General features: G+C 38.7%; 2 protein-coding genes and 1 non-coding gene across 7 annotated transcripts; all 3 read right to left on the bottom strand.

Moving 5' to 3' along the window:
• Window positions 1-50,017: 50,017 nt before the first annotated feature.
• PRMT3 (protein arginine methyltransferase 3) lies at window positions 50,018-193,757 on the bottom strand. Its single transcript, XM_030331855.1, is given in 17 exon segments — window positions 50,018-53,520; window positions 67,077-67,164; window positions 67,360-67,410; window positions 100,729-100,815; window positions 102,791-102,978; window positions 116,775-116,853; window positions 143,585-143,610; window positions 143,613-143,683; window positions 164,149-164,270; window positions 175,408-175,473; window positions 179,358-179,502; window positions 181,264-181,423; window positions 188,978-189,080; window positions 189,729-189,778; window positions 191,472-191,554; window positions 193,162-193,320; window positions 193,568-193,757. Coding segments are annotated over 16 exon segments (1,551 nt in total). The 5' UTR covers window positions 193,284-193,320; window positions 193,568-193,757; the 3' UTR covers window positions 50,018-53,410.
• A 2,706-nt stretch (window positions 193,758-196,463) lies between these two features.
• HTATIP2 (HIV-1 Tat interactive protein 2) lies at window positions 196,464-226,081 on the bottom strand. 5 transcript variants are annotated; one of them, XM_030332246.1, is made up of 7 exons: window positions 226,077-226,081; window positions 214,456-214,461; window positions 210,743-210,938; window positions 208,311-208,418; window positions 200,241-200,378; window positions 198,139-198,200; window positions 196,464-197,195 (listed from the first exon to the last, which is right to left on the bottom strand). In XM_030332246.1, the coding sequence occupies exons 3-7, from the start codon at window positions 210,935-210,937 to the stop codon at window positions 196,970-196,972; spliced, it is 729 nt and encodes a 242-aa protein (XP_030188106.1). In that variant the 5' UTR covers window position 210,938; window positions 214,456-214,461; window positions 226,077-226,081; the 3' UTR covers window positions 196,464-196,969. The 5 variants fall into 5 exon arrangements, with proteins under 5 accessions (XP_030188106.1, XP_030188105.1, XP_030188107.1 ...); XM_030332245.1 differs by lacking the exon at window positions 214,456-214,461 and adding an exon at window positions 211,476-211,485; XM_030332247.1 differs by lacking the exon at window positions 214,456-214,461.
• Window positions 226,082-264,450: 38,369 nt separating this feature from the next.
• LOC115526566 lies at window positions 264,451-264,557 on the bottom strand. The gene has a single exon (XR_003972630.1). It is a non-coding gene; the product is annotated as a U6 spliceosomal RNA (small nuclear RNA).
• Between the last annotated feature and the right edge of the window lie 23,801 nt (window positions 264,558-288,358).

The raw sequence follows: 288,358 nt of genomic DNA, 5'->3' as shown, positions 1-288,358 counted from the left end.
CAACTACCTCTAGACCCACAAGTAAAAGCTACATATTAAGAATGGCCAGGCAGCCTACCATCTCTTAGCTAGGACACGAAAGACAAATAAATGTATCTAGTTAAACGGGTGTCCTTTCAGGTTTCTTTGTTATAGCAACTTACACTTGACCCTAACTAACACGCTGCATGTTCCATACAATGTGAAACTGAGCTTGCCCTAGGTGGGAGCTTGAGTCTTCTGTCAAGTTGAGGCAGTGTCCATGCAACCCCGACTACAGGATTACCTGCCATTCTGGTTGATTGGAAGACCAATGGGCCATTTTTCTTAAAAGCCATTTTCTGTCAGCCTGCCCTGCCAAGGTCACCTACAAGAGGCAAGCAGTGTCTGTATCAGATTAAGGGCAGAGCATGTGTCAAAGAATACCCCGTCATTCTGTGTGCTGTTGAGCTGGCTCCCATTAGTTAGCTATACCCCACTCATGAGAATAGGTATTTGTGTGCCTGCTAGGATCCAGACACTGAGTTTGGTACTTCATATCATAGCCTTAAGGCAGGTGGTATTTTTCAGACCAAGAAACAGTCTCAGAGGTTGAGTGATGCAATACAGAGCCTAGGTGTCAAGGTGGATTGGTTCAGTCTACAGCCTGTGCTTCTTCTACTACATGAACTGCCTTCAAATAAAACGCCTACTTCCAAGTATGGTTTGAGGTTGCTTAAGTAAAGCTGGCACCTACCTATTGAGATGAGAATCCTAGGGCTTGGAAGTCCTTCCCCCAAACCATTCACTAGTCCCTCCCCAAAACCATTCTAGGCTTTTATACTGTGAGAGGATTTTTAATGTCTGTGAGCAAGTGTGACTATGCACCTATGAGCATGTGTACTGGGTACTTTTGAGATCTGATGAAAGCTATGGAAACATTCACACCATTATGGGTTGAATTGTGTCCTTCCCCCAAAATATTTTGCAGTCCAAAGTCACAGTAACTCAGAATGTGGCCTTGTTGGGAGGAAAGTCTTTACAGAGGTAATCAAGTGAAAATGAAGTCATCAGGGTAGGTCCTAATCCAATAAGACCAGTATCCTTATGGAAAGAGAAAATTTGGACATGGAAACAGACAAACATAGAAGATCTTGTGAAGGGACATAGAGAAGATGGCCATCAAAGGAGGCTTAGAATAGATTTCTCCCTCACGGCCCTCAAAGAAATCAACCCTACTGATTGATACCTTGATCTCAAGTTTTTAGCCTCCAGAGCTGGAGACCACGAATTTCTGTTGTTTAAGCCACCCAATCTGTGGTCCCGGCAAAATGATATAAAACTACACATATGCACATACACCATGAGTTTTGCACACAAATTCTGGGGATTCATCCATGGACCCCTGTTGAAGGACCACTGCAAAGTTCCGTTTCCTGAAAACATTCCAACGTCCATAATAATGACAATCCTAACAACAAAGAACTGTTTTAAAACACTGTTCTAAGGGCTTTACGTGTATGTAATCATTTAATGTTTCCAGTAACAGCAGCAGCCACAAGAAGCTAATACAGATTTTGGTACTTGGAAATGGGATGCTTCTCTAATAAATATTCAATAAACTTGGTGGTTTAAAACCAGATATTTATCTTCTCAAAGTTCTGTATGCCAGAAGTCTGCAATCAATATCCCTGGGCTAGAGCAAAGGTGTTCGTAGGGCTGTGCTCCCTCCACATGCTCTGGGGAGAATCTATTCCTGCCTCTTCCAGCTTCTAGAGACTGCTAGCATTCTTTAGCTTGGGGCCACATCTCTCCAATCTCTGTGTCTGTCTCCACATCACCTTCTCTTTGTGTGAAAATTGTCACCCTTTTATAAGGATACGTGTGATTGCATTTTGGACCCCTCTGGATAACCCAGGATAATCTTAACATCTCAAAGTTCTTAACCTCATCACATCTGCAAAGAGGTTTTTTGTTTTGGGGGGATTTTTTTTTGCCATAGATGGCATGCACAATAAAGTCACCCCCCCCAACATTCCCCAAAATTTCAACCCATTAAGGCATCAGCTCAAACCCAAAATCTCATCTAAATATCAAGTCAGAAGTCCCAAATCTCATCATTGATAAATCATCTCCATGAAACTGTATGATCCATCCTAGGACAAACATCCTTTCCATCCTGGAACCAATAAAATTAGAAAACAAGTTATCTACTTCCAAAATACAACAGTGGGGCAGGCGGTTATAGACATTACCATTCCAAAAGGGAGAGATGGAAAGAAGAAAGAGGTCAACCTTTCAAAATTTCTAAACCCATCAGTGAAAATTCCATCAGGTGTCAAGGCCTGGGAACAATCCTCTATGGCTGGAGGCTCTGCATCTGGGCCCATGACTTGAGGCACATGCTATTGATATGTTCACTTTACAGATAAGAAAAAGGCACTAAGTGGTAAAAACCTGCACAAGATCATATAGCCAGTGAGAGGCTGATGAGGGTGATGTTCCCCCAGGCTGACTGCAGGGACTCCCTCCACAGATGTTCTCTGGGTTTATGGAGGGTCCCAGAAAGGTATGGAGACTGTTGCTGCAAATGAAAAATACCTTCCTAATAATATTGTCTTTAAAAATACTTCTAGAGCAAAAAAGCACACATGCCAGCTGTACTTCGCACCTCCTGTCTCCACTCTTTGTGGTTACCTCTTTGATGAAAACCAGGCTTCTCAAAGCATGAACACTCAGAAGGAAGAAGCCCTGGGAAAACTGGATGCAGTTTTACAACGGGTTCAGATGACTGTCCTATACAGGTCATGCATGTTATAGAAGTTCCTATATTGGTTGAGAGTGTGGGCTTTCGAGTCAGACCTAGTTTGGGGTCTTAGCTCCTCTACTACTAGCTATGACTTCAGGCAAGTAATTTTTAACTTCTCTATGCTCTAGTTCCCTTTTTGGGAAATGAGATAACAATAGGACCTATGCCATGTATTTGTTGGGAATGAATGAAGTCATATATAAAAACTGCTTAGCATAGTCCTTGATATATATGAGCTGTTGCTAATATTATTATTTTTGTTATTTCTCTTTGTTATGGAGTGATCTCTAGAGCTGATACCGTCTGGTGATGGTGGTTTAAAATCTGATCAATTCAGAGACTACCAAACTTTTAAAAATATTTTTAAAAGGGGATGCCTGGCTGCCTCAGTTAGTAAAGCATGCAACTCTTGATCTCGGGGTCATGAGTTCAAGCCCCAGATTGGACCTAGAGCTTACTTAAAAAACAAAAAGTATACATATCTTTTTAATTTTTTTAAGTTTATTTATTTATTTTGATGGGGTGGGGGGAGAGATTAGGGGAGGGGCAGAGAGAGAGAGAGAGAGAGAGAGAGAATCCCAAGCAGGCTCCACGCTGTCAGCACAGAGCCTGATGCAGGGCTCAGATTCATGAACCGTGAGATCATGACCTGAGCCGAAAACAAGAGTTGGATGCTTAACAAACTGAGCCATGCAGGCAGCCCAAAAGTATACATGTTTTTCAGAAGAAAATGTCTCATGTAGCTTCAGCCCTTTTATGACCCAAACAAATTCTTGTGCCCCTTTCCAAGTTCTTCCTAAAAAGCAACAAGTGGGATTATTAAATAAATTCAATTTTCATCCTTCTAGATCTCACAAAATACATACACCTCCCTTTCTTTTCTCTTTCCTGTAGCTCTCTGTGTGATGGGGGTGGGGGATAACCTTTAGGGAAGAAAGGGTTACCAGATTCATAAACCAGTTTTCCAATTACTGAGCTTTTGAAAAGAAAGATGCCATAATTGCTCAAGGTGAAGGGAAAAGAAAGAAGTAAGAAAGTAAATTATCATGAGGATAGACGGTACAAGCTTTCTGAAGGCCCAGGAAGTATTTTCCCCTGTCTTGCCTGTCAAGAGACATGAGGGAATAAAACTGCATACTAATGGGGTGCCTGGGTGGCTCAGTCAGTTAAGGGTCCAATTTTGGCTCAGGTCATGATCTCATGGTTCACATGTTTCAAGCCCCACATCAGGCTCTGTGCTGACAGCTCAGAGCCTGGAGCCTGTTTCAGATTCTGTGTCTTCCTCACTCTCTGCCCCTCCCCTGCTCATACTCTGTCTCTCTCTCAAAAATAAATAAAATATTAAAAAATTTTAAGAAAAATTGCATACTAGCCAGAAAATACTTGTATTGCAACCATTCCTGTGCTAGATCTTTCTCCTCTATTTACACACACACACACACACACACACACACACACACACACATTGTAAAGGATAACTTTGTCAGGACAATCCAACTAAAGTGGGGGATAAGGATGAGTTGAAAGCCCAGACAGTGGGTGTTCCTCTGCTACTGGTGTGAGTGGCAAGGAAAAGCAGGATAAAACAAAAGAAATCAAGAAAGATACTGGAGGAACAGTTATCTGGAGTTGATGTCCTTTAAACTACTGTTAGTTCCTACATCCTGTCTTTGATTACAGCCCCCATCTTTAGAAAGCCAAATGTGGACAATGTCAACGCAATTGCTTACGGACACTTGGCCCAACACGGGCTGTTGAATATCTTTTGGCTGATCTTGTGGTTTTTCTTAATGGAATCATGTTTGTTCATTGGGGGTCTTATAAGCACATGGGTGTATTGTCTTTTGAAGCAACGATGGGAATTTTTCCCGCAGTAGCCCTCTAGAACTCACAAAGCTGCCAATTTATAACTCCTTTCACTGACTTCATGTGAAAAAGACTTCCCAATTGGGTTGATGTTTGACTTGGTTTACTTTCTGTACACTGTTCACACTGTATGAACTAAGTTTATTTATTCAGTAAATAATTATTGGGCAGTTTCTCTAGGCAAAGTATCCCTGAGAATATAATAAACTAGACAGATGTACCCCTGACTTCATTAACTTTACAACCTATCAGGGAAGAGGATTATAAGGCTATTGTGATGGAGTATGATGAAGCTTGTGTTAAAAACAGCAAACATTAATGGAATGATTATCGGGAGCGAACTACAAAGGGCATTAATATACATTAACTAATTTACCCCCTATGAACATTGGATAAAGTTAATAATTTCTTACCCCCATTTAATAGACAGAGAGGATAAATAACTTGTCTAAGGTTACCAACTAGTAGGCAGTCGAGTTGGGTGATGGACCTGGGCAGTCTGGCCTCAGAGCTGGTGCTTTTAGCCATTATGCTATAATTAAAGAAGCTCTAGGTACACAAGGTCAGCAGACAGAGCTCTTTAATGAACAGGATTTAGTCAGGTAACTGTAAGTATATCCAACATAAACACTTTTAGCTTCAAGTAATGCTCAGCCAACAGTGGCATAAACAAGGAGGGAGTTATTTTTCTATAGTAAAACGTCTGGGGGTGTTTCTAGCATTGGTGCAGAGGGTGTAGGAAGTCTGGGTTCCAGGAGGGGCCTCCCACTGCTCTACCACACGTCCATGTCCTTAGCCGATCTCTGGAAAAGAAAGCTAGGGGGACAAGAGGCTGAGAGTTTTTGCTTGCATACCTTTCTCTTATCAAGAAGGGAAAATCTTTCCAGATGTCCTATACCAACTTCCTCTTACAAATCATTAGCCAGAACTGGGTTATATGCCCACCTCTGGACTAGGACAAGGGCCCACCTTCCCTGAGACCAACAAATTTCTAGGATTCTGTTAGGTAAAAAGAAAAGGAAGGGTGAATTTTGAGTTGGTAACAAATAGGGTCTGCCAAAGGGAATCCCAAGTGCAAAAACTAAGCAGAAAACCAGAACATGACAAAAACAAGGGGTGGGAAGAAGTTTGGTGTGGCTGGAGACAAGCTTAACAGGTGGCAAGAGGTGAGGCTGGGAAGGTGAGAGCCCAAACCATGAAGGACCATGCATGACATCTTAGTGAGTATACACTTTGTCCTGTAGACTGAGGAAAATCAATAAAGAATTGTAGACAGGGCATGGCCTGAGATGACTTATTTGTCATTTTTTTGCAGCTTAGTTAAGAATATTTGAAGGGAACAAGAAAGACAAGAGGCAGGGAAACTAGTTGGGAAGATGTCCTGAGCTCTTGCACATACATGGTGGTGGAGAGAGGTAGGCAGCCATATTTGGGAGGGAGAGCTAAAGATGGTGATTGGATTTGGGAGCAAGGGCCCAGGGGCACAAGAGAACTGTGAGGGATATTATCTGTATTTCTGTTAGTAAAAACACTTTCATGAAAAGACAGAACTGCTGAAACCTTAGGATTCAAGTTCACAATAGTGAGTTGGCAATTACTACAGACAGAAATCCACAAAGGTATTTCAGTTTTGTAAATTTGAAATTTATTTTACACACACACACACACACACACACACACACACTCATATTAAATAGTTCCTCAAGGCTTACAATAAGAATCCCAACTCACCCCATTAACATTGTTACTCCATGGAGGCACGTACTTAATTTAGTTGTCTCTTCTGAAATCTATCTCTATGATTTCAACATAATCATACTATTTCTTGACTTCCAATTATTGAAGACAGGACTTAGATTTCTCCCTGTTTTACCTCCCCATCTTCCGTCACACACGTGCACAAGTCACATCCAGCCCCCAAGCTTCACAATGATATCCCAATATCACTGTATCATAATTTGGGGTTAAAACAATATTCAGCATTTATTATGGTTGTGTGAATATTATTCATAGGGGAGACATGTTGAACATTATGATGCATTTTCTTTCCTTTACAACTTTTTTATTATAAATTGCCTAGCTTTCTATGATCTAAAAGTAAATCATTATATAACTCTCCCCTAGAAATGTAAATATTGTTTTAATATATTCAAACACATTAGCTTATCTAATGCTATCATTTTGTTTCTTGAATACATCCATTGGTGAGCCTTCAGTCCTCCTATTCCAATGTGGACTGGCTGCTCTCTAACTAAGCCTGTGCACCAATTAGCTATTTCTGCACCACAAATTGCTTTAAAATGTGGTGGTTAAAGACAACAATTATTCAGCTCAATTCTGCAGGTTGGTGAATTGGGCTGAGCTCTGCACACTGGTCCTCCTAGGCTCAGCTGGACTTCCTTAGGCATCTGCAGTTAACTGCAACCCTGCTTATGGGGCTAGGGGTGGAGTAGCTGGCTATAGGATGGCATGCTCCATGATCTCTTATCCTCCAGTGGGTTAGCCCAGATTGCATGGTGGAGACAAGGGCTGCATAGACAGAGGAAGTAATTAACCAAGACCTCTTGAGACTAGGATTAGAACTGGTTTGGTATGACTTCCATCACATTTTACTGGCCAAACAAGTCACAATGGCAGTCTATAATCAAGGGATAGAACAGATTCCAAGTTTCAGTGAAAGATTCTGAAAGTCAGTCTGCAAAGAGCACAGATATGGGAAGGTCACAAACTGGGGCGATCAATTGAAACAACTCAGCAGTCTGATGCATAGCCATTGTGCTGGGGTCTCCTCTCACTACCATCAGGTTTCTGAAACCATAGCAGTGATTTTAACTGCATACGCAGGAAGACGGGGTTGAGGGGGTGAAGGTCGTGGCTCAGCTGGTGCTGGTATCTCTGAGGGCACTGTAGATTCTACAAGTGTTGGGAAGACTGGATTTAGCTGTTGTTCAAGAAAAAGGTTCTTCTGCCAGGGTGAAGAAGTGGCCAGTGTGATCCTCTCAGGAACTGCAAGGAGACAGGAAGCAAACAGGAAGAAGCAAGTCCATTCTTCCTTCTCCAGCCCTCCAGTTTCCTTCTAGCAAGCCCCTTCCTCATTAGCACAACTTAACAGGGAGCCAGCTGGCCAAGGCAGAAGGGGAGAGGCAGAGTCTGGACCTCAGCATCACGTAGCAGAGTATTGGAAATATGAGTTTGCAGTTGTGAGACAATATGCTAATAATGGGCAGGTCCTGTTTTCTGTTTTTCATGTCTTCCTTATTGCAACTTACTAAAAAAGATGTGTGTAAGATAATTTTCTTTAGGTCTTTAATGTCTAAAATATCATCAACCTACCATCACAATTACAGTTTGAGTATATCCTTACAGTATTTTGAAAGCATCTCTCCATTATCTTCTAGCATCTACTGTGGCCACTAAGTCTGATGCCATGTGTATTTCACTACTATGTTTTCACTGTTGATTGTTTGTTAGGATTTTCTCTATTCCCAGTATCCTGAACTTTCATAGTGATTTGCCTTAGTTCTATTTTTTTTCCCTTTAAATTTCATCTTGCAAAGTGCTTAGTGGGCCTTTTCAATTTAGAAACTCAGTTCCTTAAGTTCTGAGAAACTTTATGGAAATTTATTGAAGTCTTTGATAACTACTTCATTTATTTTTCATCTATGGTATTTCTATTAATCACTTGTGGCATCATTTAATTTTCTTAATATTGTTATTTTACTGTCAACTGAGTAATCCTCCTGTAGTTTAATAAGGTGCCCCTACCTTCAGCAGTGCCTCGTATTCCAAGATATGAATCCTTCTGGTTTCACCTCTCCCAGGGTACATCTTAACTCTGGGATATGGACAGGTATCCACTTGATTGTGTGGGGCAGGGCCAAAGACACAGAGAGTCACAATAGTTCCTCTTACACAGACTTTCAGCCCGTTCTTCTGTTGGTAGCCCCACCTGAGCTCTGAATTCCAGATGTACTTGGTGCCTTCAATTTCTGAATCTCTGGGAATCTATAGCAGGAACTAGTTACCTTCTTGGTGTCCCCCATGTTAGGCTTTGCTTACCATTTTCTCTGGTCTGCTAAGTCGGTCTCATTTGCCCACCTGCTTTTATCTCTTTCAATATACCTTTGACTCTGTCAGTACCACTGGAGAGTATCTCTATCGAGAGGCAACAAAGACATGATCGTCTTAACTGAGAAAGATGGGGGATATGCTTCAGAGGTTGTGCAATAATGTCCCCCAATGAATCAAGGTATCTGTGACTTTTTGTAGCCCCCTCCCACACTGAATCTGTGATTTGCCAATGAGATATTAGCAAATATGAGTCAAGCAGAAGCTTGAGAACTGGGTATTATTCTCTGCTAGGAACCCCGAGACCACAGGGTGAAGAAGCAAAAGCCAGCCTCCTGCAAAGTGAAAGACAATAGGGAGGGAGAAGTTAACCATCCCAGCAGATCCCAGCCCTCAGTCACACCAGCTACCAGCTGACTGCAAAAAAGTGAAATCAGTTCATATCAGCAGAAGCGCCACCCACCTCAGCCCAGCCCAAACCACAGACTTACACACTTGTGAACAAATAAAAAGATTTTTGTACTAAGCCATTAGTTTTGTTGTGGTTTGTTATGCAAGTACTAACTGATACACAGGTGTCACGTTGAAATTTCCTGTGTATTTAGGGATCACAAGTCAAGGCTAAGCTGTTTTTGTTCTATGTGTTCCTGTAAGGCTACACTTCTCTCCATTTATCTCCCTTTATCTCCATTTATCTCCCATTTATCTCCCTTTATCTCCATTTTATTATGGTTTTGGAAAGAAATAAAAGTAGACATTCAAGTCAATTCCATCACATTCAACTGCAAGTCTCCATTCACTTCTTCATCTGTCCAAGAGATATATACTGAGACCTACTGGATATTAGCACTTGTGATGCAGCTCTCATTTAATCTGTACAATAACACACTGCATTAGGCATTGGTTTCCCCTTTAACAGATGAGACCACCAAGACTCAGTGAGGTGAAGGGACTTGCTGGAGGTCACACAATTAATAAGGAGCATTGCTAACATTTGTTCTCTCAGCTTAGTATTAACAAAGCCCCTGGTAGTTCCAATAGGCTTTGTTGAATGAGAAAATAGATGGCAGAGCTGCAAAAGCTAGGGATGGATGTAAGACGCATCATTGAGTAGACTCGGCCAGCTGGCTGACTGGGTATGAGAGGTGAAAAAGAAACAATGACTGTGAATCCCACGACCATGGGATAGCACCACAGACAAAAGGGGACAACAGAGGCATGGACATCTTAATTGGGGAAGGTGAAAAATGTGCTTCTGAGGGGTTATCCCGGATCCTTCTTGTTCTCCCCTGCATCAAGGTTCTGCTGAGCATGGTTGTCAGCACTGTTTGTGGTCTGCTTGTATTGGGGAAGATTGGTTGGTGCCACTTACAGGACGTTTTCTCAGGGTAAATGGTAGTTTCTGATCATGCTCCTCAGTGGCGGGTAGGGAGCTAAGCCCTGTGAGGTTCAATATAGTTAACGGCTGTCAAATGGTTAAAACTCCAGGCATTGCTTGGGAAGTAGTCCCAAAAGGCCGCCAAATGATTCTTGTGCTCCGTGTAAGGGAAATTAAGTGCCGAGAACAGTGTGTTCAATTTAGATCCATCTGGTCTGTTGCTTCTCCCCTTTCTTTTTCTCCAGGAAAGAACTATTCAAAGATACCTTGTGATTGCTTTAACCTGCTAGGAAGCCAGGGTGTTTCCTGCCCAGCATGTTGAAGAGCAGAGAGAAAAACTGTTCTAATTCTAATCGGTAGTAAGCTCGGCTCAGAGCAGAGCTCGCCATCCAGGGTGCTGGCTACCCAGGACACAGACCTTGGGAGGGTCTGTGGGTGGTTCGAGAACATGTGGGTGTGTGGTTCGAGAACATGTCTAGAAGAAAGCAGAAGTGACCTTTGCTAAATATGGTCTCTTACCATACCTTCTAGCCAGGATGTGAACACTTGGAAGCTTGGATGAACAATGTCACTGGGTTCCAAACAAGAAAACCAAAACCATATATTCTGGGTTTTCCAAGCATGCCCAACTCCAAATACACATTCTCAGCATTGGAGCACGAGTCTGGAGTAACTGGTCAGTGACTCTATAAACTGCATGGGCTTATAATAAAAGACATTCAACTATGGAACCCTACATGGCTGTTACTAAAAATGAGGTAGATAATAACTTACATTTATGAAGCATTTAACCATATGTCAATCACTATTCTATGTGTTTTACTGCTTTTTTTATTTTCAGTTCCCCCACCCTCACCCTGGGTAACCTCAAGAGGAGGTCCTGTTATTATCCTAGTTTTACACGTAAGTATACCCAGGCTCAAGGAAGTAAGCTAGATGGTTCAACATCTATAGTTAATAAGTGGTAGAGCTGGGATCTGAATCCAGGTGACCTGCCTCTAGAGCCCACGACTACCTTGGGTCAGAGCTACACACCCAAATGGTAGCACGGCTGCCTCTGGGGAGAGGGACTGAGGGAAAGCAGATGGAAGGCTTTCACTTTTTACTTTGTCAAATGCTATCATGTGAGTTTTCCCCCTTAAACATGTGCTACTTGTTTGTTTTAAGTGTATATAACAAAAGAAAAAGCAAGGCTGGGGGAAATGGGACAGCATGGTAGCATTTTTTTTTTCTTTTCCGCAATGTAGTTTTTGAGTCAGGACAAGGCACTGTCCCCATTATGTTAAAGGCAGGAATTTATTTAGGTACCAGGCAAGTCTAGGCTGGTGGCCAGGAGCTACAATAGAAGTTAGCAATCTAGGCACCATGGAATTATCTTCAGAACCCCTAGAAGCCACCAGTGGGCAAGTGGGAATCTGGGCAGGTTAAAAGTGAGCCCTTGGGGCAGAGCAGTGGGCTGGAAATCACAGGTTAAGTATAAACTAAAAGAGGCCAGAGCCTGGAGGGCAGGGCAAGGTGACAGCTGGAAGAATGGGCAGCTGGAAGCCAGGAGACCCAGGGTGACTAAGGGCTCAGAGAAGTGTGAGATGCAAAGGAAACAGATGTGAGGTTCCAAGAGGAGAACAGTGAGCCGCTTCAGCCAGGGAGCCTCTTCTAGAGTTTCTGTTGAAGTCTTGAAGGCAGATGAAGGTGAAGAGGGAGAGGAAGGGGAGGAGGGTATACCTGGCTGAATTGCAGTATGTGGGGGCAGGAAGAACTAAGAGTGGGGGCGCCTGGGTGGCTCAGTCGGTTAAGCATCTGATTCTTGATTTGAGCTCAGGTCATGATCTCACAGTTTGTGAGACCGAGCCTCAGACTGGTCTCTGCACTGACAGCATGGAGCCTGCTTGGGATTCTCTTTCTCTCTCTCTCTCTCAAAATAAATAAATAAGCATTGAAACAAAATTAAAAATAAAGAAGAGTGAATCCTGCCTTCCCCACACTAAAAACCATTTGAATTTCACACAGAGATTCCACATGTATAATCACTTTCCAAGGTTTTCCTTTCAAGTATGCACACTTTTGTGAGTGTTCAGGTCACCCTTTCAGCTCAGCAAGGAGACCTCTCCGAGGGGTGGCGACGGGGTGGGGCTTCCCAGGCCAATGGGGCTGTGCGTTTGGCAGCACCAAGTGTGTCTGGCTCACCACCGTAACTGCATCTAGCACGAGGCTCGTCACACAGTAGGAACTGGATCATCGTTTGTTGATGAATTTGTTTGATAAGTTTGTGGCATAAATGAATACCATTGGGAACTTGTGCTGTATCTTGGGATGAAACTGTCAAGCCCTGTTGGGGGCTTTAATTGGTAATTATTTTGATCAAAATACAAATAGTTTTGGTTACTAGCATTTATTGAGCACTTAAGTGTGCTAACCCTTTACATTTTAAGTAACAGGAAGCCCAATCCATATTTTGCTTTAAAAGTCCAGGGACAATTCAGATTGAGTCAGGTGAGGTTTAATCAGGGGTCTGGCTCGGTTTCTCTGTGGTTTAGCTCTGCCCTATTCCATATGTTGACTTTCCACAGGCCAGATTTTATTCACGGATGCAAAATAGCTTCTGGCAGAAACTGAGGCCACATAATGCCTCATTCATATCCAGGAGGAGAAAAGAAAGAAAAAGAGTGACAGAGAAACAGAGAGACAAAGAGAAAGAGACAGAGTCAGCCCTTTTCCTACTACCACACACCATTTCTAAACTTTATTCCAACAAAACCAGACTGAACTAACTAGGAGAAAACCACATGTTGATTGGCATAGCCTAAGTAACTCATCCCTGAACCATCAGTGGAGCAACAGGGCTGGGATGGTCCTGTGTGATTAGATCAGTCATGGCCTATCCCTGAAGCTTAGGATGCAGGCCATCCTTACTAAATGGCAATGGCTACTTTCAAATGGGCATAGAGATAAATGTAAGAGCAAGATGAATGTCCATTCATTTGATCCTCGCAGTACTCTGTGAATTAGATCCCATGGAGAGATGAGAAAAATGACTTCTGAGAAGTTAAGCAACTTGCTCAAGATCACAAAGCTAGTAACTGGCAGCTCTGGAATCTAAACCCATGTCTATCTGACTCCAAAGCTCAGGTACTTGGCCACTAGACTCTATTCCCCAAATCTTAGACACTGCATGGGTCTCTGGTTCCCTCTAAGAGAAACATGTCCCTGTGATCACATCTCTCTGTGCTGGAGAACTCCTTGGGTCGAGGATGAATCTCCTCGAATATAAAACAAGGACTCTCCAGGGAGGCTAGGCTATGAGCTCAGCTTCAGAGACCTTTGGATTTCAGCCTCACTTTGGGGAGCAGCGCACGCCTACCTACTTGGGCTCTGACCAAGAGATTACTCTACAACCAGAACAGACAGTTCCTATTCTCTCAGTGGTCATTCATCACACAGTTACTGAGCATCTGCTCTCTGAGGACTCTGTCTGAACCAAAGCCTGAAATGTTGTTTCCAGTGTCCTTGTCTAGTCTTTCATTTTGGTCTGTTCCTTTCTTTACTACACCCAGAAGCCTTCTCCTCCTCCCGGAGTATAGAGTGGCTCTTTGTCTCATACCTGCATCCAGCCCATTTCCTTTCTTTGGGCCCAGCACTTCTAGGACAATAACTATTTGCCTCTTCTGAAAATTTCAGTTAATTAACAATGGCTGCCTTGAGAAAGAGGCAGAGTCCGTATCCAGCCTCAGAAGGCAGGCGTGCCATAATCAATTAGGCATGTTTGCCATAGGAGGAAAGGTTGGAACTGCAGCCTGTATGGTGGATATTTGACATTCCTGGGCTCATAAACTGGCTGAAGCTTCACATTTGAGACTCACAGAACCAGCTGCCCCCATTACAGCTCCCTGAAGGTGAATTTCCTGTGCTAGTATAATACTGACAATCTCTGGACCCCTACCTGCCTCTTCCATAACTCTGAATGAGGCTGAGCTTTTTACACGCTAGGTACCAAAGGATGGAGCAGTCTGGAGGGAAAGAAAAACAAGGGTGATCCGATATAGGCCAGAGAGCTCTGAAGTGTGGTTTAGAATGTCTGGGTCGAATGCCACTAAGCACTAACTCATTCTATGACCCTGGGCAAGTCTTCGCCCCTCACTCGGCTTTAGTTTCCCCATGTGATGATGGGCTACATCAGGAATCGTTGGTGGGGATGAAACCACTTCCTAGGGGGTGATTTGTATTTCTATAGGGACATTTTCAGTGTCACTGTGATTAGAGGCTGTTTCTGGAATTCAGTGGGCAGGAGACAGGAATGGTAGATAATCTATTACATGTAGGACAGTCCCTCACAGTGAACTGTCCCTCACATCTGTCCCATGTCCTACTGGACACTCATGTGCAGGAAAAATTTGCTCATAATTACCTGATGCTGAAATCTAGCTCTGCTTTAAATATGAACACAATTCATTTTTGGCACAACTGGTATACATCAAGTTTTTGAAAAATGGAATTATCATATAAATCAAGGGTAGAGTACATCTTAAAATTGTTGTATTGAGTTGTGATTTACATACTATAAAATTCACTCATTTTTAAAGCATTATCAGTTAAGTGTTTAATCAGTTCAGTGGTGCTGGTAAGCTTGGTAAGTCGTGCAACCATCACCATGACGCAGACTCAGAACATTTCCATCCCTTGCACCTGTTTGCAGTCAATTCCCACTCCCACCCCAAACCTAGGCAACCACTGATCTGCTTACTGTCTCAATCGAGTTGTTTTTCCTAGAAATTTTACATAAGTAGAACCATACAATATGTAGTCTTTTGTATTTCTCTTTTTTAACTTAGCATAATGTTTTTAGAAGTTCATGTGTATTGTGCCATGGATCATTAGTTTGCTGCTTGTTATTGCTGAATAGTATTCCACTGAAATGTACTACACATTTCTTTTCAGTCCATCACCAACTGATGGACATTTGGACTGTTCCCCTGTTCTGTTTTGTGACTAATGCTGCTGTGAACATTCCTGTACAAGTCTTTGCATGGACATGTGTTTCTATTTCTCTTGAACATGTACTTAGGGTAGGATTTGTTGGGTTACTTTATTATCATTACTATTACTTTAATCAAGAGTTGTTTAAACTCTTTTGGAACTCATTCTGGAAAACTGACACTACTAATGGTGCCCGCATCACCAATACAACATGTACAGCTTACACAGGCATATACACTGAATCATATATATGATTGCATGCCTGGTATAGGCTCTGACTTCTTCCTGATGTCTCTAGTTGGATTGTACCCAAACATGCTTATATTAAAGTATGTATTATTTCTAATAAATTACTTTCTTTTAATTGCTCCTATATAATAAGGGTATGAGGGTGATTTTTAAAAATCATGTATATGGATTGCTCATATTATTTATGAGTTTCAGGACAGTAAAGAGGGTGTATAAAATATTTTTTAGAGAAAGGGGGTCTTGAGACAGATGGGGAAGGACTAATGACTGTCAGGGTGCTGATACCTGGGAGTTTTTAAATCCTGTGCTCACAGTGGCTTCATTAGAAAGGCTGGTAATCCGGATTTTGAAGCAAACAGCAAATCAAAGCAATCGTCTTACACCGGGGGCTTTGACCATCTGATTATGGCCTAGCTCTTTCAGGCCAAAATCGGAGACAGAGGAGCAAACCAACCCAAGAAAACATCTTGAAAATGTACAGGAAGGGGGCGCCTGGGTGGCTCAGTCGGTTAGGCGGCCCACTTCGGTTCAGGTCATGATCTCACAGTCCGTGAGTTCGAGCCCCACGTCGGGCTCTGTGCTGACAGCTCGGAGCCTGGAGCCTGCTTCGGATTCTGTGTCTTCCTCTCTCTCTGACCCCCCCTTGTTCATGCTCTGTCTCTCTCTGTCTCAAAAATAAATAAACATTAAAAACAAACAAACAAAAAAAGACTTTAAAAAAAAATAAAAGAAAATGTACAGGAAGAGAGGTGACTGGGTGGCTCAGTCGGTTAAGCATCTGACTTCGGCTCAGGTCATGATCTCACTATTCCTGAGTTTGAGCCCCGTGTGACGTCCTGTGCTGACAGCTCAGAACCTGGAGCCTGCGTTGGATTCTGTGTCTCCCTCTACCTCTGCCCCTCCCCTGCTCTCACTCTGTCTCTCAAAAATAAATAAACATTCACCAAGAACCATAAAATACCTAGGAATAAACCTAATCAATGATGTAAAAGATCAGTATGCTGAAAACTATAGAAAGCTTATGAAGGAAATTGTAGAAGGCATAAAGAAATGGAAAAACATTCCATGCTCATGGATTGGAAGAATAAATATTGTCAAAATGTCAATACTACCCAAAGAAATCCACACATTCAATGCAATCCCAATCAAAATTGCACTAGCATTCTTCTCAAAGCTAGAACAAACAATCCTAAAATTTGTATGGAACCACAAAAGACCCCCGATAGCCAAGATAGCCAAAATAACGTTGAAAAACAAAACCAAAGCAGGAGGTATCACAATCCCAGACTTCAGCCTCTACTACGAAGTTGTAATCATCAAGACAGTAAGGTATTGGCACAAAAACAGACACATAGACCAATGGAATAGAGACTCCAGAACTGGACCCACAAAAGTATGGCCAACTAATCTTTGACAAAGCAGGAAAGAGTATCCATTGGGAAAAAGACAGTCTCTTTAACAAATCGTGCTGGGAGAGCTGGACAGCAACATGCAGAAGAATGAAACTAGACCTCTTGCTTACACCATTCACAAAAATAAACTCAAAATGGAAAAGGACCTGAATGTGAGACAGGAAACCATCAAAACCCTAGAGGAGAAAGCAGGAAAAAAACTCTCTGACCTCAGCCACAGCAATTTCTTACTTGACACATCCTCAAAGGCAAGGGAATTAAAAGCAAAAATGAACTATTGGGACCTCATCAAGATAAAAAGTTTCTGCACTAAAAAAGGAAATAATCAACAAAATAAAAGGCAACCGACGGAATGGGAAAAGATATTTGCAAATGACATATCGGATAAAGGGCTAGTATCCAAAATCTATAAAGAACTCACCAAACTCCACACCCAAAAAATAAATAATCCAGTGAAGAAATGGGCAGAAGACATGAATAAACACTTTTCCAAAGACGACATCCAGATGGCCAACACACACATGAAATGATACCCAATGTCACTCCTTATCAGGGAAATACAAATCAAAGCCACACTGAGATACCACCTCACGCCAGTCAGAGTGGCTAAAATGAACAAATCAGGAGACTATAGATGCTGGAGAGGATGTGGAGAAATGGGAACACTCTTGCACTGTTGGTGGGAATGCAAACTGGTGCAGCCGCTCTGGAAAACAGTGTGGAGGTTCCTCAAAAAATTAAAAATAGATCTACCCTATGACCCAGCAATAGCACTGCTAGGAATTTACCCAAGGGATACAGGAGTGCTGATGCACAGGGGCACATGTACCCCAATGTTTATAGCAGCACTTTCAACAATAGCCAAATTATGGAAAGAGGCTTAATGTCCATCAACTGATGAATGGATAAAGAAGATGTGGTTTATATACACAATGGAATACTACTTGACAATGAGAAAGAATGAACATGGATGGAACTGGAAGGTATTATGCTAAGTGAAATAGGTCACTTAGAGAAAGACAGATACCATATGTTTTTACTCATAGGTGCATCTTGAGAAACTTAACAGAAGACCATGGGGGAGGGGAAGGGGAAAAAAAAAGTTATAGAGAGGGAGGGAGGCAAACCATAAGAGACTCTTGGATACGGAGAACAAACTGAAGGTTGATGGGGAGTAGGGAAGAGGGGAAAGTGGGTGCTGGGCATCGAGGAGGGCACCTGTTGGGATGAGCACTGGGTGTTGTATGGAAACCAATTTGTCAATAAATTATATTTTAAAAAAAACCCCAAAAAACAAAAACAAGTAAACATTAAAAAAATTTTTTTAAATGTACAGGAAGAGCTTCAGACTCTATTACTCTGGGTTTCACTGAGAGGCACACACATGCTCACGGGCTGACCCTGCAACTCCAGCCCCACATTGTACAAATGCAGAAAGCGCTGTTTGCACACAGGTGGGGGGAGGGGAAGACTGACAGGCCACAAAAGCTAACCAGGTCTGGCGGATCCTGGAAGCCTCATAACTAGATGCGTCTTCCATCGGACCTTCTTTAATCTTTTAGAGAAGAGACTGAGCCTGGGAAGGGAGAGGCCGAAATGAACACAGAGACCAGGCCTCAGGCTCCATCCTCCTTGTTCAAGAAGATCTGGCCGAGACTTGCCTCCTCTCCAATTAACCTGACAGACCTTCCCAGGGAAGAAGGCAGCACTTACCTGGTGCGACTCAGGCAAGGGAGTTTGGGAGGTTTCAGCACCTGCACCCACTTCAAGCGGTTTATCAAAGTATGTGCCTGTGTTACCTTACCTCTCTGAAGTCCCGGAAAATTAAATGCTCTCCAGAGCATTCCCTTCCTCAGGGCTTTCTTGCTTCTCCACGCAGGGACTGGACACAGTTGATTGGCAACTTGATCTCGCTCTGCATCCTGTCGGGCTCTTCCCACTCTCTGGGCTGCCTCAGCAATTAAAGAAGAGAGGAACATCTATCAGAGCAGTCCATCTGACCCTGGGAGATCAGGCCATGCCGGGAGGGGGCCCTCTCTAGCCCCTCCTGTAAATCGGTTGTAGACAGGGAATGCAGAGGCTGGACTCAGCACCCCCAGGGAGCCCTCCTTGGAAGTGAGGGTAGGAAGGAGGTGGGGATCTAGTGTTCTGGGGCTGTTTTGTCACTCCAGGTGAGGCCATCATACACCTCTGGATTTTAGGGTTTGGGTGGGTTTTTCTTGTTTTTAAAACACAGACCTTGGGGTGCCTGGGTGGCTCAGTCAGTTAAGCATCCGACTTCCACTCAGGTCATGATCTCCCAGTTCTTTAGTTGAAGCCCCGCACGGGGCTCTGTGCTGACAGCTCAGAGCCTGGAGCCTGCTTTGGATTCTGTGTCTCCCTATCTCTCTGCTCCTCCCCTGCTAACACTGTCCCTCTTTCTATCAAAAATAAATAAACATGGGGCGCCTGGGTGGCGCAGTCGGTTAAGCGTCCGACTTCAGCCAGGTCACGATCTCGCGGTCCGGGAGTTCGAGCCCCGCGTCGGGCTCTGGGCTGATGGCTCAGAGCCTGGAGCCTGTTTCCGATTCTGTGTCTCCCTCGTTCATGCTCTGTCTCTCTCTGTCTTAAAAATAAATAAACGTTGGGAAAAAAAAAATTAAAAAAAAAATAAATAAACATGAAAAAAATTTAAAAAAAAATAAAAACTCTTAAACACACACACACACACACACACACACACACCTTGTAACTTCTTACAAGCGCTGGTTATCTGCTAAGGAAGTGTCATTCCAATGGAGCCTCTGGCGCCCACAGCAGCCCACTGGGCCTTGGCGACTGGGGAGCCCACCCAGGACACCGTTGCGTGACCTCCTTCGGCCGCAGGCCACGTGCACCAGGCAAGGGCCCTGGCAGGGACTCGGGCTGGACGGCAGCCTCGCCTTGCCTCGCAGGGTCACGCACATGGTGGAGGCCCAGGTGCGCATGTGGGGCCTGGCGGCTCTCGCCCACGGAGGGCTCCAACCTTCCGTTTATCTATGGTAAGCTCCAGAGCTCAACTGAGCTTTCTCAGTTATAGGCACGCAGTAAGCCGACAGTCGGGCTCTCTGGACAGCCTCCGCTGCCCTTAGACCCGGGTCTGGGCCTGGGCCTGAGCTACAAGAGGCTGCAGCAGCGCGAGGCCCACCCTCCAGTGCGCGCAGGAAGAGGAGGTCCGAGAGGGGCAAGAGCCCAGGCGGCATCCGCCCCGACGGGCCCAGCCGGACAGCCTGCGGTGAAGGCGGGGCTTCAGAATTTGCCGCCTCCTTCAGATCGCTAAGTTCCAGGAGTCCTTATCCTGTGTTTATGATGGAGGAATCAAGGACTGTGGGACAGGCACTTTGAAATCTGGCTTCTTTAGGGCCCCTGTAGCTTCTACTTCCCAGCTGTAGAGTAATCCGGAGCTCCGGGAGCCCTCTGGGAAGCCGCTCCATTACAGACATTTACAAAGGAAAAATTAAAAAGAACAGTCAGCCTGGTTTAGATAAGATTAGGCGCGTATCTAGCCCAGGGAAGCCGGAAGTGTGTGCCTTGCAAGCAAATCACAGCTGAGCCTGCCTGAGCATCCGGGAAAGCTGACTTCACGGTTTTAAAATACGAAATGATCATACCACCCGCGTTTAAGAACTAGCGCAAGAGATGATAAGGTTATTTTTAACGTAGTTATTTGCTCACTGCTGATTAAGCACACAGTTTCCTTGTACCCAGGTAGATGGATGGAGAAAGCTAGGCAGGGTAGAAAGGAGTGTGGCCACAGGCCTTAGAGTCCAGCTGTTTGCATTTGCACATAACCCCTCAACTTCTTATCTTTGCAGCCCTCCGAGCCTCAGTATCTTGGAACCCTCACAGGGCTGCTGTGATTAAATGAGATACATGGAAAGTGCTTAGAACAGGACCAGGCATATGATGAGTATCCCATCAAACATAAGTGGCGAGTAAGCGCTTGACCACTGGTTTGCATAAGCAGCAGCTAACCTGTGAATTAGCAAATTTTTGTAGTAGGGTGGTGGGATTTGTCACTGTGCACGGGCTAAGTTCACTCCTCAGCCTTCATTGTGCCCAAACATAAAGCGGTTCATTCTTTTCCTGTAGCACCCAGCGCCATTTCAAGATCTGCTTCTCTTCTATAAAATTTTAAATTGGGCAAGATCCAAATAACTCATCTTGTCCAGACCATTTAATTTTTTAAATGTAAATTCAATGCTTTTTGAATTGCAGAGTTGACCAACAATCACCGTAATCGAATTTTAAATCATTTTCATCAGCCCCCTAAATAGAAACTGTACCCACCAGCAATCATTTCCTATTTTCCCCCATCCCTCTCCCTCCCAGCCTTGGGGAGGCTGTCTACACCCATCTGCCTATGCTGAACATTTTATAAAGATGGAATCATATAATAGATGGTCTTTTGTGACTGACTTCGTTCACTTACCTTAACGATTTCAAGGTTCATCATCAGTCAGTAGACCTGTGGGTTGTTTCCACTTTGGGGCTATTATGAATAATGTTGCTGTGAACATTCTGCACGAGTTTTCATGTGGACATACGGTTTCGTCTCTCTTGGCTACCAGGAATGAAGCTCCCAGGTGACTAAGTAACTCTGTGTTTATCCTTTGAGGCACTGTCAGACTGTTTTCCAAAAGCGGCTGCACCTTTTCACTTTTATACTGGCAATGTATGAGGGTTCTGATTTCTCCACGTCTTTACCAATGCTTGTTATTGTCTGTCCTTGTTATAGTCATTCTCATAGGTGCAGAGTACTATCTCATATGGTTTTCATTTGTATTTCTCTGCTGGCCAATGGTGTTGATCGAGCATCTCTTCGTGTGTTTATTGGCCATTTGCATGTCTTCTATGGAGAAACATCTATTCAAAATTTGGCCCATTCTAAAATTGTTTTGTTTGCCTTTTTATTGTTGGGCTGTAAGTGTTCTTTATTCTGGATACAAGTTTTATCTAATATGTATGACTTGCAAATATTTTCTACCATCCTGTGGGTTGCCCTTCCACTTTCTTGTCTTGATGGTGTCCTTTGTTTTTTTTTTCAATATATGAAATTTATTGTCAAATTGGTTTCCATTGATGGTGTCCTTTGAAGCACAGAACTTTTCAATTCTGATATAGTCCAACTTGTAAATCTTCTCTTTTATCGCTTGTACACTTTTTGTCACATCTAAGAGATCGTTGCCTAATCCAAAGTCATAAAGTTTACTCCTATGTTTTCTTCTGAGAGTCTTATAACTTCATTTCTCTTATAATTTTATCTTCTAAGAGTCTTATAAGTTTATCTATTGTTGTTCAATTTCACTTGAGCAAAAAAGGAAACTGAGACCCCATGAAGGTAGGATTTGCTCCAAATTGCATTGCTAATAAGTGTCAGGTAAGTAATTAAAAAATTTTTTTTAATCTTTTTATTTATTTTTGAGACAGAGAGAGAGAGACAGAGCATGAGCAGGGGAGGGGCAGAGAGAGAGGGAGACACAGAATCCGAAGCAGGCTCCAGGCTCTGAGCTGTCAGCACAGAGCCTGGCATGGGGCTTGAACCCATAAACCATGAGATCATGACCTGAGCCAAAGTCAGAGACTTGACTGACTGAGCCACCCAGGCGCCCCATGTCAGGTAAGTAATTTTTTAAAAAACAGTTTAATTTTATACAACCTGATATCAATGTAACTTCAAGACCTAAGAGGGTCTCAAGTCGTGTTAAAAATCAGAGTCTAAAACCAAATTTATGCTCATCCTGAAATGGAATCACCCTTTAATTGAAGGCTAATAGTAATAAGAACAGACCTCATTTCTTGAGCAATTAGTCTCAGTCAGGCACTGCAACATGTATTCTCTTTCTACTTCTCAAAGCCACATGGTAAATAGCTACTATTATTATCCTTATTTTAAAGATGAGGAAATAGTTCTCAAAAAGCTTTTTAAGTAACATTTCTGAAATCACACAGTTAATAAGAGGCAGGGCTAGATTTTAAACCCAGGGCTCTCATTCTTCTTGTAGGGTGAACTATTAAAAAAACTAATGACTATAGCTGAAACCCTAATAAAAGGGCTTCTGACAAGATAGGAACCTGCTGATGACATGAACTGGACCCCAAGTGATATGCCCATTTCTTGTCACATCTGTTGGTAATTTCTCTTGGTGGGGTTGTGTTGATTTGTGGTGGTGAGAACCCAGATACCACAAAGCATCTGGGTTGCAATGGAAGTCCTGATTCATTTTCTTTAAATCCAATTTTCCACTTGGTTTGGCTGGGGCACGAGGATGTCAAATTCTGTGACAGAGGTCAGTCCTATAAGGTGTTTGTCTCTATTTACATAATTCATTGGAACATTCTGGGGGGAGGGGGAATCCATCTTCACTGACATTAGCCTCAGGAACTGTCCCTGGGATGAGAAAGAAGCAATCCCAGGGATAGATTTCAGTGTTATCCCCGTACAGAGGTCTAAGTTTTCAGTTTCAACCAGGCATATTTATTTACATGTGGAAATTCCCAGTGGGAAGCTGAAGAACACAACTTAGGAGTGGTCCCCAAGTGGGAAATTGAATAGTACACTGAGCTCCTTTTATTTGCATTTAATTTACCGTCAGTATCATTACCATTATTTTGTTAATCATTTCACTAGCAATGATGTAACTTGGGACCAACCGAGGTAATTGCGGCCAAATGGGGAAGATGCTTATCTGCAGTATTTAGTTAGCAGAAGCTTTCATTCACCTTTTTAGGGAGGGTATTCGTTCTTTCCTTTATCCATGGAGCATAGAGCTGCCTTGAAATGCTGAAGATATTAAGAGCTCCCTGCAGCTTAATGAACTCTACACTTGGTTGAAAAGAGGTTTCTATAATTTTCAGCTTGCTGCTGCCTGAAACCGTATCACACTGCACAGTGGAGTGGTTTCCTGGCATTCTAACACGCCCACGTGAAACACCATCCCTGCCCTATGGTCTGACTTTGGTCAGACTTTGCCCTCAGAGACCTGACTCTACTGTCTGGTAGGCTGTATGACTTTGGGCAAGTTACTTATGCTCTCGGCGCCCTCAGAGACCTGACTCTACTGTCTGGTAGGCTGTATGACTTTGGGCAAGTTACTTATGCTCTCAGAATCTCTATTTTCTTATTTATCAAGAGAAGGTAATACCACTTATTGCATGGATTGTCAGGCAGTAAATGAGCTAAGATGGGTTAGGAGCTAAGAGCATTCCTTGGTCCAAGCATTCCTTGCACTTCTCTGCTGGGCTTCAGTATTATTTGGGAGGCAAGTACAAGGAAAGTTTTGAGAAACTGTTGGCTGGAAGGAGGGTACCTTTCGGTTGGTAAAAATGAAGACCTTGGAGAGGCTACCCAGGTGTTTATGTTAGGACTCAGTTGGCCTGCTCACCCCGAGACTACAAGGATTGTCTTTGTTTGGGGGCTGGAGACCTCCCGTGATCCAGCCCCTGCCTCCCACTGCACTTCCCTCTGTGCCTCTGCCCTCTCTAGCTTCTCCTATTATCTCACTGCCATCTTTCAGTTCTTCCGATGGGCTAGACATACCCTCCTCTGGGTCCTTCCATTGGCTGCTCCCTCTGAGGGTCTACTGGGTCTCCTAACCCCCTAATCCTCTGGATCCTGCCTTTCACAGTTCACCCTGTGCTTCTCTGCACAACACAGTTTGGTTCCTAGGTAACTGGGCTTCTACTTGTGTAAGATTTTTTATTACTGATATCTCTCACCACCAGACGGTTGTTTCTTGAGGCCTGGGTCTGGGACTATTTTGCTTACACTCTAGGAGGTGTTCAGTAATACATGTTGAAAGAGTGAAAAGAGGAAACCCTTGGGGAAAATGAATAAGTGGCTTTAATACTGACGAACTCTCAGTTTTGAGCTGACTTTTATACAGAGGTGGGAAGCTGAAAGCATTAATACTAGCTGACACAGGGGCTCCTGGGTGGTGGAGTCGGTTAAGCGTCTGACTCTTGATTTTGGCTCAGGTCATGATCTCAGGTTCCTGACTTGGAGCCCAGCATCAGGCTCCGTGCTGCTTAGGATTCTCTGTCTCCCTTTTTCAGCCCCTCCCCCACTCATGCTCTTGCTTTCTCTCAAAAGTAAATAAACTTAAAAAATTTTGAAAAATACTAGCTGGTACAGTGTGCTTTCTAGCTGCCAGGAGCTCTTCTAAATACTTCCGTGCATTAACTTATTCAATCTTTATAATAGCCCTACTGTTACTACCACCCCCATTGTAAAGATGAGAAAACTGAGGCATAAAGAGGTCATTCTCAGGTAACAAGTGGCAGAGCCATGACTTGGACCCAGACACTCTGGCTCCAGAGTGTATGCTCTTAACCATTATCTTATCCTTTTCAACACACATTCTTTCCCCACCTTGGAATATGCTTTTCTGCTCTAATCCTCCCATTCCTCACACCCACACATGTTTTGGGAATCAGGTCCCAGATGAAATAGCATTTCATCACAGAGACCCTCTCAGACTCCCACCCTCGCTCGAGCCCCAGGTCAACTCACAGCATCCGAATTTTGTATTCACAAATCCTGATTGGTTATTTCCTCCTGGATTTCAGGGTATGGTGTATTTATCTCTGGACCCTCTGTAGCAACTAGTACAAGGTTCAGCATATAGTAGGTGCTCAAAACTTGGTTATAATGGAACGCTCCCATGTCCTCAGATGCTAGCTGTTAATAATACTCACATCTGGTGATATGTCATTACTTGTAAAAATTGCTTGCATGAACTTGATCCAGCTGTCCCACGTATAGAAATTTACCCTAAGAAGATAATCATGCAAGTACAAAATAATGTTGATGCAAGTATTGTTGATAATGGCAAAAATTAGGAACATGGTGATCAAGGGAGGACTAGCTAAATAAATTATGTTCTCTCCACATAATGGAATCCTAGGCAGCCATTAAAAGGATAAGATAAGCAAAGCTATATTGGTAAGTGTTAAAAAAAAAAAAAGCAGATTAACAGGCCACTTTACTGAGAGCTTATTGTCAGGCAACATGCTAAGCCCTTTTACATACATTAGCTCATTCAGTCATCACAACAGTCCTATGAAATAGGTTTGTTCCATTATAATCCCCGAGTTTATAGACAAGCAAACCAGAGCAAGTGGCTAAGCCAGATGTCAGCCCATGGCTATCTCCAGAGCTTGTAATCTGTATTACACTGTCTCTTTGATCCTGTTACGTAATACTGCATGAACCCTACGACAGAGACTGCCGGATACCTTTGGATATTCATTTCTCCTTTCTTTCATGGTAATAGGATTTTTAGCTGGGCATATGGCTGCCAAAAACAAGGACTACATTTCCCAATGCCCTTTGCAGCTATGTAACTTAGTTTGGGCCAATGGGATATAAGCAGAAATATTTGTATTCCTTTGGCCTCTCTCACAACCTCTCTTTTTTTGTTCCTTCCTCTGTTTTCTAGAATGCAGATGCTGTCCTCGGGACCATGAGGTGGAAGCCACATACAATACACCAACAAGACGGGATGAGCCGGGGTGACTGATAGCTGGGGAGAACCGTGCCAGTCCTGAACCACCTACGCAGACTTCCATGTGAGAGAGGAATGAGCTGGTCATGTTTGCATCACCATTATTTTGGTCGTCTGTCATTTGTAGGTGAATGTAACCTAACACATGCAAACATGTGGGTGTGCACACGCATACAGAAATTCCTTCAAGGATATTCATCATGTTAACAGTGTTTCCCTCAGGATTGCAGGATTTGTACTGATTTTTACGTTATCTTCATAACTCTCTGGGTACATGAGCCACTTCTTACAAAAGCAATAAATCAAAAGAAAAATATACCACAAAACCCACTACCTTCTGCCCTACAGTTTCAGTTCATTGGCCAGATTCTCACCTGCCCTCCCTCAGCCCATCTATAGCACTGTGTTTCTGGATGACTGCTCACCCTGGCTCTCTGGGGTGCACTTCTGGCTTGCCTGACATTAAGGTTCAAGCTTACATCTGCAAAAATGTATCTGCAGTACACCGTTGTGTTGGGAGGGGGAAGATTAGCTCCATGCTCTCTTCCTCCCGGGGAGGGGGGGAGGGAGGAAAACCAGAAAATCAAGACCATTAGTGCATCCAGAGAGAAAACAGATGGAAATATATCTATAGTTCATTCATTTATTCAATAAATATTGATGGGAAGCATATATGTTCCCAGCTCTTCTAGATATGAGGATACAGCAGTAAATGTGAACTCTTTGTTTTCAGGAAGCATACAGCCTAGAGGAAGGGACAATCAACAAGCAAGCATTTAGATGCCTCTGTGCTACCCTGCCTTGTTGCCTTGTTGAGCTGGTCTGTATCTGAACCCAGCTGTTAGTGATAGTTCCACTCCCCAGAAGATCTCAATGTATTATTGCCTTATTCATTCACTTGAAAGACATTTTCTGAGTGCCTAGAAGTGCCAGTCTGTAAACTGGTAACTTAAAGGCAAGCAAGACCATCTGTTTTCAAGATTTGGCCAATGTGGTAGGAGTGAAAGCACTATAAATGATTGCAACATAGTCAGACAGGAGTCAGATCCCATATAGGGTTCTGTCTGATATCAAAAGGAACTCTAAACCTTGCCTAGAGGAGGGGTACAAGGGCCATAACAGCTGAACCAAGTCCCAGTGAATGAAAATTACCAGGTATGTCTCAGGCCCAGTGAAATGATTCTCTCTGAAATGCAGACATCAGCACCAATAAAATGCTTGCAGCCCTTCATCTTTCAAGTATACCAGAGGTCTTGGCTATAGTCTGAAATGGGGTTCAGACATCTGTGAGATAAACAGATGAGTTGGGGTTCCTAATCCCGAAAAGTGGTTGGAGTTTAGGGGAAAAGTCAGGGTTGGGGAGGGGAGTAGGGTATCTTCCAGGCTCTTGGTCCCCAGCCTGGTCCCAAAGACTTGTGTCTGAGCCGTACAGAGGACAGATGGAGGCTGGAGGAGCCATTTTCATGAGGGACTGTGTGAGACCTGGGGACCTTAGCGGCCTGCTGAAGTCATCTCGACAGGTGACGAGAGTGTCAGAGGGCATGTCCTTCTTCCCATATGTTCTTGTGGTTCCACTGAGGGAGCATTCCAGGAACAAAATGGTGCCTTCATTCTTTCGGGCTGAGGTCTGGGAACACCAGAACACAGTGCTTTAAGGAGGAATGCATCCTCACCAGGCACAGGCAGGACCGGAAGGGACAATATAGTACCTTAAGTGGCTTCTCAGGCAGTGACCATCAGTGAGGGTCCTGGGGCAAAGAATACATGAGGGAGACTCATGCATGGAAACAAGTGAGCTGACCTTGAGGATTCCCAGAAATATTGCAGGACGAGGAAGGTGCTGGATTAGGGGCTGAGCCTGAGGTCCTGCGCTGGAGACTGATATGTGACAGATACCTCTATCCCATTACGTCTTAGCCTGGGCTTCCTGAAGGTAGAGCCTGAGATAAAGGTCTACATGGAATTAGTTTATTTGGGAATGTGATCCCGAGAAGCAGGAGGGAGAGACAAGTGAAACATAGAAGGATCACTATAGAAGGATGTATTGTTGGGTCAGCCACCCCATGATGCATGGGAGCTTCTGTGAGTCCAGTGGCATCATCTCAGGACTGTCTGCCCAGGGAAGAAAGGGGCAAGCTTCAGTCACCCATTGGTCACAGTGACCCATGGGTTTTAATTGCCTAGCAGTTCCAGCAACTTCTCAGGAGTCCCACCCAGGGAGTCATAGAAGGCCTGGGGCAAGAGAGGTGGCCCAAGGGGAGGTACTGACAGATGCACCTGCTCAAAGCAGGCCAAAATCTATGTTCAACTGGTCACCACACAGTGGCTGGAGTCCAAAGTGGGCTGGCGGGATCTGGAAGAGTAGAAAAGAGGTGCCCAAAACAGACACCCATGAGCCGGTGAGGCCTCTCTCTGATTTAGAGAAATTTCTAGAAACAAGCAAGAATAATGATACACTGTCATTGCTATTAATAAATAATAGCTAGTATTTACTGGACATGAATTACATGCTAAATCCTTATGGATAAATCATTTCACTTAACCTCACAATACCCTTTTGCCATATGTGTTATTATTGGTCTCTACCATGCAGACAAGGAAATTGAGGCAGCATGTCACCTCTTCAAGGTCATGCAGCTTGTAGGTAGTGGAGACATGCTGAATCCCCATAACAGAGTGGATAGGCAGCCTGGCTCTGGGGAGGGTCTTATGTTTCCCCCAGGCCCTTTGACCATCTGGTGCCTGGTGCCAATTGTAGTGGACTGCTCTCTGTCAGAGGCCTCTCTGTGTGAGCTTGTTCAAAGTCATGGTGGATGCATCAAGGACAGATTTAGAGTCACCTTCCTTGGTGGCCCCACCTGGGCTGGGGCCTGGCTCCGTCACTCAGCTACAGGGTGGCGGCACGGTGTTGGCATTACACACCCCATCCCCTGCTCATGCCTCATTTCCTCAGCTTTAGACTGCCACATTTGTAAGACCACTTTTGGCTCTACAACTCACTGACATGAAAGGTAATTCACTTAGGTGGGTCCAAGATAGTTGCAGATGGAAATAAAAATCTCTTAATCAAGATGCAGTAAGCAAAGCCCTTAAAAGGAAAAGGATGATGAATTTGACTACTTCCAATTTAAAACTTCTCCATCCTAGAAGAGATATCCATAAACAAAAAGTTAAAATGAAAACATGTGGGCAGAAGTATTTGCAAAACACACAGAGACAAAAGATTCATGTTTATATAAGGAATGCGTCCAATCAATAAGAAAAAGTTAACCCAAAAGAAAGATGAGCAGATCATGACTAGGTGATTCATAGCTAAGATAATCAAGTGGACAGCTGGAATATGAAAATATGCTCAAATTTACTACCAATGAAGGGAATGAAGATTAAAACACAAATGGAATACTGTTTTCTTGCCCACCAGGATGGTGTCCCGAAAGACATTTGGGATTACCAATTATTGGCATATGTATAAGGAAGCCAGTGACCCCTGTGGGTGCGATTAGGGACCCGATCTGGCAATTATCTGTTAAAACGTAAAACAAATACTGGGCCTCAGTGGTTCTCCTTCCCGATACGTGCCTTCAAGAAGCACCCACACCTGCCTATGGGGAGGCACATGCAAGAATGTTCACTCCAGCATTGCTTGTAGGTACTAAAAACCAGAACAAAATAGCAACAAAATTGGCAGAAGAGGAAGCAGCTTAAATGTCTGCCTATAAATGAACTTCATTAGTTCTGTATTCTGCAGAAATATGTAAAAGAGCATGGTGGAGTTATGTACAGACATGAAAGAATCCATAGGACATACAAATGAGTGGGAAAAAAACAGTAAGTTGTGGAACAATGCAGAGTATGATACCTTCACAGGAAACCACAATCAATTGTTCCCATAGAAACTGCATACAAGAGGGTCTGAAAACATAAACGCTAATTGACAACATAAATTAGTTCTGGAGAAAGGAAGAGAAGAATGAGCACTGAGGAGGCGTTATCTCCACCGCTTTAGTTTGTTTAGAATGGCAATATATTCACGTATTTCTTGTATGATGATGTTGTATTAAAATATATCAGTGGTTGATGGTTGACAGTTTTTCCTTTCCCCAGCCTCCAAGGAACAGAATTCCTTTGCCATGAATGATAGGATCATCCCAAACCAACCCACTCCCCAGCCAGCACGCCCCTCATCTGGGTCTGCGCCCACTGCCGTGTTGGAGGTCAGGCACTCATCTTCCCCTTCAAAGGTTCCATTAGCGTTGTTTACAGGGCTTTGACATTTGTTCACCCAGACGTAACTGTGGGGCGAGGCTACAATTACAGTCGTGTTTTTTGTTTTTTTCATTTTTCAATAAAGAGAAAGGTTGAACACGTAATGTTAACATTCAACCTGGTGTAAAAACACTTCAACCAAAAGACTTTGGAAATTGATTTTTGCGGTAAGCAACCTGGAAAACATTTGTTAGAAGTTGCTCGTGTTTAGTTCTGTTAGTTGGCAAGAGGTAGTATGGGTGTTAATTTACAGTAGTGCTTCTCAAAATGTGGCCCCAGATCAGCAGCATCAACATTACCTCTTAGGCCCCAGCCCAGACCCTCTTAATCAGAGGCTTTGTGGGCAAGGTGCAGCAGGGGGTGTATCAGCATGCCCTCCACGTGACTCAGGTGCACACTCAAGTTTAAGAACCTTTGATTTACATGACTAAATATAAACTGCCTCTCATGGGGCGCCTGGGTGGCTCAGTTGATCATCTGACTCTTGATTTTTTTCTCAAAATCTCATGGTTCATGGGTTCAAGCGCCATGTCGGGCTCTACACTGACAGTGCAAAGTCTGGTTGGGATTCTCTCTCTCTCCCTCTCTCTGCCCCTCCCCACCCAACTAAATAAACTTTAACAAAATTTAAAAAAGTAAACTGCCTCTCAGAAAACTGGTCACACATCTGCAAAATAACAACCTGAACTAAATTGTTTAAATTTCTTTTCATCCCCAGATCTCATCTGAATCATCACTTTCTCTGGAAACATTTTCCAATTCTTTGTTTTCATAACCCCATGTCCCTCTTCACTCCACATTGATCACAGGTGCATTTTGCATTTATTTGTGTGATCTTTGTTCCTCACCGCTGCCTCACACCATAATGTGATTGAGTATACTACAGTGCCAGGCACACAGCAGACACACGATAGATATTTGCGAATGGGCAAATGAACATATCCTTCATAGACAGCTTTCACTGCCACAAACTGACTTTTCAACACATTTTTCACAAATCAGTAACGAAGCTGTCTTCATCAAGATCATCACTATTTTTCCGGATCTGAAACGTTCGTGATGTTTTAAACTTGTGACGTTTCATTCATCTGCAGGTGCCAGGCAGCTGCAAAGTCCTGTGGATTCTCGCATGGGAACGTCTCCCTGCCTAACCTGGCATCCCCACTGCCAGGCCCCTAGCCAAGCTCACGAGGGCACTCTGGGGCAAGGCAGGCAGTCTCTCAGTCCACTCTAACAGCCCCTCAGCCCACGTGATCAATTTCCCTTAAACATTGTGTTTAGGGAAATTGTAGATTGCAACTACTAGTATCTGATTAGCATTTTACATTTTCCAAAGTGCTTTTACTTACATTAAAATGCTAGCAACCATTTATTGGTGACTTATGTGCCAGGCATTGAAGTGATTCTCATGACTATGAAGGAGGTATTTATTATTTGTTCTATATTTTCATGGAAGGATAAAGCTAGGGTTAGAGGGGCCTGAGGAACTGGTGCACAATCACTCAGCTCCTAAGTGCAGAGATAGGTTTGCACCTTTGATTCTGGCTGATTCTCCGACCTATCCTCTGTGCTATCCTCTGCCTATTCTTTATCAACAGCCCCTCAAGTTGTAAGAGCTCAGGTATTTGGATTTCATACCTTGTGCCTCCTTGTCACTCCTCCCTTTCATTCCTTCTGCTCAAAGCCCCGCAATAAGAATAAGCATGTATACTGGAAGGAGGATGGGCTCTGGAGACAGACCTGGATTCAAATCCAAGCTGTGTGATCCAGAAAAAATTAGTTATCCTCGCTGAAACTGTTTCTTTTTCTGTGAAATGAAGAAAATTAAAATTATGACCTTATGGGGTTGCTACAAGGACCACATGAGATCCTTCACTTCCCAGCATACACAGGGTGAACACTAATCAATGCTATTATTATGTCGACATCTGAACTCTGTCCGCCTCTCAAAGGCTGCATGTAACCTGGGCTACTCTTTCCCTAACTGCATTTCTCTTTATTCTAAAAACACTCATCTTTTTATTCTCTCAGTACATGTCATAATCACTACCATTGCCATATTTCCAATTATAAAAAAAAAACCATGGGTGCTCTTTGAAAAATAAAATCAATACACAAAACTCCAGAGAAAGGAAAAAAAATCCTGATTCCCACCCTCGAGAAAGAACCATTGAAAAGCATCCTTTCTCGCATCTGTATGTGTATAGTTGTGTAATTGTACCTAGATAGGTTGTGTTCTGAAATCTGATTTCTTTCACTTAACAATATTGAGTAGCCTTCTTTCTGTGCCAGTGAGCATAGATCGTACCATCATTTGTAACAGCTGCATAGGATGGTATTACATATATGCTCTGCTGATGGGCTGTATTGGTGAACTAACTGCTGCTTAACAAATCACCCTGCAACTGCAGTGACTTAAGAGTGATTTATATATAATGCATAATGTATATAATTATAACATATCCTATATAGATTCCACATATAGATACAGATGGATGCATACGCATGTTATATATGTATCACATGTCTAGGTTGGCTGGAATTTGGCTGACTTAGGCTGGCCTCAGCTGGGCAGTTTGGCTTCAGTTTGTAGCTGCACTGTCCATAGGGGCAAGAGTGGCTCTCCTCCACGTCTCTCATGCTCTTCCTGAAGGAAAGAATCCGCCCACGTGCCACTGAAAGCACACTACGTAGCCAGGTCCAAAGTCAAGAGATGGGGAAATAGACTTTGTGAGTACAGACTGTGGTGAAGAATTGTGACCTATAGTTCAATCGACCACATACATAATTATTCTTGTTTCCAATTTTTTATAATTATGAGGCTCTTTGAACATATATTTCTGTTTACTCATCCAATTTTATCTTCTTGTGATAAATTTCTAAAGTCGAAGCTGTGTCAAAGGACATACACATTTCAAACATTGATTCATATTGTTTAAAACACTTTGTCACTGTTTATTTATTTTTGAGAGACAGAGACAGAGTGTGAGTAAGGAAGGGGCAGAGAGAAAGGGAGATACAGAATGCGAAGCAGGCTCCAGGCTCTGAGCTGTCAGCATGGAGCCTGATGCAGGGCTCAAACCCAAGAACTGAGATCATGACCTGAGCCAAAGTCGGAAGCTTAACTGACTGAGCCACCCAGGCGCACCTGATTTGTATTGTTTAATAGTATTCCAAAAAGATTCTAGAGTCTCTAATAATAGTCTAAGAGAGTGCTGGTTTTCTCACACTTTTGTCATTCCTAGGTTTTGTCAATTAGAAAAAAAAAAATCTGTCCCAATATAAGAACTATGATACCTTAAGTTTATTACATTTCTTTGATTATTATTAGTGAGGTTAGAAATATTTTTATGTTGGTCTTTTAAGTATTTTTTTGAGTGACCTCCTCATGCCCTTTGCCTATACTCACTCTTTTTCAAATAAAATAAGATTCCTAGAAAACTAAGTTGAAGTAAAAACTAGCTTCTCCCAACCCAGCTTTGTGGAATCTGTATGCTGTCACCTCATCACCATCCCCTTTACTCAGGCAGAATGCAGTTGACTAAGTTGGCAAGAAGGCAAAGCATCAGAGGGGTTCATGCCCTTCAGGTGACCGGGGAGAAGCCATGGATGTGACAGAGCTAGGAAGGCCAGAACCTGGAACCAGTCTTCTGTGAAGGGTGGCAGTCCCTGTTCCTGACAATGCTGACTCAGAAGGAAGAGGCCTGCTATAAAGTCACCATTATTTTCTTGATGGCAAGAGAAAATTCCCCTCTAATCAGTGTGACAGGATATCTAAGTGGTTTCTAATTAAGAGCATTTTAATTTAAATGTAAAATCTAAAATCACAGTCTGAGCTGGCAGCTTCTGGGAAGAAAATGACAAATCCTAAGTCCTTCTAGGGTGGCTAGAAATGCTTCGAACTCAGGCAAGAACGTCAAGAGATGTTTTCTTACCCTTCTGTTGCCTTCTTCCATACCACTTGCTGGGAAACTTGAGAGGCGGGGCGATGGAGGATTTGGGGAGACGGGATTTGGCTGGAGGCCAAGGGCAGGAGAATAATGATAACCATGGCATGGACCCAGGTGGCACTTCTCAGGTGCCTGGCATTGCTCTAAGCACTTTACATATATGCTAACTCACTTCATCCTGGGGACGACCATATGAAATAGGAATTATTATTATAAGGAAACGAAGACAATTTATATTTGCCCAAAGACCTACAACTAGTAAATGGTGGAACTAGGATTCAAACTCAGGCTGTCTGGCTCCAGAGCTGGTGCTTTAATCACTTGGCTAGGAGTGCCCCAGATGTATAGCATGTCCCAAAGTGGATTCGAAGGAGCAACCATCCCGCAGGATGGTGAATGATGTCTCATGCAAAGGGAAACTTGGGGTTGAGGTTAATAGGTCTCTTTACTCCAGCACTTCTTAGGGACTACAATACACCAATCTAAATGGCAGATTTTCAAAAAAGCAAATCAGGGGCGCCTGGGTGGCCCCGTTGGGTAAGTGTCTGACTTCGGGTCAGGTCATGATCTAATGGTTCATGAGCTTAAGCCCCGCATCAGGCTGTCTGTCGTCAGCACAGAGCCCTCTTTGGATCCCGTTTCCCCCTCTCTCTCTGCCCTCCCTCCACTCATTCTCTCTCTCTCTCTCTCAAATAAATAAAAACTTAAAAAAAAAAAAAGCAAATCAACTATGCAGCACTTCCCAAACATATTTGACCTTTAAAATCTTGCTTCAGAAAAGATTTTAAAGAACTTGTATTCCACAGACCACATGCTGTTAAACACTAGTACAGAGGGCTTTTGAGTCAGGCATACAGACTTGTGTCAGCTTGTGAGAGCCAGCTGTTAGATTTTCAGGTGATTGTGAAAGCCAGTGGCTCAACTCACTCATCGTTAAAAATTAAACTTACAATTGAATAAATTATATTACACAGGTAATGGTTACTCAAGACTTACCACTTCCTCATTATTTTACTACACTTTACTATAAACTAGGCTCTTAAGATTATGGCTATACATCTAGTTAGATCATTGTGTCTATATGGTAGAAATATTCTGGTGCTCTTGAGCATCTCTTCCCAGCTCCATGTTCACTGATGGCATGCTGGTAACTTGAAATTAGCTGCAGCAAGGGTATTGACAACACCAAAATCAACAAAGCCTCCACATCAGGGTTCTTTTGAGGGGAAGAGGTCTATTTTGGGAAGACTGGATGTTAAACACCAGCACACCACTGGAGGCACATATGCTTAAAATGCTGACTTCACTGTTAAGTATGATCTGGGGAAAATGACTTTGTGCTTTTGAGCTTTGGTCTTCTATTCCTTAAGATTGTTGTGTGCGGACTTCAAGCTGTATTACAAAGCTGTAGTCATCAAGACAGTATAGTACTGGCATAAAAATGGACATGCAGATCAATGGAACAGAATAGAGAACCCAGAAATGGACCCACAAACATATGGCTAACTAATCTTTGACAAAGCAGGAAAGAATATGCAATGGAATAAAGGCAGTCTTTTCAAGTGGGAAAACTGGATAGCAATATGCAGAAAAATGAACCTGGACCACTTTCTTACACCATACACAAAAATAAACTCAAAATGGATGAAAGACCTAACTGTAAGACAGGAAGCCATCAAAATCCTCGGGGAGAAAGCAGGCAAAAACCTCTTTGACCTTGGCTGCAGCACCTTCTTACTCAACACGTCTCCAGAGGCAAGGGAAACAAAAGCAAAAATGAACATTGAGACCTCATCAAAATAAAAAGCTTCTGCATGGCGAAGGAAACAATCAGCAAAACTAAAAGGCAACTGGCGGAGTGGGAGAAGGTGTTTGCAAACGACATATCAGATAAAGGGTTAGTACTCAAAATCTGTAAAGAACTTATCAAACTCAACACCCAAAGACCAAATAATCCGGCGAAGAAAGACGTGAATAGACACTTCTCCAAAGAAGACATCCAGATAGCCAACCGACACATGAAAAAATGCTCAACATCACTCATCAGCAGACAAATACAAATCAAAACCACAATGAGATACCACCTCACACCTGTCAGAATGGCTAACATGAACAACTCAGGCAACAACAGATGTTGGCGAGGATGCGGAGAAAGAGAATCTCTTTTGCACTGCTGGTGGGAATGCAAACTGGTGCAGCCACTCTGGAAAACAGTATGGAAGTTCCTCAAAAAATTAAAGACAGTCTCCCTCCCTCTCTCTCTGCTCCTCCCCCGTTCATGCTCTGTCTCTCTCTGTCCCAAAAATAAAAAAAATAAAAAAAAAAAATTAAAGACAGAACTACCCTACAACCCAGCAATTCCAATACTAGGTATTTATCCAAGGGATACAGGTATGCTGTTTCGAAGGGACACATGCACTCCAATGATTATAGCAGCACTATCAACAATAGTCAAAGTATGGAAAGATCCCAAATGTCCATCGATGGATGAATGGATGAAGAAGATGTGGATATATATACAATGGAGTATTACTCAGCAATTAAAAAGAATGAAATCTTGCCATTTGCAACTACATGGATGGAACTGGAGAGTATTATACTAAGCAAAATTGGTCAGAGAAAGGCAAATACCATAGAACTTCACTCATATGAGGACTTTAAGATACAAAACAGATGAACATAAGGGAAGGGAAGCAAAAATAATATAAATACAGGGAGGGGGACAAAAACATAAGAGACTGTTAAATATGGAGAACAAACAGAGGGTTACTGGAGTGGTTGTGGGAGGGGAGATGAGCTAAACGGGTAAGGGGCATTAAGGAATCTACTCCTGAAATCATTGTTTCACTATATGATAACTAACTTGAATGTAAATTAAAGAAAATAAATTAAATAAAAAATTTCTAAATAAAATAATAAAAATTTAAAAATAGACACATTAAAAAAAAGATTGTTGTGCGGGTTACATAAACCAGTCTGGATTAAAGCAGTGGCTCCCACATCTGACTACACATCAGAATTCCTACAGGTTCCTGATGCTATTCAAGACCTCCAGCAGAGAATCTCCTGGGATGATACCCAGAGATCTGCACTTTCTATAAAGCTCCCCGGAACATGCAGATCTGCATTTGGGGACAAGTGGTTAAAGCTACCAGTAGAGAAGATTTCTGAACCGACAAGTTGTGAAGAGCCATGTATCTGTTCCAACTCCAGCATAAGCAGCAAGCACAAAATCAAAATTTCTTTTTCTGAAGTATGACTTGTTATGGAGCTGAGGCAGAGAAAGGGGGCCTATTCTCTCCAAAGCTATTTCGTGTCTAGAATCCTCCAAAGGTAACTTGGCCACGATAGGACCATTTCCTTAGGCCATCTGAAGGATGTGGAAATAACTGAGTTTTGAAACTGCACTTCATAATGGTCTTTACCATCATGACTTTTTTACCTGCCTTGCATCCATATCTGGACAGGAAGTCCAAGATACCAGGACTACTGCAGGCCCGCAAATCCTTATGCTCATCATCCGCACCTGCACAACGCCAAGAGCAAAAGTGGATATACCATACCAGTCCCTTGGCCAGACATCCCAGACCCTGTTCCTTCTCTCTCTCCAGCCCTAAGCTGACTACCAAAGTCAGATTTGCTACCTATTTCATTTTTACTATATCTATTATACTATATATAAAAATATATTTTTATAAAAATGTTTATATATATATGTATATATACATATATAAATATGTATATATGTATACACACACACGGTGATAAAATCAAAGAGTACAAGAGATTATAAAAATAATAAAACAAGATTCCCTTGCTCCAGTCCTCTCCAACCCAACCCCTCCTCAGAACCAACCTCTTTAAATTTATTAAATAATTTGTTTAAAAATTTTCTTGTGGTCACTTTTGCCTTCCTAAATAATGTATTTATTATCCCTATTTTTTGATTCATTCATTTTAGACATCATCTGTTTCCTTTCTCTATGACAGAGGAGGATTTCACTTACTTCTACTGCCATAACCTTCCCAATTCCTCTAAACATTTTACACATATACTTTTATTGCTTGTTCCATCGACCCTAGATTGTTTCAAGTTATTTCATAAAAAGAATTTTAGAATTCCTAGCCTCTCCTCGGCTCTTGTGCACTCCACCCCAGACACCTCCCTGCTACTGTCTTGTCTTTCTACATTAAGACCAAATAGACTTCTGTGAGATGCAGTCTGCCTAGCCATGGCTGAGATTTTGAGATTAAGTGGCTACGGTCATTTTCCTGGCTCAGAATACTCAAGATTGCCATCAAATGTTGGTCACATAAAATGACAGCAAACAGAGAACATAATTTTGAATTCCCTCAGCTATCCTTTTGTCCATTTAAGGAAAAGATAGGCTCTCTCTCTCTTTTTTTTTTTTTTTTTTTTTTGCCCTGGATCACAGGAGTTATCTCATTAAACCAAACACCATATAGCAGCATGAAGAGCCAGGGCAGACAAAGGTGTAAGGGGAATAAATCTCATTAGGGTCCCAGCAGGAGCATCATTGGAGACACACACACTTATGAGAGAAAGACCTGGGGCTCCACTCATGTTCACATAGTCTCAGCTCCAGTTCTAAAAAGAAAACAACATATCCTGCTTGCTTTCTGAAAACACTTCAAAAGCACTCCTTAAACTATGCAAAAGGTTTTCTTCTTTCAAAAACCTTTAGGAGAGAGATGGGAATAAAAACACCACTTTAAAAGAAATCCTTGCTGTCACTGTTGCTATAAAACTTCATTAAGGTTTAAAAAAGTTTTCTGGTCAAGATTTCTCATTAAACTATTCCTAATTATTGATATTAGTTTATGTAGCCGTGTGTTGAATAAATTTTTGGGGTTACTCATAATTTTTCCTCGTTTTCTTACCTATTAATTAATAAGTGAAATAGGGGCACCTGGGTGGCTCAGTCGGTTAAGCGTCAGACTTCCCGTCAGGTCATGAGCTCACGGTTCACGCGTTCGAGCCCCGCGTGGGGCTTGTGCTGACAGTTCAGAGCCTGGAGCCTGCTTCGGATTCTGTGTCTCCCTCTCTCTCTGTTCCTCCTCTGCTCTCACTCTGTCTCTCTCTCTCAAAAATAAATAAAAGATTAAAAAAATAAAATAAATAAGTGAAATAATATGTTTCAGAAATAATATATTTGATCTTTTTTTAAAGTTTATTTATTTTGAGAGAAAGAGAAAGCATGAGTAGGGGAGGGGCAGAGAGAGAGGAGAGAGAGAATCCCAGGCAGGATTCACGCTGTCAGTGCAGAGCCCGATGGCCGGCGGTGGGGGTTCAGACTCATGAACCCGTGAAATCATGACCTGAGCCGAAGTCAGACACTAAACCTACTGAGTCACCCAGGCGCACCCCCCACTTTTTAAATTTAGTTATTTTGGGAGAGAGAAAGCATTAGTGAGGGAGGGGCAGAGAGAGGGAGAGAATCTAGAAATAATACATTTGATTTTTTTAAAGGAAGTTTAAACTATACCTATGAGTTTTCACACACTTAACTAATACAGCAGAATTAGCCTCTGCCAATATACCAAATTGTCTACTTTTTGAAAAGGATCAACATGCAAGTAAATAAAAAAAAAACATTTAAATTAGGGCACGTGGGAAACACAGGCTTCTGGCTATGGAATGAATAAGTCAGGAGAATAAAAGGCACAGCATAAGAAACAATGATGCTGTTGGTGGTGAACACAGCATAATGTATAAGCTTGTGGAATCACCATGGTGTGCATCTGAAGCTAATGTAACATTGTGCGTCAACTATACTAAAAACCCCAAAGTCATTTAAACGTGTATATGCTGCCTAAATGAGCCATCCATATGCAAATAAAGGGTTTTTCTGTGGGCTCAAAACCGTTTGAGGTTTTAGGCTCTGAAGTTTTAAAACATCACTGTGGTTGAGAAAAAAGAAACATTTAAACGTGCACTACTGACACCTGAAAGGTTTCCTAATTCAGAGAAGCAAAATAAACTAATTCATAGATAATAAAATAAGTAATGGAAGAGGAAAAACTGCCATGGTATCACTGATTAACAAATTACCAGCCTAGATTATTGGTCATTAGAGGCTGTATTCATTTTGTGAGAAGTGAGAGGATTAATTTTCAGAAATACCAAATAAAAGCTGTGCTGTCTAGTTAGCAGTAAGTTTACAGCCTATTAGAAATATGTGCAACACTCCCCCTGGCCCGGCCCGCCCCGCCCACCACAATGGAGTCCCAAACCCTTAGACACTTCGCTTCTGGTTCTTCTCCCCGACGTATCCATTTTGCAGGCTTATTTTTCGTGGGCTTTGCAACGAGTATGCCAAAGAACTGAAGTCTCTGCGGTACCTCCCAGATAAGGCTGTAACCTCTGTAGGACTCAGCCAATGAGGAATCAGGGGAGGGACTTCGCCTAGGAGATAAATTGCCTGCTGTAACTGCCCCCAGTGTGCTTGTCCATCACACACCTGCCGTTGCAAGAACACTGATTGAACCCTGGTTTCACTCAGAATCTCCATTTTCGTCCTTTGATTGGGGGCAGTGGGCTTATTTCTCACAATTGCTTTCATTCAGCAGATAGAGGAGGGAGAAAGAAAAATAAGGATGAACTGATAAAACAGTGTATTAGATGGCAATAAGTACCATGAGAAAAATGAAGGAGGGAAGGGAATTGGGAGTGTGGGCATGTGTTTTTGCCAACTTTAAATTGGCCAGTGAGAGAAATCTTGTTGAGAAAGTGACTCTTAAGCCCAGACCTGAAGGAGATGAGGGAGTCAGGTGACCATCTGTGGGAAGAGCTTTCTAGGCAGAAGGAACAGCCTCAGATGGAAGTGTGCCCATCAAGAGTGAGGATGGACATGAAAGCCAGCAGGAATGGAGATGAGTCAGTAGGGCTTTGTAGGTGAATGTATGGACTTCAGCTTTTACTCTGAGCAAGATGAGAAGCTTTTTAGAGTGTTTGAGTAAGTGAATAACAATCTGATTCCTCTTTTAAGAGGATTTCCTTGGCTGAAGTACTGGGGATAGGAGAGGGAAGGCTGAAATGGGTCAGAAGCAGAAAAGAGGCTCTTAAAATAATCTAAGTCAGTGGTTCTCAAACTTTTTTGGTTTTAGGACCCCTTTACAAATTCTTAAAAATTATTAAGAACTCCAAAGAGCTTTTGCTCATGTGGGTTACATCTATTGGTATTTTACCATAGTAGAAATTAAAACTGAGAAACATTTATATTTGGTTATTAATTCACTAAATAATAATAAACCCATGTTAACAGAAATAACATATTTTATGGAAATAAGTTTTCTATAAATTTTGTATTTTTCAAAACAAAAAATATTTAGTAACATTTTTACAAATCACCTTATTCTCTGGTTTAGTAGAATACACCCGGATTCTCATAGTTGCTTCTGCATTTAGTCTATTACAGTATGTTTCCTGGTTGAGGTATTTGTAACATTATGCATTTTGGGTGGGTGGAGGAATATTAGTTCACTGAGTTATGTAAATCTTTCAAATAGTCACACATTTCATTACATAGTATCAAAACCCACAGATGTTATTACTACTTCTAATCAGGTTCAGGATATGCTACCCCAAAATGCAGCATCCTGGCATATTCAAGCTGAAGGAATTTGAGAAATGGCATGTGAAGGAAGAATTCTTCCTCCCTCCGTTTTTTCTATTTCATTAGTTCTGCTTGTGACTTGTTGCTTGTCAGTACACAGGTGAACCCAGTGTTCAACAGTGGTCATTAGAGCAAACATGTATTTCATCTGTTCTTATGATTTCTTCTTTCAGAAAAAAACTGACTTTCTTCCAAAATAGGTCATAAAACCCTCATGTGAGAGGGGCTCTTCTGTCCTGGGAGAAAAGGAATATAGTATCTCCCAAAATGGAAGGAACACAGAAAAGATAGCCCTCAAACAAACAGGCCTTGCTAAGTTTCCCTAGTTAACTACACTTAGCTTATCTTTGTCCGATCACATCTTCCTACAACTTTCTGTTCTTCATCAAACCTCAAACAAAAACCTCAGGTGTGTTTCTTTGAGTCTTCATTTACTTCCTTATGAAGGCTCCTGTGTCATGTAAAACTTACAGAGGCATACCTCAGAGGTATTGTGGATTTAGTTCCAGGCCACTGCAATAAAGTGAGTCAAATGAATTTTTTGGTTTTATGGTGCATATGTTATGTTTACACTCTACTGTAGTCTGTTAAGTATGCAATAGCATCATGTCTAATCCTTTTGCTGGTGGAGGGTTTTGCCATATTGATGGCTGCTTACTGATCAGGTTGTGGTTGCTTGAGGTTGGGGTGGCTGTGGCAATTTCTTACCTAAGACAACAATGAAGTATGCCCCATTGATTGACTCCTCCCTTTACAATTTTTCTGTAGTATGTGATGCTATGTGACAGCATTTTACCTATAGAACTTCTTTCAAAATCAAAGCCGATCCTCACAAATTCTGCTTTATCAGCTAACTTTATGTAATATTCTAAATCCTCTGTTGTCATTTCAACAATCTTTACCAGGACCAGATTCTATCTAAGAAACCCCTTTCTGTGCTCATCCATAAGACAGAAGTCCTCAGGGGCGCCTGAGTGGCTCAGTCGGTTAAGCATCCGACTTCAGTTCAGTTCATGATCTCACAGTTTGTGAGTTCAAGCCCTGCATTGGGTTCTGTGCTGACAGCATGGAGCCTGGAGCCTACTTCGAGTTCTGTGTCCCTCCTTCTCTCTCTGCCCCTCCCCCACTCTTGCTTATACTGTCTCTCAAGAATAAATAAACATTTAAAAAAATTAAGAAGGAAGTCCTCAGCCTAAGTTTTATAATGGATTTTTCAGCAAGTCACATTTTCAGACTCCACTTCTAATTTTGTTCTCTTGCTATTTCCACTACATCTGCAGTTACTTCCTCTACTGAAGTTTTGAACTCCTCAAAATCATCCATGAGGGTTGGAATCAACTTCTTCCAAACTCCTGTTCATGTTGACATTTTGACCTCTTCCTATGAATCACAAATGTTCTTATTAGCATCTAGAATGGTGAATCCTTTCCAGGTTTTCAATATACTTTACCCAGATCATCAGAGGAATGCCTATCGGTGGCAGCTAGAGCTGTACTGTATTTCTTAAATGAAATTTGAAAGTTGAAATTACTCCTTGACCCATGGGCTGCAGAAGGGATGCTGTGTTAGCAGGCATGAAAACAACATTCATCTCATTATAGATCTCCATCAGAGCTCTTGGGTGACCAGATGCATTGTCAATGAGCAGTAAAATTTTGAAATGAAGGTTTTTTTGAGCTGCACATCTCAACAGTGGGCTTAAAGTATTCAGTGAACCATGCTGTAAACAGATATGCTATCATCCAGGATTTGTTGTTGCAGTTACAGAACACGGGCAGAGTAGATTTAGCATAATTCTTCAGGCCCCTAAGATTTCCAGAATGGTTAAAGAACCCTAGCTTTAACTTAAAAGTCATCACCTGCATTAGCCCCCAGTAAGAGAGCCTGTCTTCTGAAACTTTGAAGGCTGGCACTAACTTCTCTCTAGCTATGAAAGTCCTAGAAGGCATCTTCTTCCAATGGAAGGCTGTTTTGTCTGCACCGAAAATCTGTTCAGCAGTCACCTTCATTAACTAGCTAGATCTTCTGAATAACTTGAAGGAGCTTCTGCATCAGCACTTGCTGCTTCATCCTGCACTTTGATGCTATGGAGATGGCTTTTTCCCTTAAAACTCATTAACCAGCCTCTGCTGTTTTCAGGCTTTTCTTCTGCAGTGTCCTCACTTCTCTCAGCCTTCATAGTATTGAAGAGAGTTAGGGTCTTGCTTTGGATTAGCCGTTGGCTTAAAGGAATATTGCCTCTGGTTTAATATTCTATCTCGACCACTAAAGCTTCCTCCATATCAACAATAAGGCTGTTTCACTTTCTTACAATTTGTGTGTTCACTGGAGCAGCACTTTGAATTTCCTTCAAGAACTTTAGCTTTGCATGCAAAACTTGGCTAACTGGTACAAGAGGCTTAGCTTCCAGCCTGTCCCTGCCTTCGACCTGCCTTCCTCACTAAGCATAATCATTTCTTGCTTTTGATTTAAAGCAAGAGATGTGTGGCTTTTCCTTTCACTTCAACACTTAGAGGCTACTATAGGGTTATTAATTTGCCTCATTTCAATACTGTTGTTTTCAAAAGGGAATAGAGGAGGCCCAAGGAGAGGGAGAGAGGGGAATGTCTAGTCCATGGAGGAGTAAGAAGAATCACACTTAAGCTCATTGTCTCATATGGGTGCAGTTTGTGGTGCCCCAAAACAATAACGGTAACACCAAATATCACTGATCACAGATCATTATAACAAATACAGTAACAATGACAAAGTTTGAAATATTGTGATAATTACTGAAATTACAGACACAAAGTGTCTGTGGGAAAATGGCACTGACACACTTGCTCATCAATGCAGGGTTGCTGCAAACCTTCAGTTTGCAAAAAATCTGTGAAGCACAATAAAGCAAAATGCAGTAGGGGTGCCTGAGTGGCTCAGTCGGTTAAGCATCTGACTTCAGCTCAGGTTGTGATCTCGCAGTTCATGGGTTCAAGCCCCACATCAGGCTCTGGTGTTGACAGCTCAGAACCTGGAGTCTGCTTCAGATTCTTTGTCTCCTTCTCTTTCTGCCTTTCCCTGTTCATGAGCTGTTCTTCTCTCTCTTTCAAAAATAAACATTTAAAAAAATTTTTTAGCAAAGTGCAATAAAACAAAGTATGTCTATGTTAAATAAATTTGTAAGTTTTTCTCTTGTGAATTTGTCTTTTGTTACATGGGTCCTAGTCAAGAACTTAAAAGTAGACAAAAAAGGTATTTTTCTTCCCTTATACCATTTATCTTTAATCTTTAAGAACTGGGAAACCCTCAAACTCATAGGGATAGATACAGGCTTTCTAAATTACAATTTTAGCTTGAAAACTAGTATTTTATCATTAGCAACAAATTCTACCAGTTGTTTTCTTTGAAGTGATAAGCTCAATTTGTTCTTTTGCAGGACAATGTCTGCCATAGTTTGCCAGTCATTCTTTCAAATAAAAATAATATTAAATGAAAAAAATGGCTAATTTAGCTCACAAATCAATTGCACCAGTGCATTCCCTGGAGAAAAATATTGTATTTCAGCATGAAGCAGAAGTGTTTTATTAGTATCATACAGAATATTAAAAAGACATGTACTCAAGGGTCAAGATCTAGTGAAATTAATACCACTTCACTGAGGACATTTTAGAGTATGTGTCAGGGAAGAATAAAATGATTACTTCAGTATAGTTGTACTCAAGGGTCAAGATCTAGTGAAATTAATACTTACCACTTCACTGAGGACATTTTAGAGTATGTCAGTGAAGAATAAAATGATTACTTCAGTATAGTTTGATGCCTTGATTTGTGCTAAAGGTCCAGCACTATTATCCACAATTGCTTTTGCATCATTAGTGTAAATGCCAATACAGTGAAAAAGACAAACAATGTGTTAGTATTATTGCAAAAATAGTTTTGAACTCCTGCAAGAGTTTTATTTTGGAGTCACTAGGGGTCTGCTGTCTACATTCTGAAAACTAATGACAAGGTGAAAGATGATGCTGGTTTAGACCAGCATGGCAGTAGCGAAACTGTTTTAGTTCTGGATAGATTTTAAAAGTAGATCCTCTAAGGTTTGCTGGCCAGCTTGGATGTGGAGTCAAGGAGAAAGGGGTCGAGGACCCTCATGTTTCTGGCCTGAGCTACTGAAATAAGAAATTCTAGTAAGTGAAGTAGAGAAAGATAGCAAAAGCAGGGTTTGGGGACGATCAGAAATACAGTTTGGGGAAATGCTAAGTTTGAGCTGCCCAGTAGACATGTCATGTAGGCAGCTGGATACAGTCTGCAGTGGAGGATAGATGGCTAGAGACACATTTAAGAGTCATCAACATCTAAGTATCTAAAGCCACAACACCGGATGAAATCACCAAGGGAGAGAAGATGGGCAGAAAAGAGATCCCAGGACAAAGGTGCCAATATTTAAAGGTGAAGAGGCGAGGAAAAGCCAACAAAGGAAACCTGAACAATGGTCAAGGAGGAAGGAGAGTGGGAAGGCCAAGATCAATGTCTCCAGGAGTGTGATCATCAGCATCCAATACTGCTAGTAGCTCAAAATGAGGGCTGAGACTTGGTCACCGGATTTAGCAACATGTAGTTCACTGGTGACCTTGATAAGAGTAGTTTCAATGAAGTGGAGGCAGAAATCCTCATGAGAATGGGTTCAAAAAACAAGATCTGTACACAAATGTTCATAATCGCTACAGCCTGGAAACAATCTAAATTTTTTTTTTCAACGTTTTTATTTTTGGGACAGAGAGAGACAGAGCATGAACGGGGGAGGGGCAGACAGAGAGGGAGACACAGAATCGGAAACAGGCTCCAGGCTCTGAGCCATCAGCCCAGAGCCTGACGCGGGGCTCGAACTCACGGACCGCGAGATCGTGACCTGGCTGAAGTCGGACGCTTAACCGACTGCGCCACCCAGGCGCCCCCAGCCTGGAAACAATCTAAATGTTCATCAAGAGGTGAATGGATAAACAAAGGAGTAGAATTCCATTTATAAAATGGAATAATATTCAGTAATAAAAGGGAATGGACTGTTGACACACATCAACAGGATGAATCTCAAAAACTGTGCTAAAGGAAGCTGGAAATGAAAGAGTACATACTATATGACCCCATTTACATGAAGTTCTAAAACAGGCAAAACAAATTTATCTTTATGGAAATCGGATTAGTGTTTGGAAAAGGGAGTGGGAATAAATATTGACTGCAAAGTAGCACAAGAAAACCTGTTGGTGTGAAGGAAGAGTTTTAAATATTAATAGGGGTGATGAGTACATGCATAAATTTGTCAAAAGTAATCATACCATACACTTAATTTGGGTGCATTTTATTGTATATAAATTATACCCCAATACAGTTTTAAAAAATAATGGGAAGAGAGGCAACGCTGACAGTGAACATGGGCAAATCTTTTTTTTTTTTTTTAACTAAAAGCATTTAAAAAAAATGTTTACTTTTTGAGAGAGACAGAGCGTGAGCAGGGAAGGGGCAGAGAGAGAGGGAGACACAAAATCTGAAGCTGGCTCCAGGTTCTGAGCTGTCAGCACAGAGCCTGATGCAGGACCCAGTCTCATGAACTGTGAGATCATGACCTGAGCCAAAGTTGGACGCTTAACTGACCGAGCCACCCAGGCACCCCATGGACAACTTTGAGTGGATTCAATGTAAAAGGAAAATTAGAAATGTGGCAGTAGCAGAAAGGAGAAGTGGAGTTAATTTTTTTTTTTTTAATCATAGGTGAAATAGCCTATTTGTAGGTTAATAAGAGTCAGGGAAGGAAATATGATAGAGGAGAGATGCTGAAACAATTAACTACTGAGAGAGTGGGATGTGGGACACAGGGAGAAGCTGGCTTTGGCTAGAAGTAGTAGAAGTTCACTTAGCGGGAAGGCAGTATCTGGGCACAGGTAAATGTTGGCTGGGGGGTGTGCTATGGAAACCAGTGGAAGTTCTCAGATTGGTTCTATTTTCTCAGTAAAATAGGAAATAAGGACCTCAGCTGAAAGAATGAGGGAAGATGCTCTAGAGGTTGGAGGAGAGAAGGTATAAAATAATCATTGATGACAGTGTGAGACAAATGGACTAGGGAAATAAGGACTGACTCTGGACACTTGAGATTAGGGCTCATGAATTTAAGACTAGACCATCAACATGGTTGAGTGTTTTCTTCCAGTCTCACTGAGCTACACATGTGGAGTCATGCATTTGGATTTGAAGTGGAACTGTGGTATACCCACGAGTACAGAAAAGTGAAGGAGAGGCAAAGAAATTGCAGCTACGTGAAAGGGAGTGTTTATAATGAGGGACTATGGATTTTAAACTGATCCAAGAGGGAGGTGTAAACATGAAGAGGTGAGGGACAGTGAAAATGTGATAGGAATTAATGGATTTGGTCTTGATGGAGTTGAAGGATTGCTGAAATTCTCAAAAGAGAATGAGCTGAAAAGAGAAGTAGTTAGAATGATACTTAATGTGGAGATTTACAGGAGAGCTTGAGTTCTGGGTATGGCCAGTTCCAGAGGACGACCGTAGTGGTGAGTGGCTGAGGTAAGGTGGAGGGCAAGATCACTAGTTGAGATCAACGAGCCAAAAGGTCAGGGTATAAAAGGATCATCCACAGGAGATCTTAAACTCACTGATTAAGCAGGAGCACCGTGTGGCAGTGTTGGCAGCTAAAACTGTTAAGGAATGGAGACTGATCTGGAGGTGGGGAGTCAATAGCAACAAAATAAAAGTGTGTTAGTCTTGACAAGAGATAAAAATGAGAGGGGGTGGAAAGGACTCTGGGGGAGAATGATGTATAGCTGGCAACCAAAAGCATGGAAGTCACCTATCTCACACCCAAGTCTAGGGAGATTAGTGGTGTTGGAGAGGACAGTCGCAATATGAGGTCCACAGGGTAAGCAATACCCTCAGAAGGGCAAGGGATTTTAAGAGAGAAAAGAGGAGATATACAGAACTGTAGTGGGGTAAGAAATGGGATGCAGAACAATCTGGGAGGCAGTGGCTTCATCTTCCTTGACTATTAAGTTATTGTTGTTTTCATTTTATTTTATTTTTTTCAACGTTTATTTATTTTTGGGACAGAGAGAGACAGAGCATGAACGGGGGAGGGGCAGAGAGAGAGGGAGACACAGAATCGGAAACAGGCTCCAGGCTCTGAGCCATCAGCCCAGAGCCTGACGCGGGGCTCAAACTCACGGACCGCGAGATCGTGACCTGGCTGAAGTCGGACGCTTAACCGACTGCGCCACCCAGGCGCCCCAGTTGTTTTCATTTTAAACAATTACAATGAACTCAATGATAGACAATTTTTGTATATATTTAGCTACACTCTAGAGATAAATGAAGGCTAACCATTTCACATCAGCCAAGGTGTTGCGGCAATATATGAAAACCGTTTATTTTGTAGGCTTTTTAAAAAAAATATTTTATTTTTGAGAGAGAGACAGAGTATGAGCAGGGGAGGTGCAGACAGAGAGGGAGACACAGAATCTGAAGCAGGCTCCAAGCTCCAAGCTGTCAGCACAGAGCCCGACATGGGGCTCAAACCCAGGAATCGAGAGATCATGACCTGAGCTGAAGTCGGATGCTTAACCAACTGAGCCACCCAGGCACCCCCCCACACACTTTTTTTGCACCCAAAACTTTATTGGAAAGGACAAGTGAATTGCTAAGACACTTAAAGTACTTTGCTCATTCATCATTCTGCTTGGAAAAGTTCACCCTAACTTTATAGCAAGGAAAGACACACAAAATCATTAAAAATACATGTACCTCCAAGGCAACATGGTCTCATTTGATAGGTGGGCAGGGACTTTACACACCTTCCCACGGGGCCTAGTGCATGGGAACTAGGAACACCACATTCTACGGTGAGAACCCAGCAAGGAAGACGCTAAGGCATGTTGAAAAGTGCTGATATAAAGCAATTTTCCCAACTGTCTCTCCTAATGTCGGCAGCTGGTTTTGGATCCAGAGCCCTCTTAAAAACCCAGAGGTTAGTGAGATTCATAAAAGTCTTTCTTTATTAGTTGAGTTTGTAGCTGTGGGCGGGGTTCATCCATCTCTAACTTTGAAAAGTTCTTCTGTACCCTTTTCTGGTCTTATTAAAATTTTCTAAATAAAATTGATTATCAGCTATAAAGTTTTAGTGTATGGATTCCCTTTGCACAATTACAACTGTTACAATTCCAGACACCAGTCTCAAGTATGTAAATACACACACAATTTTTTTTTTTAATTAGGGTAAGTCTTGGTTAGTCCTCTAAGTCTCATAAATGAAGTACATCTAGTTGCTTAGCTCCATGTTTGTAAACACTGTAGTCTTTGTAATGTGCTCTATTGGGTGTATATTCTCTGCCATGGCCATTAATGAATCTTGTGAAGAAATATTCTGCCTTCAGTATTAGCTATCTCTGCTCCAATAAAACTTTATCAAACTGGGCAATGGGGTGGATTTGGCCCCAGGCTATAGTTTGCTAATCCTACGGCAGGCAATGCTTGACCTCAGCTATCTCATTGACCTTGCCTTTCATCACAGATTCAAACTCCATGACAGTATTGCATGCTTAATATGTTTTGGGGATATTCTCCACAGAAAAATCTGAATCCCTAGCTGTTTTGGGTGTGTGCTACAGCCCAGTAGCCCAAGTGATCATTTCTGGCATGGCTAGCAGCAGCTAAGTAATGTATCATCCGTATCATACTGTTTTAATCTCTCCTATTGAATATTCTTAGCAGTACTGTTAGCATACTTGCTTCACTTGATAGTATGATTGGTGAGATCGGTATGGGCTGATCTCAAGTCCTTTACTTCACACAATACGTTTTAGATATTTCATTTTAAAAAGTGAGAAAGGTAGAATGCTGAAAGACACAGGTGGACCACCAGGTTAATCCAGATTAAGTGGTAAGAAAGCAATTAACTCTGTAGGAGGATTATTTCAAAGTGAAATGACAGCTCCCTAATTTATTTTAAAGTGTGTTCTTAGCAGTTGGGGCTACTTCTTGGACCACTTTGTGCAATGCTGTACGCCCTCAAGAGTTGTTTTGTTGAAACGGTCCTTCCAAATGCTTGTTCAGAAAATACTGTTCCACTGAATAGAGATGATGATTATATTTGGATGAACCCCACACATTACAACATAACAATGTTAATTTTCACAATGAAAAATAGGAGGAAAAATGTATCTTCTTAATTGAAATAAAATCTTTGCAACAAAGTAGTTTGCTATTCATAAATGTGCAGCTGCCACAGCATGAAAGGACACTGTATTTATCATTGTTAAAGAATATGAAGTACTTATTTTTCAAAGTAGTTTGACAGCTGAAATTCCAATCAAAGAGCTAATATTTGGACTCTCGTATTCTCATAAAATGTTTAGCTACATACATTAAAAGGTTCTACCATGAAAATGGAAACTGAAAAGAACAGAGAACTACCAACTGTGGTTGGGCTATTTATAACCGGGAGAAACTGAAGAGAGCCACTGGATGAAAATCCCATGTAAAACAAACAAGAGTTTTGGAAAAAAAAAAAAATCATTGTTAAGAAATACTTAAAAAAAAATGGTTATTCACTTACAAGAAAGAAAAACAAAGCAAAAAAAAAATAGATGGTTTTTGGTTACTTTAAACATCCATTAAATCTTGTGGGGGCTTCCTTACTTTCATCACCCCAACACACTCAAATTTCTACATGAGGCCATTCTGGACAAAATTTGAAGTACTTTGAACTATACTATTAGCACCACACATTTCCAGTAATGTTCTGAATTCAAATGGTGAAAACAAGCTGGCTTGTTTAACCCAGTGAAAACAGAAATCATGCTTATGTAAGAAGCAAGACTTAAGAGACTATGTATGGTCTGAAATACATCATCTGAAGGTGTTAATTCTCCCATTGCTAGAACTCCAATTCTCTAATAAACACCAAAAGACAACTTTTTGATAGTTTTTGCTATATTAAACATTAAGTTTTGCTGAAATCTTCCCATGCATTCATGTACTTAAGGGTAGCATTGAAGTGACAGTTCCTAATCTAATGTAGACACCACATATTCCACGGAAGGGATCCTTGACTGCATAGTTATGATACTACCACCCAGCATTTACTGTCTTCTGTGTGCCACACACTGATCAAAGTAGTTGAAATGTATTAACTCATGAACTGGCACGTTATAGTGGGGGAGAGAGGTTAGGAACATGACTGAGATTACACAGCAAGTAAGAGCGGGCACCAAAGCTTGAACCTAGGCACTGACTCCAGAGCTCATGATTCTCAACACTATGCTATGCTGCCTTGTGTGTGCCTTATTTTGAAAAAGAATCAGCTTTTGAACTGAAAAGAAACTGTGACCCAGCTGTCCTTAAATCCCTGTTTTCTTAAGGATGATTCCTTTAAGACTTGTTTTAAATGTTTCTGATTGTATAAAAGGCTTTAGTATGTTAAAATATCATTTTATAATGCTGGCAGTTATTGTATACATTCTATTGAATGTTTTCTACTCTGCACTTCAAACTGTGTAAACAGCTGTAAGTGACACAGTTGTACAGAGTGACAGAAGTATATTAACAGTTACATGTTTAACTTTGCACATAAATCTAGTTTGAAAAAGATATATTAGTAAATAAGTACTTATTCTTCCCAACCTTTGAAAACATACATGAAACCTAGGATAAATGTACTGAAATTAGACTTCCTGGGCAGCACTAGAAAACTGTGTGTTTGCAAAGAGGAAAGCAGCTACAAAATGAGAAGTTCAGAACTAGAGGATAATCAACTAAGCTATCCTTTAAATGTGATTTGTGTGACGCTCTTTTCCATATTTTGGTCCGTTCCACTTGCTGATATTCTTTTAAATAATACAATTAAAAACTACTCCTCAGAGCAGAAATCTGCAATAAAATGTATAATAGCTTGTGTACAACATTTGTGTAAAACATTATCCAAATAATCAGTAACTAGTGTTTAAAATTTATAGTAAGAAACATTAAAAACAACAAAAGAATATCTCTGTTCCAAATTTAGGCCTATTTAAATGATCTTCAATGCAGCTAAACTCAATGTAGGGGTTATATCTAGTAAAATCTTGCTGACCAGACTCCTAAGACTGTGATTATGTAGGCAGTCCACTAGGATCAGTTGGTTCCCCTCAGCTGAATTATATTAGATTCCTACCATGTGTTTCTGGTACTGAGGAGAATCATTAGGGAAGGATCATCCACATGCTCACACAAAGCCCCTCTCTCCACCCCCCACCCATGTCCCACCCTCCATAATAAAAACCGCAAGTTAGTTGTGCTTTTGTGGGCTTTTCACTGGAGACCGTAAGTTTGAGTTGAATTATTCAATGTGAGGGTCACAATGAGAGAACGTGGATCTTTCTTATTCTTGTGGACTGTGATCTTTCCTTTCAAGGCTTCACCTATAAAAGAAAGGCAAAATATGTGTTTGAGAATTCAAGGGATACAATCTAGCAGAAAAGTAATAATGTATACCTGGTACTTCTTTTTTTGTTGTTGTTGTGAGATGTTTCATTATTTAAAAAAAATTAACATTTAATTTTTAGGGCAATTTTATGTTTAATTTTTTAACAAGGTAGATCTACAATACAGGTACAGCAATATTTGGGGAAGTGAAATTTTTATAATAATAGCTCAAAGGATTGGAGGGTGTAAATGACAGTATCATACTGAAAGAGTCTTAAACTATAAATGAAATTGTGTAATAATGTTTGATGGCAGTCTGTGGTAAGCTACAGATGCATGCTGGAACTCTAGAGCAACAATTACAAAAACAAACCCAACACGTATAGTTAATCAGGCAAGGGTTTAGATAAAATGAAATAATAGAGAGTATTCAATCAAAAAAAAAATGCAAGAAGGAAAAGAGGAATAAATGACAGAGGGGATAGATAGAAAACAAATTAACAAATGACAGAATTAAATATATCACGCATAATAACATTATATGGAAATGTGTTCAATATACTTTAAATAGAAAGACAGGGTCAAACTAAAGGAAGGAGAAAGATATTCTATATAAACATTAATCACAAAGAGTTTTTTTTTTTTTAATTTTTTTTCAACGTTTTTAATTTATTTTTGGGACAGAGAGAGACAGAGCATGAACGGGTGAGGGGCAGAGAGAGAGGGAGACACAGAATCGGAAACAGGCTCCAGGCTCTGAGCCATCAGCCCAGAGCCCGACGCGGGGCTCGAACTCACGGACCGCGAGATCGTGACCTGGTTGAAGTCGGACGCTTAACCGACTGCGCCACCCAGGCGCCCCGTCACAAAGAGTTTTAAATAGAAGTATTAATCTTAGACAAAGATGACTTCAGGAAAAAAAAATATAACCAGAGATAAAGAGACACATTTAAAAATGATGTGTTCAATTCATAACTGAGACATAAGAAACTTTTATGTATGTATGATTACAGAGCTTCAAAATGCATGATGCAGAGCTGACAGAACCATAGGAAGAAAGTGATAATCCATAATTATCACTGGAAATTTCACCTCTCCTTTTCCAATAATTGCAATAACATTGCAGTAACACTACACAGAAAACCAGAAAGTATATGGAAGACTTAACACCCTATTAACCAACTTGACCTGGCTGACATTACAGAACCAAGATCGATTACATCTATACATGCTGGGTCATAAAACAAATTTTAATACATTTAAACATAAAAAATACTTGAATAATCCTAAACATTTAGGAATTAAAACAACAGACTTCTAAATATTCCATAAATCAAAATAAAAATCAGAAGGAAAATTAGGCAGCATTTAATCTGAATAATGAATCACAAAATACAAAAATATGTGACCTACAGCTCAAATAGTGCTTAGAGGAAAAATTTATAGCTTTAAATGTTCACATTAGAAAGCAAAGAAAACAAGCATAGAGGTCTTCACTGGTGAATTCTATCAAATGTTTAAGGAAAAATAATAACAAGTTACATAAATTCTTACAAAAAAGAAAGGAGGGAATACTCCTCAACACACCTTGGGAGGCAGTACTACCCTGATATTGAAACAAGATAAATTCATTACATTACAGCTAAATATCCCTCATAAACAAAGATTCAAACATCCTTTGAACAAAAGAGAAAAATCATATTACTGTCTCATAAAATATAGAAAAACCATCTGACAACATTAATTTGTAATAACTTTCAGCAAGCTAGCAATAGAAGGAATCTTCTTCAAGTTGATAAAGGGAATCTATAAGAAACTCCTGGTAATATCATTCTTAATGGTGAAGGACTGACTGCTTTCTTCCTAAGACTGGGACTGCGGTAAGGATGATCATTCTGACCACCTCTAATCAGTATTCTATTGGATGTACTAGTGAAGGTATTAAGGTGCGGGGGGAGGAATAAAAAAAGGATATAGATTGGAGAAAAAACAAAAGAAGCGAAACAGTCTTTATTTGCAGAACACATGATCTTACAGAAAATCCTAATGTGCGGGATGCCTGGGTGGCTCAGTCAGTTGAGCGTCCGACTTCAGCTCAGGTCACCATCTCATGGCTTGGGGGTTTGAGCCCTGCATCGGACTCTGGGCTGACAGCTCAGAGCCTGGAGCCTGCTTCAGATTCTGTGTCTCCCTCTCTCTCTCTCTGCAACCTCCCCCACCCCACCCCCGATTGTGCTTTGTCTCTCAAAAATAAATAAACATTTTTAAAAAATTAAAAAAAAGGGGCGCCTGGGTGGCGCAGTCGGTTAAGCGTCCGACTTCAGCCAGGTCACGATCTCGCGGTCCGTGAGTTCGAGCCCCGCGTCGGGCTCTGGGCTGATGGCTCAGAGCCTGGAGCCTGTTTCCGATTCTGTGTCTCCCTCTCTCTCTGCCCCTCACCCGTTCATGCTCTGTCTCTCTCTGTCCCAAAAATAAATAAACGTTGAAAAAAAAAATTAAAAAAAAAAAAAAAGAAGATCCTAATATGCAAAAAAAGCTACTAGAACTGTAAGATGGTTTAGCAATCTTAGGATATAAGGTTAATACAAAAAAAATCACATTTCTATATGCTAGCAATGCAGAATTAGAAACTGAAATAAAAACCCACAAGAGCATTTACAATAGCATCAAAAAAAGCATATCATACTTAAAGATAAATGTAACATATGTGTACTATTTAGTCACATAAAACTATAAAATAGTGCTAAAGATGATCACTTTACAGTTGACCCTTGAACAAAACAAGTTTGAACTGCACAGGTCCACTTACATGTGGATCTTTTAAAAATAAATATAGTACAGTACTGTAAATGCATTTTCTTGTGATTTTCTTAACATGTTCTTTTATCTAGCTTACTTTATTGTAAGAATACAGTATATAATACATATACAAAAAAGTATTAATTGGCTGTTTATGTTTTTGGAACGGCTTTTGGTCAACAGGAGGCTATCAGTAGTTGAGACTCTGGGGAGTCAGAAGTTATATGCAGATTTTCAACTGTATGGGGGAGTTGGCCACACTGTTCAAGAGTCAACTATAAATGGAGAGACACATTTTGCTTGTGGATGAAAGACAAAATACTGTGAAGATGTGAGTTCTCCTCAAAGTAATCTATAGATTCAACACAATTCCAATCAAAATCCTGGCAGGTTTTTTGTGTAGAACTTAACAACTAGATTTTAAAATGTATATGGAAATTTAAAGGATCTAGAATAGTGAGAACAATTTTGAAAAAAAACACAACAAAGTGAGAGCTCTTATATCATCTTATAAAGACAGTGTCTAACGGCCATAAAGATAGACACAAACCAATGGAACAAAACAGAGCTCAAAAATAGTCATATATATGTATGGTCAATTAATTTCTGACTAAGGAGCCAGTGTTTAAATTGGAAGAGGACAGACTTTTCACGAAATGATGATGAAATAACCTAATATACGTTTGGGAAAAGATGAACTATGACTCTTAAAATTAACAGGAGATACATTCTAGACCTAAATGTACAAGGCAAAACTGTAACAGTTTTAGAAGAAACATGTAAGAAAGACTTAGGGTAGCAAAGATTTCTTAATTAGGACACAAAAGTACAAACTTCAAAAGATGTTAAGACAATGACAAGACATGCCAGGGATTGGGATAAAATATTAGCAACACATATATACGACAAAGAATTTGTACCCACATATATAAAGATTCTTTTAATTCAGCAAGTTGACAAACACCCGATTAAGAATGCAGCAAAACATTTTCACAGAAACCTCACACCCACAAAATATACAAATGACCAATAAACGTATGAAAAGACGCTCAACATTGTCAGCCACCAGGCAAATGCTAATTAGAAGTACAGCTATTGCTCCACAGACAACAGAATGACTTCAGTTAAAATGACTGACCTTTCCTACAAGTGCTAACAAGGATGGGGAGCAGCTGAAATCACAACGGTAGTAGGACTGCTGAATAATGAGTGATTTTGAAAACATTTGCTAGTTTTTTTATAAAGTTAAACATATATTTACCATTAAGACCCAATGATTCCACTTCTAGGTATTTACCCAAAAGAAATGAAAACCTCTGTCCACATGAAGAAATACTTTTATATGAATGTTTGTAGCAACTTCATTCATAATGAACTTCATTCATTCATAATTCATAATGTTTCCTAACTGGAAACAATCCAAAGTCTAGTAGCAGGTGAATGTGTAAGTAAACTGTGGTGCTGCCATATAAAGGAATACTATTTGAGAATAAAAAGGAACAAACTACTGATACACAGACGTAGCTCAAATATGCTAACAAGCTGGAGTACATTCTGCAGAACTACTTTGATTGTAAAATTCTAAAAGAATACTAATACCTTAGTAGTAGTAATAATACTAATACATAGTGACAGAAAGCAGATAAATGGTTGTCTTGGTCTGGGGATTGGAGCTGGGATGACTAACCACACAGGGGATCAAGGAAGAAACCTTTTGTATTGACGTAAATACTCTTTATCTTGATTAGACAAATGGTGCCTACATTTGTCAGAACTCATCAAGGTATACAACAAAGATATGTGAATTTTTATTATATGTGAATTATAGAATAAAACTGTTTAACAACTGTGGTGACTTAGGAATAAAGCGACTCATAGATAAATGGAATATAGTAGAGAAACCAAAAGATCCATTAACGCAATTTAGTACACAGTAAATACAGTAATACAATCTTTTTCAATAAGAAGTCAGTCAGAAATGAAAAGGAAAAGTTTGAAGATTTGATTACATAAAAGTAAAAACAAAATTCTATAAAATAAGATACTCTAAAGAAAGAAAAGCAACTTAAAACACTATTACTTTCACTTCTTTGAATCACAAATACTTAAAGTGAATTTTGATTTGATTCCTTAGGAAGAATGATCAGAAATGGAAAACCTTCATAAAAGGTATAAAGTATATTCCAGTTTTACATTCCTGCCATCTTTATCAACTCTAGGTGTTACGAGAAACCAAACAAAAGGGGAACCTGGGTGGCTCAGTCAGCTAAGTGTCCAACTTTGGCCCAGGTCGTGATCTCATAGTTTGTGAGTTCAAACCCTGCGTCGGGCTCTATGTTGACAGGTCAGAGCCTGGAGCCTGCTTCAGATTCTGTGTCTTCCTCTCTCCCTGCCCCTCCCCTGCTCATGCTCTATCTTTCAAAAATAAATAAACGTTAAAAAAAAAAAAAAGAAACCAAATAAAAAATGAGTGAAAGAAAACAATAAAAATATTTTTGTTATTTAGATAAACAACCCCCAGAATCTGCCTGCTTTGTTTTGCATTTCAGCGATTATCAGTGATGAAGGGTATTATCTCAATTATTTCAAATGCTTAATCACCACACACAAAAAAATCCTTTGTGCATTCTTGTGAGTGGTTTTGTTGATATATATGAGGTATTGCTGCAATTATTTCTTTTTACTGCATGTCCTGCTGTTTCATTTAATTCAGAAATCTAGCATAAGTCAAAATAAACTAGTAATGGATACCTTCGTTACATTTTCACAAAAAAATTTAAGCATCAATATTAAACAAAACATCTGAATAATTAAAAATTCTTAACAGTAACTGCCTTATAAGCTGATATGGTAATTTTAATGTCTTAAAATGAAATACAAGCAAAACAACTATTTCTCTAAGAATCTTAATTTCAAAATGAGGGTGCAAACAGCACTTATTTAAGTTAATTAAATAGCACGAAGGGTCACGGTAATAAATACATAATTCACACTGCTGAACTCCCTTCAATTGTTTAGGCCTGACAAAAGTGCCAAGACAGTGGCTGTAATACGAGAATAGATCGTAGTCATTTATCAGTGTCAAATAGATATAAAATGACTGATGTTGTTAAGCGTGCATACTGTGGTGAGAGCTGGAAAGGACACTCTGTGAAGCTGAGCTGTATCACCTTGTTTTTATCATCGGCAGACGGCTATTAGAACCACAAAGCAGTGTTGCGTTCAGTAAGGAACAAAATTGATTTCATTTCAATTCTGTTCTTGTGTTTTTTTAAAATTAATTTCTTCTAGAGCAATGAAATTTCATTTCCCCAGAAAGGAGAAAAACTTAAAAATCATTATTATCACTATTAAAGCTTAGAGGTAAAGAATGAAAGAAAAAAATAAATGGATTTTTCTATCATCAAGCTTACTAGATACATATAAAGAAAGAAAAATAAATAGACTGATTTTAGTCATGTTTTCAAAGCCAAATTACATGAAAAATATCTGGATTTTAAAAGTAAACAGTGCCATCATTGGCAGTGAAATGTACAAGTATTGTACATTTAATGCACAATAAAACTGCACATTAAAGCAAAGAGGAAAAACATGGTGAATTTAAAATTTAAAGCTAAGTGTTAGAAGTATTTATTCTGGGAGGCTGGTTTGTTACTCCCAGAATGCTGGAAGGGCTCAAATGTTGAGAACATTTTTTTTCTGAATTATTTTTAAATCTAGGTTGTAAATAAAACAAAAAACAAAAATAAAAACAAACACAACAAAATAAAACAAATTAGGCTCATTACTTTATGTTCCATTTTGCTTTTGGCCAAATGTACAATTCTTAATCTAAGAAATTCCCTATTCACAATGCTTTTTCTTGCTTTCTAAATATCAAGACTACCCTGAAGGGTAGAATTACCATTACCATTTACCATTTACTGAAAATATTTACTGAATGAGATTTACCATTACTGAAGACATCCACCCTCCCCCACCCCCAATCTAGGCAGCATAATTCTATAGGAATATTTATAATGTTTTTATTTTAAAAATATTATATTACTTTTTGGACACTAAGATAAGATTTACATATATAGTAAATCATTCTGATTAGACTCTTGGCTTTATTTAATTTTATCTAATAATTTTACAGCAGAATAATGAGTCAAAAACTACTTTTAGTTTAACTAAACCCAACTATAGAGAACTCTTCAGTCATGCCAAGGCAAATATGAACACCAGTCTATTCAAGGGCAACAGTATGATGAAATTTTTAAGAACATCAGAGTTGACAAAATGGGACCACCAAATAAAAGTTAGTAAATGCCTTTGGCATGATATCACCAAGGTGATTAGAGGAAATTAAATTTCAATGACACTGCATATTACTATACTTATTTGTATATTTTGCAGAATATTTACAATATGGGAAATACTACATCAGATCAAAATGGAGAAAGACAAACAACTCATCTTCTGTTAGAACCCTTTATCACAGCACACTGAGATGTGATAATACAGATGTATGCATGAAATGATCTAGCAGAACAAAGACAGCAATTAATTTTCTGAGGATAGTGAGTAAAGATTTACAAAACTAAGCTGGGCAATAAAGAGAAAATTGAAATTTATCAAGTGAAAGAGGTCAAAACAGCTTTCTAGGTAGACTATCTTAGACAAAGACAAGGACTAAGAAAGGAAAACTAGCTAAAAAATGAGCAATGTGTCTAAAACCATATGAGCTGGAGCATATGATGTGTTTATTATGTGGGGCTGTAACAGAGTAGGGCTGGAAGTGATGAAAAATGGTCAGATTGTAAAGGGCCATGATAGGGAATTTGGATATTATCCTGGAGATATTGACAATCCAGTGAGGGTTTTTGTTTAATTATTAACTTTAGTAAGGCATAATTTACAAACAGTAAAATGTGCATATTTTACATGTGCAGTTCAATGAGTTTTACCATTATCTCATCTTTGCGAACTTTTGCCTACTCCAAGTCTCAAAGATTATGTTATCTCTAGAAATCTGGCAGTTTTACACTTTTATATTTAGGTTTATGACCCATGAAAGAGAGAGAGAGTTGGTTTTTATATAAGGTAAGCAATGAGATTTTTTTTCCTATACAAATATTTAGTTCTAAGCACTTCTTGAAAAGATTATCATTTTCCCGTTGAATTACACTGACTCTTTGGAAAAATATAATTAACTATACAAAAGTGGGTCTATTTCTGGGTTCTCTATTTGTTACATCAATGTTTACGTCTATCTATAGTATAATACATTACTGTCTGGCTTAATATAACTTTTTAATAAGTTTAGAAATCACATAGTGTAAGGATTCCAATATGATTTTTGGAAAATTGCTTGGCTACTCTAGGTCTTTTGGATTTGCACACAAATTTTAGAATCAGCCTATCAATTTCTACCAAGCTAAATTCACTTACTAATTCTGGTAGGTTTTTTTGGAGATTCCTTGGAATTTTCTGTGTATACAATCATGTTATCTGTAAATAATGACACTTCAATTTCTTCCCTTCCAAGGGCTTTTAATTTTTTCCTTCCTTATTGCACTGGCTAAGACCTCCAAAATAAGAGAATAGGAGTGATGAGAGTGAACATTCTTGCCCTATCCCAAACAGAGGGAAAATATTCAGTCTTGCTCCAGTCAGTATGATGCTAGCTGTGGACTTTGTGTGGACACCTTTTATCAGGTTCAGCAAGTTCTCTTTTTATTTCTAGTATGAGTATTTATCATGAATAGATACTGAATTTTGTCAAATGCTTTTTTTGCATCCACTGATGTGACCATATGGTTTTTCTTCTTTAGATGGTTAGCATGGTTGACTGCATTAAAAGATTCTAAAGTATTAAAAAAATATATTAAATTATTAAATCAGTCTTGTATTCCTGGACCAAATCCCACTTGGTCATAGTGTGCTGTTTTTTTTTTTTTTAAATATATTGCTGGATTCAATTTGCATTTTGTTTAAAATTTGTGCATCTATATTCATGAGAGACACTGTTCTGTAGTTTAATTTTCTTGTACAATTTTTATCTAGTTTTTGGTATCAAGGCCCTCATAAATTTAGTTCTCTTCTACTTTCTGGAAGACATTGTGTAGAATTGGTATTATTTCTATTTTAAGGGTTGGAAGAATTTGCAATGAAGCAATCTATACCTGGAGATGGATTTGAGGCTGGCCTCCTGTTTTTGTAAATAAAATTTAATGGGGCACAGCCATATGCACTCATTTACCTACTGTTCCCCACAGTTTAAGTTGTCTTTGGGTCCCCATTGCTGCCACTGTTACTTTTGCTACTACTGTGGGGTTAACTGGGGGTTGGTGTATGAGAGAACAGAGAGAAATAGAAAAGAAAAAGGAATTTCCTCCATTCTCTCTGAGCATTAATTAGAAGACCCTTTCCCCATTCCTTAAGTTAGAGTTAGAGGGCTCTGTTGGGAGTTCTTTCTGTGCTAATGCCCTCCTTTTGGGTTTCAGGCTGTCTGGAGTCCAGACTGGGGGATACTGGAAGCAAATAAATCATATATTTACCACCACTTTGGGGTTCTTTGAATTCTGGTCTTCTCCAATTTATCTGCTATTATTTACTTTTCAGAGATGTCAAGTAGCTGTTCCATGCATTCTGGTATTGAAGTTGCATTCAGTGAAAGAGCTTATTTTCAGTGCCATAAAAATCCTCTGTGCTCTACTCATTTGTATCCCTTGTCCCCAGTGACCACTGTTCTTTTCACTGTCTCCGTGGTTTTGCTTTTTTCAAAACGTCCTATAGGTGGAATCACACAGTAGGTAGCCTTTGCGGATTAGCTCCTTTCACTTAGTGATATGCATTTAAGATTCCTCCATATCATTTCATAACTTGATAGTTTATTTCTTTTTAGCACTCAAAATATTCCATTGTGTGGGTGTGCAGACCATTCATTTTTAATATAGTTATTAATGTTGGAATTTAAGTCTACCATCATACCATTTGTTTTTTATTGGTCCACCTCGTTATGTTTGTATCTTCTTTTTTCTCAAAATTCCATTTTATCTTCACTACTAGCTTATTAGCTATATTTTGTGGCTTAATTTAAATTTTCAATCTGTTCTTCTGGCATTTACAATGTACATATTTAATTTATCATAATTTACCATTAAATTGCTTCATGTACCATGTAGGAACTTAATGTATTTCCATTTTCTCATTAATGTCTTTGATCACTGCCATACATTTTATGTCTCCATGTTTTTAAAATTATTTTTTTTTTAGAAATAAAGCAAGAGGGGGGAGAGGGGCAGAGGGAGAGGGAGGAAGAGAGAGACAGAAAAAGAATGAGAATCTTAAGCAGGCTCCATGCTCAGCGCAGAGCCTGATGTGGGGCTTGATCCCACGATCCTGGGATCATGACCTGAGCTGAAATCAAGAACTGAATGCTCGAATGAGCCACCCATGTGCCTCAGTCTATGTTTTGAAACCCATAGTACATTATTTTTGCTTTAAATAGTCAATTATCTTTTACCAAATTAAAAAAATGAGAAAACAAAGTCTTTCTGATTGATGAAAAGTCACTGATGAAAAGTTTTTGCCATGATGAATTTCATGTTGTGCAATGTCTGAGTTTTTTGTTTTCCTTTGTTGCCATTAAAGTCACTTGGGTCCAGTTTTTTTCTTTTAAGGCTTGTTTTTAAGCTTTGTTAAGGAGCATGCAGGTTAGCCTTTATTCTAGGACAGTTTATTTCCACTATGAAGCTATGGACTCCCCACTCTTGCTGGTTGAAAGTCAAAACCCTAAACAGCCTCCTGTAAACTTTGGGAACTGTCTGGTTCACAGCTGCCCCAGATGTTCTGCCTAAACTCAGGCATTTAATCCTACACATATACATCTTACTCATCCAAAACAGAAGGGGACATCATGTGTAGATTTCTGGAGCTCTTTTTCTGATTAATGTGTCCTTTTTAGTACTTGGCCCTGCAACTTCCAGCTTCTATTCATTTAGTACTACCACCAGAGGCTCAGCAGGGTTTAAAGAAAAAAAAAAAGTGTTATATTTCTTTGTATAATTCTTCCTTTATACTTCCATAGCTGAAATGACCACATTTTCCTTACTTTGAAATTTCCCTTTCAAGACTTTCCTGGTTGTACTTTAAAAGGGGATTCTAATATTTTTGATGTATTGGCCTTACTATTTATTTAAATACAAGTACATATACAATAGCAGTGAAAGAAATATAGAATGTAGATGGTGCCAGAAGGAAACATTAAAATCACACACCTCCTTCATAGTATTCTAAAACAGCTGAAACAATTAGTCTAAGGATTACTAGGTAAAGCGTAGTTAGGATTTCAAAATTTCACTAGACATCAAATAATATTTTGTTATAATTAGGTAGGAGAAAATGAAAATATTATCTTAAATCTCCTCTAAGAGGGGCGCCTGGGTGGCGCAGTCGGTTAAGCGTCCGACTTCAGCCAGGTCACGATCTCGCGGTCCGTGAGTTCGAGCCCCGCGTCAGGCTCCGGGCTGATGGCTCGGAGCCTGGAGCCTGTTTCCGATTCTGTGTCTCCCTCTCACTCTGCCCCTCCCCCGTTCATGCTCTGTCTCTCTCTGTCCCAAAAATAAAACAAACATTGAAAAAAAAAAAAAAATCTCCTCTAAGATTAAAACATGAATGAATTAGTACTGTATTTAAAATTGTAGCATTAAGGGGTTCCCAGGTGGCTCAGTCAGTTAAGAGTCCAACTCTTGGTTTCAGCTCGGGTCATGATCTCACAGTTTGGGGGTTTGAGCCCCACGTTGGATTCTGTGCTGGCAGTGTGACGCCTCCTTGGGAATCTCTCTGCCCCGTTCCCACTTGTGCTCTCTCTCTCAAAATGAATAAATAAACTTAAAAAAAAAATAATACAATTCTAGCACTGAAACAATAAAATGGTTACAGTAAAGAAGAAAGCAACATTTTCAAGTTTCCAAATATCATCCAAATACCAAAGGTATATAAAAACCAACCAACCAAACAAAAAGAAAATGCAATAAAATTTCATTTGTGCTTGCTTCACTTGCTTTGCTGTGTTCAAGCTTTTTGGAGAAAGAGAAAATGATACTATCAAGGTGTTAATTCCATATCATTGCGATCTTAAAGTGAAAACAGGGCAACAAGGTGCTGCTTTACTCTAATAGTGTTTATTTGCATCTACTAAATTCAATTTATGCATCAACAATGAAATCAAAGCTAGAAATGAATTTTACGAAATTGTATTTTAAACATACAGAGAACAATATAATGACCACCCGGGACCCAACACTCGGCTTTGCCAAATCTTACCATCCTCCCACAGTTCCCTCAATTTCTAAAAGGAATGATTCAGATATATGGCACCGAACCCTCTTTATAGCCTTCCCTGATCCTACTTCTACCTTTCCCCAGAAGTGACCACTCACTGAATTCCGTAGTTATCATTTTTAAGTGTTGCTTCTTACTTTTACTATGTGTGTGTATGTATAATTGTTTCACATGTTTTCAAGCTCCATATAAACAGTGCATTGTAAGAATCCTGCAACTTCTTTTGTTTAAAGTTGCTTCTGACAGACACGCATATATGATTTATTACAGAGATTTTATTGTATGTAACTACCATATTTATCTTCAGTTAATGGACATTAAGGTTGCCTCCAACTGTTCACTTCTACAAACCATACTGTTGTCAAGATACTTGTACACAGGTTGTGGGGGAGACCCTTCAGAACACATGCCTAGGGAAGAAAACTGGCTGTAGTGATGGATACTTATACATCTATACTTGATGGCAGCAAACTGTTCTCTAAAGTTGTACCAATCATGACTATCAGCTGAAGAGTTTAAAAGTTCCATTTGGCTGCATTATTGTCAGCACTCAGCATTGTTAAATTTTATGTGTTTTTTCCTGGAGTGATGTTTAAAACACAGTCTTTTACATAGTTTTACCTGGCCTCTCCTGAGTTACTAGTGATGTTGAGTATCTTTTCATCAAAGTTAGTTGTACATTCAGCTCTGTATGTACAGCTCTGTATGTACAGTTAGTTGTACATTCAGTTGTACATTCAGCTCTGTACACGAAGGAAGAAGATAGTCAGGAAGGTTTCAGTGAAAGTGGGACAGGACAACTTATATGTAATGAGTAATTTAAATATAAAAAAAGATTCTATAATCAAATTCGAACTTGTGGAGTTAAGGGTGTAGGTGTATCAGAACTATAGGTGCTCATCTAAGTGAAAAATCAATGAGGTGTAAAACAAAGAATGTAGAATTGGACCAGTCCTCGAACACTTTAAGATTTGAGCAGGTGATGACAGTGGAGAGCATTCTAAGCATATATATTGAATACAATAACTACTGAATGGCATTCTTTTTAATTTATACTTCACCTCTGTTGGTGATACTTCTCTTTAGTCACTTTGGAAACGAAAATATTTTTAGTTATAGTTGCAACTTAGGAAATACTACTTATTGCTTAAAGAAACGTTTTCTGAATGATTTGTGGTACTCAAAAGCCACAGAGTAAGTCACATACATTTTAAATGGTGGGAACTAGATTTAAATAAGAGTTTTCTTTAAATTACTACTTTAATGAAATAACATGCCATCTAAAATTCATGTAGCTCTGAGAACATCTTAGATCTGTTGTTACTTAAACACAGTGGGCACACAAAAAATTGTGCGGAATGAAGGGATATTGTTAACTTCAAAATGAATAAGACATTTCTCCCCTTTTACTATTACTTCTCACCTGCTTTCACTGAAAATGGCTTTTCCAGTAGAAATACTGTTTGTTTCCAGTGTGTTTTGGCACTCTGGGGGCCCGTGGAGAACACAACCTGCATTGGTAGAGTTCAAAAGTATCTGATGAAGTACAAGATTTTTAATATCATGGTACATTAATCTACGACATCAAATACAAGCTCCAATTGCTTACAACATCAAAATGCTTATGATCAAACACCTGGGGGCACAAAAATAAAATAAATGTATTTCACATAATTAATTCTTACGAGAAAACTCAGGATACTTACCCTCCTGTGACAATTCTTCTCAAAATATATATCGAAGTAGCCAGCAATTGCCTGTTTTTAAGAAAAGAAATATAAATAATTATTAAACTAATTACATGACATAATAATTATTCAGTCTTTTAAGACTTGGCAAAAAGAGGGGAGCCTGGGTGGCTCAGTTGGTTGACTGTCCGACCCTTAATTTCAGCTCAGGTTGTGATCCCAGGGTAGCGGGAATGAGCCCTGTGTTAGGCTCCTCACTGAGCGTGGAGCCTGCTTGAGATTCTCTCTCCCACTCTGTCCCCTCCTCCGTTCACATACTCTTAAAAACAAACAAAACAAAACAAACTTAGCAAAAGAATCCATTTCAAAGATACTTCTTTGAACTTAGATACTTCTTAAACTTATGATAGGTCACTATTCTTCCCGTAAAAGAAGTTACATGTAAAAATAAAGTAACGTAATTTGACTTTTCCCCACAGAAACAATATAATAAGAAGGGCAACAAGGCTAATCAAATAATCAACACATGTTTGATTAGAGAAATGACTGTGGTAGACTACTGAAAGGTGAGAGATTACACGAAGGAAGAAGGCTCAATCGGCCCCTAGCTGACCCACTGTCCCAAGGAGGCTGCTGAACAAGTTGAGCCATCTTGGACCCTGTTCGCTCCAGTCAAACCAGACAACTGCAGCAGCAGGAGGGACCCGAGGAGGGACCGGCAGAAGAAATAGTAGATAAGTACAGTCTAGATTGCAGAATCATACACAAATAAATCCAAATGACTGTGATGTCAAGGCACTCAGTTTTAGGGTGGTTTGTTACACAGCAATAAACGTAATTTAAACATACTCTTTTATACAAAGATCTCATTTAATTTCTTCCGATCTTGTGCATCCAATCTTAAAGTACTATGACTATTTTTATGATGAAATCAATGGAATTTTTAAATGTCACTTTTTTTTCTGATGATAAAACATGTAATAGTATTCAAGTAAAACTTATGTTTAAGCATATACCCAAAGGAGAACCTCTGAAATAACTCTAAGGGTTACTGCAATAGTATAAAGAGGTCTCTAAAAGATGATTATTCAGATAAATATATATTTTTCATTTCTTTTTATTTAAAATTTAAGTGATACCATTTGTTTTTCTTTCACTAATAGACCTAGCATAATCTATTTTTAAAACCGGCATTAAAAAAAGCTTATAAAGTGTTAAAAACAGGACACTGATTACTAAAAAATCACTATAAAGATAATTTGTGTATCCTGCTGCTTTTGTTGAGAATGTGAAGTTAATTTATTGGTCTGTAAGGTTAATATGAACTGGGTCCAAAACCAGCTCACTATTCAATGCTGAGGTTCATTATATTTTAGATACCAAGAGGGAATCAAAATACACAAAAGAAACACAAACACCACATGATTTCACTTATATGTAGAATCTAAAAAACAGACAAACAAAACAACCCAGACTATTAAATACAGAGAATAAACTGGCAGTTGTTGCAGGAGAGGTGGGAGGAGGTGGGTGAAACAGATAAAGGGATCAAGAGGTACAAACTTCCAGTATAAAATAAATAAGTCATGGAGATGAAAAGTAGAGCATAGAAGATATAGTCAATAATATTGTAACAATGTTCTATGGTGACAAATGGTAGCTACATTTATCACAGCGAGCACTGAGTAATGTATAGCATTGTTGAACCATTATGTTGTACCCCCAAAACTAATATGACACTTTATGTTAATTATACTTCAATAAAAAAATAAAATTTTAGTGTAAAAATTAAAAGCTGAATAAATCTGAGAACATTTGCAATATATATTACAAAGAGTCACTGTCCTTTGTACATTAAGCTACTACAAAATTAGTAAGAATATGTCAAAAATTAAGACAAAGCAGGAAATTTATAAAAGAAAAATCAAATAATAAAGCATATATAAAAAATATTTGACCTACTTAGAAAAAAAAGTAAATTAAAACAACCAGATACAGGGGCACCTGGGTGGCTCAGTCGGTTAAGCGTCCGACTTCAGTTCAGGTCATGATCTTGCGGTCCGTGAGTTCAAGCCCCGTGTCGGGCTCTGTGGTGACCACTTAGAGCCTGGAGCCTGTTTCAGATTCTGTGTCTCCCTCTCTCTCTGACCCTCCCCCATTCATGCTCTGTCTCTCTCTGTCTCAAAAATAAATAAATGTTAAAAAAAATTAAAAACAAAACAAAACAACCAGATACAGTTTTCTTTGATAATGATGAGGAAAACAAATCTTTAATAATATCCACAGTAAATGGGGAAAGTAGCATTCATACTGGGAGAACAAACTGAAATAACCTTTCTAGAGAGAACTCAGTTAGCAATACATATTAAAAGGCAAGACATTTGCATTAAAAAGAAGTCAGACACAAAATATATGATTCTATCCATATATAGAAAATTCAAAAATAGTATGACTAACTTACAGTGTTGTAAGTCAGGATAGTAGTCGCCCTTGCAACAGCAATAGAAACTGGAAAGACTCAGATGGAGGGCTCCCGGCTGCTAGTAATATTCTGTTTCTCCAGCTGAGTGCTGGATACATGGTAGGCATTCACTTTGTTCAATTTTTTCAAACTACATTTAAGATTTGTGGACTTTTCTGTTGTGTATGTATGTGTTGTAGACTCAATCAAATGCATATACTCACTGACTCAGTAAATCTAAACTTAAAAAAAAATTCCATGGAAATTATCAAGTATGCTTGCAAAGATTTAGCCACAAGAGGCCAATTTTAGCCTAAATTTTCAATAACAGGTCACCAGTTAATAAATCATAATACTTTCATATCATGGAATAACATTTTGTCCATCAAAAGTAATCTTGTAGGTAAATATTTATCGAGTTGGATATTAGGTAAAAAGAATAGTACATGTATTATGGGCACTTATTATATGTTATACAAACGTGAGTATATATGTACATGTCTGAAAAGATATTCACCAAGCTACTGAAAGTGGATGACAGATTTGGGAAGTTCATATTCTTAATCCTTATCTATAATTTACATTCCCCCCAAAAAAAATAAACAGCTTCTGTGATAATAATAAATCATTTTTGAGCTAAATGGTCTACAGTACTGCATGAAGATGCACTCAATTCAACTATTACCTTTGTATCAGTTCCCTTATGAACAACCAAAAACTACTCATATCTGCACTCCCAGGGCTACAGCAGTATCTAATAACGTAACAGGAACTACATGAATTTGAAAATAAAGACAATTTCCCCAATTACAATACAATAACATTTCTATAATAATAACAATATACATGATCAGAAAATGTGACCTAAGTCTGAAATGTATAAAACACACAAAGTAAAACATCCTATACTTAACTCTGGTAAAAAGACAGACTGGCAATATTATTATGGTAGAACAATTGCAATTACAATACACTATAGGTCATAACAAAGAGAAGAGGTTGATGCATGACTTTACAGTGAAATTAAAAAGTCAAAATATTTGTGAATACAAAGATACTTTAGAACTGTCTTCCAATCCCCAAACTGCACTACCTATGAAATTTAGTCCAAAATCAAAAAAGAAACTAACTTTCCCCTAACCCCCCAAAAATACAGTGAAAGAGATACTACATAGTTTGGGGTAACAAGAAAACAGGTTTTATGTCTCAAGATGAATAAATAAAAATGAAAAGCATAAATTCATTTTGGTTTTGAGAATTTGGCAGGGATCTATGACAAAGATAGATCTGAAATCACATCTAGCTTACAGTTCCCTTTGAAATGGAGTTTCTTCAACTCCTCAAGCAGATTTACCTTCCTAATGATGTCTGGTGGAGGGCAGTATTAAAATCAGTTTCATAGCATACATTAAGCAGAACCATGAGAAGTTAGGAAGAAATTCACTTATGATAAAAAATTATGTGCAAATAATCTATCTACTCATCAGGCTTTGAACATTCCCCTAACTGAGCAAGTAGAAAATTCTTGCTCTGAAAAAACCAAAGGGAATTTCTGGTTTTAAAATGGGTGTTAACCCTCAAATAGAATGCCACTTAAATAAAGGGAAAGGGCTCCCTCTACCACCATGTCCCCCCACTCCCCCCCCCCGCCACTGTATAAGTGCTCCTTAATAATTAAAATAGGTATTAGAAAAAAGAGGAAAAAAATCTTAAACTTAAATCACAGTCCTAAAACCCAACTGAACCATGATTAGTGTTTTTATTTCTGCAAAGCCATTATAACCAATCAAATACGTCAGCTGACTTGGAGACAAAGTTATTTATTTTGCTGCAGAACGTAAACACGCCACACTATTTTTCAATTAGTTTCACTACCTTGTTACCAGCACTTTGACAGACTATCTCTAGGTCTTTCAAATGTTAATTTCAATGAACTTACACTCTCTCTGTTAAAGTCATTCAAATGTAAGAATAAACAACAACCACAGGAAATTGAAAATGATGACTAATAGGCAATGGTAATAAATAACTGGAGCACAGCTTGACACGTGCTTGAAAAAGATCAGATAGGTTATAAGGCCTGAGCACAGAATAAATTTCTCTTTTGTTCCACATGTATATCTTGTCAGGAGCAAAGGGAGCTGCTGAGGGGAAAAATAAGCATTAAAATAAAATATCTGTAGGAGTTGGGTTAATCCTCGGAGACAAGGTCACAGTTAAATAAATAAAATTTCACTGAATTGTACCACTGTCAGAAAAATTTTAGTTAAAACGTCCTTAGACTGAGAGATAGGAGAATCTGTGCTAATTAACAACAAGAAGGATTATAATAGAAGTAAACAGAATAAAAGGAAAATACATGCACATACGGTAAACTTCTGGGCAGTTTGATCACATTTGTAATTTGGTGGGAATCCTCCACATTTCATTTGAAGTATATACACGAAAATAATTCAGGCAGATAGCTTTGTTGTGCATCTTAAACATTCCTAAGCATTAGAATACGGTTTTTCAAAATGAGTTCTTTGTTCTTCTTTGTGGGTTTCACAAAAAGGAAGAAAAGAACTGACAATATTTGTAAACTGAATATTTAAAAATCTGTTTTAAGCTACATTTTGTTTGTTTATCCTATATACACAAAGGTAGATGCAGTTCATTTTACACATGCTCGTTTGAAGAACAATGACTTGGAATAAAAATAAATTATTTTCTCATATATTTTTGTGTAGTGAGTATTTCTTTAAAGAAAACGTATCGTGTGTATGTAACAGGATGGCAGCCAATGAAATAAGACCAGACTAGACCTTATGAGGAAGAAGGAAATTAAAAATTATCATTATCACTATCACCTGCAGGGAGTAATTTATCATTTCTGTTCTTCATTGGTATCATGTTCCAACAGCGTGTGGTTACAGCAGATACAATTAGGCAGCTGGCCACAGAAGTAGGAGGATAATGTGCTTTTGATGGAGTTTATCCAAGCATGGAGATAGAGTGTTTGTAATCCATGCAGCAGAATCACTATGACAAAAATACAATTCATTTTTTGTTGGAGTATTTCTTTCAAAATCTTAATACAGAACTCAAAAGCCTACTGATGATGAGTCTGAAACAAGTAAAGAAAGAGTAAGAAGATAATGCCTAAGAATGATTACACAGCTTACATTAGTGTATACAAATGAGATGAAAATACAAACATAAACCATGCAAGCTGCTGCATAAAGACTACAAACACTGCTAGTAATAACTGGTAATTAAACGAAGAAGATGTAATCAATCAATACGAAAATTATACATTATGATTTTATCACAATATTAACTATAGCTTAAATTATGGACTCTTTCTTCTTCAATTAATTTTCTATTTTATCCCAAGAGAAAATTTGCATCTTTCTTTTCTTTCATGATTCCTCTAGGGAACAATACACATTAAGTGCCATATAACTCTCAAGGGATACTGCCAAATTGAGTAGAGTTTAGAAATAGACCAAGCAATATGGGAAGTAGCAAAACAGACGATAGGTCTAAAAATATTTTTAAAAAGGTACCTTTACTGAAAACCTTAATGTAATTAATTTTTGATCTATATAAAATAGTCCCAGATTATAACTGAAATTTCTTTTAAATTTACTTAGTCTGCTTCCCTTGTAATTTCAAACTTGCTTATTAAAGTGATTTTAGGGGGCAGAAGGGATCACCTCTTTAGAGCCTAGAATAAAAGTACTTTACCTCTGACATTTCATAAATTGATATTTGACATGTCCTAACTGCTCTACATTTCTTCCTAGCTATAAACACAAGATACTGTTTTGTACACTCGAAACTCACTGACATTTATTAACATTTTCATTTTTAAAAAGCTTTTGTTTTACTTTTTTAATGTCTATTTTTGAAAGAGAGAGAGGAAGAGAGGGAGAAAAGAGAGAACGAGCAGGGAAGGGGGAGAGAGACAGGGAGACACAGAATCCCAAGCAGGTTCCAGGCTCTGAGCTGTCAGCACAAAGACTGGTGGGGGGCTCGAACCCAAGAACCACGAGATCATGACCTGAGCCCAAGTCAGACGCTTAACCGGCTGAGCCACCCAGGCGTCCCTTATGCATTTAGTTTTTTTTAGATTGCACATATAAATGATAGCATGCAGCTTGTCTTTGTCTGACTTCTTTCTCTTAGTGTAGTTCCCTCAAGGAGTATCCATGTTGTTGAAAATGGCAAGATTTCCTTCATTTTATGGCTGAATAATATAGTCCATTATGTGTGGACACACACACACACCCCAAATCTTTTTTATCCATTCATCTATCGATGGACACTTAGGTTGCTCCCATAGTTTGGCTGGTGTGAATAACACTGCAAAAAATATGGTAGTGCATCTATCTCCTTGAGATCCTGTTTTCATTTCCTTTGGACAGATATTCAGAAGTGGGATTGCTGGATCATATGCTCATTCTATTTTCTTTTAAAGTTTTTGTTTTTTATTCATTTTGAGAAAGAAATAGAGAGCAAGCAGTGGAGGGGCAAAGAGAGAGGGAGACAGAATGCCAAGCAGGCCCTGCGCTGCCAGCACCTTAACCAATGAACCTGAAGTTAAGATCATGACCTGAGCCAAAATCAAGAGTCAGATGCTTAACTAAGACACACAGGTGCCTGTTAGTTCTATTTTTAATTTTCTGAGGTACCTCCATAACTGTTTTCCATAGTGGCTATACTAATTTACATTTCCACCAAAAGTGCACAAGGGTTTCCTTTTCTCTACACCCTCACCAACACTTGTTACCTCACTACTATACTGATTTTTAAGAACACAGATTCATTTTCCTGATTATATACTTCAGCATAAATGGAATCATACACCAGGTAGTGCTGGTCACTGGCTACTTTCCTTGTTGCTTTTTTAGATTCATTTATACTGTTGTGTATTACTTAAACTGTTATATGGCTGTAAGGCATATGTGACTATACAGTTTATTTATCCAGTCTACGATTGACAGGCACTAAGTAATTTTAAGTTGGGGCTTTTATGAGTAGTGCTACGAACATTCTCTTATGACTATGTCTTTTGGTGAACATATGTATTAACTGTTGTTGGGTATACACCTAACAGTGGAACTACTGGTATGTGCGTATTTACCATTTTTGTTAATCTTTATTTTTTCCTATATACTGGCCTTCCATCGGGGTCGTTCTCTGTTTGCCTGAATACCTATTCATATCTCCTTAGTATAGGTTAGTACAGGTTGTCTGGGACAAACTGTCTTTCCCTCTTTTTATCTGTTCATCTGAAATTTTTTAAATTTCAGATTCATTCTTTTTTTTAATCTTTTTTTTTTAATGTTTATTTTTGAGAGAGAGAGAGAGAGTGGGAGACACAGAATCCGAAGCAGGCTCCAGCCTGCCCAACGTGGGGCTCGAGCCCACAAACCGCCAGATCATGACCTGAGTTAAAGTCGGATGCTTAACCAGCTGAGCCACCCAGGCACCCCTTTTATCTTTTTGAAAAATATTTATTTATTTTTGAGACAGCGAGCACGCAAGTGGGGGAGGGACAAAGAGAGGGGGACAGAGGATCCAAAGCAGACTCTGAGCTGACAGCAGCAAGCCCAATGTGGGGCCTGAACTCACAAACCGTGGGATCATGACCTGAGCTGAAGTTGGACGCTCAACCAAATGAGCCACACAGGTGCCCCCAGATTCATTCTAAAAGATATTTTAGTTGTGTAAAATTCAGGGTTGGCAGCTATTTTCTTTTAGTACACTGAGGATATCATCACTGTATTATCTTTTTAATTCTGTTGTTTCTGTTAAGATAACATTTATTGGTCTATTTACTGCTCCCTTGAAGATAATTCCAGCACTCTACTCATAGCCCCACTGACTGCTTTTAAGATTTTCTCCTTGGTGCATCTGGTGGCTCAGTTGGTTAAGCACCTGACTTCAGCAAAGGTCGTGAATTCAGAGTTCGTGAATTTGAGCCCCGCATGGGGCTCTGCGGTGACGGGGCAGAGCTCGCTTGGATCCTCTGTCTCTCTTGCTCTGTGCCCCTCCCCTGTGCGTGTGCTCTCTCTCAAAAATAAATAAACATTAAAAAGAAAATTTTTTTTCTCCTTGAATTCTATACTGTTACTAGGATGTCCTAAGTGTAGGTTTTTTTCTTCCTCTTTCTGATACAATTCACATATCATAAAATTCTATTTAAGTAAGCTGTATAATTCAGTTTTTAAAGAATAGTCAGACTTGTACAACAATCTAATTTTAGAACATTTTTATTACCCCAAAAAGATATCCTGTATCTCCTTCTAATCCCAGCCCTCTCTACAGATTTGCCTATTCTGAACATTTAACATAAATGGAATCCTTCTGTAGTTAGCACTTGTACTTAACATACCGTTTTCAAGCCTCATCTGTGTAGTATTATGTACTAGAACCTATTTTGTTTTATGGCCAGATATTACTTCACTGTATGGATATAGCACATTTTGTTTATTCATTCTTCAGGGGATGGACATCTGGTTTGTTTCCACTTTTTAGCTATTATGAATAATGCTGCGATAAGCATTGACGTACAAGCGTTTGTGTAGACATATGTTTTCATTTCTCTTGGGTATATACCTAGAAGTGGTAAAATCAGTCTTATTCATAAACACAAAATGGATTAAAGACCTAAATGTGAGACCTGAAACCATAAAATTTTTAGAAGAAAACATAGGCAGTAATTTCTCTGAATCAGCTGTATAAACATTTTTGTTTCTATGTCTCCTCTGGCAAAGAAAACAAAAGCAGAATTAAAACTATTGGGACTACACCAACATAAAAAGCTTTTGCACAGTAAAGGAAACCATCAACAAAACAAAAAGACAACCTGCTGAATGGGAGAAGATATTTACAAATGATATATCTGATAAGGGCTTCATATCCAAAATATGTAAAGAACTAATGCAACTGAATACCAACCCCCTCCCCCACCCCAAATAATCTGATTAAAAATGGGCAGAGGACCTGAACAGACATCTTTCCAAAGATGACATACAGACGGCCAACAAACACATGAAAAGATATGCAACATCACTAATCATCAGGGAAAAATAAACTAAAACCATAATGAGATATCACTTTCTATCTGTCAGAATGGCTAAAATAAAAACACAAGAAATAGCAAGTGCTGGTGAGGATGTGGAGAAAAAGGAACACTTGTGCACTGTTGGGGATGCAAACTGGTGCAGCCACTGTGGAAAACAGTATGGAGGCTCCTCAAAAAATTAAAAATAGAATTTCCATATTATCTAGTAATTCTACTACTGGGTATTTACCCAAAGAATACGAAAACACTAATTTGAAAACATACACGGACCCCTATGTTCACTGCAGCATTATATACAATAGGCAAGATACGGTAACAGCTCAAGTGTCCATCCATAGATGAATGGATAAAGAAGACGTGGTTTACATATATAATGGAATATTACTCAGCCATAAAAAGGAATGAAATCTTGACATTTGCAACAATATGGATGGATCTAGAGGGTATAATGTTAAGTGAAATAAGTCAGAGAAAGACAAATACCATAGGATTTCATTAATATGTTGAAGTTAAAAAACAAAACAAAGAAAAAAAGAGACCAAAAAAGCCAGACTCCTAAATACAGAGAACAAACTGGTGGTTGTCAGAGGGGAGGTGAAGGTGGGGGGAAGTTGGGTGAAATAAAAGGGATTACGAGTACACTGATCTTGATGAGCACTGAGTAATGTACAGAACTGCTGAATCACTATACTGTACACATGAAACTAATGTAACACTGTATGTTAATCATACTTAAATAAAAACAAAATTGGGAAAAAAAGAATCTTATTCAAGTTATGTTGTGCTCCTTGAGTTGTAGCTCATTGTCTGTCATCTGTTTTAGAAAATCCTCAGCCATTATCTCTTGAAATACTATTTGAAATATTCTCACCTCCTTTCCTTTGGTACTCCCATTTAAACTTATATTAGACCTTTTCTTGTATGCTCTGTATCTCTTGCCCCTCCCAAACCTTCATCCTTGTATCTTTCCATGCTTCCTTTTGGATATTTCTTTCTGACTTAAAATCCAGTTCAATAAACCTCTCTACACCAGTGTGTTAAGATCTGCTGCTAAATTCATGTTAAGTTCAGTTTCAGAGTATCTGTTTGACTTTTTCAAATCTGCTATACTGCTTTTTAAATGTTTCTAACTCTTTGTTTGAAATTTGCACTTTCTTTTGTCCTTCAACTTAGTATGCACAGTTATTTTTATTTTTCGTTTTTTTAAGTAGGTTCCATGCCCAACATGGGGCTTGAACTCATGACCCTAAGATCGAGCTGAATGCTCTACTGACTGAGCTAGCCAGGCACCCCACATAGTTATCTTTAAAGTCCATACCTGATACCTGGAGCACCTGGAGCTCTGTTTTCATTGCTTACTATTTCAGCTGGTTGTCTTGTGGCCTTGGGTGACTGAATACCTTTGATTATGCTCTGAACATTATGTCTGAAGCACTGTAGAAATAATTTAAGACCTATTATAATAATCTTCTAAAAAGAATTAGTTTGTGCAAGGAATCTAGGAGTGCTAGCAAACACTGAGATCATCTTAAATCTAATAATGGGGTTTGAGAATTTCCTGGGCCACCCATATGATTTGAAGCTAGGCTGCAGTCCATGAAAAGGTTTATTTATCTCTAATTTTACTCTATTCTTCGGTGCAGTCTTTCAGGGTCATGTTGCAAACACTGAGAAATCGTAAAGGCCCTATTTTTATATTCGGATACATCCAGGCTAGCCATCCAGGCTATCAAAGGGCTACACAAGTCTTTTAACTGCTTCTTCTGAATTAGTAAATGCCTATGAGGCAAAAGCAGTACCAAATGTCAGTCTCATTTCTTTGGATTTTCTTCTTTTCTGAGTCTTAGCTTGGTAATGCTTTACTATCTTTGTGATGCCTTCAAATAGACAGTGTTTTATGTATTTTCTTTAGCTTCTGTAGTTGTTCTAGCAAAAGGGTCACTCCATTTTGTGTAGTCCACCATTACAGGAGGCAGATTCATTATTGCATTATTTCTTCCTACCTAAGGCTCCTGGCCTGTAACACTCTCCCCCATTCCCTAAACTAGCTTCTTCTCACTTACTATGTCTCCATTTAAATGTTACTTCCTCTGGGCAGTCTTCCCTAATCCCACAGAATAGATGTTTCTGCACTACCTGTAATAACACTTCCCATGCTGATAATGCTTTTTGTTTAATTACAGACCCTAATAGGCCCTTAAGGGCAGTCTCACTATGTCTGTGCTCACTTCCGTGTCCTCACCGCCCAAGCACAATGCCTGGACATTCTACCTCAACAGTGAAGACAACTGTGCAGTTACAAAGGCATGAAAGAGTGTGGGATGTGCAGGGACTATAGGAAATTAATAACGATTCACTAATTGAGTGAACCAAAAAATAAATGATGAAACGACATAATATGCTCAACTCCTATCAACCTTTGGGAAAAGAAAATCATGATGCTTTACCTCTTATAACTTCCTATTTTTTAAAATTCTAAAGTGGTATTAGATGTCAACTACTTTTGAGAAACAACCCTTGATGTCTGTACCAACAATTACTCCCTCTCTACTAATCTAGTGCTACAGTATTAGGAAGGCTTCCTGAAAGAAGCCACACCTAAAGTATAATCTTAAATATGAGTAGGATTATTGAGGAAAAGTAGGTAGGAGTACACCAGGCCAAGGGCATCTTTTACATGCCTCTATTATTAAATTCTCTCATAGAATCCCGTATTACAATGATCTATTTATATGTTGGCCTCTCCTACTAAACAAAGGTCTTCGGGGTCAGAGATTATATTCTGTGTTATATTCACAGTGCCTAACACACAAGTCTGCTTAAATGAAAAGCTGTCTTGGGAAGTATTTTGTGTGTGTGTGTGTGTGCTTGCCACTTAAAAACTCCTGCAGCCCATTGCTTCTCTAGATTTCTGTTACCTGTTTCCTGATATATCATCAGTTTCTCACTATTTTATATCAGTGCTTATTATTTCCTTATATTCCTTTGAAATTTCCTTATATTCCATTAAAAGGCAGCATGCTTTCCCTAGAAACCATCGCCTAAAGGCTCTATGGCCCATTCCTAATTCCTCAAATGGCAGAAAATACTACCAGAGGTAAGTAAATGTTATACATTTTAAGAACAAAATAGAAAATATATTGAATTTAAAAATCAATGCAGAAGAAAAAGGATACTAGTTTTGTGACAGCTGAAGAGTTTTAAAACTCAAAAATATTAATTCACTTTTGTGGCTAGGTGATCAAGTTCTACCAAATGCTACTTGTCTTTACAAGCCTTTTGTTTTACAAATGAAGGGACGGAACACTGAAAGAAATTCTGACAGAAAGTGTAAAGGGGTAGGCAGAAGATGTGATATACTTTACTTTCCACAAACGGACAAGATATTTTCTCTTTTGAAACGTTGAGGTAAAAAGATGGTTTCCACTTCGTCATGTGAGCCTTACTAAAAAAAGTATCCAGCATCTGAAGTGAGATCTAAAAACCTGGTAGCATTCATTTATGTGTGTCCTTTGAGGCTACAGTTTTTCAAAAAAGGTAATTATACCAGTTGTCTTAAGTTCTGCCTTTATATTTGTAATTTCAGTGGGGTTTGTTTGTTGTTTGTTTGTTTGTTTTGACTGCTACCTCTGCACACTGCTGGGTGAGACAATGACATACATCTCTGGGGCCCCAGGACTCACTCTGGCCCATCCTATATCCATGGGGTTGGATGATGAATGAAAGGATGAGGAGGAAAAGAGAAAAAGAAATCAGATGGAACACGATGGTACAGCCTTTGGAGACAGCCAGGACATATCACTTATTAATTAAAGCAAAGGGTATTCTGTAATAGTTATGTCACTGTCTTTGTGATCTAGAAATTTAAAATGTGACTCTTTGTAAAACTGCAGGTAGAAAAGAAGAGATTTTGCTTTGAGAAGCAGCTGGTATGCATAAATGAAGCATTCTGAAAAAAGGTCTCATTTCTCCAATACCTTAGCCATTCTGGTATATGGACAGATTAAAGAGTTTTCATTGCATTACCTGTGCCTGTAAAGAAACCAGTCTTAGTGAGGTGGTACTTCTAGCCAGATTAATCATGCTTACTCAATCCTGATGGAAAAAGTAAATTCCATCTATCAATTCTCACAATCTGAAATCCCCCTTACCAAATGGATGTTAAAAATAGGGGCACCTGGGTGGCTCAGTCAGTTAAGTATCCCAAAGCATTAGGTGCTTTAGGATTTTTAGAATTTCTGAATGCCAATATTCACGATGGCTTCTGCCAGAGCACAAGTCAAAGGAAATCTGAACTGAGAAAGATTACTTCCTTGTAGGTTATTACTCCAGGGATAACTGCCTGAATCAAAGAGGAAAATACCTGGTCAAACTCATTTACTATCACAGTCTAATAATGCTAATTGGCAGCCTCTAAGATAAGTCCAAGAACTCCCCTGACATGTCTAATCAAGAGTCCACTATTATTGATTATTTGATAAATAAACCATTTTTATGCTTATTGCTGTGCTTGAGATAACTATTTCAGTCCTGCTTGAGTGTGATTATTTCTCTCAGATTTATTCTGCCTCTTGGCATTAATGATTTCAAGCATGACCCTATTCCCATCTAGAATTAAATTATGATTGTAATACAGCTTAAGAATTTCAACACTCTACTCAAATTATATTTTAGAACAATATGATGTGCTAATCCTTTTATAATATAACTCACCTGGCAGATTTAAAATCACCGTTAATGAATTTTTTAAAATGCCAACTCAGAGGCACTATTTATTCCATGGCTTTCAAAGGAGGATCAAGCAGAGGAATTTTTTTTTTTTTTTATGAAATTTATTGACAAATTGGTTTCCATACAACACCCAGTGCTCATCCCAAAAGGTGCCCTCCTCAATACCCATCACCCACCCTCCCCTCCCTCCCACCCCCCATCAACCCTCAGTTTGTTCTCAGTTTTTAACAGTCTCTTATGCTTTGGCTCTCTCCCACTCTAACCTCTTTTTTTTTTTTTTTTTTTCCTTCCCCTCCCCCATGGGTTCCTGTTAAGTTTCTCAGGATCCACATAAGAGTGAAACCATATGGTATCTGTCTTTCTCTGTATGGCTTATTTCACTTAGCATTACACTCTCCAGTTCCATCCACGTTGCTACAAAAGGCCATATTTCATTTTTTCTCATTGCCACATAGTACTCCATTGTGTATATATACCACAATTTCTTTATCCATTCATCAGTTGATGGACATTTAGGCTCTTTCCATAATTTGGCTATTGTTGAGAGTGCTGCTATGAACATTGGGGTACAAGTGCCCCTATGCATCAGTACTCCTGTATCCCTTGGATAAATTCCTAGCAGTGCTATTGCTGGGTCATAGGGTAGGTCTATTTTTAATTTTCTGAGGAACCTCCACACTGTTTTCCAGAGTGGCTGCACCAATTTGCATTCCCACCAACAGTGCAAGAGGGTTCCCGTTTCTCCACATCCTCTCCAGCATCTATAGTCTCCTGATTTGTTCATTTTGGCCACTCTGACTGGCGTGAGGTGATACCTGAGTGTGGTTTTGATTTGTATTTCCCTGATAAGGAGCGACGCTGAACATCTTTTCATGTGCCTGTTGGCCATCTGGATGTCTTCTTTAGAGAAGTGTCTATTCATGTTTTCTGCCCATTTCTTCACTGGGTTATTTGTTTTTCGGGTGTGGAGTTTGGTGAGCTCTTTATAGATTTTAGATACTAGCCCTTTGTCCGATATGTCATTTGTAAATATCTTTTCCCATTCCGTTGGTTGCCTTTTAGTTTTGTTGGTTGTTTCCTTTGCTGTGCAGAAGCTTTTTATCTTCATAAGGTCCCAGTAATTCACTGTTGCTTTTAATTCCCTTGCCTTTGGGGATGTGTCGAGTAAGAGATTGCTACGGCTGAGGTCAGAGAGATCTTTTCCTGCTTTCTCCTCTAAGGTTTTGATGGTTTCCTGTCTCACATTTAGGTCCTTTATCAATTTTGAGTTTATTTTTGTAAATGGTGTGAGAAAGTGGTCTAGTTTCAACCTTCTGCATGTTGCTGTCCAGTTCTCCCAGCACCATTTGTTAAAGAGGCTGTCTTTTTTCCATTGGATGTTCTTTCCTGCTTTGTCAAAGATGAGTTGGCCATACGTTTGTGGGTCTAGTTCTGGGGTTTCTATTCTATTCCATTGGTCTGTGTGTCTGTTTTTGTGCCAATACCATGCTGTCTTGATGATGACAGCTTTGTAGTAGAGGCTAAAGTCTGGGATTGTGATGCCTCCTGCTTTGGTCTTCTTCTTCAAAATTCCTTTGGCTATTCGGGGCCTTTTGTGGTTCCATATGAATTTTAGGATTGCTTGTTCTAATTTCGAGAAGAATGCTGGTGCAATTTTGATTGGGATTGCATTGAATGTGTAGATAGCTTTGGGTAGTATTGACATTTTGACAATATTATTTTTCCAATCCATGAGCAGGGAATGTCTTTCCATTTCTTTAAGTCTTCTTCAATTACCTTCATAAGCTTTCTATAGTTTTCAGCATACAGATCCTTTACATCTTTGGTTAGATTTATTCCTAGGTATTTTATGCTTCTTGGTGCAATTGTGAATGGGATCATTTTCTTTATTTGTCTTTCTGTTGCTTCATTGTTAGTGTATAAGAATGCAACTGATTTCTGGACATTGATTTTGTATCCTGCAACTTTGCTGAATTCATGTATCAGTTCTAGCAGACTTTTGGTGGAGTCTATCGGATTTTCCATGTATAATATCATGTCATCTGCAAAAAGCGAAAGCTTGACTTCATCTTTGCCAATTTGGATGCCTTTGATTTCCTTTTGTTGTCTGATTGCTGATGCTAGAACTTCCAGCACTATGTTAAACAACAGCGGTGAGAGTGGGCATCCCTGTCGTGTTCCTGATCTCAGGGAAAAAGCTCTCAGTTTTTCCCCGTTGAGGATGATGTTAGCTGTGGGCTTTTCATAAATGGCTTTTATGATCTTTAAGTATGTTCCTTCTATCCCGACTTTCTCAAGGGTTTTTATTAAGAAAGGGTGCTGGATTTTGTCAAAGGCCTTTTCTGCATCGATTGACAGGATCATATGGTTCTTCTCTTTTTTTTTGTTAATGTGATGTATCACGTTGATTGATTTGCGAATGTTGAACCAGCCCTGCATCCCAGGAATGAATCCCACTTGATCATGGTGAATAATTCTTTTTATATGCTGTTGAATTCGATTTGCTAGTATCTTATTGAGAATTTTTGCATCCATATTCATCAGGGATATTGGCCTGTAGTTCTCTTTTTTTACTGGGTCTCTGTCTGGTTTAGGAATCAAAGTAATACTGGCTTCATAGAATGAGTCTGGAAGTTTTCCTTCCCTTTCTATTTCTTGGAATAGCTTGAGAAGGATAGGTATTATCTCTGCTTTAAATGTCTGGTAGAACTCCCCTGGGAAGCCATCTGGTCCTGGACTCTTATTTGTTGGGAGATTTTTGATAACCGATTCAATTTCTTCGCTGGTTATGGGTCTGTTCAAGCTTTCTATTTCCTCCTGATTGAGTTTTGGAAGAGTGTGGGTGTTCAGGAATGTGTCCATTTCTTCCAGGTTGTCCAATTTGTTGGCATATAATTTTTCATAGTATTCCCTGATAATTGTTTGTATCTCTGAGGGATTGGTTGTAATCATTCCATTTTCATTCATGATTTTATCTATTTGGGTCATCTCCCTTTTCTTTTTGAGAAGCCTGGCTAGAGGTTTGTCAATTTTGTTTATTTTTTCAAAAAACCAACTCTTGGTTTCGTTGATCTGCTCTACAGTTTTTTTAGATTCTATATTGTTTATTTCTGCTCTGATCTTTATTATTTCTCTTCTTCTGCTGGGTTTAGGCTGCCTTTGCTGTTCTGCTTCTATTTCCTTTAGGTGTGCTGTTAGATTTTGTATTTGGGATTTTTCTTGTTTCTTGAGATAGGCCTGGATTGCAATGTATTTTCCTCTCAGGACTGCCTTCGCTGCGTCCCAAAGCGTTTGGATTGTTGTATTTTCATTTTCGTTTGTTTCCATATATTTTTTGATTTCTTCTCTAATTGCCTGGTTGACCCACTCATTCGTTAGTAGGGTGTTCTTTAACCTCCACGCTTTTGGAGGTTTTCCAGACTTTTTCCTGTGGTTGATTTCAAGCTTCATAGCATTGTGGTCTGAAAGTATGCATGGTATAATTTCAATTCTTGTAAACTTATGAAGGGCTGTTTTGTGACCCAGTATATGATCTATCTTGGAGAATGTTCCATGTGCACTCGAGAAGAAAGTATATTCTGTTGCTTTGGGATGCAGAGTTCTAAATATATCTGTCAAGTCCATCTGATCCAATGTCTCATTCAGGGCCCTTGTTTCTTTATTGACTGTGTGTCTAGATGATCTATCCATTTCTGTAAGTGGGGTGTTAAAGTCCCCTGCAATTACCACATTCTTATCAATAAGGTTGCTTCTGTTTATGAGTAATTGTTTATATACTTGGGGGCTCCGGTATTCGGCGCATAGACATTTATAATTGTTAGCTCTTCCTGATGGATAGACCCTGTAACTATTATATAATGTCCTTCTTCATCTCTTGTTACAGCCTTTAATTTAAAGTCTAGTTTGTCTGATATAAGTATGGCTACTCCAGCTTTCTTTTGGCTTCCAGTAGCATGGTAAATAGTTCTCCATCCCCTCACTCTGAATCTAAAGGTGTCCTCAGGTCTAAAATGAGTCTCTTGTAGACAGCAAATAGATGGGTCTTGTTTTTTTATCCATTCTGATACCCTATGTCTTTTGGTTGGCGCATTTAATCCGTTTACATTCAGTGTTATTATAGAAAGATACGGGTTTAGAGTCATTGTGATGTCTGTATGTTTTATGCTTGTAGTGACGTCTCTGGTACTTTGTCTCACAGGGTCCCCCTTAGGATCTCTTGTAGGGCTGGTTTAGTGGTGACAAATTCCTTCAGTTTTTGTTTGTTTGGGAAGACCTTTATCTCTCCTTCTATTCTAAATGACAGACTTGCTGGATAAAGGATTCTCGGCTGCATATTTTTGCTGTCTAGCACCCTGAAAATCTCGTGCCAATTCTTTCTGGCCTGCCAAGTTTCAAAAGAGAGATCAGTCACGAGTCTTATAGGTCTCCCTTTATATGTGAGGGCACGTTTACCCCTTGCTGCTTTCAGAATTTTCTCTTTATCCTTGTATTTTGCCAGTTTCACTATGATATGCCGTGCAGAAGATCGATTCAAGTTACGTCTGAAGGGAGTTCTCTGTGCCTCTTGGATTTCAATGCCTTTTTCCTTCCCCAGTTCAGGGAAGTTCTCAGCTATTATTTCTTCAAGTACCCCTTCAGCACCTTTCCCTCTCTCTTCCTCCTCTGGAATACCAATTATGCGTATATTATTTCTTTTTAGTGTATCACTTAGTTCTCTAATTTTCCCCTCATACTCCTGGATTTTTTTATCTCTCTTTTTCTCAGCTTCCTCTTTTTCCATAACTTTATCTTCTAGTTCACCTATTCTCTCCTCTGCCTCTTCCATCCGAGCTGTGGCGGTTTGCATTTTGTTTTGCATTTCCTTTAAAGCGTTTTTCAGCTCCTCGTGACTGTTCCTTAGTCCCTTGATCTCTGTAGCAAGAGATTCTCTGCTGTCCTGTATACTGTTTTCCAGCCCAGCGATTAATTTTATGACTATTATTCTAAATTCACTTTCTGTTATATTATTTAAATCCTTTTTGATCAGCTCATTAGCTGTTGTTATTTCCTGGAGATTCTTCTGAGGGGAATTCTTCCGCTTGGTCATTTTGGATAGTCCCTGGTGTGGTGAGGACCTGCAGGGCACTTCCCCTGTGCTGTGGTGTATAACTGGAGTTGGTGGGCGGGGCCGCAGTCAGTCCTGATGTCTGCCCCCAGCCCACCGCTGGGGCCACAGTCAGACTGGTGTGTGCCTTCTCTTCCCCTCTCCTAGGGGTGGGATTCACTGTGGGGTGGCGTGGCCCGTCTGGGCTACTTGCACACTGCCAGGCTTGTGATGCTGGGGATCTGGCGTATTAGCTGGGGTGGGAAGGCAAGGTGCACGGCGGGAGGGGGGGCAGGCTTAGCTCGCTTCTCCTTAGGTGATCCACTTCAGGAGGGGCCCTGTGGCAGCCGGAGGGAGTCAGATCCGCTGCCGGAGGTTTGGCTCCGCAGAAGCACAGAGTTGGGTGTTTGCGCGGAGCGAGCAATTTCCCTGGCCAGAACCGGTTCCCTTTGGGATTTTGGCTGGGGGATGGGCGGGGGAGATGGCGCTGGCGAGCGCCTTTGTTCCCCGCCAAACTGAGCTCTGTCGTCTGGGGGCTCCGCAGCTCACCCTCCCTTTGTCCTCCAGCCTTCCCGCTTTCCGAGCAGAGCTGTTAACTTATGACCTCCCAGACGCTAAGTCGCACTTGCTGTTGGAACACAGTCCGTCAGGCCCCTCCGCTTTTGCAAGCCGGACTCGAGGGCTCAAGCAGAGGAATTTCTATCCACTCTAAGGACAAGTTATTTTACTCAACTTCAGAGTTTTTTAATTTGTGGACTTTGGCATCCTCTTTGAGTAGGTTTAAATAATGTTTTAATACTGCAGGTGTTTCCTCTACTCAATGAACATACACCTCAAAGTTAATAAGAAGAGGGAAACGTGTCTTTTTAAAAAATTACGTTTTCTTGCACTTGGGTGGCTCAGTCGGTTAAGTGTCCAACTCTTGATTTCGGCTCAGGTCATGGTCTCACGGTCGTGAGATTGAGCCCAGCACATAGCTCTGTGCTGGGTGTGAAGCCTGCTTATGATATTCTCCCTCTCTCTCCTCTGCCTCTCCCTTGTTCATGTGTGCTCGCTCTCTCTCTCAAAAAAACAAAAAAAAATTTCTTTTCTTATGTTTCCAAGGAGAGAGTACAGAAATAGATAGAAAAGCAACTAAACACGGAAAATGAGTTGAAGAAATCCAGATTTTAAAAAGGCTAAAATCCTCTGGGGTCCAATTCAGAAGCCTAGACTCTGTGGTTGGGAAAGATGAAAGATAAGGGCAGGGGAGCAGAATCAAGTGAAAGTATCCAAAATTTTATAGGCAATGCGTAGGGTATACCTGGACTTATATCAAATCTAAACAATATTAGAACTAGATAGAATATGATACAACGCTTCCTTTTATAGGACAGTCCTATATTACGTACAGAATTAGCCACATAATGGGAAAATCTCAGGTAATTTAAATTACTCTGGAGAATGCTTAATAAAGTTTTATACTAGAGACTCATGTATAAATCAACCCTCAGTAAGTTCAATACAACCAGTTCTCCTGGCAATGGCACAAATCACCATTTCTTTGGCTGGGCTCCAGAGGAAGTAGATGGCTTGTAATAGAGTGCCATGTTGTATTAAAACAAATACTTTTAGGGGCGCCTGGGTGGCGCAGTCGGTTAAGCGTCCGACTTCAGCCAGGTCACGATCTCGCGGTCCGTGAGTTCAAGCCCCGCGTCGGGCTCTGGGCTGATGGCTCAGAGCCTGGAGCCTGTTTCCGATTCTGTGTCTCCCTCTCTCTCTGCCCCTCCCCCGTTCATGCTCTGTCTCTCTCTGTCCCAAAAATAAATAAACGTTGAAAAAAAAAATTTAAAAAAAACAAAACAAAACAAAAAAAAAACCAAATACTTTTAGAGGTAAGAATCACATACACTCCACCAAGATGCTCATACTAGAGAAAGACTTGGAAGCTGATAATAACCAAAGAAATGGCAGATGTGTTTTCCACACTGTCCTCATTTGGGGGTACATGTTCACTAAATAAAATGGAAGGTAGAATCATCTGCGCCATTTAGACCATTATTTCTCTCTTGGGCTCTCTCTCTCTCTCTCTCTCTCTTTTTTAACCTTAATAGTTTATTTGGATCAAGTTATATTTACACAAGCTGCTACTCCACTAGATTTGCTAAACAAACAAAAAAACTAAAAAACATTTTAGAGCCCATTAACTTCATGAAGTTGCACAAGTTAAAAAATACATCCTAAGTTCAAGAGCAATTTATGTAATTTTATAATTGCTTTTCAATACTTTGTTAAACAGTGTCATTATATTTGAGGGATATTTTCAAAACATCTTCCCACAAAACATCCTTTGGTTCTATTCTCATCCATCATATCTGGACCAAGTGTGCCATAAGTCAGACCTGACAAGACAAGCCATAAATGAGTATCCCAATTCTCTACTGGATATCACTACTTGGATATCTTAAAGATATTTCAAATTCAACATATAATAATTGAGCTCCGATCCTCAACCTCTAACCCTGTTCTTCCAGTTTCCTTTGTCTTAAAAGAGAGTACCATCACTCTTCAAAATGTAAAAGGAAGAAACCTCGGAGTTACCACTGTCATCTCCTTTCCTCATCCTCCATTATCTATTCCATTCTCAAGTCCTATCAATTTCACCTTCCAGATCACTCTTGAATAAGTCTACCTTTCTTCATCTCCACTAAAATTGCCTTTTGTAAAGCACTGCCATTTCTTGCCTGAACTACTATAACAGCCTACCCACCGGTGTCTCACATCCATCTTGATCTCCATTTGTTCTCTATGTTCCAGCCACGATCTTTCCCAAGTGCCCTTCAGATACATCACTCTCTGCTAAAAAACTCTGATTATTTCCCACTAGTCTAAGGAAAAGGCCCAATAGCATAAGGTGCTAATGACCCAGACAGCTCTCCACCCTCCCTAAATACCATGGTCTCCATGTTCCAGCCTGGGCTTCTTTCACCAGCCCTTTCATTCATTATGCTTCTGACACTAGATGCCTTTCTTTTGGTTTCTTTTTAATAAACTTTTTAATTTAAATATTACATACATGCAAAAGATACAGACATTTAAAGCTAATGTAAGAATTATTTTCTATTCTGAAAAAAAGTTTTACGGAAGTACACAAGTATAAAATACACAACACACATGTATAAAAGTGAGCAAATCATTGTGATTTAGCTCAGTAAGCTTATACAAAGTGAGTACACTCAACCACTACTCAGACCAAGATACAGACCCCAGGGGGCGCCTGGGTGGCTCAGTTGGTTAAGTGTCCGACGTCAGTTCAGGTCATGACCTCACCGTTTGTGAGTCTGAGCCCCATGTTGGGTTCTGTGCTGGCAGCTCAGAGCCTGGAGGCTGCTTCAGATTCTGTGTCTCTGTCTCTCTCTGACCCTTCCCTACTTGTGCACAGTCTCTCTTTCTCTGTCAAAAATAACTAAACATTAAAAAAAAAATTTTTTTTTTAATTTTTTTTTTTCCAACGTTTATTTATTTTTGGGACAGAGAGAGACAGAGCATGAACGGGGGAGGGGCAGAGAGAGAGGGAGACACAGAATCGGAAACAGGCTCCAGGCTCTGAGCCATCAGCCCAGAGCCCGACGCGGGGCTCGAACTCACGGACCACGAGATCGTGACCTGGCTGAAGTCGGATGCTTAACCGACTGCGCCACCCAGGCGCCCCTAAAAAAATTTTTTAAAGGAAAAAAAAAGATACCCCAGACCTTTACCATTCTCTTTCCAATGATTAAGTACTCCCTACATTTTTATCACTACATTATTAGTTTAGCTTGTTTTACAAATTTAAATATTGAAACTTTTCTGTATCTGGCTTTTTCTTTCATGAAAAATTCATCCATGTTGTAATGTAATCCAAGATCATCTTTTTTCATTGATGTATACTACTCCACAAATATACCACATTTATTTATCCATTTTACTACTGACAATGTTTAGCTTGTTTTCAGTTTGGTATTATAATGAAGTATACTGCAATGGACACTTGTGTACATGTCTTTTGGTAAACATATGAACACATCTCTAAGAGTGAAGACCTAAGAGTGAAATGGTTAAGCCATAGAATAAGCACCTGTTCAGCTTTGGTAGCTGTAGCAAGGAGCTGAGATGTATGGAAACAATTGAGCACAGTGCCTTTGCCTCATCACTCTTATGCATTTCTTAGAATGCAGTCATTAGTGTGATTCTTTCTTTCTTTAAAATTTTTTTTTAATTAGTTTTCTTTATTTTTGAGAGGCAGAGAGAGACTGAGTGCGTGGGGGGGAGGGGCAGAGAGAGAGGGAGACACAAAATCTGAAGCTGGCTCCAGGTTCTGAGCTGTCAGCACAGAGCCTGATGCAGGACCCAGTCTCATGAACTGTGAGATCATGACCTGAGCCGAAGTCGGACGCTTAACCGACTGAGCCACCCAGGCGCCCCTAGTGTGATTCTTTAAAAACATCCATGTATGAAAATTTTCAAGCATATATACAATTGTAGAACCTCTGAGTACCTATCCTCTATATTCAAGCTACCAGTATTTGGCACATTTACTTCATCTATTCTTCCTCCACCTCCTTTTTTGCTGAGCTGTTTTTGAAACAAATGCCTGATAAGTCATTTCTCCCTTACATATGTACTTCAGTTTATATCTCTGAAAAATATGGACATTTCTTATATAACTAGAATGCCCTTATTACACGTAACATAAGGTGAATTTAAATATGTTTCCCTCATTTATGCTTCGTAAACTGTTTTGGCTTATTATTATATTCCCAATGCCTTGTAGCTCTTAGCACATAATACTACTCAAAAATAGTTTCTGGGACTACGTGAAGAGATTTCAGTATCCTCACCACCATCTAAAACTAACTACAAAGGTTCAGGTTTCAAAGAGTACAAAGTTCAGGACCATGCCTTAGATCATATGGTCATTTATATCAGGAGAAACCTAAAACTGACTGTAGAGGTGGAATCACATAATTACAAATGTTCTCCCCCTGCACATAAAATTTACTTAATTAAGCCTATTAAAATATATACCAGATGTCCCACTAGAATCTATGATGCAAGTTCAAAACAAATCTTACTATTTCTAAGCAGCACAGATGTGTTTTAATAATTAGTTTCTCTAGCTGATTAGCTTTGCAAGGTCAAAATTAGGTCAATTTACACCTAAAAGTACTAAGAACTGATTTAAAACCCAAGAATGAGTTTGGAATTAGCAGGTTTCTACTGTCAGAGATTTTTCAAGAGCTTTGAAAGAAGATTTAAATACACAATTACAAAGAAATAGGTTCATCTAAAGTTTTTCTGTAAGCTATTAGAAAAATTTAAAGCTTAATTAAAAAGTAAAATAACAAAAGAGTACTATTCAGTAAGGAAACACTGAAGTTTGAATTTTAAACATTTTAAAGTTTTATTTAATAACACTTGCATTGATAGGGGTGCCTGGGTGGCTTAGTTGGTTAAGTGTCTGACTCTTGGTTTTGGCTCAGGTCATGAACCCAGAGTTGTGGGCTTGAGCCCCACATTGGGTTCCACATTGAGCATGGAGCCTGCTTAAGATTCTCTTTCTCCCTCAGTCTCTCTCCCCTGCTTGCTCACTCACTCTTTATCAAAATAAAATAATAAAATAAAATAAAATAAAATAAAATAAAATAAAATAAAATAAAAAAAGTTTTTAAAAATAACACTTGCATTAGCCTTAAAAACCTTTAACCCAGAGAAGAAAGCAGGAAAAGACCTCTCTGACCTCAGCCGTAGCAATCTCTTATTCGACACATCCCCAAAGGCAAGGGAATTAAAAGCAAAAATGAATTACTGGGACCTTATGAAGATAAAAAGCTTCTGCACAGCAAAGGAAACAACCAACAAAACTAAAAGGCAACCAATGCAATGGGAAAAGATATTTGCAAATGACATATCGGACAAAGGGCTAGTATCCAAAATCTATAAAGAGCTCACCAAACTCCACACCCGAAAAACAAATAACCCAGTGAAGAAATGGGCAGAAAACATGAATAGACACTTCTCTAAAGAAGACATCCGAATGGCCAACAGGCACATGAAAAGATGCTCAACGTCGCTCCTTATCAGGGAAATACAAATCAAAACCACACTCAGATATCACCTCATGCCAGTCAGAGTGGCCAAAATGAACAAATCAGGAGACTATAGATGCTGGAGAGGATGTGGAGAAACGGGAACCCTCTTGCACTGTTGGTGGGAATGCAAATTGGTGCAGCCACTCTGGAAAACAGTGTGGAGGTTCCTCAGAAAATTAAAAATAGACCTACCCTATGACCGCAATAGCACTGCTAGGAATTTACCCAAGGGATTCAGCAGTACTGATGCATAGGGGCACTTGTACCCCAATGTTTATAGCAGCACTCTCAACAATAGCCAAATTATGGAAAGAGCCTAAATGTCCATCAACTGATGAATGGATAAAGAAATTGTGGTTTATATACACAATGGAGTACTACATGGCAATGAGAAAGAACAAAATATGGCCCTTTGTAGCAACATGGATGGAACTGGAGAGTGTGATGCTAAGTGAAATAAGCCATACAGAGAAAGACAGATACCATATGTTTTCACTCTTATGTGGATCCTGAGAAACTTAACAGAAACCCATGGGGGAGGGGAAGGGAAAAAAAAAAAAAGAGGTTAGAGTGGGAGAGAGCCAAAGCATAAGAGACTCTTAAAAACTGAGAACTGAGGGTTGATCGGGGGTGGGAGGGAGGGGAGGGTGGGTGATGGGTATTGAGGAGGGCACCTTTTGGGATGAGCACTGGGTGTTGTATGGAAACCAATTTGACAATAAATTTCATATATTGAAAAAAAAAAAAAAAAAAAAAAATAAATAAATAAATAAATAAATAAAAATTAGTATCCTAAAAAAACAAAACAAAAACCTTTAACACAAAGACTTGTTTTGACTCCATTGAAAGCTAAATATCAGTGCCTCTTAAATATATCTTTCTACCATTTATCAAGTATTTCATTTAAAAAAAGGGGGGGGAACCAAAATGAGAATTGGGAAGCAACACACGATTTATTTTTAGTTCATGAATTTGTTTATGTTCATTTTCTTTTCTTAACTTTCAAAACTCTTCAATATGTAGGCCCAGATTTTCCAGACGGCTTTTAAAAACAACATATACTTCTGTTTCTACTTAGGATTTAGAGGTTTGCAAAAGATCTTCACTATGACATAACAATAAAAAAAAATGCATTGGCAAAGCTAAATCATCATATTTTTCATTAACCATCGAAGAGCCGTGGATGCAAAGAAGTCTAGGTAAACTATTTTCAGAGAGGAATGAGCCAGCTCTCCTAGTTGAGGAGAGAGAAGCAGTGGCTTTCATACCTAATGGCATTTACCCAATGCTAGGCCCTGGGTGGGAAAAGGAGCAAAAATACCAGAGGCACAGCCACTTAGCTGGGACAAGGGGAACCCAACCAATTTTAATGGGCGGGTCTGAGCTAGCATGGTGCACTAGAAACTGGAAGCCTGAAAGGCAGAGCTAGCAAACCAAGAAGGTGGATGAAGCTGGTGGTGGTGCTGCAAAGCTGGCAGAGGTTTTCTTGCAATGCTTGGATCACAAAGCCAAAATCATCTGCAACCACACAATTCACTGTCACCTTTAACATGATATTACCATTCAACTCTCTGCTATTCCAGAAACTCTTGCCCAGGAAGACGAGGTAGTTTCAGGCACCTCAAGAAAACCTGTTTATATGAACAACAGACCTTTCAACTAATCCTGAGAGCAAATACCCTCTTCTTAGGAAGAGGCGGCTCAACTAGACTTTACTCTTCAAGATTCACTTTGAAACTCACCTCTCATTGGGTCTACCAATTCTTAGCAAGGCCATGAGCCACACCAAATCCATGTCAGGACCTTTCCTCTCCCTGGTAAACCCTTGCTCTGCATTGAGAGATCCACTGCAAATCAGATTTCTCAAACCTCATAAATATCCTGACTTTGTCTTCCTCCCTAAACTCAGCTGTATTTCGATGGCCTTCCCAGGAAGTTCGTGAGAGGAAGGGGCCTGATCCTGTGCCCAAGACTTTGGAAATTAACTGCAGTGATACCCAGCCCTAACCAAGCTCAATCCCAGATTAGATGAAAGGATCAGCCCCAACCCCCAACAATCCTAGCTGCCAGACAGAGATAAGTGGAAGACCTTCTAGAAGAAAATATTACCTATCTTAGTCTGTACTGTCCTTTCCTATAGTGACTACCACAAAATATAAAATTATGAAATATAAGAAGAAACAGCAAAATGTGACCCATAATCAAAAGAAAAAAAGCCACAGAAGTAGAATCACAGTTGGCTCAGGGAAGTAGCAAATGGACCTTAAAAGAATGATTATAAGTATGTTAAGGAAACATATCAACTGTATCAAATATCAATCTCAACATATCAATCTTTACATGTCAAAGATTTATGTGAGTACGTAACCTGAAAAAATCATCCTAAAGTTTTCATTTTTAAAGTAAACAAGTCATTTGTATACAAAAGGCAAGATGAAAAGTCATTTAATGTATACTAGGGTTATGAAAAAGGATGCTTGGCTGTAACTTTAAGGAGCTTATAAAGACAGATGCCAATATAAATGCTGCTGGGATACGAGGGAGAGAATATTACACAATTACAAAAAAGACATTAAAAATAAACTAGAACTCACAACATAAACCATATTAGTTCTAAATTGTATGGCCTTAAACCATTTGCTTTTGAACACTTACAAACTTTCCATAAAATTATGGGCCTTATTGTTTATTTACTACAAGGTTAGGCAGGCTGCTATGATAGAAAGTCAGTTGCTAACTAAAGTTTATATCCCATCATAAAAGAAAAGGCAATGTGGCCTAAACTGTCAATAATATCATGATACGTAAAAAATGCTCAGAAAATTGCTATGTATGTGCTACTAGTATTCAGTGGAAAATTATCCTGTAACCAAGACCCAAGACATTTACGTATGAATATCATATCATGTTAAATTCCCCCCAAAACACAAAAACCGGTTTTTTAATGCAAAACACTACAATAAAACTGCTATCAAATTTCTTCTTTGGTATGTGTATGTGCCTGTGTGTGTTGGTGGTGAAGACCACAAAGAAAAGATGTTTTCTATTAAGGGTTCTAAGAAACTTGAGAAAGCCATCTAAAAACACTATCAGTCTACAGCACACATGCTTTTGAAATTAAATGCAAAGGGGGTGTTCTTAGCATCTTGTTAGTTTGAAAAATCCAATTTCCTCTAATATTTTAATTAGGCTACAATTTTGGAATCTCATTAGAAATACACGGTTATGCATTTATTTAAAATGGGCTTAACTACTCGGAGAGATCATCCATCTTACTTTCTGGCTATGCATTCAAGTTTTAAGCCCAAGAAAAGAAGTATGTATTACGTTTGAAGGTCTGTACTTAGCAGTATAAAACCAGATAAATTTTTCTTCATTCTATCTAAAAAAAGCCACACCTCTTCCCTCCCCAAAGTAACTCTTTCCATCTTTTTTGCCAGGCATCGCTTTTCTTTAGTATTTTCACTAACTCTTCTTATAATATAAAGGAGAAACAAAGTTCCAATTAGGCACGCATCCTTTTTAATACCTTTGTTATGGATTATTCCCAAGTAACCAGGCGAATAATCTATCTATTCAAAAGTAGCCTTAGAGACTAAGCTTGCATAATAGCTCCAGATGGTTGGTAGCAAAAGAGTATAAGGAGCTGGCACCACCTCAAAGAACAGAAGATAGTTGGAGTAGATATGGATGGACAGTTGGGACTCTACAAATAATGAAAACGTAATAAAGGCACCACAGGCCACAAAACCTTACTCGTGCCAGGCTCGTGTTAGGATAAGCATGCTGGGAAGGAAGGAAAGTTCCCAAGAAATGTAGATGCTTGACCAAATAACGATACATTTACTCTGAAAGAGTGAAGAAAAAATTTCCGAAGATCTTTTTCTCTGCAGCAAAGAGGACGATGGGATATGTGACTTATTTTATCATATAAATCTGTCAGCCCTATCTCTGAGGAAGAGTGCATTTTGATCACACTCTCCTTCTCTCTCCCTTCCAAGAACTGCTAGACTACAGGCCGAGAATCACATTTTTCGTATCTGTTTTATATGCAACACGGTTTAGATTTTACAGATCTGTTCCAAATGCAACATGCTACCTGGAATGCTTCCACATGTGGAATATCTCATTCCTAAGTTTCTTTATGTTCTTTAATAGTTTGTACAATCCCACCAAGGTGGTCTTCTGGGGTCAAGATATTTCAAAAGCAAAACATAGTGATTTATTTTTCTCCACCCATAAAATAAGAATATAAGTACCCACCTCAAATGGTTATTAAGAAGACCAAATGAAATAATGTTTTTGTTTTGTTTTGTTTTGTTTTTTAAATTTTTTTTTTCAACGTTTATTTATTTTTGGGACAGAGAGAGACAGAGCACGAACGGGGGAGGGGCAGAGAGAGAGGGAGACACAGAATCGGAAACAGGCTCCAGGCTCTGAGCCCATCAGCCCAGAGCCTGACGCGGGGCTCGAACTCCCGGACCGCGAGATCGTGACCTGGCTGAAGTCGGACGCTTAACCGACTGCGCCACCCAGGCGCCCCTGAAATAATGTTTTTAAAGTGATTAGCACATTGCCTGACATGCGAGTGTTCAAGGACTTAGACATTATCACCAAGACAGTTTATAATGACTAATTATTGACAGAATAATCTCAGCAGGGTTAACACTGAGTAAGTGCTAGAATTTATATGTTTGGTACCTGGCATGCATCTAATACATATCATTTGAAACTATACATTCCTCTCAAGGTGAATTACAGACTATGTTTTCAGCAGTGATCAGACATATACAAGTCCACTCCAATCTTCTGCCACTTTCTCATTTCCAGACTTTTACGTTAAAATCATTCAGGCAAGTTGGAAATAAAAATATAAATCTAAAAGGTTCTTTACAGATATAAGAGACCAGTTTATTTTTTATTCATTTTTCTTATGGAACACTGTACAGGAACAAATGCAGCAAATACTTATTTGATATATTCCTTAATACAAAAGTTTTGATTACAATCTTTGTGTGAAACAGACTTTACCAGCTTTTTTTCATGTTTTATTTCTATTTTACTCTTTTAAATATACGGAATAAAACAAAGATAATTAACAGATACATATAAGTTCTTTCAACATAAAGTTTCTTGTACTCTATGGCAAATAATAGGAATAGAAAATAATTCTATATATGCATTGTGAAACTCTTTCTGTAGCATTAACACTACTGCAGCTAAAACTACTTTCTAAGGCTTTTTAATTGCTAGGGTACAACATGACCTATGTGTAGCCAAACAGATATGTTGGCTGAAGATCTGTAAGGAGGAACTGGACAGCATGAGCTGGGCAGGGGGCACAGAAACAGGATGATAGTGAAGAGTTTTATTCACCTGGGATTGACAGTGGTGGCTACCACTTACTGAGTGGGCCAGGGGCACTAGGGCTTACAGGGCCTGAAGTGGCGGGGGCAGCTTTGTAGCAGGCTAATTCTCAGATGTGGTTTCAGAGTATTTTCTACTGAGGCACCTGGGTGGCTCAGTCGGTTAAGCATCTGGCTCAGTCGGTTAAGCATCTGGCTCTTGGTTTTGGCTCAGGTCATGATCTTACAGTGGTTCAGGAGTTCAAGCCCCTGTAACGAGCCCTGCTCTGGAGCCTACCTAGGATTTGCAAGATCTCCCTCTCTTGCCCTGCTTGTGCATGTGCTCGCGCTCCCTCTCTGTCTCTCAAAATAAATAAATAAACACAAAAAAAGAGTATTTTCTAGAAGTTCAAAACACAGTCTATTCCTTTACCTCTTCCAATGTGTCTGGGAATGATGTTATTTAACTCTTTAGTAAATCCCCTTCTGCTTTAACGAGTGATTTGGACTTTGTTGTCTGAAACTAAGAACACTGACCAATAACCCAAAAAATAGAGAACATTTTAAAAAACTCAATAAACTCATCTGTCTACATAATGTTAAAAAATATGCACAACTGAAAACAGCTTTTGAGGTCTTCACTACAGTTTTACATTTGCTCTACTTTGATTCATGCAAAGGACACTGAAAGTAGATCTGAAATAATATTATTTAATAATATTGGTATTATGGCATTTTCTATCTAAGAATTCCTTTACAGATAGATCAAATGTCATTAATCTAGAGGCCTTTTTTTTTTTTTTTTTTTTTTTTTTTTAACTCTCACGGATCACTAACATCAAAACACAGGGTAAATCTAAGAGTTAAAGCCTTTAGCCTATAATGTCAATTGACCAAATCATTTTAGTTACTAAAACGGACAATTAGAAAATCTGAGAGAAATGAATGAGAGGAATGAAATTTTGTTTTTATCAGTTAAATGAACATAATGATTCCCCCCAAATCATAAATCTGTAATCTAGATATTTACCTTTTAAAATTGTAAAACCAACTTTAACAAAAAGAATTCCTCAAAACATCAAAGCACACTGTTAAACTCATTTGGATGTAAAATAATTATTGGATCAAAATAAACTGAGACAATTTTTAAAAAGCCGTAAAATATTTCATGTGTCAATGGTTCAAAAAATCAAGTTTAAGACTCAAAGTTAACATAACTATAATCTGTTTCACACAGTTCCTAACTATACAGTTTTCAGTGAATTTTTGTTTTGACAGACAGAGAACGAGTGGGGGAGTGGCAGACAAAGAGGGAGACAGAGGATCCAAAGCAGGCTATGCACTGACAGCAGAGAGCCCAATGTGGGGCTTGAACTCACGAGCCGTGAGGTCATGATCTAAGCTGAAGTTGGATGCTTAACTGACTAAGCCCCACAGGCGCCCCCAAAATTTTAATTTTGTATAGGTATGATTAATATTTCAAAACCTATACAATTTTTTAAAAAATATATCAATATTGCCTATGTGAATTCATACTTTTTTAAGTAAAGGCCCACATTTTATTAATATTCTGAGTCTCCTGGAAAAAACAAATACTGTTATCTTAGTATTAATATACATTTACAAATTATTTAAGAAAAAAGGGGCGCCTGGGTGGCGCAGTTGGTTAAGCGTCCGACTTCAGCCAGGTCACGATCTCGCGGTCCGTGAGTTCGAGCCCCGCGTCAGGCTCTGGGCTGATGGCTCGGAGCCTGGAGCCTGTTTCCGATTCTGTGTCTCCCTCTCTCTCTGCCCCTCCCCCGTTCATGCTCTGTCTCTCTCTGTCCCAAAAATAAATAAACGTTGAAAAAAAAAAAATAAAAAAAAAAAAAATAAAAAAAAAAAAAAACAAATTATTTAAGAAAAATATTTATATATTTTAATAACCCTTCTGGCTACTTTTTAGGTGTTTCTACATATATTAACTCATTAATCTGTTTAATTAGTTTTTAAGATAGAAGTTATTACCATTTTTCTTAAAGCAGTTGATTAATCTGAGGTATAGATTACTTAGGTAATTTAAATAAAGTAACAAACTAGTGAGTGACAGAACCAAATGTGCATCCATATTTGTCTAACTTTTCTAATGCCCATACTTGTTCTGTTACACCATGATGTTTCTTTAAGGAAAGGTAAATCATCAGTTTATTATGTCTCACACAGGAATATAAAATATTATACCAAATAAACGTATTTTACTTCCATCTACATTGAGTGTTAAGAGTTATTAAGAGTTGTATGACATGAACTTCTGTCTATGAAGATAAAGATGCGTGTTCTCAATTAGTTACATGAGAGGCAATAAAGAAGAGTCTATAAAAAAATCATTATGCAAACATGACTTTCTCCTCTGAACTAAACTAACTTTTTTGAAGTCTACTGACCTATCAAAACAGATCTGTTCAATAGCCTAACAAAGGCAAAGATAGAGTGTCAAAGGCAATAGTCTTTTCCATTTATCACAAGTCTGGTAATTAATTCATTAGCCTGCCAATCAACTGTACTGCTAGTGAAATTTGTGAGAGTAGAATGAAATAGCTTACCGTGCACATGGATGTCTTTGTAATTTTCAGGGTAAAATCCGAAGAAAACTCCAAAGCTGAGACAGAGGTTGTATGGCAATCTATTTGCTACCCGTTAAAAAAGAGTAGAGGGAAGAATTTACTAAAATCGTGAAAACAAAACCAAAAACAAACAGATAAATATTACTTCTTTTTTATGCAAAAAGAATTACTGTAAACAGATGTTTTGCAAGGTTTAATCATTCAAACCTCACTTCTGGGATTGTTTGCAAATTTAAGGGCTACTAGCACTATCATTTAGTTAATTTTTATTTAAACCAAGTTAGTATTTTTAGTTAGACTTCTTGTAAGAATACTATATATCAAATCATGCCTCTGATGTGCTGTTAAAGTTTTTCTAAGATACATTCAAATACTTTCAAATACATTTTTTTCCCTGTGCTCCAACTAAAATCATTTTGTATACAACCAGTGGTACACATTTGCTATAAATTATGCATGATAAGAGTCAACATTTTCATAGGAAATGCCAACTTGAAAACATATGGTAATGAAAAGGATAAGGTGTTTTAGAATTCTATTTTGTAATTGGATTTGAAGTTTGTTAGATATTAGGAAAACGGTAACAGTTATAACCAACGAGCCAAACCAATTATGAAGGTTCCACTCAGGAAAAAAATGGCCAAAGAGCCTCATGTTCCTGTTCTGCCCTAGTTCAAGCCCTTCTTCACTTGACTATGGGGAGCGGACTATGGGGAGTGGTTTCAAGCCAGGGCAGTGAAACCAGAAGGGATGCTGTGGAGGCCTGACTTGCCATGAGCAGACTATGACACAGCATACACCATGCACAGGACTATATACTTGAGGCATTACCCTCTTTAAGAGAGCTTCAGAAAATTTAAAAGAAGTTACAGTTTGGTTGCCTGTTACTTGTAGAGGACTGTGGAACAGGGAACAAAATATATTTACCTAAACAAACAAATAAATGATTAATATTTAAAAAACAAAGAGAAAGGGTATGTGTACCTTTTAAACATCTTTGTTTTCAGTCTAAAAACTTCTATTTCAACTATTTATTCATAGTAGTCTTTGGCATTAAACAGAGAGATCACTGGAGACAAAAATTAGCCCCTCCCCCTAACAACTCTCCTTTTTGCTTAGCCTTGAGGCTGAGTTGGCTATAACTGTACACTCCTACCCTGAACCAAAAAATCCAAATAAATCTCTTACTATCAGCGTACCACAGCATTGAACAATCCTATAATCATTAGCCAGGCTATAGTTTTTTTTCTTAAAAGCCGAAAGCAATTTTAATCAGCTTGCTCTTGTTGAGAAACTTTACATGGTTATTACTCTATGCCAACTTTAAATATTTTACCTATTAAGAAAATTAACAAATATTTACTGAATATCCATTTTATGCAGAGTACAATTATTGATGCTATGAAAGTAACAGTGTGACTATGAAAAGCAGACGATGTTCTGAACCTAAAACTGAACTATATTCATTTATATCTAATTGAAGCAATATGACTTTTCACTGAAAATTTACTGTTTAACCCATGTAAATTTGACACAGCAAAATTCACAATAAAACTAGAGACTGACACTGTGAATAATAAGATTTTAAAACAGAAAAGGAATTAATCGAGAAATCTGAAGACAGTTGGACTTTAGTTTCATAGGCAAATTCACTGTTATTACTTAATCTGAAAAAGTGGAAGAAACGTTAATGTGGGAAGTTAAACTGTATAGAATATATGATATGAATGAATAATCTGGCTGTAAATGAGAAACCAGAATAAGGCCAGGGAGGTGGTAATGAAGCAGAAATGACTTTTTGTCTGTAAGCCCCTCAGTATAAGGAATTTCAATACAAAAAGAAGTGATCCCAAAGGCTGATATAATCAACTCGTAAATATTATAACCTCAAGGTACATTAGACTGATTAATATAGGAAGAATAATCATAGTTTTGAAGGTCCAAACATAATATCAATATATTAATTTCGAATACTGAACTCATAAATGAAAACTAATAAAAACGGCAAGTCTGTTAAAATAAAATTGGTAAAAACACCTACCTTAATACTACAAGCATCGGAAATAATAGTCATTGGATCTAAAACTTCCACAACAGCTTCTGGAATAACTGCTTTCTTCATACAGGACATGTTGAAGCCATAAACATTATCCCAGAAAGCAATTCTATCAGCATGTTTATTCATATCACTTACTGCCACAAGGCTAATAGTGCAAATATCAGGGTACACTGTAACAGATAAAATACCCAACAATTTACCATCATCTCCCTTTATGGCAAGATGTACTTTAAAAGGCTAAGTATAAACACCAAAATCATCAGTATGAATTATTAGCAATTGATTACTAGCGGTGGGGTATTAACATAGGTGTAGATCAGGGAAAACAACCAAGTTCCATCTTGTAATCTCTAAAAAAAAAATTCTGTTATGGTAATGGCAAAATTAAAATAAGGTTCCTATTACAATAGTTAAAACAAGATGGCAGAATTAAATAAACATGAAAAGAACAAATTTATTAACATTAAACTTACAATATGCTGACTTTAAAAAGATACTAAATCTTTATACATTACTCTGAAACATACAGAAAGAGACATCATTTAAAAATATATGGGACATGTAAAAAACATTATGATGGAATTTTACAGTTGTACAGAAGACCAGTTTATATTAACCTCTCTTATTTATTAAAAAAGGAAATATTTATGAGCATCAAGAATGTGCCAGATAAGTTATTCTAATTTATAGACTGTGGATCCATGTCCATGTCCCTACTATCAAGAAACTTATATTTAGACAATTTTGATAAATAAATGGACAATTATTCATGATGTAATAAATACTAAGAAAGGGGAAGTATAAGGTACGGGGAAGCTCACAGCAAAAATAGTTAATTCATATTTGGCTATCGCAGGGGTGCAGGGATATTATGTAAAATAAGAACTGAAAACCACATAAGTTAGGAGTGGGGGTGGGAAGCAGTGTTCTAGGTAGAGCAAGCAGTGTGCATATAGGGTTACAATTAATATACGCTCTAGTTTAAGAGAAAGAGATATAAGGCTACAAAGATAATAAGGGAGCAAAGAAAACATAGCTGGATAAACCATGTTAGTAAAATGGATTTTATCCTAAGAATAGTAACAAGGCTGTGAAAAATTTTACATAGGGTAGCAACTTGAGCAGATGTTGGTTTTGGAAAAGCCAGATGGAATATAATGTGGGGAATGAATGGAGGTGCAAGATTAAGACAGAGACAGAATAAGAGATAGTTGTAATAGCCCAGGCGATCTGAAGTAGAATGACAACTGTGGGAATGGAAAGGGGTAGATACATACAGCTGACCCTTGAACAACAAGGGTTTGAACTGCACGGATCCACTTCCACATGGGTTTTTTTTGATAAACACAGTATTGTAGTGTAAATGTGTTTTCTCTTTCTTATGATTTTATTAATAACATTTTCTTTTCTCTAGCTTATTTTATTCTAAGAATACAGTATATAATACACATATCACACAAAACACATGTTAATCGACTATATTATTGGCAAGGCTTCCATCAACAGTAGGCTATGAGTAGTTAAGTTCTGGGGGAGTCAAAAGTTACACAGATTTTTGACTACACAGGGGGTGGAGCAGTTAATGCCCCTCACTCCAACATTGTTCAAGGGATCAATTGCATATTCAAGGGATATCTAGGAGGAAGAGCTCACAGGTTTTTAGTTTTAGCAGCTGGGCAGATTGTAGTAGTAACCATTACATTAGTGAATAAATAAGGTCAGATTCAAGAGGAATATGAAAGTCCAATGCTATGGGACAAATGGGTAAAAGTATCCAATAAGCAATTGAAAAGATGGGCCTGAAATTCAAGAGATGATCTGGGTTCAAGATATAAATTTGGGACCATCATCATATAAAGCGAAGTGTAAGTTATGCGAGCTCATGAGGTCATCTAGGGAGAGTACATAATACATACCAGAATTTAAGGTACGTATAGAAGAAAAGGAGACTGGTAATAAACAGCTGAGAAGCTGGGGCCACTGAAGTAGGAAGAAAACCAAGAGAGTAAGTGTTAAGAGAAGGGAGGGAAGAGAGTAATTCAGGAAGAAACTCTATTCCAAGAGTTAAAAAGTCTGTATAACACCAAATTAAAAAAATAATATTGATTTGATTTTTTCTCTGATAAGTAAATAACAAAGTTAACTTTGTCCTTCAAGTAAGATTCAGGGGATTCATGAATTAAAATATAAATCAAATTTTCTTATATCAATAAACTGAAAGCAACTACGTATGTACCAAAGAAATGCACAAAAATAATTTCATGATTATTAACCAGCCTTCGGATTTAAACAGCAGAGAAATAACCCTTCCCTCCCCCTAAATTTTGTTTCTATCCACAGACTTAGGAATTTATTATTCAATGACAGCAGCATTAAATTATCTTCCGAATAAAGCCCATGATAAGAGCTGTTGGCATCAAAGCAACTGCTCCTTTCAAGCCTGACGTGAGACATCCAGACAAAATACTTGGTGCTATGTCACTGCGAAGTTTCTCAAGTCATCCGCAAGGGGGCATGGGAGTTAGATGTGACAGCTGACTGGGCTCGAGCTGACTGCCATGTAAGGTGAGTTACTTCTACTCTCCTCCTTCACAGACATGGTGAGCCTCTTGACTGGGTTTAAATTCCTGATAATACAAATTCTTCAAAGAATCTGACTTTTTGTTGAATATGCTGAACCAGTAAGACTATCAGCTACGTGGAAGTATGTTTACTTTCTCAAACCAGGTCCTTATATGAGAAACAATGAAGAGTTCAAATTTTACAGCAACTTTAGACATTTGGCAACTTCTTTAGATACGCTTTGGTGGACTTAATATGACAATCATACAAGTTTCCCACATTTTTCCCTGTAATTTTATACTTAAATAGGAATATAATAAGGGCACAGATCAGGGATCAGCAAACATTTTCTATAAAGTAACTATTTCAGGTTCTGTGGGCCATATGGTCTTTGTTGAAACTATTCATCTCTGCTGCTATACTGTGAAAGCAGCCCCAGATAATATGTAAATAAACGAGCTTGGCTATGTTCCAATAAAACTTTATCTACAAAAACAGGCAGCAGGCCAGATATGGATACCACTGATATAGACGTGGGAGAAATGGATGAGGGAGGTCATTATCAGGGCCACCATATTGTAAACCTTCAGGGAGTGTCATTCACACTATAGTCTATGGGAAACTGAATAGCCTTTGGAGTCGTGCAGTGCACAGACATTCAAATCACTACAGCCCACAGAGTTCTTCTATTTCAGGTATTATTAAAATCTTAGTGAAAAAATTTAAAATATCTTAAGTCTCTATATCAAGGCTGGCAAATTGTGGCTCATGGGTCAAATTCAACCCCCTGGCTGTTTTTGTAAACAGTTGAGTGGAATAGTGTCACCCTCATTTATTTCCCTATGGTCTATGGCTACACTGTGTTCTAGTAGCAAAGTTGAGTAGTTGAGACAGTGACTGTATGGCTTACGAAGCTGCAAATATATTATCTGGCCTTTTGTAGAAAAGTTTGCTGACCTCAGGCTCTGTATCAAGCAATAGGATATACTAGCAATACTACTCAGAAGTAAGGATAACTTTTTCATAAGGAAGAACTAGAATTTACCCCAATAAACTTGCAAATGTTTAAAAAATATTTTGGTACTAAGAAGAAGTAAAGAGAAATATGATTTTACTTTTTCTAGTATTGAGGTATATTTTTCAAGCTAATTATATTTCACAAAGGTAGAGAAAAAATGTTTTTTGTATTTGTTAGCATTTGGAAATGAAATTATTTTTAATCTTTGTTAGTAAGAGCTATGAATATTCATAAAGGACCTGTAATCAATGTTATAGGTCAATCTAGTTCCATATCCACCTCCTCACAGCTGTCTAAAATTTTGGGCCACCTGCCAGAATCCTGACTAACCCTTTACCTTCACATCCTGACCCATTTGTCATTTGATTTTTGTCAGATAGAAGCATAATTGAATAATTACTCCTTCTTGTAGGTGAAATTAACAAAGTGCTGATTGGACAAAGCACCCTCTTACCAGACCATTTATAAATTCATGGCTTTGACATCTGTGTCCTTCTCGATTCACTGCCCAGAATTCATTTGTCACTAGAACAGCTCACATGGTGAACAGATAAAGATGGGAAATCCTTTATCCCTTAGAAATGCCTCAAAAACTTTGGGACACTAAAGGATAAGACTGAGATGCGTAAAGAAACAATTCCTAGTAAGCACTGGCATCACTGCATATATATTAAAACCAGAGAGTAAAAAGGTTTAGAAGGATAATAAGTCAAAAATAAACTATTCTTTTCACAATATACATCAACAACATGGAGAAAGATTTTAGTAAACTAATGGTCAATGACAAAATGATTGATATCCATCAAGGGACGTATACTACTAAGTTACTAAATGAGCAAATATCCTGGAGTTGAATAAGCTTAGAAATAAATTTCTAATTTATATAATATGGATATCTACATCCTAGCTTAGCTAGGCTAAAATGTAGCTGCAATATGCATTGAAAAATTATGTACTGAAAAAAGTAGAAAACGGTACTACTGTAGTATCACTGGACAAAAGAAAAGTAACAAATGTGAAAAACACAGATCTGAAGAGGAGGAAGTAGTGTATTATGGAAATACTAAAGGAAACCTCCAAACACTATGAACCATGGTCAGTGGCTGATTATGCTGAGATAAGCTATGTGAAAATCAAGTCTGAATAGTATGATGCCCAAATTCATTTTGAAACTTTTATAAGGTATAAACCTAACACTAACTTCATTTTACTAGCTATAGCTCATTTTACTATAAATCTACAGTTTACCAGATGTAACTCAGGAGAATTCACCTTTATTGAGCAACTACTTCATTTGAAGCATCTCATTTAGACTTTTGTCTGATTCTTTAAAGCTAGATCATAATCTTCATTTTACAGATAAGAAAAGTAAAGTTCCAAGGGGTAAAGTAATTTGCCCAAATTACTGGTCTTAATCAGCTAACTAGATAACAAGTCATCTGACAAAGGTGGGTCAATTTATGGTCTAACCGCAAGATCTATATGCTTTCCATTATGCATGATGCTACATTTTATGCTTTTCAAATGGAAGAAAGGGAAAGAGGAACCCTATTTTCCTTAGGTAAATGGATACTAGTTGGAAGAGAAAGAGGAAGGAGAAAGGAGTTGAGAAAGATGGGAGATTAATAAAATTTCAGGGCAAAGTGAAGAAAACGGAAACGTTCAGCTTTACTTATTCGAGCTGAGTTAAGGAAGGAGATCATGGGGCAAAAAGAAACACCAAAAAGGAAAGCAAACAAGTAGAAATGAGGGAACAGTGAATAAGCTGTACAGTTCAGCTTTCCACATACAGAAGGAAATATAAGGAAGATAAAGCAGCAAATCCGGACTTTGTAACAGAAGCAATTTCTTAATTTCTTATTAGCATAGGTTAGGTTTCCAATGCAAATTCCAATGCAAAACCTTCAAGACAGATCTATTGTGGACCAATATATATTTATGTATCTGCCACTCTATTTTGCTGCCCCCTTGTAAACTATTTGTGAAATTCTCTATGTTACAAGGCAGGGCCAGCTTTACCCTACAGAAGCTGAAAACGACAGAAGCTTGCTTTCCCTTTCTTCCTTGCAGGTTAGGCACGCACACATGACCTACGTCCACTAATGATAAGCACCTAAAGTTCTGGCTACTTTTCAGAGGCAGCAATGCCTTCTGTTGGTAAGATCAGCAATGTAATATGTCAGCTAGTGCCCAATATCAGGGTAGTGGTATCACTTCTAAACCAGTCCTGTAACATAATTTTGGACATTACTCCTGGCTGCATAATCTTCCAGCCTGGTTTTCTAGTTCTCATAAAAACTTAGTAACCTACCCTACCTATCCTTTTAATAAAGTCCTTCCTTCTCTGTTGAATAGCCAGGGTAGATTTCTATTTCTTCCAACAATACCTTTGATTGATAGAAAGGAAAATGTATATTTTAAATAAATTTTTAAAACAAGACTTTCCTCCTACTTTTTGGTTCAAAAGCATCTTGATGTGGGGCCTGAACATCCATATTTTTAACAAAAAGACCCCAGTGACGGTGATGGTCTGTCAAGAAGAGAAAACAGTGAGTTTGGAACTGGCTGCTTTAGTAATTGCGCATTGTACTGGATGCAATCCTCAACTCCCTAATGTTGATAATTACAACTCAAAGATGTATATTCTGAAGAACCCCATAAGAAATGTGAATTTAGTCCTGTGAGGGGGAAAAATCTTTCATTTTGCTTGTAATAAAAGGCAATGAAAACATTTTTTTCTAGTAATATGGAAGAAGATATCTCCTTTGATGAGCCCCTAACATTTCTATGCAACAATTATGATTTTACAAAACTATTACCAGTTTTGAGGAAGTTTGAAAGAAATGAATTATTTCTATGTGCTCCTATCAGACCACAATTTTAGTCTGACCCATTCCTGAGAATGTCAACCCTGATTAATGATGAAGGTGGAGACTGGTAGGCTTCTGGGCTGAAATTTACTCTTTTTGTAATTAGTAGATACTGTGTGGGGAGGTTCTTTGAAAATAGGTAAATATTCCAATCTTAATCAAACTTTCAGATTATTTATTTATTTATTTATATCTCAATAGACTTGTTTCCTATTTTATTCAAAGAGTTATGGCACCCCACCCTGCCCCCCAAATTTAAGGTAGAAAGTATGGAATGGTAGAAGTAAAAAACTGTCTCTACTTGCAAACAACATGAATGGTCACATAGAAAAACTTAAGGAATTATTAAACAACTACTAGAACTATCATGTAAACTTAGCAAGGTCATAGGATACAAGGTTAATAAACAAAAGTCAATTGTATTTTTATACTTGCGGTAGCCAACTGAAAAATGAAATTTTAAAAATTTCCACTTGTAAGAAAGACAAAAAATTTTAAATACCTAAGAATAAACTTAACAGAAGATGTGCAAGATCTCTATATTGCAAATTAGAAAATATTGCCAAGAGAAATTAAAGACTTAGAAAAAACAAAAGGTATATTGTGTTTATGGTTTCAAAGATTCAACACTGTTAAGATGCTGATTATTCTCAAGTTGATCTATTCATTTAAGTCAATCCTACCACAATGCTAGCAATCTCTTTAAAATTGACAGACTGACAGATTCAAATTGATAAGATTCTAAAATTTAGTTTTAGGGGAGCCTGGGTGGTGCAGTTGGTTAAGCGTCCGACACTTAGTTTTAGTTCAGGTCATGATCTCACTCATGGTTTGTGAGCTTGAGCCCTGTGTTAGGCTCTGTGCTGACAGCATATAGCCTTCCTGGGATTCTCTCTCTCCCTCGCTCTCTGCCCTTCCCCAGCTCGCTCTCTCTGTCTCTGTCTGTCTCTCTCTCTCTCAAAATAAATAAAAACTTTAAAAATATATATTAAAAATAAAATAAAATTTTGTAAACACACACACACACACACACACACACACACACACACTACCACATTGCCAAAACAAATTACAGTAATTAAGATAGCATGCTAATTGGTGGAAAGAGAGACTTACAGATCAAATGAACAGAATACAAAAACATACCCACATATATGTGGCCAATTAATTTTCTACAAAGATGCTAAGCTACTTATGGGAAAGGATAGTCATTTCAACAAAGAAATGACTAGAAAATATTAACATCCATCCTTACTGTGTACCATACAGAAAGATTATTTTGAAATGAATCATAGACCTAAACGTAAAAAGTTGTAACTTCAAGAAAAACACAGGAATATTCTATGCAAAAAGACAAAGATTTCTTATATTGGATATTTTTCTTAATATTACAAGAGACTGAGCACATGTTTAAAGGAGTCAACTGTATTTCCTTTTCTGGGAGCTGCCATTCAATTCTTTGCCCAACTTTTTTTTTTTTAATGTTTATTCATGTTTTGAGAGACAGAGACAGAGACAGAGCATGAGCGGGAGAGGGGCAGAGAGAGGAAGAAACAGAATCCAAAGCAGGCTCCAGGCTCTGAGCTTCTTGAACCCACGAACCGCGAGATCATGACCTGAGCCAAAGTCGGATGCTTAACCAAATGAGCCACCCATGTGTCCCTGCTCAACTTTCTATCCAGTCTGTGGTCAGTCCAATTTTTTCAGTTTGTACCTTCTTTTGTAACTTTCCATATGGCATATGCTGCCACTTAGAAATTTATTTATTTAGATATAACCAAATTTATCAATTTCTCTTTCAATACACACATCTGAATGAAGTTCTTATTTAGAAAGCCTCTCTCCCCAAGTTTATAAAGAAATAATATGCTTATGTCTCCTAGTATTTTTATCCTTTCTTTTTTGCACTTAACCTTGACTCATTTAATATTTACAGTATGTGACTTTTTGTGTAGATTTATTACTTTATAATTAATTGTGTGGATTAAACATTACTTTTTCATTTTTTCTTATTTTTTTTTAACACAGAGGGCTACCCAACTCTCTCAACATAATTTACTACAGTAAACGATTTCCTTAATTATATGAGACGCCATATATTGCTGGATTTATACCAGGATTCTCAATTCTGTTCAACTTATCTGTCCATTCAAGAATGAAATAAGGGGCGCCTGGTGGCTCAGTCAGTTGAGCGTCTGACTTCAGCTCAGGTCACGATCTCACGGTTCGTGAGTTCAAGCCCCGCGTCAGGCTCTGGGCTGATGGCTCAGAGCCTGGAGCATGTTTCCGATTCAGTGTCTCCCTCTCTCTCTGCCCCTCCCCCATTCATGCTCTGTCTCTCTCTGTCTCAAAAATAAACATTAAAAAAAAAAAATGAAATAAACATTGTTTTAATTATTGAGGCTTTGTAATATGTTTTATATTTGGTAGCACTAGTCTGCTAGTCTGGTACCCTTCTATCTCAGTCTTCTTGCCATTAAAAAGTTTAAAAAGCCTAATTAAAAAAGAAAAAAACCTGTGTGTTGGAATTACCATTTTATAAAATTTATCCTATAAAAAATATCAAATACAGACAAAATTGAAAAAGCATAATTAACTCTCATGTACTTATTATCTGTCTTCAACAAATGTCAATGTTTTTGGATTACACATTTTAAATTAATTTTGGGAAAACTGATATCTTTATGGCACTTGTTCTCTCCTTCCAAGAATATGGTCTATCTTTCCACTTATTTATCTTCTTTCTGTCCTTTAGTAGTAATGCTGTTTGCATATAAATTTTGCTTCTTTCTAATTATGTTATTTTGTAACTCAATAATGTACTAAATTTTTATTGTTATCATTTTTCAGTTGATTCACTTGAGGTGCCTACTTTGAATCACAGAATCTACAAATAATATTAGTTTTATCTCCCTTTTTATTTATCTTCTATGTTCTTTCTCTTTTCTAATAGCACCGACTGGTACCTCTGATAAAATATTGAGTAATGGTATAATATGAAGTAAATGGTATAATAGTGGCCATCCAAATCTTGTTTTGACTATAGGGCAAATGTTTTTAGTATCTCCCCATTAAACATGATGCAGGTTTTCAGTTGAAACAATATACTTTATCATGTAAGCTAGGGTCCAACTATTCTTATTTTCTCATAAAAAAGACAAGAACGTAAATTGTATTTTGTCAAAAACCTTTTTAGTATCTATGAATATGGGCATGATTTTATGCCTTAGCTCTAAGCTTTATTCATATGATTGATTATATAATATTTTGTTCCAGTTCCTGTTGTCTGGTATCAATACCATGACTGCTACTTTCATTTTGGAGGGATTTGCTCACTGAATATCTTTTTTCATCCTTTTAACTTTTCCAAATGATCTTGTTTTAAGTGTGACTCTATAAAGCATACAGAATTAGGGTTTGTTTTTTTGTTTTGTTTTTTTTTTTTTTTGGTGATCCAATCTGAAGTTTTTTCTCTTTGAATAGGTCAGTTTAACCCTAATTTATATTTATTGATAGGACATTTTTTGTTGTTGTTGTTCATACTCCACCATTTTATGTTATCTTTTCTGTATCTTTAGTTTTTGTTTTGTTTTGTTTTTAAGTAGTTGACTACATGGTCTTTTTGACTTCTTCCTAAGTATTAGTTCTTCTATTTAAGAACTTCTGTGTTTTTGTTTTAGTAGTAGCTAACTTTGTAATTACATTATAAAATACATTTTGTTCTCTATTTTCAACACTATTTAATCTCCTATCATGAGTAATCATAAAATTAGTATATTTCTTTATTCCTCCCCTTCCTTGTTTTTCATTATAATTTTTTTTAATTAAAAGAGAGATGTATTGATAATACTAACAGCAAATACAGAGGTGGGCACAGAGTTAGTACACAGCTTTAATACGTTTTTTTGAAAAGTTAGAAATCAAAACATGTCACAATTCAATTGACCTGAAGGTGGGAAATGCCACTTCACTTTTTTCTTTTTAAACATCACTTTTATTAAGGTATAATTCACATGCAGTAATAAAACTCACTCTTTTTTGGCCTTTTTGGTGCATAGTTCTACGTGATTTGATAAATACAGTCACCACAACAATCAAGATATAGACAGAATCTATGGTCACAAACCTCAATGGTAAATTTTAATCAATAGTATTATTTTAACATTAACTTTGTAGTGCTAAATGTGCTTATAATTCTATTACTTGATTTGTCAGCTTTAAATGAGATTCAATGAATTCCTATCAAAGATAAAGCAACTCAAGTATATACACTTCCTCCCACCTGCCTTCTGCATTCTCTTTCCAATTTTTGTAAGATGCGGCATTTGACATTGTTAGAGTATAAAATATTTACATTCTTTGTAGTTATCCTAAAACACACATTTGTTTTTGTCTTAATTCTAATTGTAAAAATATGCATTGGTCACAGCAAATCATTTTCTCCCCCCCTCCCCAAGTTTTTATTTAAATTCCAGCTAGTTAACATACAATGCAATATTAGTTTCAGGTATAGAATTTGGTGACTCACCACTTACATAAAACAGCTGGTGCTCATCACAAATGTCCTCCTTAATACCCATTACCTATTTAATGTATCTTCCTTCCCTCTGATAATAAATCATCTTCTTAAGTTTTCCTCTTCATCTATAAGTTGGTTGAATGTAAAACACTACAATTTCTGACATACAACTCGTGCTTACTAAATCTTAGCTAAAAACAGAAGTAGTCTTTAGTAAACCCATTTTCATTAACGTTATAAAACTATTTTTATTAATAGCAATAGCAGTAAATGAATACCTCCAAAATACTACAGAATTTGCTTGTCAATGGCAATAACAGGGAGAATAAATACTCACTACTGGCTGACTGTGTTTTATAGTCCATACCATTATATATATAGTGAGACATACACTGAACCTAAAGTCATGTAAAAATAAACCGTGGTTCCTTTATGCTTATATGAAATTTTAATATTTTCCCTCTCTCATAATTCAATAACTCTTTCCAAAGTCTTTGCACTACTAATTGCTTAGTAAATCTTTCCTTCAGAAAAACATAAAGAAAACTTTCCTTGCAACAGAAGAACAAGCACAATACATGACTGGTGATATTCAGGAAGGCACACTCAAACACAAAACACGCTAAATAGGCTACCTCATGTTACTCATTTCTGACTTTTCCTTCTTTTCTCTTAATTCTGTTAACAAGCAACATTCACTAGCACTGCCTAGGCAGTTGAATGCTGACCTGTCTTCAATATGCCTCCAGATTACCTCAATGTTAATATTAGCTATATAAAAATACAAAAAGAACTAGAGTTAGGAGCCTTCACTTCATTCCTGATGGTGGGAAATACTCTGCTATTGTTTCCTCAACTATAACCTCATTATATTCATGCTGTAAGTTCTTAATGAATTTCACCAAGAAGTCAATTTAAATGTATTAAATTGCTGTCAGTCCTTCAGTAAGATCAATGAATACCATTCAGGGAGATACGGAAACTGAATCTTCCCTAGAACATCAAAGCAAGAATCAGATTTAATAAAGTGCATTTTATTTATTTATTTATTTATTTTTTTAATTTTTTTTTTTCAACGTTTATTTTATTTTTGGGACAGAGAGAGACAGAGCATGAACGGGGGAGGGGCAGACAGAGAGGGAGACACAGAATCGGAAACAGGCTCCAGGCTCTGAGCCATCAGCCCAGAGCCCGACGCGGGGCTCGAACTCACGGACCGCGAGATCGTGACCTGGCTGAAGTCGGACGCTTAACCGACTGCGCCACCCAGGCGCCCCTAAAGTGCATTTTAATAGGGAAATAAAAAGGGATGCTGAAAAGAACAGGAATACTGGAATTGACAGATCGCGATTTAAAAAAAAAAAGTCAAGGCTTGACCACTTAATATGTATCCTCTAGGACACCTTTGGCTGTTGTGAGGATTACATATGTAATAATATAAAACAAAGTATAGTATTTGGCAGCTGGTAGACAATCCACAAATGGTAGATAATATTAGTTTCAGTCATTAGGTATAACAGTCATTTTAAAAAAAGCCACTGAAATTATAGAATATATCAGATATAGCTAATTTTTGTAGGGTAAAGTATATCTAAAAATTCTAGCCAGATTCATGGCAGAGATCAGGAACACATCTTGAAATGCTTGCAGAAAATATAGTGATAAAATAAATGAGAGCATTTTGAAAAAGAAAGGCAATCCATTTAAAAGCTATTATAAAAGAATTCTATTGTGCTGAAGAATTTTCTGTGCTTCATGTTTTGGTCTCACTGATTTTTACTGTATCATAATCGCCAAAGTGATTTCATAGAATATGGATGGGCAGGAGGCATAAGTATGATTCAGTGCTTTATGTCACTAGTTCAAAATGTCTCATTTTCATCTACTTTTTTTTTTTTTTAATTTTTTTTTCAACGTTTTTATTTATTTTTGGGACAGAGAGAGACAGAGCATGAACGGGGGAGGGGCAGAGAGAGAGGGAGACACAGAATCGGAAACAGGCTCCAGGCTCCAAGCCATCAGCCCAGAGCCTGACGCGGGGCTCGAACTCACGGACCGTGAGATCGTGACCTGGCTGAAGTCGGACGCTTAACCGACTGCGCCACCCAGGCGCCCCTCATCTACTTTTATATAACAATTTTATCAACTGTACTCTGACTGTGGAAACCATTTGATGATATTGACACTTTGGAGAAAGTGAAGGTACAGGGAGAGGTGAATAAAGGGAGACAGATGCTATTCAATTCAGTTTTAATGATTTGATTCAATAAACTTACCTGATGCTCCATCTACGTTCCAGGAGCTGTGCAGCTCGTTGAAGAATCAAAGATGAACAAAACATAATCCCTGCTCTGAAAGGGACTGTTTGTATATAACTGTTCACAGCAGAAGGCTTATAAAAACACAATTTCACTTTGTGTATACAGAATTAATATAAGAAAGCTTTCCAAATTTATTGGGATCCAATAAAAATACTGATAAAAAATCTAATATATACAGTATAAAAATACTGTTTGGATATGCTACACTTTAAAAACTTAGAAACCAGTCAGTTTTTAAATGTTCTCATTAAAACACAGAGATGACAGGTTTATATATTTAGTGAAGTCATGGAAAATTTGCCAGTAAAGTGTGTAATTTCCAACCTAGTATGAAATACTCTATTGGAAAAAAAAAACAAAACTAAATGTCATAAGGATTAAGAATCAAAAGGAGTTTGTTAGATTTTGATTTCAATTATCAAATAGTTTCTAAATCTAGTCCTTAGTATTTTTTGAAAAAGCATTCTTGAGAATACCATTAACTTAGAGTCCTGCATATCTTCTATAATGTTCTACAATCAACAGTAAACGACTGCCTTCAAGCTTCAGCTAATTGAAACATCTTTCATTTCTATTGGGAACTTTCTCCGTCATGCACAGTTTATTGGAAATCCAAAGGTTCACTTGGTTCTGCCAGACTAAAATTACATTATTAAAACTAGAATTTTATACTCACCCGATCCTCCTTTTGCCAAGTATTTGTTCTTTGCATAAAGGACAGAATCTAACATAGACTCAAAAAGAAGAAAATAGCCCTGCATAAAAAACATGAAAAAAAAAAAAAGGATTTTAGAAATGCACAATCAATATCTTCATATGCAGAACACTTTAAATATCTGGGCTACTCTTTTTATAAAAGGCATGTTTTTTTTGTCTCTGCCATATACTTTTCTGCAAAGTTTGAAATTACTTTTTGCATTAAATTCTCCAAGTAATTATAACGTGGACACAGAAAGTTTATTATGGTTGAATGTACTGAACCTTCTTTATCTGTGCTTCCACTTTCTAGACTATTTATTTCTTCCTCATTAAAAGGAAAGTCTGAGACAGAAATTGTTAAAATACCCTCTAACTACCCTTGGAGTATTGCAATATTAATAATCTAGACAGTGATTCTCAACTAAATTTTGTCCCTGTCTCCCCCCGCCCCCACCCCATCCCCTGCAGGACATCTGGCAATGTCTAGTGCCATTTTTGATTGTCACAACTTGGCGGGGTCGGGGGAAGGTAGGATGCTACTGGCATCTAATAGGTAAAGCCAAGAGATGCTGACAAACAGGCTACAACATGCACAGGAAGCCCTCACAACACACTGTCCAACCCCAAAAGCTGATAGGGCTAAGGTTAAGAAATCCTAGTCTAAAACACCATTTTCCAAAGAGCTTCCTGTCCAGTGACTTTCTCTTTTGTTTAAAAAAAAAAAAAAAGGAAGGGAGGGAATCTTTAAGAAACACAGATGCTTCAATAGTTCTGGAAACTGTTAAAGAAATTTGTTGAACATACCTTATACTCATATATATATATGTTCATATATATATGTTCATATATATATATACTCATATATATATATGTTCAAAATTTGTTGAACATACCTTACCCATGTGTTACCCACTTTTTGACTACAAACCTCTTTTTTTTTCACGTATTACACCTATCAACACCTTGCACAACTAGTGTTGTTCTATGTTCATGGACTACAGCTCTGGAGTACTCCAGATTTTAGAGACCAGTAATGCCTCTGCTATGAAAGGACAATTTCAGTACAGGTGAAAAGAAAATTTACCACTACTGGTATCATGAGTGAAGGGTAGATGTCAGCTTGAGTCAGTCCTTCTCCTTCTAGAGGCCACCTCCCCCCCCACCCGCCCACCGCCCCACTACCCCAGGGCAGCAGGGACAGTCAAGGGCTCAGCACAGTGCTTAGCACATAAAACACTTTATTACTGCTTAGAGTGAAACAACATGAATTCTGCCCTAATGACAGCATTCTAAATCAAAACTGCTCTTACTTCATTTGTTCTGTGCACAAATAACTGACAGGATAAATACAATATTCTTTAACCACGTGAGCAAAGACTTTTTAAAGGGGTCTCGAGAACAAGAAAAACCTGCACACCTGGGATGGATATCTTCACAAAAGATTAATAAACAGCACATTTAAACCTATAGAAAATATAGCTCTCAAGCCTGAATCACTTAAACAACCTAATTAAACGGACACCAGCAACTCTACATTGATGTTTAACCCACTCCCAGCAACACACCAATTCACTGAGAAGAAAATGCTTGCCTACAAAAAAAAAGACTAAGCAACAAAGCTCTTTTATTAATGTGTCAACGTTAGGAAAATTAAGGACTTGGTGAAAACTGTTCTTCTGGCTAGAGTATTTCAGTAATACGTCTGACTGTTACAAGTTAGTTCCCTATTAATATCATCTGTGTACTCAAAGAACAGGGAACTCTTGGAAGTCAACTAAGAAATCTTTATCAATCCAACATAATTCATGCAGATCAATGCACACAAATGCTTATAAATAAGCACTCAACTGTTGATTAAAGCAAATTATAATTTATGCCAAGGAATTATTAAAAAAGAAGTCTTCTATTTACCTTACGGGAAAAAGATCAGCTGGTAAAACACGTTAATAGGTTAGGTGAAAAATTGTCCGTATTTGTAAGATTACTGCATATTAAAACATTAAAATAAATAAAATAAATTCACATATTGGTAAAAATTATTCATTATAGTCTAGTCTTTTTTGGAAGGGGGCAAAAAAAATTAGTTTGTCATTGATTTGGCAGTGTGTCAAACTGTTTCTAGGATTTACTTTCGAACTGGTTGGCAAAATCTAAGTACTTTACTTCCCTATGTCCAAACTCTGTCTTAATTCCATGTACTACAAACAAACCAAAAGTCTTCTCCATCAGTAACTGAAAGTAGCTCCTTCTAACAACATGCTTATTTACTGCATTTATGACAAAGTTATTATTAGCCATCCACCAGAGATTAAATTGCAGCATATTTTAAACTGGTGCTGCAGTCAATACCAATAGTGTAGTGGCAAAGAGGGTACACTTCAGGATTTAAATCCCAGAGAAATTCTTTCCTCTATGTGACCTTGGACAAGTTAAATTAACATCATTGTGTCTCAGTTTCTTCATCTGTAAAGTGACAACTATGGTATTCTACTTTATATTGGCTCCTGTGGGGATTAAATGTTAATACATGTAAAAGGTTGGAAAAATAAATCTTATTTATTTAGCTAAAAAATTAAGAGCTATTTAAGAATATATTTGTAAAGGCTAACCAATTTTTTAAAATTATGGGTTTTTTTTTTTTATTTATTTTTGAGCGAGACAGAGAGAGCATGTGCACGCAGGGGAGGGGCAGAAAGAGACGGAGACGGTTCCGTGCTGTCAGTGCAGAGCCCGACGTGGGGCTTGACCTCACAAACTATGAGATCATGACCTGAACTAAAACCAAGAGTCGGACACACAACAGACTGAGATACCCAGCGCCCCTAAAATTATGTTTAATAAATTAGAGAATAAAGGCTTATCAGTCTGTTCAGAATCATATGTTTATTCAATGGTCTTATATTACTATCCATGAGTCAGAACTGAAATTCCTGTCTTTGCTTTTTCAGGGATCTATGAATCATTTCAGAGATCTTGTATCATTTCTTTTCTCAGACCAGGCTAGACTATGCATATCTGTGTACATACAAAAAAAAAAATAAAACGCTCAAAATTTCTATACAATTAAGAAACAGAATTTTAAAACCCAGTAAAAATAATTTGGCCACATTCACCAAATTAGTGCCATGGAATTCCTACTTTAAGATTCTTCTCACAAAGATAATCACAGGGATTTTTTTCCCCTAGGCAAAAACAAAAACAAAAACAAAACAGTTTTATTTAATACTTCAAACTTTGGTATTTATACTTATGACTCTCCCATATGTCTTCTTCTATTGAAAATAACAAACATTAGGGGCGCCCGGGTGGCTTAGTCAGTTAAGTATCCAACTCTTGATTCCGGCTCAGGTCACGATCTCACAGTTCATGAGATTGAGCCTGAGTTGGACTCTGCACTGACAACACAGAGCCTGCTTGGGATTCCCTCTCTGCTTCCCCTCCCCCCGCTTCTGTCTCTCAAAATAAATAAACATTAAAAAAAATAATAATATGGGGTGCCTGGGTGGCTCAGTTGGTTAAGTGTTTGACTTCGGCTGGGTTTTAGCCCTGTGTCAGGCTCTGTGCTGACAGCTCAGAGCCTGTAGCCTGCTTTGGGTTCTTTGTCTCCCTCTCTCCCTCCCCCTCCCCTGCTTGTGCTCTGTCTCTGTCTCTCAAAAATAAATAAACAGTAAAAAATAAAATAAAATAAATAAAATAACAAACATCAATAAGCATTTTTCCACATACCCTATAATGATTACCTTAGCTAAGCTTAAAATTCTGATCAAACTGTAAGAGATAGTTTCAAAAGTTCTAACTATTCAAATAACTTAATTTTCACATTATAGAAATCAGCACTAGACAGGTTAAACGATTTAAGTCATATGATCAGATGAATAATACCATACAAATTTTAGCCCCCCTTATAAAACACTGGCTTTAAGATTCAATTCCTACTGTTGCTAAACTCAAGCGCAAACAAAAGAAAGAAGACAATCATTCTTGGCAGTAAAAATATCCTTTTTAAAAGCCATGCTTTTCCTTCCCATTTTTTCAGACAGTCATCATTATTAGGTCTGAGAATTTCTGAAAGCAGATGATGAAACGCTTTTGTTGATAAAGGTAAAGGATTTAGCACAGAGTTTGGCATAGGGTTAACACATAAAACCTATAAAAGGATGTATCACATGATTCTTTAGTTTGGCAGAAGGCACTATGTGGAGTCAGCTACCATGTGGTAGAACTGGGCTAAAATGGCTAGAAGCAGAAGGCTAAACCAAGTCTTCTTCTTTCATTGTTCCCATTTTTATCTTTTTCTCTCTTCATTGGTATACAATTAAAAATGGTATTCTGAATCTATTTCTGATATGTTTTTCACTTCAGCATCAAGGTATTGCTTATGTAAGTATATGATGAGGCTTCTATTCTGTCTAAATAGCTTATAAACCTTAAGTTAAAGAACAGCTGAACTAGTAAATTAACAGAAAAGTATTCCTTCGAACCAACAATAGATTATACATTTCTTCATATTTAACGTACCTCCTAAATATGCTACTCAATGGAGACTGGCCATTTTACTGGCCATTCATTTCACTTAGTAGTCAGATTTCTGCTCAAGTATTACCTCCTCAGAAAGGTTTTTCCTGATATCTCCACGTAAAATATCATCTTTTTCCTCCTCTGAGCTCTATCTCTTTACCCTACTTGGTATTTCATTGTGGCACTCATGAATTAAAATGTTGTGTATTTTTGTGTTTAACTTCTGACTAAAATTAAAATGTAAGCTCCAAGAGGTGCAAGAACTCTATCTATCTATCTATCTATCTATCTATCTATCTATCTAGATATCTGTTTTATTTTTGAGAGAGAGAAACCGAGAGGGAGCGGGGCAGGGAGAGAGAAGGAGGCACAGAATCTGAAGCAGGCTCCAGGCTCCAGCTGTCAGCATAGAGCCCAATGCAGGGCTCGAACCCATGAACTGTGAGAACATGACCTGAGCCGAAGTCAGACGCTTAACCAACTGAGCCACCCAGGTGCCTCTATCTATATTGTTTGAAGTTATATTACTAAGGCTACAAATGTGGCTGGTAGACAGAAGTAACTCAGTAAGGAATTTCTGAATGAATAAAAGAATCAGTTACTAATATCATACATCATTATATTTGTTAAAATGAAACTATCTGCTTTTTGCTATTTTTCTGGTACAAAATAAAACTGGTTATTTTAAAATGCTGTTTTGCTTTCAAATTAAATTTCTCAAATAGTAATAGTAGTGATAGTTATTAGTGATTAGTATTGTATTAAGTATCTTTATAAGGATTAACTTATTTAATTCTTCCCTAAAGCACATTTTATTGTTATTTCCATTTAACCGATAAGGCTTACAATGTTGAGTAACTTAAAAAAAAAAGTTAATAGTTACAGAAACATCTGAATGAGCCAGAATTTGAACCTTGGTCTAACTGCAGAGTATGTTCTGTATAACTATTCTATGTTGCTTCTTAAATTGATTTACCTAATTGAAAATAAGATTTAGTATTTACAAGGACTCAAGTGTTTTGAAATGAAAAATTTCCCATAGAGCATATTAAACAAGATTAGAATTTATAATAGATATATGATTTATAATATTTCAAAGTGATAACTTGGTTGACAACTGGCTCTTAGCCACTGTCCATTATGAAAGTTATGTTTGGAAAATCAATGCAAACATTAGAATATATGTAGAACCAATACATGATGTCTATGAGAAAAATACATTTAGCTTAAAATATTAGCAGATGAAAAGATTCATATATGTACTGCTAACTGTTGACTTTTCCTCAAGTGGAGGGAATGAAGACAGTTCCTTCATTCTACTATAGGCTCCCTATGTGATAGAATAGCCTTTAATTTCCTGGGAACTGTCCTTGGTTCTGAACCAAGTCATTTATTACTGATATCAGAAGGCGCTGCTCCAAATGCCCGGCTCATCTGCAGTGTAATTCAGACTGTAATTTCACAGGCTGCTGCCTCACCTGTAGGGGTGCCATCTGGAAGAGAATTATACCCAATATTTTCTCCCATGATGCTCATGGGGCACTCTTCTTTCCAAACTGACATTTACTTTTTAAAATTAAAATTTGCATTTACACTTCAAAAATTAATTACTACAAAAGGAACACACAGGATTAAATCTGGGACTAAGATATTAACACTGTTCATTGAAATGGGAATCTTATTTTTAAAATGCTTGCTCATATCTTGGATAAATTAATGGTAAAAGAAACGTGATACCTTCAGTCTAAGGTCTTCTCTAATTTTTTTTCATGCAGATAACTGAATTACAGATATACTCCTAGGCAGAATTAACTTATTAAAAAAAACAGAGGCAGGAGAGATCACAAATAAAATGAAGAGTTAATCTAGGAAGTCAAGTGACAAATACTCAATAATTGAATTTATCTAAAGATAAAAGTGCAAGATTACTTCTAACAAGTAAGTATGACTATCAAATCTAAACCCCAATTTTTAGTATATTTCTGAAGCATAATAAATATTTATGACATCTTTTTCCAATACTACTCTCAATTCTATTAAGTTTACTGTAGACAGAGTTGTTATCCAATGGTACGCGGACTATTAGTTTGTTGTTAATTGAAAACAGTACTTTTAAGAAAAAAAATACAAATACACATATAGTTTTGTTTATTAATACTCTTTGAGGGTGAATCTATGAATTAGAATCTTCACAATCTTCCTTACATAAACCATATTCATAATGGATTGTAAGTAATCTCCAGTTTTGGCTATTTTAAAATAGAAAAAATAATCTAAGGGTACTTGGCAAGTGGAGAATCTCTGAATACAGTGACTCCCACCTTCCTGCTTCTAGTCTTTCACAACTGATTTGTTACTACTTTATTCAACAGGAATTTTTTAAAATCTTGTTCAAAAGCTTATATTAACTGATATAGTTAATATTAACTGATATTACATAAAGAAGCAGGGAAACAAACACAATAAGCTCTTGGTAAACATGTAATACAACTAATAGGAGCAAAACAAGAGCAGCACAATAAAAGGTAATTTATCAGCTTTAAGTGTTCAGTTAGGCATGGAATTTAGCACCTTATACAAAAAAAGAATTCAGAACATCATTAATTTGATGAACTAAACACAGGCTGGTAAAGAAGTGTCTATTGTATATTCATGTGACAAAATGTATTCTTAATGATGTCACCTTTTAAGGAAAATTTTCTTTTATGTCCCATACTAGGTCAGGTGGGCTTTATAATATAATGTCGTTTAGAGATTGAGTTATTATCAATGCATAGAAATGAGAACTTTAAAGCAAGGGTTCTCAACCTTGGCACTGTTGACAGATTTTGAGCCAGATAATACTTTATTGTAGATGCAATCCTGTCCATTGTATGACGTTTAGCAGTACCCCTGGCTCCTACCTACCAAAACCACCGGCACTCCCCTCCTGTCTCTCTCCCTCCCAAACCTCCCGTTGTAAAAACTTAAGATGTTTCCAGACATTTCTCATTGCCAAAATATCCCAGGTGGGTAAAACTGGACACCCCTCACCACTGAGGACCACTGCTCTAGAAATATCAAAAAAAGTAATTAGATAAGTATTTTCTCCTAATCTACAGTGCTCTCTGCCAAAAATGTGCCAAACTTAAGTTTTTACAAGATATGATGTAACTTCTATTTATTTCACTGTTACATTCATAATAGTCTTACACACTGAATACCTGAACTGTGAAGTTTTTCAATGATTCCCCAGTCTATCCCTTGACTCTTTTAATTTAAAATGTGCTAATGCTAATGAATTTATCACAAATGTGATAATGAAATTATGTGAGATTTAAAAAATTATGTATAAAATCATTTTGGGTAAGGTACTTTCCTTACTGACAGCTCTAAAATCACTGAGAGAGATATTATGCTTACACACTTGGCAAATGCAAGGTAGCTGTTGATATTAAGCAACAAGAATATCTGTATCCTTTACATTAAGTTACTATAGAATGGGTAGGAAAAATAATGTTTGAACATGTATGCGCACATGAGCACACACACACACAGATATCTTCTCGATGTTTTATGTGTCTAGCTAAGAAATTTCTTAAAGCAGAATTTCTGGATTAAAGGGCAGGCACAGTTAGGTTCTGGTCTGTATCAGGGTGCCTGGGTGGCTCAGTTGGTTAAACATTTGACTCCAGCTCAGGTCATGATCTCACTTCAAACTCGCGTCGGGCTCTCTGCTGTCAGCTCGGAGCCCACTTCAGATCCTCTGTCTCCTTTTCTCTCTACCCCTCCCCCACTCTCTCTTTCTTTCTCTCAAAAATAAACGTTAAAAAAAAAAAAAGATTTTGATCCGTATCATCAAGCTGCCTCCAGAAAGACTGACAATTTTTATCCTCACAACTGTGTAACTGAATTAAAGACTTATATGTGGATAAAAAAGAGATAAAGTTTGTAGACAATATTTTCATATTCTGGAGCGGGGTGGGGGAGAGAACTAACTATAAAGAAAAAGACCAATAAGTTTGACTAGATTGAAATTCAGAACCTGTGTTCATCAAAAAACATAAAAAGAATTAAAAGGCAAATCCGAGTTTGAAAAGATATTAAACACACACACAAACATACAACCCCTTTACCTGCCACAAAGAAAACTAATCATTAAGAAAAACACAGGCAATTCAAAGGAAAATGGACAAAAGAATTATACACAATTTCTTCACAAAATAGGAAGTCCAAATAGTCAATAATCATATGTAGAGATGGTACATATGGTAATGATGAACTTCATTAGTAATTCAAACACAATGAGAAACTACTACTGATAACAGAGCGGCAAGAATTATGAAGTCATACAATGTTCAGTGTTGACAAGTATATGGAGTAATAAAGAAAATTTACTACTTTGGAAAAGTTTGGCATTATCTAATTATGCAGAAGAGCAGTGAACCCTGTTATCTAGCAATTCTACTTAAAAAAATTTTTTTTAAAAAAGTTTATTCATTTTTGAGAGGCAGAGACAGACAGAGCACAAGTGGGGAGGGGTAGAAAGAGAAGGAGACAGAGAATTGGAAGCAGGCTCCAGGCTGTGAGCTGTCAGCACAGACCCTGACATGGGGCTCGAACCCACGGACCGTGAGATCATGACCTGAGCCAAAGTCGGACGTTTAATTTTTTTTTTTTTCCAACGTTTATTTATTTTTGGGACAGCGAGAGACAGAGCATGAACGGGGGAGGGGCAGAGAGAGAGGGAGACACAGAATCGGAAACAGGCTCCAGGCTCTGAGCCATCAGCCCAGAGCCCGACGCGGGGCTCGAACTCACGGACCGCGAGATCGTGACCTGGCTGAAGTCGGACGCTTAACCGACTGCGCCACCCAGGCGCCCCCAAAGTCGGACGTTTAACCAACTGAGCTACCCAGGTGCCCCTAGCAATTCTACTTCTAAAAATACTTCTAAAAAAGCACACTCGACTGTAATATCATACATGTACAAGTATACTATAACATTATTATTCGTCATTGTAAAAGAAATGGAAATGATCCTGTACCCACCAACTTCAGAATAATAAACACACTGTTGTATATTCACACAGGAGAATATATAGAAATGAAAATGAACAAATTATGCATACTGGCAATATTGATGAAAGTGGCAAAAATGTAAAGAAAAGCAAGGAAATGATCACCATAGAGGTCAGGTGAGTGGTAACCTCTCTGGGGTAGGAAAGAAGTTGTAACAGATATAATTAAAAGATAAAAAGATACTGAAAAGACATTTGAAAAAATATATAAGAAAGACATTGAAGATGAAATTAGAATATAAAGATATCTAAAGAAAGGTGAAAAGATACTTGGCAGCTGCTTTCTATATTTGGATCTGACTGGTGATTATACAGGTGTTCATTACATAACTATTTCTTACACTGTAAGCTTAGCGAATCTTCTGTGTATGTTATATTTCACAACTTATTAAAAGAAAGATTTACATGCCTAGTTATATAACATGCAATAGTCTGGGAGAAAGCAAAAGGAACACATACTCAAATCTGTTTATAAATGCTTAGAACACATCTGGAATAGTACACAGTTAATTAGAAAAATGCTAAAGTAAATTAAAGGACCAAGAATATTATCAGGGACAAAGAACAATACTTCATAATTATAAAGAAGCCAGGGGCGCCTGGGTGGCGCAGTCGGTTAAGCGTCCGACTTCAGCCAGGTCACGATCTCGCGGTCCGTGGGTTCGAGCCCCGCGTCAGGCTCTGGGCTGATGGCTCAGAGCCTGGAGCCTGTTTCCGATTCTGTGTCTCCCTCTCTCTCTGCCCCTCCCCCGTTCATGCTCTGTCTCTCTCTGTCCCAAAAATAAATAACGTTGAAAAAAAAATTAAAAAAAAAAAAAAAAAGAAGCCAAACCTTATCAACAATACATAACAATTCTAATGTATATGTACCCCAAAACCACATAAAAATATCTGAAGCAAAAACTGACACAAGTGAAAAGAGAAACAACTCCTGAAGTACAGGTAAAAACTGTATTATTCTTTTAATAGTTAACAGAACAAGTAGACTTAAAATAGTAAGCGTTTAAAAGACGTGAATCATACTATCAACCAACTTGATCCAATTGACAATTATGTAACAGTCTGTTCAATGACAGCAGAATCCACATTCACTCAAATTAATGTGGAACATTCAACAAAATAGACCATATTCTGGGCCATAAAGCAAGTCTGAACAAATTTAATGGAATGATAAAATACACAGTATGTCCTTTGATATCAACCAAATTAAATCATAAACGAGTAAAAGAAAGATACCTAAAAAAAACTGCCAAACACTTAGAAATTACACAACATACTTCGAAATAATTCATTGGTCAAAGCAGAGATCCCTGGGTAATATTTTGAGTTGAATAAAAAAAAATCATGGGATAAAGGTATAACAGTCATAATGGGAAATTTATTTAAGAGATGAAAAAAGCAAAGTGTAGAACAATATGCAAAATATGCTTACCCTACCCTAAATTTAAGGGTGGGGTTTGTCAGGTATTTTGTTCACTGTTTTATCCTACCTAGAACAGTGCCGGGCACCTAGAAGCCACACAATATTTGTTCACGGAATGAGTGTGCCAAGGAGTAGAAATACACATTTTATAACTTATTATAATGTCTCAGGAAGGATACACTAGAAACTGGTAACAAATTTTGTTGGGGGATTCCGTGTAGGTCCTGAGTGGTAAAGAAAAGATGAAATTTGGAACTTGTATGTATTATTAGTCAAAAATAAATAATAAAATTTTACATGTATATAACAAATAATTTGTCAGAGCAGCTATTTCATTATTTTACCTGATCACTATCTTCCACACAAGAGGAATAATTCTAGTAGCTACCATTTATTTAAAAATTTTTTTTAATGTTTATTTATTTTTGAGAGAGAGAGAGAGAGAGAGAGAGAGAGAGAGAGAGAGAGAGACAGAGCATAAGCAGGGAAGGGGCAGAGACAGAGACACAGAATCTGAAGCAGGCTCCAGGCTTGAGCTGTCAGCACAGAGCCTGATGCTGGGGCTCGAACCCATGAGCCATGAGATCATGACCTGAGTCGAAGTCAGACGCTTAACCAACTGAGCCACCCAGGCTCTCCACTACCATTTATTCATTTATTTTTTAATTTAATTTTTTATTTTTTAAAATTTACATCCAAATTAGTTAGCATATAGTGCGACAATGATTTCAGGAGTAGATTCCTTAGTGCCCCTTATCTATTTAGCCCATCCCCCCTCCCACAACCCCTCCAGTAACCCTCAGTTTGTTCTCCATATTTATGAGTCTCTTCTGTTTTGTCCCCCTCCCTGTTTTTTTTTTTTTTTGTTTCCCTTCCCTTATGTTCATCTGTTTTGTCTCTTAATGTCCTCATATGAGTGAAGTCATAATGATTTTCATCTTTCTCTAATTTCACTTAGCATAATACCCTCCAGTTCCATCCACGTAGTTGCAAATGGCCAAGATTTCATTCTTTTTGATTGCCGAGTAATACTCCATTGTGTGTGTGTGTGTGTGTGTGTGTGTGTATATATATATATATATATATATATATATATATATACCACTTCTTCTTTATACATTCATCCTTTGATGGACATTTGGGCTCTTTCCATACTTTGGCTATTGTTGATAGTGCTGCTATAAACATGGGGGTGCATGTGTTCCTTCGAACAGCACACGTGTATCCTGTGGATAAATGCCTAGTAGTGCAGTTGTTGGGTCATAGGGTGTTCTGTTTTTAGTTTTCTGAGGAACCTCCATACTGTTTTCCAGAGAGGTTGCACCAGCTTGCATTCCCATCCCCACTACCATTTATTAAGCAACTATTATGTGCTTGCTACTCCCCTGCAGGATTACTTCCTGCCTCTTCTCATACCTTACAACATATAGTTGTAATAATTCTTTATGCATTCTCTTCTAAAGTTTGAAAAACTTTTTATCAGTTTAAAAGTCTTTCTCCCACTAGATGGCACTCTCATTTAATGAAAAAAGACTGACAGTTAAATTGGTTCTTTTCTTCAAATTGCAGCAAATGGTCCAATAAGCAAGTATATCAAAAGCAAAACTGAATCATCTCAAGATCTTTCCATATGCACACGTGGGTCTCCCCCTTACTCCAGAGTTACAGAATTGGTTTTCCAGGATAAGGGTAGAATATCCATATTAATTTTTATTAAAAAAAATTATTTTAAAGTAATCTCTACACCTAACATGGGGCTTGAACTCACAACCCCGAGATCAAGAGTGGCTGTACCGACTGAGCCAGCCAGGCACCCCAATGCATACTGATTTTTAAAAGTGTTCCTAATCTCCATGCCAGATGAAAAAATCTTTAATTATAACTGGATAGTCACTTTAAAAATTGCAACTAAAATATTAACTAGCATTTTTATTAAAGAAAATTACATTAAAGTGTGTGTGTATATATATATGTATGTACATATATATATATATATATATATATACACACACACATATAACAATGTATAAAGTATGCTATCTTTTGCATATAAGACATAAGGGTAAAAATATAAATAGATACATAGCTACTATTTTTAAAAATAAGTTAAAAGCTTTAAAAGGTTATCTATTCACTTAGGGACAAAAGAAATGGAACCACATAATTTCCTCATAATTAAAACATAACAATTAAACTAAACAAAGGAAAAAGCAATTCCCCAAATTGGAGAAAAGGAAATAAATAAGTCTGGTTGTATGTCAAGTTGGTTACATAACCAGGAAAGTAATTCCTTCAAATGACTTTCAAACACAATATTAGATTGGACATTTCTCATGAGATGTATTCTAGAACAAAATATAAAAGACCTTCAACTGCATTTAGAAGCCTTACTGTTTAGTAGTAAAGTTGGTGTAAAATTTGTGAAACCATAATAAAGCAAATAAATAATTAGAATTATCTTAGGAATCAAGATTTTCTGCATGGAAAAAATACAACTATAAAACTAAAAACCTCAAGTAAAAATTCTATAATCTTAAATTGGAAAAATCAGTATAAACTCATATTTTTTATATTAAAAATAGCTACATCTGTCCACTAAAAGACACACACAAGCAATGACATTCCAATGACAGTTCATTAATCTGAAAATGGTAAATAGAAAAGATTGAGAATTTATCCTAATTTTCCTATATAAACTATAGTTCATAACCAAATATTTGATGAGAGAATATACTTAAGCAATAATTTCAGCTAACACATGGAGAACAAATGATACATATAAAATATCAAAATTTTGCAACTTTTAATGAAATAATGAATCCAAGAAATCATTTTCATTGGCTTCTAAAACCATTAGGTAGGTTTATAATGAATAGATTAGGCTGACAACTCCAAAAGCCACTTACCAACCTTAATATAATAGAAAGAGACATTAAGAGTCCCTTGATTCAATGCAAGAGAAACAAACTACCACCACCCTCCATGAAGTATTCTAGAAAAACACACACACAACTTTAATTTGTTAATCCATTTCTAGACCTCCTCGTATTTATGGTTTACAAGAAATACAAGGGATAGAAAAACATGTTAAATGACACCATGAGGATGCAATCATCAAATCTAGAATATGGAAAACTCTACAGGACAACAGACCCAGTGTCTTCAAAAACGGCAAGAAAAAAAGAAGAAGAGGTGAACCTATAGACTATAGATTTTAGACTTGATACCAAAGCATGTTCCATAAAATACAAACGAATAAACACCGACTTCACCAAAATGAAAAATTTCTGTTCTGTGAAAGGTCTTGTTAGGGGACTGGCTAAAGACTGGAAAAAATATTTGCAAACCACATATCGAATAAAGAACTCACAAAAAAGAACTATCAAACTTGGCAGTAAATCAACAATCCAGTTAGAAAATGAGCAAAAGACACAAATAGATATTTTACTGAATAAAAGATACAGAAGGCAAATATGTATATGACAAGATGTTTAACATCATTAGCCATTAGGGAAATGCAAATTAAAATCAGATGAGATATCACTACATACCTATCAGAATGGCTTCAACAAAAAACAGTGACAATATACGATGTTGGCAAGAATGTAGATGGATGTTGCCACTGGAACAGTCATATTGGTGGTAAGAATATAAAATGGTACAGCCCCTCTAGAAAACAGTTTGGCAGTTTCTTATGGAATTAATATGCAATTACCATATGACTAGCTATTGTACTCTTGAGCATATGAGAGAAATGAAAACTTATGTTTACACAAAATTATATACACAAAATGTTCATACAGCTTTATTTGTAATAGCCCCAAACTGGATATTCTTCAAAAGTTAAGTGGTTAAAATACTCTGGTATATCCATACCATGGAATACTACTCAGAAACTAGGGAGACTATTGATATGTACAATAATTTGGATGAATCTCCAGGGAATTAAGCTAAGTGAAAAAAGCCAATCCAAAAAGGTCACATCCTATATGATTCCATTTCATTCTTGAAATGACAAAATTATAGAAATTGAGAACAGATTGGTGGTTGCTAGAGGTCAAGGCTGGGGACGGGAAGAGGGAAGTGTGTATGGCCATAAAAGGATAACAGGAGGGTTCCTTGTACCAACGAAACTGTTCTGTATCTAAATGGTATCAAAATCAATATTCTGGTTGTGCTGCTTCACCATAGTTAAGATGTTATCATTGAGAGAAACTGGGTAAACAGTACAAGGCATCTCTCTGTATTATTTCTTACCACTGCATGTGATAACCTACAATTATCTCAAAAAGTTTAATCAAAAAGATTTATGAAACAAATTAATCAAATTCAACATGTACACAGAACTCAGATCCTGATTCAAACAAATCAAAAGTAAAAATATATATAAAATTCATGCAACAATCAGGGAAATGTGAACAGACTGAATATTAAGAATATTTTAAGGGGCGCCTGGGTGGCTCAGTTAGTTAGGCATCCAACTTCAGCTCAGGTCATGATCTCAGGGTTTGTGGGTTCGAGCCCTGCATCGGGCTCTGTGCTGACAGCTCAGAGCCTGGAGCTTGCTTTGGATTCTGTGTCTCCCTCTCTCTCTGCCCCTCTCCTGCTCACACTCTGTTTCTGTCTCTCAAAATAAATAAATGTTAAAAAAAATTTTTAAAGAATATTTTTATAATATGGAATTGTGGCTACATTGGTAATTTTGTTAGGTTCAGTAATATAATGAATAAAGGCATAATAAGCACACACTTTTATAAGTACTTATCAGTTAAAGATAGCAAAAAAATATATAATAGCACAAAGATAAATAAAACAAAAATTACAAACACTGATGATTGTTGAGGCAGGGTGATAGGTACAATTGTTCACTGAAACATTCATTCTAAATTTTTCACATTGGAAAATATCCCTAATAAAGTGTTTTTAAAAATCAAAAACAGTAAGTAACAGTGGTCTGCATATGTATATGTCCCAGGTACAAAGCAAAAACAAATACAAATCATTTGGGGTAAAACCCAAGCATCAAAGAATTTTTCACAGATAAAATAAAAGCCTTAGAACAATATATAGCAGAATATCAAACAGTACTAAACACTCAAATAAACAAGTTCTAAGCACCATGAATAAGGGCTAGTAGAAACAACAATCAGCAAAAGCAGATGTGCAAACTCTCTGCTACTGTTTATGATTCATGAGCTTAAAAGTGGCTTGAAGATCATAACAAGCAAGCAAAAATTAAAAGACCCTAAGAGAATTCCTACAAGTGAAAAAAGATTAATTGAAATTTTGAAAACTCAATAGATGAGTTTAACTGATAATTAGAAAGAGTTTCAGAAAAAATTAGTGAATTGGTAGACTGAACTGAAGAAGTTATCTGGAATGCAACCCCAAAAGTCAAAACAATAGAAAATGCAAAGTCGTGTAAGAGGTATAGAAGATAGAGAAGTCTAATAAATGTGTGATAGCAATCCTAGAAAGATTTATTAATAAGATACAAAAACTCAAATGATAAAAGAATTCTGACAACACATTAAATGTTAAGAATGTCTATTCATCAAATCACATCAAAAAATAGTGCAATGACAAGCCACATGCTGCTAACAAACAAGTGACAGACAATTATCAAGACAAGCCAGGTTATCCTACATTCACAAACAATATCCAAATTATCACTTAAAACAAAAAAGATTTATTTCTTACATCACAGGCTGACAAGAGTCATTGCTTATTATATTACCCAAGAGTCAGGCTGACAGAAGGTTCATATTAATAAATGCTTCCACAATCACTGATGCATAGAAAGGGGATGTGGCAAATTGTGTACTGGCTGTTAAACATTCTGTCTGTATACAACTTTCACTGTCCAAAATAATTCACAGGGCCACATCTAACTTCAAAGGAGATAGAGTAAAATTCTAATATGTGCCCAGAAACCAGGAGAGGCAGAAGACAGGAGAAGAGCTCTAACAAATTGGCAACTAGAATAAATAAGGAACTCTTTTCAAAAAATAATAAAAAGATAAAAAGCCCCAAGAGAAACACAGGCAAAGAAATTGGCTGAAAATGCCAAAATGAGCCATGCACACATTGTTCTTAAACATTATTAAGTATTTGAATTATGTACTCCCTCTGAAATTCTTATATAAAATTGCACTCCAGAATTTCCCTCTGAATACAAAATGAAATGGAAAAAACTAGCAATTGAAATAGTCAAAGTATTTATTATTTTTTATCTTGGGAACATGCCTGTAATGCATTAGTTGTATCTTCATGGATATATACAAGATGAGATCTCTGTCTCTGCAATCTCTTAGCAATTGCCTGTGATGTGCATCACATTCTCGCTTAATGCTTATTTAATAAGAAAAGTGTGTTCATTCTCTTCTAAAACACAGTAGTCACAGAGAACTGAACAAGAAAAGAGGAAATAACACCAAAACTAATATCCATAAGAAAAAAAATACAAAATGTTTGTTCTTCAGGGCTTATTGGTTCTGTAATAAGGGTTCCTTAGAGCACTTAGTCAACTTATGTGGAGGGCAAAAGTGCCAATGCCTTTGTTTTTCTAATGGTAAATTATCTCTCAAATATGATAGTACTGGTGTGTTTCTTCTTTAATAATAGCATGAAGAATAATAATTCAAGAAAAAAGTAATAGTTAGAACTATTTTTAGAAATCACTTGAATGTGGGATTCAGCTAAATCAGTACTTACAAATATTGGCCTTGGGGCGCCTGGGTGGTTCAGTCAGTTGAGCTTCTGACTTGATTTCGGCTCAAGTAATGATCCCAGGATCGGGAGATAGAGCTCCGCACCTCAGGCTCTGCACTGAGCATTAAGCCTGCTTAGGATTCTTTCTCTCTCTCTCTCCCTCTGCCTCTCTCCCCCATTCACACTCACACTTTCTCTCAAATAAATAAAATGAAAAAAAGTATATATATAAAAGAAATATTGGCTTCAAATGCCAAATATTAGAAAAAGAAAAGCTGAAAATCAATGATCTAAGCTTCCACTTTAAAAAATTTTTTTAAATGTTTTTATTTATTTTTGAGAGAGAGAGAGCGAGAGCATGGGCAAGTGGAGGAGGGGCAGAGAGAGGGAGAGAGAGAAACAGAATCCGAAGCAGGCTCCGGATTGGAGCTGTCAGTACAGAGCCCAACGTGGGGCTCAAACTCATGAACGACAAGATCATAACCTGAGCCGAAGTTGTATGCTTAACTGACTGAGCCAACCACACGCCCTTAAGCTTCCATTTCAAGACGCTAGAAAAAGAGCAGCAAATCAAACTCTAAGAGAAAATAAGGAAATAATAAAGATTGAAGTGGAAATCAGTACAAAAGAAAACAAATGTTGGTAAAGAAAAATCAACAAAGCCACAATTTGGGTTCTTTGAAAAGAGCAGTAAGGGACAAATCCTTAGCAAAACTGATCAAGACAAATTACATGTGATTTCCTAATAAGAGGGAATAGATTAAGCCTTGGGTTTGTCTCTGGTCATGGTACTTTTATTGGATAGTAGCACATATTAATAAAAGTAAGTAAGTAATAAAAGTCTTCCTGAAGACTGAATTCCAGGAAAGGTCAGCTAGCCTCACATTCACTCAACTTCAAGTTACTTTAAATTGGTATTCCCAAATAAATATTCTAGTATTAAAAAAGGATAGACGGAAGAGAATGGAAAATGGAGCAGACCAAATCAATGTATCACCACTACTGAAAAATTTACTCGAAGTAAGTAATCTACCAAGAACAGGTCAGAAAAACCATTCATAAGAACAGATCAACATTAACTGTAACTAACTCCTACCCTAAAATTCTCACTTAACCTAAATAAACAATGACTTCATAGTCCTGCCATCTAAAGTTTGCCAATTTGGAGACTCTATTATAGATAGTATAACATGTGAAAGATCTATACTCAAAGAAAACCAAGAGGACAATTATCTTCAGCAAGCCCTTTTGAATCAGTTTCAAAAAGAACTGTAAGTCATGGTTTCTTAAACTTGTCCCTTGAAGTATCTCTAAAGGCAAAGGAGAATGAACTGAAATTCCCAAGGAACTAGGAAGGACTTACTAAAATCAGCACAGCAAGGGCTCAAATAGCTATGAAGGCTAACATTTTATCATAAAATTTTGTGAGGATTTTATATTCCACTCCAAAAATATATAAATAATGCTTTTTCCTCCCAAATCTTCACACCATATCTAACCTGTTACTGCTCAAACACATGATTGGCAGCTATCTAAATCCAGATGCAAGTACAGGAACAAGTTTTCTTACTACAAATTGGTAGCATTTATAGGATTACTCAAGTCTTGTGAATCGAATTATTTGTTCATGGATAATTTTTAAATAGAACCACTTCATATTAATCATCATAATTACAACTGCCACTCAGTTACATAGGAAAATCTGTGTTTACATTAAATGCCCAAATATCTGAAAATGCATATTGTAAATTTTAGGAGCTTTCTTTCATTATGAGGTAGAAGTAAACAGTATTACTGACAAATTCATAAACTGATACATAATTTCAGAGTTTGAGATCAAAACTAACAAACAGTTCATGTTCTCCGACTAGCTTGAGAAATTTTCATAAGGGCAACTGACTCATATTCCTGAATAACTTATCCTCTTTATCTCATAATCAGGGTAATTTACTTAATGAACAAAAAGATTTACTAAAAAAGCAATTCGTAACAGGCCATAATAGAAGCACCTAAAATGGAATATGGCAAAGGGAATTACATAGGGCCAAAAAGGCAAATAAATACAATCAAATCAATCACACATGATGCACTGAATCTCTTGGCAAAGACAATCTCCAGAAATTTGATGACAATAACACAAAACACCTAAAATAAAATTTCCTTATAACACATAATTGTTTCAATAGAGACGACTTTGCTTAAAGCACTAAATATTTTTACTTAGATTTGGTATCAAGCATAGGAAAAAAAGAGCATATATTTGAATAATGTATGTTACTAAACTTGTTTATGTACCTGCAACTATAAAATAGCCTGAGTTCCACTTTAAGGATTTCTCAAAGGGTTACATGCTTTCTATAGATACCAAGGTCCTACTATTATAAAATATTCCCCTTGCGAGAGTATGAAATAAAATGGCTGCAGAGTGCGATCTGAATTCTAATTTAAACAAATATTACTATTCAATAAAGGAGAGGCTGGGGAGTAGTTAAGAGCTCAGATAAGTGTAAATATTATAAAACTGAAATAATTATACATAAGGGACATATTCTTAATTACATTTTTATTCTCTTAGTTTTCATTTTATTCTCAATGCAGATGTCAGCATATCTATGAAAAAAAAAATCTGATAAACCACAATTTTCCTTTCATTGTTCAAGAACTGTAACTGTCTCCCTGTTAATACTTATAGTACTAAAAAATATTACTGTAAAATGTGCATTTTATACTTTTCCTTAAAATATTACATATTGTCAATATTGCCTAGAAATTGTATACTAGGACAAACAGAATTTTGCATGAAACATACATATAATTTTAATTAACATTAAGAAAATACTAAAAGTATCCCAAGCCCTAATAATCCACATCTATCAGTTTATTTTCAGACTTCTTTGCACTAATTATAGGCAGGTCAAGGAGTAAATGCTAGCCCATGAAAACAGAGGGTCACGTGCTTTAACAAAGGGCTCATAAACCAAGGGGAAAGCACCAAAGAATGTTCTTCAGCCATGTCCCTGTCATATGCTACCTCCCTGCCTTCATGTGCTGTACAGAAAATTATAAATAAGATCATATCTGTGGCCAGTGAATTTCTATGTGGGAAAGTTCTCTCATGTACATTCTGTCATCATTCACTAATGCAATACCCTGTGATAAAATCTGGCCTTACCAAATAAATCCTGGCTTCCCATCTTGAGAGAATGGAAAAAGGTACATGAACAATTAATTACAATACCTGTGAAAACCGGAAAATAGAAGCTTAAAATGAAGAATAAAAGAGAGAGAAAAGAGATTTTATATGTGATCAAAGAACAAATCAGAAAGCCTCATGGGGGTGGTGTCTGAGATGAGTCTTGAAAGAACTACTAAGAGTCTGCCAGACAGGGAAGATACAACACATTAAGAAAAATAAGACAATTTGCTAACATGTATTTTGTTCTCACTAATCATCATTATCTTCCATTAAGGGACAAACTGTTTCTGCTAGAAATACACTAACAAAAAACACGATAATAGAAATAGGGGCTCAGTCAGGTGAGCGTCTGACTTTGGCTCAGGTCATGATCTCACAGTTCATGGGTTTGAGCCCCATATTGCACTTTGCACTGCCCGTGTGAAGAATGCTTCAGGTTATCTGTCTCATTCTCTCTCTGCGCCTCCCCTCTCATGCACTCTGTCTCTCAAAAATAAATGAACATTTAAAAACAAGAAGAGAAATAAAAGACATTAAAACAACAATAATCTCTGTCATCAAAAGAACATTTTGAAGAGTCCATTTTATGTAACTTTGTCATTTTTTTTAATTTGGTGATATTTTTATTATTCATTTTTATTTTTATTATTTTTTTTAAGTACCACAAATCCTGCAGTGAAAAAGGTGTCTTTTTCTCTAATGGAACAATAAAGGAACAAAAAAAATGCAAGAAAAAAATGTTTAAGTGGTATAGAGTTAGGGAGGAAGTATATTTCTTATCTTGAAACCACTGAACATTTGAAATTATTTTAGAAAAAAATTTTTTAACATTTATTTATTTTTGAGAGACAGAGAACGAGCAGGGGAAGGGCAGAGAGAGAGACAGGGAGACACAGAATCTGAAAGCAGGCTCCAGGTTCTGAGCTGTCAGCACAGAGCCTGACATGGGGGCTCTAACCCACTTACCAAGAGATCAGGACCTGAGCTGAGCTGGATGCTTTATCAATGGAGCCACCCAGGCACCCCCAAAAAATATTTTTAGTAAGTAAACAATACATATAAATTTGTAAAATTTAGTTAGCTTAAAGTTTTCAGAGTAATATATGTAAAAGAAGAAAAATATAAGAGTTTTTAAAAATTCTTAAATTGGGGTCATAAGCATATTTCTTGCCAAAGAAGAAAGGCAAAAGTGCACCTGTATAAGTGAAAATTTGTGTTGTTAAAAACAGATCAGGAAAGGCCACCTATCCTCATGGCAGTTGGCTGAAATAGCATGGCTTCACTGTCAGACTAAAGTCAACAAAAACATCTCAACATCCACCAGTTTAAAATGTGACCTGTGACAGGCTTCATGGTCAGTTTAAGATTGTTGATAAGCCAAAATCACAGCCATGTTTCTAAATGATATCCTGAAACGCTATTCATCAACTATAAAGAGTATTAAATATGAATAAAAGATATCCCATCACATGGGTGTACGTTTGGGAATGCATATTACACAGATACACTCATGCTGGTGAAGGGAGGGAAGTTAATTCTTTAAATTTCAAGGACAAATCCAGAAGTAGAAATTTTAGGTAGCTTCTGTGAAAAGCAGGCCTAGATAGAAACATTACAAGGGACTTCAGACAATTTGAATGTATGTCATGAATGATCATGACAATGAAATATAAAGTTCACCTAATGTGTAATTCTGCTGATAATCCTGATGACAGAAAAAAACAAAGGTGCAAACAAGAATCATCATAGGCAACAGTACCATATGATGTGAGGATCTTATCTATGTATTCCTAAGGAGGTCATAATGGAAAACATAGATGGAAAACAGCAACACCAAATGAGTCAATCTGGCTTAACTGGTTTGTAGCACAGAATTGGGACGTTTACTTTGAATAGTTTTTGTTTTGGTTTAAGTTTATTTTTGAGAGACAGAGAGACAGAGAGCAAGCATGTTGGGGGTGGGGCAGAGAGAGAGGGAAAGTGATGATCCAAAGCGGGCTTCCGTGCTGACAGCAGAGAGCTGATGTGGGGGTCAAGCTCACCAACAGTGAGATCATGACCAGAGCTGAAGTCAGACGCTTAACTGAGTGAGCCATCCAGGCACCCCACTTTGAACAGTTTTATTAGGCGTCAGAAATAAGATGTCACAATGAATGGCTCTATAGGTACTGTAAAACATGAAAAATGAAAAGAGATACTCATAGAATAAATATTAACATTTTGTAGAGATTAAACTGATTTAAATATTTACATAGTATCAGTTATTTAACTAATAATTTTATCAAATAGAATCCCATTCAATAAAAATGAAATGTAAAATTCAAGGGAAGCCTAAATCTGGAAATTCATAAACATAAGAGGCAAGTGATAGTTTATTAAATAATATGCCAACAGCAATGACCTGGCTTTTAAAATTACAGTCTTAACTAAGAACATCTTCCAAAATAAAGGCAAAAGTTCATGAATAGCTGTAGACAAAAAGCATATCTAGATTAACATGGAATACTTAGTGGACTACAGGAGAAGAGAACAGATGGACATCTCTGCAATACAGGATGCCTACGGTGCCATACTGCATTACAAGTCATTAAACATCTGTGCCCACTATGTAGGGTATATTCCTTTTTTGTCCATCCTTGTTGAAAATACTTTTAAAAATGGACAAAAAAATGTAAGCTGTGGCTCAAAATTGTGTTTTTTTTCTAGATTTTTGCATCCTTACCACTATATGTAAGAAAAAAAAAACAAAGACAGGATTCTATGCAGTATATTTTAATTTTAAAATGCTGGTTCATGAAAATGTGCTTTAAAATGAATTTAAAATAGTCAGCCATTTACCATTTGCCCCTCATTTCAGCCCAAGTAGGAATATGTGAAAAATGTTGGATATTTAGAAAGCATACCCGCTCCTTGTTTCATTACATACTTGGAATTTTCCAGCTATTCAACTCAGAAATCCTATTAGAAGTACCCAAGTTAGGAGGGAGTTTACAGGATTTAGAAGGTACTATAATGATATTGCCAATCCACAAAGTTGTCTCAAAACTTTCCAGCACAAGCCTACTTAAAAAGCTTAATGCAAATCTCACTAGAGAAATAAGGCCGTCCAAAGTTGATTGCCTTAGAATAACTGCCATAAATTAGTGTCTAATGCTCCACCCAATGCAATTAACACAATCTGCTAGACTTCAGTTCCACTGATGCTTAAAAGGAGGGTAGACGGTAAGATAATGCAAACTCAAGTTACACCTTTGTGAGAGGAGTAAGGAAAGTTCTTACTTAATTATCATTTCCTGAATACACTGATTTACTTCCCTGAGTGAAGGGCTTCTGAAAGCAAGTGGTCCCAAACAACTGGCTTACATTTTAGGTTCTACTGACTGAGTATTATTTGTGTTACAAACACAAAGAGATTACACCTGACCATCTTCCAAAATGAAAGGTATCCTTTACATCAATTAGAGTCTAGGACAGCAGAAACCACAGGCTATGAAAATAGAGAAAATTAACGCAGGAAGTTGGTTACACAAACGAAGTCATCAAGAAGGAAGGGAGACAACTGGACATCAATGACACCAGGAAATAACTAACATCCTAGGCTAGAGAGATGGAAGGAAGAAGCAGTGCTGAGTCCAGGGTGAGTCACACAGTGGACACTGGGATTATGACATACCTGTCCAGCGGGAATTGAAGTCACAAGAGAAATAGCTTCTGTCAGCAATATAACTAGAGGCAAACAGAAGCAGAGAAATGCCCTGGCTTCTCCCTTTCTGAAATCTTCCATGTTTCCCAAACCCTGTGGAAGATAGCTGTCCCTGAAGCCTAGAAACTGCGGCCTGCAGCGTTAGCCCTCATTCAGTACAGAAGCAAGCAAGAGAAGAGTGTAAATGCATCTGAGGGCAAACAAGTTCAAGACCACTATACCTTTTCAATAAAATTCATATTGTAAATGTGGACGATCTTTTAAGTTCACTCAGTCAAAGCCAATTTTTTTGTTATTATGCCAACAGGCTCTAAGATTTCAACTGAATATAATATTTCTAGATCATCTTTTCAGATTTTAAAATGAAAATCCCTAGAATATCAGTATCTATAACTAAAATTCTGCTAGGCAGGGCAAGAATTATTCAAATAGTTATAGCCAGATATATAAAAAATGTTCAACTGAGGGGACAAGAATTTTAGTAAAGTCTGTCTTTTAGTTTGTTTATAGCCTAATTTAGAATAATTTAAGAGATGCATTTTCTAAGAAAAATAAAACGGTCCTTGGGAAAATAAGGATGTCAGCCAACATTTAGTATACAGTATTTTAAATTATTGCTGTGTAACTGTCTCTCATGTGCTTTCTCCAAAGAACCTTTTTGTTATCCTTAAAGAGATGCTGGGTTTTTATTTATTTTTTAAAATATTTTTGTATTCTATACCTTGAGATTTAATTATTTGAGAGAGAGAGAGAGAAAGAGAGAGAGAAAGCAAGCACGAGTGGGGAAGGGGCAGAGGGAGAGGATCTTAAGTAGGCTCCACATTGAGTGCAGAGCACCTTCAAGGGCTTGATCAAGATATGAGCAGAAATCAAGAGTTGGACACTTAACCCACTGAGCCATCCAAGCCCTAACACACCTTGGATTTTTAATTATATGAACTAAATCCATACCTTTTTATTCAATTCATTAAAAAAAATCAGTGTTGGTACAAATTCTTTACTATAAGACACTATGATTAAGAATTATTAAAAGCTGGGGCGTCTAGGTGGCTCAGTGGGTTAAGTGTCCGACTTTGGCTCAGGTCATGATCTCACGATTCGTGAGTTCGAGCCCTGTGTCGAGCCCAGCTCGGTGCTGACAACTTGGAGCCTGAAGACCGCTTCCAGATTCTGTGTCTCCCTCTCTCTCTGCCCCTCCTCTGCTCATGCTCTGTCTCTGTCTCTCAAAAATAAATAAATGTTTAAAAAAAAAAAAAAGAATTATTAAAAGCCAATGCTAGGATAAAAAAATTAATACACTTTTTCATGTACAAAAGAGTAACTACCAACAACAGTGACCATCACTGACTCGAGTGAAATTTACTAATACATTAAATCTGCACATTTCAAAAGCTCCCTGAAATTCCTGCTAAAATATTGCTATAATTGTTACTGTTTATTCAAAATTTATACATAATTATAAATCAAAATGAATTCTTTTCAAAATTTTAGATAAATTGATTTAGTGAAAATATATGTATCATATAATTTTTAAGTCTTAAAACCTCTCCAAATGGTTAGGAATCTTTATCTATAAATACTAACTTGTCTTCATCAAATTGGCATATCAACAAGTCAAATCATATGTTAAATACCATTAGTTTCACTTTATATACCTTTAAAATAAACATTCTGTGCTTAACTTACAATTTCAAAAGCAAATTCTAAAGCTATATGACGTATCTTGATATTATTATCTTAATAATGCTAATAAGTTCTATTTTTTGTGATAAGAACACTGATTACATGACCAGACATAAGAAAGCACATTCAGTATGACAGCAATAGTGGCAACATCTTGTTAATTTTGACGAAACAACACGAGTAAGTTATTACTAGTCCTCAGAGGCTTTTTAGCAAACATATCACGTCTTTACAAATTTAGAAAGTAGAAAAACAATAATTCTTTATAATGATTTTACAAGTAAAGAAGCTAATTTTCTTTTTTAAAAAGATTATGAATGGTCAGTAAACAAGTGCCGTATCAGAATAAACTACCATAAAAAGATTGTAGCTGTTTTTAAAATAATCCCACCACTCTGCCAGTTGTCAAACAGAATTTAATGCTGAAAAACTACTTCCTCCCTGTTTTCTTTTTTTTAAAACCAATAAAAGTAGTTTTTTCTGCAAACACTTACCATCCACTCAGATATAATAACATCCACTTTTCTACAGGAAGGCAAACTTCTTCAATCTTTCCTTTAATTAGTATAACAGTATCTTCAAGTTTATTTAGTCTGAAAATTATCACAATGAATTAAATTAGTACATTAAATAGATTCAGAAAACTAGTCAAATTACATAATTTCTTGGCAACTATTCGTATTCAAACTTTGTTTCATATTCAAAGTTTGGTTATTCCCTGGGCATTAGAATTACTTTTGACCACTACACGAATGTCCAAGAATGTTTCTGATTAATATGGCAATACTCTGAACAAATATTTAAAACTATAGCCTGAAAGGAAATTTGAATTTTATCAAGAAGACATGTCAATAAAATTACTGTGTTTTTTTTAAGGGAGGGGAGGAGAGAGACGTATAAACCAGACGACAAAAGTATATTTTAAAGGCAAGTAGTGTGTCACAGTGGAGAAAGAACTAGGAGCCAAAAGCTCTTTCTCTGAACTCCAGATCCTCTAGTAATTGTCAGCTAAGTGGTCTTCACCAATTTTAGTATATGTGCTGCCGAAGCAAGCACTAAGCGATCTTCACCAAATTATATCATAATCTCCCTAAGCCTGTGTGCTCATGTGTAAAAGAGGATGATACTTGCTCTACTTCATAGCCTATTATGAGAATCAAGGATTTGTGAAAGCAGCACATACATCCTCACCACATATTTTCTCAAAATATATGCTGCATAAAACCTGAATATCTACTACAATCTTAAATTATTTAACCTTGTCGAGTGATATTCATTAGGTATTTTTATATGCTCGATCTAAGACTAGCATGTATTTTTCATCCTCCTTTTGCAATTTGAAATAAACAACAGAGTTAAGGAGATTATTTTAAAAAGCTAAAAGCAAATTACAAAGTTGTTATCTAGTTAAATAAATAAGCTCTCAATCCTCAGAGGATGTACATCTCAATTACAAAGGATTTTTTCTGCTAACAAAGGATAGGGTCTTTCCTCAAACTCATTGACATATTTACATAAAATTAAATGCATCCATTTTAAGGGTAAATTTTGTTGAATTTTAAAACATAGATACTTGAACGATCACTATCATCAATATATAGAACATTTCTATCTCCTCAAAAATATTCATTAGCACCCTCTTCCCAGAAAATCATCCTGAAGAAGCAACCACTGATTTTCTTTCTTTCACTACATATTAGATTTGTGTTTTGTAGAGTCTCATATAAATGGAATCATAGCAAATGTACCTTTCTGTGTCTGGTTTCTTTCAATAAACATACTTCTTAGATTCATGCATACTTTTGTGTGTATCAGTAGTTCATTCTTTATTGTTGCTAAGTAGTATTCCACTGCATGGATAAAACAATTTTGTTTATCCACACGTGGATGGAACTCTGGATTATTTCCAGCTTTGGGCTATAATGAATAATGCTACCATAAACATTGTGTACAAGTAAAATTGTTCCATCAAATGAAAGTGTCTATGTAGCTTTTAAAGAAACTGTCAATCTGTTTTACAAAGTACATATAAATTTTTAAATTCCACCAGCAATATATATGTACATTCTTACTGTGTCACATCCTTGTCAGCACTTAGTATTATTAAGCTTTTAGATTTTATCTGTGTGATGAGATCTCATGGTTACCAACTGCATTTTTCTAATGACCAAGCATTTTTTTCATGTGCTTATTGGCCATATTCCCACATCACCTGTTGTTCCAATTTTTTGCCCATTTAAAAAATTGGATCTGCTGTATTCTTATTATTGAATTTTAAGAGTTCTTGACATATTCTAGATAAAAACTCTGTGAGATATATTCATAGTGAATAATTTCTAACATACTGTAGCTTTTTCATTTTTTAAAAAAAATTTTATTTTTGAGAGAGAGAGAGTGCGTGTGAGCGGGGGAGGGGCAGAGAGCCAGAGAGGAGTCACAGGATCCGAAACAGGCTCCAGGCTCTGTGCTGTTAGCACAGAGCCCAGTGGAGGCTCAAACTCATGAACTGGGAGATCATGACCTGAACCGAAGTTGGCGCTTAACTGACTGAGCCACCCAGACGCCCCAGGCTTTTTCATTTTTTAATGGCATATTTTGAAGAGCTTGTTTTTGATTTTGATGATGACCAATTAACCATTTTTTTTTCTTTTGTGGTTCATTTTTGCCTTCACCAAATCTTTTCACCTGTATTTTCTTTTAACATTTTTGTTTCCGTTTGAGTTAATTTTTCCATATGCTATCATTTTCATTTTTTCCCCTTATCAATACCTATTGATATGGTGTTGGAAATCTCTCACAAGGGATAGTTTCAACTTTCTTGAAGAAAAAGTATCACTAACCCATAGGATTATTTTGGTATCCTTGTCAAAAATCAATTAACCATATATGTGTAGGTTTATTCTGGACTTTCAATTCCGCCCCACCATTTAGATAAGCATCCTTATGCCAATAGAACACTTTCTTGATTACTATAGCTTTTCATTAAGTAATAAAATCTGACAGTGTACATCTTTCAACTTATTCTCCTTAAGAAATTCTTTTGGCTATTCTGGGTCATTTGCGCTTCTATATAAATTTTAGCATCAGCTCTTGGTAATGTAATGTACTTTTCAGTGTTGATATCTTAGACATACTTTGTTAAGTTTATCCCTACATGTTTGATGATTTTGGTTGTATTCTAAACAGTGTATATTTTTTAAGTTTCAATTTCTAGTTGTTTGTGGGTACTAATAAAAAGAAGTATAATTAATTTCATGTTTGACCTTAATCCCATGACTGTGATAAAGGTTTAGTTTTAGCAGTTTTAATGGCTATTTTATAGATATCTTTAAAAAAATATATTTTACTCATTTCTTTTTATAGTTAACACAGTATTACATTAGTTTCAGGTGTGCAATATAGTGATTTATTTTATAGATTTCTTAGGACTTTACATGTACATGATCATGTCATCTGGAAGTAATGACAGTTTTACTTCCTTCACATCTTTTATTTCCTTTCTTGGTTTATCACACTTATTAGATTCCCTAAGACAACAGTGAATAGAAGTGGTGGGAGTGGACATCCCTTGTTTTGCTTCCAATTATAGGGGGAAAACATTCATTAACTATTATTAAATATGACACTACTTATCTTTACCAGGTGAGAAAGCTCCCTTCTTTCCTAGTTTGCTGAGTTTTCCTTATGAATGATTTTCAAATTCTGACAAATAGTTTTTCTGCATCTATTAAGATGATTCTATAGTTTTCTTTTCTTTTCTGTTAATATGATAAATTATACTAATTTTCAAATATTATGCCTATCTTGCCTTTCTAGGATTAACTTCACTTGGTCATAGCTTATTATCCTATTTATATATTACTAGATTCCATTTGCTAATTTTTTTATTTAAAATATTTCCACCTCCTAGACTTACCATGGTGATTATTTTGTAATGTATATAAATGTCTAATGTGATTATTTTATAATGTATATAAATCACTAAGTTGTCCACCTGAAACTAATGTAATATTGTATATTAGCTTTTTCAATTAAAAAATGTTTCCATCTATGTTCATACTGGTCTGTGGTTTACTTTCTTGGAAACTCTGTTCAGCTTTAGTATCACTGTGATGCCAGCCTTATAAAATATGTTGCAAAAGATTCTGTCCACTTAAGTTTAGTATTACTTCTTCATTAAATGTTATGTTTGTTATTTGAGACTGGAGTTTAATTTGTGGAAGGATTATAACTACCAACTCATTTTCTTTACTAGATCTAGAGATATTCAGAATTTCTAGTTTTTCTTTAATCAATTTGATAACTTTCATTTTCAGACAATTTCTCCATTTTAAACTGTCATATTTATTGGCATAAAGGTGTTCATAATATTCCTCTATTATTCTTTTTATCTATAGGATCTGTAGAGATTTCCCCTTCAATCCTAATATTGGTAATTTGTATCTTCCCTTTTCTTGTTAATTCTAGTTAAAAGTTTATCAATTCTTTTTTAAATTCACTTTGTATTCATTAATTTTCTGTATTGTTTTGTACTGCACTGATTTCTGTTCTTTACCTTTTTTCTCAGGTACATTTAACTTTCTTTTTCTCTACCATATCTTTTCAAAAATTTTAAAAGTTTTTTTTTATTTTAGAGAGAGAGAGACAGGGAGAGCACAAGAGTGTGCATGAGCAGGGGAGAAAGGCAGAGGAAGAGAAAATCGTAAGCAGACTCCATGCTCAGTGCAGACCCTGACACAGGGCTTGATCCCGTAATCCTGGGATCATGACCTACACTGAAATCAAGAGTCAGACACTCAACCGAACCACCCAGGTGCTCCTCTACCACATCTTAAGATGGAAGCTTGGGTCATGGATTTATTTATTTTATATAGTTTAATGTTTATTATTTTGAGAGAGAGAGAGAGAGAAGCAGGGAAGCGACAGAGAAAGAGGGAGACACAGAATCGGAAGCAGGCTCCAGGCTCTGAGCGGTCAGCACAGAGCCCCACGTGGGGCTCGAACTCACAGACCACTAGATCATGACCTGACCTGAAGTCGGCCAGTTAACAAACAGAGCCACCCAAGCAATGGGTCATGGATTTTAAATGTTTGTTTGTTTGTTTGTTTCCCAACATAAGCATTTAAAACCATAAGAGACTCTTAAAAACTGAGAATAAACTGAGGGTTGATGGGGGGGGTGGGAGGGAGAGGAAAGTCAGTGATGGGCACTGAGGAGGGCACCTGTTGGGATGAGCACTGGGTGTTGTATGGAAACCAATTTGATAGTAAATTTCATATTAAAAAAAAAACTTTAGATTTCCTTCTGAGTATGGCATTAGCTGTTTACCACAAATTTGATACACTGTGCTTTTAGTTCAGTTCAAAATATTTTCTAAAATCTTTCCCTTGTTATTTCTTCTTTCAACCATGGGTTACTCAGAAGTATGTTATTTGCTGAATATTTTGGAATATACCAGATATCTTTGTTAGGATTTATAATTTAATTTCAGTAAGCTCAGAAGCTCTGTCTATAAGGTTTAAATATTTTTCAACTTACTGAGACTTCTTTTATTGTCCTACAAGTAATCTATCTTGATGAATATTCTATGTACACTTAAAAAGTGCTATTTTTGGATAAAGTGTTATATAATGTCAATTAGGTCTTCCATACTGCTATTTTGTATCTAACTTGTTTTACCAATTATTGACAGAAAAGTATTGATATCTCCTAGCATGATTATAAACTTGTCTATTTCCCTTTAATTTCTGTTTTTGCTTCCTGTATTCTAAAGACTTTATTAGATAATTATAGGTTTAGTATTATATATATTCTTGATTATTTGATTCCTTTATAATTATGAAATATCCTTCTTTATTCCTGATAATGTTTCCTTTGTATGATATTTATATATTCACTTCAACTTTTTAAATGATTTGTGTTTTCGTAACATATCTTTCTCCATTCTTTTACTTTCAGCCTATGGTATTTTTATATTTAGACTGGATTTTTTTGAAGACAAAAAACAGATGGGTCTTACTTTTTATCTGGTCTAATGATCTCTTTTAACTGGATTTTTAGAACAAGGATTGGAAAATTATGGCCTTTTTCTCTAGCCTATGACCATTTTTGTGTAGTCTGCGTGCTTAAGCACTGTAAAGAAAGAGGAAGCATCAGCAGCACAAGTGACAAAGACCACAGATGTCCCACAAAGTTTAAAATATTTACTATTTGGCCATTTACAGAAAAAAGCAAGCCAACACTTGCTTTAGAACACTACAGAGGGGCGCCTGGGTGGCTCAGTCAGTTAAGTGTCTGACTCTTGATTTCGGCTTGGGTCATGATCTCGTGGTCTCATGAGTTTGAGCCCCACATAGGCTCTGCACTGACAGCATGGAGCCTGCTTGCGATTCTCCCCTTTTTCACTCCCCCTCCCCCACTGGCTCTCTCCCTCCCTCTCTCAAAATAAATAACTTCAAGGAAAAAAAAAACACTACAGAAGCATAGCTGGACAAAGAATAATGAGAACATCTAGAATAGAATTAAATGAGGTTGCAGAAAGAGAAGAAATAAAAGGAACAGAAAAATATTTGAAGAGATAAAGGATGAGAATTTTCCAGAACTGATAAAAAGAATCAAGCCACAGGCAAATGCAAAGAATCTCCAAAAGACTATTTTTTTTAGATCCATATATTACATAATGTACAACTCCAAGAAATCAAACAAAGAAAAAACCTTCAACAAAGACAGATTACCTCCAATAAAATACCAATTACTGTGACAGGTGACTTCTTAATAACAAAGCAGAAGCCAGAAGGCAATGAAATGATATTACCAATGAACTAGAGCAAAGGTGGGCAAACTTTTATTAAACTGCCAAATAATAAATATTTTAGACTTGCAGACCATATGGTTTCTGCTGCAACTATTCAAATGCTATTGCTGGGTGAGAACAGCCGTAGACAATATGTAACAAAAGGGTATGGCTGTGTCCTAACTTTATTTACAAAACAAATGGCTGGTCCATGGCTAAAGTTTATTGACTTCCATATTAGCGCATTATCACCACCAACCTAAGGTCTCCATGCAGAGAAAAACACCTCCAAGACAGAGCAAAATACATTTTCGAATGAACTAACATCATTGTTGTTTGGCTATGGCCATAAATGCACAATGAAAAAAATGTTAAAGAATTAGTTCAGGAAGAAGGAAAATGATCAGAGATAGTGAAATATGAAGGAATAAGAAAAGAGGACGGACATATATGGGTGAGTGAATACAAAGGATCAGACTGTGAAATCTAACTCACATGAACCCACAGATTTATCTAAGGTCAAGCTTTACAAACAATTTTAAAAATAGGGGCAATTAAATGGTCCAGAGTAATTAGGGAGAAGTCTGGGACATTAAAGACAAGGCAGCTGCTTAGGTCTTTCCTTCTCTATGCCAGGCATGTACTCTGTCATCCAGAGTAGACATGGTCTTTAAGTAACAGGCTCCTCTCCATGTACCAGATCGCTCCCTACTTGTGAATCTCTTGATTGCCAATATCTTTGAAATTATTAATGAAGCTTAATACTGGGTAACATCCCTGGGTAATCAGGTTTGTGGGAGTCTGACTGGAAAATCTGTTAGCTCAGGGTGATGTTATTAGGAGGACTCTCATACAGATCTATGAATCACAAAGGCTTAGGGTACTTTTTAAAGCAGAAAAAGGAGGAGACTAAAAAAAAAACACAAAAAACCAGGAGGATATAGTCCTGGGATGGTTACCTAGACATCTTTGGTCTGAAATGGGAAAACTTAAGACTCTGACAAACTGGCCACTAGCCTGACAGGGATCAGTAGGCAGAGGGGAAGATAGTGAAACTTCTATTGTCTAGCTGTTACTAGCATGTTTGATAAATGCCAACCCTTTTAGGGAGGAGATAATGGCAAGAGAAAAGATATAATAACAGTTTTTCCTCTCACTGGAAGGCCTTCTTGTGCTTATATGGCTACTCTGGGGAGATGAAATATCCACTAAGAAAGTAATGAACTTAAGGCTATAGGTTATCCCAAAGATACTATAGGTAGGTGGAGGTCAAGGTCAGAGAACGCCTGAGTGCTGAGAGTATTCTGTGAAAGAAATAGCGTATTTCTTGTCTGGTATTTCACACACATACCAGAAAAGCCTGGTGAATCATTATTGGCATGGACAATCAGAAGGATGCATCACTTATTTTACATACAACAGAGTATAATTACTTGGTTGATGATAGATCTATCCCTATGTGGCAACAAACAGGTGCTACAACAGGCAACAAATAAACTGGGTGAAAACTGGTCTATAGCTGTGCTTACCTCCAAGAAGGTAACTGCTCTGCCCTCTTCCCAATGCACAGATAGTCCTCTAGAGCAGAAGGAATACTGTGAGTGCAAATAAACTTAGACTGGCTTTGCAAAACAATATAATTGAATGCTATTGACAGAGATGATGATAGATGTGGGACTCAGTGACTCTTCATTCTTGACCATTTTATGTAACCTTGATAAGTAATCAAGAGGGAGTATCTGATTACCTTATTTAATTACCAAGAATGGGACTGCCTGATGTTCTTGACATACAAAAGAAAGGGAGCATCAGTAAGAGAAAAAAAGATGGAAGAAACAAACACCAGCTCATTGAGAAAAGTAGTTTCAATGGCTTTTGAAAAACAGTGGAGGAATTAGGAATTAGTGGAGGTCTTTATTGAGGAGTTATTAACAAACTTTGTAGAGGATGGTTCAAATCATGGTAGGGTGTTAGGGTCTTTACAGGCTTATTCTTAGCAGAAATTATTCCAGAAAATGTTATAATGTTACAGATACAGAATGTTACAGAAATGTAAGGCAATGAGATAGTGACCAAGGTCAGAAGGTAGACTGGGGAAGAAGTTAAAACAGCTGACTCATGACTCATGCACAGTGTTTACTGGGGGATATTCATCCCCTGGGTGAATTTTCCATTAAAGGGACTTAATGTCCTTGCATTGTCTGTGAGGCTAGAAATATTAACAATATACTTTGATATATTTTAATTTTTAATGTCTATTTTATGTTCCTTATAGAAATAAAATTGATTTTTATGTATTAATTGTGTATTCAGCACCTTGATAATTTATTATTGGAATTATTTATAGTTTATTTCTGAAGTTCATATTTGCAAACATATTGTTAATGAGTAAGGACAGTTTTCTTTCTTCATTTCCAATTCTTATAGCTTTCTTTTTATTGCCTTGCTGTACTGGGATCTTCTTTACAGTATTAAATTGAAGAGGTGATGGCAGTTATCTCTGGCCTGTTCCTGAACTTAAAGCAAATGCTTTCAAAGCTTCATCAAGATATTGGCTGTAGATTTCTTTTGTTTATCTGTGTGTTTTGAGATACTATATATCATGTTAGAACATTCATTTTTAGCTCTAGTTTCCTAAGAATTTTAATACATTGATGTACTGAGTGGATATGGAATCTTATCAACCTTTTTTTCTGCATCGTTGAGATGATCTCAATAGATTGTTCTGGTTGATTTTCTTGTACTTAACCAACCTTGTATTCCTGGGATAAACTTTACCTTCCAATATATTGCTCAATTAGTTTTCTAACATTTTGATGAAGATTTTTGCATATATGTTCATGAATGAGTAACCTGTAATTTTCTGTTCTATTGCCTCAGTAGAATTTTGGTATAAAGGTTATACTGCCCTCATATATGGATGCTTGATTCCTGACAAAGATGGAATGACACTGCAAAGTGGAAAGGAAAGAACAGTCTCTGTCATAAGCAAGACTGGGACAACCAAGTCATATGAAAAGATTATAAAAAAAAAGAATAAAACTGGATCCCTACTTCATGCCATACACTAAACAATGCCCATACGAGTGCCTAAATGCAAAAAAACCTACAACCATAAAGCATTTACAACAGAATATAAAGAATTATCTCCACTTGATCTTAGCTAAAAGGCCGAGAAGCGATATAAAAGAAATCTCAATAAGGTTTTGTACCCAACTCACAAATAGTGGCCTTAAACAAGAATGTTGCTACGTGAAAACTGAGAACATCAGTACCTCAAGACACTATGAAAGAGTAAAAAGGCAAGCAAGAAAGAACGAAGACATCTGCATACATAAAACCTATAAATAAATAAAACTTTTAACTATATAAAGATAGCCTACAGATAAATTAGAAAAAGATCCAACTTAACAAAATATGATAAGCATATAAACAGGTTATTTCACAGAAAAGGAAACTCCAAGGGCCAATATTCACATAAAAAGGTGCTCAGCCTCATTAATAATCACAGAAATGCAAATTTAAATTGCAATGAGGTGCTATAAGACCACCTGGAAAATTTTTTTTTAATATATTTTTTCACGTTTATTTATTTTTGGGACAGAGAGAGACAGAGCACGAACGGGGGAGGGGGCAGAGAAGAGGGAGACACAGAATCGGAAACAGGCTCCAGGCTCTGAGCCATCAGCCCAGAGCCTGACGCGGGGCTCGAACTCACGGACCGCGAGATCGTGACCTGGCTGAAGTCGGACGCTTAACCGACTGCGCCACCTCGGCGCCCCAGGAAAAATTTTTTAAGGATAAGACAATGCCAACCAGAACTGTTATGTACAAAAGTTCGTAACAGAATTGTTCATAATAGATTGGAAAACCCAAAATATGTCCATCAAGAACAGATCAGATAAATTGTGATATATTCATTAGTGGCTTTCTTTACAATAATAAACATGAATGAACTACAGTTTAGACATAACATGAATGAACACTAAAGATAATGTTGAGCAAAACAAGCTAGACAAAAAGAATGCCTGACATATCATTTCATTTATTTAAAAATCAAGTTTAGTAAACTAAACTATCTTAAATGGATGGCCATATAAGTGGCTAAAGTGTAAAGCAAACAAAGTGATTACCATCAAAGTCAGGACAGGAGTAACCTTAATCAGGATGGCAGCATCTGACTGAAAAAGGGCAATACAGGTGGGTGGGATTCGAAAGTGAGGTAATACTCTATTTCTTATTATTTTGTGCATACTTATGCATATTATAACATTACTTATGGTTATGAACTTTTAATATGTATGTTATATTTCACACAAAAGTAAAAGAAAAGGATGCTTACATCATATTTAGGTTTATCAAAGAAATAATAAAATTCTTCTTGATAGAACTGCTGTAGTTGCTTACTATTCACTGAAATATTATTAAGGCTCTAAGAATTACAAACACTTCAAAGGAAACAAAAAGTGAGCTTCTTAAAAGAGCAAAATGTTCCATTGCTTAGAAATACCTTCGGAATGCTAATGCTGAAACAAGATGTGTTTTGTAAAAGGCCATCTGCTCAGGCTGTTTATTGTCTGCTACAAGTCATAATCCTACTTGCATCAGTAATTACTTGTTCAAATATAATATAACAGGAAAGATTAAGATTTCAGGCAATACACACACACAAAAAGACAAGGCCATGATTCCAGTAATTCTGTATTAAACAGCTCAACACAGATATCATTCACACAGATAACCTCTTTCATGGGACTGTTCATCTTAATCACCACCTGATTTCCCATTCATGAAAAACTATACATTTTACTTACTTTTTCTCAAGTGGCTACTCACTAAACCTTTCTTCAGCAAAAAAGCATTCCAATGAATTCTATCTCTAGAATTACTTGCTCAAAAACTAGCATAGGTTTAATCTACAGAAATATAACATTGTAATAAAAAGGGTATTTTAAGTATGTCTCTTAACTAATCCAATAAGCACTGAAATCATCTATTTTCTGAGTGAAAATTTTGTTAGGAAATAAGACAGGAAAGTATAGGAAATAAGACAGGAATAAGACAGGAAAGTATAGTCCTTTTCAGCTTTTTCTAGCTGAAAAGTAGCAATTTAACTTTTATTTCATGATATAGGAACATGAGCAAGACTAATTCTTAGACTGAGCACACAGAGATCAAAGACCACAGTCGATACACTTAGGAACATGGTCTAAGGGAGACAGAACAGTAAACAGCATAGGGTACCACAGTAGCTTATATAAAAAGCCCTTAAGTGAGAGACATTTGAGTTTAACCAGGAAAAGACAGAGCACCCATGAAGACGTATATGGGTATGGGGATAAGGAAGTGCATACATCTTTGTGTGCACAAACTGCCTCTGTGTGTGTGTGTGTGTGTGTGTGTGTGTGTGTGTGTGTGTGTGAATGGAAGAGAAATGGCAAATTTGAAGAGCTATAAATAGTTCACAGTATGATTAGAGCAACAAAAGGTATATAGTGACAGGGTTGGGAGATAAAGGTGATATTAAAGAGTCTCGATTTTTATTCCAAGACAATAAAGAGTCATTTCAGGATTTTTAAAATGGGAAACATAGGATCAAATGTGTAATGTACTTCTGCAAATGTGACTCAAAGACCTGGTCTAGGTCCAAAGAAGAGCATGGTCTAGTAGAGAAATAGACATGTAAGCAGCATAAAGTATGGTAGTTCATGCAATGAATACCTAGTCAATAAGTGGCATTTAATGTTGTGACAAAATAATTATAAAGTTCCTCTAGAAGAATACATAAGTACTAGAGAAGGGCAGGGAGGGAATACCCTCATATAAAAATACACACGGTATATTACTTTGCTTTCATTTCACTATGACATCCAAGGGCAAATACTTCTCTTTAGTTCCCAAAGCAAACTGACAATAAATTAATATAAAATACAATAAAAAATTTATAATGCATAAGGATTTTAGAAGGTGATATCAAAGCAAAGATTCTGATAATTTCATGGGAGAAAAGGGGGGATTAAATTACATTGGTAAATCTGATGGATCCAGTGCTCAGTGCACCTATCAGAGAAAATCAGAGTGGAGGCAGAAGCCATTCTTTACAACACAAACCCCTCGAGTCAAGAGGTATACAAAGTGGAAGTAACAAGAGCCTGAAAAATCAATGGAAGAAAGGGAGCTTCCCCTCCAATCCCAGCAGAGACAAAACATATACCGGTTACCTTTATTAAAAAAAACCTAATTCTCCATTCATAAATGCAAATAAAAAAACAAGGATTCTCAAACATATGAGACAAAGGGCAGATTAGTACATCTCATGAAAAATAAACACTACGAGGCTGATCATTTCAAATGCAGGGCCCAGACACAAAGCCAAAATAAAGCTACTCAATGAATTGCATCCCTCCCGAATGTATCATTTGTGATTACAGATGTGCAGCTGTGGAATTACCAACATTGAGAACATTTATTGTTTAAAACGAGAAATAACTCAGCTTCTAATACGATGGAAAAAAAAGATGGAAAGAATCATCTGGATTCAAGCAGAGACAATGGGTTTTCAGGTTTGATGATGATTTACCTGGCTTTCATGTTCATGTTCTGGGTCTTGAAAGTTCATGAATTTATGAATTCATTCATTAAATAAGTATTTAAGTTGAATACCTATTATGTGTCATGTTACCCTTCCAGGTGGTTGGGACCATCAATGAACAAAACAGAGAAAAATTCCTGTCTAACCTTGAGGAGCTGACACTCTGGTAAGCTTCCATTTCTACGTATTTCATCTCCTGTGACCTAAGGCTTTAAAAAGCCTTACCAAAATATCGATAGTGATCTCTCATACTAGGATCACAGGTAATCTTAGTTTCTTTTTTATCCTCTCTTATGTGTTCCCAACACAAAATACATCCTTCCCCCACTGCCCCTTTCCTTTTACTTAAAGGGGAAGAGAATTGAGCAGGGAAATCAGTCTGGCTGTCCTGGAGACAATGGATGACAGCTGCTGGGAGGCAAAGAGGAAGTACAAATAACCAAGCCAGTTACATGTAGCTGTATTAATTTAGGTGAGAAAAGTAAAATGTGAATTAAGACAGATTTAAGAACCTCAATGGCAGACAAGGGACGGATCGAGACACATTGGGGATTCTTAATCAACAGGACTCTTTCCAATAGGTATGTTGGTAAAAAAGAAGCCAAAGGTCAAGTATGAATCCTAGGTTTACAATTTTTACGTGTGAGAAAGAGTCAATGCAGGTCTATTCCCTTAGTTCTTACTTATCTCTGTAACCATAGCAGTAATTCTTGGCCAAACTCTAACAAAACAACTGAACATTCACATAGTTACTGGGTAATGATACTATTCTATATGCGCAAAGCCATGGACCAAGCTAAACAAGGATGACAGCATGTTTAAAACAAACATGAATGTTCCTGATGGGCACCTGGTGTCTGACATGCATGTACACCATGGCGGGTCACATAGCAGGTGCTCGTATGATCAGCTCTTTTTGAGAACTACGGGCTGTAAGACTCAAGCAAAATTCCTTGGGTAGAGACATCTCACATGTGTCTTTGAGTTTTGCATCCAGAGAGAAAAGTACATTTTGTGTGACTCTTGCAAAGAAAGGATTACCTGGGAGCCTGTACATGACTTATAACTGATAGATATCTTTTTCTTGCTGTCCCTGGACTGTGGCTTTTGCTGTAACAAATCTTAGTTGTGGATACAACTTTATATTAAGCTTTGTTCTTCCAGTGAACCACTGAACTAGCGGGGTAGTTGTGAGATCCCAAGCCAGGAGCACTGAGTGGACCAGGAAATGAAGGGTTTAGTGGGGTGGGAGAAGAAATGAATTTAGTTTCCTTGTAAAGTGTCTCGATCACGTTCACTACTTTAGTAGAATTCTGGGTTTTTTTTAGCAGCAAATGTTTTTCACCATTTCAGCCTCATCAGCAGTTCAAAGTTCTCTTCAGCTTAACTTACTCTTCTATGTTATTTCCATCAAATTTAGAAACAAAATATGAAGGAACATCCCTTACTTCAAGAATTTTTCCTGGTACATTTGTGATCTTGTTCCAAATCTGACATAGTGGGGTCACCACTATCTTCAAAATCATTATGTTAAATTTGTTCTTCTCAAAGACCTGTACTAAGCATCTACTGTGATCAGACATTTTGCTAGGTGTTAGGGATAAAAAGATTGAGAAGATATAGCACCATCCTAGAATCTAGAGGACACTTACATAAACATGACAACAGATCAATTATTCTCTAGGCTTTTCTTATGTTTCATTTCTAACAGTATTCTAGATACAGGCAATATAAAAGATTGCATCTTTAATGTCACAGTGAGATTGAAAGTATTGCACTGCAGCTGTACGATGGATCAGCCTTCTCATGAAAGCTCCTCTGCAATAACATTCAGCGTCTGAATATGAGCTATTCCATGGCTGAGGCAATGAGAAGCCAAAGGCAGCCAGAGTAATGGTAAAAGTATTACCAGAAGCTACCCCTGCTTCCTGAGGGCGAACACAGCATACGACTGTCTGCCACTGAATAGCTTTCCTATCCTTAGGTAAGTTTGTTTCTAAAATGATCATTTCACTGCAGAGTTTCAAGTATGACAGTACAGATAAGAAACAATTTTCTCATTCCCTCCATGTATCACTTTGAGTTCTATTTGCCCCTGTAATGTAACAGCTCTGAAAACCTATATTTGATTTTATTCAAGTCTGCAACCTCAAACTGCAAGCCTAACCTTAAGCCCTAATATATACATATATCTATATATTACATATAAGCCCTAATATGTATGTCAGTTTACATTAAAATCAAATGTTTACCTCCATTCTAAACTCATTTCTTTAAAACATGAGGGTCTCTCTTTTAAATTAAAAAAAAAAAAGAGATACAAATTATTTATCATTTTGAACACAATTCAAGGACTGTAAACTAAGTATATTTAAAAGTAACGAAAAATCATTTACAAGTGTCCTCTCTGACTCAAAACTGAGAGCAACTGAGGGTTGATGGGGTGGGAGGGGGACAGGTGGGTGGTGATGGGTATTGAGGGCACCTTTTGGGATGAGCACTGGGTGTTGTATGGAAACCAATCTGACAATAAATTTCCAATATATTGGAAAAATAACTAAATAAATAAAAGTGTCTCTCTTTTAGAATTTAAAGTCTTTTTTATAGATGTAAGCTTACAGAGTTTTACAGAAATTCTGCGGTGTACACATTTCTGACAAAGAAGCCTCAGAAGAGCCAAAGACAACTCACAGCCTGCTAACTGGAAGAGCTGTTTTCACTGACTGATGATAGTTCCAGAAAGCCTCATATACAACACAGACAAATATAAGAGAAGTTGAGAGTAGATTTCAAGGAAGAGAGTCAGTGCAGAAAAAAACTGGCCAAATCTGGAAGTTTTTATGGCACAGAAGAGTAGAGACTGTGAGCAACTGAAAAAATGTAGAAAAGAGAGCCATCATATTTTGGGGGGGACAACTACAATAATGATTATTTTTATTTATTATTATAATATTATTATTATGTTTTTAGATTCTATTTTTTCAAGCATCTCTACACCCAATGTGGGGCTCAAACCTACAACCCTGAGATCAAGGGCCACATGCTCCACTGACTGAACCAGCTAGGCACCCCAAATGATTATTTTAGAAACATAACCAACAAACATAAAATATTATTTGGGGCACTGGTGCCAAGCTAAATATACCACTATTAATACTAACGAATATGATTACAATCACTGCTAAATTTAATAAGCAGCACATGCCAGACACTTTGCAAAGCACCATAAATGGATTCAGTCCTTATAACAGTCTTAGGAGATAGATATCACCATCAACCTCATTTATAAATGAAGAAACCAGAGACTAAGAAGTACTTTTCCATTATCAAGTAGCTAGTTAATCAAAAGCCAAAATCAGAAATCAAGTCATGTGATTACAGATGCTGAGAGGAATAGCTATACTCCTCTTCAACTGGTAGAATAATGAGCCAGTAAATTGTGGGATATTAACAGTAAACTGTTTCCTGCACATCCTTTTTTTTTTTTTTTTTAATTTTTTTTTTTTTCAACGTTTTTTTATTTATTTTTGGGACAGAGAGAGACAGAGCATGACGGGGGAGGGGCAGAGAGAGAGGGAGACACAGAATCGGAAACAGGCTCCAGGCTCTGAGCCATCAGCCAGAGCCCTGACGCGGGGCTCGAACTCCCGGACCGCGAAGATCGTGACCTGCTGAAGTCGGACGCTTAACCGACTGCGCCACCCAGGCGCCCCCTGCACATCCTTTTAGAGAGACATTCACAAACAGAAGAACAGAAGTTATTTCACCCAAGTATAAATTTCAAATTTTTCAATGGAAGACAAGGGAGAGATGCTTATAGACACTATGGAAGTAACTTTTCCACAATATAAAACAGGCAATGGATAATATCTCTGAAGAAATGGTATAATGTTGGCTTATCCAAAACAAAACTAATCTAAAGCAAAAAGGTTGGATTTTCACCACTCTATAGATTCTTTTTTAAATCTTTTTGACGGAGAGAGCGAGTGCACACACGAGTGCGGGAGGGGCAGAGAGGGAGATAGAGAATCCCAAGTAGGCTCATGCTGTCAGCACAGAGCCTGACATGGGACTCAAACTCATGAACCATGAGACATATCATGACCTGAGCTGAAATCAAGAGTGGGATGCTTAACTGACTGATGGTACCCAGGTATCCCTCAAACTCTACAGATTCTAAGTAAAGCAAACTATTGACTGCAACTAACACATGCCCTGTAAGTAGTTAAAGGGAGATACAGCACAGTAAATTGACTGTGAGAATGAAGATGGAGTCGGCTGCCTAGGAGCTAATCCTGGCTCCACTACAAATAAGGAGAGTAACTTAATCTCTGTGCTCAACTTCTTAATCTCTATAATAAGGATAATAATATATTGTAATTATATCTACCGCAAAAGAAATTCAATAGAGAGTACTAAATTAACGTTAGCAATTTTTATTGTTAAAATGAAGCACCTAAAATTGAGTACTAAGTTATTTTCAATAATGCTCTTACGCAAAAGTTGCACACACAGCAGCACTAAATTTTATACACAATGGATATGAGTATAATCACTATATAAAGATATTTCTAAAAAGTCAGTAGGAATTTTATGTGAAATAAAATGAAACAAACCAAAAATAAAATGAGTGTTATTACTATCCTTTTCCTTTTCTTCCATAAAGAAATTAAAATGAGAACACATCTAGTCTCACTTCATAGAAATTAAAAATGACAAGTGAATGGACATGATCTTTTATAAGATAAAGCTTCTAACAGAAATGTCGTACCGAGGGTGCCTGAGTGGCTCAGTCGGGTGAACATCCAACTCTTGATTTCGGCTCAGGTCATGATTTCACAGTTGTGGGGTCAAACCCCTGGTGGGGCTCTGCACCAGGCATAGAGCCTACTTGAGATGCTCTCTCCCTTTCCCCCTCCCCCATTTGCACTTCCTCTCTCAAAAAAAAAAAAAGAAAGAAATATCTTACCATAATCTTACTATCCACAATAAATGTTTGATAATTCTTCTAAAACAATTATCTTCTTTAGGTGTTTTTCATATTGTATGGCAAAGCACAAGCAAGTGTAGGTACTCTTTATGGAACCTCAAAAATGATGAAGATGTCCATATGGTACCATAAGAACTAGGAAAAAACTTTACCAGATTACAGAGTTGCGAACAATATGCACATTCTCCAATATGAAAATCATAACCACAGAGGCGCCTGAGTGGTTCAGTGGGTTAGGCATCCAATTCTTGATTTCGGCTCAGGTCATGATCCCAGGGTTGTGGGATGGAGCCCCATGTCAGGCTCTGTGCTGACCAGTGCAGAGCCTGTTTAGGATTATCCCTCTCCCTCTCCCTCTCTCTCTGCTCCACCCCTGCTCTCTCTCCTCCATCTCTCTCTCAAATAATAAATGAACTTAAAAAAAAGAAATCATAACCACAAACCTAGATCTATGAAAAATCTAAGCAAGATCAATGTAATTTTTTCATTAACATTAATTTGGCACTTAATAATAATAATAGTAGGTAACTTTCAAATACCTATTATGTGCCAAGCAATGTGCCAAAGAGATAGTTATATGTATATCTCACTTCTAACTGGTAAGTGAGACAGTAACAGATTCAAACCAATCCTGACTCAAACCTTATACTCTTAACCACAACACTATACTTCTTTTTTTTTTTTTAATTCTATTTATTTTTGGGACAGAGAGAGACAGAGCAGAAACAGGGGAGGGGCAGAGAGAGAGGGAGACACAGAATCGGAAACAGGCTCCAGGCTCCAAGCCATCAGCCCAGAGCCTGACGCGGGGCTCGAACTCACGGACCATGAGATCGTGACCTGGCTGAAGTCGGACGCTTAACCAACTGTGCCACCCAGGCGCCCCAACTATACTTCTACATTATGCAATAATATCTAAAACTTAAACAATTATACTTAAGATGTTTATATATATTTTTATGCTAACAAGGAAGAATTAACATTAATCACTTTAAGAACGAACATAAGTATCAATGGGAGGACCACTTAAGAACTTGTGCATTAAATGTATGCATGGTGATTAGAGTTAATAATATTGTATTCATATACTTGAAGGTTGCTAAGAGCATAGCTCTTAAATATTCTCACCACAAAAAAAAAAGAAAAAAAAAGAAATGGTAATTATGTGATGCAATTGAAGGGTTAGCTAATGCTATGGTGATAATCATACTAATACATAAAAATATCAATGCAACACAATGTGTATCTTAAACTAATACAATGCTATGTGTCAATTATATCTCAATAAAGCTGGGGGGAAAGAGAATTACTGAGAAGTTCCTATTAGTGATTTACTCTGAAAATTACTCCTAAGTTCCAAATGTAAGGTGCTTTTATTTTTTTATTATTTTTTTATTTTTTTATTATTTAAAAAAAATTTTTTTTTCAACGTTTTTTATTTATTTTTTTGGGACACAGAGAGACAGAGCATGAACGGGGGAGGGGCAGAGAGAGAGGGAGACACAGAATCGGAAACAGGATCCAGGCTCCGAGCCATCAGCCCAGAGCCCGACGCGGGGCTCAAACTCACGGACCGCGAGATCATGACTTGGCTGAAGTCGGACGCTTAACCGACTGCGCCCCAGGCGCCCCTGTAAGGTGCTTTTAAATACACAGCTAAAGATATCTAGTTCTACAAGCTGTAGTTCAAATAAAGGCCTTCTTACTATGACATAAGCCAGTCATAAAAAATCAATCCTTGATTGATTAACCTAACTCCTCAGAAGTAGGAGATACTCTACTTATTTTAATTTTGAGGCACAAAGGTTAGTGCTATAAAAAAAGATACCCCCGGGGCGCCTGGGTGGCTCAGTCGGTTAAACGTCCGACTTCAGCTCAGGTCACGATCTCGCGGTCCGTGAGTTCGAGCCCCGCATCGGGCTCTGGGCTGACCACTCAGAGCCTGGAGCCTGCTTCCGATTCTGTGTCTCCCTCTCTCTCGCCCCTCCCCCATTCATGCTCTGTCTCTCTCTGTCTCAAAAATAAATAAACGTTAAAAAAATTAAAAAAAAAAAAAAAGATACCCCTTAGTCTTTAGTCTGATTGATATTTGCTAAAGGAAACATAACTGAAATATTCAGTTTTGTAGAGTCTTCTAACAATTACTACGCTTATGTCAATATTCTAATTTTGTATTATTATTTTGGTTTAATTTTTTTTTTTTTTTATTTGAGAGAGAGAGAGAAAGGAAGAGAAATCATGTGCGGGCACGAATGGGGGAGATGGGCAGAGGAAGAGAGAGAATCTTAAGCAGGCTCCATACTAGGTGCAGAGCTCAATGGGGAGCACTATCCCATGACCCTGGGATCATGACCTGAGCCAATATCAAGAGTTGGACGCTCAACGGACCAAACCACCCAGGCACCCCTCTAATTCTGTATTATTATAATTAGCATATTATAGCTATAACTGGAAAGACAGGAAATTATATAAAAGTAATTCCCATCAACGAGAACTGTGAAGAGATTATTCATAGTTTAAACATGTCTGGCTCAATATAACCTAAAATCCTATTATTTTGGAATGAATTTTTACTAAAAGACAAATGTCTTGAGTCTGCATTAGACAGCTATTAAAGACAAGAAGACCTGTTAATCATCATGTTTAAAAATAATCTTAAATCAAGCCTCAAAATACATCTACCTTATGATATCCATTGCCTGGTAAAGTATTTCAGATTGATCAACTCCAAGAACCTTCTTTGCCCCAGCTTTAGCTGCAAACATAGAGAGAATTCCAGTTCCACAACCAACATCCAAAACTACCTGGTAAAATAAAAAAACAGGTATTATTGAAAAGGTCTAATATTTTAAGTTCTAATCACATATTATGATGTTTCTGGCAAGTAATTGATCACAATATTTTGTTGAAAATTTTAAAATGTTTTTTATGTATTTTTGAGAGACAGAGAGCAAGCAGGAGAGGGGCAGAGGGCCAGGGAGACAGAATCCAAAACAGGCTTCAGGCTCTGAGCTGTCAGCAAAGAGCCCAACAAGGGGCTCGAACTCGTGAACTGTGAGATCATGACCTGAGCCGAAGCTTAACTGACTGAGCCACTCAGACACCCCCATTGATCACAATATTTTAAAATTTTACTTATCAATTATGGTAGTGATTTCTATTTGAAGAAGCTGAAGATATCACTACAATGAGTTGTTTTAAATTCTTCTTCTTCTTTTTTAAACATAAGCTCTATGCCCAGCATGGGGCTTGAACTTATGACCCCAAGATCAAGAGTCCTATGCTTTACCGACTGAGCTGGCCAGGTACATACACCAAGTTGTTTGCACCCCAACTTTTTTTAAATTCCTAACAGTCTTTTTGGCCATACTGGCCATATTCTGCTACAATCAGATGCAACAATGTAAATTAAGAGATGTTTTACACAAAATAAGCAATTTCTACAGACTTAACAGGGAAGTATTCTCTATTTTTTTTAAAAACTTTTTTTTTTAATTTTTTTTTTCAACGTTTATTTATTTTTGGGACAGAGAGAGACAGAGCATGAACGGGGGAGGGGCAGAGAGAGAGGGAGACACAGAATCGGAAGCAGGCTCCAGGCTCCGAGCCATCAGCCCAGAGCCTGACGTGGGGCTCAAACTCATGGACCGCAAGATCGTGACCTGGCTGAAGTCGGACGCTTAACCGACTGCGCCACCCAGGCGCCCCTTACAAACTTTTTTTACATTTTATTAAAATTACATTTAATTTAATTTTATTTTATTTTTGAGAGACAGAGACAGAGCACAAGTGGGAGAGGGGCAGAGAGAGAATGAGACACAGAATCTGAAGCAGGCTCCAGGCTCTGAGCTGTCAGCACACAGCCCAATGTGGGGCTCGCTCACAAACTGTGAGATCATGACCTGACTTGAAGTCGGTCGCTTAACCGACTGAGATACCCAGGTGCGCCATAATATTCTCTATTTTTAATTTCCCCATTGCATGCATGCTCTAATTTAGGCTTAGTAGTTCTAAACTGTAGCAGAAATAAATTTCTCCAAGTTTGAGAGACAAGAATTAAGTTTAGCAGGAGAGCATCATCCAATACAACTAAAAATGCTTATAAAAGAATCTAGATGTAGAATATTGCCATATCGCCTCCATTTCCAAAATTAATATTCAACTCACTTAAATAATACAAGTACAATAAAAACAAACTGGCTTCTAGAATTCAGCCATTTAAGAATATAAGTTTTAAAAATAATACTCATTATCAATGGTGAAGGTAAAAAGAATCAAAGTTTAAGATGATGTTGGGGACAGGTAAAAAGCAATTATTTCCAAATCAAGAATTGCATGCTATTTCCAATATAGTATAGTGAAACCTGCTCCATTCAAAGTAAAAAAACAAAAACAAATTACTGAGGAAACATATTAAGCAAAATAGTCAGAGATACAGTATTTTCTGTGAAATGACTGCAATCTGCACTGCCTTAAATCTTTCAATATCAATGGCCTAAACTCCTATGTACTTATCTCAAAAAAATGAAATTATTTCAGTATTCTCCTATAAATATTTGCTGAGCATCACTAAGTGCAATCATGATCACAGTGATGGGGTACAGCAACAAACAAGACCAAGTTTCTGTCTTAATGGAGCTACAGACAATGAATAAATAAATACAAAATAAGGTTAGCCAGTAGTGTTATAAAGAAAAATCAAGCCCCGGAATAGAAGTTAGAGCAGAGAAGAGGGGATACATACTTTAAGCATTTAAAATAGGTCTGTGAATACACCTCTGATATATGTGGGCTGAGAACTGAATGAAATAAAGGAATATGCCATGTAGAGATCTGGAGGAGTTTCTTCTAAGCAATGGAGGATATTAACAGCAAAACACAAGATTCCAGGCAAAGCAAGAAGACCAATGTGGCTGAGCTGGGTGACAAAAGGTTGCTCGATAGTGAGGTAAAGGTTAAGCAGAGGCCAGATCACACAGAACCTTTGGATTTTATTCTGAGTAATGGGAAGCTACCGTAAGAACAACAGAACTAGAATTAAAAATCTATCAAACTGTTCAACATTACTTTATTCTTCAGCTTGGTAATATAGGCCACATAGTTTAACATCAAAAACTGTATTTCTTATTTATCCTTCAAGAGAATTTTCATGTAAAGATGATGTAACACATTTTTTCCGTCCCTTTTTCACATAAACAGAAGCATATTATGCCACTGCACTTGCTACACACTGCTTTTTGTGTTTAGCAATGTAATGTAGGGATCTTTCCGTATCAGTTTACAGAACTTCTTTCTCTCGTATGGTTGTAAAGGATTCTGTATTATGGCTACACCATAATCTATTGATTTAGTTCTCTACTGATAGACATTTAGGTAGTTTTGAAATTTTACTATGACAATCATTACTGTAAATATAGCTTTATATCTAACCCCATTCACACATGAGTAAATCTACAGAATACATTTCTAGAAGTGAAAATACTGTGTCAAAAGAGAATATGCGTATTTATAATTGTGCCAGACATGACCAAACTACCTTCCATAGGGCAGTTCTGCTCATGAGGGCCCTAACCAGCAATGTTTAAGTGTTGATATCCTTACAGGTGAGACTAGCCTATGGACCATATAATCAAACTTTTGGCTTTTTGCCAATCTTGCAAGTACAAAATTATGATACACTGGCATAGTTATAACATGCATTTCCACTATCATGAGGTTTAGCATCATTCCTTATGTTGTAGAGCCATCTGTAGTTCTTTTTATGTAAAGTGTCTACTTATATTCTTTATTTTTCCAGTGAGCTGTCTTTTTCTTATGAAATTTTGAATCAAAATTTTCTTATCAAATAACAGTTCTTTGTAAGTGAAGAAGATGACACCTCTATAATATAATCTGCAAGGTTTCTCTCAGCATATATTTTTGTGTTTCGATTCTGCTTATAGTGATTTTGGCTATGCAGAAATTCTTTACTTACAGTGAAACTCATTAATCATTTCTTTTATGGCTTCCTGCTGGATTTTGATTATAATTAGACTGACCTTCCCCATATTCTCTCCTATTTCATTCTATTTTATCCTCATACATTCTCTTCTAGTACATTTATGGTTTCATTAATATACTTTTTTTTTAGTTTATTTAGTTTTGAGGATGGTATTAGAAGGATCTTTTTTTTTGTACATGAATGTTCATTAACAACTTTATTTTTAAAACCCAAAAACTAAAACAAAATCTTAAATTTTCATCAGCAAGTGAATGGATTAAAAAATGACTATATATGTACACAAGGGCATACAATCTTTTTCTGTAAAGAGACAAATAAAACATATTTTCAGTGTTCTGGGCCATATAGTCTCTACTCAGTTCTGCTGTTGTAGCATGAAAGTGACTATAAACAATAATATAAGCAGATAGGGATGGTCAGATTTGGCCAACAACAAGCTGAAGTTGGCCAACTGAATTGCCAAGGCTGGATGTATATACAATGAACTGCTACTCAGCAATAAAAAGAAACACACTATTGATGCATGTAATAACATGGATTAATCTTAATTATGCTGAATACAAAAGAAAACATACTATATAATTTCATTTATAAAATCCTACACTTCGTAAACCAATCTATAGTGACATAAGGTTTATCAATGGTAATTGTAGCTTGGTTAAAAAAATTACTTAGATATGGTTCCTTCAGTTCTTTCAACATATTTATAATATTTGATTTAAAGTCTTTGGTAAACCCAGGGGCACCTGGGTGGCTCAGTCGGTTGAGCGTCCGACTTCGGCTCAGGTCATGATCTCGCAGCTCATGAGTTCAGGCCTCGCGTTGGGTTCTGTGCTGGCAGCTCAGAGCCTGGAGCCTGTTTCAGATTCGTCTCCCTCTCTCTCTGTCCCAACCCACTCGCATTCTGTCTATGTCTCTCTCAAAAATAAATAAACTTAAAAAAAATAAAAAAAAAAATAAAGTCTTTGGTAAACCCAATATCTGGGACAGTTTTTTTAAAAATATAATTTATTGTCAAATTGGCTGACATACAACACCCAGGGCTCATCCTAACAATTGCCCTCATCAATGCCCACCACCCACTTTCCCCTCTCCCCCATCCCTCATCAACCCTGTTTGTTCTCTGTATTTAAAAGTCTCTTATGGTTTGCCTCCTTCCCTCTCTGTAACTATTGTTTTTTCCCCTTCCCTTCCCCCATGGTCTTGTTAAGTTTCTCAAGATCCACATATGAGTAAAAACACATGGTATCTGTCTTTCTCTGACTTATTTCTTTTAGCATGACACCCTCCAATTCCACCCACATTGCTGCAAATGGCATGACTTTCTTCTTTCTCATTGCCAAGTAGTATTCCATTGTATATATAAACCACATCTTTACCCATTCGTCAGTTGATGGAGGCTCTTCCACAATTTAGGCTCTTTCCACAATTTGGCTATTGTTGAAAATGCTGCTATAAACATTGAAGTACAAGTGCCCCTATGCATCAGCACTCCTGTATCCCCTGGGTAAATTCCTAGCAGTGCTATTGCTGGGTCATACGGTAGATCTATTTTTAATTTTTTGAGGAATCTCCACACTGTTTTCCAGAGCGGTTGCACTAGTTTGCATTCCCACCAACAGCACAAGAGGATTCCCATTTCTCCACATCCTAGAAGCGAGGATTTGGGGGAAGTAATTAGGTCATCAGGGCAAAGCCCTCGTGAAAGGAATTAGTACCCTCATAAAAGGGGCCCAGAAGATTCCTCTCTGGGGGAGGAAGGCATGTCTATGCCTATGGTGAACTACAACACAAACCTTCACCACATTAGTGCCATGATTCTGGATTTCCCAGACTTTTAACTGTGAAAAATCAATTTAAAAATTTTTAATTATAAGTCACTAAGTTCATGGTATTTTTGTTGTAGCAACCCAAATGCACAGGGATCTTGAACATTAAGTAAAATTTCTGTACATACTTTGGTCTACTTTTGTATTTTTATTTTGCTCCATTAATTTATATAATCATGTGCCAGTAACTATTGTAATTACAGAAGCTTTACAGAATGTTTTAGTATCTAAAAAGGTTGGTCCACTCTCTAGTCCATGCTCGCTGCAAAATTTTTTTCACAATGTTTCTGGAAAATTTTTTATATTTATTTTTTCATAAGAACAAGAGAATCAACTTATCTAGTCTTTTTAAAAAGTCTTAGTATTTTTATGGGGATTGAACTAAAGTTATAAGTTGATACAGGGAAAATGGATAATTTTGAGTTTTCCTATTTAAGAAGATGGTAAAATTTTCAATTTGTTTAAATCATCTATCATATTCTTCAGGTTTAAAAAAAAAATTTTTCATGTAAGTCCTAGACGTTATTTAAGTTTGTTCCTATGCATTTTATCTTCTATATTGTTTACTACTGTAAGTGGAGTCCTTCAATCCATTATGTCTTGAAAATATAATTTACAGAACTGACTCCAGAAGAGAGAAAATCTATTAAACAGCCTGATTTCTATTGAAGAAATAAAGTTGTTGAAAGGCTACCACTGTGTCTCCTATCCTGTGCCCCTCCAAGAAGGACAAGGCCCAGATGCTTTCATAGGGACAATTTGTTTCCTGCACATGTGGCCTGAGAGAGTCAACATATTTTAAGGTAAGTACTTTTACATACAAAAAAAGTTAAGAATTTTAAGACAGAAACTATGTATCATTGCAAACAAAAAGAAAACATTTTATGTTACCAATAAAATGTGTTAACCATATCAGCAAGAAAATATTGTAATAGATAGTATGTATGCTTAGAGTATGGTTATGGTACATTATTTTGAAATATTATATGGCTAAAATAAAAATGGAAAAATATATACAACACAATCGTAAGTGATAAGTTTCCAGAAACTTTCACTGAAATAAGATATCTGCAAAATTAAAAAATTAAAACTAAATGGTCAGTGTGGAATTTAGATATTTGATACTATAATATTTGGCAAAGGTGACTGGGAATATCAGCACTCACATACTGTTTATGGAAAGACAAGCTGGCAGCACTAACTCCATCCAAGGTATAAATTACCTTTTTTTAAAAAGTAATTTATTTATTTATTTTGAGAGAGAGACCACACAAGTGGGGGAGGGGCAGAGAGAGAGAAGAAGAGAGAAAATCCCAAGCAGGCCCCACTGCACACTGAGCCTGACACAGGGCTCAACCTCAGGACTGTGAGATCATGACTGAGCCAAAATGAAGAGTCAGATGCTTAATTGACTGAACCACCCATGCACTCAATAAATTACTTTTTTGACCCAGGACGTCCACTGTTAGGATTTTATCTTATTACTGGACTCTCACATGTATTTAAAACATTTTAAATATTTTATATTTTTATATGCATTGTTTCTAATATTAAAAATTAAAACTTACAGACATTCTTACATTGGACAAATGAGCCATTAAAAGAATGATAAGGAATCATCTCTAAGAAAAGTTGCTGAGTAAGAAAGCTAATAGAGAAGAATATATGTCATATACTTCAATTAGAGTATGTGTTCTTTTGTAACATGTACATATATACATACACACACATATATATAATTTATATACATATGCATATATATAAAAGTCTTATTCAGTCCTCATCTTGCACATGAAGAAAGTGAGAGAGCTTTAGAGAGAGAAGGTAATAGGTCCCAGATAAGATAGCTGGTAATTTGTAAAGCTGGCATGCAAACAAAGGTCAATCTGCTTCTAAAGCATATATTTAAAATATACTTTTAATTATACATTAATGATATGTTACATCTAGCTCAAAATTAGGTTATTAGGTAAGAAACTAAAACTTAACAGAATCAAAGGAAGGTAGAAATGATAAACCAGCATTATTTTATAAAATAATGAAGTAATTTGAGTCACTTCTTCTAAAAAAAAAAAAAAAAAAGGAAGGAAGAAAGAAAGAAAAAAGAAAAAAAGTGAATCTATTTAACTGTGGATAATAACCAAAAGCATAGAGAAGGCACCTAACTGTGAATTTCTTCAATGTACTGCAAATAGAAATTAATTATGAGTGGGTGATAACACGGTTAAATGCCACCCAAAGTTAAATTAAATCTGAGAAACCATATGGCCTCCACAGGAGCTTTGTGAATCGAAACCATATTCAGAAAGAAATGAAGGAGGGGCAGTGCCTGGGTGGCTCAGTCGGTTGAGCTTCCAACTCTTGATTTTGGCTCCGGTGGATCACAATTTCACGGTTGGCTGGATCGAGCCCCGCAGTCGGGCTCTGCACTGACAGTGCAAAGCCTGCTTGGGATTTTCTCTCCATCCCCCTCTCTCTGCTCCTCCCCTGCTCATGTGGCTCACACACACTTTCTCTCTCAAAATAAATAAACTTAAAAAAAAAAAGAAACCAAGGAAAGGAAGCAGGAAGCGAGGGATGGAGGAAGAAGAGAAGGAAAGGCAGAAGAAACAGTTTTAAATATTAGTACTTTTTTGAAAAATAAATCTCTACTATGCACTACATAATATAATATAGAAGCTAGTGTATGAAGTTTGACTACCTGATGAGGAATAAAAGCAAATAAAAACAATGATAATAAAACTCAGGAAAACAAGTCATTTCATAAATTTTTAAAAAGAATTAAATAATTTTCTATCATGGCACACAGAAATCATATAACCTATATATAAAAGATATGTGAATTAAAGCATAAATAATGCATCTCACCCTAATTACTCATTCTAACATAATGGTGTTTTAAGTGTAGTGGCACAGGGTTAAAGGCACTCAACAAGGAGTAAGTTGTTTTTGTTTTAGTTGCCTGTGTTAGGGCAAGTCAATTAACCTACTAACCTCAAATACCTGCATGTGCAAAAGAAGATAAATATTTGCCCTGCCCAGTTATAAGTTATTGTATACTAATAATGAGACAACATGTTTGAAAGCAATCTATAAATTATCAAGTGCTATTTAAATATATGGTAGTATATTTTCTAATTCTGTAGCCATAGCATAATACAGTATCCCACCCACATCATCTAAAAATATGAAAGCTCTAGATTATTTAATATTAATAATTACAGAAGATTAAACCCTGAAAGTGTTTTAGGGAATTAAAAATTGATAGGTATAATATTTTACATTATAATACATGTTTGAGAGGCCGTAAGTGCCAAGCAAAACTAACAACACATAGATAACTTACATGAAAGCATTTTAGACAAAGTGCTAAGGAAAAGTGCTCCCAACTTATTTATTAGCTGTTTCCTGACTTTGGCAGAGTTAATGTCTTCAGTAAGAGAAGTAAAACACAAAATAACTGAAACATTATTATTTTCCACAGGCATGTATTTTGTCTGAAAATGTATAAAATATACCCAAAACATTTCTTTCTTTTTTTTTTTTTTTAAGATTTTTCATTTATTTTTATGGAGACAGCATGAGACAGCAGGGGAGGAGCAGCCAGAATAGAGAATACCAAGCAGAGTCTGCACTGTCAGCACAGAGCCCGACGCAGGGCTCAGGGCTTGAAATCACAAACCATGAGATCATGACCTGAGCCAAGATCAACTGTCAGATGCTTAACTGACTGAGCCACCCAGACACCCCCTATACCTAACATTTCTACAATACTGTTGCAAATAAAAAACTAGAAGCAGAAAGTAACTATGTATATAAATTGATAAATCTAGTAAGATGTATTCTATATACACAGAAATATTCAGAATTATTTAATTTCTCAATGATTAATCTTCTGATTACAAATATTTGTGCTTTCTCGGGGTGCCTGGGTGGCTCAGTCGATTAAGCGTCCAACTTTGGCTCAGGTCGTGATCTTGCGGTCTGTGAGTTTGAGTCCCGTGTCAGGCTCTGTGCTGACAGCTCATAACCTGGAGCCGTCTTCAGATTCTGTGTCTCCCTCTCTCTCTGCCCCTCCCCCACTCATGCTCGTGCGCTCTCTCTCTCTCAAAAATAAACATTAAAAAAAAATTAAAAAAAAAATTTGTGCCTTTTCAGTATATTCTTACATATTATAGGACAAAAGTCTATTCAGAAGCATACTGAAAAAGAAACTTCAACTTAATTTTACTTAATGAATTCATATTGTATTCATATCAAAAAGTATTAAGAAAAGATGGCTCAAAGACCATGATTTTACAATTAAAAAAAATCATAAAAGTTTTGAACCAGAGGGGTTAAAATGATTTCATTTTACAGATGAGGCCTAAAGAGATCCACTGCTTGTCTAAAATTATTATATATCTGGTTCCTGAGAAGCCAGGCAGGATTAATAATGCCCAGACCAGTACATGCTTAATTTCTCCACAACATATTAATGAAAAAATAAAATAAAAATCTGGACATAATCTAACTATAAATATAAAGTGAAAATTTTAATGGTAATATATTTGTTTCGCTGGAAACAAAGTGGGTTTTTAGACATGTAAGATAAATTGTTCCAGCACTTGGGTATAAATGTAAGAGCCAACTATAAAAAAATTCTTAGTCTCTGTTGTAATAACATATAAAAAGCATACAAAAAAGCTAAATACAAAGAACTGATAAAAACTAAGATTTTAAAAATGAAATCACCTATTTATCTACAGAGGGGATCAGCAAATACAAAGAAACACATACCATCAGAAACCTCTCATGTTAGGTAATGCTTTGTTGGCCAAGAGAGCAGAGTACCATATAAATTTCAGCTGTCGGGCACCTGGGTAGCTCAGTCGGTTAAGCCTCCAACTTCTGCTCAGGTCATGATCTCGCAGTTTGTGGGTTTGAGCCCCATGTCAGGGGCTGTGCTGACAGCTGTCTGTGCTGACAGCTCAGAGCCTGAAGCCTGCTTCAGATTCTGTGTTTCCCTCTCTCTCTTCCCCTCCCCAGCTCATGCTCTATCTCCAAAATAAACATTAAAATTAAAAAACAAAAAAACAATTTCAGTTAACTCAGCTAAGTCATAAGTGAAACACTGCTCTTGGGAAATAGATATGGAAAATGAAAAGCCTATCCATATTATATTCCAAAGAATATAAGAATCAAGGAAAGAAATTTTTCAAAATATAAAAACTGTTAGTCATTGCTGCAATATCATGTGAAGCTTATGAAAGAGCTTGGAGAAGTACCTTCTAAATAAAGTGAAAGTGAAGAAGGAATTATGAAAAGCTGATATGTTATCAATATACATGTTCTTGATGTGGAGAGAGTGGAGGAAATTCCCAAAGATATACATGTGGCAGAGATGATATCTGACTAAATTAGTGGACTAATTTCCAATAAGGAAGAACAGAAAACCTGAACTTTTAGGTCAACATGCCATCGTAGAAAGGGAGGGAAGGAGGAGGTGAAGTGAAGAAGAAAAAATGAACACAATTCACAGGGAGGAAAAATAAATGACACAAATTTCAAACAGACACACACACACTGTGTGAAATTTCATCTTTGACATAACCTGAAAGAGTATTAAGACTAATGGTAAGATATAACGTGTCTCATAAAGGAGTAAATGAGATCTGAAAAGAAAGCACGTAAGTCCTACCTTACAATATTTGCCCCTACTTATTAATAATAACTTCCTAAAATTATTATTTTTTAACTAATTGACACAAACTAGAGTAATCATTAAAAGTACACTTTGGTATGGGGCTTATCTGATACATTGGAAATTCATAGGCATCATAGTAAATAAAAAATATGGTTTCAGCAACAGAATCTGGATAAGCAAAGTTTAAAACCACATCACTGTAATTAATGAATTTCAATTTAAAAAATCAGTATACTGAATGATAGCACCAATGAGCATGCCTGCTATCAGTATCCTGCACCACAGAGCAGCATCGTAAGTCTTCCATGAAATAAAGCCAGAGTGCGCTGAATCAACTGCTATCACAACGATGACCCAAGAGGGGACTTCTACTACCCAAGATCCACATGAAATGTGGCTACAATTCTGTAACCTGTGCTACTCACCTTGTCTTTGAAGATATGTGGATTTTGGTATATAAAATCTCGGTAACTTTCTGTTCGCACTTTGTCCTAGAGGGGAGAGAAAAACATTCTGTTTACAGGATAGACTAAAAATATAAAACGTTTTAGGAAGCTATTTGTTATTTTATCACAAATTGCTAATTTCCATAGTTATTTTTTGCTTGGAAAGCCAAGCTTAATTTTTTTGTCCTAAAAGAAAACAATAAAAAAACAGAAATACCAACAACACCCAAAGAACATGTTTCAGAAAATCACTAAAAGTCAAACAGGATCGAAGTTCTTAAAAGATGTACACATTTTTTGTCTTGACATGCATTGTCATTATAAGACTTCAACTAATAATTAAAGCTAATAGAAGATGAACATAATGTCTTGCTCCTTTCAATAGAGGCTGACTCCTTGTAGTAGAGGGATACTGCTATGTTAAATGTTAAAATGCTGTATCAAAACATGGGAGAAAAATATCGAAAACAGATAAATGTAAAACTTACAGATACATACAAAAAATGAATTTACACTGAGTATGGTTATTCTAAGAAAGTCTACCGATCAGCACCTATCTGATTTATAATCCTGTTTTGTTTATAGAAATGTCTGTTGTAGGAAACGATGCTTAAAAGCCTGTAATCCTGAAGATAAATCATTGGAGCCCTGCAGCCCACATTTATGAGCCTTCTCCACTCTGAAGTCTCACATGACCTGTACCTAAGACAGGCATCGAATGTGAACATTTAGTTTCACTCATGAAAAGAGCAGATTCCCTTTTAAATTACTTCAGTTGAGACCTACAAAGACAGCGAATTAAGCAGGAAGGGGCTCTGCTGCCAAGTAAATAAAATGAGCACAATAAAAAGAGGTCAGCAATTCCAGTTTGGGGTTTCACACCAGGTAAAAAGAAATGTTACACCAAGTGCTACAATATCAAAATTTCGGCAATACATATACTTCAAAAAACATTTTTAAGCCAATACCGGGAAATTTTTTATTAAAAAAATATAAAGAAGTTCTCAGATTAAAAGCCATGTAGTTTTTACTTAATTACAGGATATAAAAATGGGGAGGTGCACAATTAAAATTCTGTGTTTTCTGTTGGAATTCTAATTGCTTCACAAACAAAAATTTTAAATCAGGTTTATTAAACCTTTCCCTGAAGTTATTTTAAGAATTACTGAGAGAATCTAATGTTTAAATAAACTCACACATGTTAAATAATGAAAAGTCTCTTTAAAAAAAATACACCATTCCATACATTTTTGGGTCATTTTTATACTCTCCATACACTACAAGCGGTGATTTTCTGCTGCGTGAACATCAGCCCATCAGCTCTCGCCAATCACACTGCCTCACCACTACTCCAACTTCATCACTCGCACCCCAACTCCTGTCCTAAATCCGTGCACCACTGCTCCCGCAACTGCAGTCCTTCGTCTCCTCCATGCCAGGCTCATCCTACAGATTCATGTGCTTTCGTTCACATGCTCACCCTGCTGCAATAAAATTCAAAGTATACCAAACACGGTGCCTTGGACATAGCAGAGCTTCAATTTAATAACTGAAAAAAAAATCCAGTGAACATGAAAATGCAAGAAATAAAAGACTAGCACTCCTAACCACTTCTAAGAATGTATTCTCAGAAAAGACTAACACTTCAATACAGAATAAGGCAATTAATAGAAATTTTAAAAATTACCGTTTTCACCAACCTATTAAAACTAAGAAACACACAAGAAAAATAGAATTACTAAGAAGCAAAACAATCTTTTAAGACTAGTCAAGTCCCATGGAATTATTCCTACAAATATAAAAAAAATATTAAAAATGAGACTACAGAAGAGTTATATAGCATAAATTTCATGTACATATAAACAGCAGTGTGTTTCAAATGGATAGGCTGATGAAGGGGGAGGGACTGCACAAGTCAGCTGCAGACACCATGAGAAGAATGCGGTAAAGAAAAGTTATTTAATGGTACTATGATCTGTGATAAACGTTCACCAGGATGAACAGTATTTTTCTTGGAAAAAAAGAGAGTGATGCATCTCAGACTTACAACATTAGTCAATAATGACTTCAGAAAGATAAAGTGGTGAAGGATTTTGTAAGTTCATGTAATCCATCCCTCCACTGACTGTATCTCTGGAATTAAAAACCATTATCTTCATCTGAACTCCAGAAAGTAAGATCACAAAGTACCTTTCTTTATAATTATAATCACAGCATATGCCAAAACAGTGTCATTGAACTATCTGAGGCTAAGCAACCAAAAATTGAAATACTATTCCTATAAAAGCAAGGCCAGCTCTGAGCATTAAGATAAGTTGTATACGTGTTTCTCCATTGTAAGTTCTTTAAAAAGATCAAGTGAGATCTAGTAGCACAACATTAAATAGATTATGTGTGCTAAAAAATGTTTTGATAAGAAACAAAATATTACTCGATACACAGAACATTTCCTACTCATCCACAGCACATAGCTTAGCAAAATATAAAAAATCCTCTAGTTACGGACATACAGCTACAAATGTCCACAACAGACATTTGGAAGTAAGTACTCAAACTGGACTTCCCTGATGACTGTACCTAGGACACTTTTATGTACTACCTACTTGAAGTCTCAGTAATCTTATCTGTCAGAAAATCCAACACAATTTCCATACCAAAGCCATTAAAGGTTCATGGCATTTAAATTCATGGGGTGATTTAAAATGACAAACATGGGCTTAAGTGAATTCCTTAAAAAGAAAAATTCTAGATGTGGTAAAATTAATTTTAACAAAGGAAACAGAGCAAATCAATTTTTTTTAAACAAACTCACTCTGGACTTAAAATAACATCGCTTATAAGATAACTGTTATTTGTAATGCTATGCCATAACTCAAGTGACAACAAGAAGTACAACCGTGACATGTCATTGGTAAAGAAATGACATGACACTACTTTAAAAGACCCCAAGTAGTTACAATTACTATATAATCAGCAGACCTCCACTCTGGGATCTTGCAAATCTGACTCAATAAATACATACATGTTATTAAATATCCCTGGTTATTTTAAATGCATAGCTGTCAGGGGAACATGGTCTTAGGGCTTCCATAAAATAAAACAATCTTGTGTGGAAGGATTTACGAATGAATTTTTTGCTGGCTGGTTTTAAGAAAAGGTAGTGGCCTCCAAAAATGCACAGAGATGAACATCTAACATTTTCAATAAATTTTTTACATTCCTATGTTTGTTTTACTATAAATACTTTTAGTTTCAATGCATTAAAAAATTACACCTTACTGTTTTACAATCTATAATACATGATACAATGCATAATTGCCAGGTACAGCTAGAAATCTACTTATATTTTACATGGGTTTTATCATTATAAAAATTAAAACCAACCAAATTTAAAAACCTGATTTGATCAATTTAGGAAATTGATTTCAAATGTAAAAAAGTTATGCCGTGACAACTGTGAGAATTATTTCTTAACTTTGTACCAAAGAATTATTTGCTCAAACTGAGGTCAATATTACCATATAACATACTAAAATTAATCATTCCCTTTGTACATTAAAAGGCAAATATATAACTTATTTGTTCCTATTTAACAGTTGCTCCTGAGAAGACAAAAATCAGCAGCAGTTGTTTTTTTCCGATGTTCTATTTCAAGCAAAAGATTTCCTAATAAAGATTAATAATGATCTTCAAAAAAAAAAAAAAAAAAAAAGATTAATAATGATCTTCAATAGAATTTACAGTGACTGTGATGCTCCTGTAGCCTTTTGAACCCAAGATGTACTATTAAGCACCAAAGAGATTTAACAAGCAGTTCAAAAAAAACAAAACAAAAAATGACCAGTTCTCCTATAGCATATGTATTAAGAACTTGTTTTATTCTATTTTTCCTTTAGTATGGACTTGGTACTTTTGTGCTCTTCTCTAACCTTTAGCATTTCTTCATGTATCCCATAATGCCCGTATGAGCTGAAATAAACACCATCCTCATCTTCCTGGAGGTCTGCAATGGCAGTAGTAGATGACGAGCAGGTTCTGACATCTGCGTTCATCACAAAATCCTGAGCAAATTGTCTGTAATCAATTTGAAATAGACCCTTGAGACAGGTTTATTGGACCGTGAAAAAAGGAAAGGCTAGAGGTTGAGGGAGAGGAATGGGGAGGGAGTGGGGCGTGCAGTGTGATGAGCCTTCTAACTCCATTCTATCTTAAGCAACTGAAAGCTCCCCCTGCTGGATCTCAAGCAATGGCATATGCAAACCCGGTTGTAAACATTCCTTCCGCAAACCACAAATACACTGCCAACTGCAGATTAGAGCTGTTTGTATCTTTCAACTGAACAAAAGCACATTGTCTTTATTCAACTTTATTATTTCTATTGTTCTAAAATCTTTTTGTAGCAGCTGCATCAATGTGGTTTATTTCAACACTATTAATATTCTTTAAAACCATATTATGTATGTCATGGGAAGGTAGTAAGGGCAGAAAGTTGACCCAAATGGAGAATTATTTACATACACCACCACCATGCACTCCAGCTCTAAAACTCAGTTCTCCCTCTGATCACAATACATTAAGAATCTATAATGTGGCGCCTGGGTGGCCCAGTCAGTTGAGCATCTGACTCTTGATTTCAGCTCAGGTCATAATCTCACGGTTCCTGAGTTCGAGCCCCCACATCGAGCTCTGCACTGCTAGCACGAAGCCTGCTTGAAATTCTCTGTCTCCCTCTCTCTCTGCCACCCCCCCCCCCACTCACAAGTATGCATGGGCTCTCTCACTCTCTCTCAAAAATAAACAAACATAAAAAAAAAGAACCTATATGTATATAATGGGGGAGAGTTGTTGTTGGTTACTGGATTACCCAGCATATAATCTCAAAAACAGGGAAAGAGAACCACAATCACCTATACTATCTTCCCTATTGAACATTCTAGCAAACCATCAAATGGGTACTGAGGGAATGGCAACCAACTTACAAATCCAATAGCTAACACTATACTTGGTAGGAATGCAGAATCTCAGGCCCTGTTTCAGATCTCTGACTCAGAACCTACAGTTTAATGAATTCCCAGGTGATTCATATGCACATTAAATTCTGTGTATTGCCAGCAGAAAGCTAATTTACCCACTGAAGAAAATCATCCTATGTATCTGGTTTCTTTCTTTCTTTTTTTTTTTAATTATTTTTAATATTTACTTATTTTTGAGAAAGAGAGAGAGAGACAGAGCATGAGCAGGGGACGAAGGGCAGAGAGACAGAGGGAGACACAGAATCCGAAGCAGACTCCAGGTTTTGAGCTGTCAGCACAGAGCCCGATGCGGGGCTCAAACTCAAGAACCATGAGATCATAACCTGAGCCACCTAGGCTCCCGGTGGTTTTCTAATTAAATACTACCTAATTATACTTTGATTCTTTAAAAACAAAAATTTCAACACTGTATTTTCCCCAAACCTAAAAAATATTAATCACTTCCCTTTAAAAGCCTAGGAGAGAAAAAGTAAAATGGAGAAATCTATTAGATATAGAGTAATTCAAAGAACAAAAACTCTCAAGAGGGTAACACTCCCAGAAAAATTACCATTAGTACAAAAGTAATTATAAAGAAGTATGTGAGAACAGGTAAAACCACAGAATTTTATGTTAATCAACTATACCTATAACATATTAAAATGTTGCATATCATTAAAATTAATTTAAAATAAATTTAAAGTTAGATACCTACATTGTGCTTTCCAATATACAAAATGTTTTACCATATTCCACTTTATTATATAAGTCGTATTACTTTCGAATCTAAATAACAAATTTTCTGTTAAGACTGATAAATTACTTCATTCTTTGCAGATCCTCACGTGCTCTAGCTAATGCAGCTTCAGCAGACAGTGCTCTGGCTTCCATATGTTTCAATTTTTCAACAACAGATGTATTTTCACTGAGTCCATTGGGGTATGAGAATGGGAGTGACACCGGTTCATAAAGATCTTCTACGTCTAAGGAAGGAATGGACGTTATTATTAAGCTATCTTCTAACAATGAAGCAAATACAACATGTTAACTCAGAATAAATATATTCTGAGGGCCTGTTATGCAGCCAGCTGAGAAAAACTTGTAAAAGTACTTTTAATTAAATAAATATTTAATACCGAAGCTGTTTCCATTTAAATTTAAAGAGCATGCTATTAAAGTTTTTCATTAGGTAGCTAAGTTAACCACATATAAAAGTGTTAATTATACTGAACCAAACCCAGAAAGAAACAAAAAGGCATTAATTATACTGAACCAAACCCAAGAAGAAACAAAAAAGTGGAAGGAAACAGCTCTAATATGTACTTATCACCATATTTCTTTCAAGTACACATACTACATTTCATTTCTCCTCAAAACAAACCTAGGATATAAATATTTCTATTTTAGGGCATGGGAAAATAAATTTCAGAGAAATTAAGTGACTAGCCCAAAGTCATTTGAACGTTTCATAAAAAAACTAAGATTCCCACCCATGCCTGCCCTCCTAGCTCACGTTCTTGCCACTACACATGGTTCCTTCTCAGACTCTGAGTCTTTATCTATAGAATAACAGGTATTACATTTACACATTCACTAAGGACAGTATGCACATAAAGAATTCTATATACTCAGGTAAGTTTTTCATCCTGCGTAAGGGGTAGTGCAATCTATACACTGAGGTCTTATTGCTGATATTGAATATCCTGATTCCTAACATTATTAAAAATTCTTGGTTTAAATTTAATTTCACTATGTATAATTATTAACTTCCACTGTAGAACTAATAACTCTGCAAAAAGAGGTTAACACATGGAGCTAGTGAGTGTTATAAAATCCCATGTCTATTTACCAGTCCAATTAACTTTCAGATCAACATAAAGCAATAAAAGCAATGAAGATACATCTTCTCTTCAGTATAGCACTGCGAGAAATAGGGCTTTTTTTTCTTATCGCCAGCTGTTAGCGGTGACACTTCTTTAGAGTTGGGACAAAATAACCAAGCTTAACAAATACACGAGAGGGGTGCCCGGGTGGCTCAGCCGGTTAAGCATCCGACTTTTGATTTCAGCTCAGATCATGATCTCACAGTCGTAAGAAAGAGCCCTGTGTTGGGCTCCATGCTAAGCGTGGAGCCTGCCTGGGATTCTCTCTCTCTCTCAAAAAATAAAGATTAAAAAAAAAAAAAAGGGAAACAAGTACATTAGGATATTATAACTTAGACACTAGAGCCTAAGTTCAACTTCTTATAAAAACAGTACAGCAGTATACCACTAAACTCTAATCCATCTGGCAGAATACTGAGTCATTTGTTTTAAAAAACTATAGATTCGTTCACTATTTAATTCACCAAAAATTAACGAGAGCAACAAAGTATGTCCAAACTATTTAAGGACAGCACCATATTTTCTACTTCGTACTACAACTTTCACTGTGTATCTCATTTTCAAACTTCTTCAAGGGGCGCCTGGGTGGCTCAGACGGTTAAGTGCCTGACTTCAGCTCAGGTCATGATCTCACGGCTCATGGGTTCAAGCTCCTCATCGGGCTCTGTGCTGACAGCTCAGAGCCTGGAGCTGCTTTGGATTCTGTGTGTGTGTGTGTCTCTCTCTGCCCCCTCCCCCCCTGTGTTCTGTCTTTCTGTCTCTGTCTCTCAAAAATAAACATTAAAAAAAAAAACAACCAAAAAAAACTTCTACACAGTTTGCCAGCCAAGCTGTTAGTTTAAGTTACAGATTAGAACTGATTAAAGGAATTGATTTCTTTGTTTTAGCAAGTTTCTGTTTTGCTTTTTGCTGCAATGAAAGGCAAAGTAAAAACTTTCAACACTAATAATACATAGACAACCATATACTAAAGCTTAAATGTTGAAAAGGAGGAAGGATTCAGTAAACATTAAGATCCATAACTACAATTTATCAAAACAGTCTAATTCAAAGTCTTAAGCCATATTCAGGAAGATGAATTTCCACATCTACATTCTGTCTTAGGAGGTTCAAATCACCTACATTCTGTCTTAGGAGGTTCATTTTGGCAGCTGAGAACTACCACAAAGGATGGTCAATTTGTCAAGATGACATAACAATTATAAATGAGTATTAACCTCACAAAAGCAAAAACTGATAGAATTAAAAGGAAAAAACAGACAATTCTTCAATCACAGAAATGTAAATACACCTCTATCAACAACTGATGAATTAGATTAGAAAAATCCAAAAATATACAAAAGTCAGAACTAAAATAATCAGCACCTTGAACGAATTATTTTTAGAATCCTGCACCCAAGAACTATATCAGACGCTTTTTGTAGAGTACCAATCACTAATTTTGTAGTTTGTCCGTCAACCTGGGTTTGTCTGATGTTTTTTCATTAGTGGAATAAAGTTACACATTCTTGGCAAGAACAGCAGAAAAATGATGTTGTGTTCTGAGTGCATTTTACCAAGGGGTTTCTTGGTGTCAGTATGACTCATTAATGATGATGTTAACCTTGATCACTTGGTTGTGGTAGTGTCTGCTAGAAAAGTTAACATCTCCTTTGTACTTAAATTTCTTGAGGGAGATACTCTGAACCTGTTTCACCTTAAATTTCTGCCCACTAATCTTAGCATCCATTGGTGGATCTTTTCTGCAAATTATTACTGTGGTGTTTGCCTAACAGTGATTTTCTATTTCTCTCTTCTCTTCCACATTTATTAATGAAAATTTTACTCTAAGATCAAGCTGTTCCTTCTCCATTTATTTGATTGACTACATCATTATGGATTTATGGATATTTATTCTATCCTGTGGATTAAAACCCAATAGTATCACTTTCTGTGTTGCTCAAATTACTCCAGCTTTGACCATTAGGATTCCTTCAGGTTGGCTCCGGTATTCTTTTGTTAAGTCCCCTCCTCACCCACCTTTTCCTTTTTTTTTTTTAATTTTTTTTTAACTATTTATTTTTGAGACAGAGAGAGACAGAGCACGAACAGGGGAGGGTCAGCGAGAGGGAGACACAGAATCTGAAACAGGCTCCAGGCTCTGAGCTGTCAGCACAGAGCCCGACGTGGGGCTCGAACTCACGGACCGTGAGATCATGACCTGCGCCAAAGTCGGCCGCTTAACCGACTGAGCCACCCAGGCGCCCCGCCACCACCTTTTCTTTTTAAGTATGTCCTTAATTTGTGGCACAAGCTTTCCCAGACTCATCCTGTATCATCCTGCCCCATCCAAGGAATCACTCACTTCTCTAAAGAGCCTTGGTTCCTTTTACTGGATAATGGTGTTAAAATCTGGGCAGTAAGTGTGCTCATTGCTACTGGGGTTTTTCTAGGCTCTTTCAACAGAGCTAGGAAATACATGTGTCTAGACTAACCCGCACATGCACACACATCTATATTTTTGTATTTATCTGAATATATATTAAAAAGTGTGGAATTTATACTGATACTTCTGATTCCAATCTATCACCATAGGACTCATTTTATCCTTCCCTATTTCCTTATTTGAAACCTCCTTCTCTAACAGTGAAAACCTAGCTCTTATTATCCGTAATATATTTACTTACTTGTCCATGCTGTTACATACAGAAAGTAGTGCCAGAATTGCTAATCCATATTCTGCGAGAAACACCTTTACTTAGATTACAGCATTTATGTAGTTCTTTTTACCTATAGCCTCAGCACAATATCCAGTCAAGATTTCAGTTACTCACACAGTTCTTTTCTTCCCTACCCACTTCAGCTATTACATTATTCCTCTGTAATATAGTTAAGTTCATTTGTTAGTGTTTGTATTCCATTTTGCACCCCCAGTATCCTCACACACACATCCAGAATGCTTTGTTGTTGTTGTTGTTGTTGTTGTTTTACATGAAGGCTAGGAGAAATATTCCCACAGTTCTTAGAGTTGGAGCTATACAAAAAGGTACCCTCAGAGAAGTGTCACTCCCTCATTATCCCTGTAACCTCAACCCCATTATGCCTTTCTTCCCATCCCTGTCCCACTGAGTCCCGTAAGTAACTACTCTCTCTAGTTTCTAGTTTATCCTTCCTGTATTTCTTTCAACAAACGAACAGACACATGTACTTTCTCAAATCCCTTTCTTTCTTACATGAACAGAGTACCATACCATAGATACTCCTTTGAGCTCTGCCTTTTCTTGTTTCACGGTATGTCTTGGATATCACTCTATCAGTTCAGAGACCTCCGTGGTTTTTAATAGATGTATACTACTCCATAGTGTGGACACACCATAGCCTACTCTATCACTCTCCTATGTACGGGGATTTAAGTTGTTGCCAATATTTGGAAATTATCATGCTGTATTGAATAATCTTGTGTATATGTCTTTTCAGGCTGTTGGAGGTATACCTTCAAGACAGATTATTATCAGAGAAACTGCTGTATTAAAAAGTAAGTACATATGCAGTTTGGTGAGGTGTTGCCAAACGCGCATTCTACTGGCAATGTATGACTGCCTGTATCTCCACAACGCTGACAACAGAAATGTTGTCATACTTTAAAAATATTTACCAGTCTGATAGGTGAGAAATGGTATCTCACTGTTGGGCAATTTTTGAACCTTTCTGGGTGAACTGTCTAATCATGTAATTTTCCCCATTGTTCTATCAAGAGATCTTTGTCTCTCAGTGGTTAAGAGTTCTTTATAGGGGCGCCTGGGTGGCGCAGTCGGTTAAGCGTCCGACTTCAGCCAGGTCACGATCTCGCGGTCCGTGAGTTCGAGCCCCGCGTCAGGCTCTGGGCTGATGGCTCGGAGCCTGGAGCCTGTTTCCGATTCTGTGTCTCCCTCTCTCTCTGCCCCTCCCCCGTTCATGCTCTGTCTCTCTCTGTCCCAAAAATAAATAAACGTTGAAAAAAAAAAATTTAAAAAAAAAAAAAAAAAAAAAAAAGAGTTCTTTATATAAAAGAATATTAACCCTTTGTAGAGTATGTTTCAAATATTACACAGTACTTAAAAAAATAACTCATTTTATTTACTCGTATTTCATTAGTTTTTCCTTAATGTCCCCTTTCTGTCCAAGATCCTACCCAGGATACTTCAGTATATTCAATTGTCAGGTCTCCTTAAGCCTGTCTTCAGCAATGACAGTTTCTCAGACATTCCTTGTTTTTGATCACCTTGACAGTTTTGAGGAGTACTGGTCAGGTAGTTTGGACAATGACACTTACTTTGTGTGTCTGATGGTTTTTCATGGTCAGACTGAGGTGATCAGTTTTGGGGAGAAAGACCAGAGGGAAAGTACCATTCTCATGACATCATATAAAGAGCTCACACTATCAGCATGGTTTATCGCTGATGTGATTATCTGGCTATGGTAGTGTTTGCCAGGTTTATCCCTTGTAAAGTTACTGTTCCTCCCTTATCCTTTCATTGCTTATTTTCTTAGTCATCTTTATTCATTTAGCATCTTTACATCCTCAAAGCCTAATACTTAACAGATGCTCAATAAATATTTACTGAAAGGCAGTAGAAGTGCAATAGTCAGTCATCAAGCTTGGAGCCAGAAGAATCACGACCTTCTCTTCCATCCCGCTCCACCAATGGCTAGGAGCACAGACAGAGAACACAGGCAGTGCACTCAAGGGCATGCCTGGTTCAAATTCTCCTTTTTTAACTAGGTCTCTTTAAGTGTTCCAGATCACAGTCATGACTTCATCCAAACTCCTGGAGGCCTTAGTTACTTACTAATAACAATAAATTCTCCTTTATTAAGCACTTGCCCTCTGACAGGTACTGTGCTAATACACATTATCTTTGCAACAATTTTATAAGGTAGGGCTCATTATCACCTTTTTTACAAGTTAAGGCTGAAAGAAATTAACTTTATATACCATTGGAGAGTTAGATTCAATACTGATCTTTACCCACAGTGACCAGCATACAACACTCAATATTTGTTGATCTGAATAATTTCTTCCTCTTCTGAACTGTACTACCTTTTCTACTTCTCATGAAACTTACCATATTTGACCTTATACTATAATACATGACAGACATTTAAAACAAAGCACTCTTATTAAGATTGCAGACTCCCTATGGGAAGGATTCCCTTATTCATGTTTCTACTACATTTAACATACTACTTTCATCCTGTGAGTGCTCAGTGAATGACTTTGAATTTAGGAAGTCATGAAGAACACTTAGTGGGCACTTGTCATTTATTAAGGAGATCACTTTGGTCACTCTGGGGAGAAATAAGATTAAAGAGAGTTTGTAAAAACAGGAAAGAATCAACCTGGGACTCAACAAATTTTGAACTAGAAAGAATATCAGAAATCTGGTCTGGGTTCTTCATTTTATACATGAAGACTTAAAAACAGAAAGCTCTGTCCAGGGTCACATAGTTCCTGAATCCTACATTAAGGTCCTTAATACTGCACTGTACCACCACACAACCAAATGATGGTACTACTCAAGGAAATGAGTAGTTTTCCACAGTTCTCACTATTCAGAGAAGTGCTCAAATACACACTGTTAAATTACTATATGTGAAGGTACATATCTGTTTAGATTGGTCTTACTGGTCTGAAAAGAGCAAACCCTCTCCCTCACCTTACTGACACAAGAAACATAGAAGCAAATATAAACAAGGGGAAAAAACATAAATCATTAACCCTGGTAAGTTAGAACATTCAAGTATCTGTAAGAAGCCAACAGAATTTTCATAAGATCCCTGTTCAATAAGGAATGGTCAATGCACAGAGCAAGTAACTAAGTAAGAAAGCTACAGTCAGGAGATGAGAGTGGCCCTGCCCCAAGGAAGGCTGTAGAGTTAGTGCATGTAGGCAAGCCCAAGGAAATGAGTGGAATCTGTTCTGCATCAAAATAAAATCTCAGTAAACTGGATGTCTTAAGAAAAGTCAATTATCAGACTTAAATATGTCAGACAGAAGCAACAAATATTATTGTCTGCTTTAAAATTATTTTGAATCAGATTTTAAAATTATGGTTAATTTAAAATAAATTAAAAGTTTAATTAATTTTAGCAAACTAAATTAAAATTTTAGTCAATTTTAGTAGACTAAAAAGTAGCCTACAATTAAAAATTATTCTCTCAGGGCACCTGGGTGGCTCAGTCGGTTAAGCGTCCAACTTCGGCTCAGGTCATGATCTCATGGTCCGTGGGTTCGAGCCCCGCGTCGGGCTCTGTGCTGACAGCTCAGAGTCTGGAGCCTGTTTCAGATTCTGTGTCTCCCTCTCTCTCTGACCCTCCCCCGTTCATGCTCTGTCTCTCTCTGTCTCAAAAATAAATAAATGTTAAAAAAAAAAAGAAAAATTATTCTCTCAAGTCTCCCTATGTTTCAGAACATCTTGTATACAATGTTTAAACAAGCTCCCATTTCTAAATTTCTCTCTGGTAATGATCAGTGTGACTAGCAGTTCTTAAAGTTAACTTTCCTATTGAGACCAACCACCTGGTGAAGTCTTCAGAGAATTAAGGAGGTAATATATTTTCCTAGAACACTTTTAACCATCATTTTGCCATTACAAATGACCCTGCATTAAAGTAGATACTGTAAGTTCATCTTACCAAATTGAAGTAATAGGTCATCTTCTAATACTGGCTTCAAATACTCTTCTTTCTCCCAAGGCACTGGGTTGTATATGGAATTCATATACTCAACTGTAGGATTCTGGATATAAAATTAATTGCATGTTTTTTCATTGTATATAATCACAAACCACCCCTAGCAAAAACTAGGAAAATTAAGTTAAAAAAAAGGAACCATGTCTACCTTATGTAAAACCTCTATTTACAGAGTCTATGTTCACCTCTCACTTCATTAACTTGATTAGATGACTGCTTACATTAATATGCAATATGGTTTCAATGTTGGATTCAATATTGTTTGGATTTGGAGGAAGTGGCAACATAAACATTCATTTGAATAGAAGAGAAAAAAGGACAAAGTATTTGAAAAATAGAAAAGACAACCACAGTACTTGGAATCACACTAGAAATTATTTCTGATCTTAGAGAAATATTGTGTATCAGTATTTCCCATTATTTGACACTCAATTACTTTTTCACATAACAACAATTCACCTCCTAGACACAGTTAAAAATGAAACGTTACTAAGCATGGTGTGTATTCATTTACTTGGTGCTGCATGTTGGACAAGTTCCTAACGTCCACGATTCCCCCAATGTGATGACTGCTAAATCTAAAACAGTTTCTCATTTAGCAGTTCTTTGTATTTTTCTAAAACCAGGGCATCATTAGTCACTGTGGTGTTTCTTTTGTTTCCAAGCAAAATTATAAATTAAGCTACCAACTTACCTTAAGTCTAATAAAATTTATTAGTTTAATGTAGCCATAAAATTCCAGTCCTAAAAGGGAAAAAAAAGATAATTCATCTATTTTCATATAAGAGGAGTTTGTCTAATTGACCTGTTCTATAGAGGTTAAATAATAAAATATTTCTGTCCTCTAAACTACAACTTACAATATTTTGAATTTCTTAAGAACTAGAAATAGTAACTTTAATACTTCTGAATATCTGAAGAAACAGCCATATGGATGACAGTTTTTAATGTTTTTCTTGCATTTCTAAACAGTAGGAAATTAATTTTTAGAATTCAAATCCTCATTTGTAAAAACAACACAAATCAGGAAAATTTGGTTGTAGATTTTAACAACTATTTGACAGTTGATATTACAGCCAAAAGTTTTAAATCCCCTATTTTTAGGGTGCCTACCAAATTATAATTTTGTCAGACATGGAGTATACAAAGTGAAATAGCTTTTACATTAAGTTAAATCATGTAAGTTAAAAAACAATAAGGCTTGTTCTCTGGTTCTCTTCTTTCCGGAAATGAAGCAGGATTTAAAGCAAGGAAAAGCAATAGAATGTCCAACCAACTGGGCATTATTTGTCATGAATAATGTTGTTATGAGAAATATAACAGCGTTGAAAATGTTTTATATGCATAATAGCATACAAAAACCTCTATTAAATAAAAAAATTACAAAATTATTTTTAAAAACGTAACTATTTTTGAGAGAGAGAGAGAGAGCACGCACAAGCAGGGGAGGGGCAGAGAAAGAGAGACGGAGACACAGAACCCGAAGCAGGCTCCAGGGTCTGAGCTGCCAGCACAGAGCCCAATGTGGGGCTTGAGCTCACGAACCTGAGCTGAAGTCAGGTGCTTAACCAAAGGAGCCACCCAGGCATACCTCAAAATTATATTTAAAGTATGATTCCAGCTCAGTTTTAAAATGCACATAAAGGGACGCACTGACAGCACAGAGCCTGCTTGGGATTCTCTCCCTCTCTCTCTGCTCCTCCCCACTTGTGCGCACGCTCTCTCTCTCAAATAAATAAACATTAAAAAATGCACATAAAAAAACAAATGAGAATAAATCATTCATGTCTTACAAAAGCAGTTGCAGCTGAATTTATTGATTTATAAACGTATCACATGTTTAATGTCTTTTCTAGTTGATAGTAAATGCAGGGACTAAAAAAACAATTCTGTATTTAATTTTAGTGGAATAGTGTAGCACTTCTGCATCCATTTAAAGAAGTAGAAGACTTTAATTATAAAGGAAGCATGTGTAAATGCAAGTTTCAAAAGAATCATCATCTAAGTATTTTGCTTACCACCTTAACTTCATCATTCCTTTTTCTATACTCTTACCAAACTCAACTTTGTATGCCCTGAAGTTCATGTTATGCTCTGACCTGGTGAGCTTTGTCCATAACGACCACCACCCTTTCCAAAGCCCACTTCTGTCCTTGCTCTCCCTAGTTCTAATACGATAAAAATGCAATCACATGCCAATGTTGTTTTTTCCTTTTTAGTTGTGAAGTCAATACAAGCTTAAATACAGTGAATCTTATCTAGAAGAATGACTTATAATTAGTCCTTCTTCAAAGGCCACTTGTCAAAAAAACTTCATTAGATAGGCTGCTCCTATATTTTTCACCATATTGAACTTGTAGAGGAAAGTTCTGGAAGAATACAAAGTTTGAACTTAAATTTCACAACAACAATTTCCTTTATTCTAAAAAATACTCACCATGTTTATGGACCATGTTATCAATATTAAATTGATGCTCAGACTTACAATGTGAAAATGTTTCTTCAGCAGATGTAAATAACCTGAAAAATCAAGCGACAGCTTTATGAAACAGTCCCCTCAAAAGTCTAAATATGGATTTCATGTAAAATATATACCCCCCCCTTCTGGTGGTTTCTAAGAAAAAAACAAACGTACCTGTACATGAGAGGAACCCAGCACCACTACAGGGAATTAGAACTTCTGAGTCCCATTTTACACCCCTAACAACCTTTTTAAATGTCAAAGTTAATTTATTTGCCAAATAATAGCACTGAGATGATCAGAAGGCTTTTAAGGAAGAGAACTCCCTTTGATAGATTCTATTTCCCTCAAGACATGAAAATTCCCTACAGAAGATTCTTTTCTCCTCTCTGTCAGTGCTGCTTCCAGAGGCTTTGAACTGCAACAGCTCAAACTGCTTTTAGAAATAAAGCATAACATGTAATTTTTACAGCTGGCATATTCCCAAAGTGCCATATTTCAAAGGTAATCTTGTAGTGTTCTGAAAGTACTTGTGTTACGGACATTGTGAGGACCAGGCCTCTTTATTATGTGACCTGCAAAACTGAAGGACACTTAAGATAGAAATATACAGCAGAGAAGCTGCATACTTCTGAGCGCCTAGCACAAATGCAGCAGTTAGTTTACAACCGATGTTTACCTTGCTGTGCTTATATACAGCCTATCACAGAGAAGTACATCCCTGATGCTCAATAAATATTATTTTATGACAACTAAAGGAAACGTAGACATTCTGTACCTACGCAAATGACACTACATGTGAGAACAATGACGAATCAAGAGGAGCTAATACACCACCAATCAGCACCATGCCCAGATTTATGGGAAACTGGCAAATGTTTATTAAAGTAATACTGGCCAATGCCAAGCCACTTGCCCAGAAAGTCGGCCAAAGTCAAAGCTTACTGAGATGAATAGGCAGAACTTTAAGTGCAAAGTATAGGGATTTGGATATAAGAAAACCACAGCATTGTGACCTTGAACAAGTTATTGAAACTGCAGTCTCTTTTTCCCTAAGTGAAAAATGCATCAATTCCTTTCTCTTCCATAGGTGGGGAGCCCCTACCTAGGAAAGATGATTCTTTGGATAGTTGAAATGGAAATAATGCTGTAACTTGAGAAGCTCTGCTGTAACTTGAGTAGCTCTCTACTTATAAACGAATTATAGAATGAATGGTAAAGCTGGAAGGGACCCAAGGGATTATCTAGTTTAGTGACTCCCAAACGGGTTATTCATTAGAATAACCTCAGAAAATGTCTTTATAAAAATAGGAAATTTCTAGATCCCATGACTGATTTAGAAGTGCTGTGGTGCAGAGTTCAGTATCTTTTTAAAGTCTCAGGTGAGACTTTAAAGGGTGCTCAACTAGATTTGGGAACCATAGATTCTGTCCAAACCCTCTTATTTCACACAAGGGGAAACTGAGGCTGTCGAAGAGAACTAGTATAACCGGCCTTCCAGTTCATGGCTCTCTCTCTATAGCCACTGTGCTTCTGCCTTCTCAACAAACCATCACTCCACTGGTTCAAGGATTTGAGGGCAGGGCGCTCGGGTTCGACTGCGGACCACAGGTACCCACAGGGCCCGGCACCCTGGGGGTGACGCCTGGCACTGGGGTGGACGAACCTGTCACAGAACAGACAGGGGGTCTGCTGCTTGTCGTGGGGGAGATCAGCATCGTCCTCATCCTCCCAGGCGGCCTCGTCACCGCTGTCGGACAGCTCTGGCAGGTCGTCTTCGTCCTCCATAGCACCCCGGCCGCCTAGCACACGCAAACGATTAGCCCTGCCCGAGACGGACACCAGTGCTAGCAGGGCACACGTGAAGCAGAGGTGGGGGGGGGTGGTGATGCTGCCCCCGCCCCGCTCCCCGCGGCCCTTGCCGGCGCACCTCCTTCACCCTCCCTGCCAGGCCCCACAGTCCGACCCCGCGTCCAGGGGACGCAGCGGGATAGGAGGGTCTTTCTCCCGGCCCGCGGCGGCGCGGCCTTCGGGCTGGGCGAACCGGGTGCTAAGGGACCAGGAATACCCACCCGCAGCGCCCGACGCTAACGAGCACATGGCTGTATTGCCCCGGAACCCCGCGCGCCTGGGGGCGGGGACCGGGCTGGGCAGCGTGCGCGCAGCCGCTTCCGAGCTCTCCGGGCCCGGAAAACCGGGAACGAGCGCCAGCGCGCGGCAGGGCCCAGAGTTGGGGAGGCTCCCGGTCGCCTGGAAACGCGAGAGCGCGCGCGTGGGCTTGGGAGGGCTTCCGGCCCCGAGGCGACGGTTGTTGGTCACGTGAGTTGGGTGGGCGGGGCGAGAGCCCGAGCTCCGCCTCCTGCAGCCTCCGGGTTGACGTAGTGCGTGCAGAGTAAGCGCTGAAGCGGGGATTGAACGTCGCAGGCTTTGACGTGACTTTGTCTCCTCCTCGCGCTGCGGCGGGTCTTAGCGGGAGGTTCTCACTCGCGCCCCCGAGCCCAGAGGCGGAGAGACGCCACAGCTGTTTTGCAGCGGGCACCGCGCCCTCTGTGCGTCCCTTATTCTAGGAACCAGCAGTTAGTGGAGGAGCGGCCCGCTTGGGGTGCCCTCTGGTGGCGGAGGCGGCGGAGCGCAGGCAAGAGCCTGGGCCTCCACTCTAATTCCTGAGCTACCTGATCTCCTGCAGCAGGGTGCAGCAGGGTGGGGAGAGGGAACTACAGGAGGCATTGTGGGTGTACAAGAGCCTACATAGGGACCAAAGCCTGGCGCCGTTTTAAGGATTTTAGTCTTTAAAGTGCAGTGGTTGGGGCGCCTGGGTGGCGCAGTCGGTTAAGCGTCCGACTTTAGCCAGGTCACGATCTCGCGGTCCGTGAGTTCGAGCCCGGCGTCAGGCTCTGGGCTGATGGCACAGAGCCTGGAGCCTGTTTCCGATTCTGTGTCTCCCTCTCTCTCTGCCCCTCCCCCGTTCATGCTCTGTCTCTCTCTGTCTCAAAAATAAATAAACGTTAAAAAAAAAATTAAAAAAAAAATAAAGTGCAGTGGTTAAGTGAGAGCACAGACTCCGGAGCCGACCTACTCAGTCTGAATCCTACTTCCGTCACTTTGTTACTGTGATCTTGAGCAAGATCAAGACCTCTCACTGCCGCCACTTCCTCAACTACAAAACGGGGATAGTGACTTCACTAGCCACAGAACTACTGTAGGAATAAAATGACTTGATACATGTAAAGTGCTTAGACATAAGTGTTAACTTGTCCTGAACAATGGGAAGCAGCTGACCCTGTCGGTTACGCGAAGGAGAGATGCTCTTCCATACGTTTAGAAAGTAATGTTACGGCCACTATGTGGGAAGAATACAAACGTTCTCCTACCTTATGCCATTTTTCCTCCTTCTGAGCATGTACTCAAGCCACAGAATGCTTTGTCAGGTGGGAGTTGACAGCAGTCACTTCTGTAGGGAATTGTCGCAGGCTTCTAGTCCCAGAGGCTAGCACGTTTATCCCATTAAATGTACTACCTTGGCTTGGGCGTAATCCTGACTTCCATCTCAACTCAACCCTTCACTCTGGGTCCCACCCTCCAGCCTCTGATTTAGAGCTAATGAGGCCTTTGCTAAGAATACTCTACAAATACAAACCACCATTTCTAAAAGTTTCCACTGCCATTCCAGCAGCCCCCACTTAGTTTCTTTCTTAGCACCTACCATTTGCTTGTTTTGTTTTGTTTGTTTTTTTTGTCTTACCCCCAGCACTGTGTATGAACGTAAGGGCCTTGTCTCTTTGCTTTCATTTCTCTGGCACATAAACATGGTTTAACTCCTAATAGGTACTCATTAAATTTGCTGAATGAAAATGATGCCCTGTATTGCTAAACTCTTATGAATGTATTCCTCTCCTAGAGGACAGTATCTATCAAATATTGGTTTCCCACAGGCCTCAGTATATCCTCATAGGGTCCCCTCGTTTCATGCCTCCCTTCTTGGAGCCCACGCTTGTTATCACCCAAACCACAGGCTCTTCAGAGTCCAGCCCCAAAGGAACCCCGCCTGGCAGGATCAAGATGTTCCCTCTCCTTTCTGAAGTCCACATCCTAAGACCCTACCCCATCCTAAAATACATCTCTTTCCTAGGTGATTGAGAATGGGAATGTCCAGTCCATTCTACAGATATACCCTCCCAATTAAAGGGGATAGCCTTTATCCTCTGGTGTTCACTGAAGCTTGAAAGGTACCTGGCATCCCCTAGACTCTGTAAAAATTGAATCACTCAAATCACTTTGTTTCCCTCAGCACAGAAGTTAAGACAAGTTTCACCACTACCCTTTGTTCCTGGATGGAAATTAACACTGTGTACTCTTCTTGACTTTGACCCTTCCTTCTGCATCTTTCTTTGTCCATAGTTTTTCAAGTGTGCACCTTGACATACACTTCTACTGGCTATGTGAACATTTTATGGTTAATTACTACAGGGATCCTAGACCCTATAAAAGAAACCACATATTTCAATTTTATTCATCCATAGCATGTACTAATCCAGTCACAATTAATGGAACTTCCTGGAAATACACAGATACTGGAGGCTTTTATAGAGCGGTTACAAATACAAGCTATGCAGTCAGGCTGACTTGGGTTAGAATCCTGGCTCTGCCATTTCCTAGCTTCAGGTCTTCAGCTTCAGACTTTGGGGCAAGGCGCTTAACCACAGTGAGGCTCAGTTTCTCCATCTAAAATATGGGGATAATACTCAAACCTATAAGGATTATAAGGATTGTTGGAGGGTTACAAGACACATAGCATATGTAAAGGCTGGCACTTGATAAATACTAACCAGTATTATACCACCCAACTAACCAAAATGCTACATATTACCACTAATACTTGGACATTTCCTAACCATATAAGAGGCACCCAGGACTTGTTCATTTGTTTTCCTTCCTATGTTTAACTTCCCCATGATTATACAAGCGCAGTTATGTAATAACTTTTATTACATATTTTAAAGAAGTAGTAAGGCACAATGTTCCTTTACACAAATACAGCAGTCAGCACCGGGTAACTAAGAAACACAAATATGACAATTTTGGAACAGAACTCCCCTGCAAAATATGAAAGGTCTGTACTGCTGCTCTGACGGCAGACAAGCCTTTCAAAGCAGGCCTCCCCACCAGTGGCACCAGAACCACCAGGGGAAGCTAAAACAAATCAACAGATCGCTGTGCTCACACCCTGAAGATTCTGATTCAGAGGTTGAGGCACAGCCTGTGAATCTAATTTTGAAAAGCTCCCTGGGTGACGTACATATACGGACAAGCAGGCTCTGCACTGCTGATGCAGAACACAATAATTTTTTTATTGGATCTGGCAGCTGAGAATAGTGAAACCGCAGTTAAGACACACTGACTTCTTTTAGACACCGAGAGTACCAATTAGGTGGTGAGTGTTGCATTTTACAGAGGGAAGCATTTCCCCAGCATGGTCACGGCTTGAGAGAGTCATCGGCTTTTCCCAGGTCATGGATGGCGTTATTATCCAGCAGTTCCTTCTTCTTGCCACTTGGGTTCACTGCGTTGTTCAGCATTGCCCTAACCACAGTCGCCACCGGCACAGAGTACCCACTGGCCCAAGATTCTGGTAAGGAGCCAAAGAACCTCCTAACCAACCATTCACCGGGACGAGATTCTTGCCTATCACACAAGAGAACTCTAAAGGGAAAAAGAAAAACCGAGGAAGAGATGGTTTATTGTATTCAGACCATAGAGGGTGTTATGAACTGAATGGTGCCCATGCCCTCCCCCAAATTCATGTTTAAGCTCTAACACCCAGTGTGGCTGTATTTGAAAACAGTGCACTTGGGGCGCCTGGGTGGCTCAGTCGGTTGGGCGTCCGACTTCGGCTCAGGTCATGATCTCGCAGTCTGTGAGTTTGAGCCCCGCGTCAGGCTCTGTGCTGACAGCTCAGAGCCTGGAGCCTGTTTCAGATTCTGTGTCTCCCTCTCTCTGACCCTCCCCCGTTCATGCTCTGTCTCTGTCTCAAAAATAAACAAACGTTAAAAAAAAAAAATTTGAAAACAGTGCACTTATGAGGGTAATTAAGGTTAAACCAGGTCATAAGGGTAAGACCCTGATCTGATAGGACTGGTATCCTTACAGAAGGGGGAGAGATAGCAGAGATCTCTCCATGTGCACACAAGGGAAAGACCACGTCAGGCCATCTACAAACCAGGAAGAGAGGCCTCACCAGACACTAATTCTGATGGCACCTTGATTTTGCACTTCTAGCCTCCAGAATTGTGAGAAAATAAATCTCTGTTGCCTAAGCCTCCCAGTCTGTGGTGTTATTCTGTCATGGCAGCCTGAACAGATTAAGCCAATGGGTAAAAGATATTTTGTTTGGTGAATGAAGAGGACTTTTTTTTTTTAAGGCAGCAAAAGCTACCCAGGAAATTCCAGACTACTCTGAACCTGGCACTACCAAAGTGTCCGCCCTTTCCTCCAAAGCCAAAGGTATGTTCTTCAGAGAAGCAATCTATCTCCAGCCAGCTTCTTTCATATCTTGGAGAGCTTAGTTGTCAGCCTCTTCAAATGAAAAACTAACTTCTAGGGAAGAATGAACAGCGGCATACTCGTGGGCAGGATGAATGCTTACCCAGGCCTAAACACAGAGTAACGTTCGAATTGTAATTCTTCAACCCTAGCTTCCACTTCTCCCTGTTAATAAAAACCAAATTTTAGCGTTTAATCAAGAAGACCAATGCATCATAATGCTTAAGAGGGAATACCTTGGGGTTTTGAAGATAATCTGCTTCTGGAGGTCGAATAATTATAAATATCCTTATCCAGAATTTTAGATTCTGGGAAGTTAAGGAAGAGATCATTTAATCTTCACAGGCAGTAGAGAGTTCAAAAAGATGTACTGAATGAGAGGATGGCTGCATGGTCAGCCCGGCCTCTCGTGTGACTGATTTTAAAATAGATCCAGAGGGTAAGTAACATGTTAGGCGTTCAACCATCAATGAATAACCTCCCCTTAGTCTAGAATTAATGTCGCAGGCTGACGAACATCAACCTTTTTTGGTTTCCAGGTAGTTCCAGTAAAGTCAGAAGACCCACTGATCCTCTACATTACTGTCTTCCTAACAAACCCCATCAAATTTCAAGAGACAGTGAGATTACATCTACATGATGGCTTTCAATTAAATTTATTAAACAAACTATGAATTTTCATGCCAGCATCTCTATGAACAGAAATGCCAGAGGAGCTCAGGCCATGGGAACATCTAAAGGCCGTGTGGATTCAGTGGCATGAATTCCCCCTCTTTCTTGGCCTGTTCATACCATTCACTCGGCACCTAACCTGATGCATCACACAATCTTGGGTAGTTTTAAACACTTTTGTAAAGTTAATGTTTTTGACTATATTTACAGAGCTCTGCCACCTTCACCACCACATAAGTTTAGAATTTTTTCATCACCTTCCCCCCCCAAAAAACCCCACACCAACCAGCATTCACTCCCATCCCCTTCCCACAAGCTCTATCCAACCACTAATCTTTCTGTCTCTATAGATTTGTCTATTCTGGGTATTTCATATACATGGAATCATACAAGTTGTGGCCTTTTGTGACCAGCCCCTCATAAAGTTTTCAACGTCCACCCATGTTATAGCATGTGTCATGCCTTTTTTATAGTTGAATAATACTCTTTTGTTTGTATATACCACATTTTATTCATCCATTCATCAACTGATGGGCATTTGGGTTGTTCACGCTCTGGCTATTATGAAAAATGCTTCTATGAACATTCACATGCAAGTGTTTATGTGGACAAATCCCTTAGTTTTTACAAAGGTATGTTTTGTCTCTATCTGCAGCATGCATAACAGAGTTAAGATAGCAGGCTGAGACTCTACTATCTTAGAAAGGCCCACTTGACCTTTGGCTTGTGTCTAGGAACTTGGATTTCAGGAGTGTCCCTGTCATTACCCAACCGGTAGGGTAGTTTATAGCGCCTAAACTGCTTGTATAAACAATGTGGTTTATGCTGAACACTTGGTTTCCTTCTGGAAGTTTATAATTTTTTCCAGGCTCAGGGTGCCAATGTGGCTGACCCCATAAAAACTCTCAACTCCTGGGGTCAGAAAGTTTTCTCTCATATTCTCAACACTCATTGCGGCAAAATTAAGCCTGTGTGACTCTACTGCGAAAGGACTCTTGGAAGCCTGTGCCTATTTCCTCTGGACTTCACCCCATTCATCCTTCCCTGTTTACTGCCTTTGCTTTCCCTGTAATAAATTGTGGCTGTGAGTGTATATGCTGAGGCCTGTGAGAACTTCTCACAATTTGCCAAACTGGGGGCTAGCCTTGGAGATCCCCAAACAAGAAACCTTGAGGGCAAGAGCCATACCCAATAATAAAATAAATATCACCTACTCAGGAAGAGTTTAAGAATCACTGCCTCGAAGTCTCTTCTCATGCTAAGATTCCATGCTAATATTCAAGACCAGAGCTGCTACATCTTATTTCATAATTACCAGATACTCCACAGGGGGAAAGACACTGGGAATTATCTTTCCAATCACTCCTGTTTATTAAACATACCCGTGCAAAAAACAGTCCCTGTCATTATTTTAAAAAAAAAGAATCTAATGCATTTAATGCCTTTCTGTATTATTTATAATTTTACATTATTTAGTATTGCCAATTAACCAGGGTTCTCCAAAATATATGAAAGACAGAAATGCACACAAACCTTAACTTGCAGATATAAAAAATTGCTCGACTTATCAGCTCCTTTAGAGGACAGCAAGTTAAAATGTTTGCAGCCTCCAGCTTTTGCCAGCTCCGCAGACTTGAGGACATAATCTCGATCGACACGAACAAATCCTTCCTGAGGGTGAAAAAGGATGGGAGTTATTTCCAAAAAGCTGTGAGTTCATCTTAAAGATTACTATTCAGGTTGGGTGGCAGGCCAGGAGGCCTGCAGGGGAATGGGGATCTAAATAAAATGCAACCAAGCATAGACCCTGGGAAAGACTCCAAATATGATCCTCAGGATAGACGGACCAGCTTTAGCAGCGAGGCCAGTGAGAAAATAAGGACGGTGACATGGAAACACAGACACCAAACAAATCTGCAAGGAGCAAAAGGAACAGTAAGGTCAGGCTGAGAAACTGCTTTAACTCACACATTTCTCTGTCTTTTAATAACTTTACAAGCTTACAACCCTCTCTCTCTTTTCTCTGTTTTGTCTGTGTCAGGTTTAACGTACAGGGTCTGAAGGCACAGCCGAGAACACTATCTGGGCACTACCAAAACAAAGTCTATTTAATTTCCAATTTTTGTATATGTTTTACATCATACTTTACATATTAATGAAGAGTGAATCCTCAAATTGTTTTACTGAGAGGTATATGATCGGGAATGTTTGGGGGCCCCCGGTCTAGACTCAGTCTGGTGAGGGCAGTGGCTGGGTCTTTCTTCTTAATTCATATCTCAGCATTGGTGTGTGCCTGGCACACAAGAGGTACTCTAAAAATATCTGAATGAACGAATACAATCCAACAAAAGAAGAGAAAAGGCAAATCCAATTAGAGAGAAAAAAAAGAAGAACTAAGTAGCAATAAAGGAGGAAGGGGAAGCATGGTGCAAACAACAGAACGGAAACTCACTTCCAGGGCCTAACTAACGGAAGGTCACATGCCGGTACCCAAAACACAGAATTCCATCAAGTAACGGCTTCTCAGGGCCAGGATGCTGGCATCCTCGATCTCCACACGGCTGGACAGGAGTCTAAAGCCTAGTGAAGCTGAACTTCATACACACCCACAACTCTATGATGAGGTTTTCTATAATGACAATTCCAAATCTGAAGACCATATTACTACCCTGGTGATTTTTTTTATTTTAACTAAAAATTTTCCCTGTAGTAGTTTTGGATCCTACATGTTTTATTTCGTAAGGAGATGTTTGTCTTGCACCTCAGGAAGCATCACGTCCAACCCCGTCATCATGGAGATGTGAAAACAAGGGCCAGTGTCTGGTGAACTTCCTTCTAAGAAGAGAAAGCTGAGAGTGGAATGCAAATTCTTGACTCTGAGTGGTGTCTCCATTGTATCCATCTTCCTTCTTATCTCACACTGCCTCCAGCTAACGACAATGACTAATTCATAACCTGGGGGGGGGGGGGAATAATGGCCCCTCAAAGATGTCCATGTCCCGACCCCCATACCTGTGAATATGTTAGGTTACACGGCAAAGGAGAATTCAGGCTGCAGGTGGAATTAAGGTTGCTAATCAGCTGACCTTAAAATAAGATTATTCTGTATTATCTAACTGGGCCCAATTAGTCACAAGAGTCCTTAGAGGTGGAAAAAGGAAGCAGAGAAATGTGAGGAGCACTCAGTCCCCTGTTGCCGGCCCTGAAGATGGAGGGAGGGGACGGTGAAGCAAGGCATGCAGGCAGCCTCTAGAAGCTGGAAAAGGTAAAGAAATGGATTTCTCCCCAGAGCCTCCAGAAGGGAACACAGCCCACTCGACACCTTGATTTTATCCCAGCGAAATCTGCGTCAGATTTCTAACTTAGAGACCTGCAAGATGATACATTTATGTGGTCCTAAGTCACTAAAGTTGAGGCAATTGGTGACAGCAGCAATAGGAAACTAAGAGATTTCAGTTTGAAAACAACAGGCCCAAGAAAACTTTTCCAACTTTATATAAAAACAGATCGTAAAGGTGAACATGTCGTGAATATAGAGCTCGATGAATTTTCATAAACTGAACATCTTCTGCAACCAGCTCCCAGATCGAGAACTAGAACGTCACTCCTCCCCCAAAAGCCTCTCCTGTCCTTGGTCATCACTGACAGTACATTTCCAACTACATCCACTACCTGCAGGGCAGGGCTACGTTTCTGCCTTATTCGAGACAACAGAAACTTCACTCGGTCCCCACACGTCATCACCATCTCCTTCTGTGTTGTACACTTGCACTTTCATTCCTCACAGCACACCCCCTACACACTCATTCCAACTCACGATGCTGCTCTTTTACACCAGTATGAAGCAAACTGAGTTTACGACTCAGCTCATCCTGAGAGAGGGATGGGATTCCCTTCAGGGCCAGTCTCCGAATTGAGATTTTACATGTGCTGAGTGTGTGCCAAGAAAAATAATCCAAAGCTACAAAGAAAAATTGTAAAGCCCTCGGCTCCTCTTCCACATCTATTTCTTCCCCTCAACCCCACTCCCCAAACTCTGATTTCAATAACAGGTTCGTTATTCACAATGAAATTACAGAGTGGACTAGTGGAATAAATTCCTTTTTGTCTTTTCAGTTGTTTTAGCACTATTGCTTGGGAGCGTTATCATAGCTGTCGCTGTTAAAATGCTTTCTCTTCTATTGGCTTCTGTAAAAATAAAGGAAAGATTCGGCCAATCACAAGTGCCTGGACCGACGCTGTCTCTCTCGCTTAATCCAGGGCCAGTAAAGGGATAATTTGATTAAACTGAGACCCTAATTTATTTGGCTTTAGTTCTGGATCAACCTCTCCTTAATAGAGTGCTGCCGTCTCCAATTGTTAGATGAAAATTAGAGTGACATAAATGCCATGGGACTTTTTCAATCTGATTAGTCCGCTAAAGCACATCAATACCACCCCAGCCATCACACTCTGGCGTCCTTCCTTTCACCAGCCCGGCGAACAACTGACAACCACTCCTTGCAGGACGAGCACCCACGCTGCCGCAGAGACCCCCACGCTTAGCCCGTCATCCCTGCTCAATGGGCCCCGTTGACAAGGTGCCCATACCTTTCTCCATTGCTGTTCTCTGGACAAAGCTAAAGATTGTTTTATTAGCAATCAATGGCTGTTAATCCAAAATGATTTCACAAATCCTCTGAGCCCTCAAGCTGATTATAAATACGCATTTTTCCAAGCCCACAAATTTTGAATTTCACTTCCCCCACCCTGATGCATGGCCTTTTAGCTGTGAATGAAACTCAAAAGCAAAGGGGTCAACGGCTTTCAAGGACTTAGAAACCAAACTTAAACGTGGATCCTGGTGACAGACTCGGAGATACCAACCCACACTAATTTTCTCTGGAGTGAGGAAGATTCCATTTAGAGACAGGAGGAAGCTATCTTTGAAATCTTAATAACATCCTTTCTTGTTCTCTAACTGCACAAATAAAAAAAAACAATAGGAGAAACAAGCTGAAACAAGCTACTTCATATCCAAGAAACACAATTTTTGGAAAAACAGTGTTTAGTTTCCCTAACCATATGGCAGGAGAAAAAGATATCTCTTCTGAGAGCATTACATCCATTCTGTTATAGCCAGTGTGCCTTACTTTAAGCTAGAAAAAAGAACTGATCAAATAAGTTCCTGCTATAAATTTCCTTTCCCAGCACCTGCTCAAAAGAATAAGCACAATGTAATACAACTCGGCAGACATATCTTCACAGGCTCCACAAACATCCAGGGAGACATATTCTCCAATGACTCTTTGAATCGTATTAAAATCCAAAGCTACTAAGTATTTCTTCTCATCTTCTTTACACATGTGTCAAAAGTGGGAACACTGTGACTTAAGATACAACTCGTCCTAACGAGGTATTTCAGTGCTGACTGGCATGGTCAACGAGCCTGCCACAACAATTCAACATCTGGGGCCTCCTTCTCCAAGGAGGGAGGATCTATCATCCTGTAAAGGGGCCCACTTAGCCATATTCCTGCTTCAGATTCTTTCTCCTTTACTCCCTTTGCAATCCAGCCCATAAAATTAGACTAGAAAACAGAGATGCTGACAAACAACAAATGGCATAATCTGAACCCCGTCTGTTTGTGTCCTGGAGGGCATCTCTGTATTTGATGCAAAGTGCGCGGGAACCAAGATCTTGGTTAGAGAAAAAGCTCTGGAGAAAAAAATAAAAATCAAACAGGTACTGAGTTTCCTGAGTTCATCTCTACGTTCTCACAAAATGTTTCCAGTTGGGGCATTCTTCTTTCTGTGTGATGGAAGTCAAAGAATTCTGCAGACCAAAGGGGTCTCAGTGGTCACCTCCTTCTCATTACCAATGAGGAGGCAGTGGCCCATGGGAGCTAACCAGGACATCCATGGCTATTTGGTATCCAGAGCCTCGAACCAGCGGGGGCCCTATCACTTCACGAGCACCCTCTCAGGCATCAAATTAAACAGTACAGATTACGACAGGAGTCAGAGAGCCTTTCCTATAAAGGATGAGATCGCAAAAACTGTCAGATTTGCAGGCTTATGTTAAGTTACACAGCTCTGCCAGCAGGGCACAACAGCAGCCACAGACAATACATTAGGTAATGAGAACAGCTGTGTTCCAGTAAAACTTTACTCGTGGATAATGAGATCTGAGTTTCTTATATTTTCACATCATGACGTATTATTCCCCTTTTGGGTTTTTTTTTTTAGTCATTTTAAAATACAAAAACAGGGGCGCCTGGGTGGCTTGGTCGGTTAAGCGTCGGACTTCGGCTCAGGTCATGATCTCACGGTCCGTGAGTTCAAGCCCCGCGTCGGGCTCTGTGTTGACAGCTCAGAGCCTGGAGCCTGTTTCAGATTCTGTGTCTCCCTCTCTCTCTGCCCCTCCCCTGTTCATGCTCTGTCTCTCTCTGTCTCAAAAATAAATAAATGTTAAAAAAAAAAAAATTTAAAATACAAAAACATTTTTAGCTAAATGGGCTGTAGAAAAACAGGAGGGCTGGATGTGACCCACAGTCTGTGGTCTGCAACCTGGATTAAAAGAATGTATCATTAGAATCAGAAGCCAGGAGACTCTAACGATGCCTAATAAACGTTACAATCGTTCCATGAATCACATTAACGGCATTGTCCATTCAACAGAATCCAAGAACCTGGACTGCGAGGAAACAAATGAAGAGGTGAAACCATATTACACCACCTCAAACTCACTAACCGCATCCTTCCCTTAATACACATAAGGGGAAAGCACTACTCTCAGCGACATCTGTGAGTTTTTGCTCCACAGCCCAGGCCAATGTAGATCTGGGTTTCAAAGGGTATTTCAACCTTCACTAGCACACAAGTTATGTATTAAAGCAAGGTGAAGGCCACCTGGGGACTACAGCACCTAGAAAAGCAGGCTCCTGAAAGCAGGTCCAACAAGAAGAGGAAGGTTGGCTCGCATCACAATCTCCCAAGGAGCTTGCTAAAAATAAGTTGCCAAGCTTCCAACCTTAGAAATTCTGATCCAGCAGATCTGGGCGGGGGCCAAGTAAGGAAGCCGCTGCACCGATGAGACAAATGGGGCTTGTGAAGGTGAAAAAGAAGATCAGCACCTAACACGACTAAAGGAAATGGTTATCCAAACAGCTGACGAGGCTAACAGACCTATCCCTAGCTCCAGTTTCAAGAGAAATCTGGGTTGACTGAATTTTATGGGTTGGAATGTTCTCCCCCAGATTCCTGTGCTGAAGTCGTACCCTCCAGTACCTCAGAATGCGACCTTATTTGGAAACAGGGTCGTTCCTGACATTATTAGTTGAGGTGAGGTCACATTGGGTCGGGTGGTTCTTAATCCAATTGGACTGTTGTTGTAAAAAGGAGCAATTTGGATACAGCCACACACGCACACAGGAAAAACGCCAACTGAAGAGACACGCAGAGAACACGGAGAGAAGCCTGGAAAAGTTCCCTCCCTCACAGCCATCAGGGTAACCAAACTTGCCAACACCTGGATCTCAGACTTCTAGCCTCCAGAGCTGTGAGACACTACATTTCTGTTGTTTATGCCACCCTGGTTATGGCACCTTGTTATGAGAGCCACAGCAAATTCAGACACTGAAGATCATAAGAGGGTAAGATGGCTACTCAAAGTGTCAACAATGAATGAGACAGAAACCATGAGTTTCTTGGAGTTTCTCTGATGGAAAGTCATATTGCCGAGGAAAAATGTGGGGTGTTCCAGTTACCAAACAGCTACAGAATGACACTAGGCTTGCATTGGCTTTACAGTATTCACCTGATGAGCTCTTTTTCTATAGAGAGGGCTGCCAACTCATAATTTGGAGTAGGGTGATCTTGGAAATCCACAATCCCCCTTCAGACAACTATTATTACCCAGCCACTTGTGAACTGTCACCTCTTTTAAATTACCTAAAGTTGTCACAACCCCCAAACTTTATATTGCATCCAATCTAAATTAGTTTCAAATTAGAAAAAAAAAAAAAAAAAAAGACTTTCTGGAGGAAACGTCAACTTACTTGCTGCCACTATCCTCTTGAACCATTTAAACCCCAACTCATTTCTGAGATTATAGCTGGCTTAGCGGTTATTTCTCTTGCTTCCCCACCAATACTTTTCTTTTCAAACTGATTTTGGAGAACAAAAGGTATCAAGTAGCCTGAGGGTGGGATGGGGTGGGGGGAGGGAACCAACTCCATCTAAAAAAATATTCTGGATAGGGAAGACACCCGATTCCTCTGATTAAAACTGCTTTATGTGATTTGAATACATCAAAACAATTTAGACTTTTTCCTGGAGCATCCTATAATGAGATTTGCCTTGTGTCATGAATATCAACTGCTCCATACCTAATGCAGTGTTTTTTATTTTGCTGAGTCACCACCAAAATCAGGTTGGCACTTGAGACAGTTCAACCTGCAATGCACTAGAACAAAAGTTCTTCAATGCTCTCAGAGGTCACACTGCTTGTGACTGGCCCTGGGAGAGAAAAGCCTGCACCAGCTGCTGAGCAGGAACATGACCCTTTCTAGGAGACATAATCTGCCCATTCCCGGGAAAGTCCAATTTCTCTATAATCTATACTTTTCAGCACAGAGCTCAAACCCAGCTGGGTTCCAAGTGGACATAACAGAACTGCAAAAATTTGGAAATACATCCTTACCGAAAGCATAAATAGAACTATTATTTGGATCACCAGCAGGCCCAGAGAAACACATCTGAGCTAAACTCCTTAGCTGGTATAAACCAAGAGTTCTTAGTCATGCACTCTCCTAATGGTGCTGATGCGTGGGCCTGTGTATAAATCCATGATAAGCCCCCATAGCAGCATTGTGGTCCTGCATATTTAATAGATACATTTAGCTCCAGCAATCTTCTGCCAGAGGGATAAACTATAGTCAAGGTATATATCAAGATGTATTAACACTTGCCCAGAATCTACATAGTAAGCAATGACTTCTAACTAGGTAGTAAACTATGACTTCTGGACAGAGGCCGATGCAATTTAGAATACCATTAAAAAGAAAATAAAACATGGATTAGAACAGTTCTGCGTCAGTTAAGGCTGAATCACCACTGGGGTTGAATCATCGCCGAAGGCTGAGTCATCACCAAAGGCTAGCTGAATCGTGCCTCTGTTCTGACGTCCTATATCGGAAGTTTAAAGCTTGGCATGAAAATAGGTTCCAGCAAATCATTCATGTGAGAGAGAACGCTTTAAGTTTAAAACATTTATAAAGAAAAAAAAAGTTTACTGCCAACAGCATGAGCCAGTTACTTTTACTCAGACATAATGGTTTGCCTTCATCAGGGGATGTGGTGACAGCAACATTTGCAAGAGGCAAGACCTTGTAAATATTTACGACATCTCTCAGCACGAGGACTGAACTCAAGGATTACTTTGAAGGAAAGATGAATTTATCAGTACTATCCAAAGAATAGTAAAAGCTAGGGCAGCCTATGAAATCTTAAATGATAAGAGCTTATTTACATTTAAGCACCACAAACATAAAGAAAAAGAGGAAGAAAGGAATCTTTGACGTTACTGGCCGGCAAAAGGGAAAGGGGTCTATTTCTTCCTTACCGCCCCGGCTTTTTTTCTGGTGGTACCCAGGCAACAGAATCCAACATCATGACCTTGAAAGGCAGAAGCGTAGTCATCCAACTTTTCAAAGTCCACCACTTCTTGATTCTAGACGACAAGGACAAAGCTGTATATAACTTGATGTTATTAAAAGAGAAAAATACCCCTCTAGATTTAAAGAATAAGTTACAGAACATTATTGAAGAGGCTGCCCACTTACCATTAAATTTTGCGAGCTCTCTGCTCTGACATCTCTTTCTCTTGCCAGTCTCCTATCTTTTCCATGTTAGGCTATTTAGCAGGGCAGATTCCTAGGTACGGAAATTGCGATGCCGCATAGTGTTTCTTTTACTTAGTAAGAAACCTCTGAAAGGGCCAGAGCGGCACTGGTGCAGAGAGGCAGAAAGCTGGGGCATTAGACATTAAGCATGGACACATTTAGTACTTTATACAGAATTAATAAGGTACTGGGTAGTTTTTAAGACCTAGGACCACAGGATTGTTACAGATACTATTTATAAAATTGATACTTTGCCGGGAGAAAAACCGAGTTTAGTAACATAATAGAAATTCAATTAAGGAAAATGCATAATCATATTTTTTAAAAATTTTGCAAGCTCATTTTCTCCCACTAAAAAGTTATTAATCTGAATTCAAAATCAACAATGCACTTAGATGTCCACAGTATATATAATTGGACTGTAAGTGATCCCTAGATCTCTAAAGTCAAGTTCAATTATCATTTTCTCTCTGGAAAAATAAAAGACCTGTCTATACCACCAGAAGGGATACCAGTGAGGTATAATTTCAGGGCAAGGAACGGTGTTTGGAACCTCAAAGACCTAGGTTCGACTCGAGCCTGCTACTTACTAAGCCTATGATTTTGGCCAAGTTATTTACCATGTGCCTGTTTTTCCACCAATAAAATGTGAATGATAATCTTTCCTTCAGTCCAATTCATGAACCACCTATTTTAGAATCGGCCAGTGAGTGTTTGATAGAAAGGCTTCTTCTTAGGTGTTGCACCGATACTCCTGAAGCAGAAAATGCCCTTGTAATAAGCACCCTCAGTAATTTTCATGCTCACTCAGGTTTAAGAACCTTCATGAAACCTCATAAATTTGTTGTGAAACCTAAAAAAGAAATATTGAGGGATGCCTGGATGGCTTAGTTGGTTAGGCATCAGATTTTGGCTTGGGTCATGATTTCGTGGTTTGTGGATTCGGTTTGTGGGTTCAAGCCCCGCATAGGGCTCTCTGCTGTCAGCCCACTTAGGATCCTCTGCCCTCCTCTCTTTTCCCCTCCCTAACTTGTGTGTGCACCCTCTCTGTCAAAATAAATAAAGACTGGGGAAAAAAAAAAAAAAGATTGAGAAGTTCCCATCACCCAGGAGTTCAAATAAAATGTAGTTTTCCTTCCCTAGTAACAACTTTTTCAAAAGGATTTTCAGGGCACTATGTGCAATGCTGAAGAAAAGTATGTTCCCATTAAGTGCATAACCAAAAGATGTGCCACCAGAACTCATTTATCAAAGCACAGAACTCAATTTCCGTTTTTAATTACCAGGAGTATTTGACATATTCCATGAAGGCAGACTATGAAAACTACTTATTACCTAAGTCTGAGCAAAGATGTCCATTTTAAATAGAAAAGTCCTGGTGGACATAAGCTCTATGCAAAATGACTGACCGTGGGTATTCAGGGGTTAAGAACATGTATAGTGAGACACTTGTTACCTAGAATGTTCCACCTGTGAAGCCTATGGGACCAAGTTCTGTAGTTGTGGGGTCTCAGAATTACATTATAGTTTAATCTGCCACAGTTCACAACTCCCTTTAAATGAGAAAAGGAATCTGTACAAAGCTCAGACTTCAAATATTTAGGGGAATCTGGCATGTATCATTTGGCTAACCATGTAAGCTGGCAGTGGAGAGAATATTCCACTTACATCCACAAGGCTGCAGCCCTGGGAAGTTAAGAGGGCAATCTTATAAGTGAATAACCGCACCTTTTATTGCCATAGACTCTGCTTGCAATTCACTGATATCAGCATTGAGTGGACAGGTAAACAAGACAAGCAAAGTGGTTTAGAAAATTGCCCCAAGTTACATGTCTGCTTCTAGAACCCAGCTTGAATGGCTCTGAAAATGTGCTCTTCTCTGTCCCCCCAGGCCCCATTACAATCCAGGCCGGCCTTACAGGAGTCTAGATTGAAAGAAGGGCTTTGCCCAAGGTCACACAGTGAGTGGGTAGCTGACCTGGGCTTAAAACCGCGACAAAAACTTCCAGAAAGGGCTCTCACAGACCATTCTTGGCCACATTCTGATCACCTCCACCACTGCACAGGCAATGTTCAGCCTTTAGGCTTAAAAATATGTTCACTCCGCAGAATCGCTGCAAATACATTTTTGAATCCCAGCTGAAATACCCACCACATTTTTATAAGCTTCCTCATCGAAGGTGAGCTTTCTCCGGCCAATGAGCGAGACTTTGGAAAACAGGTTCTGTTCCAAGATTTCTTTTAAGAGCACTTTGCCGGTTTCCCCGCTGGCCCCCAGAATAAAGACAGATTTATTCTGCATCCTGAAGTCTTCCCGAAGCTTCGGCAGCGCCTCAGTCTCAGCCATGCTACAGAAATAACATCGACAGATGTGGTCTTGGGATGTTTAAAGGATGGCCCTTGCTTATCCTGGGGAACAATGGTGGTTTATTTGTTCTAGAAAACAGTACTATTTTTCTCCGCAGTCTGGGCCCAGGGGAAAGTGCTGAATCACCTGCAGGGCGTGGCGCCCTGGCCGTCCCCGCCACTGAGTAAATCTACTGCTCGGAAGGGGCCCTAAGGAGAATGCGTCCAGGTGCCACGGCACCCATGGGCCTGGTTCTCCACCGGTACCTCCGGTTCCAACCCCTCCTTCCTCCGCCCACTGGGATGCAGGGGCCTAGCTCGGTCCCCTGCACGGAGGGGTTACCTGGAGCCGGCCTCCGGCCCCGCGTCCTCAAGCCACAGCAGGAGCAAGGCGGCCAGCAGTGCCGCCGCCGCCGCGCTTAGCGCCGCGGGCCCGGATATCAGGGAATCCCCCCTTCCCCTCGGATCCGCGTCCCCTCGCCCCATTCGGCGGATGCCCCTCCCAAGTGCGCGCGGGGGTGGCCGAAGCGCGCGCTTACCCGACTACGTCTTCCGGTGATTTAGCAGAGCCGCTGCCTCGCCTCGCCTCGCCCCGCCCGGGGGGGGGGCGGGGCCTGGGGGGAGGGCGCGGGTCGGGCCGCGAACCCGTGCGCAGCGCTGCTGGGTGGGAAGCCTGGAGACCGTTTCCTAAATGTCAGCCTTCGCCTGCATCCTTTTTTCGACCTTCGTGCCGCCGCCTAGGCTAAGGTCGCCCTCATCCAAGGCCTCGGCCAGTAGACGCGACCTTCGCTGGTCTCTTTCTAAAACGTGTCATTTCAGTCGTGTATTGGATATCTCTATCTCGAATTCACCATGACAAAACCTTAACCGTTCCCATCCAACCACCCCAAACCGAAATTAAACAAACCTCCTTGCCTCCCTTGGGTCTTGCTTTGCCTATACATTCTCACATCCTCACCCCTCCTCTCTCAAGTCAGAAATTTGGGCTGTCCCCATTGACTCCTTTTTCCTGGCCTTTCCACCGTCCAGATTAATCTCCAAGTCCTGCCATCCTATCTGCCTTTCAGACATTTCTCTTGTGTAATTCTCTCACCAGAGCTCACCAGTAAAACTGGTTTCCCTACCCAGGTCCCAGATTGTGAGCCAGGGTGATCTTCCACACCTGATCCCGTGGTTCACTCTCCCAGATCAGCGGTGTTTAGAACATAACAATCTACATTGGGCCTGCCCTGGATCTTGAAGTCCTTGTCAGGAATTAGAATCACAAGTAGGAATCTGAACAACAGAGATAGACTGCGTTGTAAACGTTGGTTATTTTGGGCTGCCCAGCATTCAAACTCTATCCCTATTTTTGGGAGTTCCAAAGTAAGTAGGACACAGGACCCCACCTCCCCCTCTAGAAGCCAAGTGAACCATGTGTTCCCTCACCCAACTCCTTGTGAATTGTTATATATAGGTGAGACCTAGGCTCAGCTCATCAGACACTGCCATCCAGGTTTTCACTTCTGGGGGAGTGATAAATAGATGCAGTGGAAGCCTCAGATAGGGTTCGACTGGGGGAACCAGCCATAGGATAAGGGCATCATCATCCTCTGATCTGTCAGAGAGCTGATGGTTTGATCCTTTCAGTGTTTTGCCTCCTTAATTCCTGCCTGTTTACAGAGCCTGTTCTTTATAGTTTGCTATTCTTCCTGTAATTTCGTTTTCTGCTTCAGCTAGCCAGAGCTACTTCTCTTGCTTGCAATAAAAAACCTTGAATGATACAAAGCAGAGTGATTTGTTCCCCACTGACCTGTCACAGTGTTTGCACCCTTCCCTTTGGGCTCCTAAAGCTTTTCCACTAAAATGCAATTTAAAATCTTGTCAACTAGCACTGTCTCAAGAATTTATTCATCATATCTCTTGCAGAGATTAATTGTCCCCAATGTCCATTCTCCCCTTTCTTGTTTTTAGTTGTGGCATAATTGCTATACAATAAAAGGCACAGGTCCTAAAGGTTCAGTTCCATGATTTTAGACAATTATATATACACCTAGGTAACCCACCCAAAACAAGATATAGAACATTTCTGTCAACCTGGAAAGCACCTTCATTCTTCTTTCTAGGCAATCCCTCCCCATCCCAGAAGCAACCATTTTCTGATCTCTGTTGATACAGATTACTTTGGCTGTTACAGAACTTCATTAAATAAAACTATACAGCATATACTCTTTTGTGCCCCAAGTTTTTCTGCTCAACATAATGTTCTTAAGACTCATCCCTGTTGTTGGTAGGGCTGCATTATGACCTCCGTGGGCCCTTGGGACTTCATGGGCCCCTTTCTTCATAAAAAATAAAGTTAAAAAATTATATTTTATAACTGTGTTACTATAAAAACAAACATATCCATATTATATATTAATAAAATGTTTTCTTCAGCCTGAAAGTTCATTTTTTCCTCCTGATTTTAAAGAAATTTAAAGAAATTTAAATTTAGATTTGTATCAGTACTTTGTTCCTCTGTTGCTGAGTGGCATTCCATTGCATGAATATCCCACAACATGTTCCATCATTCTCCTGTGGGTGGACATTTGGTCTGTTTCCTGGTTTGGGCTCTTATGAATAAGACTTGTATGAGCACTCTTGTACCAGTCATTTTGTGGGAATATGTTTTCATAACTTTTAGGTAAATACCTACAAGAGGAAGGACCAAAGCGTTTGCTAAGGTTCACATACCATTTTCTTCTCCTACCAACTTGGTATCATTGAACTTTTTAATTTTAGTCATTTAGTGTATGTTGAATGATCAAAGGGCCCCTTGTCTTTCTTTGAGCAATAGGGCTCTAAGTTATATCTGACCACATGGCTGTCTATTTAGATTCTATATTTCCTGGTATCACTTGCAAGACAATATGACCATGTGACAATGTTTTAGCCAATGAACCTCAAGCAGAGATAATATGTACATATTTGAATCAGATTTTAATAAGGAAGTTACCTGCTTTCCCTTCATTTTCCCTTTCCTCCTATCATTAGGCCAGAATGTGAATGTGGTAATAGTGGGCCAGCTCTGGTCCTGGGAAGAAAAATACCCTAGGAGATGGCAGAGCAAGAAGTTAGAACCCGAGTCCCTGGGTGACTTCAAAGAACAGAGACACTTACCTACCCTGGACTGCCTGCCCATCTGTGGGCAATGGGAGAGAAGTACACTAAAGTCATGTTGGAGCTACCATAATTTTTTTTCAGCAGCTTAGCCAGCATTTGCCCTATATAAAATCCTTTTAGTCAATCTTGTCAATGGATATTTACTGATTATTTAATGTGAGGTAAATACTGTGCTAGGCACTATGGATTTTTCCAAGATGAATCAGATACCAGATAAATTTACTCTCACCTGAGGCGGCAAGTCATGAATACTTCGGGAGCTAAATAGAAGTACATGTAAACCTTATCAAGCATCCCCAAACCTTCATAGGGTAGCACACGCTAAATGCCAAATGAGTATACACACAAGAAATGGAAACTCAGAGAAAGACAAACCCGTGACTTGTCTTCTCTGACAGTTGGCTAGCATCAAGGCCCTGCGATAATGTGACATGTCCTAGGCTACTAGGGCAATAGGGTAACAAACGATTATGGCAAATAGGAAAAGAAAGGCATAAGGGAAGGAGGGAAAAAGGAACATAGAAAAATCTCGGGCCAGAAGACCTACCTGATAAGTCCAGGTTTGATATCCACCTTCAACTTAAGTGAAGTTTCTTCATTTATCTTGGCCTCCATTTTGTTATCTGTAAAATGGGAACCATTTTATTATGTTCATTTTGCTCCAAAGAACAGAGACACACCCATGAAAACTTGAGTAAAGATGGTGAATATTATAAGGATACACAAATTGTGTAAGGGAGACAGAATCTCAGAGAAATCTGAAAATAGGTTCTTCTGTAGGATTGGGCCTCATGGAGATGGAATGGGAAGGCAGTTCTGTATTTAGGTCAAATGGAGGGGCTTTAGGATTGGGGATCCATGCATCTTCACTTTAGAGCTATATTTTTAGTTACACCTTAATTAACACTCTTTTCATTTCAAGCAATTGAAATACCAACTGAAAATGTTTTAAACAAAAAAGAAAATATACTGGCTCATGCAACTGAAAAATTAGTGTATGTGACAGCTTCAGACATAACCGGAGTCAGGCCCTGGCCAACAGGGCCAGGATTCAGTCCCTTTGGCTCCCTTGGCTCTGGTCTCCTTCATGTTGATCTTCTCTCATATGCCACAAGATGACCTGAAGGTTGTGAGCAGCTCCAGCCCTTTACCCAGGTCAAAGATAGGAAAGATAATGGCACTTCAAGTGGGTAATCTAGGGTAAGTGTACTAAATGGATGATGTTTGAAAGATCAAAGGTGGGGGAGGGGATAAGTTACCAAAACTTAGACAGGACTATCTCATAGGAGCTGTGATCTTCAGTTGAAGAGACCCCCACCAAGGAGAAGTCAGGGGAATAATACCCCAACCTCTCTCTTCTCCCTCCCTTGGATCTCTTGCTGGTACTTCTAATTGGCTGAACTCAACTAGAAGTTAGGGGAACTTATATTGTGCAGACCAGGTTTCTTCAGGGCATAGAGCAGGGGGAAGAAATGAGGAGAGTGGCTCATTCAAGACATCAAGTGCAACATCCCAGATTCAAGTCTAGCAGAAAAGGGCACAATTGTAAGCCAAAGTCCCAAGCTGTGTCTCCTTCATTCGGATTATATCCTGATCATCCCTGTAACTGAGGGAATGAAGCCTGGATGGGGCTAACTCATTCCACACATCTGGGAGTAGGGGAGGAGGTAGAGCCCCCAAGGAAAGTAGGGGTCACTATTACAAAAAGAAAGAAGCATGGATGTTAAATGGCATCTAAAGTGGCCATACTTCTCCATTTGTTATCCCATTTATACTTAAATATCTGTACTGGATAATTTTTTTTTTTTTTTCTGCAAAGGAGACCTATAAATAAGGTGAAAGATTTATGCGATCTGAAGAGAAACCAGAGTATGGGAGACCTATAAATAAATACAGCATGACTGAGACATGTGGTTGGGCCAGAAAGGCGGGGTAGAGGCAGGGGTAGGTTTTGGTAGAGGTAGGTTTTAGAAGAAAATCTGGTAATATTCCCCTATCACAGGACAAATGTAACCATTAATTGCATTCAACAACTTAGGTAGCTGATTTAGTTTATCTATGATGTTCTTGACAGTGATTTTTTTTTCCCCTTTGAAAGTTGTGGGAGCTGAGAGCTGCTGGCATACGTGCCTATGTTTCCTGCCTCCGTGCTAATTTGTTTTTCATTTTAGAGGTGGAAGAACTGAGTCACATATCTGTTAAATATTTTATCTAAGATCAGAGTTAATCAGGACAAGTACCTAGATATCCAAGTCAATGACAAAATATCTACGGCAATTCTGGGATCTTTTCCATGAAAGCATAGTGCCTCTTAAATTAGCTGATTGTCCCATATTTGTTGTATTATTCAAATTCCCTAGCATTTTGGGGTGTGTCCTCTCAGTATCTATGTTGAGGGAAGGTAGGTGGAAGTGTGGCTGGTTTTGAGGGGCCAAAAAAGCAATTCGGCTGAAATAGAAGGACAAAAGCATGGGGCAGGGGTGGGGGAGATGACACTGGAGAGGCAGGTGTCCAGGCTATTACGGGAAGACCTCATAAGATAAATTAACATGTGTAATTACTATTTAATTTTTAAAATTTACTAATTTGATCTCTTTTCATTGTATATTCAATGGTTTCTTCAATTTAAGGTAGTGGCATATTACTTTAATTACTATTAGTACATTTTTTAGTACTTATTACTGCTGATACATTTCATACAGCATGTAAAAATAGGGAAATTTTAAAATTTCTTAAAAAAGAGTTGCTTGATGAGCTCTACATTTAGTGGATGAAGATGAAGCCGGAAGTAGTTGCAGAAAAGGAATAAAGACAGAAGAAGGCTTGTGGTTGAAGCCCTTGCCAGAATAATCTATGGCATGAAGGTGTGAACCAGAAAATCACTGCAGGAAAGAGGAGGAAGTAATGCATATGAAAAAGTTTATAAAATAACTATCATCCTTGGTATATACACTGACACCCAGCTTATATACACTGACTGGCTGTATACATTTGGTGAAGTCTCTGGTTGTCATTTCCTCATCTATAAATGGGACAGGGTGGGTAATGGCAAAACCAGTTTATTGTGCAGCTTCATGGCAAATTTCAAGTTAGGACGTGGGAGGGCAGTACAGGCTAGTAGTTAAGTGTATATGCCATGGCATCAGTGCACCTGGTTTAAAATCCCGGCTCTGCCACCAGCTAGCTGAGGGACTTTCAGCAAGTTCCTTAGACTTTCTATTCCTTGGTTTTTCCATCTGTAAAGCATGAATGATAATAATGACCTATGGTGGAGGTTTTGTTGTGGGGTTAAGTGAGACGATCCAAATAAACCACTTAGTGGAGCATCTGGGTGTCTCGGTCGGTTGAGTGTCGGACTTTGGCTCAAGTCATAGTCTCATGGTTCATGAGTTTGAGCCTCACATCAGTGCAGAGCCAGCTTCAGATCCTCTGTCACCGTCTCTCTGCCCCTCCCCTTCTTATTCTCATTCTCTCTCTCTCAAATAAACAGAAAAAAAAAAAAAAGCACTTAGTATGTAGCATGTAGCAAGCACTGAATAAACGTCTTATTACAAGGAAGAACTTTGTAAACTTTGTTAAAAAAAAAAAAGAATCTAAGTACTATGACCGTGACTTGCAATTCTGACTATACGGAAACATCTCTTGAAGCTTCAGAAAAATGAATATGTCTGGGCCTTGCCCTACACCTACTGAATCAAGATCTATAGTTGTTTTTTTGTAATGTTTATTTTTGCGAGAGAGATAGAGAGAGACAGAGCATGAGCAGGGGAGGGGCAGAGAGAGAGGGAGACACAGAATCCAAAGCAGGCTCCAGGCTCTGAACTGTTAGCACAGAGCCCAATGCAGGGCTCAATTTACCCTGGCAGGACATGTTATCAGGATCCATTTCCTAATAATATCCATAAGGAGAACAAACACAGTCTTTAAGGAGACGATATAAGGGACCTGAAGCATCCTGAGCTTAACCTCTCCTTTTAAAAAGGTGTATGCTAATTATATGTCAAGTACCATGAATCACTTTATATGTATTGATTCATTCAATACCCACAACATCCTTATGAAGTAGGAATTTTTGTTTTTACAGATAAGGAAACTGAGGCACAGAGAGGTTAAGCAGCTCACCAAAAGTCACCCAGCTAAAAAGTGGCAGGGAGCACCAGTATTGGAAGGGCAGTCTTCTGGCTTGAACAACTACATCAAACGGATTCTCTCAAAGTTATAGTGTCTCTCACACATGTAACCTCTCTAAACCTCATTTTCCCTATCTGTAAAGTGTAACATTACTTCATAGGGGACTTGTGAAAATGAAGGGAGAGATTATATGTAGAGTACTTAGCAATGTATTTAGAATTTACTAAGCACCAAATGGAAGTCAGCCATTATTACTCATAATTTTAATATACTTATCACTAATTATTCAGTTACATGGAAATATAATGCAGGTTCCAGCTTAAGTCTAAGAATCTTAAGGGTCTGAGCCTATTTTCCTGCTGCTGAAGCAGGACACCTGATTCAAGGCAACGTGGGACCTGTTACTTGCATTAACTTCTGAACCTCTGTTCCTTTCCGGCACTCGCGTGTAAGGGTCCTTCGGTGCGCAGGAGGACTTGAAGAGGTACAGGGCCCATTTTGTTAGCAGCAACACAACAAGCTCTGTGCTTCAGTGCCTTCACCTAGGGACAAGCTGTGCTGCTCTGAGCGCCCCTTTAAGTAAAGGGAAAATGAATGGAGAGCAGGTGCGTCTTCTTCCAAAGAGAACTTCCCTCAGCTTTAACCTCTCAAGGAATTCAGATTGTTGGCCTGAGGAAAAGGGACAGAAAGAGAGAGAGAGGCCAATGAGAACAGTCTTGCCAGACAATACACATGACACACACTTCGTATAAATGCCTTTTATAGGCTGTGTGAGTCTCTAGGAAGAGGAGCTGAAGCAAAGTCAAGTTGATAAGGTCGATCACAGCCTAGTGGGACTGGCGAAACCCAGGTCACATAATATTTTGCAATTACTGGCACAGGCACTGGTAGAGTAGCGTGCTGAGAAAGAAAACAAAAGTGTGATCTGTAAGGCTGTGTGTGTACAATGCAGAAGACAAACCCACCTTCAGTTTCATGCCTCCTCAGCTCCAGCTGGCGTCAGCGGCTTCAATTAGTTTCTACCACAAAGCACCAGGGGGCGCCACAGAAGGCAGAAACTTTTGTTCAGAGACCACCCCCCCCCCACAACCCTCAGTGTTAGAAAATCCTCTCTGATCTTTATGTATGTATAAGGATGCTTATTATTAGTTCTTTTGATTTTTTTTTAAAAAATGAAATGACTGGGTGCCTAAGTTCACTGGCTAATACTTTTGGGCAAGGTGTGTAGCTCACAAATGGAAAAGCTAAAATAAGTAGGTGGTGTTGGAGAATGCAGAAGTAAAGGAGATTGCAGGTGATGAGTTAATTCATTTGTCAAACGTCTATTAGCTGCTTTCTGTGTGCCTGCCGGTTGGATGCTGTCAGTACCGCAATAAGTGAACACATGATTTCCCACTGAACCCATTAGTAATTCACAAGTCAAAATTTTCATAATGCTATTTGGAACCCTCCTTATCCCCTTCATCTATTCATCATTAAATGTCTTCACAGGAAGTGTATGGAAGGGATAAGCACAAAGGCCTTGCAGTAAGACAGCTGGGTTCGATTCCTAGTTCTGCCACTTTCCAGCTATTAACCTCTCTGGGCCCTCCTTTCGTCACTTGTGAACTGGGGTGGTTACAGTACCTACCTCATTGGGTGTTGTGCTTGGAACTGTGTCCTGTTTAAGAGCTCAGTGTCTATTTATTCACATTCAGATATTACCCATCCTTGGGAGTCCAGCTGAAATCACAGATGGAGAGATTAGGTCCTAAGGCATTTTTTGATATAATTATGCAAGCAAATAAATTCCCTTTTGTTTCAATCAAGTAAGTGGATCAACTGAAAGAATCCTGACTGATACGGCAGCTATATCTATTAATTTTTAATTTTTAAGTGTTTATTTACTTTTGAGAGAAAGAGAAAGAGAGAGACAGAGCATGATCAGGGGAAGGGCAGAGGGAGAAGAAGACCTAGAATCCAAAGCAGGCTCCAGGCTCTGAGCTGTCAGCACAGAGCCCAACACGGGGCCCGAACTCACAGACCGTGAGAACATGACCTGAAGTCGGACACTTAACCGACTGAGCCACCCAGGCCCCCCAATATTTATTAATTTTTAAACTTGTGTCAGTTTCTGTGCAAAATGCTCTACATATCTTTTAATTCTCATCAGAGCTCTATGAGGTAGAGATGAGATAGGTAGAGAGATATTATTCTCATTTTACAGATGAAACTGAGAGTAAAAACCATTAAGTAGCCTACCTAAGGTCATGTAACTAATAAATGGAAGAATCAAAATCTGAATCCATTTCTAGTCCTACTCTTATTACAAAATTGATATTCCCAGAAATGACAAAAAATATGCGCTGGTGCAACATGTTTAGAAAGCATGACTTCAGTCATTTGAGGCTGCATGTAACAGGCACATTTCCACATCACTAGAACCTTTACTGACTTTTCCTTTCCCTGAGTATGGGTCAAGGTCACTTTCAGAGCCCCCAGATTTATCCCTCTACCTACTATGCTCTCCTATTTAGTAACTGCCTTACTAGAATGAACAGTCTATGAAGGCAGGACTTTGTGTTGCTCACTGTTGTATCCCCAACATCGAGGATGATGCCTGACACAATATAGGTACTAAATAAATGTTTTCTGAATGAATGAATGAACAAATGTGGGTTAGCTTTCCTTGACCACATTGGACAACTTGGAGACTAGATTATTTGAGAACATTACACATTTGACAACATTGGTCAAAAATCCCTTTTCGTTTATTTCTTCTATATTGTCACATTGTAGGAGCTAAACACGCATGCACGAGCACACACACACTCACACACACAATGACTCATAGATATTTCAACTCTATCCTTAAAAGGAAATCCTTTCCTGCAGATTCCACAGCAGGATCCTGCGAGTGCCTGGTTAGTACATTGGAACTGAATGTGAGTGTTCCTAAACTCTGTTCTAGGTTCCATTGGCCCCAGTACAGAGCCTAAAAGATCTGGGGTCTCATCCTAGCCTTGCTAAGGCTGATCCTTTAGCTTCACTGAACCTCAGTTTCCTCAGGTGTAAAATAGGAATGATCTCTCAGCTTTTTGTGAGGATCAAACTGTGTCGTTATGAAAAGGCTGAAAAACCAAGCAAGATATATAAAGGAAGACATAAATTTAATATATACCATTGCTGGGTAAAAGAAGTTTAAAAAAAATCTCCTTTTGATGACTGAACTCCTTACAGTGATTGACTTGTGAAGGTAGCATAGGATTTGGCCAAATGCAAATTGGAAGTAATTTAGACAAATCTGATTTGGAAGAAAGCAATTAGGTTGAAATGAATTGAGTCACAGGACAATTCACCAAAATAATAGTTTGATGAGAAGACTTATTTTTCTCAGTTATTGGTTTTACAAAAATTGGTTGTTTTGGTTTACTTTGGGGAGAGAGGTTTTTTGTTTTTGGGTTTTTTTTTTAACATCTTTCAGCATTTTTGTCATTTTGAAGAATTTCTGTTTCTTTTCTTTTCCTATTAGGTCATTTGAAGTACTCCTTTGAGTTGGGTTTTTCATCAGTTTGGTCATTTGTTAAATGTGTTTCCTCTCAGGAGATCTGTTTAGCATTGATTAATTATTTATAACCGGGAATTCATAATTGAGTAATTATAAAAATGAATTGTCAGAACATAGTCAACTTCTTAGCTCAATCAATATTGCAGTTTCCCTTTCAAACATCTGAGCTCTGAGAAACTGGCTATTTTTGGGTCTTTTTACCACTTTTATGCAATTTACTGTTAAGAGAGAGCAATGAAGGGGAGAAAATCTTGAGTGCAGGGGAGGAAGCATTCAGGATTTCAGTGTGGACAAAGACACCATTATCTGCTAAGAGCCTTCTAAAACCTCAATTTAAATTTAAAACTAGAGGGCAAACTCAACGGTTGAAGTGCAAAAGGAAAGATTGGGTGGGAGGGAGGCAGGGAGAGGTATTTACTTGTCTTGATGTTGTAAATGCAGACAAAAACACAAGAGGGCAGTGCAGTGCTAAATATCTCAGAGCTGACTGCAAAGACTTCTAGACAAACAGGCCATTAGGAAAGAAAAAAGTCAAACTCCTAGAAATAGAGAGTGGGATGGTGTTTGTCAGGGGCTGGGAAGTGGGGGAAGTAGGGAAAGTTGATAAAAGGGTACACACTTTCTGTAAAATGGATGCCTTGGGACACAGGATTCTTGGGAGGATTAAATAAATGCATGAGAAGCGCTTGGGACAATATAGCAGCAGTATGACTGATTATTATTATCACCAAATTTTATTTTCACAACACTTACCATTTCTGAACAAAACAAGTAATACAAAATCTGATTACAACAGCAGACAGTTCATTTTCATCCTCATCCTGGGTGAAAAGTGTAATTATGTTAGGCCTGCCACATTCATTTTCAGGCTGAAAAACCATGTAATGACTATGGAGATCAGTATAACTCATTTGAATATAGAAATTAGAGTTCTTGCAGAGACACAGCCGATGAAAAGGTCCTATTATATATTAAAATGTTGTCATAGAGAGGTTTATGAGGGGCACCTGGTTGGCTCAGTCGGTAGAACATGCGACTCTTAATTTCAGGGTCGTGAGTTTGAGCCCCAAGGTGCGTGTTGAGATTACTTAAAAATAAAATCTTAAAAACACCACCACCACCAACAACAACAAAGAAAGGTTTCTGAGTAGAGCCAAGCAAGCCAAGAATTCATAATCCCATTTTTCTTGTCAAATCCCAATATCTGATTTAATAACAGTAGTAACGATAATGTTAGTGCTTATTTTTCCAAGCCTTCGTTGGTAAAAAGAATTCACCTGGGCATGCAACAGCCATCCTGCCATGATGTCAATCACAATAAATTACTGAGCTATGGATAAATCACTCAGCAAAAAAATGTTGGTTGGTGAGAGTTTTAAGAAAGGAGCATCAATGACCAGGAGTCACTGAAGCTCCCTTGTCCCCTGGCGATTATCGCATGAGAGTCTAATATTTAATAGCAGTAAATATTCTGCAGGTTCAGAGAAATTTCTACTATCATTACTGGCCTGGACAAATTCAGGCTGAATCAAGAATTCATTCGGGAATTAAAAAGTGGAAAGGCTTAAGTTTATTTTCAAATTTGTACATAAACAAAAGGAAGAGTGCAAAGTTAGCTGCTAGTATTTTGGGGTTTTGTTGTTGTTGATGATGATCTGAAATACTCTCCCTATAAGCATTTTAAAAATCTTACTTTTTATTAAAATGTAGCATCCTGCATTATATCCTTTTTGGTACAAATCCAACTACATGTAAATGAATGAAATGAAATGCAAACATAGTAATTAAGTTTTAAGATAAACATGTGCGTGTTGTGTTAAAATAATTTTACATGCTTATGAAGATAAAACACCCAAAACTCAAGCATTTATTTGAAGATGACATAATTTGGGCAATGTTCTTGCTTTGCTAATATAACAAAACACAATCTCCCCACATCTATGTTAGATTGGAGATGATTCACCACCCTCCCCTGTCACTTAAAAGCATCAGCTTTAATTAGCTCTCCTTATTACAAAATCATCATTCAGTTTTCCAATAGTGTACAAAAATGGATATCAAAAGCAATATCTTAAATTTATTGTGCTTTTGTAATGAAATGCACACTGCAACTATCTGAGTTGCAAGGACTATGTAGATAGGACTATACAACACAAAGCAAAAATATGTTCTTTGTAGGAAAACTAGTGATTTAAGTCAAACCTAGTCTAATTCTAAGAGAGTGATGCTTATAAACTTGGATAACTATGATTAGTGTCCACATTAATGACTTGATCTGTCAACCAAATTCTTCAATTTAAAGCTGGATAGCCCTTTCCCTTAGAACTGCATGGAGGAGATCACATACTTCCGACAGGGCCAACATGAATTCATTTGGTTGGTATTACTCTTTCCCTGGGATAAGATGGACTGCCAGAGAACATTAGTTCATTCTGCGGTCATGGTTCAAAAGTGAACCTAATTGTTAGCAAAACATGCTAACTGCCAGAAACAGATGCTTTAATATGGGTAAGTCATTCCTGACAATGTAATCAAAGCTCTTGGAATGAAGATGTACCCTTGAACTATGGATTCCAGAATTCCAGAATTTAAGAGTTGGAGGAATTTTTAAGCCATTTAGTTCTTCCTGCAGCCTCTTTTGGATTAAGGTGGAGAGTCTGACTTTGTAAAACTCCCCAAGATTCTATTCCTATCTTACTAATTGATTCTATGTGCTTACTAACACAAATGTTTAAGTCCTTCCCTGGAGTCCAGAGTGAATCCGGTATGCATGTAGAAAGCACACTGAACTTGGAATCAAAAGATCTGGACTTGACACTTTTTATTTTATTTTATTTTATTTTATTTTATTTTATTTTATTTTATTTTATTGTATCTTATTCATGTTTATTTATTTTTGAGAGAGAGAGAGAGAAACAGAGCTTGAGCAGGGGAGGGGCACAGGGAGAGGGAGACACAGAGTCTGAAGCAGCCTCCAGGCTCTGAGCTGTCAGCACAGAGCCCGACGCGGGGCTTGAACTCATGAATTGTGAGATCATGACCTGAGCCTAAGTCAGACGCTTAACCAACTGAGTCACTCAGGTGCACTGACACTTTCTATTTGATCTTCAGCAAATCCTTTATCCTTTCTGGAGTTCAGTTTCCTCATCTGTAAAGTAAAGCTAATAATCCTTACCTATCTCAAAGGAGGTTGTGGGAATCAAATGGGCTAAGGTATGTGACAACACACAGTAATTATAAAACTGCAGACATTTAGGAAGTTTATAAATAAGATTTAGGGTTTATATCTTAAATAATTATGCTACTCGGAATTTTGGTTATGATTGTTCTCAAGCTACACTAGACATACCCCTCACTCAGGGATCTGACACTTAGGCCTAAATTTTATAAAAGTTCCACATCCATCCACTGCTCTTAGACTCTTTTTAAGCAGTCTATGAACTGTCAGAATTACACAAATTAAGCTGTTACCAAAATGACTACTACTATTATACGAAGAGCCAGTGAGCCACCTGTTTAAGAAAAGCCTGAGGCTAGATTGTCTAATAAGGTCTGGGTTGAGGGATTTCTTCTTGGAACCTATAAAGCATATCCTTTATGAATAAATGTAGCTTCCAAGGAATTTGACCATCCAGAGAATCACACAGCCCTAACATGCTAGTCAGCATCCCCAAAGTCAAAGGCCCATATTGACAAGCAAAGTAGCAGGGGAAATATCTGCCATTTGCATTGTGCTTTCCAGTTTTCTACGCTCTTCCATATGCTACAAATCAAATGTGTATATGACTCTCATTATGGGAACACTCCCAGTAATTTGAGAAGTGGCAACAAAAGTAAGGAAGGAAATAGCATGAGTTAAACCACTTAAATATCTTGAAGCCAAACTGGAATATAGATTAAATACACAGATGTATACTAAGTTGAGCTATGACACTAATATCAATCAAAATATAAAGCTGTGCCATTTATACAGTGGAGTGAGGATTTGTACCCACTCAGCATTTATCCCCCCCCCCCCCAATTTCCTAACTTTCCTTTGGGAAAACATTACTCATTTTCTAGCATCTATGTACTTTTGGTAGTATTGGCCTCGTCTTTTGGTCTTAGGGTTGGCCCTGATTGCTCCGGGGCAATCTGAATAATCCTGACCTCTGTCATTATTCAGGATTAGTCCGATCCCAAGAAAACCTAAAAGTTTTGTTTGAAGGATACAGGAAGCATCTTTTCCTCCCAGGATGTGAATGAGAAAGTCCATAGCCCAGCATACTGCTGGAAGCCATTGTAAAACTAAGAATGAAGCCAACCCAGTGATAAATACTCAGAAGAGCAGAGAGAGCAGAGCAGAGAAGCATAGAGAAAAGAGGTGGAGCCCAATCCATCTCAGGGTTTTTCAGTTATGAAAGCCAATACCTTCTCTCTGTATTTAAGCTACTTTGAAATTGATTTTCTGTCCTTGCCACACAAATCATCCTAAATGATATATTTAATAAAGTACTTTCTCATTCTATATTCTATGACTGGACCTTCACAATGACTTGGTAGAGTGGGTCTTAGTGTCATCTCCCTTCTACAGAAGAGGAAAGAAGTCTCAGGTTTGTGAACTGCCTAACATCTGTCCATACCATGTAAGTGTTAGAGCCAGAAATGGAATCAGGTATTCTAGTCTAAAATAATTGCTTTTGAGTTGAACACGTCATGTTGAAATGCCAACCTCTGGGCAGATTTTTGAACTTTTATGACTTAGGCAACATATAAGATTTTGTAATTATTAATATTACTAAAATGGGGTAGGCACATATTATACAATCTAAAATCCCTATCTTTGGTCCTCGGGAGTGCTTGGATTCCTTAATTTTTAAATCTTTTTTGCCATATGGATCCTAATCTGTGGTCGGAGTATGCTGGAATTTTTCTTGAGTGTCATGCAGTTCTTGCTCTGCACTGTAAAACAAAGAAGAAATATTGGTCTTAAATTATATGAAAGTTGGGTTATAAACATCTCATGGTTAGTGCTACTAGCACTGATGCTAAAAGCATCCCGTAGAATCTTCAAATTGTTGTCAGCCTCAAAGCATTATTCTTTGAAGGCAAAGTGGGACCTTCTATTAACCTGCTGTTAGTTTTTCAGCATTTCACTCAAAGGCCCACTCTCCAATGTCATGGATGTAGAGTCTCATTATAAAAGAAAGGCTCAATTGATATTCATTCATTCATTCAGCAAACATTTACTGAGGACAAACTATGTGTCAGAAACTACTGGAACTCAGTTACACATTTGAATAAACCAGTTTATTCTACCCCTGGGTTTACTTGTCCTTTTTTTTTTTTTTTTTAATTTTTTTTTTTAACATTTATTTATTTTTGAGACAGAGAGAGACAGAGAATGAACAGGGGAGGGGCAGAGAGAGAGGGAGACACAGAATGTGAAACAGGTTCCAGGCTCTGAGCTGTCAGCACAGAGTCCGACGCGGGGTTCGAACTCACGGACCGTGAGATCATGACCTGAGCTGAAGTCGGACGCTTAACCAACCAAGCCACCCAGGCGCCCCTTTACTTGTCCTTTTAATTCAGTTAACCAATAACTAGCAATCTTCTAGGTTGAGCATCTTCTAGGGAATGTGAGGGATTCAAGATGTGGTCTTTGAGAAACTCACAATCGAGTTGGAGGAAAAAAAAAGAAAAACATTGAAACATAAAACTATATAAGAACAACTAAATTATATGTAACACTGAATCTGTTTCCAATTGGTAGCCACATAATGAATATCAGAGTGGGCCCAGTTTTTAGAAAAGACTTCAGGAAGATAATGGAACACAAAATGAGTATGAGTAGGGGCAAAAATCCTATTTTCCTTAATAGAGAGTCCCTAAGCCTCTAGAAGACCTATCTCCATGGATCTAGCTCCAAATTATGCTTGATGTAAGCAAAGATACCAGATTTTTAAAAAAGCTGTTTTCATCATCTGATAATAGGACTAAAACTAAAACTGTCTTCATGGGTGGTTGCGATTAACCAATCATATGTATGAGATGAAAGTGTTTTCATATCAGTTAGGATGCTTTCAGTTGTAAGTAACAGAAAACCAATTTTAGTGTTGGATTAAATAATACAAGGAATGTATTATTTTAACTCCATAGATGGATTGAGCTTTAGGCACAGCTTGATTAGGGCTCTACCTTTCTTTCTGAATTTCTCTGATTTCTCCTTCTTTCTGTAATGGTTTCATCTTCAGACGGGCTTTCCACGTTTTTCAGAGTATGATCCCGAGGTCACCCTCATCAAAATCTCCTATTGAGGTAGAATCTGGGGATGTAGGGTGGGGAGGGAGTATCCATGAAGTTTATGTCTTAATAATATTTCAGGTAACTCTTAAGCATACTAAAGACTGGGAACCATTGGATAGCCCTGAAAGAGCAAGGTTGGAAGAACATAGTCTATTCCAGATTTTCCTGTCACAACCTTTAATGACTATAAGGCTGTAAGCTAACTACTTGGTAAAGCACAAGTCCATTTATTCTTATTCCAAAGGTACTCAGAGAGAAAGAGGTCTGAGACTCATGTTTATACATGATACTCTATAAACAAGAGCTCAGGTCTCTTGCCTGTATCTGTCCCTTCGAACATTTAATACATATACCACTTTCTTCACATGGGAGTCTATAGAGGAAGAGGCAGATGGAAAGTGAACTTACAGAGAATATCATTAAAATTTTTTTATTGCAACAATGAAAACAGACTCTGGCCATATTAGGGAAAAAAGAAGTCCATTAAGTAGACACTACGTACTCACAGAATTGACAGGAGGCTGAGGGACCAGGCTTGGAGACAATGAAGAAAGCATGAGATACCTGGAAGGTTAAGCATCGGGATCGGCCAGACCAACAGTCAAGCCAAAGTCTGTGAAATCTAGCACTTTGGACTTCTGGGGTAGGAACTAGCTACTACCTCCTACCAAGACTACACAAAAAAGAGAAGTATCCAGAAAGGAAATAAGAAGCGGGACTACCTACAATTCAATAGCAAAAAAACCCCAAGTAACCTGATTAATACATGGGTAAAGGACGTGGATAGACATTTCTCCAAAGACAATATATGAAATGGCCACTGATGCATGAATATGTGCTCAACATCACTAACATCATGCAAATGCAAATCAAAACCACAATGACATATCACCTCACACCATTTAGGAGAGCTATTATTAAAAAAAAAAAAAAAAAGATAAGCATGGGCGAGGATGTGAAGAAATTGGAACCCTTGTACAATGTTGGTGGGAATGCAAAATGGTGCAACTCCTAAGGAAAACAGTATAGAGATTCCTCAAATAATTAAAAATTAAATTACCATATTATCTAGCAATTCTACTTCTGGGTATATATACAAAAGAATTGCAATCAGCAAATGAATGGATAAAAAAATGTGGCATATGCACACAATGAAATACTCTTCTGCCTTAAAAAAGAAGGAAATCCTACCTCTTGCAATAATATGGATTAACCTGGAAGACATCACTGGAGGTGAAATAAGCCAATCTCAGAAAGACAAATACCTAGGATTCCACTTACATGAACAGTCAGACTTATAAAAGCGGAGTAGAATGGTGGTTGCCAGGAGCTATACAAGATGAATAAGTTCTAAAGTTCTGCTGTACGACATCGTGCCTAGAGTTAGCCTGGTATTGTGCGCTTGAAGATTTATTAAATGGGTGCATCTCGCATTAAGCATTCTTACCAGGATGGACACAAAAGAAAAAAGGAGGACACAAAAAACCTTTTGAAGGTGAAGGTCACATTTATTACCTTCGTTGTGGTGTTAGTTCCATCACATATGTCTAAACTCATCAAATTGTATATGCTAAATACGTGCAGTTTTTGTGTATGAATTATATCTCAATAAAAGGCATTTTTAAAACGTAGTGGGACTAATGGGACAAATAGTGGCAATTGCCCAGTACAGGGGCTTCTACACTAAAGCATTTTCCAAAGACAATTGAGCTTGCCATCTGAAAAAGCCACCTACCCCACCACCCGGGGACTGAAAGGTAGCATGATATGGGCAGCCAGACAGCACCACTGATGAGTACCAAGAAGAGACCTAACGAAGTTCCAAATTCTCATTTGTCTCATTTGTGTGACATGCAGGGTGTCTGAGGAATGGCTCAGGAAAGGTCCGATGGGTAGGGCTGTTTTCCCCTTCCCTGTGATATTTATTTCTGGGATTCACATTTACTTCCAGTGAGACTAAAATTCAGAACACGGGAATTTTCATAGAATCCTAACAGCTCCACTCTGTAAAAATTGTTAGATCAAATAGCACGTTGGTTTGAGAATGCTTTTGCTTTGGACACCCTTCTTCAAAGCCTGGTATGCAAAGTAGATAAAAGTACACTGCTGTGATTAAAGCCGGGTGCAGCCCTGAGCCACCTGTGTAGCTTCCCCTACTTCATCCACATTCTCCCTGCCCCCGCCCGACAAGCCCCTCCAGGTACCTGTGCAACACTGCGTCATCTATTGCTGCAATAAAGCTGCATCATAAACCATTCCCCAAACTCAATGATTTGTAACAGAGGGCATTTATTTGATCTCTTATGGTTCTGCGGAATGCATGGGGTCTTGCGTGGATTAGGCAAAGAAAGCGTTACTGTTTAGGGCTTAACAGAATGCAAGCAGACGCTGCCACCTTAGTATATATTGTAAATCCTTCCATTGATGACACCCTCCTTTGGGGTCCTCTTCCTCCACTCCTGTTTCAATCAAATTCTACAAATTTATACATTGTCTACTCAGTGCTTGGCCCTACTCTGGATGCTTGAGAAGCAGAATTCAACCTATGGTGGGAGTTTTTGTCACTATTTTACACTAAAGTGTGAATGACTATTGGATCTGTTTTCCTTATAACTAGTAGGACTTATAACCACAGAGAGCACAGATATCCAGGTGAATGAAGGCAGTAGGGCCATTTTGGGCAGAGGGGCAGGGCACAAACAGGGTTGCTGAGGGCTGCCTCTGCCTATTTTGCACAAATCTGTGTCTTATACTTTTTAAAAAACATATTTCCCAGGACCCCTAACACAGAGCTGTATATTCAGTCCATGCTCAGTAAATACTTCACTAATTTTTTCATTTGATGAATATTCATGTACCTGCTATCTCCCAGGCAGCAGGTACTTGTCAACTGATTGATCTGTCTGGCAAAACACAAGATGATCTCCAAGAGATCATCAACATTTTTCTTGACTCACTATTTCTGAAAGGCACTGGTACCATAGGTCCAACAGGACAGGTTAGAGAGCCAGGCTCTGTGAACTATAGAGTATCACACAGATAATTAGGGATTTCCATTATTATCAACATCATTATGGAGCAGATTTGAGAGGTTCGAAACATGATCCTTGCTTCAGTTTCCAGAAGTCTAGAGCCTTGCGTTGATGAGGAAGGAACTCCAAAACTATTTTTTGAGCATTTGATCTTTTACTATATTCCCCAGACACTATGGTAGCTGCCGAGGATACAGCAGCAAACAAGATATTGCATTCGGTGTCCTCACGGAATTTACAATCCAGCAGGCTGAGGGCTGAGAGCCATGTGGTGATTATAATTTCCTCCCAGGCCTGTGCTAGGGGTACAAAGATTAAAAAAAATAAAATAAAGGAGAAGAACCACAACTCCTCCTTGCTGACAGGCTACTCACAAACACATAAATAAGCAGCTAGAATGACATACTAAAATTATCATCATCCAACATGTACTGGGACAGCTACAGGCACAGAGGAGGCTGCTGTTATTTCTTTGTTTTTTAATATTATTTGTTTGTTTGAGAGAGAGAGAGAGAGAGAGAGACAAAGAGAGAGAGAGGCAGGTAGAGCATGAGCAGGGCAGGGGCAGAGAGAGAGAGAGAGAGAGAGAGAGAGAGAGAGAGAGAGAGAGAGGGAGATACAGAATCCCAACCCGAGATGCCAGCACAGAGCCTGACGCGGGACTCAAACCCACAAACCTGTGAGATCATGACCTGAGCCGGTCTGATGCTTAACTGACTGAAGCACCCTGGTGCCCCCACTGCTGTTACTTCTAATTGAAGAGAGGGTGTCAGAGGAAGCTCCAAGGAAACAGTGACATGGGCTGAGCTTTGTCAGAAGCTGAGTTCATCAGACGGATCTGTGAATGTTAAGACTTGATCCTTATGGTTAATGCTGTAGCATTCAAAATATCGAGCTTCAGAAGACACTCATGAAACAGAAACTACTGCAGCAAGGTGGATTTAGGCTTAATTTGGCTCATTTATATGTGCAGTTATTTAAAAATTAGTTCTCCCCTGATTTTGTTAAAATGTCCCCGGTGAGACCTTGTCATCAGTAACATACCACTGTGAGATCAGGGATTTGTTGACAAGTGTGGTTGACAGTCCACTTATTTTCCTTTTTTAACTTTTTCTCTCCTAGACAATGTTTACCAACCTGAACAATGGAAAAGCAGAGAGAATGTGAAGGAGAGGGAAAGGAGAGAGAGAGGGGGAGGGAGGGAGGAGAGGGGGAAGGAGGGAAGGAAGAGTAAAGGAAGGAAGGCGGAAGGGAAGGAAGGGAGGGATGGTGGAAAGGAGGGAAAGAAGGAAGGGATAGAGATTATTCCAGGGACATGTTGATTTGGAGATTAGAATCCAGTGCAAAAGAGACACTAGTTTTAGGGGCACCTGGGTGGCTGTCTGTTGAGCATCCAACTTCGGCTCAGGTCATGATCTCATGGTTCTTGAGTTCCAGCAGGCTCTGTGCTGTCAGTGGGGAACCACTTCAGATCCTCTGTCCCCCTCACACACTGGCTCCTTCTCTGTATCTCTCTCTCTAAAATAAATAAGCATTAAAAAAGGGAGAGAGTTTTAAAAAGGAACAACGTGGCCCAGCACCAAATAAGATGTGAGACAAGAAGGTTAAAAGAGTCAAAAGAGGGGCGCCTGGGTGGCTCATTCGGTTAAGAGTCTGACTTCGGCTCAGGTCATGATCTCATGGTCCGTGAGTTGGAGCCCTGCGTCAGGCTTTGTGCTGACAGCTCAGAGCCTGGAGCCTGCTTCAGATTCTGTGCACCCTCTCTCTGACCCTCCTCCGTTCATGCTCTGTCTCTCTCTGTCTCAAAAATAAATAAATGTTAAAAAAATTTTTTTTTTAAAAAGTCAAAATAATAACAACCAAATAAGCAGCTGAAAACAACCTGGCAGGAGTAAGTGAGAAACGAAAGGCGATGGAGCAGTACCGAGTGGAGGTGACCTAATTCCAAAAACAGGCAGACTAGGCTGTTGCTCTACTTACTAGAAAAAAGGGGTAAAAAGCACGTAAAATTTTACCCTGTGCACAAAATCACCTAAAAATAAAGATTGCTTCAGCAGAGGGAAAGCAGTTAAAAATTGGCTGTTTGCAGAGAAAGAAAATGATCATTTCATATCCGGTGCAAAGTGAGCAGGCTGAAAACGGTCTTCCAAAGCCAGCTGAGCGCTGGAAAGCAGACCAGGGTAGTTTCCCGTCATTCTATTGAGTCTTTGACCCAGAGCTATTTCCCACTTTGATGGTGATTCCTATTTGTCCCCAGCTTGGGTTCCACTAAGAATCCCTTTTCAGCTATTTTGCAAGAGAACAGTTGGAACAGATTCCCAGGGAAGATGATGAGGCCGTCCTATTTCTGATTGCTATGGCTGACTCCTAGAAAGTTCCAACCCTTGAAATGTTTGGATCCCAGGCAGCTGCACATGGCTTGATTTTCAAATAGAGTCCTGGGACCGTCACTTCCCAGGGGATTTTCCCCTTAAGCTGCAAAGCGACAGGCGTCAAATGATACCCATCCTGACATGGGGAGCCCAGGGAGAATTTTTACGTTTCACAGCTGAACCAAACTTCACAATGCGCCAGGGAAGAATTGGTAAAAGGTTGAGCTAAAGCGACAGTCTTCAAATTGGAATACTAATGATGACCTTTAATGAAGCCTGACAGTACAATCTGTTTCTCATTGTTGCTTAAGTGCCAGCTCCCAGGCTCACCCTGGCTTTCAAGGAAGGGACAGACTGGGATAAATGGACCCTGCTGGTGAGCAGGCCTGAGCACAGCTGATCTTTCAGCCGGGATTAAATTAATTAAAGTGATTCTCCCAGCCAAAGAATTAGTCTTTTTATCTGTCATTATTGTATTGTTTATTAATCTCCAATGGAGGCTAATTGGTAACTGAGCTTTTGGGGATGAGGGATCTTGCAGTGATAGGGATGAAATTGTTCTCATTTGGAATGGGGAGAACAGGAAGGGTTGTCTTAGTTCTAGATGTGAAACGAGCTTGTTAATTTAAGACCTTCATCAAAAGACTACAACAGCCCAAGGCAAGAACAGTAAGGCAAAATGAACCTATATGGAAAAAGGTTTAGCTGTGTTGGCTTTGCCCCAGATTAGTAATCAATAGAATAGTAACTAAGAAACCTACTGAAGCCATGGCATTGTGCCAGGGAATTAGAGGGACCCATTCATATGCCGTGGCTCCTTAAATAGGGTGCACTTTAGTTAATGAGATGCCTGAGTCCCAGGCCCCAGAGGAATCTGGAAAAAAAACTTGAATACTCTTATAGTTCAAACTCTCAATTTAACAGATAATAAGGAAATTGCAATCAGTAGTGATGAAGTCTACCAAAACTGGGATCTTTCTTAAAGTGGGAAAAACATACCAGGCCAGGCTTGGAACATCCAGATGTCGGCTGGGTTCAAAGGGAATACGGTCCCTCTTTCTTCTCTGCTTTCAGTTCTACTCTCAGGATGAACTTGGAGGGATGACCCCCAGAGGGGATCTTGGGTCTGGTAAGAGCTGGGAGGAGTATATACATCAGGCGTCTTGAGACATCCTCGCCAGGAAAAGAGAGAAACAAAGTTCTGTTTGTATTAGTAAAGGCTTTTTAGTTTGCAAGTGACAGAAATTCAATTGTCTTTTGCCTCGTGGCCACTCCAGGAAGGTATATTCTGGGGGAATTCCTGTTCTGAGGGCTGTACTGCTTTAGCAGTTCTCTCTACTGGTTTCAATTCTGGCATCTAGGCATTGCAAACGAAGCTGATCGATTTCAAGACATTATTTTGCAAGCTTGTGATCTCTCTGGCAACAACAACCCTTGAAATCAGGGTAGGCTGCTAGACTGTGAGTATTCTGTTAGTGGCAGTGGAGTAAGGTCCAAAGACAGAAATCCTGTTTCTAACCCCTGAATAGAGACACCAGTCTTGTGGTTTGGGTCTCCTAGCAAGAATCTTGCCACTCTATTTCCCACCCTGATCACCAGGTGTCACCTTGGTGGCAAGCAAGCAAAATAATATCCTCAGGTAGGAAATAGTGCATGATCTCTTGCCTCCAGGCCACGTCCCAATGGATGGGTGTCTACGAGAGCCAGATAGGGATTACACAGCAGCAGGTGTTTAGGAGCAACAGAGAGGGTCAGGCTTCCCTGTTGCATGGTTATACTGAGGTCCCGATATTATTTTCTCTTCTATATTCTGTCTCCTTCCTCTGTTTGTACTATCCATAGGATTGCTAAAGGATTTAGGTTTTTTCCAACTCAAGGAGAAACAACCTTCCCAAATTGTTGGCCACAGCAGAAAGAGTATCTCAGTAATGCCCCTTTGTTGCTGGTGCTCGCTTGGTATATGTTGGAAACTTACAAGGGCTCAGCCCTGTGGTGGAAACCTCCAACCACACCTATGAGGCTCACCTGGTAAAGGGTGGGGAAAATCCCAGGAGCTTCACACTGCAGGGGCCACTTCCAGTGCTGCTGCTGCCACTGAAGAGGAGGGGCGACCTGCTGGCTCTCATTTGGAGGGGGAGAGTCAAAAGACCTGTGTCTCACAGGACTCCCCTCTCTAAGTCATCTGGTTACAAAGCACGGGCTTTTCTTAAAGCTTTTTCTGTCGGCACCCACTTGTAGTTTTAGGGTAAGGGCTGCCCTAGGGCCTGAGACAGGCCTCTAGGAGAGGAAAGAGAAGCAGTCTAGGAGGTCCATTGCTGGGTTGTCCCTCAAACAATGGGTTTCCTGACACGGTCCCCTGCGCCATCCCCCTTCCAGAGTCCTCTGATGTTGCTTCACACATTCTATACAAGGTTTTAGTTGTAGCCAATGGAAGCAGTGGAGTGAAGTATGCGTTTTCCATCCTGATCAAAACTCCTCTGTGTCTTTTTAACATGTCTCCATTATTCTTTGAACATATCCTTGCTTTCTGATTCAACAAGATACTCTGGACCATATCTTCCTTGCCCTTGCCCTTGAATCAATCATTTCTCGAAGGAGCTCTGTGGTCCCTTTTAGTAGAGAATGGTATTCAAGACCCAAGATCTGAGCACTAGATCACTGTGCTTTTGGGTTTTGCTTCTTCTAGGCCCTTTCCTGCTCCAGGTTCTCTCGGTAGTGAAACTTTAAAAGAAGAAGCCACAGAGCCACAGACAATAGTGCTCCCTGCCTATTTAAATTCATCATTAAAATAAGTAAAATTAAAAGTTCAATACTTGAGTTGCACTAACCACATTTCAAGTGCTCAAGAGCCACATGAGGACAGTGACAACCACAGAGAATATTACCAAGATGGAACACTTTTATCATTGCTGTGCCGATGTAGTAATTTCAGCCAAAAGGGTCTGCATTATCTATATTGTTTGTGAACATAAAGCATAAAACCTACATCAGTGTTTTCATAATATCTAGTTATTAGAGTAAATATACAACATCACCTATAACAGGCATAGCATACAACCCAGGATTTGCTTTAGAGCAAAAGGATGATCAATACCTTCAAATAATCAAGTTGCTTTTGCGGCTAGCAGTTTATCTATTTAGTCAGCATTAGCTCTCAAAGAAGAACAGGGATTATAACTGAGCATCTTCTTAAGAATGCAGTCCAACCACTTTCTTACACCATACACAAAAATAAACTCGGAATGGATTCAAGACCTATATGTGAGACATTAAACTATAAAGCTCCTAGCAGAAAACATAGGCAGTAATTTCTTTGACTTTGGCCTTAGCAACATTCTTCTAGATATGTCTCAGGCAAGGGTAACAAACACAAAAATAAATTATTGGGTATACGTCAAATTAAAGGTTTTGCACAGCAAATATTTATATTTATCATCATTTGTAAATGATATAATTATATGAGATAATGTACATATATAAGCTTAATATAAGACTTATAAGAGCTTAATATAAGATTTGGCACAAACAGTAAGTCCCTGTTACATTTTAGCCTTTGATTCCTTTTTTTTTTAAATGGAAGTTTAGTTTCTGAGTGCAAGTATATTTCTCTTTCTCCTTCTCTTATGCTGATGAATAGTAATTCCACAACTATATGGAGCCCTTTTTGTAAGCTCTCTGCATATATCATCTCATTTAAGCCTCAAATAACTCAGGGAGGTAAGTACCGTTAGATTAAATAACTTGCCTGGATCACATAGTTTACAAGTAGTTGAGGACAGATTTTGTGCATGTAGTCTGTCTCTAGAGCCAGGACTCCTAATCCCCGTGTGAGAAATTCCAAAACGAGTTGCAAAATACTTTCACACCAATTTATTATGTGAAAAGGTTCAGAAAATACTGATCCCTAACTATAAAATCTTGTACCTCATAAGACACACCTAGCACTACAATACCTAGTGAAAAGAGAGGTTGGGGACACAGACTCAGAAACAATGTTGATGATCAATGGTGACGAAAATGATAGTACACACACATACAGTACTTATTTTGTATCAGATACTGTCCCTAGCACTTTATGTATTCTAACTCATTCAATTCACTTCAAGGTAAGTACTATTATTATACCCATTTTTCAGAACAGGAAATGAAGCAGAGCGGTTTAGTGACTTACTCAACACTACGTACAACCAGTAAGTTTGGAATCTGGGATTTGAGCTCAGGTAGTCTGACTCAGAGTCCACGCTCCTACCCCCCATATCATTTTGTCCCAAATGTTGCTATTATATGGCTGGTCATGTCTGTTATTAGAGAAACCATCCAGCCATGCCTACCACTACCATGACAAACTTAAAAATTACTAAAAATTGAGGCTACAAAGTCTTTAGCCTTATCTGAAGAGAAGCATATAAATAGAAAAATTTAAAGAGTAAATCCAGCTGCTGTGAGTATTCTATTCCCATAGGCTACTGGAATTCTTATTCTCCACCACCCCTCTCCCACATTCGCTTATTATTTCTTTATCATGCACATAAACACACACACACACACACACACACACACACACACACACGCAGTTCCTTCAGAAAAACTCAACCATTATGTTTGTCTTTCTGAATTATTCTGACTCTTCGCACTTGAGACTTGTAGCTCCTTGAGTTGCAATATGCCTGAAACAAAAGAGGAGATCAGTTGAAACACATGAGTGGATTTTCTTAGAAAATTGCATGCTTCCATCACAGGGCTGATGTGAGGATCAAAGTGAGAATGTGCGTGATCTCACTTTGAAAATTCTGAAGGCCTTCAGAAATGTAAGGGATCGTTATTGTCACCACCCTAAAAACAAAACCCCAAGCTCTCTTCCCAAAACAATTCCCCCAAACGCAATAATCAATGGGACGGCAGAGTTGTGGTTCACAGTCTTTCTTTATATTGTGTTGGACTTGAGGGTTTTGGTGGGTTTTTTCATAGCCATTAATATTTGTTTCCCTGGGGCTGCACAAGGCTTACACAAGCTCTTGGAGACTGTGCAGTAAGATTCATTTATGAATTGGCCAACAGATGACACATTTTTTTTCAAGGAAATTTGCATTTGTCATTGCAATAATTGAATTCACTGCTCAACACATGAATAAATTCCTCAAAGAAGTCTTTGTGTTGTGCTTGGGATTAAGAGTACTTCTTTCTGTCAAAGCAAGGCAAATTCTGCCTGAAATGAGTTTCTTTTTGCAGCACAAAAAAAAGTGACTTGGTGAAAGGATGTTAAGACAATCCTTTGCATATGATGACCTCCGTTGAACTAACTTGCCCTATGGCCTGAGTAAAGTCAGAACATTTCCCTTGCCCTTAGTTTTCCTAACTACAGAATGGGAGAGTGGCCTAGGATTTTGTGATTTCTTCAGGCTCTAATATTTTATCATTCTATGATTCTTCTCTTCCGAGGTGCCCAAAAAATTAAATGCGGCGCACCTAGTCCTAACAATAGAAAAACCTTAATGCTCCAGGAGTAAATGTGAGACTTATTTCATCCTACCTGCATTATAATCAAAAATATGTACCTCTAACTTTATAGTTAACAAGGTGTTTTCACATATATTATTTCATTTGATCCCTACCATAAATCTTTGAAGTAGCAATTTTTATTCCATTTTACAGATGATGAAATTGAAACTCAGAGGGAGTTGTTAAAAGTCTCTTCAAAAATTCCACACTTAATAAATGGTGAGCCCAGGACTCAAAAAGTAGGTCTGGAGGAGTATAATTTCACCTACTACTCCATGATGCCTGACAACTTATTATAGGAGGAGATTTTTATTCCCTCCTTATGGATTGCAGATGTTGGTATTGAAAATTAGGCCGGTGACGCATATATTCTTGCATGAAAAGATGATAAGAAACTGGCTGAGCACGAAAGTTTAAATCTTATTGAGCCTGTTTCATAAGCATTGTAAAGGCAAAAATCCCACAAAAAACCTAAATGCTGTATCTCAACATTCACTCACTTATTCATTCATCCATGAGTTCAGCACGTATTTGTCAAGCATTTAACTATTGCTGGGCTTGGTGTTATGAGACATAGCATTATTCAAGCCAAAGTTCCTACTCTTCCAAAATGCATACATAACAGGAAAAACAGACAGATAGGAATTGTTATGATTCTTCTGCTAGGAAATATTTAGGGTGCTGTAGGAGCATAGAGAACAAGCACGTGACTGTCTGGAGCCTTCACAAAGGACTTAATGTTCAAACTGAGAACTGGAGGAAGAACAGACCACTGCTAACATAAAACAAGAGGGAGATGTTCTACATAGAAAGAACAGCATGTGCAAAGGCAACCCTTGCTTTTACTTAAAAAAATTTTTTTTAAGTTTATTTTTGAGACAGAGAGAGAGAGAGAGAGAGAGAGAGAGCGAGCATGAGTGGGGGAAGGGCAGAGAGAGAGGGAGACACAGAATCCGAAGCGGGCTCCAGGCTCTGAGCTGTCAGCACAGTGCCTGACACAGGGCTCGAACCCACAAGCTATGAGATCATGACCTGAGCCGAAGTCAGACACTTAACTGACTGAACTACCCAGGCACCCCTCCTTGCTTTTACTTTTTAAAAGTTACCCCCTCTTTCAAAAACAATGTTAAGATTGTTAAGCACAAAAATGATATGAGTATGTTGGGCCAAATGAAATGATATACAGTTCTATAAAAATAAGTTAATATTCTCTCTCCAATCCTCATGCCATTTCTACCAAACCAATATGAATTGCTCTTGTGTAGAATACTCTACCTCCTTCCTGTTGTGCTGTTATGTGTAGCTAATTTGTTTTAAAATGCTTAAAACCAGACAATGTGATGTTAATGTGTATTAGTTGGTTTAAGTCACAAGCCAAGAAAAGTCTCTTGCTTTAATTCAGATGTGGCTCCTATAAACTGCATCAGTAATCCTCATCTTAGACAATGCAAAGACATTTTGCTGATTAGTATAGTGGATGTTAGAAATGGGTTTTTCACAGGTGAAATTTGTAGCTTGTTTGCATGATATATGTTTAAAATGGGTTTCCATTGGTGAAATTGGTGGTATTCAATGACTTATCTCAACTCTTTTAAGAGACACTCCACTTCCATGCATGGATAAGGTTTAAAAGTCTAGCAAAGTCTGTATAGCCTGCTCCTTTACAGATGGTGTCTAAGACTTGATCCTAAAGGGTCCTGGTCCAGTTTGGGAGGATTTCTGATGGCCTGATATAGACCATAAAGGGAGCAGAATCCTGCTCCTGCCATATTGTCACATCGGGCTCAAGGGAACCTGTCATGCAGGATGTTAAGTATAACAACGGAAGGATCGAGCTCGACTTAATTGAGCTTCCAGAACTGGTGATGTGAAATGAACTGTGTGTGCTTGCTGGCTATGAATGTCCATACATGCAGTGGGATTGAGTCTGAGACTCGCTAACTAAACCTACCTAAAACTTTTAAGGTTAATATTATTTACCAATATGACCCTAAAAGTGGTGCATAACTAAATTGGCTTAGACAAGTTGATAGTATATACAGATACACACCCCCCCCACACACACTCGTAAAATTTTATAAAGTAAAAACATACCATACCAGATTCACTTCTCTCTCTCTCTTTTTCATTTAATAAATACATCGTGGTTCATCTGGGTTGAGAGATAAAGATATCATGTAATTTGTTTAGAAACTGAAAATATTCTATAGATATTCTAAAAATATGTATTTTACCATTTGCTAGATACCACTACTAATAAATACTTCTCAGTTTTGTTTTATTTTTATTTCTATGATTATAAGCATTGCTATAGTAAGCACTCTTGAACTCAGAACCTTATTTTTAATGTTTTTATTTTTACGGAATATATTTTTTATTTTTTTTATTATTTTTTTTAATTTTTTTTCAACATTTTTTTATTTATTTTTGGGACAGAGAGAGACAGAGCATGAACGGGGGAAGGGCAGAGAGAGAGGGAGACACAGAATCGGAAACAGGCTCCAGGCTCTGAGCCATCAGCCCAGAGCCTGACGCGGGGCTCGAACTCATGGACTGCGAGATCGTGACCTGGCTGAAGTCGGACGCTTAACCGACTGCGCCACCCAGGCGCCCCTGGAATATATTTTTTAAATAGGATTGCTAGAGCTAATGGAAATTTCATATATTAAAATGAAGTATATTTTAATATATATTGCCAGATTACTTTCCAAAAAGGTTGTAGTAATAGATTACCCACATCCCATTAATTTATGGGAGTAACAGTTTTCTAGCATCCTCTCCAATTCACAACGATATTGCTCTTTTTATGTTTTGCCAGTTTGATGGGTCAAAATGATACTTCATTATTACTGCATTTGGTATCTCCCTGATTGCTGAGGTTAAGTGTTTTTTTCTTGTGTTTCAGGACTTTTGGATTTCCTCTTATGTGAATTTCCTGTTTATACTATTTGCCCAATTCTAAGGTTTGCTTTTAAGATTTATGGGAGCACATAGTATAGTAGAAATATTAAGCTTTGTTTGCCATGTATTTCATATTTTTTCCTCGGCCACCACTGCTTTTTAAATTTTGTCATGGTATATCTGTCACATAAAAACATCTCTCTTCTGTTATAGCTTCTGGGTTTCCTGTGAATAGGAACATTTCCAACCAAACAGGTTTCTACAAATATTTTTCTAAAATTATAATTTTATTTTAGGGGACCCTGGGTGGCTTTATCAGTTAAGCATCCAACTTTGGATTAGGTCATGATCTCACGGTTCATGAGTTCGATGCCCACGTCAGGCTCTGTGCTGACAGCTCAGAGCCTGGAGCCTGCTTTGGATTCTGGGTCTCCCTCTCTCTCTGCCCCTTCTGTGCTTGTGCTCTGCCTCTCAAAAACAAATAAACGTTAAAAAAAATTTTTTAAGTAAAAATAAAATTATAATTTTATTTTAAAACATTGAAATATTTAATCCACCTATAATTTTTATATAAGGTATGAGTTAAGGGGGTCTTTTTCTTCTAGGAAGGTAGTCAATACCATTTATAAAATGAAATATTTATTTTTCCTAAAATAGAATGCCATGCCTCATATCTTAAGTTCTCAATGCATTAGATCTTTTTTGAGATTTTTTATTTGGCTCCAATGCTTTATTTTTCTTTTATTTTTCTATGCTCTTACCAGTCCTATACTGTGAGAGCAGCAGACTTATGGTAAGTCCTACTTTCCTTGGCTGGTTGTTATTTAATAAGAAAAATGAATTAATCAAGTGAAACACCAAATTATTTAAATCTTAAAAGTGTATTATTCAAATGAAAAAAGGAAATGGAAACAGGCAAGTCAGTTTTACCTAACTGAGCGACTTTGGAAATTTCCACTGCTTCTCTCACTGTTAGTTTGCTCGTCTGAAAACTTGGCATTTAGAATCGCTACCTACCCCACAGGTTTACTGTAAGTAGCTAAGGAAGCTAGACATAGAAAATAATTTTGAATTCCAAATGGTGTCACAAATGTCAATTATAGTTATTAATATATGTTGAAATACGTGGGATACCTCTTTATGGACTATGTTTGGATCTGTAAGCATGATGCCATTTTACCAAGTGTCATGAGCCTGCTCTCATTTCTCATTGTCAGAATAGAGGAATGGTCTACAAGGCATTAGAATCACATGTGCTGTCAAAGCCCTGGCCAACTAATTGGAAGGAACTACAGAAAACAAATGCCGATGATGAACAATGCCGGGTGGAAAAGCTGCCTCCCCAAATCCCGAGGTTAAATAGACTTAAGAATCCCATGTTGTGGCCTTGCCTGGGGAGGATTCTAAGAGGATCATTCCCCCATGGCAGCCTGGGTAAAGGGTGAAAGGTTAACAGGCCAATCCCAGGACAAGGTGTCGGCCCAAATTAGGTGTTTAGAACATTTGCTGAAGGACTTAACTCTGCTGAGTTCTTTATTTCCAACAGAAAAAGTATTTAGCGAACAACAAAAAAAAGACTTTTGTAAGGAAGAATTCAAGAAATCTAGTTGGGTCCTCTCTTCTCCAAGGGAACCAAAAATGTTAAAAATTTCACCCCTATTTCAAGGAGACAATTAAACATAAAAAATGATAAAGCTTGTTTTGTGTTCTGAGTTCTCAGCATCAATTGGCACAATTCCCTGTTGAACAACTTTCACTTGGAATTACTCTCCCACTGAGGCCAAGCAGAACTTCCAAGAAGTACCTACAATTGCCTGGTGCTCTGGCATCTAAATACTTCCAATATCTTTTCTACATTTTAGGACTATGAATTCTCCAGTGAAATCCAGGCTTGGGGAAAGGGCAGGAAGAAGGAGACCATTTTAGAGCTGGAGGAAAGAAGAGTGTAATTGGACACCTGCCCCCACCCCCTAACCCCACGCACTCCAAAGGCCAGAAAAATTTTCTTCAGTCATCCTGCAAAGTACTTAAGCACTGACTTTGGCTATGTTGTTATCCAAAGATGGAATTCTAGAGCAATGAGATCATGTGCCTGGAAAATGACATTTTTGAAGGGAGAAAAAAGCATTTCTTCAGGCATTTGTACAACATACTCTGAAAAGGTACCTGGTCAATTTCATCTAGCACCAGAATTCTCATATCACCTCCCTGAGTTCTGAAGGTGTTGGCATAGATAGAACACATAGAATCACATTAGTGAATCCATAGGAAACTGACACCAATCAAATAAGAGTTTTCCTTGATTTTGCAATGACAGGGCAGAACATTTTAAAAACCAAAGTTTTTGTACATGACACTGACTCCAAACTCTATAAAGTACAAAATTTAGAGAATTTAGTGTATGGATCCAGACAAAAGGTAAAAGGGGGAGGGGCAATGGCGGTGGCAAATACTCAGTTTACAGAAGGAACTGCAAATAGAATTCTTTCAGACTGCAAGGTGCCTTAATGGATTTAAATATGATATACAGGAAACAAAAAGGTGAGTCGTGTACCTTCTGTGTAAGCTAAAATAAAATGCCTCAAAGGTAAACAACAAGCCTGAAACCCCAACCCTTAGCAACATGAAATTCTTCTCATCTCTGGTCTCTTGTAACCAAGTGCACATTTTCAAAAGATGGCTGATGGAGATCGAGGTGCTATTTGTAGAAGATGGAACAAAGCTATCTCTCCTGGAGAGCCATCCCAGATGATCTCACACATTCCTAGCTGCTTCTCCCTGTATTGCTGCCTGTGGGTACCTCCATGGAGCATTTCTGTCTCAGTATCCTGCCTGCGACCCTTCAGGGGGCTTTGGGCTTTGTTTCCCTGTACCTGGTCAAGGGCCCAGGACATACTAGTTTTCAAGTGGAGAACTGAAGGGACACCATTTTAGAAAGGATTTGTCTCTGCTGTTTTTCTGCTAGACCCCATTTACTCATGTTCCATATTTTGCCTCTGAATAAGCCAAAGAAGCTATGTTCCCAGTTAAGGGGGAAGCAAGAAAGTTAATCATTCTCTGACTTTTGTCCTGAGCCCCAAATACCTGTTAACACCTAAGAAGAGCCAGATCCTAAACATGTTCCAAGATGTTAGCTTCAAGCAAACCTCAGCTAACATTGGCATCAATACCCCTACCTTCAGCAATTTGCCTGACACCTTTGATAGGACCCTACCCTAAATTCCCAAAAGAACACCTACCCTGGACCCCTTTCCAATATAAATCCCTAACCCCAAGCAACAATGAGACTTTCTTCTCTCCTTTCCTAGTCTCCCACACGCTCCATCTACTATTCTCTGTCACTCATACTATTCAATAAACTGTTCCCACTTTCTCTGGCTTGCGTTTGATTTCTATCCTGTGTGAAGCCAAGGACACCTCTTGGCTGGTTCTGTGGGACCCTCCCCTGGGTTCTCGGACCTGGCTGGCCTGCATCAGTTTAATTAAATTTTGTCAAATAAAGTAAGCAAGGAGGAGGAGGCCCTCATTAGCCCTAAACTCTGAGAAAGGTGGGTGCAGGGGCTGCATTTATCCAACAAGTATTGATTCAATACCTGCGACTTACCAGACACTGTGCTAGGTGCTGGGATAAAGACAAGTAAAACTACCTTCAGGCAGTTTATAATGGACTAGAAATGGACTAGATTATAGCGAAGCCAACATGAGTTACAGCATTGGAAATGATGAAGCAACATGGAGAAAATACAACGCAAAGAGGAAGGGGATGTCCCGCCAGAGAAAGGAGGTTTGAATCCTTCCTCAATGTCATTCACGAGCTGGTTAACTTGATAACCAATTCGTATTAGTCGAACCTCTAATTATGTCATGTAACCTCTGCGTCAAAGTCTGAATAATACCCACTTTGTTAAGTACCTGTAAGAATCAACAAGATAAAGCATGTTATAACATCTAGCAATCTCTGGCATGGAGCAAGCATTCAGGTGTGTCCATTTTCTCTTTGCCTTACTGAAAAGTAAGGGTAGGATATAAAATTATTTCCAGCCTATGATGACAACTACATAATAATTATGTATGTGTGGGGGCCAACACTGAGAGAGACCATGAAAGAAATAATAAAAACTGTGTGGAGGGGGATTAGAGGTAATTTGTCTTTCTTTCCTCCCCCCTTGACCTGAGGCTTTTTATTATGTCTCACTGATCCTTGCAAAATAAATAAGAGTTATAATTTTTAAAAGTCCAACATATCGTGGGGCACCTGGGTGGCTCAGTCGGTTAGGCGTCCGACTCTTAATTTTGGCTCAGGTCGTGATCTCACGGCTTGTGGGTTCAAGCCCCACATGGGGCTCTGCGCTGACCGTGCAGAGCCTGCTTGGAATTCGCTCTCTCCCCTGTCTCTCTGCCCCTACCACGCTTGCTCTCTCCCTCTCTCTCTCCCTCTCTCTCTCAAAATAAATAAACTTAAAAAAAAAAAAAAGTCCAACGTATTGTAAGATTGTTCCCAGGAGAGTAAGAGATACTCCTTATGACAACAGGCATGTAAATTTACTATTTTCCAGAAAAGATAGTTTGTAGAAAATCAACTCATGACATGTAATGGTCTTTCTTCACTAAGAGAACATTAGAGAACTCTTAAAGAGATCTAAAATTCTCTAAGCCTGATTTTGCCCTTTACACAAGCCCTTCTTTTCTTTCTGTTTGTGCCAAAGATCACTTGCATTTCAAAAACCCTTGGACCAAAGAGAACCCTCACAGAGCATGGAGAAGTCCCCAGTTTTGCCCAGTAGAGAGAATGTACCCATGAGTGTACACATCTTCCCCTTGGTTCTCAGGTTCACACATCGTAAGGACTAGGAAGATAACATCAACACAGGGGTTGGGGAGTGGTCTCACACGATGGGGCCTGGAACAAGACAGTTGTCAAATTCTAAACTTTCAAACCACAGTGTCAGCTAAAGAAAACTTCTGAAACTGGACTCTCACTCATCAGCCTTTCGCCCGTGGATAAATGTGCTAAGACCCCTGGGGTCAGAGTGATCTTTCTAAGTTGTAGATCAGGTCATGACCCTGCTTAAAGGCTTCCTGTGGCTCCTGGATGCCACAAAATATGTAGGGAGGGGACAAGGCCCCCACCTACTCCTGCAGCTTTACAAGCTGTCTTTGCCCCAGCTTGCTCCCCTCCTGCCACACACACACACCTCATGCCCCATGGTGCTGACTCTCCCACGGAAGGCCAAGTACATGTCCTCTTGGCTTTACACTTCTTGTTTGATCTCTCCTTCCCATCACCTTCATCAAGCAAACTCCTACTCCTTGTTTATGACAAAAAGTACTGTTCATTAGACCAATGGTTCTTAAACTTTTGGTCTTGGGACCCCTGGTCACTCTTACAAGTTATTGAGAATGACAGAGGTTTTTGTTGGTAAGGGTTATATATCTCTTGAGACTTGCAGTATGAGAAGTTAAAACTGAAAAGCTTAAAAATATTTATTCACTAAAAGAAACATAATACATCCGGGGGCCCTGGGCAGCTCAGTTGGTTAACTGTCCGACTTCAGCTCAGGTCATGATCTCACAGTCTGTGAGTTCAAGCCCTACATCAGGTTCTGTGCTGACAGCTCAGAGCCTGGAGCCTGCTTTGGATTCTGTGTCTCCCTCTCTCTCTGTCCTCCCCTGCATTCTCGCACACGCACGCTCTCTCTCTCAAAAATAAACATTAAAAAAAATAAAAAATAAAATGTTTACTAATGAAAATATAGCAATAATTAATTTTAAAAATGAAGTTTCAGGGGTTTTTTTTTTTTTTTTGGATCCTGTAAGTTTGTTCCATGATGGTGATATTTGGTTTGGGCCAGATATCGATGTTACACTAGACCTTTTAGCATTTGATATTTGTCAATCTCTTATTGCTTATTGGTTTACCACATATATTGCTTATCTTTGTTCTTTAACTGAACTTTCTGTAAATGATATTGACTGTACATAGTCTCCTGGGCTTGCTTTTTTTTCATTGAACATTATATTTGAGATTTGTTTTCTTTACTGCATCATATTTTATGCATATGCCTCAATTTCTCCATTCTGTCAGTAGATATTGGTGTTGTTTCTTGTTTTGTGTTTTACTATTATCAGTAAAACTTTTCTGAATATTAAAAAATTTTAAATAAAAGCAAAATACATAGCATTTTTTTTTATGAAAGTAACTATTTTCCAAAACAAAACATGTTTGGTAAAAGAGAGTGGCTTTGTTTCACATTTTTGCAAATCCTGTTCGCGTGTGGCTCAGTAGAGGACAGGTGCATTCTCCTATCTGCCTCTGCACTTGGTCTGTTGGGATACATTGTTTTGGTTGCAGTGTATGAAGACTATCTGGCCTCACAGATATGTGGCTGGGTGAAAAAAATGAGCATTTTAATAAACATTTCATGTGACTGGGTTTTATTCTTCAACATTATACCTAAAGTAAACAAGCAGTAATTTCTTCTTTCTCTTAAAAAATTTTTTTTAATGTTTATTTATTTTTGAGAGAGAGACAGAGAGAGCCAGGGAGGGATGGGGGGGGGGGGGAGACAGAGAATCCAAAACAGGCTCCAGGCTCTGAGCTGTCAGCACCAGAGCCCGATGCAGGGCCTGAACTCTGGAAGCGCAAGATCATGACCTGAGTTGAAGTTGGGTGCTTAACCGACTGAGCCACCCAGGCGCCCCAACAAGCAGTAATTTCTTAAAGGTTAGAGTTGCAACATGAAATTTGAAACTGTTTTAATGGGATTTTCATACCCCTTGGTCTATCTGGCACTCTGAATGGATTTTTTTTAATCCATGCCTGATTTTATAACATTGCGCACTGATCATTTGGAAAATATCGGTTCACTCAGGCAGATCTTCCAAATGTTGACATATTTCATGATACAACTTTGAAATATCACTTGCACTAATATCACTACTAATCTCATATAAGTCTTTATATTGGGATGTGTCAAATTCACGTCGGGGGGAGACAGCTTTCTAAGGTTTTAATTTTTGCTTGAAATCTCAAATTTTACCATTAGCAACAGATACGGTGAGTTGTAATGACAGACCCATCTCATTCATTTGCAAGAAAATGTCTGTCAAACAACCAGGTCTGAATAAGCATAGCTTGTCACTCTTTCAAGTCAAAATGGCATTTCATGAGAAAGCAGTTAGTTCAGTTCAGAACTTAAACAATCACTCAGTTCTTGCCTTGTAATCATCATGTTTTGGTGTGAGGACATGCTTTATATGCACTTCCTCAGTCGTCACACACAATATTAAGAAGACATGCATTCAAGGGTCAAGGTTTGATAAAATTAATGATTTTTACTGCTTCATCAAGGAAATTCTTAAGAGAGGCTGGAATTTTTTTGTTTTCCTGCAAGCGAGTGGTGGGAGAACACAGAGATTGTAACAGTGTTGATCTGGGCTAAGCGTCCAGTTACAGCACCATTGTTTCTGCACCAACGGGGCAAATGTCAACCTGGGAAACAAAGGCAAATAGCATCTTAGCATAAAGTAAAAATTTTCTGAGACCTCACACTCGCTGAATGACTGTGCTAGACTATAAGTAACCTGGGGGCAATGCCTGTGTCCAGTGGGGTGCTGGAGCCACCTCGTGGCTCGAGAGAGCTGACTCGTTAACTTTTTGAGAATTCTTTGCAAGACGCTCGACGTCACATTGGCCATTTGGTGTGATCCAGGGTAGGAGCATTTACTCCATAGAAATCAGTGGACTCATGAATCAGGGCCTTTTTTTCCTCTTCTAGAGAGCTGATTGTTAAACGTGTCTATGTCCCTATTTCTTTGTGAATCAAAGTAAGTGGTGAATGATGTTGAGTCAGACTCCCTCTCACTGCTCCCCGGCAGTTTCTCAGGCCCTTCCCCCCGTGGGGAAAGAAAAAAGCCCCTACCAGAGGCCACTCTGATGTCGCTGTGTATGCCTAAACACCCAATGGCCGGATTTATTAACTTCATATCTTTAGCAAGGAGTTCATGTGAGACCTACCACAGGCCTAAAGATGGCTCCTGCTGGGCCCCCAGGACGAGGACAAATGTTTAGGCTAAGAGTGCAAGCGCAGCATGAATAGACCTAAATTAGGCCGGGCCTAATAACCCGTTTACTAACACCTGTATTAGTCCTCCATCACTAGGGGTGAACTGCTGTCGGACAAGCCATAATCCCATAAGCTTTTCATTTGCATATCCCTCATTAGCTGATTAAAACCTGAAGAAGGCAGGTTTCTGCAGCTGGTGGGCCCATTCCTTCACACTGTCTGCCTGGGTGGTTTGGGTAATGAAGTCATGTGGGTGGATGTGAGGTTTATATGTATGGAAGGGATTAAGAGTATTAGGATTTGTGTGAGCTGATGTTGCCATATTCTCTCTACTGGAACCCAGTAATTGGATGGGAGGAGAAATGGCAGACCCATTAGTTTTGTCTGTTTACTCAGGAGCAGGGTGCTAGAGATTCAATTTTGCTTTCTTTGGCTCCCTCGCCTTTGTGCAGCAGGCCCGCTTTGTCTCCTCTGGCCCTGAGCACCTCCAAACACCAGCCCTGCTAAGGCGATTCAGCCACAAAGGAGAGACGTCGGTGCCTAGGGGCCCAACGAGGAGAAAACGCAGCCCCGACTCAAGTACTACTTGAAGGCAGTCCCATCCTGCTAGTCCAATCCTGGGATACAGAGCAAGAGATAATTGAAATTTATCAACACTTCTGGGGTCCTTTTTTGATTATTTTATTAGTTCTCCACGTTTGGGATTAACAATCCTCAGCATCAAACGCACCGCAGGCTCCTTACTTGGGAAATGAATGGTTAGACATTTCGGAGTCTTAACAAAGCAATTGTATTTGCCGGGTTTGCATAATTTTAATAGACGAAACATAACACGAAGAAAAAAAATCCATTTCCTGTGCTGTTTGTACAGCTGGAGACAGAGCTCCTTGTGCCTGATGATGTAAGAGATGCACCATTGTCTCGCCCCTAACCCCGACAATGCGGTCCCACTAATGTCGTTAACAAAACCGGACCAGGCAATTCTGAAAACTTTGAAGCTGAACATTGTCTCCAAAGTGTATGGGGCGCCACAGACGGAACGATGTTTATTCATCAGCAGTGCTGGGGTTTGCGAAGCTGAGAGATAACTGGCACCAGGAAAGAGTGAAGAAGGGGAATGTGGACGGATCACAAGGCCAGAGTTTGAAGCCAGGGAATACAGAAGGGAAACGCGGACAAGGAATTTTATTTTTCCTCCATAAAAATATTGGAGAAGTACAGGAGAATATTTCAACTCACTTCGATTCTCGGTGGGTTGATTTTATATTTTTAGTTTTCTTTATTAAAAGCCACAGCCCCTGAACACACACCCCAAATTCTGATGTGAAATGGACAGTGCAAATACTTTTTATCAATTGTTGAAATATTCCATTTCAATTAGGTTTATGCTTCTGAATGTCTTTACCGAAGGAACACATTAAAATATCCACCAAATGCAAGTCTGAGTGTCTGAGTTTGGTCATTTATGGGGTTTTTAGTGAAATTGGCTAGTGGGATTCAGGGATTCAAATGAGACCCCTATAAGCAACAGACAGAGATTCGGCAAGACCAGTTGTTATAAAAGGCTTCCCACTGTAAAGTCAAATCTTTAAAAACAAAATGAAAAACCAAGCTAGCAAGCCAGAAAAACAGATGAATAAAAACACCATATCATAATCATCCTATGGGCACACTGATGTGTGTTTTACCAGCCTGCAAAACAAAGATTTCCATTTCTATATCCCTCTGCCTTTATTATTTTAATTACTTTGTCCACTCCTGGTAAGATTTTAGTAAAAGCGGTTGGATCATCCGTGTTGGATGCTCAATTTAGCTAACATTTTTGAGCCCCCACCCTCTGCTGTGCTTAAATTAGTTAGCAAAGACATTCACTCGACAAATCATGCATAGTTTCAACCACAATTGGGCATTACCAGCATGCATTAAAGGAAATATAGTTAGGAAAGATAGTAAGGAAAAGAGAAGAGGAAAAGTTTTAACCTGGTTCATATGATCCATGATGCCAGAGATTCGTCCAATCTCGAGAACAGAAAGAATGTTAAGGGTCCTCAAATCCAACCATGCAACCGAGACTCTGAATCCCCTCTTAGCAAAAATTCAATATACCCCCTTCCTTGTCTAGGCACTTGTGACCTACCATGTCCTTACATTTTTGTAATCCGAATCTACAAATTGATCTTCTAGCCACTTTGTATCCCTCTAAAGCTTGTCTTTGCATAATATATTCCTCATGGGGAAAAAACTTAACATTGTTTGAGTACTTCCTTATACATGCCAAACATACAGTCTCCTGTGGAGTGGGAAAAATTCGTCTCACTTATAAGTAATGACATTGAGGTCAGTGAGGCTAAGCAGCCTACCCAAGGACACACAGCCTCTAAGCAGATCAACCTCCTGTTACATAACAAATCACTCCAAACCTCATGGTTGAAAACAACAGCCATTTTATTACCTCTCATGATTCTGTGGTTTGGCTCGGAGGTTATGCTGTTCTGGGCTGGTGTGGCTGGGGCTAGATGGTCTAAGATGGTCTCACTTACAGGGCTGGTCCTCTCTCCACATCATCCTTAAGGAGGCTAATGCCAATTTGTTCAGATAGTGGCAGCCTTTCAAGACGGTGTGAACAGAAACTACAAGGCCTACTGAGGTCCAGGCTCAGAACTCATTCTGTTAATCGAAGCAAGTCACAAAGTCAGTCCAGGCTCAATGGGTGGGCAAATAAGAGTCTGACTCTTAATGGGAAGAGCTATAAAGAATTGTTGATCATTTGCAATTGAACACATGGTCTGTGATCTATGCTTTTTTTCTAAATTTTTTTTTTTTCAACGTTTATTTATTTTTGGGACAGAGAGAGACAGAGCATGAACGGGGGAGGGGCAGAGAGAGAGGGAGACACAGAATCGGAAACAGGCTCCAGGCTCCGAGCCATCAGCCCAGAGCCCGACGCGGGGCTCGAACTCACGGACCGCGAGATCGTGACCTGGCTGAAGTCGGACGCTTAACCGACTGCGCCACCCAGGCGCCCCGATCTATGCTTTTAACTCTAGAGCCAGACAGTCTTTGTTTAAATCTTGGCTTTGCTAGGTGTTAGCTGTGATGCCTTGGGAAATGTAAGTGACCTCTTGTTGTCTGTTTCCTCATCTGTAAAATGAGGATAATACCAGGACTTTCCTAGAAGGGCAATTATGAGGATTAAGTGAGTAGATATATATAAAGCACTTAGAATACTGCCTGGTACAGAGTCTGCACGAGTATTAATAACGATTGTTATTGCTGTTGTTCGTAATCCATATGTTGTACTGCTATCTCAATATGTGCTAAAGTTTAATATGTGCTAACAGATCTCTTTTCTCAAAAAGCTCAGATTCTAGAGTGAGAAATATTACCCAAAAAATGTCATTTGTTTGGTTATTTCACAAGATACTGCTATGCATTTCTAACTCGCTGGAGCTCAATAGCATTTTGTCATCCCTATTAAGCTCTGAAGACACTGGTGTGCTGAGAAGTTAAGCCTTGAAGAAGTCCAAAGCTAGCAGGGAGAAGAGCATGGATTAGGACTGGTGATTCAGGCACTCCATTATAAGCTTTTCCACAATGTCTCAGTGTCTCACTTACTTAGATAAGTAATTGTCATGTGAGGAAGAAAAAGATGCCCAGAAATTGCTAAGAAAAACTTGGCTAGAAGAAGACAGAGCCAAGTGAAGCATAAGATGGCTGCCATTGGTGCATTCCACACCCTGGCATAACACTTGCAGTTGTTTGCTGAGATCATGCTTGGATGTGGTGTGCCCACTGAGAAGATCTGACAGCACTAATGGACCATGGCCTTCTTAGGCCTAGAGTCATGGAGGCCAGTTCATAAAAGGAAATACTTCCATGGCCAGCTTGGACTGGAATCATCTCACAAATGCAAAGCATTAACCAAAGACTAGGATGGTCATGACCGGAACAGCTTGTAAAAGACTGGGGATCTTCCATGAAATCTAGGATTGCTATAGCTCCAAGGCCAGGGCTGACTGGCGCATGTGGGCTCCTTTTGCACATTGGAGGGGATCGAGAAATGCCATCAGAAAGAGCAGGGTTGCAGTCAGATAGACCTGGTTTTTGATCCTGGTGGGATGGTCATGCACTGGGCAAGTCCTTCACTTTGTGAATCTTGATTTCCTCTTCAGTAATAAGAGTACCTTTAGATGGCTGATGGGTGTGGAGTATGTGAAATCCTGCACATGAAATGCTGAACACTGAGCCAGGTGCATGGTAAACTCTTCTTATTGGTGAGGGATGAATTGATAATATCAGAGTGAGGAGCCTAGGCAGCACCAAATCCTGCCCTGCAATCTCCCCTCCTTTTGAGGGAGCTAAACACGTGAAGAACAAAAGCAGATGGAAATCAAAGTTCCCTTTTTGGCATTAGCTGTTGGCACACCCTTGTTCTGAGTTTCGGAAAAGCTTTGGTGGAGCACATGGTTTCAGCTTGACAACCAGGTAGAACGTTTGCACTCTCCTCCCAAAATTCAACCTGAGAATCATCTACCTTCAAGGGGATTCACAGGAAAAGGAAGTAAAAAAAAATCAGAAAAGAAAAAGGAAAAGTTGTCCGGGTTTGGAAAGAAGAAAAAGGGAGGAAAAAATAAAGGAAGCAGCAGCAGAGGAAGGAGGGGTGGGGCGGAAAAGGAAGAAAAAGAGAGATGATTGGGTCCACACTGATGTGCCAGGCCCTGTCTAGATCTGCTTATCACACAAAGGTAGGAGGAAATGGTAGCACTGTTTTTTGTTTTTTTAAAGATTTATTTATTTTTGAAAGTGAGAGAGAGTGCAATGGGGAAGGAACAGAGAGAGAGAGGGACAGAGGATCCGAAGTGGGCTCTGCTGAAAGCAGCAAGCCAGATGTGGGGTTCGAACTCATGAAGCATGAGATCATGACACGAGCTGAAGTCAGATGCTCCACCTACTGCCCCGATGGTAGCAGTGTTTTAGCATGGTGACTTTGTCTGTTGACAGCCATGGCCCATTCAATGTTTTAGATTCTTGTTATTCATTTAGCAATTCTTCTTCCCTTGACAGGGGTCATGGAAGACGGTGAGTGGAGGTAGGCATTGGGAGACAAGGCTGGAGACTCACCAACCTTATAGCACCCAATGTACTGTAACTATAATCACTGTCATTGATGTTGTTGCCATTGTTACATTCCTGTCTTCACTATCAATGAAAAGGAAATTGAATAGGAAGACTAAGGTTCCTTTCAGTTCTGGATTAATGATAGTAATATTTTAGAAAAACTGTAGATAAATAAAAACCCATAAATCAAAATATTTATTTTCTAGTGATACACTGAGAGATAGCATGGCATAAAAATAGAACAGAGAATCATACTCGGGCATATTATTTAACCTCGCTGAGTCTTAGGTTCCTGATCTGTAAATAAGAACAAATAATAACTATCTCCCAAATTTGGGAGAATGAATGGGCTAATGTAGAATAAAGCTTTATATGTGGCCAAGATTCAAGATATGATTGTTAATTATTATTGTTAAATAGATGGTTTGATATATTCTCAAATATATGGCTTTATTTTATCATCAGTTCAGATCTTCATTATGCTATTCGATGTACTCCTAATTTTCAGCTTTAATTTTATTTCTTACGTATCATGAGCCCATGTCCAAGTGGAGCACAACTGTAGAAGCAGCATCAGATTCAGATTCAGTAAGAACTAGAATTGAATCTAAGCTCTGCAGTGTTATGGTTTTGTGACTTGGAACAATTCATCTACCTTTTCTGAACACCTAGGTGATAATTCCGTGGCAAAACTTCCAGTTGTCAGAATGGGAGAAGATATTTGCAAATGACATATCAGATAAAGGGTTAGTATCCAAAATCTATAAGAACTTATCAAACTCAACACCCAAAAAACAAATAATCCAGTGAAGAAATGGGCAAAAGACATGAACAGACACTTCTCCAAAGAAGACATCCGGATGGCCAACCGACACGTGAAAAAATGCTCAACATCACTCATCATCAGGGAAATACAAATCAAAACCACAATGAAATACCACCTTACACCTGTCAGAATGGCTAACATTAACAACTCAGGCAACAAAAGATGTTGGCAAGGATTCACAGAAAGAGGATCTCTTCTGCATTGTTGGTGGGAATGCAAGCTGGTGTAGCCACTCTGGAAAACAGTATGGAGGTTCCTCAAAAAACTAAAAACAGAACTACCCTATGACCCAGCAATTGCACTACTAGGCATTTATCCACGGGATACAGGTGTGCTGTTTCAAAGGGACACATGCACCCCCATGCTTATAGCAGTACTATCAACAATAGCCAAAGTCTGGAAAGAGCCCAAATGTCCATCAATGGATGAATGGATAAAGAAAATGTGGTGTGTATACACACACACACACACACACACACACACACACACACACACACACACAATGGAGTATTACTCAGCAATCAAAAGGAATGAAATCTTGCCATTTGCAACTACGTGGATGGAACTGGAGGGTATTATGCTAAGTGAAATTAATCAGTCAGAGAAAGACAAAAATCATATGACTTCACTCATATGAGGACTTTAAGAGACAAAACATGAACATAAGGGAAGGGAAATAAAAAATATATAAAAACGGGGGGGGGACAAAACAAGAAACTCATAAATATGGAGAACAAACTGAGGATTACTGGAGGGGATGGGCTAAATGGGTAAGGGGCACTAAGGAATCTACTCCTGAAATCATTGTTACACTATATGCTAATTTGGATGTAAATTTTAAAAAATAAAAAATAAAATTAAAAAAAAAAACAACCTTCCAGTTGTCAACCCCAGGATCCATGCTCTTCCTTTTTATCTGAGCATGTTGCTGCCTGATTAGAAGACTATATTTCCCAATATCCTCTGCAGCTAGCTGTGGGTCACATGACTAAACTGGGCCAGTAAGATTTAGTTAGAAGTGTCCCATGCCTTTCTTTAATCTTTCCTATTTCCTGGAACAAAGGCATGATGGCTAGAACTCAACAAACTCCTTGGCCCTTGAGGAAGACTGAACAGAGAGCTGGAGGAGCCTAAATCCTGAGACAGTGGGTCTCCCGTGCCAGCCCTGCAAAGACTACCTCTGAATAACCTTATGAATAATTAAAAATAATCCACCTCTTTAAGCTAATTTTATTTTGAGTTTTCTGCCAGCTGTGGCCAAACCCATGTAAGATAATGAATGTTAAAATGTTTGGCACATTGTAGGCCCTCAATAATTGTAGTTCCTTGTCTTCTCTTTCCATCAAGTTCATTCTTCTTACAAAAGCCAGAGAATCTTTCTTGAATTCAAATATTAAACAACAATGTCCACAGATATGCCCATGTTATCCCCATTTAAAAGTCATTGGTAGGGTCATGATGAAGGTCAGACGAAATGATTCTGTAAGAGTACTTTGTATATTGTAAAACTCCATCTAAACAGGAGGCATCAAGACATCTTCTCAGTATGGTTGTGCCTCCTCTGACCAGCCCTGTTCCTTCTCTCTTCTCCTGCCCATTCCAACCTCCCCTTCCAGGCATCTCATTTTCTAGCTATACCAAATTGAACACAAGTTTCGACTCTTTCTACTTATGGCAGAGAAGAATAAGCATAAGCCCCAGGAATATCTGGGGAGAAAGCCTGAAGCAGACTTATAGAAAAGCCCAGAATTTCTTGGAAGCATTAGAGTTGATTTCAAAAAATTAATTTGAATTTTCATTCTCCTTTACTATATACTTGTGTTTACATTAATAAAACCAAACTATTTAAATCACTCACCCTTGAGTAGACTGTGGTTTTGAGAATTCCTCACATACAGAACTGGGAAGGAAGGCCACATTTGTCATATCTGTGTTTTTTGTGTTGTTTTTTTTTCTGCCAGAAATGTCTTTCCTTGACTTTCTCCCTCCTACCCTCCTCTGTAAACATGTTCTTGATTCCTTCAAGCAGACTGAGTCACTCTCTGGCATGTTGTACATCCCTCCACTATACTACTTAAGGGTAGTATGATATCTAAACTAGTTTGGGGGTGGGGTGTTGGGAGTGTCTCTCTCATTAGTCTATAACACCCTCAGGGAAATGACTGCAATTTTGTACCATCATCACCACTACGACCACCATACCCCCATACCTAGTATGGCCTAGCACTGTGCCTAGTCCATAATAGATGCTTGTTCAAGATTAGATGGAGTGAACAAACTAATGAATGTTCAAATAAGTCAAAAGGAGAGGCATCTTTGTGGACCTTAAACCTCCAATTTCATACCCATGCACTATCTAGTTTGGCTTAGGTCAATGCCGGCTGTGACTTCCTCCATGTATATAGCTTAGTACACTTCTAAAATGGACCCTGAACTCTTCTGCATGTACAATGGAAAGATAAAGGCAACCACCTCCAACTCAAGTCAGCCTAGCCAGGAAAATCCACTGCCAATGTCCCAGTGGTGTCCGAAATGTCAATACTATGAAGGTTGACGCTAAGCTCCACACACCCCCACATTATCAAATGCCCGTTTGCTTCATGTTTTGTCTGGTCTGTCAGCACCATTTACTGCTGAGCAGGTCCCTTATCTTTATTGATCACTTAATTTATCTTTTCTTAACTTCCCTTGCACCGTCTGGTGCCGTGTGTCCGTCTGTTGAGGCTGTCATGACTGGTTTGCTCTTGAAATAATAGGGGCAGCAGGTGGTGTGACTAAGTCGACCCTTCGCAGAATGGGGGACCATTCCCAGTCCCTGTCTCAACCTGCCAGTGTGTCTACACCCTCCCAGCTGTTCCACATTAAAGCAGTCAACTGTGACTTTACAGTCCGAGTTTTACACAACTGTTTTACAAACCGGGAAGAAGGTCTTTTGTCACAAATCCTTTGTCAAGCAGTAGAATGGGGGGAGAGAAAGCCAGTTCTGAGACTTGGTGCATTTTAATGACTATGCAGATAGATGCATACTCCTTTGCTTTGGTAAAAGGGGTGTGAGTTGGGGGTGGGAGGCTGGCTGGGAGGAGAGAGCAAATGGACTCCTTGCTCTTGGGACACTTTAGTAAGAGGAGCAACTGTTCTTTCAACACTAGTTTCAGCTTCAAACACTCCACTTCATGAAAACCTTCGTTCCTCTTGTAAAGTGAGAATAAGGGCAATCAGTAGAGCCCTATGTCCCAGGGTCAGTACTCTGGGGGCAAGTGTTGTGCAATTGAGAAAACAGCAAGAAAATGATGCCTTTGGGACTCGACAGCCAAGTGCCTTTATGACTTGGGACTTGTAATCACATGTGAGAAGCAAAGAGACAAAATGAAAAGAGTACAGAGTTTTGAGTCATACAGATCCCAGCTCCAAAGTTCAGTGACTCTGACATATCTCACTGTTGACAATATGGTATCTTCAAATTCCTATTTCTTAATACAGAAATCTTTGTTATGATATTCATATCTATTAACCAGAAGTTGATTAATCAAAACCTTTAAATAATGAACATCCACATCTCTCTTTCTTTTCACACACACACACACACACACACACACACACACACACACACACAGACACCTTCACTTCGACTATAAGCTAAAAGGCAAGGGAAAGATAATTTAAACTTACTATTGTGAAAAGAATACATTAGGCTAAGAGTCAAGAACTCTTTCATTCTCTTTGTTAACACTAACAAGCTGGTTGAGTTTATGCATAGCACTTAAGCACTGTGAGTTTAGTAGGAAACTATTAAATATAATTGATTTTTAAGGTGGGCAAATCAGGGAAGTGGATGTAATAGGAGAGTAACAAGGCAAGTGGAATCATTGTCTCTCTCCTTATTTATATAGGTTTGTGGAGACAGAATTTCTACTTTCTTTTGGATATTAGAATGACAGTTAGTCCTTCCTCCTAATGGCTACTCCCTAAGGTGGGAGAGGGCTGGAGTCTGATTCCTTACAGCTATTTCTCTCTCCTGAGGGGGTGTGAGGCATTAAAGTTGCTGTTTCCACAAGGCCTGTCTCTTTCTCCTTCTGGGTGGCTGGCCCACAGGTTACAGGTGCAATAGTCTCCTTCCAGCCCTCACCACTTAATCCATGTGGTGAGCAAACCTGGGTTAGAACCCAGGTTCTATTATCTAAAGCAGAGATACTCAAATGTGACCTGCTGACCAAAATGATTATGACCAATCAATGATAAGTAATGCAGACATTGTCATTAAGCATTAGAAATTGTCAATTCAACCTAGACTGGGTAAAATAAAAAGCATGAAACAAGTTCATTTTTCACATTCATGTCGCCAAGAGGAAAATAGATAGCACTAAATGTTTATATTGGAAAACAAGTAAGTCTTTTAATCAATAATCTAAGATTCCATTTATGAAATTAAAAAAAAAAAGAAATCAAATTAAAACCAAAGCAAGCAAAGGGAAGGACATAATAAAAGCAGAAATCAATAAAATATGAAAAATAGAGAAAAATCAATGAAGCTAAAAGTTATTCTTTGAAAAGATCAATAAAATTGATAAACTTCTAGCCATGCTGATCATGAAAAAAAAAAGAGGGAAAACACAAATTACCAACATTAGCAATGAAAGAGAGGATGTCAATATAAGCCCTACAGAAACTAAAATTATAATAAGATAATATTGTAAACATCTTTATACCAATGAATTGATAGCTTAGGAAAAATGGACAGATTCCTTGAAAGATACAAACTACTTCAGGCCTAGATGGGTTCACTGGTGAACATTTAAGGAAGAAATATGCCAACTTTGTACAAATGTGTACATAAAATAGAAGAAAACATTTCCCAAGTCATTTTATGAAGCCAGCATCATCCTAATAGCAAACACAGAGGAAGACATTATAGGAAGAGAATCTTATGAATCCTAACACAGAAATCCTTAATAAAATTTTGTTAAATTGAATCTATCAACATATAAAAGATTATATAACACAATCAAATTGAGGTTGTCCCCAAAATATTTGGGGACATTCAAATATTTAGGTTCATTCAATATTTGAAAGTTAACCAATCATGTCAATGAACTAAAAACAAAATGCTCTGCGCTCACATCAATAGATGCAAAAAAAAAAATTGACAAAATCCAACATCCATTCATGATAACATTTTCAGCAAGCTAGAAATGGAAAGGCACTGCCTCAACCTTATAAAGGCCATCTATGAAAACCTATAGCTAATGTTATACTTAGTGGTAAGAAACTGAATGCTTTTCTCTTTAAAATCAAAGAAGCAAGGAAGTTTACTCTTACTACCCTTATTCATCATTGTACTGGAGATTGTAACTAATGCAAAGATGCAAGAAAAAGAAATAAAATAATTGTAAAGGAAGAAATAAAACTATTTGCAGACAACATGATCATTTAAGTAGAAAATCCCACATAATCTACTTTTTTTAATGGTACTAGAATAGGTGAGTTTGGCAAGGCTGCAGTCTGCAAGTCAATATACAAAAATCAATTATTTCTATCTACTAGCAATGAAAAATCAGAAATTAAATTTTTAAATGCTATTTGCAATAGCATCAAAAAAGTGAAATAAATATAACCAAATATGTGCAAGATTTATGTGCTGAAAACTTCAAAACACTGATGAAAGAAATTGAATACCTACATAAACAGATATACTATATTCATGGATTGCAAGACCCAATACTGGGAAGATGTCAACTTTCCTCAAATTGATCTATATATCTGAATCAATCTCAATCAAAATTCCAGTAGGATATTTTGCAGAAATTATAAGTCAAAAGCTTATTCTAAAATTAATATAGAAAATCTAGTACCTAAAATAGCCAAAACAACTTTGCTTCGTGCACTATTGGCAGAAATATAAATTAGTACAGCCACTATAAAAAAAGTATGGAGCTTCCTCGAAAAATTAAAAATAAAAATACCATATGATCCAATAAATCTATTATTGGGTATTTACCCAAAGAAAACGAAAACACTAATTCAAGAAGACAAATGCACCACTATATTTATTGCAGCATTATTTACAATAGCCAAGATATGGAAGCAACCTAATTGTCTATCAGTAGATGAATGAATGGACACCTGGGTGGCTCAGTCAGTTCAGTGTCTGACTCTTGATTTCAGCTGAGGTCATGATCCCAGGGTTGTGGGATCGAGCCCCACGTTGGGCTGCATGCTGAGCATGGAATCTGCTTAAGATTCTCCCTCTCTCTCTCTCTCTCTCTCTCTGTCTCTCCCCCTTCCTCCCTCCCTCCCTCTCCTCCTCTCCCCAACTCACATACATACTCTCTCTCTCCTTCTCAAAAAAAAAAAATAAATAAAAAGAATGGATAAGGAAAATACAGCATATATAAACAATGAAATATTACAGTCTTAAAAGGGATGAAATTGTGTCATTTGAGACAACATGAATGGACCTAAAGGGTATTATGCTAAGTGAAATAAGTCAGAATGAGAAAGACAAATACTATATGATTCCATTCCTAAGTGCAGTCTAAAACAAACAAACAAATGAATAACCAAACAAAGAGCACAATCAGACCTATAAATACAGAGAACAATCTGATGGTTGCCAGAGGGAAGGGGGGTGGGAGAATAGGCAAAATGGGTAAAGGGTGAGGGAGATACGGCCTTCCACTTATGGAATAAGTAAGTCACAGCAATAAAAAGCATAGCATAAGAAATATAGTCATGATATTATAATAGGGGTGGAATGGGATAGATGGTAGCTACACTTGTGGTGAACATAGCACAATATAAAAACTTGTTACATCACTAAGTGGTACACCTGAAACTAAGGTAACATTGTGCATCAACTATACTTAAAAAAAAAAAAAGACTTACTCTAATGCTACACTAATAAAGACAGTGAGATATTCCAGTAGATAAAGACATATAGATCAATAAAACAGAATAGAGGGTCTACAAATATGTCACAGATCTAGTCAACTGATTTTTGACAAAGGTTTCCATATATTTCAATGGACAGAGTGTAATCTTTTGAGGAAATGGTGATGGATAAATGGAACATTTATATGCCAAAAAAACTGAAATTAAATAAAATCTCAATTTTATTCACCACATATACAAAAGTTAACCAAAAATGGTCAGAGACCTAAATGTAAAGCCCAAAACTATAAAATTCATGGGAAAAAAATCTTTATGATTTTATATTTAAGCAAATATTTCTTAAATTTGAGACACATAAAAAGTCGACAAAATTGACTTAATAAAAAATTTAAATTTCTGTTCTTTCAAAGACATTACTAAGAAAATAAAACATCAAACCACAAAGAGAAAATATCTGCAAAAAAAGTGATAAAGGGCTTACCTTCAGAATGTCTAAAGAACTCTTTATAACTCAGTAATAAGAAAAAACTGTTAATGTTATTTATTTTTGAGAGAGAGACAGAGACAGAGCACGAACAGGGGAGGAGCAGAGAGAGAGGGAGACACTGAATCTGAAGCAGGCTCCAGGCTCTGAGCTGTCAGCAAAGAGTCTGACACGGGGCTCGAACCCACGAACTGCAAGATCATGACCTGAGCTGAAGTCGGAGGCTTAACTGACTGAGCCACCGAGGTGCCCCAGAAAATAATGTAATTAGCAAAAAATCTGAACATCCACATCACCAAAAGAGAGATTTGGATGGCCAATAAGCACATGTAAACATGCTAACATCTTTAGGGAAATGCAAATTAAAGCTACAATGAGATACCACTTATTAGAATGGCCGTAAGGAAAGAAAGCTAGACAACAGGAAGGTCAAGTGAGGATGTGAAGCAAATGGAACTCTCATACATTGCTGGTGGATATATACAATAGTACAGTCACTATGGAAAACAATTTGATATCTTCTAATAAAGTTAAAAATGTACTTACCAAATGACCCAGAAATTCCACTCCTAGCTATTTACCCAAAAGGAATGAAGACACACGTACAAACAAAACCTATAGGTGACTGTTGCTGGCAACTTCATTCATGGTCACTAAAAATTAGAAATAACCCAAATGTTTATCAACTGGTGAATGGATAAACAAAGTTTGTTAAATCCAGCTACTCAACAATGAAAAATACTACTCAACAATGAAAATGAATGAATGACTGATACATGTAATGACACCACGAATCACAAAAGCATTATGCTGAGTCAAAGAAGTCAGAGACCAAAGGCTCTGTGCTATATGGTTCCATTTATATGACTTTTTATTACTTGTTCTGTTATTGTTTCTGGAGATTTTCTCTGTTCCTTTCTTGTCTTTGTCACTTTTGTCTCTCCTTTCCCTTCAAAGAATCCCCTTTAATATTAGTATGACTTTTGGGGTGCCTGGGTGGCTCAGTTGGTTAAGCGTCCAACTTTGGCTCAGGTCATGATCTCATGGTTCGTGGATTCAAGCCCCGCATCGGGTTCTGTGCTGACAGCTCAGAGCCTGAAGCCTGCTTCAGATTCTGTGTCTCCCCAGCTCTCTGCCCCTCCCCTGCTTGTGCTTTGTCTCTCTCTCTCAAAAATAAAAAAATGTTAAAAAAAATTTTTTTTTAATTTATATGACTTTAAAAAAAATACGGAATGCTTCACAAATTTGTGTGTCATCCTTGCTCAGGGGCCAAGCTCATCTTTTCTGTATCATTCCAATTTTAGTATACGTGTTGCCAAAATGAGCACTATATGATATATTTTTTTTAATATATGAAATTTATTGTCAAATTGGTTTCCATACAACACCCAGTGCTCATCCCAAAAGGTGCCCTCCTCAATACCCATCACCCACCCTCCCCTCCCTCCCACCCCCCATCAACCCTCAGTTTGTTCTCAGTTTTTAACAGTCTCTTATGCTTTGGCTCTCTATATGATATTTTTTAAAAGGCAAAACTATAAGGAACAGGTTCAGAGTTGTCAGGGGCTAGCATGAGGTAACATTTTGGAGATAACCGGACTATTTTATATCTAGAGTGGTTGGTGTTTACGTGACTGCATATATCGCAAAACTCATTGAGATATACATCTAAAAAGGGTGAATTTTACTCTATGTAAATTATACCTCAACAAACCTGATTCCTTTTTTTAGAGTGTCATGACTGATGCCTCCTATAAAAGAGTTTGAAACAAAACCACTATTAAAACTGAGGACAAACTGAGGGTTGATGGGGGGTGGGAGGGAGGGGAGGGTGGGTGATGGGTATTGAGGAGGGCACCTTTTGGGATGAGCACTGGGTGTTGTATGGAAACCAATTTGACAATAAACTTCATATATTGAAAAAAAAAACAAAAAAAAACCCCAAAAAACAAAAACAAAAAAAAAAAGAAAGAAAGAAAGAAAGAAAACCACTATGTGAGATAAGTGTAACTCTTAAGGAACAGGTATGCTCCTGCATTTAAACTATTCCAGAGAACAGAAAACCATGAAGACTTTCCTAATGTTACAACATGAATATAGTTCAAAACTGATAGCACATCTTAACAGATAGCAATTAACAAAAAATGCCAGGGTTAGGATTATAGATATAAATATATCAGATGAAATAACAGCAAACCTATTGGGCATATTTTTTTTTTCATTTTTAAAACTTATTTTAAAGATTAAAAATTTTTTTGTGTGTTTATTTTTGAGAGAGAGTGAGAGAGAAAGACAGAGCACAAGTGGGGGAGGGGCAGAGAGAGAGGGAGACACAGAATCTGAAGCAGGCTCCAGGCTCTGAGCTGTTAGCACAGAGCCCGATGAGGTGCTTGAACCCACCAACTGTGAGATCATGACCTCAGTCAAAGTCAGACATTTAACCAACTGAGCCACCCAGGTGCCCTAAAACTTATTTGAGAGAGAGAGAGAGAGAGAGAGAGAGAGAGCAAGCTGGGGAGGAGGGAGAGGGAGAGGGAGAGGGAGAGGGAGAAGGAGAGGGAGAGAGAGAGGGAGAGAGAGAGAGATAGAGAGAGAGAGAGAATCCCAAGCAGGCTCCATGATCAGTGTGGAGCCTGACACAGGGCTTGATCCCATGACTCTGAGATCATGACCTGAGCCAAAATCAAGAGTGGGATGCTCAACCCACAGAGCCATGCAGGAGTCCCTATTTAAGCAAAATTGAAAAAAAATTTTTTTTGATGTTTATTTTATTTTTTGAGAGAGACAGAGACAGAGTGTGAGCAAGGGAAGGGCAGAGAGAAAGGAAGACAGAATCTGGAGCAGCCTCCAGGCTCTGAGCGAGCTGTCAGCACAGAGCCTGATGCGGGGCTTGAACTCACAAACTGAGAGATCATGACCTGAGCCAAAGTCAGACGCTTAACCGACTGAGCCACCCAGGCGCCCCTATTTGAGCATATTTTTAAAAGAGTGATGTAACATGGCCAAATAGGGTTTATTGTAAAATTTCAAAAATGTTTCAATGTAAGATTATCTATTAACATTTGTTCCTGACTTAAAACTTCAATAAACAAGTAACAATGTAACCTACTATGCTACTAAAATATGCCATTAGGAGAAATTATCTCCAATTATCAGCCAAGATTCATTCATTCATTCATTCATTCATTTATTTATTTATTTATTTATTTATTTATTTATTTATTTATTTTTGGGACAGAGAGAGACAGAGCATGAACGGGGGAGGGGCAGAGAGAGAGAGGGAGACACAGAATCGGAAACAGGATCCAGGCTCTGAGCCATCAGCCCAGAGCCCGACACGGGGCTCGAACTCACGGACTGCGAGATCGTGACCTGGCTGAAGTCGGACGCTCAACCGACTGCGCCACCCAGGCGCCCCTAAAATTCTTCTAAATAATAAAACACCAGAAGAAGATGTGAAATGAAGAATCAGAAAAGTAGAGAAAGTGCTAATTATTTATAGATTGTATGATTATATTGGCCATTTAGAAAATGCAAGAAAATAAAGTCAAGGGAATTCTGTTATATGGGACCACATAGATGAACCTTGAGAACATTATGCTAAGTAAAATAAGACAGTTACAAAAATATATAAACTCCTTTCTCTTATTTCTATGAAGCATCCAAAGTTGTCAAACCAATAGAGAAATTACAATGTGGTTACCAGGGCCTGGGAGAGGGGGAAAGGGAGTCGTTATTCAGTGGATACAGAGTATCAGTTTTGCAAGGTGAGGAAGTTTTATAGATCTCATTGCATGACAATATGCATATAATTAACACTGCTGTGGTATACACTTAAAATGGTTAAGATTGTAAATTTTATGTTATATGTTTCTTTAACCACAAAAAACTACTGTTGGAACTAGAGTATTTTTCTATTATTAAACAATAATTTATGAATAGAATGCTACAGAAAAGTAGCGAACAGTCAGAAAATATAATGGAAAAACAGGTGTCAGTATTAATGACAAGAACCACAATATAATATCTTGGATGAACCAAAACGTGCAGAACCTATTTGAAAAAATTATAATTTTCTAGATACATCTCCTGAGGCAAGGGAAAGAAAAGCAAAAATAAACTATTGGTACTACATCAAATTAAAAGCTTTGCTACAGCGAAGGAAACCACCAACAAAACTAAAAAGCAACCTACTGAATGGGAGAAGATATTTGCAAATGACATATCTAATAAAGGGTTAGTATACAGGATCTATAAAGAATTTATACAAATCAACACCCCCAAAAACAAATAATCCAATTAAAAAATGGGCAGGAGACATGAACAGACATTTCTCCAAAGAAGATACGCAGATGGCCAACAGACACATGAAAAGTGGTTCACCATCACTCATCAGCAGGTAAATGCAAATCAAAACTAGAATGAGGTATCACCTGAGACCTGTCAGAAGGGCTAAAATCAACAACACAAGAAAGAACAAGTGTTGGTGAGGATGTGGAGAAAAAGGAAACCTCTCCTACTGTTGGTGGGAATGCAAACTGGTGCAGCCACTGTGGAAAACAGTATGGAGATCCCTCAAAAAGCTAAAAATAGAAATGCCCTATGATCCAGTAATCACACTACTGGATATTTACCCCCAAAATACAAAAACAGTAATTCAAAGGGACATATGCACCTCTATATTTATTGCAGCATCTTATATAATAGCAAAATTATGGAAGCAGCCTAAGTGTCCATTGATAGATATATGGATAAAGAAGATGTGAGATATATATACATATATATATAGAATATATATATATAGAATATATATATATATTGAATATTGAATATTGAATATATATATATACATATATATGAATATTGCTCAGCCATAAAAAAATGAAGTCTTGGGGCACCTGGGTGGCTCAGTCAGTTAAGCATCTGACTTTGACTCAGGTCGTGGTCTCATAGTTCATGAGTTCGAGCCCCACATTCGGCTCTGTGCTGACAGCACAGAACCTGCTTCAGATCCTCTGTCTCCCTCTCTCTCTGCCCCTCTCCTGCTTGTGTTCTCTCCCTCTCTCTCCCTCTCCCTCTCTGAAAAATAAATAAACACTAAAAAAACAAAAAAAAAATAATAAAATCTTACCATTTTCAATGGCATGGTTGGAGCTAGACAGTATAATGATAAGTAAAATATGTCAGAGAAAGACAAATACCACATGATTTCATTCATATGTGTAATTTTAAAAACAAGACAAATGATCAAAGAGAGACAAGCCAAGAAACAGACACTTAACTACAGAGAACAAACTGATGGTTACCAGAGGGGAGGCTGGGGGGGGGGGGGGATGGGTTAAATAGGTGATGGGGACTAAGGAGGGCACCCATCATGATGAGCACTGGGTGGTGTATATAAGTGATGAATTGCTAAATTCTACACCTGAAACTAATATGACACAGTATGTTAACTATACTGGAATTAAAATAAGTAAACTAAAATAACTATAAAACTTTACTGAAGCACATAAATTAAAACTTGAGTAAATGCTGAGACCTAACATGTCCTTCAGTGACAAGACTGATTATTATAAAGATGTAAATTCTTTTCAGACTAATCTATAAATTTAATGAATTTTCAATAAAAATTCCAACTGAATATTTTAAAACCCAAATATAATTTTAAGTACATCCAGAACATTAAGGTCTGAGAATAGTCTAGAACTTTTTGAAAGGTATCACAAACAGTTTAAAAGGACACAGAGTTTGTCATCCTAGGTATTAGATACTAGAACATATTAGAAAACTAAGTCAAAATGTTAATAGTGATTTTACTCTCATTTTTGTCTAAATTATCTAAATTTTCTAAAGTCAAAAATTTCATTCTAAATTGGTTCTTTAGCACAGATAGTTCTAGAAGTACCATTCTAGAGGCAGGCGTAGAGGCCCATCTGTGTGTGTGTGTGTGTGTGTGTGTGTGTGTGTGTGTGTGTATTCCCTTATAACTGCTTTGGGTCTCTGTCCATCCTGCAGACCCAATCTTCTCTTCATAAGCAGGTAACAATTTTAGAAATTCCACTGGATCTCGAGTACAGAAGTATTTTCCAATACAGCTCTACTGACAATCTATGACTAATTCTCAACTCTTTCTGAAATTGGCAGGGCAGGGGGTATGATTGAACACATCAAACTTTAACACGAAGATCCTTCCAGTTTTAATACCCTAAGATTCTACCAAGGGTTTATTTAAAACAAACAAACAATCAACCAATGCTTGGGGTGTTTGCCAGAGTCAATGCACAGAGAAATCTCCTTACTCTAGTCCTTTTCACCATTGTGGACACTTCCCTTCAACCTCGCCAATGGTTATAGATACCTACCTACTCTTTACCAGGCCCCTGCTCATATAATAGCTCTATAACAGGGACGATGAACAAGGTAAAATCTGTGTCCTCCAAGAATGTATAGCTTATTTTATGATAAGAACTGTTCTTCAAAATGGTGATTTCAAAGCCAGTGAGATCAAAAATGGTCAAAAAACATTCAACTGGGTTTTCTTCCTTAGGTAACAGGCAATTAGATAACAAGCTTGATTTTGATAAACCACTGTTTTATCCTATTGTCTTGTGATTTTGCTTAAAATTTTTCTGTATTTACTTACATCTTTACTTAGAGGTTCTTCAGCCAAAATAATACACACAGCATTAATTTCCTCCGGTTTGTTGATACTTTCAAATGGTGGAATATAAGGTGTATATAGAGATCCTACCTTCCAGTCTTTTTCTCTGCTGAAACATGAAGGCCAGGACCTTAAGAGATAATGAGCTAAATGATTTTCATTTTGAAACTAATTGTTTAAAACCCAACCATCAATAAAAAACTTCTTTCTGGATTTTTTTTTTCTTTTAGAATAAGGTCTGACTTCCCTGATAAATCCATGTATTTCCATTAATTATAAATTAGGATTTATATAATTTATCATATTTCCCTTTGGTTTAAGCCAAAAGTTATGTCTCCGGTTTATAATTACTTAATCTTTCCTTTATATGATCTTTAAAAAATCTGTCTTGCAACTTTATTTAAGCTCAGAACTTCTGTGGAAGTTGGCAGGTATACAACTCAAAAGCAGACTGATTAAACTAATATTGGCTGTTTAAGAACGGGTTCTATTAGATCCTTTCTCTATTTTCACTACTATTTTGTTTAATTACTTACCTCTTAAGGTCTTCCAAGAGCCTAGATGTATTTCTTTCAATGAAATCCACGTAATGATGTAATCAGGTAGAAATATTTATTACAGTAAAATTGGATATTGTTTATATTCCCTCCTAATGAAATCAAGGATGACTTACTAGGTTGCTGGAAAAAAAAAAAAAGACCTTTTTTTAAGCAAAAATTAAAAATTGCACAAGCAGCTAAAACCAGGTAGTGGGGAATCCTATTCCCTAAGAAAATCCCAGTGTAAACATCTGAAATGAGTCTTTAAGAACAAAAATCCAAAATAATATACAAGGTATTTGGGCAACATGAATGATAAGCAACACGTTTTCTTAAGGAGAGCATCAAAAATTTCAACCCATGATCAAACTCTGGGGCTCAGGTTTACTGTGGAATACAAGCTTCATCAAAGATGATCCTATTTCCACTATCTCTTATACCCCTGCATCAGCAATAAAACAATGTGAGCAAGCAACTGAAGTGCCTGCCATCACATTCTGAAAGTTGGACTGTTTCTAAACATCTTCATTTAAAAGTTCTCTAGCTTGGTGTTATTTACTGTGGTCAGGCGATCAAATAGCAGGGTCTCTCACCTCAGGGACCCAGGGCGTAAATTAGAGAGAAAGCACAAGTGAACTGAGTTTGGTGGTCATTTGAGACCCTGATGGACATTTGTCTACCTCACAAAAGCCTCCGTACAATTGGGCTCAATTTGTCACAACTGACAGTTTCTGCTCTAAAGAGGCCCAGATCTGGGGTGGCACAGATGTTATAGTTTTTCTCATTCCATTTTCTCAGTTTGGAACAGGGGGACAAAATTCACACAGCAGAGTTAATCCTTCCAAGCAATCTGTACAGCCCCAAACAGGCACCTTTTCTACCTCTTTTTTCCTATCTCCCTGATGTTCTGATATGTTTCCTTAGGGAGAGAGAAGTTGCCCCTCAGTCATTGCCAGATCTAAGCAGCAGGAGACCTACAGGAACACAATCATTTCATGAGCCATTAGAAGGGCCTAATAAATGCAAGCTGAGAGAACATCCCCATAGAAGTCTCTGAGCTTCTGGAAGGCAGAGCCCAGCCTACTCATTGCTGTATCCCCTGCCACAATGCCCAACTTGGCATCTCAGGATAGGTCCTCCATAAATGTTACATAGGATTGACAGAGGAGTTGACATGTCACCTTATATGTCAATGAGCTTACTTCATTCAAGTCCCCCTTACGCTAGTTTCAAAGAAAGCCCAATTTCTAATCAGATATCTACAGCAGAGCAACGAGAATGTACAACTGCAATTGTTTCTTGTGGCAAAACTCATTGAACTCCTGTGTTTTTTGTTTGTTCCCAGAAAAACGACTGAAGAAAACAAAAATTGTGGTGTAGGCACCTTGCAGTGAGTACAGTTTCCATATAATTGTCTTAAGAGTAATTGAATCTGTCCTTTAACAACTCACAAATTATCTCCTGACAAGTTGAAATAATAGACCTTTTTGTTAAAAGGAGAAAGCTTGTGGAGACCAAAGGTTAAACAGGTCTTTTCATCATGATAAATCACTGGTTAATGAGGTCACTATTGTTGGGTATTATGACCATTCCCTTTAATGCCATTACCTCCTGGTTGTAAAGCTGACACTACTAATGGTCTGCATTCTTTGAACTTCTCCACAATATTGACTGGCTTCTCTGAGCAGATGTTCCTTGGATGAGATTGTGAGAGGGACTACAATTCTTAATCACGGAAAGAGTTTCAAGCAAGCTTCTGGAATCCAGACGGTCTAGGCATTTGCAGAAAGGCAGTAAGACGTAGCAGAAAAAAACAAGGACACAGCTTTAACTCTGTGGTAATAACACCAATGTGCCATGAGAACCCGGCAATGTAAGGTGACAACTAGCACTGAGAGCTTAATGGTCATTATTTAGAAGTAAAGTGATAAATGTAACTAATATTTTATTACCTCTTACACATCACAATGGGATACACCATCTCACTTGATCCTTATGAAAACTCTGTAAGTTGCAAAATTATTATCACTTTTAGATAAAGAGGCTGCAGAGAAATTATTTTCCTAGGTCCTGCAGATACTAGATGGTAAGGAAACACTGACTTCAAACTTCATGCTCTCCCATACAGCCACTGCCACCAGGAGAAGAAATTAACCAATTATGCATCAGACTGTGTAGTATGAACAGCCACTTCAGAGAGTTCTCTCACAAATGCCAGTTCCACGATGGAGTAGTTCTTCCTCTGCATTTGATGACTGAACAGAAATACAGCTATCTACTTTTCACAATAGAGAGATTTTAGAGATCAATGACACGAACGAATGTATCATCCATATCAAAATTGCAATAGCATTCTCAGGGCAGAATGGCTTCCTGGGTGCATCTGCAATTTTTGAATCACCAGATTTCCCTTCCTTTATTCTTGTTGTTGTTTTTGCGTTGTGTTGTGTTGTTGCTTTGTTTTGTTTTGTTAACCAGGGTCCAAACATTTTTAAATGAATTAATAATCCAGATATATTGCTGATATGAAGTCAAATTTGTGAGATACACGTGATTAGTATTGTGTAGGCAAGACATGCGGATATTTTGGCATGAATTATGCATTGTATACAACACCTACAGTCTACTGCCTTTGTGAAAGAAATCAGCGGAGGGATGCAATCGCCATCACTCCAGTGCTAGCAGTAGGCACACAATAAATAGTTGAGCTAAACCGAAAAACATTTGTATGAATTCATACCATTTCTGTTTCATAAAAATTGGAATCACTGAAATAAGGTAATGTTTTACTCTTCGACTTGCTATGAAAGAACTGTTCTCATAGTGGAATGAATGTGGAATGGCCAAAGTTTGCTGCCTTTTGTCCCCAGTAAGTGATCACATCCACCACTTTAGCCAACCTTTGCTGCGTCAACCTTGAGTCCAGCCAAAACAGCATGGGTTTGTGTCACTTTTGAAAGGACACTGACGATTCAGAGATTGGGGAAAGAACATTTTTAAAAAAGGGAGAAAGCAAGAGAATCCTCTGTATCCAACATACTGGACTCTCACTAAAGACAAAGACTCTATCTTATGCACTTTTGTACCTGGCAGATAGAAGGCATCCAATACATGTCTGTTGAATTCATTAAATAAATACATAAAGACACAAATGCATGAATGAAAACTTCACATATACACTATAGACGATGGCTTAAGGACTTTAGACTTTATTTTCCAAAGGTGGCTCATTTCACTACTTCATTTGTTATCACAGTTTCCATGGGTCCATTAGGTGGGGAATCATCCTGCCTATTTTTTTTTTTAAACGTTTTTTTCATTTATTTTTGGGACAGAGAGAGACAGAGCATGAACGGGGGAGGGGCAGAGAGAGAGGGAGACACAGAATCGGAAACAGGCTCCAGGCTCCGGGCCATCAGCCCAGAGCCCGACGCGGGGCTCGAACCCACGGACCGTGAGATCGTGACCTGGCTGAAGTCGGACGCTTAACCGACTGCGCCACCCAGGCGCCCCCATCCTGCCTATTTTGAAAGATGAAGAAATGGACCCACAGACACCAAATGGCCTAAGAGTGAAATAGTAATGTCAACAAGACTTTGTCCCATTTTTTAAAACTGTAAAAGGGAAAATTGATCAAGTTAATGCAAGAGACAGTCTTGGTTGTGTGCATTCCTGCAAAGAGGAAAGGGGTTTCTGTTCTTGGAAAAAGAGTTAAAATCTTTCCTTTTGCACAACAAAGAATGAAACCTGGTATTGAAACATTAAGTTAATCTCTCAAGTGCTTTGTCTCTGTACCACCAAAGACTGAAATGGGGGGGAAAACTCTGGAAGTCTGGACTCTCATATCAAAGCCCTAATAATTAGCTCTTTTTCACTTTTTTTGAGAACACAACCCTGGAACCACAGGGGGGATTAGGCAAATGTTAATTAGCAGGGCTTAATGTCCAAACCAAAGCTCAGACCAGGCCTATTCAGCATTCAGATGAAATCTGAAAAAAAGTCAGGAAGACTTTGCAATGCTTTGCAATATATGAATATTAAGTCCTGTATTGGTAAAATAGATATTCTGCTTAATTTCATTTTTCAACACATCTCGGTGTCACAAAGAGTCTAAATTGGAGATTAAACCCATTCTTTTACTTTACAGAGCCTCAATCACCAAATAAACTTTAAAAAAGTGATTCCAAGAAGCTTGGGACAGGTCAGTAGACAGAGATATAGTGAGAGGATGCCAATTTCCATTTCACTTCAACAACAGTCTTATATGGTGTAAGGTTTGGCCGGTACAGTTATTCCTATATTAGATGAAGAAACTGAGGTTCTCAGAGGTAAAATGGGTCTAGGACATAAAACTACTAAAGAAAGACTCTTGCCTCTCTGCTTGTATGACTAGGGGACTTTTCCTGTCAACAGCTCAGTTTAGCGGTCAGCAGTATGCGGTTTCTGATGTCTGCAATGCCTTAAAATACCTTGGTGTAATTGTGTGATAGTATGGTTGGGCTGGGTGGCTCTCATCGGTGACGTGAGAGGCATTCAAGTCACAGGGATGGACTAAAACAGGTTAGGATCCCACCCCAACTTTGTGTGAACCAGGTGTTAGAGTCTACTGAGGCTATATGCAACCCCTTAAGAATGGCACTCGTGGTTTGACCTTTAATTGGGCCTGCATCCAGCCACTGCTTTAGGAGGGTCTCTGGTTGTGTGATGCTAACTAGAAGGCAGAGAACATTACCCAGAAATGCTGCGGTGTCTACTGCAAGTGAGTCTTTCATGCAAGTTATGGTTGGAATACCTGACAGAACAGATAGCTGGCACTTAATCAAGCCCACAGGACACAGTATAGAAACCACATACAACTGCTAATAAATGTCTATATGTGTGCAGAGTTTAGTCTAAGGCTTACCTTCATTACAATCTTGTAACAGGGTTTGGGAGAAAAGCTAACTTACCCACCACTAACTACAACTATCTACCAAAATGAACCTGAGTTATTCATGGAGCAATTGGGTTAGGTCAATTCATAACAATAGGCATTAGTGTGAGCCAGACACGGGTTCAAGTCCAGCTTTGCAAATGAGTCACTGAACCACAGCTGTGGTGTTCCTGGTGATATTTCAGGCTCTGTGGTTCATTGATTGCACATGAGCTCTGGGTTAGGATTTCTACCAATGACCTGGACAGTCACTTCACTCTGCATTTTAGTTTTCCCATCTACGAAATGCAGGTAATAATTCTGTCTACCTCATAGCATTGTTGTGGAGATTAAAAAAGATAATTATGCAAAGTTACATCGGTGCTTAACATAAAGTAAGTGCTCAGTACGTGTGACCCGCTGGTAATTACTGTTGTAATTTCAAATATCCCAATTCTTCCACTTCATCTAAGATATGCTGTCTCCTGGAGGGAAAGGAGAGATTCTGCCCAGAGGAGAAGCTAGGCTCTACTGGAAGGCCTCAGCTCGTAGTTTTCTGTGAGTTGAATGATGCCCCACCCGCAGCCAGCTGGCTGAGCAGCCATTCTGGCTGAAAGTTCTATAGACTGCCGTGCTCCCGATCCCACTGTTTCTATCTGGGTGGCTTAGGAGAGAAAGGAAGCAGAAGTAGAGTTCAGGATGCAAAGGCACCCCCCAGAGTTAGGCAGGTGAACAAAAAAGCATATTACCCACGTAGGCTCCTTGGGTTTCTCCTACAGTGCAGGAATGTATTTATAGAAAAAAAAAAAAAGGCATCTCTTTGATTGATATTTCATTTCAAACAACTGTAGCAGACATTTGCCATTGTTTTTGGCTAGTAAGCACCAACCTCCCTGCCTTCATGGTCTTAGTATGAGATTCAACTCTGCGTCCCACAGCAGTAACTGACAAATCAGACAGGCCCTCACGCTACATGACCAATGTTCCCATGGGGCCTCAGACACTCGGGGATGTATTCACACCTGCAGCAACACTGACATCCAGGATCCCCATGAGACTGTTGCTATGTCATGATCTTAGTACTATTTCTTGCAGCATAACCCTTTTCCTGAACCTAGCCCCCAACTTGCCCATCAGTTTGGTAATCTATCTTGTTCGTTAAAGCATGGTCCTCTTTGGATTAAGTTTTCCAGAGATACTTTCTGTGGCTTACAGGCAAAAGCCCAGGCTGATTTATCAAACTATTTCTGGCACCCCCTGATGCCTAAGGCATAGGGATAAACACTAAAGGAGCAAAACAAAGCGATCCAAACACCTGAGAAACTTGCCTTTGAGGAGGGGTAGAAGATAGGTACACAATCCATCAGACCCCCCCTGACTCACTGCTGTGGTCACTTAGTGCCTACCTTCAGCCATAATGTTGCCCTAGTCGATAGGATAACTTCTGATTTCATATTCATTATATTCCCAGTGTTTAGCACAGAGCTTGGCAGGGAGATGGTTTCAGTATATGTTTGCTGAAGAAGTAAATTAATAAATGAAAGAATATATTATAATGATCTGATAGTATAGGAAGGCAGGATCAACGCTCAACTTTTCTCCCTTTGTTTATCAATTTTTAAAATAATGAGTTGGTTCCTTAAGATTTTCCAAAGATCACAAATGAAGCTCTATTTTGGAATCTTCTGATGAGCACTCTGAATTATGAATTTCATTATATTTAATGTGTTCAACCCATTGTCGCTATTAGACTCATTGATATTCAAATCGTGCCAGCTTAGGTCAGTAGAAGACTCTTCAAGTTAGCCTAATTAAATGGCTGCAGAAAATTTAAGAATGCATTTGAAAGTCAAGGCAAGGTGGTGTTTGAGAGTCAGATCAGCAACTGTTTAAAATTTCTTTTTAGTATTCTGTATTTTTTAACATTAAAGATGTTCTATTTTTATTCTTAAGAAAGTTATAAAAGTTGCTCTGTGTTCAGCCTGGTGAACGGTACTTGTGAGTGTCTATATCTGTGTCTGTCTTAGTGTCATACTTTGCCCACTAGAGGGTCTTTTTCCCAGACAATTCCTTTGCAGATCATGGCAACTGCAAGTATTGGGTAGTCCTAAGCTATATCCATGAAACAACACAAATGACAATCAATCACATAGGCACAATGAGAGCTCTAAGACAGTGCCACTGGGGTTGAAGGAGTGTAAGTTAATTAGAGTGTAAGTTAATTAAACAAGGGGACCATTAGATTCTGGTGGGGTCTAATGCAATGGGAGTGTATATATACAAACCAAAATCTAAGTGATCAGCAGGACACGCGGTGAGCCCAGCGTCCTCCTATGCTGCCATCTTCCCAGGATCCCCAATACAAACCAAAATCTAACCCTATTAACAACTTATGGTTCTGGCATCAAAACCTAAGGACAATCAATCACCAACAGCCACCTGGGCTTTGAACTACAGCCGATCAAATAATTTCCTGGCTTTGCTTGTAACTCTTCTCTGTAAAAGTCTTTCCCTTAGCTCCTATGGTAGAGCACTCCTAACCACTTCTGGTCTAGTGTAGTCCAACTAGAGTCACTGTTTTCTCAGATAAACTCTTAAAAATTTTAATAAGCCTCAGTTTATCTTTTTGTCAAGTTTTTAAACACGTTTATTTATTTTTCAGAAAAAGAGAGACAGAGCATGAGCAGGGAAGGGGCAGAGAGAGAGGGAGACACAGAATCTGAAGCAGGCTCCAGGCTCTGAGCTGTCAGCACAGAGCCTGACATGGGGCTCAAACTCACGAGCTGTGAGATCATGATCTGCCAAAGTCTGCCGCCCAACCAGCTGAGCCACCCAGGCACCCTGTAAGCCTCAGTTTATCTTTAAACAGGATGGAAAGTGGGGCGCCTGGGTGGCGCAGTTGGTTAAGCGTCCGACTTCAGCCAGGTCACGATCTCGAGGTCCGTGAGTTCGAGCCCCGCGTCGGGCTCTGGGCTGATGGCTCAGAGCCTGGAGCCTGTTTCCGACTCTGTGTCTCCCTCTCTCTCTGCCCCTCCCCCGTTCATGCTCTGTCTCTCTCTGTCCCAAAAATAAATAAACGTTGAAAAAAAAAATTTTAAACAGGACGGAAAGACGACATCCTTTCTGAGATAAGAAATCAGGAAAGGGGAACCTGTATGGCTCAGCTGGTTAAGCGTCCGACTCTTGGTTTCTGCTCAGGTCATGACCTCCCAGTGCATGGGATGGAGCCCCATGTCGGGTTCTGTGCTGACAGTGTGGGGTTGCTTGGGATTCTCTTCCCCCTCTCTGCCTCTCTAAACAAAAACCAACCAAACAAACAAACAAAACAAAGAGGAAAAACTGGTGGGGATGGGGGTTGACTCAGAACATGAAGAAAATGAGTATGATTGTGGCAGATGAGGTAGATAAGGTAGATGAACAAAAGGCAACCACAGAGGTAGGAGAGCAGCGCGGTCAAGGGCAAAGCATGAAATCCGATGAGTTCGTAGACTGCTCAGCAGGAACATGAGGGCATAGGAGGCTTGTAGGGCATCTAGGAGGTTGGGGACACATTGTGAAGGACAGAAAGTGCCCACCAGAGTATGTGTAAGTGTTTCGCTTTTTCAAAGGACTGGCCTTATTCTAGAAGCCTTCCCTATATAGTTGCCTCTTGTAGGTCTGGTTAATGCAGCCTTTTTTCTACTCTCCTTTGCCTCTGACATTGGAGATAGTACCCCTCCAACTGCAATACAGATTATCCTCTCCTCAAAAAGGTGAGTGTATTAGTTTCATTGCCACTGTGACACTGCCCACAAATCCATAGACCCCAAGTTGGAGAACAAACTAAAGAGATTGCCAGGCCAGGCCAGGAGGGTTCTGTCACATTCTCCACTGCCTGCACACATTCCTGACCAAGGCCCCACCAGCTGTGTGCCTCTCCTGAAGAATGCGGCTGTACAGCCTCCGCTCATTTATCAGGTTTCCAAGTGAAAGAAGTAAAATTTGTAAAAAATGCTCATTTCATGTACACTGATTAGCATAAAATTGCTCCTTTGTCTCAGCTGCTAGAAAGGACAAGGACACGGAGACTCCTGCCTGGAGAGATTCTCCTTCTCCCTTCCTCTGCCCTGAGCACAACAGGCCAGGCCACACAAGGACCCCAGGGAACCAGGATCAGGCTGACTTCGAACTGTAAACGCCAAGGGGAGAGCGTTCTGGCCCCAACCTCCTTTATGGCTGGGTTTAAGTATGAAACAGGACATGTTTAAGTATGAAACAGGCCGGACACCTGGACAGGACAGAAAATACACCTCCCTAAAGTGCAATTTCTACTCTTGTTCAAGAGTTGAAAGTTAAGACAGGAGACACTTCATTTACTCATTTATTCTTTTGCTATTTATGCACTGGCTACTATGTTCTGGACATTTGCTAAGTACTGATTTTTCCAGAACCCTGGACTCTGAGAAAGAGATGGGAAACAGCAAATCAAGCCATTGTTTTTTGAAGAAGAACTTGGAACAATTCACCAGCCCCATGATACTGAGATCCAAATACATATACTTGATTTCCAAGACGCATAATTTTCTACATTTAATATTGTTCCAATAGGGATAAGCCACTTATAAATGGCAGGAAATTTTCTTTCTTGGTGGTATATAAAATAATGGTGTGGATAACAATTGAGGGTAACTTGGATTGGCAAAAAAACTCCCAGTGAAAGTCAATGACAAAATGTTTGACATTGATAAACAAAGAAAAAAACCTCTTGTATTGGCAAACTCTGCTCATTTTGAAGACATTTCCCTCCCCATCCTAACCCACCAAAGAAATATCTTCCAGGAGGTGGATTGTGTTTTATCAGTCTGAATATGAGATTGTGTACTAGTTCGCAGTCTGAATATGAGAGTACCTGGCTCCTAGCCAAACAGTATGGAAACAGACTCAACTTTGGGCAGACAGACTTGGTTCTAAATTGTATTGGTAATATTTACTATCCACTTTCTGGGTTTGTTGTTGTTGTTGTTGTTGTTTTGAAAGTAGGCTTCATGATCAGTATGGAGCCCAGTGTGGGGCTTGAACCCACGATCCTGAAATCGAGACCTGAGCTGAGATCAAGAGTTGGATGCTTAATGAGAAAGAATGAAATCATGCCATTTGCAGCAATGTGGATGGAACTGGAAGGTATTATGCTGAGTGAAATAAGCCAGTCAGAGAAGGACAGATCATATGTTTTCACTCATATGTGGATCTTGAGAAACTTAACAGAAGACCATGGGGGAAGGGAAGGGGAAAAAGTTACAAACAGAGAGGGAGGGAGGCAAACCACAAGAGACTCTTAAATACAGAGAACAAACTGAGGGTGGATGGGGGGTGGGGAAGAGGGGGAAATGGGTGATGGGAATGGAGGAGGGCACTTGTTGGGATGAGCACTGGGTGTTGTATGTAAGCCAATTTGACAATAAATTATATTCATAAAAAAAAAAAAAAGAGTTGGATGCTTAACTGACTGAGCTGCCCAGGCATCTCTTGCTTTCTGTTTTGAAGCCTCACTTACCTGATCTGTAAAAGGTAGATTACAACATTTCCTTCCCAGAAGTTGTGGGATTAAATGAGATAAAGCATGGCACATAGGAGATGCTCGATAAATGCTATTTCTCTTTTTATATAGAATTATTTGTTATCCTGGACAGATAGCGAAACAAAAATAAATAAAACTCATTCAATCTGTAAAACTTGCCCATCAGGTAAGGAACTGGTAATCTGAGCAAGGTCACACACCTGGTGAAAGAGACATAGCTGGGGTTTCCAGTCTAGTGCCCTACTTTCTATACAACAGCCAACTCCATCAAAATACTCATCACAGGCCCCAAGACCCACACTCTAGGTCCTGAAGAGCCACAACCCATTGAAAGGACGAAGCTCAGAATAAACAAATCCAGAGAACAACGTCAAAATGGGCTAGGGTACTTATAAGACATTGACTGATTCTAGCGAACATCTGTGTGAGTTATTGTGTCAAAAATGCAGGGGTCATAATTAGCTCTGATATGATCCAATGCCTGCGACCCTCTTCCACTGACATCCTCTGGGGGCCACCAGTTCTGGCCCGACACAGCTGCTCTGCTACCCCAGTTTGAAGCTATATTGACACAGCCATTTTCATGGTAGGCCTGTTGTAAATTTGTTGTTACATGCTGCGTCTGCCCCAAATTGCACGGTGTACGTAAATTTTTGTGTGTGTGGCGGGCCTGGCACGGGGGTTGGGGTTGGGGGGGTACCGGGGCTGAATGGAGCGTGTGATGGGGCAACCCGCAGGAGACCTAACCCTGATAAATTGTTTACTTGTTAGCGATGGGGCTCAAGAGTGGGCCGGGGGGCTGCAGGCTCAGCAGGACAGACGTAGAAGGTGGACCCACGCCAATTACCAGCCATTGTGGCGTCCCACCCCATGATTGACACCAATGTCTCCCCTCTCACCATGGGTCCTTTTACTATCCCGGACCCAACACAAGCCCCACTGTGCTAATACCATGGTGTCTTCAATTTCCTCTGCTGCCAGCAAAAATTAACCTAGGTCTCCGGCCTGTAGAAAACCTAAGGCCTTTATTTTATTATGCATTTTCCCCCAGTTTTTCAAGGATGAGTTAAAAAATAGAGGTTGCTAAGGCCAGTTGGGCAACAAAGGAAGCAAAGGGACAAACATTATCTTTGGATGACTGACTTCAAAGTTAATGATCTTCCCCAATGAATTGCGCCCTCCACTCCTCAATGAGGTCTATGCCATCAGATAAAGAAGCGCTTCTTTAATCCACTAACACTTCTTTGTCCCTTTGTGGCAAAATGATCATTTCATCAGTTTTGGGTACTCTCTGCTCGGAGAGTTTTTAGCCTGAGTGATTCAGAGCAGGAGAGACAGAGAAGGGTATTTCTCTACTTCATTTTTCCTCAAGTGACGGCTGAATAACTATGCAAAAAAATTAAGGCATAATGACCCAGCAACAGTGACAAAACCTAATTAGTCACGGAGGCCACTGGGTAATGAGCCGCAAAACCTGGCTCTTGAGTGTGTAATAACTGTATTTTTCTCCATTTCTTCCCCTTTAGTCACAGCCTTGTGTGGCATTTTTAACAAACTAAAATGGCACCAGATGCAACAGGGTTCAGACATTTTAACTTGAATTAAGAAACCATATGTTCCGATAAGTCATGGTCTCTTCTTTCCCACAGACTAGGTCCTCCATCTGTGAGGTAACACTCCGGTGGCGAGGGAACGATGGCCATCGGGATGGTAACCCCACAAAGATGACTGCGTGTTGGGGTTGGGAGTGGGGCCTCCAGAACTCTCCCTAGACAAAGATTCCGGTTCCTGCAGGCAGCCTGGACATTCCAGATGTGGGGCCCAGACACGCTCCCTGAGCACAGTAAGACTGAGAAGCTGAAGTAGGAAGAGAAGGCGGGAGGGGGTAGAGATGGGAAGGACTCTGTCCAAATAAGAGAGTCTGGAATGCTGAGCATTGCCTGTACCCATTTATGACAATGTTATCCACTTTCAAGTGGCTTAAGGCACACGTTAACCACGTCTGAGGTTCACAAAAACCTTGTGTAGGGTACAGGATAGGCCTCATTACCTCCAGCTTTTTAAGGTGAAGCAACCGATAGGAAATTGCCCATTGTCCGAGTTAGAAATGCAGAAATCAAGATTGGAAGCCACATCTATAATCGTTATTCCGGTATGTCTCTGATGTTTGTTGTCATTATTTTACTGTTTATAGATTTCCTCTTAAAATTAGAAAGTTTTTAAAGGGTAGAAAGTTTACAGACCACATATAGTTTGGCATGATATCTCTCTTCACCCCTGCCCAGGGTGTGCCCTTGGTCCTGCTCGAAGTTTAATGTGAGAGGTTTCCAATCTCAGTCCAGGGAGACACTGCCCCACAGAGTTAATCTGTATTCCTCCTTTGTTTTCTGTGAATATCGTCTTATTTCTGGCTATCACCAACTGTGGGGCTGTGATTGGGCTTATGAAACAGCAGGTATTATGATCTTTGTTCTGTGAGAGACAGGAAGGCTGGCTGACTTTCCTTTTGTTCCTCTCCGTACCTAGCAGACCAAGAAAAAGTCTCCCCAGGATGAATCCAGCTCCCCCTAGACTTCAGTAAGGACCTCATTTCCTCCTGAGCCTCTGGCCATGGAACCACATGAGAGAATCTTGAATGCAGAATCCCATATGGAATATGGGGTAAGAATTAGCCAGAGAACGCAGACACAGGTTTGGACAAAGACGACCACTTCCTTGGGGAATTTTAAAACAGCATGCATTAAAAAAGAAAATCCAGCACCGATTTTCTCCCTGTAACAGGAACAACACATAAAATGGAAAAAAACAGGACTGGCTATGCCAGTCAGGGATTTATAAAACATAAATTATATTTTTAACTCCCCATATAATTCTGACACAGCAAGGCCTGGTGTCTGGGACTGTGTAATGTGACAGCTCTTTGTCTCTCTAATCCAGGACCAGCTGCATAATTTGCTGGGCCCAGGGCAAGATAAAAATGTGGGGCCTTTGTTTAAATATGATGAATTTCAAGATAGCTAGAGCAGGGCATTAGACCAAGTGCAGGGCCCTTCCAAGCACAGGGTCCTGTATAACTGCACAGGTCACAAACCCATTAAGCCAGCCACGCAAAGAGAGCTACTGCATCAGGATTGTGTAGTAAAGGCACACACTAGACCACTGTGAACAGAGAAGGCCGCCCAGCATTATTCCACCTTCTCACTGCTAACTGTTCAGAGTTGACTCTTTCTTGTCTAAACTTTGAACTTGAGAAAGTCTACTTTGGCATCTCAGAAGTACTGTATGGAAAATGGGGAGTCTCACCATGCAGACAATGCCATTTCTTCTTGACTCTTCTCCAAACTTTCATCTATTCTCGTCCGGGCAAGCTTGGCTGCTCTGTTCATTGGGCCTTTTCCTGCACTCAAGTCAAGTCATTATCCTCTTTTTATATACTGCACTTCGTGCCCTTGTGAACCTGTTGAAAAATAGTGAAAGAGAGTTGAAAAGTACCACTGGCTCCTAAAAATAGTGCTGACTAGGAGGCAGAAAGGGGGAACTCCGGTTTTATTCAGTGCTAAAGATAACACCACCAGAATGATAGACTCCTCCGAATTGTTTGTCCCCACTGGCCATTGTCCCCTGAGCACTGAATGAGCCTCTTAGCAGCTCATGAGGGCCTGTCACAGGTAGGCACCCAACAGGGATAATTCCCAGCCTATGCTTGACTGCCCCTTTATAGACACTCACTCATGGTTCTGAAAGGGCTCAGACACTGTTGAATAAACTCCTACTCGCTTCCATAAACTTTTTCTCCCACTGAATTTTCCGGGGATGTGAGCAGCTTCCCAGCCTCGCCGGAGGATGCTTCTGAATGCACTCCTGTTCTGAATCAAAGCCTGACAGCCAAGCCTCTTTCCAAAACAAGAGAAAAAAAAAAACTGGGCCGTCAGTCCCCAGGAGGAATCTGTGCTTTCTTCTGCAGGTGAAGGCCAACTCCCAGTGGCTCAGACCTTCTTCCTGTTCTTATGGGTTTATTTATTTGAGTTGTAGGAGACTTTTTTTTTTTTTTTTTCTGTAAAGGGAAAAAGCCTCTGTCTGTTGTCTGAGCCCTATGTCTTTTGGTTTTGAGAAAGAAGGGCATCCCTATAGGGCATAGAGTCTCTGGGGGCATGTTTGTTCAGAGAGTCCTAGAAGAGCGTGAGCTTTAGAGCTGCACCAAGCTGGATTTGAATACAAGCTCTACCTCTCCCTGGGCCTTGGGCAAGTCATCTGACTTTCAGAGCCATGGCTTTCTCAACTATAAAATACAGTTAACCCCTCTCTCTTTTCAAAGGGTAAAATAGATCATCTATGTGAAGCATTTAGTAAGATGCTCAGTACGAGAGAGAGCTCAATAAAAAGGTAGATTTCATTACTAATTATTATTCTGTTCTTCTTAACGGTCTTTTTTGGATTTATCAGACTCTTAGGAGCCCCTTTAAACCAGTCTTTGGCTTCTGAAGTATATTCACCCACCTGCTATTCAGATCTCTCTAATCTGGCTTCTCAGTAAAGGAGACAATACTCCGTCCGTAACGCTTATAACCCAACTCTTTAAAATGTCCTAGGTAGATGCACATGGATATATTTCCCCATCCAAATAATTAGAGTAGAAATCCCTGGGACCCCAAAGGACTGTTTTAAGGTCACCGAGGCAACAGGCATAAGAGTATCTAGGAAGGAAATCATCTGAGATTTTTATTATTGTTCTTTTTATTCTGTACTCCTTGCTCTCCTTTGATTTCATTGGGTGAAATAAACAAAATGAATGCTCTGTTCTCCTCTTCCACAAAGACTGAAAGATCCTTTGAAAGATCCTTTTAGCCAGAAAGAGGCAAATGAGTCAAAGCATGGTAGTGGCACCTCGCCCTTCCCTTTCCCCCAGCATGTCCCTCCCTGGAACATCACTGATACAATGTGCAGACTTCAAGGAGATCCATCTCTGAGATCTCAATTCTGAAATACCAAGCAAGCACTTCCTTGATGAAACCAGAAAGGATTGAATCCCCATGCTGATTGGTATGTGGATCTTCAAAAAACCAGTAGGGTTGGAGGCTAGAGAGGAGGCTGCCCCACTGAGCACACTAGGGTTTTTTCTCTAATAAGAATCAACATATTCGTGCATGATTCTAGTTATTCTCCCTTTCGGATTAGTGCAAAGTTCCCTGAGGCAAAGCACTACCAGGATTTCTAGGAAGTCAAACCGGCATGACACTTGGTCCTTGTCCTCCCAGGGGTCATGGCCCTGCTTCTCGGTCCTCTCCTCTCCCAACACTATAATGTTAACATCCCCTTTACTGTATTGAAATATAGATATTATCACATATGATATAATCTACCGGCATATATCATCTCAGAAAAAGCAATGTATGCCCTGTCAGTAATATAAAGGAGAAATAAAAAGAAAAGAATTTGTAATAGGACAACATGTATTTTAATATGTGAATACTCGAAGTAGGTTATGCTAGTCATTAAGAGAGGTCAGAAGTTTTCATCCACATATAGAATCGCTGTAAATGGAATAGCTATAAAAGCTGACTGTAATGTAATAGCTGTATTTTGTTGGAGACTCAAATACCACAAGCAGTGTTGCCATCAGTAGATGTAATTTTCTGAAATGGTGAAAAATTCTTGGCCAAAGGCCAAGCTAAACAAAGTATAATCATCCTCTCCCCCCCCCCCCCCAAAATGGTCCCTGCACTCCTGGAAAATTTCTATATGTTAAAACTGCACAGAAATTACTTAAAGTCTATATTTAAAGCAGAGTTAGGTTTGAGCCTTATGGATAATTATAAACAAGTCTTTAACTTTGGATGTCTAATAGAACATAGGAAAGTCTTACGGGCTATGGGATAATTCTTCATCATTGCCTGGGACTGTCCTGTGCACTGCCCTGCACAGTAAATAATAATGCTCCTCCCACATGCATACATTTCCAAAATGCCTCCTCGGGACAGAGCCACATCCATTGAAAACCACTAACTTAGAGTTCAGTTGAGAGGCGTAAGTTCACACCCCAAAAAACAATCAACAGTACCATCTACTCAGTGTCAAATCAGTCATTCAGAATAGACATTAGATACTATTCAAAAGAGGGCAAGAAAGCCATGGGTTCAGGTCCCCAGGAAGTTCTTCATAACTAAGTATAGTTTCAGAAGAAGTATAGACTTTGAAGTCAGATAGGCCCTGGGTTCAGAATCCCAACTTTGACGCTTATTCCTTGGGTGCATTTGGGTAGGTAATTTAACTTCTCCAAGTTTTCTTTTCTCTACCTATAGAATGAGAGTGAGAGTAACAACACCTACTTTGAAAGATATGGAGAAATAATTAAATTATATACATACATATATGTGTATATATATATATATATATATATATATACACATATATACATACACATATATACATATATAAAGTATCAAGAGAATACATTTATTTGGCTGAGGCCAAATAAATATTAACTGTCATTGGTTATAAAGAAAGTAAGTTCAGCCTGTCTTTGAAGGACGGCAGGAGTGGGGGAAGGGAAGGTAGGCACAGTATGAACAGAGACCTGGAGGCAGGAATATGCATGGTGGGTATTTGGGTGCAAAGCAAATACTTCAGTTAGGCTGGCAAAGAGGGTGACAGTGGGTGGCATGATTGGCAGGGCGGACACATTCAGGAGTGTGAAGCCTTGGATGCTTGGCTAAGAAGGTTGTCATTTTTTCTTGTTGGTGAAGAGAGTAGTCAATGAACGTGGAACAGTCCCAGATACAACTGAGGTTAGAGCCAATAGCAGGCAAGGTCTTCTCTAAACAGGCATGTTCTGTACCATGTGCTTCTCACACTGCTCTCTACACCTCAGCTAACATGAACTGAAGTCAGTTTGGGTTTGAGGGCAGCCTGTCCATAACCTGTGATTTATGCTTTAACAGCCTGCAGCAAAATTAAGCTGAGCTAATCAGATTCTTCTTTGGGGAATTGGAAAAGAACAAGACACTAACGGCTAGAGCTGAGCAGAGAAATCTCAAGGCAGACCAGGGGCTGGGGTATCCACTTGGGACCATGGGCACACTGAAGTTAGGGGGAAGCCAGTTGACAGACAGCTGGGAGACTGGATTAGACATAAACAGGAGTAGCAACTTCATTATGAGAAACCACATGGCCCATGAGAGAGACATAGAGAACAGATACCCATGATACAGGTAGTTTTCTGGTTCCAGATTCAGTTTATGTGCATCCTTACAAAAACCCCCCTTTCCTTAAGGTTAGTTGAGTGGATTTATGATCCTACATAACCAAACATCTCTAAGCATGGTAGTGTATCTCTCCCCTGGAAGTTCCCGGAAAAAGTGATTCCACTCCTTTGAAAAGTCTTGATGCACATCAATATCTCAACTTTGGATGCAGTCTAGTTGTAGAGGGGATATGCCAAGCTACAATCCAGGAAACCATAA

This window comes from Lynx canadensis, chromosome D1 (assembly GCF_007474595.2).
Source record: "Lynx canadensis isolate LIC74 chromosome D1, mLynCan4.pri.v2, whole genome shotgun sequence".
Classification (NCBI taxonomy): domain Eukaryota; kingdom Metazoa; phylum Chordata; class Mammalia; order Carnivora; family Felidae; genus Lynx; species Lynx canadensis.
Note: the sequence above shows the minus strand (reverse complement) of the source record. Positions and strands in the feature narration are given on the sequence as shown.

Bases quoted from the DNA above. Each gene is read 5' to 3' on its own strand.
- HTATIP2 (XM_030332246.1), bottom strand. From the start codon at position 210,937: ATGGCTGAGACTGAGGCGCTGCCGAAGCTTCGGGAAGACTTCAGGATG. The intron at 208,419-210,742 runs GTGGGTATTTCA...CTTGTCGTCTAG, and splicing joins AGGAAGCTTATAAAAATGTG to AATCAAGAAGTGGTGGACTT. The intron at 198,201-200,240 runs GTTTGTGTGCAT...TTTTATTAACAG, and splicing joins TTTTATATCTGCAAGTTAAG to GGAGAAGTGGAAGCTAGGGT.